The following is a 288,358-nucleotide window of genomic DNA, read 5'->3' on the forward strand; positions in this document are numbered from 1 at the left end:
CCCTGGTTGCATTCTTCTCCTTCCTTCTGCTCCATTGTATTTTTTGGGGTCTTGTTGGTCTCACCTTCGGGGGGTCCCGTCCCGTCCATCCGGTCCTCAGCGGGAGTTGAGCGGACCGGACAGACAGACACACACACACACACACACACACACACACACACACAGACTGCCAAGCACACAAACAAGTGATCGATCAAGAATAGAAAAACATGGCCAATAAAAATCAACAAGATGGAACTTTGGCAGCTTTTGAAAGTCTATGTTGAAGTAAAATGATGGTAAATAATTTGAATTTGTCCAAAGGTTGCGTCGGTCCACAGGGAGCCCTGAAGGGCGAACAAAATGTTATAAATTCTTCCATTTATAATATGTGGGTTTTCGCTATGGTCACTGTGGACGGTGGAGTTTTTGCATTTGCCAACTTGTCCTGAAAACGACTTATTTCGAAAGCCGGCTGCACCGTGGCATTTAGGTATTGGAATTCTATTTGGCTTACAGACTTTTTCCTCCCAAAATGTGGATTAAGCTTGTAAACCGCAGACGGAAATATCATGGCTTGGTTTTGATGAAATCCCACATTTAAAGGGTAAAACACCTGAAGGAACGTCAGCCTAAACACAGGTGAGAGAAAGGAGACCAAATTGCATTATAAAATGACGATTAAGAGCAGGAAACTGAAAAAAATGTCACTTTCATTCTCAGGGAAAGCTACCAGAGATCTAAACCACACAATTAATGCTTTCATAAAAGCAGAGACGTCTGTCACTTCCAGCTTTAGAGATAAACTGTACAAACTACTTCTGACGATAATAGAGCATTGAAGACGGTTTAATGGGCCAAAGACAAAATTGCATTAATAAAGCTCATGCTTGTGTTTTCCCGACTGGATCTGACACCTCGGCCTTTAGTCAGTACCCAGCGATCAATACTTGGACCATGAAACCAACATCTTCAGAAAATGTCAAGTGTGAATCAGGTGTGTCCTAAACCTCGGTACGGGCCTACGTATAGGGCCGGGTCTACAGAGACGTGTGTGTGTGTGTGAACTAAGGGGCGTCCTTACCCCTCCCCCCCACCGCTCACAGCCCCCGTCTCCTGTAATTATCGCGCCGCCTGCGCGCACAGAAAGTGGATCGTTTTCCTCCCTCCGGGGGCCGTTGCCGCCGGGTTTTGTTTGGCCGACGTTGCTGTTGTTCAGATGACTTAAGAAAAGAAAATCCCGCCTGCACTTCTAATCATTCGGCAGATAAGGGCGGGTTGTTCTCTGAAGAAAGAAAAAAATAATGAGGGGACGCGCAGAAAAAGTTAATGAGGTTTTTTCCTGTAGTACACCTCTAGAGGCAGAGGTCGGCTTAGCAGAAATGTCATTAGGCGGGAATTAAACTGGGACGTTGTTTTGCTGTTGTATTTATTTATATTCTTTAATTGGGTAACCAAAATGTTTAGCCAAAACAAGCGGAGCATTGTGTCTTTTAGCAGGCAACTACAGACACACACACACACACATCAACACACAACTACATACGTAGACACACGTCCACCCAGAACACCTGATGTAACGTGGGGGAGATTCGTAGCAAACTTTTATATTACAGCAGACAAAAAAACTCTATCCCAAAAGCAGCAATACATTTGCGAGGACCCTGCAGCAAGCTGGGGACTGAGTCCTAATAGTATTTTAAAGCAGCTGCACTTGGCAATCCATCATGGAGATAGCAATCTCAGTCCCCCCCCCCCCCACTGCGATAGACTTACCGTCATCACCAACAGGCGCCAGCCAACACATTTATGCACCCAGCAATTTCAGGACCGCCCGGGAATACAGCATGACTCAACAAAATGGTATGATATGTTTTCAATCTCGATTTAATTACAGGCAGCATTAAACTTTATCAGCAGGTTGTATCTGTCTGCTACGCGAATGGGAGGAGAATCTGTGGCCAGGTGGAGTCGGGATGGACTCTGCCCAAAGATAACGCCATTCAACGGGAAGGCGTCCCACTTCTGACACGCAACGCGGCTCCCTGAAACTTAAAGTGGGATGAAATCCTTCTGAGGAAATGTTGATATTAAATCCACCCGCTGAAGAACCAAAATGAAAGATGCACACACCGTAAAACAGAGACATGAATTCACTGTTTTGTAAAGGTTGAGTTCCTATTTAAATTTGTCATCCAATCTGTGAATTGCAACCTGAATGTGTGGAAATCAGCATCACGTTTCTTTTTATAGTTCAGTGTGTCATTATGATCTTGTCATGCCCGCGAAGCCTTAACAAAGTTAATTGAATTGATTTGAACAGAAGGGTGTGAGTCACAGAGAACATTAGTCTGACAGTAGATGTGTCAAACTGAAAAAAGCATTGTGTATTTTTTGTCTCTTCTTCCCTTATTGTGGGGCGCAGCAGTATTTTCTCTCCTGTGATTCACTGGCACGTTGAGGGCCTCTTGTATTCTTTACTGATGGAAGCGTGTTCATTTTTCCATTGGCCTGACTGCATGGCGTCTTACCTGTGACATCGCGATGTCATCGGGTGCACCTGTCTCACAGGTGCACACTAAAAATAGTGCGCTCGCCCTCTTTCGTCGGACCCACTCCAAGAGACGCCGTTTTGTCTTGCATTATGCATATATGCAAATATGGAATTTGGAAATGGATTACTTGAAAGGGCACCTGTGGTTCCCAGCTCAAAGATATACGCAACTGGGGAAATGAAGCGAACGGAGCCTTGGTTTAGCCGACGCTCAGCTGTACGGAGCCCTGCAGAAACACTGATGACTGATAAGCGAGGATGGAATCACAGACGGTGTGTGCAGGTATATGCAGGGTAGTTTAAATTTTTTCTCTGTGCATACGTACGAGATCATTAGCTTAATTCCATCTGAAATATGTAATGTAGAAGGATATATAATATATAATGTAGTACAGCACAGTATGGAGTCAAACCTCACTTCTTTAATTCACTTTCATTTCAACAAATTGAGGAATTGTATCAGTGTGGAGAACGTGTGTCAAATGTAACGAGACGACCACTTACAGCTAAGAAATGTTATTACTTGAAATGTGACAATTAGACAATAGTTTTCTTAAACCCTGTTAAAAGTGTAATAAATACATAAAGGTGGATAAAATGTATTTCAATAAGAGACTTATGATATTACAGCTAAATTCTTCTTCACCACTAACATCTTTACCAACTAGTTGGAATGACTTCAATTCTGTTTCAGTATAATTCTCATTCTTTTGCTATAGAGAGAAGCCAGTAAAACGTTCTTCTTGAATAATAAGAAAAGAAGAAGCTAATTTACCTAACAGTATGTCTGGGAGAAAATATCGCAAATCCGTCTGTATGTATGTATATATATATACTGTATATATATATGTTATTTAATACATCATTATGAAGTAACCATATATTACCCCTGTGTGAAATAAAAACAAATGAAAATGATGGAGTATTAAAGGGTGAAATGAACATGCCAATTTTCAGTGAAATTAAAAAAGATGTAAATAAATAAACCCAACCATGTAAGCAATTGTCATTAATTCAGGTTTACTGAGTACTTATCACGTCAGACAACGTAATGGTGTATTAAGATATCTTGATTTATGATTCCATTGAAAGACAATAAATTGTCATATTGAATTATCACGCAGCGCGACATTTTCACTCCCTCCGCTCTGCACGGTTTAATACGCTCTCCTACTTTATTACTCAGACAGTTGTCAGACCTCAGGAGCTGCTGGGCCACATCGATGAGGCTCTGCTCGTCCTGATTCTAATCATCGCTCAGCAGATCCAGCTGAAGGAGGTCGAGTACGTCTCTCAAGGCCACACCAGCAAAAGACGAAAAGCTGGTTTCTCCCAGCTTTAACTGCAGCTGTTGCATTTTACATTCTTCTCTGAGAAAAAGCTGATTCATCTTCAAAATGTGACGCAAACTTAAATATTCATCTACGTATATTTCATACCTGTGCAGAAAACATTCATGCTGACAGGAAATCTCTGTTAACAATTCCACTGTTCTATTTTTCTGGGTAATTACCAACATGTTCAAACACCTGCCACTTTTTGCTTCCATTAATGAAGCCATTCCGCTGCAGCTTCTCCATGTTTGTAGATTCCCGGGAGACGGTCGAGGTCCGTCCTCCTGCTGCGAAGTAGATCCCACTTTTTCTGACAAACACTCATCGAATACAGAGCAAACTGAGGCCCACGTTCTCTTCTCCTTTCACGTGGGCACAGAGAGCCTCACACAGCGCCCTGCGCCGCGTCCCCCCAACAAAGGAGACAGCCGCGAGTCGTCCTGCTCGCTGCAGGTGAAATTGGGGGCTCATTCCCGGGCTCCGGGGGTGGGGGCCGTGATCTAAAAGAGCCTGAACGGCAGCTACATGTGTGAAGCTCAAGAACAGGGAAGCAAGCAGCCAAAGATGCATCCTTGGTCACACACTCGTGTGCCGATATGTGAACTTCACGCACCGACACCGTGAAGAAGACAAAAAAAAAACAACGTTTCTATTGTCCCAGAAAATAAAACAGTGCAATTATCCTCCGCGTCTCCCTCCCATCTGCTGCTTCTTTAATGCACCGGATGCACAGGCTACACACACTGTGACTGTGGCTGGCAGTGCGTCGAGCCGATGAGCCTCGGCCTCATCAGCTATAGATGCTGATTTCCCGAGCGTCGCTTGCACGCGTGGTGCACAGTGCGCCCGCTGAACGCCATGTTTGTTTGCGTGTCTCAGGGCGACCGCCAACGACTTAAGCTACAAGGATCTTTTTGTTGCTTTTGAAAACAAGGTGTTGATTCTCACTCATGCAAACGCAGTAACTGCTGTGTGTAAAGAGTCTGACTTTACGAGGGACGTTTAGCGCTTACGCAGCAATTAGAGAGATTCATCAGGCGGTCCTTTCAGTTTGCACATTAAATCTTTTTTTTATACCAAGATTTGCACGAGCGGACAGCTGAAAAATAAACTCATCTGTGCTCAGAGACTGTGATGGAGCTCTACTGGATTTCATATTTATAATGGGTATGTATTTACGAAAATGATTAGGTGATTAAATCTATAAAATGAAAAAATCACCGTTTCCAACCTGTGAAATATAAATATTTTCCTCTCAGTCTTATTATATTGCACACATTACCACTTCATCTTTTAGCACTGTTTATTTACTAATGTTCCTATTTACAGATATTTCAAAGGAAGGAACAATTATTTGCTTTCACAAATAAATGTGGAAGCAAATAATCACAGATTGTAAGAATAATCATTTGTATTTGTCCGCCTTTTGAAACAGAGGGAACTGGTTGACGGATTGCATGCAGGTCTCGTACACGTGCACACGCGTGTTTGTGTACACCCCGTCTCCGACCAGCAGTGCCCATTAGCCGGAGGCTGAGCGCATTCAGACGTGCGGGTCAAGGTTCTGATTTAATCTGGAGGATCTGTCTCTGTCGAGGTCCCCACTGAACGCCGAGCGGCCGCCTGAAACCAGTTGCACAGTCCGTGGAGCCAGTGGGCAGGTCGACATTAGCACGAGGGTAATTGCTGTCGCCTCGGCAGGCCACAGAAAGACATCTAATATGGCCGGCGAGGGCAGCTAACCATTACCTGCTGCAGAATGAGAGACTTTTTCTGATGGCCACTGAAGTCCAATTGAGTTTGAAAATGGTGCATCATGCACCCCAGTCGCCCAATTTGGCCCCTTACGCCGAAAGGTACGGCAACTACTTTATTGATTTGTCCTTGAGATTTTTCGTACATTGATGATTTTTCCATAGACTTCAAACTGACAAAAGGGACGACGGCGACTGCTGGATTTATGGATGTGGTGCTTTGTGGAGGCAGCAGAGGCCTCATAATTTGGGGGGGGGTCTTTGGCGTCTTAATGTAACCATAGGCTCCCTCCGCCTTATTCACTAGAATAATGTGCACCAGAAGCAAAATTTGATCATAAATGCGCTTTGTGTTTGTTTGCAGCCAGTTTCATCAATTCATTCTGACGGATTAAACATGCTTTGATCACTCTGAAGGAAAAAACTAACTTTTTAAAGTATATTTTTTTAAATGGCGTCAGAGCTCATGCTTGCATAGCAAGTTTTATGTGAAGAAAAATCTTTCCCACGGGGAATGTGTAAGGATTATGTCTCTGTGATGAACAGATCCGTCACAGGAAGAGTAAATCAAGTCATGTATTGGAATGATGAAACAGTTGCTTCATCCAGTTGTCTGTTTTTCCTTTGTTTTATTATGTTGAGCAATGAAAAAAAGCACTGGATTATGCACATGTTTGTTTTCACCAGGTAGTAAAGTTCATTTTTTCCCTTTTGCCTACATGACTGTTTATTGCTTCTCTTGCAGGTTTAATTGCAGCAATTTGCTTTTGAACCCAGTGTTTTCTTCCCTGCTTGAATCAGGCCTGCACCCCATCTGCCTCGCAGCCTCCAGATCAGCTCTGCAGCTGGACTTCAGGCGCTGGTTGGTGTGTCAGATGTACGCTCCCAATTAAAAAACTTTACTTGGCTCAGAATCCCTCGTACGTTTCAGCAATCTAAATATGCAGAGGTCAAAAGGTTTACTCGCACTGGGCATTGGATCCTGCCTGCAGTCAGGGTTTAGGAGTGCCTCACTTGTGTGTGCAGTTTGCCTCTTTCTATGCAGACATCATGCTGTGAACCCAACTGTAAGGTCCCCAGCTCCTTAAGAATGGGCCCCTCAAGCCGCCTCTGTGAACCACAACATGGAGCCACCAGCGTCTTACCAGAGGCGTAAAACCCGGTTCCTCTCATCAGTGCATCGCTGCCCTCCGACAGTGACGATTCAACTTCTGTCTCACAAACAAGAGGCGGGGGTGCGGAGTGCTGTGCTGCCAACGCCGCAGGAGAACCCGCGGGGCCGAAGGCCGCTTCCAGGAGTCCGGCGGGGCGTCCTGCCGCGCGCTGGAGCTCCAGGCGTCCGTCGTGGTTGGATAAAGGGTTCAACCCCCTCGTGGCAAATGTTTCTGGTTTGAAACCAGGAACCGTTTAGATGAAGATTTTGCATGATTGTTTTAGTCATTTGTGTTAACTCCATCACGCAACATCAGCAGAGGTCGTTTCCCGTCATGTCAGCGAGGCAGATTGCCGCAGTGCGCTCATGAGCGAGCCCATCGGTCCGTCGGTTCGGCAGCCAGCTGGACCAGGCGGCAAGCAGGCGGCAACCCAGCGCTGGAGGGGAATCGGAGGCGAGAGAGATTATCAAAGAGAGCAGAAGGCTGCGTTTCTAAAGGCTTAGAAGAGGAACACCAAACAGACCTAAGGAAGGGGATGGGGGGAGTGAGAGTCGGGGTCATTCGGGTGGCAGGGTGAGTGGGAGGGAGACAGAGATGAAGATAAAGAGATGTGGTTGTGAAATGATTGAGAATGAAACCACCTCTGTTGACAAGCACATGGGAATTGCGTGTCTGTGTGATTAGGTGTGTGTGTGTGTGTGTGTGTGTCTGTGTGAGAAGGAGCGAGTGGGAGGGGGAGACTGTGTCGTTGTGTATCTGCACAACAAGGCGCTCGCATGGGAAATTTCTCCCGGGGGCTGTTGTTTGTTTCCTGTCTGTCAAACAGCATACAGGAAACATTGAAAACATATTTAGACGAGCCCCGAGTCGGTGATGGTGAACTTCGTCGGTCACGCGATCTTCAGGGGAAATTGTGGAGTTCTGAGCCAAAGATTTTATGCTAAGTAGTTTATTATTAATAAGACTTTGTGTCCGGTTCTTTTATTTATTCCATTTCTGCTTTCCCCTTGGTTATAGAGGCACACAAAGAACAACACACATTCACAACACAACACAGCACAGACTTGATTGGCAGGAAACAAACTGTCCATCAACTCGCCGACTCATGGTCCAGGATGTCAATGAGAGGACGAGACGAATGCTCTCTGTGCTACACTCTCCATTTGGGTGGTGCTTGTGCTCTTTACGTTTACACGGTGCAATGGCTTAAAAAATGGGATTTGAGACTTTTCCCTCCAAAGAATACGGCTTAACCTCGGGATCAAAGCTTTGTCAGAGCGTTTCACCTGCTGTGCCTCGCTCTCCTCTCTCCAGTGACGGAAGTGAAATAAATAAATATCGCAATAGGTAAAGTTGAGCGGGCCGTCCGCCCCCTGCAGGAAAATATCTGCCACACATTTCGACCCTTTTACCTGGTTACAGTAATACAATGTTTTCTAATTAGGGATATTTCCAACTCACCTTGGGAAATTTTGAGAACAAAATAAAGTCTGTTAAAAGAACACAAGATGCACCTTGAACTAATTGTGTGATGAAGCGAGGAAGAGGAAGAACGTGAAATAACAGCTCGCACAAAACACATCGTCTCTCACTGGAAATGTTGCTGTTCTGTGTGTTGCCTCCTGCCCAAATCTAAAAGTAGAAGGACATGAGTCAAATGGTTAGAGGAGAAAGATGTCTTCTATTCATCGAATGAGTTGCCCTGTAGCTTAGTCATCCTTCAAATGTCACACACACACACACACACACATACAAACACACACACACACACACAGAGGAAACGAGCCTTGTTCATTATCATTGCATTTAAATATAATTAACACTGCAAAAACAAACAAATTACCATAACCACCATCAAAGCATCTCAGAGACTTTCTGATCTCTACGAACATGCAGAAGAGAGGATGTCAGTTGTCACGTTATCAGATGTTTTTGCGTTCACTTCTTAACGCAAGCTTAATTGTTCAGCCCTAAAAACCACTACGCAATACTACAAAACAGCTCTGTGTTTATTCATCGATTCAATGTAGATGGAACTAACACATGCTGAAAATGCCAAATGCCCCGTGTTTGTTTCAGTCTCCATGCAGTCGGGGAGCTGGGGTTGCTATAGCTACGCCTTGGATGTCCACAGTGCTCATAGCAAGACTCTTTTGTGGTTTTAATCGTGCTTTGTAACGCCTTGGAGTAGATTTTATTGAGTGTGTTTGTGAGCGTTTCTCACGGGGCATTTCGAGGGGGGGGGGGGGGGGGGGGGGGCGTGAGTCTTTCACATTCAACATAACGGCCGTCATGCTCATTCATAAAACGTTGGGTCCAGTATTGCCTCTGTGTGGGAAATATGTCGTGGGGGGTTGTAAACTGATGACTAGCACGTTAATGGGAAAACTTGAGTCCCAGAGAAGCCTTAATAAAGTCCAGCAACCCAACAGCATCAGCAGAAGGGAGGTCTGGTGTGGCCATGTAATGGCCTATAAGGTCGGTCTTAAAGGATTACAATGCAAATTAGAATTATAATGTGTACATCTGCAGGTTTTATACCAAGATGTAGGAAACAAAATCAACAGGATTATTTTGCTAAATCTAATGATTTAGCTATGCTGTTAAATTCGGGCCACATTGTTTCACTTGACCTTAAACGGCCAAAAGGACAGCCTGCTAAAAGAGAGCGTGAGTGACGGGTTCTTGTTCACGTGTTCACCGCTCACGGGTCCACAGGTATTTCAAGCTCAGATCAATTTCCACGGTGTCAGCAGTCACCTCCCACCTCTGGGATCGCTCTCTCTCCGAGCAGGCCGTCTCCACGCCTTGTTAGCCGGAACGCTGAATGTTCTGCAGACCCTGCAACACTGTCAGCCTCCTCCCAGCCCTCTCAAATACCCACAAATCACCTCCAGCACCTCTCCCGCCACGTTGCTCCTGAATTCCTGAATCGTGCCCACAAGAAATAAGCGGCGTGTTGATGCGGTGCCCTGGTGGAACCGAGTGGGGGCACTGTTGCGTCTCCAAGTCCGGATACCCATGCAGGACAGAACGGTGACGAGGTACAGGAGTGTCACAAATACATCCCACGTTCTTCGTGGTTGCTGGCAGAACCCGGGCCGTTTAGGGAGACTTTGGTCAAAGGTTTGGGCACAGTGTTCTGTTCACATGCTTGCCAGAGACCTTTCGGAGGTGCAAGTCAGCATGCCGCCTCGCACCAGAAGCACAGACAAAAGGGGAGAGAGGGAGGCGGTGGAGGAGATGCAGGCTGCTGCGGAGTGTCTCCTAAAGCAAATGAATGGCAAGTGTTAGCAGACAAATATCAAATCAGTTGTTCGCCAAGGGGGTGAACCTCTCTCTCCCTCCGCTAACATCCCCCACAGACCATTCATGGCATGGCGGGGCATTATTTTTGTAGATCCTTTCAACAACAGGGCAATTCAAAGTGCTTTATGTGAGACATAAAGGCGAGACAGAAGAAATGGCAAAAAGCAAAAATAGAAGATTAAAATAATTAGAGGTTAAACAGTACACGCGCTGCAGCTTGTAGAAACTACTGCTGCAGCTACAGTGCAGAGACACCAAACTGGTTTTCAAAGCATCTGCTGTGGCAGCAGTGAAAAACAATGTTTTACACTCGGTGGGCCATCGACGTGGGCGGACTTTGAAGGTGGATCGGCTATTCTCCCGATGAGACCCCCATAGCTACGCTCAGGGGCTTACCCCTTCCCCCGAAGCAGCTGGTGGACAGCGAGGCGAGGGAACTGGGCCCCGAGGAGTTGTACCATGTATTTAAGAACAGTGCAAACGCTGCACTGAAAAGTCGGGACGTGGGGCTTTGGTCTGCGGACTCCCCCGTGGTACTCCCCCTTCCTGTGAGTAGTCACGTCCTGCCGACAGGTACGTGGTCCGTTCTCATGAGGCAACGCGGCGCTTCCTGTCAGGGAACATCGTCGTTGACTGTGCAAAGTTCTCAGAAGTCATTACGCTCGTGGTGGAAATATTCCTCGTTCAGCTTGACCTGACGCTACACTTCACTTCAGTTCTTAAAGCGTATGATGTGCAACTCCAACCGTGACACAAGAGGCACTCAACTGCTATTTTCTACAATTTAAATATATATTCAAAGTCAGAATATTTCTTGACAGTCCTGCCAGATATCGGCATCAGTGAAAAACTCATATAGGTCGACCAAAGTTTGCTTTAGTCAAAATATTTTGTAATCATTATAAAAAAGGCATTTTTCCCCCTCTAACAGCTCCACAGAGACTTAATAAAAGGTTTATTCCAACCCAATCTCCATTGTTTTGGAGTTGACATTTAGTGTCTGCCCTTTTATAATTGCTTACTTACTTGGAAGTAGTGGATGAATAATTGGCAGCGAAAATTAATGTAACATATCTTCACTATTGGGCCTTTCACATAATTATCTCAACATTTTAGCCCACATGCAAAATTGATTTCATACCTGCAATAACCAAGTTATATTGGAAGTTGGTATTTTAGATGCAATCCCTGGTTTTTCAAAATAAATCATGCTGCAATTACGATACGCTTATTTCACTTTTGGCATTTTCCCATTATTTAGGACAAGAAAACTACGTCTCCATTCGCCCAGATCGCCTGACCGCTGCTCCCCTGGGTGCTCCCATGATACCTGTGTTCCAGAGAACAGAGGAAGAAGACAAGCGTGACACCAATGCCAAAGTCACTTGACGTGCTCATATAGAATCAAGCGGCATAAGACGCATGCAGATGACACTGCGGCAAACTGCCAACTGTGTTTAGTGCTAAATTTGTGTTGCAAATACCAAGCTGGACCCTCTGCTCCACTTCCTGCGGTGTGCTGACAGATAACGAGCGCCATCAATCAGATAATCCCATGGTAGTGATTTCCTTTTGGTCTGATCAAACCCAAACGTCTCTGAGGGAGGTGAGTGGCGAGGCGATGACAGATGTGAGTGACAGTGTGAAAGAGGGAGAGAGACCCAGGGAGTGAAGGAGAGAACTCACTCACAGAGGTTACCATCGTTTCCGGGGGTTATTGAGTGGAGCCTGGAGCATAGCATGTGGGATCAGAATCACCGTTCACCTAATTAAGGTCAGAGGTCAGCTACAAACAAAAGGTGGTCTAATCTACTGTCACGGTGTTGTTGATGCTGGGAAATTGACTCCCAAACGTGTGAATCCTGAAAACATAAATTGTGACCTTCATCAAGGACCTTCCCACAGAGATAACGTCTCCTTCCACAATAAGGGTAGGCCTTTAGAATAAAAGCACCATGTCCCTGTCAATAGACTATTATCGTAAACCAAGATGTGCAATGTACCGTACAAACACAATCAGTATTTAATGGAAGTTGACTGGATAAACACACTCACTCACTTGTGAAGAGTCGTAGAGATTGATGGACTACATCGGCGTTCTCATGTCATCATGACTGTAAAACGAGCTCATACTTTTATTAGTCCAATAACTTAACCGAAGGCCAATTGAACTGAATGTTGTGCCATCACTTGTGTTAATTGTGTGAGGATGGAGGAGGACACGCAGAACCCCTTGTGAGGATCAATCGTACGTGTGCAGTCACGTGTTTGGGAGTCGAGCGATACCAAATAGCCCATTGTTCAAAATCTGTCCAAAGAAACTCAAATAGTAACTATTTTGAGAAAAAATGCTAAACCTTTGCAGGTTTCAGCTCCTCAAAAAGGCTTCCCAGGTGGTATCTGATGGATCGATTCGAGTTACTTGGACACAATGGCATTTTAAGACATTATCTTGGGCCAATTGGCACTAGTATCAATCATTGCATGTCTGTATTTATGAAATATGTCTGCCAAAAGCAGCATCGCATAAGGATTACATCCAAAAGTGTTCTGAAATATATTTTCCTTTACTTTTAAAAGAAAGCGAGAGTCTGCAGAGTCGATCTGGTGCTGAAGTTGGAGTTGAAGCTACGACGGCAGCATCAAAATCACGCTGGCAGCCCGGGCTGGAGTCAGGAGCTCAGACTCTGCAGCTGCGTCCTAAATCTCCCCGGCAACCGCAGATGGCACAGTCACGACGGTCCTCGAGCTGTGGACAAATAAAGGTTTATACAGTAAGTAGGAAACACACAACACGGGACTCAGTGTGACGTAGGTGATGCTCGTGGCGCTCTCTTTACACGGAGGTCCTTTAGCTCGATAGTTCAATAACATGAGACTTAAATGACCCTTTTCCAGTGAGAATAGCACACACATTAACCGTGGTGGACTGTGTTCATTCAGTTTAACTGCAGGCTGCTTTAAGAGCGCTTGAGACCTTCAACATGGCTTCTGGCTGGGATCCAACTGGAATACTCTGATGAAGAGGATGCTCATTAATTCATTAATTGGCAAAGAGCGGTCTGGTGACACGTAGCGTGATTTTATTTACCTTTAAGAATTTGTGATGACTCACTTAGGATCACTTTCATCTTTAGAAGATAAATGAGGAATGGCTTTCTCATTACATTAAATAGCAAAACGTCTCTTTCCACAGTTCATTGGAATGTCTACTTAGCTCTGACATAACTAGAGTTTAGTCACACTATTCAATAACGTTATTGAGTTCTTCCAACCTCCAATTTCAGGACCAAAGGCAGGCGGGAAGGAGGCGGTTCTATGATGCGATGATTCACGTTAAGCGCGTGGCCAGCTGAACAATACTCTTGTTACGGGAGATGCCCACTTCATCTCAGACTGATGCTCATCTGGAATAGTTGTGGTTGTAGCGTCTGATGGACAGAGCGTGCACTATTTACTCGTGGGTGGCTGAGAACATATCTGCTTCTCTTTATGATTCACAATGACGGGGCCAACGCGGACTCTTTAGCCTTCAGACCTAAAACACGTGTCATCCAGTAAGCGTTCAGCCTGGTGGTCCAGAGTCCACACTAAGACGCTGTGCATCCTCCCACATGAATGCATGCTAAAGGAATGTTTACACTTAGAACACACAGTACCAAATTGTTCTTATGAAGCAAGTGAACTGGCACATTAATTCATCTCATGCTATGAAAGGGTTACTTGTATTTAAACGGCCTCACGCCCTGCAGCATGGAAAGAAATCAACCTCTTGACCATTTGATTTAAGACAATCGTGTCCCTGCATGCCGGTGATAAGAGAAGGTAAACACAAAGTGGCATAAAGCGGTTTATGGTAGCCAGTAATTGAAGTTTGATGCCTAAACTGGACACAAGTATGTACTGAATAAATAAGGAGTCTGTACTGTAATCCCTCAAAGCTTAAAAAACACATCAAATTAATATTTTACAATTATTTCCCACAAATCGTAACAATGGGCTGACATACACAGATGTACAAATGTATTGTGTCTGTGTTAACATGCATTTATGTGCAACCTCTGCTGGCACCAAGCTCAGGAAATTGCTTTGAAAAAAGTGAGTAGCTGTAAAATTGTCAATTGTCATACTATATTTACAGTATTAGCAGTAGTTATAAGCTACTACATGCATTAATAATAATACAAACGTATCTACACAGACAAAGTGGTGGTAAAACAAGCTGCGTTACTTCCGAACATTAAATGATGAAGAAGGGCATGTTGTCGTGGCTTTTGACTGCGGCGCATTACAGACAGAAAGCCTTTGGCATTTTAATCAAACCGTCCGCAGCTATTATTTTCACTGTCAACAAGGTCTCCTGGAAGCCAAATAGACTTTTTGACACCTCTTAAAAACACTGCAGAGGTACAGCCGTCGTCTTTGCAGAAGAGAACAGTTCCGATTTCAAATGAGGCTGCAATTACCGTAACCTTTAATCCTGCGTTCACTGTACGCCTCATTGCATACTGACACGTATGGAGTAACACACGGTGCACCCACTGGCTCACATGGCCTTCACGCAGGAGACCTGGTGCAAAGGCAGTGGAACATGTGCCAGGAAATCAGTAGCGATTCCAACCGCTCATAGCAGGCTACCTGTCAGCAGACAAATTGAAAGCCATCACTTCATGCAGTAATTTCCTCATTCTCCTCCTACAGCCGGGCTGCATGCATAATGCAAAGGCCTGTCACCGCGGCTGCAATAGGAAACACACTGGACCTCAGCATGCTGGTGGTGTCCCACCCGCCAATGCAAAGTAGGTTTCGAGTCTCACGGCTGAAGACACCGCGTAAACGTCGCTGACTACGAGCCCCGGGGGAAGCCGGTCAGCAGCCTGCGTGGTGCTCCAGCAGTGGAGGTCAACGTGCTCCAGCAGTGGAGGTCAACGTGCTCCAGCAGTGGAGGTCAACGTGCAGCTGCAACGCGCTCCGTCAGCCAGTGGAAGGAGCGACAACAGGCTGGGCGGGATAATCCCCATTGTGCTAATCCGACAGAGAGACTGGCCTCCGGGACGCCACCGAATGGGCTCGCTGGAGAAAGGTTGGCCTTGCCGCTCAGCAGGAACCAAAAAACGTAACCAAAATGGCTTGTAGTTAACCTCACCGAAAGCATCCGTGATGCAAATTCAAAGGGACACTTTTAGGCCGGAAATGAGGTGAGTCATTTGAATTTTGTCTATTTGCTTCCCTTAAGCCATCAACGTGACACACTCGCTCCAGGAGACATTAAGCCACACAAAAACAACTCCAGGAAGAGCATTAATGAATTTATTAGCAAAAACCTGAAGGAGGCAACTGGAAATATTTCATGTTTGTAAATTTATATTTAACAAACTTGTACAAGCTGAATAATTTGTTTCTTATTATACGTTTCAAAACCAAAACAACCATTTCTCCTTTTGTGATGATCGTATTTATATATTCAATAGGCTAGAGTATTTGACATTAATTAAAAGGCAGCACTGCCACAAATGAATCATGACCTAAAAATAAGAACAGACTGAGGTTTTGTTTTTGGCATCAAACATCCAACTTGGCTTCCGACACCCAAGCAGTAATCCTTCATTATCGCTTTGGTGCTTAACAGCACACAATTAACAAGGGGAGACTTTATTTTACAACAATTCAGGGCGTCTCCTCGGGGGGGTCCCTGGGTGTTCATAGCCTCACACATGCTGCCCTTCTGGCAGAGGGAGCGGCAAGATTTTCATGAGAAGGGTGTGTGTGTCCACACTCTGCTCAACAGTATTACACCACTGCAGCCTCCTACACAGACACGTATACCGTACAGATGCATCTGTTTGTTTCAGTAAGCGACTCCATTTCTTTCCCCCTGTGGCAGATTTGCACTTTGCAACCAACTCCGGTTTGACTTTGAGTCCAGCCTTTTAGTCCCTTTATCTCCTCCGCAGTGATGTGTGGGCCTCTTATCGAGTGTAATCACTGGCAGGGATATTGGAGAGATGCTTCCAGTCCGGTGAACGTGCCCTCAGGTTGGAAAAGAGAGAGGAAACAGTGGCCCTCAAAGTATGCTGACATTTTCATTTATTTGACAGCTAAACTTTACATTCGGAATCAATGTAGTTATTCTATCCGCGACTGCTGCCAAAGTGCATGCTGGGATTTTGCCGTTTCATCTGAAGTACAGTGCCTTGACATTTGCGTGCACCGCTGTGCGTGTGTGTAATCTGAAACTAGGGTCCAACTATGTTGTGCTGGATGTAAAATGTATTTTGGAGCAAGTTCGGCCATAAAGAAACACACACAAAAAAAATGTTTCACAGGATGCTGGCGCGTTTCCCACGGGGTGATTATTGTTTGGAGGGTTTGGAAGATTTTTGACTTGTTGACTGAGAGAAGCTTTCCCCAAAGGACCGAATGTTGAGAAAACACTCTGCTGCCTGGCAGCCAATCATCTGACCACAGCGGCATTCCACCGAAAATCAATGGCAACAACAAAAATATTTGGCATCAGATTTATTTTCTGTCAGGGGAGGAATCCTATTCATATTATCACAAAGAGCATTTAGTCTACCCCTTTCCCCACAGGTGACTACACAGAGGAGGAAGTTTGCAGCAGGAAATAAACAGAAAATCTGGCCGAGAGCTGGTTTGAGTTTAAAATTCTACCTTCGTTTTTCTCAATTATTCGACATACAGTAAAGTGACACAAATGCAACACGGCACGCAGTGCATCGTTATTCAAGCCTTATGTAAATTCTGCACATAAGCACTGAATAAAAAGACATAACTTGTGTTTAGAGTGAGACACTGGCCGCTAAAGGGCTTCGGCGCGTCGCCGTGGACGACGTAAGTGCAATAATGCGAGAGCCCGTCTCAAAGCAACTCATTTTCACTGGGAGATTGGGTATCCAACATGCAGGCGATGATTGGATTGCTGACATGCTCTCCACTTAGGTAAAAGCAGTGTAATTATAGACTTGACCTTTAAGGGCATTTTCGGCACTGAATCCTCTTAACGGGATTCAAAAGTGAGAATAAAGCTGTGATTGGTGGAGCTTTGTACTTTTCGTGGGCTGCACTCCTATTCCGTGGGGTTAACTCATCTTGTGCTGCTATACAAGAGCCCTCGAAGAGGTCTCCTGTTTGAAAATCTACCCACGTTCTCCTGAGGGTTGGTAAAGGGCCGGCAAACACGTGGGATAAGACCGATGTTTTTGTGTCTTTGCTTTTCCACGTACAAGGAAACAAGTATTTTGATTATCCTCAAAGGGTTTGGCATCTTTCAGAGTGTTGAACAAGCGACATCCGCCTCAGTTCTCAATTGCATGCAAGTTAATGAGAATAATAGCACATGACAGGTGGAAATGTGTGTGTCATTCTCCAGGTTGAGAACATTGATTGTCGTTAAACGCTGATCGCTTTATGATGCCCTCACATTCGGGATCTGGGGGTGAAAAAGTTCATGTGGTTTATCTGACCTGTTGTTGAAAAAAACGTAACTTTCTCAACTCATCGATCAGCAAATAGGGAGGCGATGTACTTTTTCCAGAATAGCTTTAATTTATGAGTAGATGGTTTTTAAAGGCAGCGTCAGAGGACAAAGAGTCACACGGTCAGTGAGCTGACTCAGGGATGTCAAAACAATGTGTGCACATACAGCAAAATACGTATTACTATTGGTAGGAAAGAGCCGACTGTTGAATTATTCAAAAGCAGGTAAATGGACAAAAACATAAGGATTTGTTCTCTTGTTGAATGGAATGTTTAATGAATGTATGCTTAGGGGCAGTTGTGAAAATTTTCTATAGATCATAATATTTGATTTAAAAGGCGCTGCAGCGTTTTCTTTTGCCACTTAGCCCGTCACACGCTGCGTGTGCGAGGGAGACGCTCGATTCAAGACCCTTTGACCTCATGCCCTTGAGGAATAAGGCCAGTACCAGTGTTTCCTCTACCATTATAACATTATAAAAAACGTTCAATTCAAAACAAAAAAAAGAAAGCATCATTTTTTATTTTTGCACGCACGGCAGTTCCACACTGACATTAATATTATGTCAGGCATAAGTCACCCCCCCGCCCGCTCTGAAGTTGTAAACCAATATTTGATATCTCAGCGCCAGACACACCCGATGGATTCATCCTTTCATCATGTGACTGTTTTAAACAGAATCGATGCAGGGACGTTGGTCATGAGAGAAAATGCATGCAGAGAGTACGCTGCACTCAGGGTTCATGTGAGTGTAGTGTCTTGTTCTTTGACAGCCTGCTTTCTGCGGGTGGGGGGGGGGGGGGGGGGGTCACTGTCCTCCCGGTACACCTTACTCCCTGCGTGACTGACTCTGAGCTGCGGATGTGCACAGAAAGCTGTTTGGATAACTGTCAGCTCTCCCTCTCTCTCATTGCCATCAGAAATGAAGGCTCATTTTTCTCAATCCCTGTGACTCCCCTCAAGACATCTCCCTCCAAAATGCAGACGGATGGCTTCCCCGCCGCCCTCCCACATGCTCATAATAGATGGCCTATCTCTGAGTGACACACAATCCAGCGTTTCTACTCTATTTCTATACAGATCGCTTCTGTACATTGTGGTTCTTGTGGAATGAAGCCCAACAGCATCAACACCACGTGTTTGTGGTTCATATGAAAAGGGGAGTTTAACCCCTGAAAGGGTTCAGATTGTGTGATGTTCTACGCCACGCCTGCTCATACACAGACGTCGTAGCTGCACCCGCTGGTCCTGGGAACGAACTTAAAGTCGCCTCCAACATGGAGCAACACACAGCGCCGCGCACAAATATTACCGCAGCTTCCTCTCCTCCTCCCGTCGCTGCCATCCATCATCCTCAGCCGGAGGACTCCTAAGCGTCTCTCCCTTTGGGTGAGAGATTGATGGTGACCTCAGCTCAGTTTATCGAGCGTCCACCTACTCGTCTTGCCCAGCGAGCACTAACCATGCAGCCCCCCCCCCCCCCCCACCCCCCGTCCTCTAGCTGCTGGGAGGCGGACACGTTTTTGTTTCTTGGACAGGTTGGACCACGTTGGAATGAAGACATGTCGGCGCCTTGTTGTGGCTGCGCTGACGGGCCAGCAGGGGTCGCTCTGTTGACTCTGGGCATTTGCTCAAAGGGCAACAGCTGTTCCTTACTTCAAGTTTGAAGTCTTGAGGAAAAAAAAAAAATGTCCCAATTGTATTTTCTCCCAGCTGAAGGAAAACACAATCAATTGTAACCTCAATCACACAACTCGGCCCCGCTGACAAGGAATGATTGATTTTTAAATAGACGCTTTATTGATCTTTATCCGTAGCCGTAAATGAAGGCCTCCCCGACATCGCCTCCGACAGCCTGCGCCTGTTCTATTAGGGAGATGAGAGAGGACGCGGGGAAAGATGAAGGCCATCTGTCTCCATGGTGCCATGTCCTTTTTATATGCGGCGCCTGACGTAAACAACGCAATCTTTCAAGATGTGACAAACCTCGGACTGTCAAAACAAGCGCACCCCCCCCCCCCCCCCTCCACCTCCACCACCCCCCCCACCAGGCAAAAAACTCTGCAAACAGACGAGCGCTCAGTCGGATTTTTTTTGGTGCGCAGAGCTTCAAAAGGTCGGCGGACCACAGCGGCACGACGTGTGTTTGTGCAACTCGAGGAGCATGCTCAGTTAATAACACCCTCCATCTGAGAGGGGGCACTGAGGACGTGCCCTTATCATCCCACTCGGGGGGCATGGGGGCAACTCCCCCTTCAGGCACACGCGTACATGCTGCTAGCATCCAGCGCTATCTGCTGCATCAAGACGAGGCAGCAGCGTACGCCTTGTTGCCCAAGAGGGGGCTTAATATCTTACAACAGAATACATAGAACACAAAGCCCCAGATAGGTTTGTATGTTTATTAGATGCACTTTATTAACTGGCATCTTAATGCAGGTATGAGTAAAGCGATATGAGTCACATTGCTTCTGCTTTTTATCCGGCACAAGAAAAAGGAAAACAAACATCTTCTTACAAATTCCATTCTGGGCCGGACTTACCCATCGTTTTATTTTAATAACAGATGAGTACCTTGGAATGCATGCAAAGGGGATGCTATGCACTCTAATCTAATAAGTTTACCTCCCCAGACAGCCTGGCATTTTGTAAAAAATGCAATTTTCCCTTCTTCTCTTCTCCTACTTGGGATTTAAAGACAATAACTGCACAGAGGAGAAGATCTGATGATAACTCAATAGACAATAAACTATAGCTTTATTTTACATTTATTCACCTCTCCAGATGGACTTCCTGAAAAACGCAGAGATGTATCTTGAGGCTTTTAGTTGTCGTTTTAGAGAAAGTAAACCATTTTATGATACATCTACGCGTCCCCGTTTTAACGCTTTAATGCTTAATGTACTGAATCCGAGCAGAGCGGCGGCCTGTTGTTGTAAACTAAAGCTCCTATTTACTGTTAAAGGAATCACCAAGAGGCCCTGGGAAAAATGAATGAATGTGTCCCAATAAACACTTTAACCACGATTGTTACTCCTGAGGGAGGTTGAATGTTTTACTCACACGCAGAGTGTCTGATGCTTCATGTGTATTTATATTTACTTGTATGTGGACGGACTGGGGAACGCTCCGTCACAGCTGGGATGTGAGGATCGGATCAGCTGGATCGGACAGAGAGACTCTCTCTCTTACAGCTTACAAACTAAGCGTTCACACCAAGACGAACAATCTGTGTGTCTCCTAAAACATCGCAAGCAACACTTTGTACACTAGATCACTGCCACTAAGAGGGTATCAGTCGTATCATTTCAAACGTAATTGTTTGCAAAATGAAGCGATTTCCTCTCGCACGGAGGGAAGAGTTTGTTCTTCACAACACCCTGGGATTGAATAACTTGGATTGGATGGCCTAATTCTGAGCATGAAACCCTCTCCGTCTCAACAACATGCGATACAATCACACAGCCCCGAGCTGGTTTTAATGAGTCGCTGAACAGAAATAACTCGTTTTGCTTTGCATGGCGCGCGCGTGTGCGTGTCTGAGAAGTAACGGATCTCCACGCGGTTCGTTTGTCTGTCTCAGCGTCATCTCAAACCGTTAAACCTTAAACCAACAGAAGCTCACTTGAACTCCGGTGAACTATGAAGGAAATCACCTCGTCTGCCGTTCGCCGCCAACGAGGAGCAATAGGAGATCTGTTGCTTTTGATCAAGTTCCCAATCAGCCCCCACTGAAGCTCCCCCCCCCACCCCACCCCCCGCCGTCGACACTCGCTTCCGCCCGGCAATTTAGGCCGCTGACGGGTCAGTGGACCGAATGGGAGAAAGACATCAAAGGCCAAAACTTCTGTTGCAGCTTCGGCTGGCAAACCGTCCCGTATTGAGCAGCCGGTATGTTTTCATCCGCTTCACTCAGCGTCTCAGTGAAGGACGGCCAAATGTTCTCACAGCAACAAAGCCCATTTAGATGCACGTTCACGAGAGAAAAAAAAAAAGACCAAAAATACACCTCATCAGCGTTGGTTTCTAAGCCGCCCGTTTGACGTGTGGTTTTTGGTGCAAAAATGATTTGACTGTGAGCAGAAATGGTTGTTTGCATGATTTTGAAGTGAATAATAAGCAACTGGAACTGTGGTAAACTACTACACATGCTTATCTTTGGAAAGATATCTTTTTCAATATTTGTCTTACTTGTTTGATTTAAAGAAATCAATTCCATCTAACATTCGACAGATTATGACAAAAAAGAAAAAAAGAATCGTTTTTTTGTTGATGAGTATCACCGAAAGTTATGTGATGAAAGTCAACATTTATATCGAGATCTGTAATCGACTCACGTATCATCGACTTTTTAAAGTCACGTAAGATTTAAATGTAACTTGTATCCATATGTTTTAATACAATGTGATGAAAACCTCAACAATAGCCAGTAATATAACTGTTATTGATCTATTCAGTGTTATATTTTGGCCTTTTCGTCCTCCGTCTAAAAGCCAATGTGTTATTGTGCTTTGCGCATTGAGCCGGATCGATGGTGTGATGTTTAAGCACGATGGGTCCCTGACCTCGTTACAATCAATACCCGTTACGGTTGTTTCATATTTATTGTTCAAAGCACAGATGTGGTGCAGACGTTTAGTCGCCACTGTTGATCGGCTCCTCGTCCGTTGGCCAAATGTTCAGTGTGGCTGCAGCTTTTTCCGACTGTAAACCCTTAATTTGAGCAAGGCAGTAAACCCCACTTCTTCCTAATTAGTCGGGGATTCAGATTGTATGTGAAAACGCTCGTGTGAAAAAGAGCATCCATTACAAGCTGTGATCCTCCAACACATTTCCTGTTAAAGTGATTATCTCACATCATCATTTGTGTTTTTCAAATGAAATATTTCATATATAGCCATATTCCGAGAACCACCTTTGTGTCTCCAGCTGTGTAAGAAGGCAGCGTTTACATATAAATCGCTCTTAAAATGAAACGAAAGACATTTGCGTGTCTCCCCTATGAAATGGCTTAAGGGTGAATAAGTTACTCCAAAGCAGAGTGAGTGGAATGATCGATGTGTCAATATTGACTTCACCCTTTCATTTGCAGTGAGTTATTAAACCAGGTCCTGCAAACAATGCGTCGTCAAATACCAGCAATTACACCCAACCTGGGGCACATGTGGAAGTAAACCCGCCATTTCTGAGGGAGAAAGAAGTGATTATCATCCATCCAGCAGCTTGGGAAGCCAGAAAAATGTGACACAAAGAAAACAGAAGGTTGTGCACGCAGTGTCTCTCCAAAAGGGACGTAATTGTCCTGCCGTTGATTGGAGTGTCTGGTGGACAGAATGTGAATATATCTTTAGTGATATTTTGAGCAAGGAAGAGTGGCTTTCAAAGGGTAGTGCGGTTACTAGGCAACAAGCAGCAGAACCAATTGAGGACCAAAGTGAAGAAAGTTTCTCTCTCTCTCTCTCTCTCTCTTCCAATCAGACTGTCTGTCTATCTCTCTCTGCCTCGCAGCCCAAATCCCCCGTGAATAGTCTCAATGCAGCGACCCCACGCGGGACTTCGCCCGTCTCCTATGCTCACGGGCGCCACTCGTGTGCGATTGAAACTGAAAGGAAAAGCTCCGATAGCACAAAAGTTACAAAAGTGGGGGTGAAAAACAATGGCGGTTCTGATAGTTCCCCCCCCCCCACCCCTCTAAAAATACACAGGGGAAGAAAAAAGGTGGGTTTAACAGCAACCTCCTCCCCCCCCCTCCCCCCCCTGAAACAACACAAGTCTGTGTGAGCTTTATCGGAAACAGACTTCCAGCACGTGGCGCTTTTATCTTTGGGTTCCTGTTGAAACGCTTTCGTCAGCGCATCAATTAGCCACGCGCCGCGCGCACGCTGATTGGACGCAGCGCGGCGATAACGGTCTCCAGTCACCCGGATCGGGACGTCGTTTCCCCGCGTTCTCACCCGTCATGGGATCGCATGCAAGAAATCAAATACAAACTGATATCAACTGTGGAACAAAAGCTGCTTTTACCCGAAACCTTCCGAAAACAACCAGCGATGTCTGTGCGCGTCAGTGCGCGTGCACGATGGAGCAGGAGGAAGGTGGACGCCCATTGTTTTTTTAGAAAATGGAACGAAACACCCACTTTGGCGACATGTCAGAGAATATGTGCTTGGATGTGTCATGTCTGCACAGCGGCAGGTTGCGACTGACTGGCGGGGATCAACAATCTCTCCGGGAGGAACAATGGCAAAGCTCGCATCCAGCGGCCTTCTCCTCGGCGCGGGGACCCGTGCCCTCATCACGCAACGTCCTACGGTTTCTGTTATCTCTTCTGAAAACGCTTTTGTTGGGGGCTCCGTTTGACACTTTAGGGAGGATATGGAAATTACATTTTCATCAAAGAGGATAAAGAATAGACCTTAATCCAATTTAAAGCCTTATCAAAGTGAGGGGTCTATGTAAATAGGGAAGGGAAGCAATTGGCTGAGGCTCCCACGCACACAAATACAGAAAAGAGAGAAACAAGTGTTCTGTGAGAAATGCTCTGTTCAAACGGCAGCAGGTGGTTTTTAAAATGGATGCGCGACTGCGGTTCGAGGTTTCACAGCGCGTTTGACGTCACTGGTCACATGTTGCTGCTGTCGACAGCGAGGAGTAGTTTTGGAATTTAGCTTCGCCTGTGTTTGTTTAAGGAGGCAAACCTTCGGGTTCTGTGGGGACACGGGATCTTAAATAGAGGAGCACCCCGGGGAGCCAGTTGGATCGCCTCGCCTTTCAAGTCCTGTAAGCTTCACGAAGAGGCATCGTGTGTATTAGGTGAAAATAAAATGAAATATGTATGTATGTATGACTTAAAGATGACACAGAGAGCTTTATTACATTATTAAATCACAAGTTGACTTTTATCAGCTCTTCCAGGGTCCTTTTAGTAAAAATAACCTTCTCACACACCCGTAGGTACCAGCAGTCTTCTCCCCGATTTAATTTGACTTGACTTCATTTTAAGAACATTGTGCCCAAAGGTATCGTCTGTTTCATGTGAATAACAAACAGCAGAGTATCTGCCCACTCAGGTAGCACTTAACCCAGAACCCAAACTCAGCTTCAAGCCTTCAAGCCAATGGAGCCGTATCGTTCACCGATTCCATACCACACACTGGACGTGCACCCCAATCAGGGCCAACGGAACGTTATTTGAGCATCTAAAAGGCGCCTCGGCCTCCTCCTGTCTTCCTTTGTGCCTCAACAGAGGAGCCGACTCGACACTCACAGGACCGACATCCCTCTCCGGGCAGCTGATGCACGCTGATGTGGGCGTCGCCTTCGGGGGCCGGCTGCATGTGTGCATGTGCATGTAAGGGACCCGAACAGCGCGCGCACCTTTCCTCACACATAAAATGGATCATTGCTGTTTCTAGGAGGTCCACGATGTGCACAGTCACAGTGGAGGCACCCTACTGATGCTTTGGTTAGTTGGACGTGGTAATATTATAATATAATATTATAATATAATCATTTTAAACAATACAGTGTTTTCTATTTGAATATAAAGTGCAGGGAACAATGGTATGGGCCTCATCCCGGGTGGCATTTCACAGGTTGGTTACACAACAAGCAGCAGCAGGTGTGACCAGAGCTTCATCTGCATGCAGGGAGCGAACGGAGAGAAGGCCGAGATGGCTTCAGCCAGCCAGATAGCGTTTGTTTGACAGGTGGAGCGTCCACTTTGGATCAACCAGCTGCCCGATGCGCTGATAAACGTTTGTCTGGGGACGCGTCTCAAATACACATCAACACGCTGCAAACTGGCCACCTGCAACTCCACATTTAAATAGGGATGAAAATTCATTCATTTATAAAATTCTAATTGAAAAACGTAATTCCGGTGAGACATTTCATTCACATGTAAATTCATTTTTCATTGTTGGCTTTTAAATTCATTCATGCGTTTGCAATTTTGAGTCTTAACCGCAAGGTGAATATGATCATAGCTTAACTAAAAATCCCCATTTTGCTTATAATTGAGAACACGTACGTATGTACATTCATACATACATAAATCAAAATGCTAGGAAAGGCTCCTCTCTGCAGTGACATTGAGGTTTTTGGTTTGAAATGATCGGCCTTTGCTCAGAGGGTGACGCATTGGATGCATGTGTGTGATTGAAGGGTCAGGCATGCGCTGCTGCCCGTAGCTTCACATGCTTCAGGCTAAAGCCAGCGTGAGTTGGCTTTTCCTCATCAATGATTTCATTGCAGAAAGGAAACTGGGGCAGAGAAAAGTCTCTTTTCCATACTGGCAAGACTCCTGCATTACATTTTTTTAGGCATCTGCTCACTGCACTGGCTCAACATGCACCCAAGCAGGGACACGATGTGTGAACAGAATCAGAACCAGAATCCCACAGGGCCCCCCCCCCCCCGCTTAGAAGGAATTGATGATCAATACCGGACAAAAATAAAACCGCTTCATGAGAGAGAAGATAAGAGACAACGTGTGGGGATGAATCAGCAGCAGCTCGTGGTAGTCGCACCTGCTGCAGCGCGATGTGATGAATATCTGGCTGTCACTGCTGCCCCCCCCCCCCCCCCACCCCACCCCCCCACAGGGAGAGCATCTTGAGTGTTGCACCGTGGGTCCGTCACCATATGCCCTCGCCCACCTCGCCTTCTCTCTTTTCCCCAGATCAAATGAGCACTGGGATTCATTTGTGATTCCCGAGCAGATGACTTTCAGTTGAAAGTCTTCAGTTTTTAAAAATAATATTATTTGTGTGATGTCTTGGTCATCATGCAGTTTGGGGTCAACAAACGAGATGTGAAGGAAAAACCAGCAGGATGCCAGTTTATAATACCCTGTTTACTTATGAATTCAGATCATTGAGCGAACGCTCGACCTGAAACCTCTACTGACCGTCAGCTTTCACCATTTCCATTAAATCTCTCTTGGGTTTCTCCCAAAAGGCCTCCGGCAAGGCAATACAGTTGCTTTCAAATTTATCTCAACCGGCGACGTCTACCAAGGAGCAGAAGAAAAATATATTGACATGCGCCTAGTTCACCTCACTGATTAAAACAGGAAGTTTGGAGTCCTTGGAAAGTATTGAAAGTTAATTTTGCATGCAGGACTTCTCAGTATAGAAGAATCCTCTGGATGCTGTAAACTCCAGCCATCTGGGACTTTATGCACACTGAAGTAAATGCTAGGATTGTACGCAACTGCATCTGCACATGCAAATACCCTCGTTAAAGAGCGATTTAGCTTTTTAATACCTCTGCGTTAATATTGTTGGTGTGCCACTGATTGAAAAGGAGCGCGCTCAAAACCGCTGCCAAACATATCGGTGTAATCGATGCAGCGAATCCTTGGGGTGCCAGAAACTTGTGAGCGAGACTCAGACCATCTGCTTCCTCAACAGTAAATGTCAAATGAATGAATAAATATGCTAAATGGCACGGCGACACTGTTTGTCAACATGACAACACCCACACAACCAGTGCGGGACTCATGAGCCCGTCTCTGTGATTCAGGACAATGTTTCCTAACCGGTGGAGGGTATAAGAAAATACTTTATTTTCCTTTTCCCATCTGTTTGTAGTTCATTTAACGGCACAAAATCCAAAATGTCGCGACACGTTTTATTAAATCTTTAGCAATGCATTGTATTTCATAACGCTGTGTTCTGTCTTTTTTAAGTACAGCACAAGTAGCATGTTACTTTTATCTTTCAACACTTGTTGAAACATGTCTGGTTTGGTCAGCCAAATGTTCTTATATAATATAAATAATAAGTCATAATTCTTTATTTACTGGGATTCACTGTTAAAGACCCATGTTTTTCACTTCTTATGTCTCATATTTATCTAATATTTATCTTTTCCATCGCGGGGAGGAAACAGTCCTTCATCATTGTTTCTTCACCTCTGCAGCCTCTTAAATGAAAAGCTGGGGGGGGGGCGGAGTAATCAAGAGGACTTGGATTGAATTGTCCGTCATCCATTTAACTTTCTGGACAGAACCGCTGATTATGAAATGAAATGGAACAACGAGGCACCGGTGGGTGAGAACCGTGACCGACATGTCTGTCGTCTTTCAACACATTCCTCAACCTCTCAACATTGCCTCGGAGGAATTACTTTGAAATGGCCTCGGGATCCTGACAGAGTAGTGTTCTGATCCTCAGGCCGTCATTACAGATGTCCTTATGGTTTGCACAGAACTGCAGAAGTGTCAAACAGCCACCCAGAGCAGGATTAGCCGTGTTGACCAAAGAAAACAGTGGTTTTAACTCAGGATCAAATGTGTTTCAGTTTGAAGGGGGATGTATCGCCCTGGTAACCAACCTGCTGTGGATGAGATTCAGCTCTAAGGATTCCACCAAATGTGTAAACAGCCTGTGATTGGTTCAGTGTATCCGGCTTTTGTTGTCCATGGTTGTTGTTCACTTTGCAGAGAAGATGCTTCGAGCAGGAACCATGAAGGCTTTCACTCTGATCCTGAAAAACTGATGCTTGTCATCGACATGAGCTTAAAACAGTGATTTTTGCATTATGCTAGACACTAAAGCTGTCTTCCAAATCGCATACAGTGAGATAATTCCTCATAACATGGCTCGTTGAACTTGAACCCTTCTGTGTGAACAGAAGAGAACATCCTGGGCATTCTGCACTTGACATATTGTGTATTGGGACTTACTAAATATTGTAGTAGAGTATGTGTTTTAATAGACAGGACAGTACACAAACTGGTTGATAAGAAAAGGCTGCATGAACAAAGGTGCTTGAGGAGACTAGTCTTCATCAATGTACAGATGACTGACACCGAGTCTGACTGAGCTGAAGTCTTTTTGTCATAGAGGCACGTGCACAGAGCTTTTATCCATTTTTCAGTTTGCTTTGTGCTCAACCGTTGAGTGCTCACTCTGAATGTCATCTCACAGTTCGGTTCATCTACACTTACTGAAGGATGTCAGCTGGCCCTCATTTAAAATCATCTGGCAATTCTCCTGAAGCACGGGAGAGGAGGGTAGATCCGTGCTGTGCTCGATTAAAGGAGCACTTCCTATTGAACGCTCTCAGAGAGTATTGCTGATGACACATCAGCGGGGTCAATAGGAGAAGAGTGTCCTCCCCGGGCCAATCCACTCACTTAATCAAAAGCTGGGTCGAAGCATCCCTGCACGCTGCGGACCCTGGTGTTGCAAGGACGGCTCACCTTGGACTCTCACTTTTGAGGAGTGAACATACTCGTAAATGTATTTGAGCATCTCAAAAGGGCGATTATCTCTGATGGATGTGGTACATCTTCATTTCTGTGTGCGACAGTCATGATACCAGACGTATTAGACGTCTCTAAATCTAAAAACACATTATGAATGATCTTTATCAAAATACCATACATGACTGGGATAGCATTGTATTTTCCATCTTTTTCTAAAAAATAGAAAAATCATTTTTACGAAAGGCTTCTCTCCTTACCAGAGGACGTACAACGTGTGAAATGAAACAAAAAAAAGCAGCCAAAGTGAGACATGACGAAGAGCTCGGAGGGTTTGCCCGTGTTGGCAAGCAAGCATGTCGGTGTGCAGCAGGTGAGTCAGCTGAAGGTTATGCACAATAGCCATTTGACATCTGTGTGCCTTTACAAAAGAAACATTTCAGTACGTTGTATTTTCAATAAAGCAAAGCATCAAAGTCATAGATCATGGTAAAATACTATCACATTATGTACAACTGAGACATCTGTTAAGTGATCTCAGTGTTTACATAAGATTGACAAAAGCAAAAAGTGTTGAAAAATTAAACGGGTTTAGAATAATCTGTGTCCTTTATTCTGTATTTCATGAATTTGTACTATTCCTACGGCTCAGTCGATTCTACCAGGTGGGTCTTTGTGTTATGAATACCTGCTAAAAGATTTATCAGAATCTGCAATGCCTGACTGCTCAACAGGGATCAATAGTTTTAGACCGGCTGATGGTGGATGAGTCTGCCTGTTTTGGAACATTTGATATTCAAAGCTGGGCGCCGCTTAAAGACACAAAAAGCACGAATATGGTTCAAGAAGCCGTCAGGCGGCTGTTTGATGATTATGAAAACAATATTCATAGGAGAAAATGTGCTCACGAGGTGCCTACGATTGTCTCCCTGATTAACAAAGAATAAATGAAAACCACAAACATGTGAGTAAAATATCAGTGGAAGAGGCAAACAGACAGACGCAAAGCAACAAGAAGCGAGGCGGTAAGGCAATGGCCGCAGGAAGTTGTGGGCGAGCTAATTATTTCTGTGGCTGATGATTTCCATCATGGCCGCCTGAGGCCCACCGACGACGGAATTCACAACGACGTGGCATGGCTGGCACGGCACGCGGCTGGTCTCCCTGAGAGCGAGCGCGTGCCAGGTCTCTCCACTGCAGGGGAAGGACCTCTCCAATGAAAGCCTATCCCTCAATTACATTGGCAGGGAAGCCGGGACACGGACAAGCGTGTAAATTTCCACCTCTCACACCACGAAAAGGCTGAATTTCTTCACTGAGGAACAATCTGGTGGGATGTTTAATTCATAGCAGGTTTGTTGTTGTCGAGTTTGAATGACTCCGATGGGTGTAATGCATGAATAAAATGAAGAGTAATATGAAAAAACTGTTGGCTAATGGAAATAATTAGATTCATTATATTTTGTTATTAGTTTTAACCACTTTGACAAGTAGTAACCCTTGTTTTTAGTTGTTTATATGGAACTGTCAGTATTACCTGAGACACTTGTATGACCAGTGACCACCAACTACAGGTTTATCAAAGTAACTTTGATAAGTAAGTATCAAGTTGAAAGACTTTTGCAGTGTAACTTAACTCCCCAGTTTAAATTGCTAAAGCTGCCCCCTTATCAGAAGTGACAAAGCAGCAATTAAAACTAGGGATGTCAATAGATAACAAAAAACGAATTAATTTGACATTTTAAATGAATTAATGATGATTAATGAATGTTGTTGTTATTTTTAATGAATATTTGTCTTCTAAAGAACAAATATTAAAAGTTATGAGTAATCACTTTAGAAAATGTGTATGTTGTTTAATTCTTAATGTTATCTAAACTACACACATTCATCTTGGAGGTGTTGAAGGTGTTGAACTAGCGACTTTTCCTGTTGTCCTCGTGCACTTTGCCCTCAACTCTCCATCATTTAACGGCTGTGTCTCGAGTGCCAACAATGTCCCACATTTAGCAGGACGTTTTCAAACCACGGCTTCTTAGGGACACTGCGGTGTCCTCTGCAGACTGTGTCCCGCGCAGGGTAACGTTAGAGGTTGAGAACCTAGCAGCTAGCTTAGCCCAGCAGCTAGCTTAGCCTAGCAGCTAGCTTAGCACAGCGGTGCTTTAAGTGGTCCGTTTGCCACCCCGCCTTCTGTTTGACACGTGGAGGAATTCCTCTGCACAGTTCTGCGCTGTATGTCGCGTCTCTGTTTTACTTCCGATGCAAAAAGCTCTTTCCATCATGATGTCACTGACTGCAGGTAGCGGCCACTTCGTTTCCGCAGTCAACTTCTGGTTTACTTTCGGTGACGGAAGTAAACAAACTACGTTGAAATATATCGCGGCATTAATCTCGGCCACATTAATCGCACGGATCAACGCGTTTATGTTGACAGCCCTAATTAAAACACATGGGGGCCGAAGAAGTAAATGAGGAACAATGATGTACGTCCTTTATGACAAAAGTGAAACATCCCGTCATTTAGGGTTAATCACAGCTGTGCATTTCCATCCCCTACATCCACGCCTACAAATGTAATAATGACCACATTCGTGCATCACGCGGGAAACAAACCTTTATGTTGTTTTCCAAGCACACAATGTTTTTGTGATTCTACGGAGGACTTTGGTGTGTCACAACTGCATCAAAGGAATGTCAGAGTGCCAGGTGTGTGCTAGTAAAGAGTCTTTTAAACAGAAATCCATACAGTATCTCAGCAACTACACAGAATGATTGAATACATCAAATGCAACTATTGTGCATTAGCCATTTATGTTCAAAGCCAACGTTTCAATGGCTCTGCAAAAAGTAATGAGACAATCATATCAAAGTAAAACAGAGCCACAGGTTGTTAACGGATTTATCAGGCTGGTTCTTCCCATTTTGAAAGCAGAGGCTCCACCTCCAGACAAGCAAGACTTGGTCCAGATATCAGAAGGGTTTTTTATTTGTAAAAAGGAAGGTCCCTGGTACACATATCATTAAACAAAATCATAAAAACTAATTTGTTAACCTTAACCGGAACTTAATAAACGTAAGGTAACGCGTCACGTTGCCCTCAGCTACACGGATGTTCCATCATTCCTCTCACAGCAGTCAATGTTCTCTACCTTTTGTAGCGCTTCTAATTGTCCTGCCCTCGGTCGCACCATGCGTACAGGTGACACCCATTGGGTTTGGTCCGCATTGGAGTCTCCCACTTTTCTCTAATGTGGATTTTTACAACAATTAGGAAGGTAATCTCTCATAGCAGCCAGATATCTGTGGTAAACAGTGGTTTTACTCCCTGTGGTTGAGCAAGCCAGGGTTTTAACGACTCACAAATACAATAATAAAAGCTCTTGTAATAAACTAGACTTTGCTTTCACCTTTAGGGGTAAAAGATCCATAATAATAAAACATTTCTAATGAAGGGTTTCTGTCCATCTCATTGAGACGCGATCCACTGACTCGTTTCATCTCTGAGTCCAACGTGCTGCATTTTGTATTCCAGTCTAGCCTCCCCCCTCTGGTTTTATTCTTCAGGGACTTAATACAGTTGGCTGATGAGTGTCTGGGCTGGAGATGGGAAGGACATCGGAGTGTAGATACTTAATGAGGTAGAAAGCAACCTTATCACGACTCTGAGACTTACTCGTGTTGGCAGTTGCCATTGATTTCTCTTCCAAATGATCTCCATGTCGTCTCATTGGTCGGCGGTAAAATCACTGCCAGCCAGCCAGATGTGTTTGTTTGCTCGAGCGCCGTCTGATAACTTCCTGCTTAGTGCACCTGCTCAGCCATGTAAAGCCTAAATTATGGGCCCCGTTTAGGGTGGAATGGACGAGCAAGTCGGACCTTGGTTGCACGGGTCCCTTGTGAATGACAGGAAGCAGCTTTGACTTTTTCAGTTTGCTTTCAGTGCATGATGGTAAACTCTGACGCTTTGATCCCCTGAAAACGTCCCAGCGTTGGGTTGACCTTAGGTTTCAAAAACACCAGATGACCAGGACGGATTCCGTAGTCCTCTCACCAGTTCAAGCTGTGTGGTCTGTTTGTGACTTGTTGTTATTTTGTTCTGTGTTTTAATCATACTGCCTCTCCGTGTGGGTGTGCGGGGTCTATCTATTCGCTCTCCATTAGTGTTTTTTCGTGGCTAATTTATATCTCTTTAGTATTTAAACCGGGGCGGATTCAGAAAACTACCCACAGCTGCCTCGTCTCAGTGTTGAAAGCTTTACATTCCCCCATTGCAACAGGGGGTCAGACGTTATTGCAATTACGACGATACCTTTCTATTAAGTCAACATCACAGTAGTCAGTTAAAGTGGTTCTGATTTCTTAGTCTCCCTTATATAGCAGTGCACTCTACCGTTTATTAGGAATGAAAGTGAAAACAAAATCAGCATTCTGTTCCTACACAGATTCATAGCAAATAAACGTATGAGTTGGAAGTCTTTTCCCTCGGCAGCGTTCGACTCTATCTGGGCCACATGCTGGGTGTCTTTTTGAGGTCTTAATGGCCCAATTATCGCCACTCTGAAACAGATCAATGGAGAGCTGCCAGCCGGCGCTCCATTCACAATGGGGGATGGGAAAGGTGTGACAAGATGCACGAAGACCCTTTGAAAAAGGTGACAGGTGCAGCCATTTGCCAGAAGTCTGTCTTTCTCCGAGAGGTATGGCTGTAACAGGAAGCTGTCGGCCAAATGGCAGCGCTCCCCCTTTGTACATGAAACACAATGGCTGCACGTAGAGCAAATCTACAATGCCGCTGTTACCTGGCAGTATGCAACCGTGTGTCGGTGGAGACGAGAGCTAACGATATGAAAACCCTGGAGTCTGTGGGGAAAAAATATTATTACTTTGAAAAGAGTTCTTTAATTCTGTCAAGGTCAGCCAGCCTGATATCAGCCTAATATCACAGCAGAAATGCTATATTGCAGAAACCAAGCTTTTAAAATACTTTGTTCCCGAGATGTTTACAGTAAGCTGCACAACAATGCACGTTGTGTCAGTGGGTATTAAACGCCCAATTTGTCCCGGGAACGGATTTCCTCCTCAGAACCTCGCCATCACGAAGCCTCCCCCACTGCCAGCGACGGCGTTCCAGACACAATGAACAGACATTATTCGGCTCTGCTGGTGATCACTGACTGTCACTCCATCTTTGTCTGGGCCGACAGTGAGTAAGACAACTCTGCAATTTCATTTAGGTATCATAGTTTACCAGAATGCACACATGCGTCATGTGACTGTCTCGCCTTCATTGGGAGGAGCTGCCGCTAACCTCTTCTTTTTTTTCAGGAATCTTTGATGACTTTGATTCGCGTAATTAACAGTTCTGACTTGGTTTATCGGATGGGACGTTTGTTTTTTCTCGTTAAAAGCGGCTGTCTCCGTCTTTTCCAATGTGTCTGATGTGTTCTGTTTGATCTGCGCTTCTTATTCTATTCTAACAAGGTATGAATTTGCATGCCGGCATTCATCGCCGAAACATTTTTGAAGTTGTTTTTAACTAAAGCCACTATGTTCTTCTTTTTTAACCCTTCTGACCGAGAGAGCAGGTTCTCTTAAACATCTGGCATCTTTTCCAAAAGGTTTTCTCAGATAGGCTCCCGATAGCTGGGCCGGCCAGACCATTTTTTTTTCCAATGGAAGGGATCTACGGGCACGTTGGAGAACGACAGGGTCCAGCTGGTCTAACGCATGCACCCAGAGTGCGGCCCCCAGTAGACTTTTTAGAAATAGCAGCTTATTTTATAGAAATGCAATTTATGTCTGTAATTGTCATAATAGCAAAGTCGGGCCTAGAGTTTGACACCTGTGTCGTAGATGCTGTTGGTGCTATTTGCAATGTAACTGTACATACTGAGAGTTGAACTGTAAACATTAGTTCAATATGACTCTTTGTTGAAGAGATACGTTTCAGATGCTTTTTATTTTCTGCTTTTGTTAATTTATCAACCTATTCTTGTGGAATAGTGGAATATTTTTGTGGATTATTATTTAACCTTTGCATTATTTATTGAACCATGTCAATAATAAAAAAACACAGATTAGCTGAACTGTTTACATTACATGTCATTTAGCTGACGCTTTTATCCAAAGCAATTTACATTGCATTATAACCCGTGCATTACATTTTGCCTGGGGAGCCATTAGGGGTCAGGTGTCTTGCTCAGGGACACTTTGAAATGGCACATGGCGCAGCCGGGATTTGACCCGCCAACCTTGCAGCTCCCAGCGCATCACACTACTCCATGCGCCACCATCACCTCCAATTTTATCCAATTTCCCTGAACCCTGAACCTTTCCCACACACAAACAGCCTGTGCCATCCAAGTAAATTTAAACATGTCCAATATTATTATGCTGATGCAAAGGATCCATGTGCATGGGCTCTTTTTGAGCTCCTTGTTAGCAACGCAGCGCAGCTAGCCCGCGGCGTCCGGCGTGCTGTTGACTGAGCTCTGAGAAATCAATGTTCACACTGAATTTCATACCTGAGTGCAGAGGAGCTCCTCAGAACTGAGGATTGCTGTGTGATCACACAGTGGGGACCTCTGCCACTGTTTCTGTCCACATTTTCCTCCCAACCATTAGCATGTGAGAGGTCGTCTTAACTCGGGGCTCAAATGAACAGTATTAGCGCCACATGTTCTTTAAGATCATGGATCTTCTATTACGATATCTAATGTCATGTTTAATTATGAGAGCCTCCTGATGGATAATTCATCCCCATTTAAACTGAGCTCTTTACATTTTTTCTGCTAATTTCATAACCTTCTGACTAATGAGGGATTTTATCACAGTTTCACCCAACATGACTTCAATCCATGTCAGACCGACGAGTCTTTTCCCCTTTTCCTCATTTCAATTATAGGTGGATGGTAAACAAGGTCGGGAACCTGCAACAGATAAAAATGAGTTAAAATTGTTCCCCTCCATTTCAAACTCTTTCAGCTATGTCAGACTTTATTCCACAGATTCTTCTGCTTTGTAAAAACCTGGCAGCTACATCACCTCGAATGCAAATCGACTGCTGAGTTGTAGAAGGTCTGTTGTGCTAATGGAGGCTAATGTAGCATGTAGCATGTCATGTAGTATCAGTCTCACGCAGTGTTGAGGAGCGACAGAGTTTACTTAGATTGTATTCGTTTTCTTGCAGTAAGAGTAAAATGATCCTTCGTACCACACTGACGGCTCCATATGTTGAGAGCCTTGGTCTTCACGCGTCTTCAGAGCAACATTCGAGCAAACAACTTGTTCGGCCGTCTAAATCGAGCCGGGTTGTAAAGTTTAGAATTCCAGCAAACACAGAATACGCACATTTTTTGATGCAAATGAGATTTTGATTAAAACGTGAGTCGGTTTTGGCTTCGTGTGGATCTCAAGCTCCCAAAAGACTTCAGCTTGTATCTGGAGAATGCGACCTACTGATTCTCCCTAAATGGGCGGATGGTTCGACTCAAAACTTAATAAAATACATTAGTCATAATTATGCTCGGAACGTGAAGCATCGACTAACACCCACATGACCAGTTGCGATGCCTTGCGGGCGCTAAAGGGGTGAAGAGTGAGAAAAGAAAAGCTTAGAAGGAATAAAGGCATTTCTAAATGTTGCCTGTCCTCAACGGTAATTTGGCCTTCGTGGCAGAAGAAAACCACGGGGCGAAAATAATTTAGCTGGCTGTCTTCAGCCAGAGGAGATGAGATATAACGAGCAAATAGCAACAATAAAAGTGGAATAATACCAGGATTAGCAGTGGTCTCACAGGTTTCTGTCCAGCTTGGTTTATTATTTACCAGTTGTGTGCTCCGAGGCCTGCAGCGGAAGATAATAATATTGTGTTCGGCAGCAAAAGCAATAAAAGGGTAAGCAGAAAACTTCAGGCACCCCCCGCCCCCCCCCCCCCCCCTCCATCAGTCTGCTCTCCCTGGTGGAATATGTGCAGGAAGGAGAAGAGGATCATAGGTAGTCATTAGTGAGCTGGAGGTGATGCTTTTTATTGTTTATTGCTAATTCATCTCGTTTCTGTGCAGGATGTATCCTGATGTGATCCTGAGGAACAACTTAATGGTAGAAAATGTTATTTCTGCATATCTGACTTTAAGCCAAAGCAATTTTGCGACACGCACGCAAGTTTATTCCAGAATATTAAGGGTTTTGGACGGATGGAAACTTTGGGAAATCTCTCGACAAAAGACGCTTCAAAGCTGGAAAAAACCCTGAAAAAAGCTTTTGTGCTCTCTTCAGAAATGCACAATAGGCCTGTGGGGCTTGTGTATGTTTGCGTCGTCATCTCGTGTTTCAGACTTTACAGAATTCTTTGGGCTCGTCAATCAACCGTCTGCTTTGTTCTCTCGAGTAATGTACTCTCGAGACAGCGATCCGAAAGTTAAAAAAAATGTTTTAGAGCGCAACAATCGCTTCAGAAGCAGGTCAAATGCAGATCTTTGGAGAGGCGCGTTGCATTGATTTCTCCTGCCCCGAGGTTCTCGTTGAGCTCCATGGTGCTGCAGACTCCGAGCCGGTGAGAGTGGTGATTAGTCTCTCACTGCCCACAGAGTCGCTCTCCTTTCGGTAAAAGCCCCTGGCGTTGGATCCTGGGGCTTTACGAGGAGGTCACCGGCCGGCCCTCAGGGGTCACACCGGGCCCTCGCCGCTCTGTAACTAGCTCAAGCAGCTCCATGGTCGCTTCCTCAGGAACACAGGAAAGTCTTTATATGTTATGTTATGTACAAAGGCCTTGTTATAATATTATTATAATTGGACCAAACGCTGACTTTCCCTGCGAGACGTCATGTAATAGTAATAAGTATCAGAGCAAAAAGATTTTAAATAAATCCGCTGTTCCCAAGCAGCGTCTCATTAGTGATTTCACAGCTTGAACAGTAAACAAACGGAACAAGAAATAGACACTGAGGTAATATTTTTATATTTTTGTGCCTCTGACTGTGTCATCCAGCGTTATAATGTTACATGCTGATGTGTTTATTTGTTATAATTTGAGAAAATTCACAGAAAATAGCTGCTAATTGGTCGGTAGTTGCATTGAAAGTTTTTTTGTAAAAGAAATATTTTTTTTGTAGACTATAAAGTTTTAATGATGCAGTAAACTAATGATTCATTATTATTTAATTTCTTCATTAGTGATTCATTTTTCTGGCACTAATGAAGTTATTACTGTGGTTACCAATTTCTAAACACCAAATGTCCTGTGGTGTGAGATGTAAAATGTATTATACATCTGTACATATAGTGTAAAGAACTGACATGTTCTCTAAGTGAGGTTACACCTTTACTGAAGTTAGAAGGTCAGTGAAGGGCTCACATTGTGTACGTCATTCATATTTGAAATATTTAAAAAAATATTTGAAAAATGTTAGGATTCAAACTGTTTTTGGGGAAAAAGACAAATATTTGAGGGTGAAAATTTGGGGGAAAAAGAAGTCCGAAGGCCTTAAAAATGTCAAATATTCGGTTGAAAAGTCATAAGTCAAAACGAGAAATATAATATATATATATATATATATATAATATAAGTCAAATATAATGGGGGAAAAAAATACAATGCGATCCTCCCTCAAAGGACGAGCTTGGCTCCTTCCCATGAGCCCGGTACAGATGTGTAAGTAAAGCACCGCACTGTGAAAATGTAAAAATGTACTTGTGTGCTTGTTGTTGGAACACAAGGTCGCACAGAAAGCTGTTTTTTCTCCTGAGGTCAATTTAAAGAACACAAATTTTTCTTTGTGGCACCTCGACAACAAAGACAGAGACCAACACGCGTGTTACAGGGACGGCAATATTTCACCTTTATTAAACGCTGATGAACCAGCAGGGTGGGATCAGGTCAACTGGGATCAGGGCGGTTACACATTTAACAAATGTATTAATGAATTTCGGCCACACAGGACATTAGTGGGACCAGAGTCACGCAGGAACAATTTGAAACTGCTCACCAGAAGGTCTGAGATGACCTTACACCTTTTCTCTTAAAGGTTTATAAGATTTTAAAGATTTTAAATATCACAGCTATTCACGTATCAAGTAGAGACAAGCTGACAAGACCCATTGAATGATGTGATTGTGATAATGAGGGGCTTGAACATTTATGAATTATTTATGTTTTTAGTGATTTACAATTTCATTTGAAAAAGTGTTTTTTAATGTAGATCTCTATATTGGGAGCCACCAGACTTTATTGAACTGTAAATAAAGCATTTAAAGGAGAAGAATAGTGTAATTGTGATTACATATCGGCGAGCCGATATATTAACAATATAATAAGAAGCCATCAGTTGACCCGGACCTCCCTCTCAGCTCACTGTGGGGCTCCCGAGGCCTTCCCGGGCCAGCTGGGACATTCAATCCCTTCCAGCTGGAAGCCTTTGACTCGAGGTCCAAACGGTCTCAGCTGGGTCCCTTCGACGGGAGGCGAGTTCCCTCCTGAGCCTCTGTGGAGGAACCTTGGCTTCGGGGTCGGACCATGGAAACAAGACCCAAAGGTACTGCATGTAGGATGATGCCATTACCATAATAATTTACACCGGGCCACATTTACTGCAGGATTAGTACTGCTGATCCTTTAAGTACATTTAACTGATAACACTTTCACTTTGAGGGAAGAATCTGAAAAACTTCTTAAAATGGAAATCCCCAAGAGACAAATATTTGGTCACTTCAAGTTGAAAATGATTGCGATCGGCCGAGTGGAAAAATCTGCATGAGTCAGTGGGTTGGAAGCAAAGAGAAGATGCAGGGAAAGGCGTTGTGTGTGGTTCTCCACTAGGACACACGAGGAGCCTCTCTGCTTGTCAGCGTCGGAGATCTTCAGGGACCTTGTGAAGGGCGACGCATGCAGAAAAAAAGTCATACAGTTCCTTGTGTGAGGAAGTTGAATCAGCATTTTGTCACATTACATTAATGCAGATGTTTAATCTCCTCCCACACATTCTCCGAGGACAACACCCCCCACACACATGGACCTTCTCCTCCACCCATTAAAGAACTTCAATTACACAGTCGTCTTAGTGACCTCACAATCAATAAAAGCTCCTGTCTTTATTTGTCTTCCGATCCATACGGGTCACTCTTCCACCCCGGAATAAACCGCGCTCTAACAAACGAGTTTTATCATCTGGTTGACAAAAAAAAAAGCCCATAAAGGCAGAGGAACAGATTAATTTAATCTCCTCCCTGATAATTTGGTCTATATATCAAAGCGCTCCATGTAACAGACACATAGACGAACAGAAGGTTATGGTCACCTCAGCATTTCATTGTTATTGCCTCGGTCACACAGCGATACACCAAGCTTAGTGCTGAGGCAATATCCTCCCTGTCACCTTTGGAGAGGGACCTCGCATCGGCCCGGCTGGCTCGTTTGCACCGTGACGCCACGCAGAGAAAACACGCCGCTCGCAATGTCACAGGTTTGTAATAACGGATTCGTTTTGGTTGCGCCGAGTCGGGCCGACGGATAGCACCACGGCGTGGAAACAGGCGCCACGGGGAGCGCCCGCTGCGCCCTCATTAAAAGCACCCGAGGCCCCTCCTTTCTCTGGGGATCATGAGCCCATATTAGGAGATTTTTAGACGTATCATTGAAGTCATTACAAAGTCCGAAGGTCAAACCAACAGCAAGACGACGATGCCTCTGTTGTTCCCTTTACTGTAACGTCCCAACCGTCCTCACCTCAGAGGCTGTATCGGTCATTGGAGCTCGCCTTAAACTGGAACCCATGAGCCATGTGAGCCGTTTCCCCAGAAAAAGGCCCTTTTGCGTTACATGTCATTTAGGTGACGAGACTTACATTCCATTATAACCCATGCGTTACATTTTGCCCGGGGAGCAATCGGGGGTCAGGTGTCTTGCTCGGGGACACTTCGACATGGCACATGGAGCAGCCGGGATTAGAACCGCCATCCTTGCGTCTACAAGCATCACACTACTCCATCGCGCCACCATCACCACCACAATAATTTACAATAATTAGCTAAAGGTCAGAGCTTCTCATCCCACCAGGTTTCCTTACACGGTTCCATTTTAAAAGCTGAATTAATCAGTCCAACCAACCTGAAGCTTTTCTGCTCAGCAAAGTGAGGGAACACATGAGCATCGAGCTGGTAAAAAAAACAACAAAGCTGATTGTCAGGATATTTTAAAAAAAGGCAAAAAAAAGAACTAAACCTTCAGAACAAACATCAGGCTTCGTGGGGCGAATACGTGACTCACGCAGTTACCTGCGGTTTAATGAGTCATTAAACTACGCGCCCACAGCGGCTCCAAGTTGACGGCCCGATTGGGAGGGAAGGCGAGAGGTTGCAAATGGTTGGATGAAACGGGTTTAATGAGGATCCAATGTGAGAGAATCACTTTCAACGCTTTCTGTTTTCTGTGTTCTCACTTGCAGCAAAATTGACAGGATTCACTGCTTGTATTTTTGACACCTGACGAAGTGTAGAAACCTGGTCCGAGGCCTGTTTCTGATGAGCACTGAACCAAGCAGCTTATTAAGGAAATTTGATGATCTTAAAATGTTCTTGCAGTGTAGAGAAATTTTAAAACCATGACTGATGTTTTTCCTCTCGTACATAAAGTATGTCATCAATAAACACTTGAGCAATATTGAAAAAAAATGAACTGAATAAGTAGCTAAATCTTCCATTTTTAACAGCATTAACCCTAATTCCTACAAAGCTGTCAGGCAAATATTAAAAGACTTAAATTCATCATCATGAAGAATCAAAGCTGAATCTGCAATCTTTTATAAAATTGCTTCCTGCAGATTTTGAGATGTTTATTTTCTTGTAATTAACATCTGTAAATGTATATTTGTTCAAAGTGTGCATTCCTTGGGACGCTGGCCGTTTAGTATTCGTTCGTCTGAGGCTCCCACGAGGTTCTCCTGCTCATGAATAACTCATGCGTTACCCCGGGGTTTTTGTCTAATCTCACACATTTAAGGAAACATCGAGATGCAGAATGTGGATCCAGTCTCATTCAAATGAGCACCATCGTTCATTTGAACCGTTGTGTCTTTTTAATAATAAGCGTACATTTACACAGGATCCTGTGCTTTGGACACTGGGCGGCGGCTGTGTTGACCCTCCCTCCCTCCTCCTGAGGCCCCTTCTCAGGTCGGGCAGCGATACCCGCGGATCAGAAGCTCCTCTGAGGCGCCGCAGCTGTCCTGGCAGGACGCCGGGACGTTGGGCTCCAATCCCACGACACAAGAGGCCTTTCTCTTTGCCGTTGGATCCTTCGGGACGCGACACAGGGCGGCTTATTGTCCACGGGGGAACTGAAAGGAGAGCATGAAAGGAATCACAGGCTGATGGGAAAAGAAGTCGACCCGTTGGTGTCACACGCGATGGTCCTGCATTGGACAGATGGACAGAGGGACAGATGGACAGATGGACAGAGGGACAGATGGACAGATGGACAGATGGACAGATGGACAGAGGGACAGAGGCTGTGAGCATCTATATGAGATCGATTGTTATTAAGTTGCAAATCCTCTTTATTCAATCTACGGTTGGGTGAGATGACACAAAGTCCTGGAAACCTCCCTCAGAGGTCCCGGCCCGTGTTGATAAGTGACATCATCACGCTGTTACTCAGAGGGTTTTTTTTAGAGGGAGAGGTGATGACTCTAGAGACTCCTGCGTGTGTGGTCCCATCTAAAGGTACAGCAGGTACACACTTCAGGTTGTTGTACCCATTATCCCCCATTTCTTTAGTTGTTATATTAATTTATTTCTTCACCAGTGACCTCTAATCTGATTTTAACCCATCAGAACCCTCACATGGTTTCCACTTCATCCTGACAGAAAAAAATGTATAGTTAGACAAAGTAGTTACAGAGTTATTTCACTTTTTATCATGATATGAAAAAAAAAAAACTTTTTTCAATCCAGTGGCGAAAAGACTAAAAAACAACGACACTACTGTTGGAATCGCTCTGCGCGAGAATTGACTTCATCAATCAGAAGTTTGTTGGCTCACACCCCGAAAAGGGGATGAGCAGCAGAATGCGACACTATTCCGACCAATCAGCTACGCGGGTGTGGTGGGGGTGGGGGGGGTCGGCCATGAAGGTACAAAGTGAGAGCGATGTGTTGAGTTCAAATAATAACATATCTGTCTGCAGATGTCAACTTGACTGCAATGCACCGTGAAGGAGGATTTATACTTTGCACCAGAAATAAATTAATCCTACAAATACACCAGAGAGAAAAAAGGGGATTTTTATACAAGAGCTTACTGTTCAGATAAAGTAAATCAAAAATGTGTCTCACTGGATTCGGTAGAAAGGAAAATGCGACGTGACGTGTACATGGTCACTTATGTACTTACGTATAATCCTCACGGCCGCTGCAACGTCTTCACGTCGCTGACAAACGAGTCAATCTGCAAATCCTGCTTCTGATACACAGCTTCCCCTCTGCAGTAATTCCTTGTTAAGGCCTTAAAACAGAGCCACATTCACAGAGTTAAATAATTATCCTCGTGAGGTAACGATACACATTATTTATGTCCCAGTTTCAATGTGTTCACAACCATCTGCCCCGATGAAACCATAAATGAGTTGAGCTTCGCAAGTCGTGTTGAATATTCCATGAATACAACGCTGTCTAAATATTTAACGTAGATATAAATTAGCACTTATACTTATGTATTATTCTTTGGGCTTTGCACAAAAACTGCTGTTCAATGAATTATTCCCCAAATGGAGAATCTCTGTTTGTTTTTGTCTTGCTGCTACTTCTCATCTTGATTATCTTGATAATCAGTCACCTGATCGTGACGTTGGGTTGAATTGTGAGGTGTCCCAGTAAAACATGACGTGAGGAAATAGAAAAGCACGGCGAGGATCTTTATCAGTAAAACAAGCAGAAATCAACCCAGTGGAAGGAACATTAACGTCTTCCACACTCGTCAGCCGCAGCTCAGAAGCTGTTTGTAATGTTTTTCATTTGATTTGAAGAGCTAATTCGGGCGGCTCGTTTCCACAAACCCGACAAACAAATGGACTAAAAATAATGGTGTGAACGAGCAGCTGTTCTGTGGGGACCAGTACAAGCTGGGAATGTAGATTCTGTCTCCAGCATCGATCGCCTCAGACAAGCATCAAAACAATAAAAACGAATTCAGATGAGTGAGATATTCATTTACGGTTTTCTGCGATACGAGCTCCGTGTTCAAATGTGTGTGCGGGGGGAGGGGGGGGGGAAATGTGTTCTTGCAGCAGGAGATGAATGGGAGCAGGCAGCCGCCTGACACCAAGCGGGTGCAGGGAGAAGATGCGCAGGGACACATCTACTCGGTTAAATGTCAGTGCGCTGGCCTCCCAGGCTGCAGGCTGCGTGCCCCCCCCCCCCCCCGGGTCTGCGTGGGCCTCCTCCCGCCGGGTTAAGTGAAACGGAGACACACAGATTGCAGGTGGGCGACTGGTGGCACCGACTCTGTCACAAGGCCTCATGGAGGAGGATGAGAGACACAGGGGGGACGACACCAGGACGTCCCGAGGGGCCGGGGGTCAAGACGCCTGAGACAAGAGGCGGACATGGTGATTTTCAAAGTAAAGGGTTAGAAACAGTGGCAGGTAAATAACAAAAGGTACATTTCCTGGATGAGCCCCGGTGAGTCATAATCAAGGGCTTTATATCATTATTTATATCTGTGATGATGTAATAGAACGCAGACATGATTTAACGTTCCTTCACACGGGGATCATTGTTTTCAGCTTTGACATTTAATCTTCCCTTCAAAACTCTTTATTTTGAGACATTTGTAAGGGAATAATCCGAAGAGTGTAGTAGTAGTGGAACGCGCTTCCAACAAGAAGAGAGAAAAGAACAGCACAATAAATACAATATAGTTTGAACATAATTAGAAAAATGTGACTTCGGCACCCGATGATCACGTAGTACTTTCACACTAAATGGGCTCAATCAGTATGAACATTATGCAGATAGCTCAGTGATCTCTTCGTCTGTGTCTAATGTCCAATGAGCCAATCTCTGAAAAGCTTTTGAAAAACTTCATCGAGTGGATGAAATGCCGACTCGTTTGTGGACGAGTCGAAGGATCCCCTTTGCCCCTGTTTACACCTTGATGGGATCTCTGTATCTCCTGTTCCTCATGCTTGTATACACCTGACAACGTTTGCAGAACCTGGAAAATCGAACATTGTGGCCTGAGTGTTTAATGTCAAATGAGTTATTTTGGCTGAAACTTATTAGCGACAAACAATCCCACACATTTCAAGGAGGAGCTCCTGAAGTCCCTCTAGAATCTGCAAAAGAAAGAAGATGAAAGCGGCAGACGAAATTGTGCTTTTCCTCCTCGGCGTGGACTTGATTCTCGGGTGGTGGGGGGGGGTGCTGAGTGCCTGTGAGTGTCTTATCTCTCTGCAGCACAGGTGGGGTCGGCTCCTTTTCACTGCGGTCGATTCAAAATGTCAGCAGAAATCCTGGTTTATTTTCCACAGTTGGAACCTTGCGTCTCCTTCAGTTGTCAGCGGGTCGGATTCACACACGACACAGGTACCAGGTTCCTGCTCTGCATCGGCCTCATGTTTCACAACAGCAGAAAGGAGGAACAAGTGATTCTCTAATATTCACACTCGCATGTTGCTTTAGTCCATGGAACTGTGCACAAAACACACATCAAAGTGAAAAATAAAAATCTTTGCCTGCTGTATTGTGTTTTTGGCGGCAGTATCAGTACGGTGTGTGTCAGGGGCAACTAGAGAGGAAAAGACAGCTGATGCTGCTGCTGTGTGTGTGTGTGTGTGTGTGTGTGCACATTAAACAGCCTCCGGTTATCCTCCCTGCTGCACAGTTTGCTGTGGACTGAACAGAAAAAACTGTGTGCTGATTTTTAAGTAAAAAACAAGTTTGGAACGTCAGAATCCCAAATCACTCCCGATTTCTTTTCAATAGATTTTGGCTGAAAGGGCCGCGATCAAAGATGTTGTGGAATCAGTTTCTTTGTCAGAATCATTTCCTCTTGTTCAAATTCCAACTTCAAAACAGACAAATAATTGGCTAAAGACTAAAGACTAATTTTCTGTCTGGTAGCAAAAGTGATATCCTCGTTCTCCCTGAGCTTTCTTCCCTCCCAGATTGCTTGTTTCACATTTGAAACCAAGCCCTGAACCAGAGGGACTCGGGCGGGTCTGATTCTCACAGGTAGAAACACACAAGTGGAACAGGGGCCTCGCGCGAGGGGCCCATCTGCAACGCTCTCATCGGCTTCTGACGCGCTGAATGAATCCGCAGGGAGCCTCTCCTCCTGCATCACAGCGAGGACCTTCATCTCTTGGTGACTAACGAACCTTCACGACACCAGAAATCCACCCAGTGGAAGGAGCATCAAAAAGGGCCGCGATCAAAGATGTTGTGGAATCAGTTTCTTTGTCAGAATCATTTCCTCTTGTTCAAATTCCAACTTCAAAACAGACAAATAATTGGCTAAAGACTAAAGACTAATTTTCTGTCTGGTAGCAAAAGTGATATCCTCGTTCTCCCTGAGCTTTCTTCCCTCCCAGATTGCTTGTTTCACATTTGAAACCAAGCCCTGAACCAGAGGGACTCGGGCGGGTCTGATTCTCACAGGTAGAAACACACAAGTGGAACAGGGGCCTCGCGCGAGGGGCCCATCTGCAACGCTCTCATCGGCTTCTGACGCGCTGAATGAATCCGCAGGGAGCCTCTCCTCCTGCATCACAGCGAGGACCTTCATCTCTTGGTGACTAACGAACCTTCACGACACCAGAAATCCACCCAGTGGAAGGAGCATCAACGTCTTCCACACTCAGACCAATCAGAGCCAACAGTGAGGAAGCTTTTCCCACATTTTGATGTTTGCAGTGTTTTTCATCTGATTTGAAGAACTAATTTGTGTGGCTCGTTTCCACAAACCCAAAAAACAAATGGACTAAAAATAATTGTGAATCTATGTATTTATGTAGTGAATGAGCAGCTGTTGTGGCATCAGCTGCTAAAGAGTAAAACAAAAACAGCTTGTTGAAAGTATTTGAATTTCTGAACACTGGCACAAATAAATTCAGATGAGTGAGATATTTATTTGTGGTTTTTGTGAACTCAAACGTATTAGTGACAACAACATTCATGGAGGAGCTCCTGAAGTCCCTCTGGAATCTGCAAAAGAAAGATGAGAGAAGCAGGTGAAATTGTGCTCTTCTCGCCTGATGTAGACTTGATTCTCGGTAGGGAGTCACTCGGAGGACCTGCTCTCCTCCTCCCCGAGTGAACCCCACTGTCACACTCCGGCTGGGGCATGCTGCAGTGAGGACTCAGGCGCAGAGGTTTTGATCCAAAGTGCTCTTTATTGTAGACTAACTCAAGACGTGCTCCAACGACGAGGGACATTTGACAATGACGCGACAGGGGACAACAGGCACACAGGGCTTAAATACACAAGGGAGGTGCAGGTGATTGGACACAGGTGGAGACAATCACGCAATCACAAGACAAGGCAGGAAGTGAAGTTAACCCAGGACCACAAGAGACATGAAACTTCAAACTAAAACAGGAAGCGAAGCCAAACCGTGACAGAACCCCCCCCTTAAGGACCGGATTCCAGACGGTCCTAAAGGAGGGTGGAACCTAGAAAAACAGACAAGGGAGGGAGGGCGGGGAACCCAACAACCCCCAGCCGCCCAGGGGACTCCAAGGGTCAGCGGCACGGGGTCGGGTCCCTCCGGCCGGGATGACCGCCGGACCTCAGGGTCTCGGGGGGCCGACCGCTACGGCGGCCGGGCCTCAGGGTCTCGGGGGGTCTGCCGGGTCGGCGACCGGGCCTAGGGGTCTCGGGGGCCCTGCCGGGTCGGCGACCGGGCCTCAGGGCCTCGGGGGGCCGGCCGCTACGGCGACCGGGCTTCAGGGTCTCGGGGGGCCGGCCGCTACGGCGACCGGGCTTCAGGGTCTCGGGGGGCCGGCCGCTACGGCGACCGGGCTTCAGGGTCTCGGGGGGCCGGCCGCTACGGCGACCGGGCTTCAGGGTCTCGGGGGGCGCCGGGCGGTGCGGCTCCGGCGTCGTCGTGGCGGGGGGCGCCGGGCGGTGCGGCTCCGGCGTCGTCGTGGCGGGGGGCGCCGGGCGGTGCGGCTCCGGCGTCGTCGTGGCGGGGGGCGCCGGGCGCCGGGCGGTGCGGCTCCGGCGTCGTCGTGGCGGGGGGCGCCGGGCGGTGCGGCTCCGGCGTCGTCGTGGCGGGGGGAGCCGGGCGGTGCGGCTCCGGCGTCGTCGTGGCGGGGGGCGCCGAGCTGTGCGGCTCCGGCGTCGTCGTGGCGGGGGGCGCCGAGCTGTGCGGCTGCGGCGTCGTCGTAGCGAGGGGCGCCGAGCTGTGCGGCTCCGGCGTCGTCGTGGCGGGGGGCGCCGAGCTGTGCGGCTGCGGCGTCGTCGTGGCAAGGATCACCGGGCTGAGCCCTGACCCCAATCCCCCTCCAAGGACCGGATTCCAGACGGTCCCTAGAGGGTGGGAAGGGGGGGTCATGGTCAGGCGCCGCGGGGCCGGGACCGGGGGCGTGGTTCTTGGGGCAGGAACGGGCGCTGACGGGGTTCTCGGGGCAGGAACGGGCGCTGACGGGCATCTCGGCGCAGGAACGGGCGCGGACGGGCGTCTCGGCGCGGGAACGGGCGCTGACGGGCGTCTCGGCGCGGGAACGGGCGCTGACGGGCGTCTCGGCGCGGGAACGGGCGCTGACGGGCGTCTCGGCGCAGGAACGGGCGCTGACGGGCGTCTCGGCGCAGGAACGGGCGCTGACGGGCGTCTCGGCGCAGGAACGGGCGGAGACGAGACTCTGGGGCCCGGGACAGGAGCCGGGACCGGGGGGTTCGTGGTCTCCTCCTCTCCCGGGCTCCCTTTCCTCGGATTGAGGAGGTCTCGAAGCTCGAGGCACATCTTCCTGTAGGCTCTGGGCCCGAGAACAACGTCCGTCTTGCGCTGCCAGAATGGACTTCCCACATCCAAATAGTCGGGGCCCTGACCGCTCCAAAACTCTGCTGAGTCCTCCTTAGGTCGCGTCATTCTGTCACACTCCGGCTGGGGCATGCTGCAGTGAGGACTCAGGCGCAGAGTTTCTTCCATCTAAAGTGCTCTTTATTTTCAAACCAATAACGTGCTCCAACAACGAGGGACATATAGACAATGACGCGACAGGGGACAACAGGCACACAGGGCTTAAATACACAAGGGAGGTGCAGGTGATTGGACACAGGTGGAAACAATCAGGCAATCACAAGACAAGGCAGGAAGTGAAGTTAACCCAGGACCACAAGAGACATGAAACTTCAAACTAAAACAGGAAGTGAAGCCAAACCGTGACAGAACCCCCCCCTTAAGGACCGGATTCCAGACGGTCCTAAAGGAGGGTGGAACCTAGAAAAACAGACAAGGGAGGGAGGGCGGGGAACCCAACAACCCCCGGCCGCCCAGGGGACCCCAAGGGTTGGCGGCACGGGGTCGGGTCCCTCCGGCCGGGATGCCCCGGCGCCCAGACTTCAGGGTCTCGGGGGGCCGGCCACTACGGCGACCGGGCTTTAGGGTCTCGGGGGGCCGGCCGCTACGGCGACCGGGCTTCAGGGTCTCGGGGGGCCGGCCGCTACGGCGACCGGGCTTCAGGGTCTTGGGGGGCGCCGGGCGGTGCGGCTCCGGCGTCGTCGTGGCGGGGGGCGCCGGGCGGTGCGGCTCTGGCGTCGTCGTGGCGGGGGGCGCCGAGCTGTGCGGCTCCGGCGTCGTCGTGGCGGGGGGCGCCGAGCTGTGCGGCTGCGGCGTCGTCGTGGCGAGGATCACCGGGCTGAGCCCTGACCCCAATCCCCCTCCAAGGACCGGATTCCAGACGGTCCCCAGAGGGTGGGAAGGGGGGGTCATGGTCAGGCGCCGCGGGGCCGGGACCGGGGGCGTGGTTCCCGGGGCAGGAACGGGCGCTGACGGGGTTCTCGGGGCAGGAACGGGCGCTGACGGGGTTCTCGGGGCAGGAACGGGCGCTGACGGGCGTCTCGGCGCAGGAACGGGCGCTGACGGGCGTCTCGGCGCAGGAACGGGCGCTGACGGGCGTCTCGGCGCAGGAACGGGCGCTGACGGGCGTCTCGGCGCAGGAACGGGCGCTGACGGGCGTCTCGGCGCAGGAACGGGCGCTGACGGGCGCCTCGGCGCAGGAACGGGCGCTGACGGGCGTCTCGGGGCCGGCACGGGCGCTGACGGGCGTCTGGGGGCCGGGACGGGCGGAGACGAGACTCTGGGGGCCGGGACAGGCGGAGGCGAGGCTCTGGGTTCCGGAACGGGTGGAGGCGAGGCTCTGGGGGCCGGGACAGGAGCCGGGACTGGGGGGTTCGAGGTCTCCTCCCCCCCCGGGCTCCCTTTCCTCGGGTTGAGGAGGTCTCGAATCTCGAGGCACATCTCTCGGAAGCCTCTGGGCCCGAGAACAAGGTCTGTCTCGCGCCGCCAAAAAGGACTTCCCTCGTCCAAATAGTCGGGGCCCCGAACGCTCCAAAACTCTGCTGAGTCCTCCTGAGGTCGCGTCATTCTGTCACACTCCGGCTGGGGCATGCTGCAGTGAGGACTCAGGCGCAGAGGTTTTGATCCAAAGTGCTCTTTATTGTAGACTAACTCAAGACGTGCTCCAACGACGAGGGACATTTGACAATGACGCGACAGGGGACAACAGGCACACAGGGCTTAAATACACAAGGGAGGTGCAGGTGATTGGACACAGGTGGAGACAATCACGCAATCACAAGACAAGGCAGGAAGTGAAGTTAACCCAGGACCACAAGAGACATGAAACTTCAAACTAAAACAGGAAGCGAAGCCAAACCGTGACACCCACGCTGCAGCCGGCGCTTCATATCAGCCTTTGTTCCTTCAAACTTGGAGACAAAGTGAAGCTCTTGTTCCTTTCGTTGTAAAGTAATCTCTTTAACAAATGCAATGTCTAGTAATGACTTTAATTCTTAATGGGGAGGTTGAAATAAGGAATCCTCAACCTGTCCTCACAGTGAAAGGTTTCTAATGGCCTCATGCGTCTGAGCCATTCCATTTGTATGAGTGATAATACTAATATAGAGAAAGAAGAACATTAGTGAGTTGGCTGGTTGATCTTGAATGATGCTGATGAAATCACAAGAACAAAATGCACTTTAGATTTGAGACGTGGCATCCGTTAACAAACGAGAAAAGTGCTGCAGGGACTAGAAACCAGAGTCCAACGGATCGTGAGTTCCTTCCTCTTCCCACAATGAGTGGGAAGAGGAAGGTTCGTGCAGAGGCAAAGAGACGATGAACCGTGTGAGAAGGATGCCAGAAGGTTCCTTTTCAGCTGCCGGTACCTGGAGGTCCGAGAGCAGGTGCACGTTGGACAGGACATCGTTTGAAGCGGAGAACGACGAAGAAGAGGTTCAAGGAGAGGAGGATATGTGCAGAAGAACAAAAGGCAGGGAGGGAGGGAGATGGGAGGATCGAGTTCATGCTGAGATGTGTTTCATTTTGAAGTTTAACCCTTTAAGTCAGAAGACAAAAACAACAGAGATTGTGCAGCAGCATCGGACCAGCGCCACATGCTGGTGTGGAAGAGATGACGTTAGATGGCAGTCATCATTCATTCCAGATGAATTAACAGTAACAAGAGCTCTGACTTGATGTGCCACCTCCACCATGCTCCTCCTTCCCCCTGATTTCAATTCATTGGCTGTGCTGTTTGGAGGACTTACTGATATCACCTCATGTGATATAATGAAACGGGGCCGTGGAGTTTTAATTACCTCGGTTCCACACAGAGTGAATCCATGTTCTAATTAAACCACTAGGCAGGTATTCTCCCTTCAGCCGCTGCAGCTATCTGTACTGAACCCTCCTTTGAAAGATTAACGCTTATGTGACATTTGAAGTATTTATGAGGACGAATATGAGAGACGTTTCACGAGGGCCGAAACCTCAAAAGAGTTCAAATGCCACCTGGATTGAAGACGCAAAAGGCGACTGCCTCCTAAATGTGATCTCTGCTGCAGCCATGACTTTTAATTCAAGTTGTTTAATAAATTATAGAAGAGCGTACCTCTGGTAATAAAATGATGTATAAAAAATTCACACTCCAGGATGACGGTGCCACTTACACAGAATAAACCGAGTGAATAATGATTTCTTTTCAGCCACAGGAAATATCGCTTTCCTTTCTGGATGAGAGGGATGTAAAACTTTGCGTCTCTTTGCTTCAATTCATGGGTCCATTTGTCATTAAACAATTACATAGGCAAAGAACTGCATTTCCCTCCTCTCGATTCTTCTTCTGTTTCCCAGAAAGGGCAAAAACATAATTACAGAATGCAGCAACACGCTAACAAAGAAACATCGACCCGCTGGCTGCGTGAAGGAGCTTCTGCTGCTGATGAAGGTTCCCCTCCATCGTCCTGGAGACGTTTCCGTCTAATAACTCAAAGCCAAAAGGAGCTGCGCTGACTTGCAGAAGGACAATGATGCGCTGTGGAGGCGCCGCGTCGCCGTCTACTGTCTCGTGGCGTCAGGATGTGTGAGGAAGACGGAAGGAAAGCTAAACCCAAGGAGCCGGCATCCGGCCGGCCTTCGGTCCTCACGGTGATATTTTATATTTGATATCTGCTCAGGTGTTCAATTCAGAACTAAAGGGATCTCACCGAGTGAATGTGTCTTTCTTTTGCAGATGTAACAGAGACTACAGAGATGAACATAAGGCTTCCTCATCAGGCCCAGATGATTCATTCCCAGCCAGTCTGATTCTGTCTGCTGGTGTGTGTGTGTGTGTGTGTCTTTAGGAGAGTGCACTTTTGTTTTGCATCCTTCCAGCGTCTCAAGGGATTCTTTAGAAAATTCTCTTCTAAACAAATGCTTCTTCTCCTACTACAGATGTTGAAGAAATGCGGCGTGTTTGCTAGCAGTTGGTTTGACAGATGTTCCGTTGCTTTAGCAGTGGGACAACATCTCAGCCTCCAAACAAAATAGGATTAACTAACAATCATCAGGTCAATATTTTAATTTTTCCAATAGTTTGTTTCATCAACAAAATGCTGTACAAATAGTCACATTCTCGTCACCTCAGTTTGCCTTTGGTGCCAATAAGCAAATGTTTCCTGAAACTTTTACCTTGACGGGGAACACAAAAAAGCATAAAAACATGTTGAACCCAAAAAACAACACCAGTGGCTGCAGACTCTTCGGCCCAAAGCTAAATGCCACAATTAGAAAAGTTTTGAGGGTTTGAGCTTTTATTAACGGAATGGCCTCTTCGATCACCATGATTGATTGACTATAGGATCTATTTCATAGAATAATAGTGATATTTTAGAATCTCAATGCATTTTTTTATGTGCAGCTTGAGACAATAATTGTTCCATTTCAGTCAAAACTGCATTAATAACTTCAGGGACACGCATTTGTTTGTCTAAAAACAAAGAGGTCAGTTCAGGGAATAACTGATGAGAGGAGGACAAACAGCTTGTTGTATGCAATTAAAATGCATTAAATACAGTCAATTAGTACAAAGAGGACTACTCAACAAAAACACACATTTGTTACCCCATACTCAGAGTGATGTCACAGAGTGATGTCACACATTTCAGCTGTCTGGTATCTTTTAAAGCAAATCTGGGTTGCCACAGCAACGTGTTGGCATTGTAATAACGACTATTTGTCACGTGTGTTCATACAAACAATTAATACATATTCCTATAATGAGGGATGCCATTTTTTGAATAATTATCTTAAAACGTTGTTGATAATTATATATTATTATAATTGATCATCTTTTTTAGAAAAAATACAAAATGTTGCCACCAAAGACCTGTCTTTGCACTTTGCTTGTACGAGAAATACAAAGTGTTTTCATACAAACCATCTGCTGAAACGCATTCTGTGACCCACAAAGGTAACCTCGTTCTGCTTATTTTACTATTTGTGGAAAGTAGGATTGTGTGCCCTTATTTCTCCATCCTCTGTGGCTCTGGAGCACAGCGGCTCTTCTGGGAGATAAGCAAAAAATAACAATAATTTGTGAGGTTGATGACATCTTTATGTTTCTGCACAATGCAATTACTGTTAATCACCATCGTTTCTGTAAGTGTTTCTTAATGTATGCATTACCACCAGATCTTTGGACCATAGGCCATTAATCATTTGTTGATGCAGAGTAGTTTTTTTTATTAATGATAAGAAATTAATTTCCATTTGCTGGGTGCACGTCTCATATTGAGGAACAATGCAAGAAAACAGGGGATGAAGGTCTGATTTGGTGATTTGATTGAGATAACTTGTCAAGATGGGCCTTGAGACCAAATTTCCCACGTGGTATATTCAGGAACGTAGCAGAGATTTTAATTATTGTCATATGTTTGATATTTGGAAATAAGCGTCTGGTCTTAATGTTATATTACAGTATTTTCAAAAGTTCAGAAACAATTCAATCATCTAATCTAAGACAAAAGCTCTCACCTCAGACAGGGGGTGGGAGGGGGGATGTTCTTAATATTTAAATTGTTCCAACCAAAGACCAGTCGAAGGCCGGGACTAATCCGAAACTAAGTCTATGCAACTGTCTCCAAGTCATTAAAAAGAGGATGAAGGCCCAGTAAGCTTTAGCGATTGTATCCCCTTATTTTGACCGGATTTGGCCTTTTTCAATTAATAACAATTTATCTATTTAGCTTTAAATAATAGTTGAAGTTATCTCATAAAAGCAAGTCCTGACCACACTCAAGAAGATACAGAGACCCAACAATCTTCTACGAGGAAGTAAAGACGCACCCTAACGCTAAAGTAAAAATGTGTCATGGGACACATTAAAAACACATTACTTTGATCTATGAATCATTTTTGAGTAGAACTTCTTTACCCAATAGTCAAAAGAAGATTAAAAAAGAGAAGATTTCTTCATGATTTCCACCAGTTAGTCGGACTCATTGGTACAAATACATCTTCATTTATTTCACATACATTTTTTTTTAAACTTTTACTTTGAAGTTTTCACAATCTAAATGACTCAACAACAAAATGAGGAACTACCACAACAAAGTCCAAATTCCATACTTTGGAAAGTTATGCAAATGTCACTGTAGTAAAATTGACAGATGTACTTTGCCAACCAGCAAATTTACAGTTAAGGTAATTAAAATGGACAAAAATCAAAAAATGTGGTTCATGTAGGTACTTCAACCGATACGGGGTCACCGCTTTGTTCATTCAAGTGAACAGTGTTTGAGGACTTTTGTAAAACGCTCAACATTGTCCATGAATAAAATCTTTTTTCTTCTTTTTTTTTTCATTGATAAATAATATATATTTATTAATATCTAGGAGTCAGTTGGGGAAACTGGAACATGTGATCACCCATAGAAGCCCTTCATGAATCCATGAAAACTTCAAAAGTCTGAAGGTTATATCAATTTTGGCTAATGCATCCCATGAATATTGCTATGAATAGTTCTTTTGGATGGATACACATGTACACAATGAAGCATTAAGTACACATATGCAAAGTATTGAACATAGGAAATGTTGATCTGTTTCGTTGACTTGTTCAGTGAATAAGCATGGCGCAAGACTAAACAAAGTAGGTTAATAGCGTAATTACAAATATTACTGTACATTGTTCAGCCAAGTCTGTAGATCCAACGTAAAACTGAAGCGTCCATTTTTTGGGCATATAAACTTCAAAAAGCTGATATATGACACCCCTTCAGGTCCCCATGGCGGCAAAAGTATTCACTCCTTATCCATGTTGGAGAAGTCTCCCGCTGGCAGTCAGAGGTCGTCAGAGGTCGTCCTACTGCCACTTTCTTCATTTGAAACACGGTATATTCAAGCATTATGTAAAGATCCAGTGATTTTACATACTGATAATCTTATTTTGATGCCCAAAATGTTTTCACTACCGTTCTCCCTGAAGCAGTGGGAAGTTCAGTAGTCTGATTTTCAAAAAAATACATTGTACTTTGGGCGTTTCCACAATCCAGAACCTTGGATTTATAAAAGAAGTCACATCATTTTCATGTTAAAACGACGAGGACCGGCTTGTCCCTCCGCAGAGTCAACATTAGTGCCGTTGGACTTTGACCGAGGCACGTATTCAACGTCTATGTTGTTTTTATGTTTTCCTTTCCCTCTGCTCCAAACGAAGAGAAGCAGGAAACAAAACAACACCACTCCGAGAAACGTGAAACACCCCATGGCGGTTGAAACTAAAATGGTCTTTAGGTCCAAGCCGAGGGTCACACCGGCCGTGCCGTTGGCGGTGGCGTTGCTGGGGTCGGTGTAGTACTGGGTCCTGTTGGCGTACAGTGATCCCAGGCTTTTCACCGCCAACGAAGTCATCAGGGTGTCGTTCCCGGCACTGTTTGAGGCGAGGCACAGGTAGACGCCGCCGTCCTGCACCTCCGCCGACTTGATCTCCAGCGTTCCGTTGTTGTGGACAGTGACTCTTCCGTGGCTCCTGCTTGTCAGGACCCGTCGCCGTGGCGACAGCCAGGACACCAGGGGCCTCGGGGTTCCTTCGGCACTGCAGCTCAACATCGCCTGCTGGCCCTCGTCCACAGTAATCACTTGTGTTTTGTTCTCACGGATCTTTGGCTTGGTGCACGTGACGTAGTAAGACAAGAGAGTCTCCTTGAACTCTTTAAAAGGCCGTCCACGGATACCTTCAGGTGTGCTGCACTCCGGCTGTGATTCTCCAAAGAAGATGGAGTGCCTTTTCTGTAGGATCCACATGAGACGACAGTCACACACCAAGGGGTTGTTGTCAATCAGAAGAACCTCAAGAGCCTCGGGGGACTGAAAGACTCGCTTCTCCAGCGTATCCAGTCGGTTGTGAGAGACGTTGAGGACTTTAAGCCCCCTCAGGCCCTGGAAGGCATACGGCTCAATGGTTGTTAGCTGAGTTCCGACCAGATGGAGCTCATTAAGCCGCACCAGTTCCACCAGCATCCTGCCTTCAATGTGCCCGATGCGGTTGAAGGACAGGTTGAGGTTCGTCAGGTAGGGTAGATGCTTCAAGGCTTGGTAAGGGAAGGAGGACAGGTTGGTGTTGGTTATGAACAGAGCGGACAGGTTCAGGCCGTGCAGTGCGTTGGCCGGCACATTGTCCAGTGAAGTCCAGTTGTCGATTTCTAAATTCCGCAGGCGGAACAGTTTTTTGAACGAGTGAGGAAGCAAAGAGCCGATGCCGAGGTAACGTAAATGGAGGCTGACCAGGTTATGCAGGTGGGAAAGGGCCTCGGTGGGTACAACTGTGAGGTTACACCTTTCTAAGGTTAGCATCTCCAGGCTCAAAAGCCCACTGAATGCACGGTGAGAAATGTAAACCAGATCATTGTCCCCCACTTCCAAATACTTTAGATTGTGCAAGTCCTGGAACATGTAATCCAGCAGGATGACGATCTTGTTGTCACTTATATCCAGTCGGGTAAGATTTGTTAAGCCTGTGAAGACGCCCAGAGGGATCAGCTTGATGCGGTTGCTCTTGAGACTGAGCGAGTGCATCGTAAACAGTCCGTTGAAAGCTCCGGGCTCAACATAACTAATAATATTTCCACTGAGGTCGAGTTCCTCGAGCCCAGGAAAGACAAAAAAGTCGTCCGGGTTGATCATGGTCAGCTTGTTCTTACTAAGGTCCAGGACCCTGGTCTCGGTCGGGATGCCGTCCGGGATGCTGGGCATGCGCTTGCGGTGACAGACGACCGCCTTGGTCTGCGCTGAACACTCGCAGCGCGAGGGACAGGCCTGGGTGGAGCCCACCAAGACGGCCACCAGGGCCAGTCCCAGGAACGGTTGCCAGCATGAGACGACCGTGTGCAGCATGACTTTGCTCAGACAGTCGACCATTCTGTCACGGTTCTGCACAAGGGGAGAGAAATGAGAGGGAGAGAAGGGGACAGGTTAGACCTAATATACAAATAACACGACAGCACTGGTAAAGAGCAGAGCAGCCCTGGGTGCATTAGAGTATTGTGAGGTAGAATTAGATCGACCTTGGTGCACACAAATATCACATTGTTTCCATGCTCTTCTCATTTTTAATCAGTTCAAATAGAGGCTGAACTGCCCCATTCTATATTTTGCTCTTTGGAAATAAAGAGCACCTTTTTCTTGCTTCCTCCAGATCAATGTTTTTGCTCTGTTTTCATTTCCCCCCGTGAGATTCTGATCAAAGCCCAGCAGTGCTGGTTAAAATGCTTCCCTGGTGAGTTTGGTATATGATGTATGTGTCTTTAGTTTAGTTTTTTTTGTGTGTTTATTTCAAAACTAAGAATGGAAAAAACACCTCTGTCACTCTGTGCAAACATGTTTCATCTCTACTAGAAGTGGCTGTTTCTCTCTCTCGTATAACCAGTTTCTGTTGGACATTATTAAAAGACATACTGCACCCTCTCTCCAGAAGAATCTATTTCATACATGCAAACGTGGAAGAATGAAAGCAATCCACGATGAAATGAATAAATACTTTTTATTCAGGGTTCAGGATCAAAATGGTTGGAGGTCATCAACAATTACTACAAAGACAGTAAACTAAAGGTCTGTTTTGATCCAAAACATGTATTCACAAAATATATTCAAACAAATGGAGGTTGTGCAAAATCAATTATCGTGGATATGGTTGCAAACCCATTCTAAGTCTAATGGGATGGAGTCCGCCTGCCTGACATTTCACATTGGAATTCAAATAATTAAAGGAAAAACCCATTTACACAATTGCCACCGTGTTTCTTTCACACATGTGACTCACCTACAGTATCTTCAGTCAGTAATGACAGAAAACTGAAAATGACGTATGCAGATGAAAATGAAATAAAAGCTCCATCTGATCTGGAGTAATGTATTTGCCGTATACTCATGTGCGCCACACAAGCACCTGCTCATACATTACCGAGAAAAACAAAAAGATGGCATTCAGAGAACGGATGCACTGCTTGCCACAAACAGACGAGGAGATTGCACACCATCTCTGCCTCATTTGGTGTTTCATGGCCTGTGCTAAATGTAAATCACAAGAGGAAAAATCTAAATGTCTCTCTGGGCCTTTAACACGCACACAGATGGTGGTACAAATATAATGTTATGGCAGAAACATCTAAAAGGAAACATTGACCTGATCTCAAACGTTTCTCTATACGATGACGTCATCCGCTGTGTTTGTCCAACATTTGAATGTGTTGGTGGCATTTTGGGCTTTTACTTCTATGCATTGCTTTCCCCTTCATTCTGTGTCTCTGCTTGTCCCTCGCTGCACGCTGCATGGAGCGATGTCCCTGTGGTTCGGCCTGGTCTCTGATGCAGTCTACTGGTGGAGCGATGTCCCTGTGGTTCGGCCTGGTCTCTGATGCAGTCTACTGGTGGAGCGATGTCCCTGTGGTTCGGCCTGGTCTCTGATGCAGTCTACTGGTGGAGCGATGTCCCTGTGGTTCGGCCTGGTCTCTGATGCAGTCTACTGGTGGAGCAGAGACGATCCTCACACCTCCCTCCCACGTAAAGCTCAATGTTCATGTTAACATCCCAATTGACTCGGCCTGTCTTCCCAGATAACTGCTTCTGTTATTGTTATCTTTCATTTTGTGAACCAATGTGGGAAAATGACCTTTTGGGGAGTTTCAACGATTGCAGCAAAGAGCAATTTAAGGAGTTGGATCAATATTTTTTAAGCCTCGACTCAATTGCATTTTAAGCATCAAGGTATAAATAACAGTTATCTGTTTATTCTCCATCACAGGTCCTCATTGTATTCAGTTCATGTGTTGATCTAAAATGACTAATATTCAGTATATTCCGGTATTAGGGTTGTTATTAACAAAACCCAATCCAAGCCTTCAGTGCACGCGTGAGTGATTCAATCAATAGACTTATTTTGTTTAACGCAGCGATCAAATGTTTCTGGAGACACATAACGTGATTGTGACACACACACACACGCCCATTTCTATACAAGAGCTTTTCTCGTGTCACCTTCTGCAGATTCCTCCCACATAATGGCCACCTTGGACACACACTCACACAAACTGTGCACATAAATGGCAGCAGCATATGATTGAATGGTTTACTAAGAGGGTGTCTAATCAGCGTAATGATTGGGCGTCTCTGTGAGAGTGTGTAATCAGAGTACGAGTGAGTCTGTGATCTGACCTCTTCACCTGCTGAATGAGAGAATCTCTTTGCAGGAGCAGCATCAGTGGCCCGGCTGAAGTGTCCCGTGCACGGGAAGATAATGCACGGAGAGAGGCAGCTGCCCCGAGGCCGCTTCTGCAAATAGAATTCTAACTTGACGATTCGTGTGTGTGTGTGTGTGTGTTAGTGCACTCCAGGTAGTGCGACCTGGGGAACCAATGTTTACTTTTCTTATAACGTCCCCGATCATTTCCACAGAGACACAAACTTGTAATGAATGTATTTTCAACAAACCTGGTTCAGATTTTTTGTGCTGCCCTTCGAAATGAAAAAGACAAAATACAAGTGTTCAAAATCAATTTTCTTTAACAAAAACCCTTTTGATTTCACCGCGGCTTCTTGGCCTTGAAGGAAAGAAATCCTTTTAGCAGTGTACCTTGCATTGCTGTAAGTGTCTCTGATTAATGTGGATAACCGGCATAATGAAGACAATGTGAGATCAAGGGAAGCGTCTGGTAGCAGAAAAACATGCGTGATGTTTCCACAAGGAGACGTCTTAGTGTACATATTCCAGTCACTAAAACATCTCTTATTTTCTTCCTTTTCAGCCTTTTCTGTTGCTCTATTTGTTGAGTGATAAGGTCTCAGCCACATGGGCACACACCTCGAGCTGCTGCCTGGACAGCAGACTGAAACCAGCCGGGACGCTTTGCATTCATTATTGTATGTTAATGTTGACCAGTAACACGGTCTTTCTGCAGTAATACATCAGTAACATGCTCGGGATGTGTATTAAACATAAATATAACTTACCATAGAAAGCCGTAAAAGGGCACATTATAGATGGAACATAAACACTTGAAATGAATATATTTTCGGATACAGATAGAAAATGATGATTGCTGGGTCATTTGTATGCTGACATCGCCCTGGAGTATTTGAGCATGTGCACAGAGCCACTTTTAATACGCAGCGAGTACTGTTTTCCCATCACAAACTCATTTCCAGATTAATGGCTAAAACACGCGGAGCTCCTCCACCAACAGACGCCGCTTCCTGCTTTCCAAAGCAGCCTCGGGCCCACGGGTGGGAGGGCCACACGGGGTGATGTCCGTCTCTAGTGCTTTTTGACAAGGATTCCCGTGACAGAACAAAGGCTGACGTTACTTCCTGGCTCCTTAAAATCAAATGAATTACATGTATGTTCTCCTCGTTTAGCTGTGACCTCCAAACTCGTCAGCTGAGCTGTGCTGCATGAGAATTTATCGCAGTCGGGGGGGGGTCGGGGACACACACACACACGCTGTATTCAGGAGATGCGACCCCTCCCTGGGCAGCAAACCGCCTGCAGGGTCACCGTGTCTCACCCTGCTCACCTTTGATCTCCTAGAGTTTGTACGTTCGCTAATTTATTTTTTCACGCCTCACATTGTTCAGACAAACACTTTGTCATTCATAGAAATGTGCTCCTGTTTTAGTTGCGTTCGTCTGGATGTGTGAAACGTAGAGGTTTGTCAGATGAACAGCAGGACCAACACGTAGGTCACAGAGCTCAGCTGCGTCTCCCCTTTAAGCTGCAGACTGAAACATGGACATTCTAATGGGAACAAATTAAACGCAGCAATCACGGGTCAGTCCACTCCTCGACGTCTTTTCCCCTGCTGGGCACAGTGGACACCCACTAGGAATGTTTGATTTCAAATTATTTACCAACTAAACACCCTCCAGTGTGGAGCGGCAGTAATTATGCTAAATGATAAATCTAATTACTCAACGGAAGAACCTGACTTTACAGGAGGGCTGCTTGTTAATCTGAAACGTGATCTTGGACACATACAAATTCAAATGAAGGCACAGTTAAAGTGCACATGAATTATTGGTGGAACCTCTAAATGTATTTGAGTGTTCACGTTGGCTCCATACAAGCAATGACGCTGCCTGTCATTCTGCGCTCTGTGTGCGTCCTGCAGCACAAACCACTGCTTCTAAACACGCTTCCACGTGAGGTCTGAACACCCGGAACGCTCACAAGGCACTTTTTATTTTGCCTGAGTAGTTTAAGGATTTAGATAACAACTTGGCTTCTGTGCAATCAACCAATAAAAAGCCACTTAGGAAATTGGCCCGCGTCTATCCGCCCTGGAAAGGTTTTCACACTGTGTGTGATGGGCCCATGCGCTGATCATTGCACATAATGCCTTCCCTCTTCACACAGCAATAGGGTGGCATGCTATCAACAGCCCTTAAAAAGCACAATCAAAGTGTCACATTTTGATATTTGGTCCTTGGAGGAAGAGACACTTTTAAAAGCAAAGCGGGCAGAGGGGTGTGTGTGTGTGTGAAGAATACATGTATAATGAAAGCAGCATTATGTGTAATCATGCAGAGGGAGCTACGTACATTAGAATCTGACATGGCTGCCCTCCCGCCGATGCCTCCAATCGCTCCGTGATCGACTTCAACCCGGAGCGAAAGAAAATACAGCAGGAGGCACTAAAAAGGGAGGGTTGAGAAAAAGAACACTGCATTCCTGCAGCGCATTCGAGACAAGTCTCCACCGCACAGATGTGTGCACAGATGTGCGTGCACGGTGAGTGTCAGCTCCATGCAGCACTTAATATCTGACGGGCGATTGGTGTTGTCGGGGTCAGGTGCTGACTGTGGTTTGCTAACAGCACAGCGCATGCTGCAGCAGGGTTGGAGCTCTTTGTTTCCTAGATAACTAATAAATAAGATTAATCCTCGTAAGGGTCACTATGAGAGAAAGTTATTAAATCATCATTTTATTTGAATGAGGTTGGTGTCTTGTGATGATGCTCCCCTGAAGGAGAGGTGTTATTAACTTGCAGGTTGGTTCACAGTGAGAGTGAACCGTGTTTAATCAACACACTTTCTCAAAAGAACATCGCGAGGAACAGAAAGGATGCCAATGAGAGGGAAGAGACGTCATCCATTATGGAAAGGATCTTTGTAAAGGGCAGTGAATGACCTGGTGCTTCTCTAATGAACCAATCTGATAGACCTGGATACCATTACACAATCCCATCGTTTCTTTTTTCTAAAGACAAATGATTTACAGGAACGGACGTCAAATGGAAGAAGCAGCAGAAGAAAAATCTCTCAAAAAGGAACTGCTGCCGGTCATTGTTCTGTTTTTAAAGACCTTTTCAAAAATCAGAATCAGTGCAGCAAATCTTATCACACACACACACACACACACGGCGAGACGGTTGTGGTCATGTGACGCGGGTTGTGCGACCCACAGCTGGGGTCAACAGCCTCGGGGCAATAACAGGCTTCTGTGAACAAATTGCCCTTCTGCCGGGCTCGCGGAGCGGAGTCAAAGCTCCACTAATCAGCTAATGAGACACACACTCGCTCAGCTGGCCTTTTGTGCGTCGGGTAACCCTTCGTTTAGGGACGGAGTCAAAACAGCTGCATCAAACTGACGGCTGGCCGTTCATCCGGAAGAAAAGGGGCCTCTCGGAGACCAGAGGGCCGGTCGCATGTTTAATAGCTATTACTAGTTCTGAACTTCAGTGACAAGGGGTAACACAACTGGGTAATTATATGTATGGGGATGAAGTAGGACTGACGCTACGAGAGGAATTAATGACTTCAGGGGAATAGAGCGTTGTCGTTTCATTACACTTACAAAGTGACAAGTGAAAAAGGAAAGAAATCAAGCAATTTGTCACTTCGTTAGAGAAGAATGTGTTGCATATTAACAGATTTAATGTGGTGTATTTCTCCCAGTTAAAATGACACCTTTTACTTCCATTCATTCTGACTCAGGATGTAGACTGTGATTCTATTGGTCCTCCCAGCTCCTCCCCTTCTTCTCTTTACCTCTTTGTAATGACTGAGACTTAAACTTTTAACTAATAACGATTTTGTTTGATGTAAATATGAAACGCTGGTTCTGGAGTTGCAAAAACCCTGGGATTCTCATTTTTATTACTTAATAAAATATTCTTAAACACATGGATCTCATATTGCATTTCTGCATCGCGCCTTTAATTAATGAAATCACTACTTGTCTGGGCTTCATGAATCCGACACTGAATAAACTCTAACAATAATGGATTGAAATCATACACATTCACGTGTATAATAACTTGGATCCTTCCACATAGCCATCACCTGTAATGCAGCATGAAGGTGATGTTTTAAATAGCTAAACATGTTAAGATTCCACCTCAGTACAGACAGTCATAAATCATGGTTCCCCATCTACACCCTAACCAACACTTAAATATATAACACGTAATCTGGAGAACTAAATATAAAATGTAGCTCACCTCACTCGATCTGCAAGAATCAATAACCACACATCTGAGCACTGCTTTATATTATCGGTGAGTTACATTATAAACCCACCAGCCACTGGGAGTTAACCACGGCAGCAGATATGATGTGACAACGCACAACTAGCACACAAAGTGATCCAGGTTTCACATTTTTCATTTGACATTTCACGCATTGCTTCAGTGATAAGTCGCTGATGCCTGAAGGGATTTTCTTTTCTCTTTTTCCACCTGCTGCCTCCACAGAGAGATTAGCCCACGACGGCGCCGCCGAAGCCGCTAGGAATGCCATGTATTGCTCATGGGTACAAGTAGCAGTGTGTGTACACGGCTGCCAACAAAGAGGCTTCGACCTGAGCGCTGCAGGTGTGAAGGAACGGCTTCTTGCATCACAGCAGGCTGCAGCCAGTATCCGGCAGACAAAGGAGAACATTCAGGCTCCTTTAGTCTCCTTTCCGTAATCCGCTCTTAATTTTAAGGACTTCATCCTAAACTTGCACCACCTGTTATGGGTCCACGGCCTGTTTATTCAGCCCCCACGACTAAAGAGCATTTTGAAAAGGTGGAGCAGAACCTCCAGTAGATTTCTTCCCTCTCTGCATTTAGATAACTCATCTGCGGCAGCGGTTAACACGTTGTGTGGGCTCATGAGAGGAGGGCCTACATCAGGTCTGAGTGCTACTGTGACTCAACCACAAGGACAGTTAAAGGTGACTTGCAGACCCCTTTAACCCTCCTCCCACACATGAGCCCCCAAAAAGTGCTGCATTGTAAAAAAAACAAAACCCCCCCGAAATAAGGCAGCGATATGCACAATAAGCCACTAGGAGACGTGTGCTGCTGACTGCGTACACGCCCGCAGCGGAAACTTCAGAAAACAACAACCAGAATTGCTGCAGCATAATGAAATGAGCACGCTTCATATTGCCAAAAGTGCATGAGCTCAGACTGTGGACTGTGCTGAGGGGATGGTTTTCAGTAATATAGAAACACACTGCATGCACTACAGCCTCATACTTACTCATACAAATTTATTTGATATTAATTTGGAGCTTAATATTGTCACATTTTGTCAGATTTAGGAACTCATCACAGATGTTGGCATTTGTTCATGAAGCCTCATTTGTTCACTCTACACTCGTCTTCGGCGACAAAGGCTTTATGCCCAAAATAACACACAAATGATTCATGTCACAGTCAGAAAGGGACACATGCAGCTCCAACACACGCATCTCCGTGACGTCACAACAGTGTTACAGCACACTCTGGTAAATATCTGAAAGGCATCTCCCCCTCTCTCCCTCTGAATCAAAATGGATTCACAACTTCTTGTTTTCAATCTCGTCTTGTGTGCAATTCTTTCCTACGTTTGTGGTGCTTGTTGCTCTTTGTCTCCCTCTCTGTGTCCCCCTTTGTCTCCCTCCTCTTTAGTTTTCTGGCTCCTCAGCCAATCAAGAGATCTGGCCTATGACCTCACAGCTCAATGCCATTAAACTCCTTTCAATTCTTCCGCTGGTGGTGCTTTGGAAAAGACAACGTATTCCTTAATTTCAGCCCTTGGTTCCTCCGTGTATGAACTTCTCTCTCTTTTAGTTTTAATCATCTTTAGGCGTAACATATTGAGGCTTTAATAAAGACATGTATGCGAGTGTGAGTCAAGGGAAACGTAGGTCGGCCTTGGAAGACGGACACAGAGATGCACACACGCATGCACGCATGCATACATAATGCGCGGGTGGTGACTATACTATGAGGTATGATAGGTGCTGTTGGTCCATAATGCTTTGCAGCAGACTTCATTGTGGTTCATTTGAGTGATCTGTTTTCATAGCTCCCGTGGGATCAGAGTCCATTCAAAGATTACAACGTTTTATTGGACACTGACCAGGTCACAGGATTCAGTTGTTGTAGTGCAGCAAAAAAATAAAAAAATAAAAGATACAGCAGGTGGTAAAAAAAAAGAAAAAAGAAACAGACCGTCCTGCTGATACTTGCCTGGAATGCCTGAGTCAATATTACATCTACGTTACTTCATGCCGTGCACGTTCATTCCCAACACTGTGGGATGTGTTTCCTAAAGCTCACATCATGTTTTGAACATCAGTGAAATTGTTTGCCACCACATTTACCCCCCTGATCCATCCCTGCTCTCCCCAGAGCAGCAATAAAGACGCCTAAATACGAGGCATCTGCCTCAGCTACAAACAGTGGAACACACTGCTGGCAGTTTAGTTCGGTATGTGGAAGTATATCCAGGCTTCTACAATCAATTAGAACAGGTACGATGATCATAATCTGTATCCTGCGATTTCGGCTGCTGCACGTCACGTGATTAATATGAAGGTATATGTTTTTAATGGCACCATTAAGAGGGAACCAGGCTGCGGCTGCAGTGGCCAACGTCTTCTAACATCCTTTCTAGGAACCTTTTCTATCTCTTTGCTATCTCTGAGGTTTGATAGATTACTAATCCTGTTCTGAGTGCTTTCAATCGCCCTCCGTAGCCTTCCTGCCCTGTTCCACGCCGCTTGGCAATGTCTCCTCTCAGAGCGGCTTGCGATTGCTCCTCTGTAGAAAAGGTATTTTGCCTTCCTGCGGTCGTCTTCCCCTGGATGGAGACGTGCGATGGAGTCTCTATTTGTTGTTTAGTCATGTTGCAGATTCCCATAAAGTGTTTAGTGGCTCCCCGGGTGTGCGTCTGCACCTCCTATTTTCCAAAACAAACACACCGCTCCTTGCTCTGACTGGATTGCAGCGGTAGGTGGTTCTCTGTCGCTTCCCTCTCTACGAGAAGTCTCATCGTCCCCCGCAACTCCACAACCGACGCGTTCCTCGTGCAGGAGGCAGCGTGGGGCGTCGAGCGTGAACGCCATGCCGCCACGTGCTCAGCACTCCAATCCCAACCGTCTGGTGTCTGCTGGTAACCGGTTACAGAGTGAAGGACTAAAACCAGAATATTGGTGTGAATCGCTGTACCGTTTCCTTCTGCTGGTGAAACAGATCGAAGGCGCGTTGGGATCAAAGTTAGTTGTAATGAAAACCCCATTAGCTTGATTTGTTCGATGATGACCTGATTAAGACAATTCTTATTGTGCATCTTCTCACCACAATCTTCATGGCTGTGGTGGCGGCAGATGGTGAAACCCAGTTATAGTTCACTGGAAAATATAGAAACTCATTAAAAATGATGAGATGCTACCATGTTTGATTTTCTATTTACTTACAAATTACGACTGACAAACACACACACACACATTTCAGCTGTAATGTAAGTATCATGTGTCGCCTCCAAGCCACACCTGACAGTGTCTCTCTATATATGTGGATAATCACTTATGCTAAATCCACATTTCATACTTTGAGTAATTGACAAAGCGAGTCTTGTGTGGTCTCGTTGCAACTTTTAAACACCTCGTTTGGAATAAAGCAGGAAAGGCGAGTCGTGGGAGTAAAGTGGAAACACTTTGGGAGCTGCTTTTCAAAGGCAATATCCATAGGCTGTGTTCCTTCACACGTGCGTGGGCAGGAGAGCGTGTGCATGGCTGTTGGGCGCTCAGGTATAATGTCACCGCTTTAACAGTGTTGACTCGAGAAAATCCTCCGAAACCACGTGGCTTGGATTTAATCAAAATATACGTGTTTGATTAAATTGCTTCTCCGTTACCGATCGCCTCAAGTAAAAAACACCAGAATAAGATTAAGAGACGCAGTTCAAGCAACTTTTGAAATATTCAAATTGCAGAAGTTGGTGAGAGTGCAATATCGTGAAAAAATCTGCTATATTATATTACTTTTGTTTCACAGTATTGCAGCTGAGGTTTGATACAAAGGGCCTTTCTCTGGTGGTAAACTGGAACACATTTGCTGCTCCGTTGGCTCCCTTGGGTGTCGGGTGAAAGCCCCTCGGTGCTAATCACCCCCCCCCCCCACACTCCACACCTTCTTCTGTGGTTAGAGCCACTGCTTTCTCTGCCGCTGGGCTTAAGTAAAAGATCACATCCAGAGCCGTTTCATGTTAACGGACAAGCAGGTTTTTACTTGCGTTTGCAAGAAGCTGCGATCGACCTTAAATTGTGAGGATGCAGGCAGGAGCTCTTCAGATAACCGAGATGCTGTACAAATGTTCAGAGATTCTCACTGTTAATGTCACAGAGCGAGCACTAAACCATTAAAATACGTTCTACTTTTTTCCACTTGATTCTGTTTTGGTGGCTCCTTGAAGTTGCTTGCTTGGGGGGGGGGGGGGGGGGGGCTTACAATGGGCCCAGGTGATCAGTACGAATAGGGCTTCCTGGGGGGCTGACATTTGAACTGTGGCTTTACCGCGTGTTCTACCTACGGCTCTGCTTCATATTCTCAACCAGGTCAACCAAAGACACCGTCCCCTGGGGGAAAAATCTGGGCTTTGGTGAAAATCCAGAGACATAATTTGAATATGGTGAGAGGTTATCATGCCAACTAGAAGAACAACATTCAGAACGTTTACAGCTTGTTAACAACAGTTGTCTCTAATTTATGGATGTTTGCTCGGTAAAACACAACGAGACCAAACTGCTGTGAAGGGAGATCGTAGCGCAGCGTAGCAGAAAATGTTTGCAAATCCGGCAGCATCTGATAAGATGTCACCAGCAGTATTTACAAGAGCTCATTTAATCAATGCGATCAAATGTCAGGATCATGTTGATGAAATACAAAAGGTAACAGTTGACCACTTAACCAAGGTTACGTGTTAAAGGTAAGCTCTAACAAATACAGCCCAACGTATCAGCAATATATATCACTTTTATTAAAATAGGTTTTGGTTGGTTGCAACAAGTCAAAGCTGATGTTTAGCTTCAAGCAGACGAGATTTGGAAACGCAGGTGAATAATTAGTGGTGTTTTCTTCTGACTCCTCACTTCTTCACATTAAAAGTTTGTTTCCACCTGGAGACCCGGGGCGGGTTTCATCAAGGTCTGTTTGCTGAAGATAAGCCCCGAACGAAGCGCGGCTGCAGACAGGCGGCTGCAGAGGAATCACTAACGTGGCCGTTCCTCCGTCTCAGCATCCCCGGCACTTACAGCGTCTACTCCACATAATGACTTCCTCCACTGCTTCCAGGTAAGTGATTGGGAAGTGTTTAATCTCTTCAGAGGGCTGAAAGGTAACGCTCAAAGGCGAGAATGGCTAATAATGTTTTATTATGAAAACTGATTAAATTAATCTTTGGATTAATCAGTTGCTCTGTGGGCAAAAATCGCATTATACTTCTCTGATTGCAGCGCGCACTGCTGTCCATGAAGCTTGTTAGTCCATATCGATCCCAGAATGATATGAAAAGAAATCTTTAGCTGACGTGAATTAGCGGAGCTAAGAACACGTTGAGGTTCACGTGTAGTACGACCAGAGGACGAGAAGCACTCGGACATGACCGAGCCTTCATGGGTCCAACCCTCCTGTTCTCATCGAATGCAAGACGGATGAAGCATCATCTCGAAGGAGATGCAGGTATCTTCCTAACACACCGTCACTTCCTCTCTGCAGAGACAAGCAGACATTTTGTGGTTCTGTCCTTTGATCTCAACACCGTCACAGATGTTTCTGTGATGACACGAAAAAAAATCTCTTCACTTAATCACGCAGACAAATGATAGTGGGACTACAGGGTTTCATTTGAGGAAATCGGAGCCTTTGGGCTCAATTTTAAGGACACGTTGTGATTTTTAACGGGGGGGGGGGGTTCTGCACACGGATTGCAAAAAACCCAGGTGGTTCTCGAGGGAACAGAAAACGGAGCTTCTAATGGGAGGGACATCCCAGCAACATGAAAGTGTGGGTTTGTGAGTCATTTGATGGATCTCATGTATGACGAAGCCCAAGGGCCCCATTAAAGGATCCAGGACACCCGACGGGCCTCGTGAAGAAGCTTCCACCCTCTCTTCTTTCAGCAGATACAGCCCACGGTGTTCTGCTCTAACCTGGGTCTCCTCACACAGACGTCTGTGTTCCCTCGTTAGTGGCATGACTCAAGTTGCCGACTGTGGGGGGGGGGGGGGGTCACAGAGTCAGAGGTGAGGGGAGGGACAGCCAAAGAGGGAACGGCTCCTGGCTGAGGGTGACTTGCTTTGATGCGTCCCATTTTATTCAGAGTTATGCTAATGGCTCATTCCAGATGCAAACAACTGTTACCAGCATCCCCTGTTGGTGCAGACGAGGACGTTTGCTCTTCTTTTCACCCAATGAAGCTGCTTCCGAGGGGATGAAGTTTAACATCCATCTTGTCGATATTGTGTCAAAGTATCACCAGAAGGGCAAATACGTGTTTAAACCAAGTCAATAGCTGTGTGAACGTTATCTCAAGCTTTCCAGGTTATCAGGTCACCAGAGGCAGCCGGGTGTTTAGGTTCCTCTGTACATGACTGGTGGTTTTGGAGGTGTGGTACTTTGAAAGAGACGTAGTCCCAGTTGATGGAAGATGTGCGCTGGGCTTTTATTGCTTTTAGAAACTCCTGAAATGAACTGCAGGCTAAAAACGAAGGAGTCCAGATGTCTAATACGTTACCCCCCCCACCCCCCCACTGGCCTCCTTCCCTTTTGTGTTTCCACAGCGATTCCTTGACAATTCACTTTTTCTTTTGCTCAGTCACTCAAACAAAAGTCTTGACTTGACTCATCATATTCTCAAGGTGCAGCCGAAAGCAATTACAGCGTCTCCGGGTGGGGGAGCAGCAGCCAAGGCCCTTTCCTAACTCTGGCCCTAATAACGCTCTCGCCTTACAAACACGATGAATCATGCTCCTCCTTTTTCCTTAAGCCTCAGCACTTTAGTGAAAGCTCTCAGACAGGCATTGTGTGCTCTTTACACGGACAACTCACTGCGGGAGAAAGATAATGGCTGAGATCTCCACGCCGTTTTAGCGCGAGGAAGATTAAGCCTGAAGCGAGGCCCCCGCTTCAAGTGCTGTGCCGGAGACGCTTTGTCTCTTTCCGAGCTCGGCTGCTTTTATTTTTTTTGGGCCACGAGGTTTTTACGCGGCTCCAATCTGCCTTTCATCTTTCTCCTTTCATCCCATTGTGCACACGAGAATACAGCGATTGCACGTCACCAGGTATGACTTCGTATCATAATTGGGGAGTCGTGGGGGAAAATATGCCTTCACCCCTCACTGTACTGAACCCCCCCCCCCCGGTGCAGTATCTAATGACACGTTAACAGGCCGGGTGGCACACACAAAAGGTTATGTGTTCGATAGATGCAGAACTGTGAGGCAACTCAGAGATACACAGGCGCCTGTGATTTCCCACTAAGGGCATCTGGCAGCTTTCGGTAACGTTTGGTGTTGATTTTGGGGGATGACGTGGATTTACTCGCATCTGTGCAAGAGTCAGAAATAATTATTTACCAGCATGGCAGACGAAAAGCTATTTTAGGCAGCATGGGAGGATGGATCCAAAGACCCACTGTAACTACAAAAGGCTATGGTAGCTATGATATACATTTTACACATCACACAAAACAGAAAAGAGGAAAGCACACAACCCCAAGCATCGAAAATAAACGCATCAGTGAATTCACTTTGGATAGAGATCCGAAGTGGCGAAGGTTCCTTACCGAGACTCAGAGAACAGCCTTCTGTTATTTGGAGGCGATCCAAGCCAGAGGAGCAGGTCCGTACAAAGCAGCGTCCACATCTTCATCCCGTGGGTTCATCTCCACCTCAAGAGCATCTCAGCTAACCAGCAAGCTTTACTTTAAGTCTGTTCGCTTTGCGAACCAGCTGCAATACGACCGCGACGCAGGCAATAAAAGGTTGAATAGGTCTGTTTGTCCGCTAATGTAATGGGAGGCTGCTAGCTGGTTAGCTAGCCTGGTTAATTAACCTCCGGAGGATTAGAGAGAGCAGAGGCTGCGATCTGGAAAGGCCTACTGGGCTCAATCAAGAACACAAACTCAACACTGTATACGGCATAAAAGTGTTGTAGTAAACACATTCTCTTCCTTCTGCCCAACCCCCGGGGAGCTCTTAATCAACGCACACGCAGTAGCGCCTGCAGACACAATGAAGGGCAGGAGAACGGAGAGAAAACACAAAAAAATGTGCTCGCAGACCTTTTGGCCTTTTATCAAAACCCCTCTGTGACATTTCAGCTCTCTGTGGAGGCTGTTCTGGCAAATGAGGGGAGGAAATCACAATTTATTGTGGGGAATTGTGCATTGCCTTTAATTATGTGCATCACCTTGTATGGTTTTGTTTTTCTCCCCGAGAATTGAGTTAGCCGAGTACAATTAGAGACATTTCATTGATCTATGTTACAGCGTTCAACACAGAATGTGATCATTAGCAATCTGTTGTGATGTAACGGCTCTGCGATCCGGCCTAATGTTACAGGCATCATGAGCGCTGTGTGTCCAGACCGCGTTTTCTGGTGACTCGATGACTGTCATCACCAGGAAATGCTATTTTTGTGTCAAATTACAAATCTAAGGTTCATTTTGTTATTTTCTCACCGTCGAGCAATTCAATTTATATCATTTTTTTGGTTGCTGCAGGTGAACTTAAAAGGAACAGGCAGTTAGAAGAAGACAGAAGAAAGAATCCAATCATATCAGCGGGGCGGGACATGTGTCGCACGCGGAGGGCGTGTTGTCAATCACCACGAGGCCCCAAAGCGATCCTGGACGGATACTAAACAATTAAAGGCCCTTTTTCCGATGTGAGGTTCCCGATAAACAAGAGGCACGAGGAGCAGGGGGGGGGGGGGGGGGAGATGATGGAGGTCTACATGCTACAAAGCTACAAAAACACATGGACTTCCATTGGTTGGATGAGACAAATCATCTGATACCCTCAAGTGGAAACACACTTGAACCACTGAGCTAAATTTACAAAGAGGTTAGAGATCCTCTTCAGTGGCGTGTTGTGGATTTTATATTTCATAAATCGGGTTTCGACTCTTCTATTTCAAGAGCACCAATGGCTTCAGGACTCTACGAGTGCTGCTGCTTTATTAAGCTTCACAAACAGGACTGAAAGCATCTGTCCATCAGACCCCAACGATTCTCTGGTTTTTCATTAACAGACCTCCATCATGCAGCTTACTGTCCGAAATGTTGTCATCATGTTTAATATTAGACATTATGGTTCAATTATCACATTCATTCTTGAGTTACTTTTGTCTTATCCTTGTGTCAGAAGATACTAATATCTGTCTTGCGTTGAGGTAAAAAAACAACTCTCAACCCTGCAGTAGAAATGTAACTCATGATTATGTGAAAGAGTTTGGTGTCATTCCGTTTGACTGGTGAAATATTCCAATACAAGCAACAAATCTGAGGGGAAATCATTAATATCATTATAATAAATGAATACAAATCACGAGAAACCTGAAGAAAACCATGAATGGTAAAAATGTTGATACTCTACACAAATAGCAGGATATAAGTGTACATTTGACAGCCAGAGGACCCTGAGGTTTGGTGGCTGAAGCCAGTTAACTTTTTCCACTCTCAATCCACTTTGTTTTCCATTGTTTTGCACGATTATGGGCAAGTTGAAAAGCCGAATACTGAAGAATGAAGAGATGTTATTTTCGACGGATAATTGGAGCGAGGTCACGCCGGCAAATAACCTTTGAACAGCAAGTGGATCCACAATCCTAATACACAGTGGAGATGGATGAACAGAGGAAAGGAAATCCAAATTCAAAATGTGTTTAATATCGTTGCTTATATTCTGTACACAAATCTCTAAGAATATGAGTGTTTACTTCAGAGACTTTTCTTCCAGGTGGGAAACGCTCAAAAGGGCGGACCATCGCGGAATAATGAAAGACACGGCGGTGAAGCTCTGGAGAGCAGAGCGAGGCGAGCGAGGCCCTCTGCGGGCCCTACGGACGCCGTCCATCGCGACCACGACGACGTCACACACGGCTTCCAGAAGGCAGACTCCCTGTGAAAGGTGGCGCCTCTGAGACGGAACGACAAACACTTTGCACATCTGCAAAGCCCTTTGCGTCGTCTCGGAGAACTTACTGTCCAATTAGACGGGAGCCGACATCCGCGCCGCTCGCACTGGAGGAAAGCAGCTCCTTCCTGTCATCAGGTCTTTCCTCACTCAGCCCTCGGTCTTTAGTCTCCTCTTGCCTTCAGTCACTGATGCAACGGTGCTTTGCTGGAAATGTGTCATTTGAATGGAAATAGTCCAAAATGAGACACTGCACTGAACAACTCACTTTTTTTTTATTGTCTACCCAGACTTAAACTTTTAAACACTTTCCAGCTCTCTAAACTTTGAGCTGTGCATAAGAACCCTCCCCCGACAGCCCTGAAATCATAACATATTGTGATGTATACTCGGATGAGATGAGCCTCAATGTGTCTGACTTTGGGGACCGGCTGCATGTGAATCCCTCGGCTGTGGCACATTCGCTTCTAGAAACGAGATTAGGTCGGGTTCTGAAAGATGTACTCGCCTAACTCCTCTCAGTATGTCCCTGCGACATAATGGGAGCTCCACACCCAGCAGCTAACAAAGAAAGACTTTGTCACCGTGAGCATTGATCTGGAGGACGCTACGCCTGCAGACTTCTCAACTAATTGCCAAAAAGAGAGACATTCATGGATGGGCCCATTCTTCCAAAGCACCGTGCAGACGGTTGGATTAATGTCGCCCACTGAAAGTAGTTAAAGGTCTGGGTGTAAATTCCCCAAATCAGTGTGCGTCACAGCCACCTGGAGGATGCAAGTGGGCTGAGACTCGACACGGCGTGCACGCACAATGGCGTGGGGATCGCGATGCGTGAGGCAACGCACGTGTCCAGCTGCAACGCACCTCCACGTTTATTATACTCACTGCAAAGGGTGCGAGCTGAGCTTGACAGAGGTGTTTATACTGTAACAATAATAAGTAGTCAAATAACTTCAGCTGAGTTCTCTGTAGCCGTAATGCAGGGTTTCTGAAATGATTTCTTATTTTTCGTTAGTTGGAGTGACGCTCCAAAAGAAAACAAACTTTTCATTATTTTCATGATGCAGAGAGGATACAACTATGATATCATCAATATATTGATGCTATTTAATTCAAAGGAATGTGTAAGTGACTAATATTTACACATAATAAAAGCTTGATCACATACACAACATGACGTGTCTATTTAAATCCATGTAAGAGGGTTCAATACTTTCTGGTCAGCTTAGGAGATGATTGTGGAGGCAGAAGAAAACAAGACATTTTTTACAAACTAAGATAAAAACCCCATCATGTTCATGTGCTGTTAGCACCGTGTGGCATTTATGTGATTAGTAGACGTTGAAATGATCCTTTCTGCCCCGCCCTGCCTCACAGAACTCTCCCGTTCAATTTAACGCCATGTTGCCCCCGTCCTCCTGACTATTTCCCCGTGCCGTTCCGAGGCAGTGCATCAGTTCTGCTTCCTCATTGGACAGGACACTCCACAGTCTAGCTGTACACGGATGACCATTACCCCCCCCACCCCCCCCCCCACCCCATGCCCCCAACTCTGCCGCATCACTTAACAGGGATTTAATTAAGTCCAAGCAGCCTTACTGATGGCTGCTGAGGAAAGGCCCATCGGGGGGTTTGTGATCAAGAAGTGGACAGGAATACAAACGAGGTCTTGGAGCCGAAGGAGAAGCGAATCGCCAGCTGGTCCCCGAATCGTTTGTGATTGTGCGTTAAGACGTTTCCCTCCACACCCCTTTATTTCACGCTCCTAGGCGGGAAGCTGCTAAGTCTGTTCCGCGTGGTCGCACGCCGCGGGGCGGTCCGACGCTCCGATGGAAGGCGTGAGAGAGAGACGCGTCTCCGTTCCAAGACGCCCATCTGCTGTTCCTGGAGACCGAGCGATCCACGAGGACTCGGGCGCTGTGAGCAGCACGTGACGCTGTGCGCTAACCCAGCAAAATGCCACACGCACAAACACGCACAAACACGGCCGGGCTATTAATCCTTGCTGGAACGTCGGTCAGAGTAAGAAAGCAGATCGAGCCGGTCCATTTTGTTTGGAATCAAATCTGACACTAACAGGCAGATGATGGATAGGCAAAAGGAGAGAGAAGACGAAAAATGATTCCATGGTTAATATTCAGTTGGTTTCCTTTCAGCTATTTGCAGCTTGGTGGTGAGGAAGCCATTATGAGGTTTGCATTTAAATAACTGGTCAAACAGACGGTTCCTCTTTTAGGATGAAACATTGAAACTTCACCTTACACCTCTTGGCTCATTCATTGTTTTACAGGAATAATCTGTGCAGACGGACCGCCTGTTCAAGCCGCATCTTTCTTTGGTTGCCAGTGGATTCAAGTGAAATGGAGTCATAATTATGCCCCTGTGGGACCCACTAATTTACTATTCCCTCAGACTTAAGCAAAGTGTGCAGGTAGCAATTACCTGACTTGATTAATACATTTCATTATTTTCCATTTCAGCACATTGTGTTTAATCTCACTGCGGCGGCACGATTTCACTGAGCTGATAGCTGAAGGAACACAAGGAAACCTCTTTGTGGGATTGTGAGACGGTGTCTCCCTCGGCCCGAAGCCTCTCTGAGCACATTAATCCACTGGGATGGAGCCCCTTAGAATCATTTATTCACAGTCGGGGGTGAAGCGCCAAGGAGTCAAAGGTCACTGCTTGGCCATTCCTATCACCATAACCCTGAGGCTTTTCCATCAATGTACACTCCTCCATCCGGGTAAGACATCACAAAGGTCGAGGAACACATTCCCGGGATTGGTGCTTTCTGCAATTTTCTGGTCACTGGTATCTCGAGCAATGCTGTCGCAGTCGGATGAGCATTTGCCATCTGGTGCATTTTCATCCCAAGTTGCTCAGAGTGATAAGAGAGGACATGCTGCCATTGGTCACTTTAACTGTTGTCATATATAAGAAAACCTTCATATGCAGCAATCATCTCAACAAAAATTGTCAAGGGAAAACATAAAAGACAGGCCCACATTTAAAGAAGGACACATAAAAAAAAGAGAAGGATTAGTGGATTTAAAAATGGGCTCAGAGAGCATGTGCGTGACTTATTAAAGTAAACATCAATAGCCTTCAGCCAGAGCAGAAGCTCCACCGGCCTGCAACCATATTTCATCCACAGCTCACTGTGCTACGAAAAGCTGCCTCCTCACAAACAGGGAGACAAAAACAGTACGACGTTCAAACAGAGCAGTTCACATGATTTCACGTAATTACCGCACACGGATGTCTGTTCAACACGGAAGCAAATAACAGATTACAGAAAACTGAAATGTTCCATTTTTCTTGGAGCAAACACATTTATTCATACGATGTTCCCAGTACGGTTCATAAAGTTAGTGATGTTCAAATAATTCATGGATGCTACTAATGCTATTTTAACTGACGGTAAGTCATGCTGTTACACGGTTGTGCCAACCACTGCCAACTGATGAAGTCTCATCTCTGTTCAACCCCTGTTGGGTACCGATGGAGAGGCTGAAGGGGGGGGGAGCGAGGGGGGGGGGCGATTGCCGTGATGCTTTGAGGACGCATTAGGGCTTCCTGCCATTTTGTGGTTTCACATGCACAGAACTTTCACCAGAAGTTGAGATGCACTCCTCAAAGCGACATCAGTGGTGCTGCATTTTCTCCTCTCTCTCCCCCTGCTGTGCATCATCACATTAGCAGTTCTCTCTCCATCCATCTCCTGTGCTTTCATTGTAACATCTCATCTTCGTGCATTCAGAAATGTGCCTTTCAGGGTTGCACGTGTGGCCGTAAAGCAATGGAGAAAAAACTCAGTGGTACTCGAACGCTCGCTTGGTCCACAGCATTCTGGGGGAAAGCACTTCAAAGGGTATTTTCTTCCTTCAAGCGATTCTAACTGAAGTTGTGCTTCAGAATCAGTGAATCAACCTCCGAGGGTCGGGTAGGATCACGATGCGTAATTCACATGCAATAAGATGGATTTGAAGTGGAACTGAATTCAGGACATCCAAGTCGTTGTTTTCTTTTCAATGGGATTCAATGACATCACAGCACAGTTAATGAGTCAATTGGCTAAATTGATAGTACTGTTGGAGAGGAGCCAGTACATCAGGGCTTAAGAAACGTCAACTAGAGAAAACTAGTTTTACCATCTGAGAGCACAGTGGAAACGTCAACACACCAGGCACCAAATAAAATCTAAGTGTGCCAGTTGTCCTTGTAAAAGAAACTTTTAGAGTACTTAGTGTTGTTGTTGTGGTCCTTAAGTGATAAGCTCTGCAACGTCAACGTCTGACCCCGAGACAGATGGAAAGATCTCTCTGGAAGGGTAATGCACTTGAGTTGTGTTCATAGAACACTGCAGCTCCCCCCCCCCCCCCCCCCCCCTGGGAAAGCAGGTTTTCCCTGATGTTTTTTGCAGGTGTAAATACTCCCACATCTCTGTCAGTGCATCCCAACTCAGCCAACGTCCTCACTGCCCATCGGAGTGCAGCAGAAGCCTAGAGGACTATTGGGAAACACTAGGAAAGCCCCCGTGCTCTGTCCCCGTGTCACTGGTTTTTACCCCTTTTTATGTAACCACCCAAACTCCACATTCCTGCTCCAATGCAACGACGAAGCGAACGGCGAAAAACAGGCATCGTCTCCAACACACCCGTCACCAGGGAGAAACTGAGAGGTGGGGGCGCGGGTAAGCAAAGACGAATGCACTCCACACCCCACCATTCGGGGGAAGTGTCCTCGCGTGTGAAGCCGCTCTTGAAGGGTACGCCTGTCTGAGTTCTGAGGCCCGAACGCCGAAGGAACAGGCAGCGGGCGCACAATCACAGAGGAGCTGAGTGCGTCCATTAAGGCTGTCAGTTAGCAAGGGCCTTGATTAATTGCACACTGCACGGTGGCAAATTAAGGCAGGTCTCCACCCTCCCACTCCGCCTCCCCAAATAATTAGGTAAGAATAGATTGCAAGAGAGAGCAGAGTGAATGGTGGAAAATCCACCCCTGTTAGTCGGTTTTACTTGTAACAAGAGCAGGAGCGATGATGGAGTGTGTGTGTGTGTGTGTGTGTGTGTGTTGAGAAACATATTTAGCGGTTCATCTCAGGTGACTGTTCGCCCCGTGCACACCTGCAGCCACCAGCTCTTCATGATGCTGCTTTTTGAACCCCAGGTGCCACGACACGTTCCGAGCATCACCATCACTGCCATCTGACGGGAGTCTGAGCTCAATGGAGACCTTCCTGTTGTTGCCCCACGGCATCTCAGACCCACCCGCCCGTCTCGTGTCAGTCCGATGGAGGTGATGCACCTCAGGGGTAATCAATGCAGCCGTCCGTCGCTGTAACTCCCATCCAAATCATCATTGAAGGCTTCAAGTCTCTGAAGGACACACAGTGCGTACATGTGTCTTTGCGTGACATTCTGCTTCTTGACTGACTGTAAAGGGGCACCTCTCGATGAAGTTAACTGTTCACAATCACACGTCCTCATTCTGCCCCGCGGGCCCGTTTTGTTTATCTGTGCCGAACAGCTCGCCGTGGAGCTCTGAAAATACACGACACCATGTAAAAACAAGTTCTACAGTTGTATACAACATCCAGCACGCATTGATAACAGTGTGTGAGGAACGGTGCAGTAAACAGCAACGCGGCTGAAGGTCAAAACCCTGAGCACCGGTCAGGGTTTGACCGCCCCCCCCCCACACACACACACACACTGCTCAACAGAGAAAAAGCCCAGGGGCAGATTAGTCCTTTTACGTGTTGATCCTTCGGGGAAGGACACAAGGCCTTCTCTTAATCTTCTTACAGGCGGACTGCGTGGAGTCGCTCTCTCTCTCTCTCTCTCTCTCTCTCCCTCTCTCTATCTCTACTTTAACAACTACAATGACGCAAAATGAACAATAAACCGCTGTGCACGAAAAGAATATCGTCCCAGAGGAGAGAGGGGGCCACGGCAGTCTGAAGCCGTCCCGCATTCTTCCAGAGGAGCAGCGGTAGTCGTCATGATCAAGTCCCCCCTCGTCTTCTACCTTCTCACGTGTCCTCAGTGGTTCATGATCTCAATCGGCGGAGAACGAGCTCCCGTGATCTGCCTCTGAAAACGCGTATGGCTGTACGGGGGTGTCAAAGGTCGCGGTGATCCCGCTTCAGCAGACGGGCTGGGATCCCAGAGGGAGAGGGCTGTTTTGCAGCATCGACGGATCGCAGTAAACAACAGATGTAAAAGGGGCGGAGTTTGGAAGGGCCATCGCTTCACGGTCCTCTTTGGTGAAACATCTGAACACTCGTGGTCATCCCGGCAGGGTCGAGTCCGACGCAGTCTGGGGACAGCGATAATAATAACAACCATCAAAAAGGCCTCCGGGTCTCGTGTCCTTTTCAAATGAATTCTTCTGCTTGGAAACAGAAGCAGCCAGTCAGCCTCCGTGACACACAGGTCTCAACACGTTGGAGGGATGCTGATCGGCTTTCGCTCAAACAACATTTTTTCCTGGGGATGTTTATTTGTATTTTCACTAAAGCATGATTACAGAGGAGTACTTAATTGAATCAGCAAGAAAACCAATGCAAAAAAAATGAAATGCTATTTGGGTTTTGGGTTGTTGTTGCTGTTCCAATGAGCTGTTTTGCTTGTTCCTCCTTGGATCCACAAACATGTAAAAAGGAGGTCTGGCAAAAAGCAACGAGAGAGAAGAAAAACTGTTTGCAACGTAGCTGGGGAGAATCATTTTGACCTTCAAACACCTACGACCTGACTTCATCTGAAATATAATGCACAGTGATTATTGAATTTGGACCGTCTGAGTCACCCTCCCATGTCGGTTTCTCATGGAACAACAAGCTATTTGTTTCACAGCCAGAGTGTAAACATCATTGTCAACAGATCCCGGCAGGTGGCTTTCAAACACTGATCAACTGGGTCCTGAGATCTGGATTCCCTAAGAAGTGGACGTGGTTTTTCGCTATCCAATTTGAGCCCGACCTCAGCACACAGTTGGAATGATCAATGGCAGCAGGAGGATCTCATATTGTGCGATAGATGCCGTGTTGGAAGGAGAGTGGACTGAAATAAACGTAGCGCGAGAAAGAATAATACTGAATGTACGCCACAAGGGAGCAGTGTGCAGACCACACGCCGTTCGATGCAAGGGTGAGCAGCCTCTTCCCCGGGAGGGCCAAGTGTGCGCGTGCACGAGTGTGTTGCGCACGTGCACGAGTGTGTTGCGCGCAGTTTACTAAGCGCGAACCAACGGAGATGCAGCTTGAATACTTGTTGCTGTGTGAGAGTCCCTGGAGTAATCCTCCATAAGAACACAGCACAGGGGCTGGGGGTGCGGGGGAGGGGGGGGCGGGGGGTGCCCGTTTCATTCTGGAGTATATTAAATCCCGACACTCACAAACCAGTATTCCTCAGCGTGGAAATGCAATTTTTGGAGGGGATGTGGATTCAACTAGCGAAGAACAAGGCGAAAAAAGGGAAGTCTTCACAGGCCGGGGTGGAGATTGGAGTGAAGAGGAAGAAGAAGGTCCAGCGGGGGAACTCCCCTGCGTCCCACAAGATACGTCTCTCCTTCTCATCACGGCGGGGCAATTTTGTCCCGGTTTATAGCTCCTCCATCTTCTACCCAGCTCCTCCTTATTTCAGCATTTCAATTTCCTCCCTTGTGCGAGCGCCCGAGTGGTAACCTACTTCAGACTCTCTCTCTCAGACGGGGAGGAGGAGGAGGAGGAGCAGAGAGGAAGAACCGCTGGGCTCTCTCCGCTCAGTCCTGCGTCCGGTTTCCCCCCGAGGCTTGGAAATGCAGATTCAAAGAGCAGATTTGCCCGGAGATGATGTTGTGGTTAAGATCCCTGCCGCATGAACTAGATCCACCCATGTCTCAGAGTTCCTCTCCCTCCCCCATGCGTCTCCTCTATTTTAAGCCACTCGCAGCTTCATCTGAAACTACAGACGTGTGATTGTTAGGCGAGCAGGTGGACAGCTCCATATCGAACAACGTCTTGTGTAATGGCCACCATTTGACACAGTACTGCAATTCATCAAATAATCATCAATTCCTTCACGCTGTGTTTTTTAAATGCTTGTTGATATTTGCAATCTACCATCGCTGTCTCTGCACAGACGATACACACATAAAAAGGCTACGAGCAACACTGGACTTTTCCTTTCAATGTGTTTTTGTAAGTGTTGGTGTGCACATTAATCAATTTTTGCCCAATGGTCTTTGGAAATGTTACATATTCACAACCGCATCTACTTATTCGATCTCATGTTTCATAGTTTGTCCATTTTCTTCTGCAATGCATTATATTCTCTTTGCCCTCGTCTTCTACACCTGCACGATACCTTCTTTTTCCCTTCAACACCCATGAAAATCTCTTTCTACCAGTTGCCCAGGCAATGAAACATTCATCTACTAAGAGTCTACCCCCCCACCCCACCCCTCTCCCCCGCCCCTCCTACGATATCACCTGCAAAATCTTTCTTCAGGGGTTTCTTCACAAGCCGTTGTACTGACTTATGTGTTGCTTAAATGACCACAAGTAAATTAGGATGAAAATACACACACAATGTGATGGTGATCTGTGATACTAGTGAGAACCCCTGGCTGTTTGTGTACAGTTAAAAGTACTATAAGTGCTTTAAGAGGAACACCTTCAGCACGTTGCAGTGTTGGCTGGACTCCCTCTGGGTGCAGCCCCCGAGCCTCCATCACCCCGAGAGTGTGATGCATGAGACAGGAGGAAGTAAGACGAAGGCCACTTCTCCGCATTCACAAACCCATTTGGGACCGTGGATGCCCTCATACCTGCATCCACAGCCTCCGCGTGACGTGAAGGTACTCTCCCCCTGTCCTGAAAGTGGGACGGTGCCATTCCCCAGAGAAGGTGAGCTCGCAGAAAGTGCCCCATTCTTCTCCGGAGCTTTTACGTCTCTCAAACTTTTCCCTGATGCTTAAAAGATTTTGTGGGGGGGGGGGGGGGGGGGGGGGGGTTGGGCAGTGCGGGTCAGCCGCCCAGATCAGGCCTCCTTCGGGGAAACATTGCTTCAGATAAACCCAAAAAGTTTCAGGTGTAGTGGAAAAGTTACTAAGCTGTCCCGCATATAAATGCATTGAATCTACAATACGTAAAGTAATTCAATCAATCAGATGATTTTTCTTTATTGTCGATTTCTAAGGACTAAATAATTGCAACCCATCCATAATTGAGAGACAAATAATGAGGTAAAAGGAGGAAAGGGAAACATAGGAGAGAACAACAGCTACAGCATCCATCCATGAAAATGTTTGGCTCAACCAGAACTCACACGAAAAAACACGAGACCATCTCCAACATCCAGCTTTTCCTCCAGAGCACAGAGGAACTCCATGGCGCCTCCCAGATCAGCATGGAGTGGAATCCTAACGACCTCTGGTCAGACTGCAGTCTGCCTTCCGCTGAAAGCTCACTACAAGTTACAAGTGAGTCATTCCTCTCCTCAATCTCCGAGCTCCCCGCCAGCCTCGTCCTCCAGGATCCAGTTTCTCTCCACACCATCAAACACGTTCTCACAACAGTACAGCAAGGGAGTGCACATCCCGTTTGAATGCTCTATGCAAGCGGAGGAGAATATCCCCCGTGTATCATTATTCTGTAGGTTCAAGCACACCCAGATACCAGCAACATTAAAACAACCTACTTTCACCGCATCCAATACAGTCAATTTTTCAGTAATTTCCACTTATGCAGATAAAAAAAAATACAGTCCAACCAAGTTTTAAGGGTCCATTGAGTGAATACTGACTGTGGCTAGCAAAAAACAGTTGCTATGGCAACAGAGGACCAGGTTGTTCTTTTTATTCTGCCAAACAGCAGTGAGCCTGAGAAGAAGCAAGGAGGATGAAGGTCTTTCATGACGGTTTTACTGAAAAACCTTTGAGTCGGAGTCCGTGATCACAAACACGCTGTGTGTCATCGTCCTATAAGTGCAGGAAAATAAGACTTTTGTTTTACATGCATTGGCTGAATTATTATTTGTGTTGAAATGAGAAGATTTTCAAAGGGAGAAATACCTTTGTTCCAATGGAGGCGTTTCTGTGAGGTTTCTGATGTTTATGTACACAGAGCAGCATAAATAATCACAAAACCAAGACAACTAAATTCAATGTTGTTGATGGATTTTTGATTAACCGTAACCATTGCACGATAAATTATACTTTAGGTTAAAGCTCTTACATAAATAATACCACGTCATAAAGGCCTCCTCTGTGTGACAGCGAGGGATCAGTCAAGCTTTCCTCAGAACGCGGCGTCCAGCGTGTGGATTTACCCTCAACCATTAAACGCCTCGATCCCATTTGGAGAGCTCCCAGGCAAGATTCCATGGACTGGGCCGGGCGCGGGGAGGGGGGGGGAAGTGAGTGACATCCACCCATACATCATCAGGGGGCCGTCTGTCAATGGGGTGTGAGTCGGAGTGAGTCGGGGGTGGGGGGGCGCGTGCACAGGGGCTGGCCGGATCGCTGGGGTCTCCTGAGGAGCGGGGAGCGTCCCCGAGATCCATTCCCCCCCCACCCCACCCCCCCGTGAGCCGTGAATGATATTTATTATTGGCGGTGTTGAATTTTCTTAGCTGCGTTTCCTGGGACCAGAACCTTCAAAAGGTCAGAAAGATAAGCCCCAGTAATTATTTTCACGGGTTCACGGGTGATAAGCACCTTGTACGTGACTCAAGAAGCTAATTCCATCAAACCAATTATAGACAATAATATAATTAATCAGCGTGCTCTTTTGTTTATGTATAATGTGGAAGTTAATTGTTAATCGTGTGCAGGCCCTGCATTTTAATAACAGTACTGGGGTCATTTAAACAAAACCAACATCAGAAGTAACAGAAATAGTTTAGTGAAAAATGGGGAGTACCTTGTTGCTGGCGCTCACAGCTTTAATCAACCTGATTCACCTCCTGGTTCCATCAGTCCATCTAGTAGCACTGATCACTGTTAACACGCTTCTATTTCAATACCACGGGGGGGGGGGGGGAGTGAAAAATAGCAACTAATCTTTCTCAATAACAACTTTGCCTAAAATAAAAAGGTATGAGAGTACATGTTATGTTGTTAAGTGGTTCGGGTGATGAGAGAATGGAAGCAGTCTGCGGGTGTTTCCAGCTATGCAAAACTTCCTGGACGGAGGCCTCCCACAGAAAGCCTCGTGGGCCGCGAGAGTGAACACAGCAGAGCGCTAATGACCGGAGAACGCGGTAAAAGGCGTGTTAATGAAATACTAATAAGCTTCCAATTGGAGTCCTTTGGCTTCGCCATCCTTTAAAGTGATCTCAAGGACAGCTCCTCGCTCGTCTGTGCCGCTGCTAATTACAATCGCTCACACGACAGAAAGGAGTCTAGAAAGCATTATTTCCAGGGAACGAGTCCTTTGTGCGCTGTCCTTTGATAGAGGACGACCGGGCTGCTTTCCCTGCAAGCTCCTCCAGAGAGAAGGAGTTCACTGTCAGCATTCTGACTCCTGGACCTCACCATGCAGCAGTGGGGGAGCAGCGTGGATTCTCTGCAGAGAGGACGCTTACGCTGCCTAATCAACGCATTCAGCTGCTTGGGACGGTTGTGGCATTTAATTGGAAAGTGAAGCCCGAACAACAACACTGTTGGGCTTTGGTGTTCTTGGGTCTTGGGAGGCGACTGCACATCTCCGGTTCGGATCTTCCAAGAAATGTAATGGGATTTCCACCGTGGGCATCCCTGCAGGACCGGAACCGCCATTTCACAAGACTGTGCACAGCACCGAACCCCCCGGACTGATAACAGGAGTCAAAAGGAAACTCTGCGAGAGTCGGCGAGCAGCAAGTGGAAGGGAAAGCAGACGCGGGTGGGAGATATTCTCCAAGGCGTCTGAAGATGCAGCAATTTCTCTGGGGCAATCATTTGATGCTCTCGTTCAGTGATGGCTGAGTGTCACTGCGTTTTGCCTCCCCATCACTCAAGTGGATCCGGCACTCCAAGAAATTGATTGTTGGAGGATAGGACCGGAACAGTGCACACACACACACACACACACACACACACACACAAGAGCGCGCGCATCAAGCCAGCAGTGAAACAATCGAAGGCATTCGGGGCCACTCGGGAGGGAAAATGCATCGATGGTGTTGACTAAAAATACAGGAAGTCCATGTGATCACCACTGAAGTGAGGATTGAGAAGAAACAAATGAGGGAGTAGATCCGAATGAATGCTAAAAAAACAAACCCATGGATCGGGAAGAAAAACACAATGCTTCCCATCTAGATGACATTCGGAGACATTAGAAGACACACCGAATCAAACAGACGTTGTTTTCATTTCCTCTCATCAGCAAAAACAAACTACGTGTCTTTTATTTTGCATCTAATTTAGTAGGCATCGATTGTCAGAACAATACAAACATTCGTTCAGTCTGTGCTGCAGATTCATCTGAAATGATCATATAAGAAAACGTGTGATTTTTCTGGTGAGACAAATAAATTGCCCTCTGAGGCCGTGTTTGAAGGTATAACTGATTCAGAGGAAAGTCTCTCCATTCCAACTCGTCCACATCTGGCTGAGAGTAGGACTCTCAGGAAGTCACTCTGACCGTGTTGGTGGTGCTTCCACAGCAGCACTGGATAATAACGCACACGATAATGGGATGCCGGCCAGTCTCACATTGCACACGGCCTGAAATGTGATTATCATACGCCATATTTCCTGCCGCAATGCCAGCACAGCTGTGTTGTTATTAGTCCGGCAGAGCAGTGATCATTGTGCAGAATGACTTCCTCATCCGCCTGTATCTCACAAAGTGTCTGAGGAGGGACATTTCATCATGGACACAAGCCGGCTCGATGCGGGACACTTTTGTGTCACTTATTCATGCATTTGACTCGAGCACAAAGATGTCACCCAGCCAGCAGAGGACTGACGCTGGTCCCTGCTTAATCAGAAGAACTGAACAGACAGAAAACAACACCACAGTAGTATTATTATAGAATTCCGAATCCATCCTATTGTCTTTGTATTTTTAAAGGCCAAGAGTGACAAAACAACAAAACAGACTTTGTTTCATAAATTTTAAAGCTGTGATATTTTCCTCCTGCCCCTCAATGCTGAACCACATTATTGTTTGGGTTTTAAGGAAAAGCGAAGTAGTGAGAAAGTACTGTGGATTGTTGACGCTCCCTCGGGGGGGGGTTCTGATGGTTCTCTTGTGCTCATCCAGAAGGAAAACTGATTGGCTTTGGCCTCGCTGCACATCTGGATTGGGTGAAGGGTCTCTGAAGTCTGACATTCCCAGGTTTACACACCATGCTTTTTATAAAAAGGACCCTGGAATCAAATCCCTTTGACGTGTAGTTTTGTTTTTGCAAACAGTAGTGAAACAGAAAAAGAACAAACGTTATCCACCAGTTTGTAGGATAAGCTGCTGCACACCGTATCTGTGCTACATCTGAGGTGCATCCTTATGTATCCGAGAGCTCTTTGCATGAAAACTCCTACTGCATCTTAAATGTAACCCCCCCAAACACACACAGCACACAACTCTTTTCTCAAGAGTTGTGAAGGAAAAGAGTTTGCATTCTGCACAGGGTGGCGATTCAGGGCCCGTCAGGCAGGAGCGCTCTTCATCTGAGGAGCCTTTGAGGAGGAGCTCGGGAGGAAGAGACGGCTGATCTCCACTCCCAATGCGTCCGCGGTTCAGCGGAAGCACCGGCCAGCGGACCTGGCACCAACTCAACCCATCCTTGATTGGCGGAGGGGAGCGAAAAAAAAAGAAGTCCCCTTTGTCCTCAAAGGAAGACAGAGGGGACAACGGCTGTCTCCATTTAAACAGAGTCGGGCCGGTGAGGACATCCGTTGGATTCTCAACTTAGAGATCAAATGAGAAATAAAGATCTTGCATAAAGCCTTATTACTAGCAGGGCTACTTGTGATTGCACCACTCAGAACCCTCTGGAAGGAAACTGCAGGAAGTGGATTCAACAGAAGTCAAGATTCTTTAACCTTCATTTTGCAAATTAGTTTTTTCACAGAACACATGTTTGTCATCTGGGTTTTTTTTCTGGTCCATATAGTAGTGTGTAGAAAAGAAAGCTGTCTGTCACAGTGCATGCCGAGTCAGCGGAGGTTTACACGTTAAACTAGTGCTGTCACTTAAACGCATTATTAACAACGTTAACGCAAACCCGTTTTTCAATTTTTTATTGCGAGATTAGCGTTTTATAGAATAACGGGGACGGATGACTGTTGTTAACAGGCCTGTCTGTTTGAGTAGCTGAAAGCAAAGAAGTAGTAAGTAAGAAGTAATAAGAGGCCTAACTGCTTTGTTCACAGCAAACCTGAAAAAAGGAAATATTAAGCCATGGTTTAACTGCACTACAGGCTGAGTCCTTGTTAACCTGAAATGTGCACTTTATCATTTTTATTTTGTACCGCCCTGTTTGGCAATGTTGTTTTTCAGTAAAATAAAACATTTGAAAAATGCAAGCCAATCCACTTTTCCATGTTGATAAGAGCATTAAAATGAAAGAAAAATTATGGGAAAAAAAGGAACAAGAAACATTTTAAGTTTGCTTTGAAGTTACTTGAGGAAGATGCTTTCAGTATTTTAGATGAGTGTTCTGCCTAAAAAAGATTCCAGTATAATAAAAAGATAATGATAATAACATTAAATATTTAATTTCTTTCCCTATTTTACATTTACTGTAATCAACTTATTTATTTTACCTTTACTAGAGTATTTTATTATAACACCACAGAAATAAACCACTGATCTAGGTTTCAGAGGTGGGACGAAAACATTAAAAATAATAGACCATAAAATAGAAGCAGATCCTCTAAATACAGACAGTGAATCAGGTCAAATGCTCTCATGCTCCGCTATTAAATTTGAATGATGATTCTCCAGTGAGTGACAATATTATGAGAGGAATAATTCCATCCGTATGAATAATTAAAAATAAAGTTTGCAAACTTTTTTCCCTCTCTCTCCATCTTCTTTCTCTAATCTCACAACATCTGAATTTTAAATCAGAGCGGCTGTCAAACGGCTCACATGCATAACGCGCTGTTCATCATTTGTCTGAAATATTAAATTCTGCTGGATGTCGTCACATATATTACCACCGAAAGTGTGACGCATCAAGCGCCGAGGTGAAATGTGGGCGTGAAGACGAATGGCACAGAGCGAGGGTTAGTAATGTCACAGGGAAACATTGTCCTTTTCCGTGAGATGGAGCGAGAGTGCGTATGACATGTTTCCCACTCAGGACTTAATACAATCAGAAACAACCTTCTTTGGCTCCGCCGTTCGTCATCTATGGAGCAGCTGCAATCTTCCTCCACGTTTCCCACCGACGTCTCGGGCTTCAGGCTTTGACATGTTCACTAATATTATTTGATTGTTCCCCCTTTAAAGTGTGAACCATCCCAGGCCTTTCACATCTCATTTGATGCCACGTCGTCACATTGAAACTGACTGGAATATAAATGACATGAGCTTTAAATGACTTACAAATGGTGATGTCATTCAAAAGGCCAGTGGTGAGATTGAAACAGCAAATCCCATTTTCATGAAACCAGAGGAGCCCTTTCAGGCCTTTGTTTTTTGTAACCTGGTTACTATAAATCATGTATATGGGGACGTGAATACGCTCCCGTATACATCGTATGCCAGATGTGATAAGAACCTCATAAACTGGTTATTCATGTACGTGGAGCAGATCCAGACTGCACAGTTTCAGTTTAAGGACCCCAGCTTTTGGCTTTTGTTTGGACTGGTCACAGAAAATAACTAAGAGGAATAAGTAAGAGTTTTGGAACCAGGTGCAGCTCTCTGTAAAACTACATATTACACACGATGGTGAACAGGACTTGAACTCTTCGTTTTTCACACTCAACGCTCTGCACAACATTTCTATCAATCTATCAGTCAGGCATATCAGTCCTTGCCAAACTACTTGCCGTACCTGACACCACAGATCGACGCCCAGAAGGATCCAGTTTTACATTTTATAAATGTCATCGGATGATGTAACTTATCTCCAGAAATCAGGGAAGATGTGCAACTTTTTATTGCACTAGATTCACCTGGAGCTTACGGAAACAGGGTTCTATTGTATTATTGTTCCCGAACAATGCTTCCTGGGTACAGGACGTTCTGTTCGTGAGGAACTCGTCCCACGACGGAGCCTTTGAACACATCCGAGTAGAGACTCAACATCCTGGGCCACCAATTGGGGAAATACAAATGTTTATAGTGAAATAATCATTTTCTGCACAAAGCAGATGCCGTTACTTCAAGTAAATGACAATAAATTATGCTCTCTAGTCAAAGAACACTGAATGGGAGGAGAAGAGCCAGACAGAGGATTTCTAGTGGTGAGCAGCTTGGTGAGAAGCTAATTCAGGTCAGATGGGCGCTGCATGATAATTGCCCTGTGCATTCGGGGAGGGGTGGTCGAAGCCGTTTCCCCATCAGTGATGCAGAGGGTCACTTCTCTCAATAGCTGTGGAGAAGCAGCCTCTTGCAGGAAGTGGTGATAAAACAAGCACCAGTAGCCCGGCACTTACGTGGTGGAGGCCTTGGATCTGAAGAGAAGATGAAAGAGGAGAATTCTACATCTAAAGGTCATTGTCATCAACATCTGTCATCTCTTATTGGTTCTGTGCTGCAGTCAAAGCCAGAGAACAAGGAAAGTCTCCCTTTAAAAAACGAATGCTAAACGCTGATCTCAAGCCAAACCTGGGAGCACTTTCACTTCTGTGCTGGAGGGAGGGGGGACTCACTCCCACAGACACCAGAGTATGACCACACCGTCATTCTCCTCTGCAGAGCGCAGCACGCCGCCTTTCTTCCTCCACTCACCCAGCCAGAAGCGCCGTGCCGCCCCAAGACGTCTGGTGTCCTCTCTCTCAACATGACTTTGTGAGATAAAATGTCCGCGTGCTCGACACAAAGATTAAAAGATGTCTGAAAATATTTACTGCTTTCGACCCTTGCAGGAACAGAATGTTAATTCAGTCGGAGCATATAACCGGTAAACAAATGTTGGATTCTCAAATATGTACTCAAGCACTGGATTTATGCAGAAAGCATTGCCAGTGCTGCATAATGCATAGAGCTCGCCTAGTTTAAGAAATGCAAATCACCCGAGGAAGATGGAAACCTTCCACGGGCCTCCTGTGAAAGTCGTCGCGGAGCCTGAGATGCGATGCAGCCAAAGCAGAAGACAGAGAGGGGTGTACAGGTAGGGGGGAGACGGGCGAGGACAAACTAGGATGGGGGACATGAAAGAGTAAAATGGGTATAAACTTTGCCTTGTAGAATATGACACCAGCTGTTACAGACTCTCTCTCCCGCTGTTATTTCACGGATGAAAGAGCCTGTGTATTGCCATGTGTACATTTTCAAATGAGCTCAAAGAAGCCATTTTGCAGCATAATATCCCATTCATGCAGGCCGCCGTTCTGATTTCTTTTAGAAGCATGTCTTTTTTTGTCAAAAAATGCTGAGTCATACAAAATAAAACATAAGCCTCTCCGAGCGCTGGTTTGCTTCTAAAAAGCGTCTAAACTTCTGAATGCCGGTTGGAGAACTGCATCTCGGTATTACAAAGCCATTGTTCCTCAGGTAATCGTAGGCTGTCGAGTATTATCCGAGTTACAGAAAAAATGCATTCGGAGCGAATGTAATTGCTTCTGATTCAGATGGAACAAAAGAATCTGCTCTTCCAAGATGCAGATCCATTTGGTTGGATCACAATGAGTTTACAAGCTTCATATGATGGTTAAATTGTGAAGTGCAATAAGTGGTGTGACAGAAACCACGTCAATCAGTTCCACACTGATTACCTGATGTTTGAAACAATGAAAAATTATAGGACATTTATGCGTAAATATAACATATATAAATTAATAAATATAACAGTTCTATATGGTAAGTCGACAGCTGCTTGATCATTTAGCAAGAATTCCCGAGACGCTTCCCTTTTGGATTGGCCACTGGCTGGACGTTTTGGGAAGGATGAGAGTGTGCGACCGACGTCTCTCTGAATCAACAATGGGTGACGGTTCGTTCCGTTAAACTTCAGCCCCCCTCCTTTCCTCTCCCCTCCTCTATTACCCACCTGGAGGAAAAGGTTCAAACAACTGAATCAATAGCAATTTAGGAACACGCTCTTGTCACTTCGTCTTCCTCCTTTTAGAAGACGACGAGGAACGCCGCGCACAAGCGGCTCTTTGGAAGCGTTTGATGTGACGTTCATTTGATCCCGCTCACACAAGGGAGCTGTTGAAACATGCCGGGAAGTAAGGGTCAAAGGTTAGATATCAAATCCAATCAACGGGGCCAGTCTGCCCCCGTAGCGCTGTGGTTGCCCTTGAGCAAGGCGCTGGACCCCAGGCGGTGTGAAGGGACACCTGCACACTGCTCACAATGCTCGGGCTTTAGTTTGCTCTTTAGCTGGCTGCCGTGGTTTGGGCTCATAGCAACAAAAGGAAAAGCATTTGTGAAGAACTATTTCCCAAGATGGGGATTGTTGCCACAGGTGCACAAGTGACATATTTGACAGTTTATATCTTTGGAACAATGTAAGTAAATTCACTTAATTCCTCCCTGACACGATCGGGTTCCATTACACCTGTAACAGAAATCTGTTTTTAAGGGATTTCACCAAAAGCAAAGAGTGAGATGACACACGTCATTTCTTTTTCAAAAGTGTACAGTGGAGGCTACAATTAAAACCCACTCCATTGTTATTAATGGTTGACCTAAAAAAGAGTTATAAATGGCATGCAGAAGAAAAAAGGAGAATATAAATCTCAAAGGAAATTAAAAAATACAAAAACAGGTGAATTATCATGGAACCATTAAACTTGTATTTGATTTATCCAGCTGTTGTTGCAAAACAGTTTGAAAATGTATAATCCAAAAAGGGTTGAAAAAAGCATTTGATTACACAAACACAACAGCTTTCAGGTTTCTATCGCTGTGCTCCTTGAAATTATCAATGTTTTTTTTCCACCTGATTTGTTCTCGTTTTTGTTTCCTCCAGCTTTTTCTACTCTGACGTTTGTTTCCACAACTTCATTCATCTGACCAACGTTGTATAAGCATAAGAAAAATAAATTCTACATTTGATATGAAATGCCATGTACGGCCGGTCAGTGGATGCCGACATCTAAACTTCCCCGTTATCGTCAAAGTGTCCTGTGAGGATTAGCAGAGGATGTCCAATCATTCATCTGCTGTCTCTCCACCAGCACCAGCGCCCCCAGTCCAGGGGGAACCCGGCCCCCGAGTCCTGGACCATCATTATGCGCCGCGTTTCACAGAGACGGTGTTATCCAAGAGCAGAAAACACGTCTGCCAAATGTATCACTGATAATGATCATCTGCTTATTGGATTAACAGATAGATATATCAAATAAATCAATTCTCACTGCAGAATGAATACAAACAAAACAAACTTATCATATGGTTGTGTGACATGTTGATGAATAAAAAGAAAAGCAAATGTGTGTCATAGTTGTTTGATAGACACTGATGGTGGTTCAATAAGATGTGTATCTATCGATATATATTTATATTGATAGATTCATATACATACATCTATATTTTGGCCATGTTACTGTAAGACCATTACCACTACAATTTATAATTATAATAATTATTATTATTAATCAATAATAATTAATAAAGTAGAAATACCTGGATTTCATCAATTTCAATGTATACCAAGTGGAGGTATTAAATGTTTTAGTTTATTATTAAGAATTAAGCTAAACATTCTAGTTATTTGATTTAGATAACCAAAAGAATTCTAATCTGCTGTCACAGAACTAGAGGTTATGCAGACAAGAAATGGTTTATAACAGTGGACTCAGGGTCAACTTGACTTTCATGTCAAGAGCTGATTTAATCTCGCTACCTTTTGTGAAAGGAACATTTTTTGTTGCCACAGTGTGAGCTGTCTAAAAAGCCTTTAGCGCCGGTCGAATGATCGAAGCTGTCACTTTGGGGTTTTTACCATGTCAGAGGATCAGCTTTACTACACTATGAGGTCATCGTCTGCGGAGACGAGACTCTTTCAGCAAGTCTCTTTTAAGGTCAAACAAAAGCCCAACACAACATGCTGAGTCCAGCAAAAGATCGCCACAACCGGCTGTTTGAAGTGACATTTACATAACACCCTGGAATAGGATAGGAAGTAATCATGTAATAGTTATATAGTATTAATAAAATAAAATATGCACTAGCTCATGCATTTTTCAGGCAAGTTCCTTTCTTGAAATCAAATGACTCAACAAGAACGAAGAACAGCTCTCACGGATCGTGCGTCTTCTTCTATTAGCCCGAGTAACTTAAATCAATTTCAGCTCAATATATCTAAAACAGAGTAAAAAAAGTAATTACAAACGTTGAAGACGGGGCTCTGTTGGCCTATTTTTGAACTACAAATACGGGCACCCATTCTAAAATGCATTAAAAGAAGAGGAAGCTGGAGAAAAAAAAGGCAATCAAATATTGAAGACTCTCTTGGGCTCTGGCACGCAACATCCCCGTTAACCCGAGCCGACTCGCCGGCTGTCGCCAAATGCAGCTCCACCGCACTGAAATATTAACCGCCTGCAATCTGTGACACACACGGGGACTGAGAGGCATCGGCGGGGCCACGCCATCGATCCACATGCTACACATATGACGCAAATACGGCATAAAACAGAAAGTGCATGGCATACAGTGGATGCAGTCATTACTCATTAGGCCTTCAAGTGTGTGTTTACTACCCTTTCCAAGCCTTGAGTTTGACCTTTCGGTCAGCAAGGCCTGCCAGGTACAGCTAGCAGCTAACAATAGCATACGGTTAGCGGCTAACACTAGCAAACGGTTAGCAGATAACACTAGCAAACAGTTAGCTGCCAACACTAGCATACAGTTAGCGGCCAACACTAGCAAACGGTTAGCAGCTAACACTAGCAAAAAGTTAGCGGCTAACACTAGCACTAGCTTGGTTAGGTAGTTGCTTCCGTAATTTATGTCAGCAGGGATGTGAAGCTTTAATGTGCTTTAAAATATATGGTAAATAAAACTTCAAGGTTTTGTTGAATACAAACAGAATGGATTATAAAAAATATCATTATAATATAATAATTGAAGTACTCGCTTGGTGTCTCTGTATCTTTGAGGATTTCACACCTGTGACCTTTTTCCTTGGAAGTAATGTCTGCAACGGATTTCATGTGGACCTCATTTTTCTGAGGAGGATTTACACGGGAGCCTCTCAATTATGATTAACCAAATAAAAACTTAAAAAAGAAAAAAACCCTTTATGCTGAAGTTTCCCAGACACTACATTTCGTTCTGCACTAAAGTGAAGTAAATAAAGATTGGTTACACTGCAGCTTTCCCCTTTATCCAAAACCACCGAGCTTTAGCTTCATGATTACTTGGAAAGAGGCTTCATGGTCTCTGTGGAGCCCCCTCAATGTCTTCTAAACTTTCCTATACCATAATATATGTCAAATATATATAAATTAATCTCATGCCAAATAATCCTTGACATATTATACTCAGAATGTTTATTTTGATTGTTTCATAAGATACAAAAAAGGTTCTGCAGAAAATGTCAGGGTATTTAGATTGGAATAAGCTTGGAATTGAAGCAATATGCGTTGGGAGGAGTACTTCAGCCCTGCAGTTAATACTGTAGTAATTCCGGGTTAATGCAGCAGTGGCCCCGCCGTCTCCCCAACGCTGTTCATGCTTCACTGGCGGCCGAAGCTCAGGGCTAAACACATGATGGAGATGTTGTTGTTGTTGTCATTTGATCATTGAATTGCCTAAATGAAAAAGTCATTTTAGTCAGCTGCAGCTATGCATGAATTAAAAACATCTCAAACAAAAGCAGGATCATCTGTAAATTGGGCTTTCAGCTCAGTTAACAGTGACGCTATCACTCCCATCTCGGGGAAGGGGATTATTGCAGAGCCTGCAGGTGATTTAATGGAGAGGAAAATGTCAAGATGCAGAAGCCTTACTCTGAAACGGTTTCTTTTCTTTTCTGAACTCGCCGGGCTGACGAGATGAAACCAGACTGGACTCGGAACAACAAGGGCTCCTGTCGGGGGGGGGGGGGGGGTGTACCGCTCTCTGACTCATCGTCTGCAGCTTTTAACAAGCCGCCTGCAAAGGGACGCGTCTTTGTTTCCCCCCGCGTCCCTCCTCTGCACATGCACCACCCACGCTCACTCACACGTGCACAGCAAGAACGCAGATCCGTGTGCAGCATTCAGCAGCACGGGAGCTCAGTCCAAACAGACAAAAACAACAATAATGCTCGCCGAGATATTCTTTCAAAACTGGTTTCTCAGAGCAAAGAAATTGTTGCATTTATACTCCGTTTAGAAGAGAGCTTTATTATCTCGGTTAAAAAGCGTATTGTTTGCTGTGTTGTGGCCGGCTCCCCCCGGTCATCTGTTTGGGTTTTACACTTTCATTTGGCCGGACGGAAACATTATCACAGTTTGCATTCATAGCCGGCCCGCGCGGATGCCTCATAATCCCACAAACATTGCACCCAATCCTGCAGAAGTCACAACGATAAACAACAAGCGGTCGCAATGACACAGCACGAGGTCAAGTTGAGCTTCTTTCCTCATTTTCAATTCTCTTTTTTTCTCTGCCATAAATACGGTTGGAGACTCTGAGATGTGCTGCCAGAAGCATTCATTTGCAGAGGAAGGATTCCACTCGTTCCAAAAAGCCTCCTCCCAGATCTCATTATCTTGTCCTTTTTGTCACATTCGTGAGCATTGTTTAATCTCCGACCAGAGGTCAGGTTTCACTAACAGGTCACACAGAAGGGAATGAGCTCACTTTACATTTATGCAAATGGCTCCGAGTAATGAGCGGCTGGGTGAGTTTGCGGTGGTTCCCCCGTGCGGCTGACGGAGAGAGATTGTGGAGCAACCAGCGAACATTGATCGTTTCCCAATAAATCACTGTTCAATGACAGAGTTATGAGGGTAAGAATTTAATCAACTGCACTGCGCAACAAACGAAGAGCATCCGGGAGAAATTGATGTTTCCTTCAAAACAACGATACAGGTTCATTTATCCCAAGCTGTTTGGTATCTTCTTTAAAAAACAAATGTCATTTCATCATCGGCATGTTTAGACTTTGTAATACAGCATTAAAATTCTCATTACTGCAGACATTTTTAGCTTCAGTGAGAATCTGCCCCCCGCCGACACAACTGAAGGTTTAGTCAAATTCAGTCAAATGAATCCCAATCGTTTGCCTTGTATGTGGATCACTCCTGACTCATTTGCTAAATCATCAATATGCTGTAGAAGTACGTTAAATAAAATAAAATAAATAATTGACTTCTGTAACTCACAGGTAAGCCGCATTATCGGGATTCATCAGGTTGGACGTTAAACATGTGTGCTGGCCTCGGGTACCAGCCTGCTAATCTTCTTTTTGTTTAATTAATACTTTTCTCCCAGTGTAATTGCTTGTAAACCCCCTCTTGCATTCAATTAAATGCAATTCCAGCAAAAGCACTGTGCCATATCATCAACATTATCTTTTTTATATCTAAGCGGCATAAAAACACGCTTTACCGGCGACATGGTGTGTTCACATGTGAAATGAAGGCATTCTATGTTGCATCGTTGCTTCTCTTAATGAGTGTATCTGGTTTCAAGGTCTACTGGCGTGAACAAGATGCTGCAAAAAACGTTGCAACTATTAGAATGGTCTTGAGGGTCTACACCATATTTCAGTGCTACGACGTTTGGAGATGAAAAGCCATTGGAGGTGGCACATGTGGACCGATGTTTAAGCCAACAGGACCTCCAGGGGCCTAACCCATAAACCTAAGTGATGGAGAAATGTGCTAAGTAAGCCTCTTTAAATGTGAAACACAGAACAAAGTAAAAATAAAAGCTTTGCCGAGTTCACGTCGGTGTAGTTTTCCAGCTAACGGCGTGATTTCCTCTGGGCTTTTAAACCCAAAGAGCCGCTCAGGGGTATTAGAGGCTGATCTGCATTATAATGATTCTCACAGTAGTAATTGTGAAGAAAAAAAAACGGTTGCAGTATCAAACCAAGGTGTAGTAATTGGGACTGTCTCCCATCTGGTTCCCCGCCAACACACCTGACCTACATGCAGGAGCAGAGAGGTGGTGGGAAGGTGTAACCGTACCATGAGGTCCTGGCTTTGGACCAGTGCTGTGTGGGACTGCATGCTACAGATGACGGATTAGTGCATTAATGGGAAAGAATTGACGTGGAGTCATTTGGAAGTTCTTGTTTCAGTGCTCATCAGTGCTAAGCAAACTAGTTTGGACGTATTGGGACAGAGAAACACTAAGTTAAGAGAAGTGAGTCCCTGTATCAAGGGTTTTCTATTCGAAGAGCTTTTTCGAGTGGATTAGTTTCGATTAAGAAGCTCGCACTCTTCAGGAAGCAAACAAATGGAAACATTATTGAGAAGTCTTTACCAAATGCTTTGAGCATCAATAGTAGGTGATAAAGCTAAATATATATATAAAAACAAGGGTGAAACTGCTACTTGATGAACACATTCGAGCCACTGAGCAACCTTAAAACAACACGTCGGCGTGAAGTCTGACCTGAGCAGAGAACCAGAGAAGAGAAAAAGAGGAGCTCTGATCACAATGGCTCAAGGAACACTGCAGTTCCTCCCCAGAGGTGCACACAACTTTTAATCTAATTAAAAGGAGGCTGGGAAAGACAACTTGAAAGATAAGGCTGCCTGGCACCACTTTTCGTCCTTCTCACTGCAACAAAAGCCGGTTATTACGACCTGGGGGGGGCGGCGAGGGTGCAGACAGGAAGGTTCACAAAGTGACAGAATTAAAGAGAAGAGGGCTGCAGACCAACAACACAATCACAAGAGCAGGACTAATTCTGTGGTTTTAACCAAAACATAAACAAAGAAAATGCATAAAGAATCTGTCATAACTTCCTTAGAAATAACAGAAAGGGTGGTTTAAATATGCAAATATATAACTATTTTAATAGCAATGTGTCTCTTAGATTGCAGTATAGTAATATTTCTATAAAAGCAAAAGCTGAACGCTGTAGTTTTATCTGGGCTGGAGGGTGTTGTTTGGCCAAATCCCCCCCCCCCCCCCCTCCCCCCCTATATGTGATAATCACATCTGATAATCTGTTCCAAGGATTCACAAAGCACACGTAACTGATGTACATTGGGATTCTCAGTACGTAACTGGAGCTTTCCTTTTCTCCTTCTGGTTTAATCTGCGTGAACGTGAGCTGGGGTGCAGGCGATAAACCGCAAACTGTAAAGATATTCTGAGGTTCTCACTTTACAATCTTCAGTTCTCATCAGTTCTTCTTTTTATTTGAGCTATTTATGTCCGATAATCTTAAAAGTTTATGATGAACTGCTTTTAAATGCCGGATATAATTCTGATTTTCTTCGCCTATGGAACGGTTCACATATGATGCTGTTGAAAGCTTCATTATTACGGATGGAATTACTGACCACCAGGATGTAAATGTGTGGTTTTAATATAGGTGGTTGCTGAGGATCTGTTAATTAGCCGTAGTTCCCTCAAGCTGTAAATTTGCTGTCAAACTAAATAAATTGAAGGTCCCTTCAATATTCTGCATGGACCACAAAACACATTATTGCCACTAGAATATCTGTACATAATATATATCAAAATATCATTAGAATGTATTTATACAATATCATATTCAAATCAAGATGAATTGGTTGATTGTCTAAGCTCAGCGTTGGTTTTAATTCATTCAGACTTAAAGAAAGTTCTTAGCTGTGAAAGTAGTAGTTCATGTGTTGCTTACCAGGAGTCATGCACAGGAGATAATGAATCCTTTACAGTCTGTGCTAGTAATTATTCATCTTCATTATGCAGCTGCAGGGAGGTTTGCAGCCCCATCAGAGGAAGAAAGCCTTCTTTCTTTATGACACATCTCTTTTTCAGTACTAGTATGTTTGTCAAAACAATGCAGAAAACAGATAAGGATGAATATGAATGAAAACTACGGTGACTGGCTGCAAGGTCTTTATTGTAAAGTGCATGTAACATGCCACATGCTACATGTGACATGTTACATGCAGCTCATTCCTCCTTCCAGCTGTGGCTCGGATCAGGAACACACTGCTTATCGGTCCATAAGTTGTGAATCTTTAATCAATGCCCTCTCGGCTCTTTTCCTGAGTCCATGCGGTGATCAACTCCTAATGTCCGTCTCACCAGGACGTCACGGCGTGCACACGGAGCGCTCCTCAGAGAGGCGTCCCGGGTTACTGACTCCTTATGGTAACGATGCCAGCCGGTGATGATGTTCATTTGTTTTAATAGAACAACACTGTAAGTTCCAGGACTTCACATTGGAGCCTCCAGTGGCCGTCTTCCCAACCGCAGTCAATTACTGGGCTGTCTGCGAGTTACATGGTGACCTTATCAAAGCTGACATATGGCCAATTTCTTTGCGCCCCTCTGCATCCCAGCATGCCTTGCCTTCGCTCTTATTTACTGGCTAGTTATAAATGCCACATTTGGTCTTGTTTATTCCCAAATAGGTTTCACTTGTTGCATTTTTCTACTACTGGCCAAAGAGCGGCGTTACCCTTCATTGCCGTCGACCTGTTCATCCACCCATCCATGAAGGAACTGAACTGAATGTTTCCTGTGACAACGTAAAAAAACGACGGCTCCGGACTCCTGAACATAAGATCTGCACAAGCACGTGTACAGAGAAGGATGAGTGCATTTCACTGTGTGCTTTTTATGGTGGAGTAAACCAGAACCACCTGTTCCAACAAACGAGCTCCTGGTCCAGCTCCTCGGGGCGATGAAGAGCCGCTTGCTGCGACGCCGCTTCGGTCCAACTTGAGAGGTCGGCTCGACCTTCAGTCAGGCGTCGAAATAAAGCCCGCTCCCTCTCGCGGACGCTTCACTCCAGACCAATTTGACTTCTCGTGAGACACCTGCATGGTGTCTTCTAGTCTATGAGGAATAAGCCCATCTAAAAAAAGAGAAGACGGTAGGGAGGGTGGATCTAGAGAGCTCCTTCCTCCTGTTCAAATGCTAAATGAACTATAGCAACTTTAGCATCTGGGTACGCAAGTGCCTGCACTGATCGAAGAGTGTGTTCATCACTTCTACCTTTGCTGTAGTTCAGTCAATCTCTTATATATATATAAATAGATAAGCATTTCATCAGAGGGAGGGGAGCTCGGGGTCGGCCAGAGGACACACCTCATGAAGCAGCTGTTCAGTCACCTGCTCAAGGGCACTTGGTGGTGGATGTTTGTTTTTTTATAACCTTTCACATCCCTCAGGTTGCTGTTCATGAAGCTGTAATTTTGTGCTCAACAGTCTAAAACTACTAGTGCAGCTATCCAGTGCACGTTAAGGACATGGTTTAACACTTGAATTAGAAATAAAACATATTGAGAATGTTTATTGACTCTACATTGTTTAGTTACTAGGTTTTCTGCCAAAAATGGCGGAAATGAATAGTACACATTTCTTTTTCCTCTTTTCTTACTGTGCAAAAGAATACTGATCTTAGCTTGCAGCTTATAACAAATGTCAAGGCTGCCATTATGAAAGTAGTGAGCGAAGGAGGACATCTAGATTGAAGCTGAGCCAGATGAACAAGTAGCAGAGCAGAGTGAGGCGGATTGAGGCAACTATCAATCACGCAGACAACACACAGCTCACACAAGTTTAGCAGTGTCAAACCAGAGGAATTATTCCTTGCTGAAAATCATGCAAATGTACAAGTTAGTGTGCAGTCGTAATATGTGGAACAATTAAAAGTAGGTACTATTTTTTAGAATTTAAACCTAGCAGGACACACGCTAGGATGTCCAGTATCCAGAAGAACCAGTTGTTTCTGGCGGGTAGCTAGCGGCTCTGGGAGGCGAGGGGCCCTTAAGTGGCCTCTTTCTCTCTCTCTCTCTCTCTCTCTCTTGTTGTGTGTGTGATCCTGGCCAGGGGCCATTAGATATGAGACTGCGTGCTGATGGTCCAGTGGTCCTGTCCAGGGAACAGCCTCCCCCTCAATCACCTCATTCAAGGTGCAGTATTGCTCCTCTCCGCCTAATTCCCTGCATGACAAAGGCTTGTTTGTCCCGTTTATCTGCCTTCCCAGCCAGTCACAGCTGATTCACCAGCACACCGCTTCTCCTGCACAACGGTTACAGCAGGAATCTATTTAGCTGGTAAAACACGTCTGCTCTTCTGAATCTATCCCATTCAAAAGCAACATGTGCATGTTGGCTGAGGTGCTGCTGTGAATATGCAGATATTTGCAGCCACACACACTACAATACGACTACGATGTCACATGTGGCACTTGGGCCTGTAGGCTTTAAAGTTGAAATCTGTTTCATTTACATTTCTGTTAATGCCTGTTAAGTGTGTATGTTTAGCAGAATGAGCCCATGGCCCCTAGTTCCTTCAACTCAAGTCTTGTATCTGAATGTGCAGATTGTACTGTAAACACAATGAAGGCTAGGCCCACAGGCTTAAGGGCCCTGAGGTGGTGAAATGGGACTCAGTGGTGTGCATAGCCCAGATCCTTCACTGCTGTCGATCTTTAACATCCTGCAACCTCCGGCCCCTCCTTCAAATCCACACCTCCTCATCTAAGCCATGTTAGAGCGTGGGCCTTCAGTGGCCTGAGAGTACTACCCAGAAGGTTGGACCTGCATCGCAGCGACGGTTTAGGTGGAGGGAACATGAAAGCTGCTCTCGCCACCTCGTCCGACTTCTCAGCCCCGATCATCTGCTGCTGCGGCTGCAGTTTGGAGGTCTTAAGCGGATGTATGTCGGGGAAATGGCGAGCGCGTGCTGGTGTGTGCGCGCCGCCCTTGAAGCTTTCCTCATTTAGAATTCCCTAAATGCCTTTATGTGCTGTGTAACATGCATCCTGTCTGCGAGTGACCTAAGTACGTAGAGGTTATGTTTAAATTTAGAACATGAACAAAATATTCTTCTACTGTTGGTTTAGTGAATGCATGTTGGTGTGCTATAGATTGACATGTGGCATTTCTCAGGGAAACATGTGACGTCTCGTGCATGTAATGTGGCACGTTAGTGCACTTCTTCTGCTTCACACTTGATATTTTTTTTCTTCCTCACAAACACTGCACGGAATCAAAGTTTGCATAAAGCCCCCACATGCACACACACACACACACACACACACGGACCACGGAACCCATAAATAATAGAGCACACGTAAATTAAATATGGAGGTTGAGCCGGCGATAGCCGACCACGACGCCTCCTTCTCCCCCCTCCAAGAGTTAATTAGAAGCCTCGCACTTCCTGTAGGAAAAACAGAAAAACACAAACAAACACAGGGGGGGGGGGGGGCAGAGGGAGTGCAACCTTTGATTTCCCACAATGCACTCTGTTATTACAGACAACGCCTTTTACAGGAATACCTAATAAAGACCCCGGCTGTGGTCTCTTCAAAGGTTACTTTGTAGCGGCTGCCGACGAGCTGCCCGCCATGTGCTCCATGAATATCAGTTTACATTTATGAGGCAAATGTCCTGATAACCTTTGCCAGCTGTGTCCAAATACAAAAATAAAAATTAAAGTGAAAATCAGTGGATCAATCAATCCAGTCTCTGGACCGGTTGTGTACAACAGGAAGGCGTACGCGGAAAATACAGAAAGATATATATTAATCAACTCAATGTTTGAATTCCTAAATAAAAATGGTCTTGTATCTTCATATAAGCCACACAGCTCCGAATGGCCAAATGTCACACTGGAACTTCCCTCTATAAGCTCTGAGTGAGCGCAGCCCTGATAATCACAGTGTTTTCAGTAGTGGGCTCAAAGCCCCTCTCATCCATGAGCTCAGCCCAAGAAACGCACAACTCCTAAACAGAGAAGAAACGCAGATTACACGACAGCCAAAGGTCAACCTTCCTCCCTCCCCCTCTGTCACACGTAAAGGTCACATAACTGTAGTGCTACGCCTAAACAAGGCACTGAAGTAGTTTTTGGGGCTTCATTTGCATAACTCAAACGATTGCATCCTCCGACTCGATGTTGATTTGAGACGACGTAAGTCCTACTTTCAGTTTAAAGTTACACTTTGAAGGTTTCGTTAATCCACCGGCGACCTTCCCCACGCGAGACAACGCATCTCGCCGAGACACGTCTTAATTACGGCTTCGGTGATATTGGGACTGACAATTAAGATCCCTTCCCGCATGTGTTTTTGTGAGAGACCTGAATGAGCCCCATCTGGGGGTGGGGGGGGGAGAGGGGGGAGGGGGGGTGCCGCGGCATGTCAATACGGTCCCTCGTTACCGAGGAGACGACGGCGCTCCCACTCACGCTCGCTCACTCAGCCCACCTCGTCCCCTATTGATCATTCCTGACAGGAACAAAAAAAAAAAGGGAGAATATTCTCTAATCAAGGCTAAAAATTCTGATCACTCGTGGCGTTCCTTAATCAGTCCATAATGGCGCTTTGAGGACACTGTTAGAGGATAATGGAAGGTTCGCCACACTAAACAAGAAGAGATGACAGTTTTCTTCAAGGAGTCGGCGAATCATTTCTCCGAAAGGTGCGACAAAGAATACTGGTTTCACACGGCACTGGGAGAGCGTTCAAACACCTGATTACTCACTTATTTACCTCTTTAACTCTTGCTAGCAAGTTGTTAAAATGCTTTTAACACTTTAGACACAATATTCAGGTTATTGGGTCTTTACTCCCAAAATATAAAAAAAATTAAAAGGACAAAATACAAGGAAGAAATAATAGTTCAGTTCCACACAAGGAGCTGGACTACATCAGCAAGAATAATGACAGTGTCCTTAAAGCAAGAGGCTGACAGGAAGGGAGCAGCATTGGGAGAATAAAGCAACAAGCATATCCACATTAAATCCCAACTTTGTGGGACGGAAGGTGTGGAGCGTCCTCCTGCGCTGCCTATCTGCAGCGAGCAGGCGCCGCTCTGCACACTGGTCTCCCTTTGAAACAGCAGCCAGGCTTTCCATTAGGCCTCAACGTGCTGTCACAGCCGTCCTCTTCCACCCAGATTATTTCTGCCTTTCATATCTCAAAGTGAGCAGCTAGATCTAATAATACCAAATCCAATTGATGTTAGCACTCCGTCGGAGAGAGAAAAAAAAATAAAAACAACAAATAGAAAATAAATAAAATCCTGCCTTCTGTCTGCAAACACCTGGTTCCACGGGAGAAATACACATAATTCACGTCTCGACCATAATTAAAAGCTGTCACACTTTTTTTTTTTTTTTTTGCGTAACTTCAAAAAACAGTTCTTCAGAAGCAAATGTTTCATGGTGAATCCTTCGGAAAGAACCAAAAATGAGCTCCTTGAATTCACTTTTTAAACACTACGTCCGGCTAGCGGCCAGTTTTAAAAGTTCTGATAAAAATGACCAATCCTGAAATCTATAAGATCATTAGAACATATTTTTTTGTAGGTTTATGGGGTGAATGGAAATCATGTTGATTCGCTTAAAGCATTTCCTCAAGTTTTGTGACATTATATTATTATATAATACATTGTAGAAACTGATCAGCAAGCAAATGCATCGAAAATTTAAATAAGTTAGTGGAGAAAAGAAAGTGTCTGCTTGAGGTTAGTGACATTGGTTGCAAAGAAAACTCTACTACTGTTCAACCCCTTTGGAGTTTGTTAACTTCCTTTCTTTTTAATTAAGAAGAGATGTTGTAGTTTATGAGGCGTCTGCATTTGAGGGGACTTCGGTACGAACAGCAGCAGCTGGAGGATCAGCCAGTACATGCAGACCTATGTGGAGCTGTGAACACACACATCAAACTTTATCTCAATAAAGCCCCTCCGGGAGGAACGCGAGGTCTTGATTTAGATGCAAAACACAATCCCATGCTCGGCTGGCTCCTCCCACGAGAGGCCGGGAGATTAAGATTTAATGTGATACTGAAGGGAACAACACGATCCGTCTGCAGCCTCCCATCTCCTGCGTCTCTTCACACAGCATCCACTCTGTTTCCGTTCCATCTCCGCCCCCAACACGCACTCGCCTGCACACGCGTACCAGCCGAAAGTTTGGACACGGTTTCTGAGAAAGTGTGTCCAACTGGTACTGCACACACACACACACACACACACACACACACACACACTTGTGGCTGGTGGCAGATGAATTCGACCGGAGTTTGACTGGTAAATGAATTGTTGTCTTAAATGATGGATCTTTTCTGGCCTGCAGCGTGTGCACGGTTCTGTGCTGTTTAACAGCGCGGATGTCATCAAGACAGTTTATTTTAGATTATATGTGACATATAATACGCTTCCTGCATGTAACAGCATTGACAGCCACAGATGTAGTGCTCAATAGTCCTGCAGGTCTACAGGAAGAACACCTTTGAATCTCCTGTCCTAATGTTGTAAATGTATCTGTAATGGCTTCCTTCCTTCAACTAGTATCCTTCATCTCATTTGCAGAGGCATTAAGGGCGGAAATTAACGAGGGATCAGCTTTCACAAAGGCCGACGGGGTCGAGCGGCTTCATGGAGGGAGCCGGTCGTATCGTATTGACAAGCAGATCACATAACTATTGTTGCCTGATTTGGAATAGCTGCGAACCTCTCAAATATCACACATCTATTCAGATGTTATTGAAATAGTGAAAACCACGGGGTGAATGTTACAGAACCAATTCCAAACTCAATTAAACTATACTTAGACATTTCCCTGAGACTGACTTCCCATTATTGTCAGCGCGACCCACATGAAGAGAAATACACACTACGTGCTGCATTTCTTGCATGCAGGAGAGGTGCTTTCTTTACAAGCTGAGAGGAGTTCATGGATGCTTTGTACTTTTTAAAGATGCTGAATGCGAACCCTTTTTCCACATCCTGTTGTTTTTCTCCGCCTTGTTCTGGCCTCACTGATGAAGGGTCAAGTCATTATTGAGCAATGACTTGTGTGTCAGAGAGGTTGGAACAGGGGGACACCGACTCAACCCTGAACATCAGGAGCATCTAAAACCAATGGAGCAGGATCAGGATCAGCTTAACACATGGATATGTGCTAAAAAAAAAGGCTCCTTGATTGGAGGAATAATAAAGTGATGAGGTAGAATGTGTCCACTGTGCAAGTGAAAGAATTGGAGAGTGTGTTGCAGGTATAAGAAGAAAGGAAGTACACGGATGGATGGGAGCCTCACACTGAAGTTCAGCGCTGCAGGTATCGGTTCTGTGGCAGTTAATCATAATCACGTCACCTCGGCCAGAGAGCAGGGGTTTGCTGTTTTTGTGTTATTTGTCTATTTCGCTGTAAAATAAAGGCAGCAGGGCTGACTCAAAAGCAAGAAAATCATCTGAAATGAACACACGAGTGTGTGGAACAGAACAGCTAAGAGACTGCAAATGTCTGCTGCTTACCACTTTCAGAAGCAATCATCCCCCCGGCCATGGCCTATTCTCTTCTTCTGCTGCGCCTCTCCTTATTGTGGCTCTTCTGTCTAGAGGGAGAGAGACGAGGGAAGAATTAGAAATAAAAAAAAAAGATAATGACCAGTGAGCCCAATGGGAATCTGACCATGAAGATCACGATCAAACATCTCGACGGCACAATGGTGTGAAGCAGAAAACGCTGAGCGCAGACCAGCGGACGCTTAGCTCCAAATTCAAGCATCCAAATCGGACAAAATGAAAAACACATAGTTTTCAAGTCTTGTTTCAATGAATCCTTCCTTAATTGCTTCTTGTTGTCCCTTTTAACGCGTTTTATTTATTCTGGTCGCTTGTGACAAAAGCGATGCAGAGTAAGCGAAAGAGTTAATTAGAACATGTATTTCCAACTACATAAATCATATTCTACAATGTTTATACATTTATTCAATGTTTTACATTCATTCTAAGCCTACAATGGCAGTAATGTGCAGAGTCTGTGGTCTTATTATTTCTTGCAGAAAATCCAGATCTTTCCCCCGGTCCCTGGCAAAGAGTGAGACCTATGCGATGCACAATGGCCCCTGCCTGCTGCTCTCTCTACTATAATGAGTCCCCTTATCCAGTCTGCAGGAGCAAACACAGTGGATGGTGATTATGCAAAAGGCGTGCCAGGATTGGTAATGCAGCAATGAGAGAGCGAGAGAGAGAGAGAGAGAGGATGCCCTTATCTCCTCCAAGTCCAAAGGCGGAGAGATTAAAAGAAAAAGTTGGGACTCAGGACTCTCTTGTTGAAATAATTTTTGACACCTTGTGCTATTAGTACGCCATTAAGAGTTCAAGGACAATCCGTTGGATCCCCTCGTTGAGTCACGATGATGCTCAATTCATAAAAAAACACCCTTTGCCTTTGGTTTTGTAGAGGTGTCGGATGCATTAGACATCCCAGAATAAAAGATTCCTTTCGTTGACATCAGGATGTATTTGTAGGAGGACTCAAACGCAGGTTCCAATAACAAAACCACTTTATCAATAGACAAATCAAAAGGAAACCAGACCAGGAACGAGCAAACTCACCGACACAGGAAACACATTCAATGAACCAATAGGAAACACATTCAATGAACCAATAGGAAACACATTCAATGAACCAATAGGAAACACATTCAATGAACCAATAGGAAACACATTCAATGAACCAATAGGAAAAACATTCAATGAACCAATAGGAAAAACATTCAATGAACCAATAGGAAAAACATTCAATGAACCAATAGGAAAAACATTCAATGAACCAATAGGAAACACATTCAATGAACCAATAGGAAACACATTCAATGAACCAATAGGAAAAACATTCAATGAACCAATAGGAAACACATTCAATGAAACAATAGGAAACACAATCAATGAACCAATAGGAAACACAATCAATGAACCAATAGGAAACACATTCAATGAACCAATAGGAAACACAATCAATGAACCAATAGGAAACACATTCAATGAACCAATAGGAAAAACATTCAATGAACCAATAGGAAACACATTCAATGAACCAATAGGAGACGAGGTTTAAATCCACCAGGAAGGTGCAGGTGATTGGACACAGGTGGAAACAATCAGGGACACGGCAGGTGAAGCTGACCCAGGTACAACGAAAGGCAGGAAACTAAAAGGTAAAACGGGAAATAAACCCACACCGTGAGAGTATCTGAGAACATGAGACACAAGTGACACAAAAACAAGAGCTCCATCTTTGCCCAGATGTTTTGCCCGATGGTTGATATGGTGATATGAATCACTGGATGGGTTGCCATGGAGAACAGCTTTTTGTAGAGACCACCCTGGCCTTTACCTCTAGCCAACAGAAGGTCTGACTGAATCATCTCAACATTTGCCAGATACAAGCGTGGAGGAAGCGTCGATGCACCGTTGTGTGACGGTACGTCTGAGTGTATTCGTTGTGCTCGGCTCAAACTGAAAGACACTGTGTAGAATTTCATAACCTTGAGAGACAATCTCTCTCACTGTGGCCTCAGAAAGGCAGTCACCAAATCCCCCCGCCTGCCTCGAGCGTGGCCTTGAATAGTAAGGATTCATTAGCACGCCATTCGCCACCTGGAATCAAGATGCACAGCAATCAAGACAATAGCGTCCCTCCTTCATTATGTGACCATAAAGCGCCTTAATATGCACGAGCACCTGGATGCCGCTACAGACATCAGAGTTAATCACTTTTTTTTTTCTTCACTACAACAGTCAAATTCAAGATAATTGGTGCTTTTCTTGGTAGTATGTTGAGGGGCCAATTGGGGAATGGTAAAAGTTTTTTTTTTCTCTAGCATTCATTAAAGCTAAAATTAGCTCGAGAGGTGAGGATCTCAGAGGTTGGAAGTACCATCATCAATTTATTTTTTAACTCTATTTTATGTGGTTTTAATGGGGAAAACATCCCACTCCTACATGATGCAGTCACATCCATCCTGCCGTTACATACAATGTGATGTTTTTTATTTTAATGCTGAGCTAAGAATGCCTCCACAAGGCAAAATAACTCATCATTCCGATCCAAATGTCTTTCCTTCCAACTGACGATACGCAGCTGATAGAGCGGAAGCAATTACTTTGCACAGCTGGGTGTTTTATATGTTCCTCTCAATGGTGAACATTTGATTGCTTGTAAATACACGCCTGATTTATACTTCTTTACAGAGTAAAACTCAGTGGGCCCAATCACAAGAAGACAATTAATCATATTGTTATGCCAATTAAGAAGTTGGTCTGCTTCGGTGAAGGTAGAAAAAAAAATTAAAGGAATTGAAGAAGTGAGAGCGAGGCCCTCGGGTTGGTTAATGTGAGGCATTAAATTACATCCATCACTCCCACACGTCCACGTAGATTCATATGATCCAACTTCATGATGATTTGATGAAGTCCATCAGCCTCTTGTTACATAACCTCTTTTTTGTTTATTCAGTAGCAAACATTAAGTCAATGTCAAAACAAAACGGCTAGGATCACGCCATGTATTCAGCTTGCAATAAGACAATAAAAACATATTGTACTGAAGAGTACATACAGTTTCACATTGCAGCATAATGTGATTTTGCACCTTGGAATGGTTTCAATGGGACCAGTCTGGGAAATCAATACATGAAATAAGAAAATAGAGTTTCCATGAAACACAATCGCTTACGACCGAACTGATCTTTCACTCAAAATGTTGCACATTTATCGTGGTCCAATGGTGTGTTTGTGACTGTTATACCACGTTGAACATGGAGTTTGAGCTAGTTGGCTGTGGTTCCCCATCGAAGGAAATTGCATCCAACTTTCCTCCCAACGAGCACAGATATGGATTATGAGAGTCTCGCTGTGAGCTAACCGGGAGCTAAGTACCTTCGCTAACGTCAAATCCATGAGCTCTCCTCACAGTCAATGCGATCGGCAGATCTTTGCTAATCCATTTTCCGAAGCGCTGGTGTTGTTTTGGAAAATCCATAACCAATCACCAGTAGCCATCCGTGGTTGATGGAAGCGTCATTGCAGCACCTTCAGACATCTAACCTAACATCGACCCCTTTTCTCTCCATCAACAAGGACCAGTACAGACTATGAACGCATGAATATTGTTAGATTAACATAACTCTAATTTCAAGATAATTGCCAAATCGCGTTTCCTTTTTAGGGCATCTCTTATTGTGTAAAAAGGAGCGTCCCTTTGTGCGTGAAAGAGAGCGACACAAGGCTCGCCAGAGAAATGAATAATGAAAGCCGTAACACAATGAATGCGGCGAAAACTGGTAAAACAAATCAAAGGTTGCGTCTGTCCGGGTAATTGACTCCAGCACCTCACGGAGCGATCCGTGTGCAGGCATGAATGTGCTCATGCATCTTCTTGTCTTTCAATTTGTTACCATCACAGCATGCGTGCTCATCTGCACACGCATGCTGTGCATTGGAACACACACACACACACACACACACGCACGCACGCACGCACGCACGCACGCACGCACGCACGCACGCACGCACGCACGGATTGTGTTGCGCGTCGGTTTTGACAGTCGGCTCCTCGGGGGGGGCCCCTCGCATCAAGTGGATCCGTCCTGACTGGCCTTGGCTCCGAGGGCCGCGGCGTGAGTCCCGCGAGGAAGAGGAAGAGCGCAGAGCCTGCGCTTCTGGCGGAGGGAACGGCACCAGCACATGCTCCCTATCGGATCTCCTTAGACGGCTCAGTGGCCCGTACCCGGCTCTAATGAGATGCGGCAACACATACGGACACATGTAGCACGTCTACTCCAATTACGGTAGAAAGCGCCTGGCGTCTCCTCCCGTTCCCCTGGTGGCGTCACACCATTTACTACAAAGGAATGATTTAAGGAGCGTAAAAAAAAAAGAAAAAAGAAATCAACTCTGTCACGTCAAATTGCAGCTGAAGGAGAGAAAGAAGTGGCAAAATAGCAACATTTAAATTCCTGGCGCCTAAAATAACTGAACGAGGTGCACTTTGTGTTTGTCTGCATCTGTGTGTGGGACTTCCACTGTGACACTACGTTGAAATCCAGCGTCATGAACCTCACAGCGGCGTGAGGAAATGAAAGGAGTTATGAGTTTATTGCTTGGACATTAAATGCAAAAAATACACTGGAGCCCATTGTGCTCGAGGCTTGAAATTACTACAAAGATAACTACAGTTGTATAATATGCAGCTTAAGGACATCATTTGTTTAATATCGCTTCTTGAACATCGCTTTAAATGTGGGCCATTGTCCATGTAGATTTATTTATTAATAGTTCTTCCTGTGCCTTCCACTCACTGCTGACGTTGACAGACAGGTGTCGGTAGCTGGAGTTCAGGCATGATTCAATAGTGATTTGTGGAGGTGCACTATGGCAGCTCAATTACTGCTGATTAGTTGTGTGTTTAATTATTGTTGATTAAATTATAGATGTATAAAAATAATTAATACAGCAGTTAAACACATTTGCACTTAATGGCTCAATTTAGTTGTTGATAAAACAATTTGTGAACATTTTAATTGGATTTGGAAGATACAATTGTCTTCATTTTGTCTTTGTCATAGTTATATTACTTTGCTTGTAAAACTGTTTTAAGACGCTAAAGATTTGCTAAACCATTTTCTCGAGGCATCCACTCACTTGCCTTCAGAATGTCTGGCTCACGCTGCAGCTCATCCATTCACCATCACATGTCAATCAATGAGAAGCACGGCCCACATAGATGAAAAACACAGAAATGATAATTGAGCCGCTATTCTAGAGCTTCTTCTGAATCGCATCCCCAACATGCCATGGTGGGCTTCGTGCTCTGCTCCTTCTCCCTGAGCTTATTATGTTGCATAATGTGCTACATTTCTTGTGGCTTTCTGCGCTTTAGCCTACATTTGGTTGCATAACTCCTTTCTGATTAGTAGCGTCTTGGGGAAGGCTTGCATCGCGTAGTCCCTTAGATGCATTATTTATTAGTGAAAGTAACGTGGGTTCTAACTAGGTTGATTTTCATCCTCTCCTGAAAGCCGCTGCATAATGTCACACGATGAGACATTAATACATTTGGTTACACCTTCTATGACTCGTATGTCTATAATGCATTAAGAAATGTATGATCATAGTTATACACACTAGTAAAGGGCCGTAATGCCTTAAGACAAACATTATTATATTATTATTAAGCACATTAAATAATTTGATCAAGTCTTGTAAGGTCATGCTAAGGTTAGCTTTCATCATCAGATTTAAAAAGCTCTAATTTTTGAACTTCACAAATATGATATGATGAAGATTATATGGTTTTACAACATACAAGAATCCATACAAATATAATATGTATTATATTATAATGGGTTATGATTTTCTTTTTAGGAATCATGCTAAATATTTATCAGTCCGTATTATGCAGCACTATGGGTAGATAATACGGTATTTAGTATGTATATAATGCATCATAGACTTGAATCTAAACTGCAATGTGGAGGACCGTGTGTAATGCAAAAACACTTGTGTTCATTTAACATGTGGACTGGTGACTCCTTTAAGAACAGGCGACACTTTGAAAGGCAGAATTCCTCCTCACGAGCATTCCGCAGCAAAACAATAGGATCCAGAGTCATTTTATATCTACTTCAATCCAAGCTATGAATAGACTGACAGGTACACAGCAGCCAAGGCACCTCCGCCCCCCCTCGGGAAGCTCTCGACATTTGTTCCACCCTCGAGCTACTGTACACCATTTCCACAATCTCCTGCTTCTGAGCAGAGTGTCATCACGTGGGCTTCTCTTCTTTAGAGATTCAAATTAAGTACGTTTTTTTTTTTTCTTGTTCCTTTCGTCCTACTCACGGATGTCAATTTTGGTGATAAAAAGATGTAGGGCACGAGTTAGCGTGGAATAAATGCGGCCTTTTGTGAAGTACAGATGGTGATTCCACGGTAGCCAACTGACAGTTTGACAGGTGTGGCCAGAGTGCTGTCACTGCCTCCCCTTCACTTCCCACTGTGGTGACTATGAAATATGGACAGCAGCAAATTGAGATTCATCAGGCACGCCTGCCTTGCTCACTGAAATCTATATTCAATTTTGGAGCATCTGTCATGGCGGTGGCAGGCCGAGGCATGCTGGGATTGAGAATCACGTAAGTATTCTGAAATTGTACATCTCTGTCTTTCTCTCTGTGGATCTGCCAGTCTGCCTCTCTTTCTCTGAAGTTAGGTTTCACAAACACAATTCCATCCACAACGTTGCGACTCATTTCAAATGGCCACATCATTATTTAGTACAATCGTCGGATCGCTGTTGAACCAGCAGCCAGCTGCACTAAACGGACAATCTGCCCTGTAACCTTGGGCTTTGCTGCTGGCCAAAGGATGCCGAAGCCTGCGTTGGTCTGCATTCCTGCATCTAAAGATCATATACAAAAAAAAAAATCACAAATCTATCACGCGTGACTGATGGCCATAGAGAAGTGGAGAGCATGTAATGCTTCATTCTGTGGCAATGGTTCAACTTAATTGGTCCTTTTCCCCCTTCAAATCGGAGTTCATGATTAAACAAAGCCATTGCCTATCTGTCTACTGAAGAGAGAAGGAGAAAGGTCAAGATTTCATCTGCAGGGTGGGTCACGGCTCTCTGGAGAAAGGGTCAAACTGAGTTAAGACTTCTCATTACAGACCATTAAACCTATATTGAGAGCCTGAGTGGGGGGGTGCAGGTGGGGCTTAGTGTCCTGCTCAAGGACACCGCTGTGATCTCGAAGCTAAGAACCTGAGCTCTCGTCACCTGGCTCCCTTCATTCCACAAAACTCCTCATTTTGATGATTCAGTAAATAGAATCCCATTCGCTGATATGATCTACCTCCAAGCCCCGCCCCTAGTGCAGGTAATGACTTCCTGCTGAGATGCTGTGTGGTTGGAGGACTAAATGCAGATAAAAAGGGTTAATATTTATTTTTGATGAACTCCTCCGCTTGAGTAAACGGCACAATTTGTTTTCTTGAATAATTCTTTTTTCCTGTTAATCACACATCACAGGTTGAGCAGTTCCGCTCCACAGTGTTTAGCCCGACACATTCTTACCGAGGCCTTTGACAAGCGGCTTCATCCTTAGAAAAGCATCTTTCTGATCTGTTGTATGAAACATACATGATGGCATCCAAGCTATTTGAAACGATATAACATGCAGGTTTATATCTGCTGAGGCAATTCAGTAAGTGAGGCCCTCCATCTGTTATTGTTTAAATGTGAAATGGCCTCCATCTGTGAGACTTGTCATCAGTCACTAGACAGAGATAATGCATAATGGCACCAGTAAAGCCTTTTATTAGTCCATGGTGAACAATGAGCCGTGTCAGCCGATATGGGAAGTCTCTTTCTCATTCCCAAACACTGGAATCCAAGGAAGTGACGATCAATAGTGATGCTTCATTTGCTTTATGTATACAGCTGAACACACCAGGGCGGAAATATATTGTTTTTACTCCCCGTTGCATTAGCACATTCCCTCAAACAAAAGACACATCCTTTGCTCCCACAGTCCTGTTGTTTAGGAGCTATATATATATATATATATATATATATATATATACTGTATATGCTCAGTATATACAGTATATAGATAGAGGGAGAGAGAGAGTTCTTGACAAGCATGTTAAAAAATTTGAGCAATATCCAAGCCTGCAGGTTTTGACGCAGCTTTAATTGCTGTGTGTCAAAGACAAGCACGGCAAATGTTACACTGATGTTTGTTTTTCTGCCATCAGCCTATTTTAACAAATGACACAACTCCAAAGTGCAGTTCTTATCAGTGTCATGCCACATTTAATCTCAGAAAACACCTTGCACTCTCTGTCACTCATCTCTCCGTCAAAGCAGCCAACAGTACAAGGCAAATGTGTTCTTGACGAAAGTAGAGCAGGGAAGGAAATGCTGAGGAAAGTAATTCTTAAGAATCTATGCGGAAAAAATGTAATAAAACAGAATGTAAAATGAAAAAGAAAGGTAATTAAATCCGTCTGTGGGTTTCCAATGAGACCTCATTTACACACAGTCCCTGCAGAATTCAATCCTAAACGTACAGACATGACTTACAGTTAATGATTAAGACTACACATGTCTAGTTAGTGTGTGGAAGGCGCACAAGCCAAAAACCACAAACCTCTTGGTTTCCGTGGTGTGTGCGCATTCCATCTACAATGAATTGAGATTAATTCAGGTTTAGCGTGTGAAAGATAATCAAACCACCATTCATGAACTTTGAAGAGTCAATCTCTTGACTGTTACGCCTCTTACGGCATGAGATAGGTCAGAGAATATACCTGGAGCAATTATCCCTGGGGGAAGGGGGGATATTGTACCACTCCAGTGGTGCCTTTGCAATCCACTGGCCCGAGGACCTCATTCTGTATGCATGCTATGCGTCAAATACAGCTGGGGGTATTTTTTTCTCATGACTTATTTATTCCCTAAGTGACTTTGAGGGGATACAATATTTACAAGCCACTATGTTACATCAAGTGTTGATCTTTCAAATTACAGTGCTCCAGGCATTGCTAAAATTTGGCTAATTCCGCGTGAACATGTACGATAATCAAGGCCAAAGATATATATGGGTTTGTGTTCAAAGATGCAATGCTGTTGAAAAATAATTAAAATACGCTGTAAAAATACATTTTGGAGGGCAGTTATTGTAACGCAATAACAATAAAATTGACCCAAAGGTTAGTCTGTAGTACACCGTGCGCATGCATCAACGCTGGTTCTTCGTGTCAAGGTCGATCCTGTCACTGCCGGGATACTGGAGTGTCAAAATGTTCGCTTTCAGGAAAGATTTCTTTTTACCAGGTTGCTGTGTATCATGAACGTATTTAATGGTGAATTGGTATGGTGTGATTGGCTTGCTTCTGTGTAAGACAGAGAATTTTAGGTTTGAAGCCTTCTCTAGACCAGTGGTTTTCAACTAGTCTGGCTCCAGGACCCACCATCACCCCTTAATGACAAGCCGCGACCCAAATCGAGGAACATTCTCAACTTCTCAAATTTATTCAAAATCAATGTCTCTCCCACATCAGGATGGTTTGACCCAACCTGGCACACGCTGCTGAAAACATGGACATGGACGGAGTAGCCGCCAAAAAAAACAACACTCCGCTGCATTAAAAAAGTCCCTTCAAAATAAAATCACAGGAATTTTTTTGTGATTTTTAAAAAAAATTCTAATTCTTATTTTCCCATATTTTCTTATTTTCGCGACCTATTAAAAACGGGTCCGCGACCCACCAGTTGAGAATCACTGCTCTAAACTATTAACAAGTTAGCTAATGGCAGTTTCTCAGCAAGGTAATAACCCCAATGCAAGGTAATGCCGGAGGTAAAAGGTTAGCTTCTCCTACTAGCCTTAAAACGTGGATTAGCAAAGTGATGATGATTAAAGATATGTTGGTTACATTAGCTGCTTTAAACTAGCTAATGTTACCTACCGTGGTATTTGACAGGGTCACATGTATTGCTGCCACAGGTCTACAACCTGCTAGGCTCCAAATTTAATTTAACTTCTAGCTAGCTAACGTTATAGGTAACCTTAGCTAACCATAGTTACATAGAAGATGTATCTAGCTAGCTAGCTAACTAACGTTAATTCATCTTTTAAAGGCAACGGTTTGAAGCAATTTTTTCATTCAGTGTGTTGAGTGTTAGCTTTGGAGCCAGAATAGCAGATGTGTTTGAGGGAGCGACCGGTACAAGTGTTAGCTGTGTGAGATAAACACGAGGAAAGAGAAAGACAAGACAATATATATATATAGTGTTGAAAAATGTCCAAAAAAGCAAGTTTCTTAAGACACATTGGCTTCATCAGTTTTCAATACTGCTTGCTCATGTCATGTAGCAGTAACGTTGATTTGGTTATAGGGGTGTAAAGTTACGCCATCATTCAGACTATAACATTAGCCGAGCTGAACAGACAATAACAGAGAGACCCCTACTGACTCTCCAAGCAGCCAATGTATGTTTCATACTGTTTTTCAGGAGTTTACTAGATCTAATCAATAAATTCTCACATTTATTGAGTAGATTCTATAGGTTGTTTTTTATAGTGTATAACTTTTCAGAAGGTAAAACGAACCAGGAGATGCTGAGAAGTGACCTTTGGGAAGGGTAATTGGCTTTTTCTACGCTTCCAGTCGTTTTAGAGCAATTATCTTACCCATATAAAGAGAAGCTGTGTTAGAATTTATTCGACGCTACTGCCTTCAACTCCAGTAGCTCCTCTGCTATGCCATGCCATTAAATGAAAGATACACATTATGCTGCCATCTCTTTACTGCTCTTCTCTTGCTCAGATGACTGTTCCGGGATCAGTGCAGTCGCTGAGCGCAAAAGAGACCAAAAAGGTCACAAGTGGGGACTGAGAGAATGGTGGGAGCCATCGAAGCTACATTTCTCCAAGGGTACATTACTCGCTCTCCCTGCTCGCTGGCGTCATGTCCCTACATCCAGTTGGAAGTGGCTTTTTGGGGGGGGAATCAAAGGCAAAACCTTCTTAAACCTGTCAACTAACTTCAGTAACGAATCATCTTATTTCAACAAAAAAAATACTTTTGTTCCCTAAAAGGTCGCTCCCAGCGGGGGCTCGTGCAGATGCACTGAGCGCAAGTGCCACTGGAAAATTGGAAAAAGCTTTTTGGAAGGTATCACACAATGGCTTTGACGACCCAGAGCACAGTATTGCAGCAGTGCGCATGTTAGGAGTTGTCCTCAAAATGCTCTCTGGCACACTCATATCAAAGGAACAAAGAAAATAGACAAAGAAATAAAGTCACAATGATTGCAAACACAAATATATGCTTTTAATGAAATCTTATCACCATGTCTATTCATGTTAAAGATGGCATAGGGGCAGGAAGAACATGCTCCAAAGTAATTTCCCTCATCTGCCTCATTGGTATTATTTGGCAGCAAGTGGTGTCATAAGGTTAATGTTGATTTAATAAGCAATTTACTTCAACCTTCTGTCTCACAATACAAGTATGAGACCTAATAAAAGATTAAAATCTTTCTCCATTGCACTTAGTCGAGACGCGACGCTGAAGTACACAGAGGCATGTTAGTGGAAACGGGGAGATTATTTGTTCATTGCGCTGCCAGAAGTCAGGCAGCTGGTTAATTGACTCAGCATTCTCCTAAGCACTAAGTGCACTAATGATGTCAGCCTGGATCTTTTTAAAAGGTGCACGCGAACACTGACGAATCAAACTTTACCAGTGCAAAGAATGGTTCAGAAGTGCGTCTTTGTGGCAGCGGTCCAGCCCTCGTTTAACTCAGAGGAAGCACTGAACACAATGCAGTACAGAGACAAGAGAACAATACATGGAGCGATACGTGGAAGTCAAAGGTAAGGATTTAATGGAATGGGTAAAAATGGGTGGCTACAAAGCACACCGAATGCGATATGGATCTGACCTTAAATTGTCATATTTACATTGCAAAGACAGGAGTTACTGCCTCGCCGTATACGATCCTTTTCAAACTCATTTTATTGATTACAACATCAATCTGAATATCAATATATGGTGATGAGTGCAAAAATTGCCACTTTAAACCACTGCATTTAGTTGCACTAAAATCCATTCAAATCACATGTAGCAAATCTATGGAGTTGTGCAGTTGTACTCCACAGATCACAAATAACAACTCAAATCCTAAAGTATACTGATGCAGTACAGCCCAGTTCTAGACGCCGAGGTCAGGAGACCTGCGGTCAACATTAGAGAGTGGCACGTCGATTAGGTACTCAAGAAAACCACACGATTTACAAAGAGTCGAAAGGTCCCGACGCGCGGCTCTCCTTTCAATGGAGGAGCAAACACACAGCAGAATCACACAAGATCAGGTGACCTACCTCTCTCTTGACGAGTCTGACCTCGCTGCTAACAGATCCTCTCGTTAGCACATAGCGCAGTGCTGACGTACCACCGGGTCGGCCCCCCGTCCCGCTCCTTAAACCTGAGCTGTCCCTAAATATTATCCGTCACTGGAAATGGAACGTCTACACTTCGAACCCGGGTAGGAGCAGATGTGAACAAACCCAAGAACTCATCTAACTCGCCTGTATCTTTTACCTGTATCTGTATGACTTTTTTCCATACAGCACATTAAGAGAGAATCAATTTGCAAGTGAGCAGCAGCGGGTGGGGGGGAGGGGGGGTCATAGAGTGTGGCACAGTGGTAGGGACTGGGTAGAGTGTTGCACTCTGGGTATCAGGTGTCTACTGCACTTTTCTAGGGAGAGGATAATGTCAGCGTGTGGGGCCTGCGAGCAAATTAAATGGAGAGACAGAAAAATGCATTATTGATCAGGGTGATGCCAGTGTCTCGCTCACAGCACGGGATCAGGTTTAGGTTCTGGGTAATTAATCCACGGGCTTGAGTAAAAGCAGAGGAACATGTCTCTCTCCCTCTTCCTCTGTGTGGACGTTCAAATGTCTACGGCGTTCAACACAGAGGAAAATAGGTCGCTAGCGTGTAGGCCGCTGGTGCCAGGCGGCGCCACACGGACAACACAGACAAACAGGAGGAGAGACACAAAGAGCACCTGGCCGTTTTTTCTTTTCATGCCAAGCTGAGCAGAGCAGGTGTCTGTTTGAGTCTCACTTCATCATCTAATGCGATTGCGGAGTGCATCATGCTAATGCTATCGCCGCATGCAATGCATGCATATCAAAGGCATGATTATGGATGGAAGCGTTTTAGGTGACCTGAGCCCAGCCACCAAACCCCTCGACCCCCCCCCCACCCCAAGGGACAACATGACCCAATCCAAACAGACAGGGATCTGACACCATTAACTTTCATAAATAAAAAAAAAACTTCTATGATACAGATTCCATCCAAGAGCAAGAAAAAACAACTGTGGCCACACAAAGTACAAATGAATACAACAATGCACTGCTGGTGTTGACCACAGAGGGGGATAGTGAGCTCACACTGTGGCATGAGTGCACAGCACGCATGGTGAGACTTTTTTAAATGCCGTAAGACGCAACAGAGTGTGTCATTTATTTACTCCACACTATTCTTTGACTGGGTCTAGTGGATTTCTACTAATTATCTCGCAGGCTACCCTGACCTTTGAATGTGAGCGAAGGCGACTAACCGGCTGCCCTGAATCAGCACAGAGAACCGTAGTGTCTCTTGGTCAGATGTAAGGAAACAACTGTCAGCAACACGTGATGCCATAACAAGAGCCAATAAAAAATGGTTTGCTTCTCGCGGCATTTGACTACAATAGTGATAAATCCAGTATGACTGAAGAAGACATAAAAGTCATTAAAGAAAGAGGTTGCAGGTAAATAAACTTTTTAACACACTCAACGTCTCAACATCTGCCATGATATGGCCCACTAATGAAAATGGAAAAACAGAACTATTTCTTCTTTATTGACAAAAAGTAGACGGGAGGAGCATTCTGAATACCTGATGTCACAGTGATTTGGTCTTAAAATGACTTAGACCGTAGAAACGCCTGCATTTCCACTGATTTAAAGTGATGTCTCTCAGTTAAGGCTGTCAACGTCCACGGAGCCAGTGGTCTTTGCTTTTATTTGATAACTATACCACTCAATCAGGTTGGTAAAAATAGATCATTGGTTTCATGCCACGACGACTGTCATTTACGTGTTAAGTTCAGCATTAGAAAGAGCACACGCCATCCGGTGGGATCCACTAGACGGCAGGGTGGTACTTTGGAAAAACAGCTTGAGTTTCTCAAAGTATACGAGGTGCACCTGAATGCACCGTGAAGTCTGCAATTGATTTTAGGGAAAGTTTGTGGCTGAAATCCCCTCACGGGTGGCTGCACACAGTTTCCGTGGGTTTTTACTGGTTGCTGTAGCATAAATATCCTGCAGCCTACAGACTTGTGTTTTTCGTTTTTCTGTTGATGACGCGCTCCTTGTTCATATGACCCACGGGGGGGCAACGTCAACGTGGCGCCGCACCGGTGGCTTCAGGAGGGATGCAGGCTCCTTTTATGACGCCACGCTGTCGCCCTTTCACTGGGTTTTTATTTAGATGAGGGGGGTGAACAGAAAAAAGTACAGCAGATCCTCCTTTTGAATGCAAAGGTGAAAATCAATAACTCATATTTCCGTTTAGAATCGAATTTGCGACATGTGCGTGTCAAAAAAAACCTGCCATTGTTTCCTCATGGGTGCTGATGTGGAGGAAAGCATGGCGGAGCGTCATCTTCAGACTCTTTGGGGTTATATGAAGCAGTTGCCATTAGCTAGAAGGCTCTTCATCCACACATCACAATGCGTGGGTGCTGCCCCTGTGTCTCAGCACCCACGGCCCGCATCTCACGTCCTTCTCCTTCAAGGGTCCAGTGCCTCTGCAAAGGCAGACACTTGTGTATAACAACCGCAGTCTTGCAAAAAAACAACAACCCATGTTTCATGTAATCGCACCGTATTACATATTTCTCTCTGAAGTCTGAGCTGTCCTCCACACACACACCAAACAAATCCCGCTTAACCGCGCACCGGAAAAAATGTCACCCTGCGTTTTTCTCCAGCACAACTGATCCGGCCATCGTTCAGTGTGCGTCACCCAATTAAAGCCTTTTACTCATGATGAAATGAAGCCATTAGGCTGAGCACTTCTGCTCGGCCAGAGAAGCATCTGTGAGATTTGCTCACGGAGGATACCGTGTCCGCATCGCCTCTCCACCTCATTATCATGCAGCTATAAGCCATCGCTCGCACCAACTAGCGCTCGCGCTAACATGCAGCGAGCGGGCGTTGGTCCATGTGCTTCGGTGAATCATAATGCACTAACACTTCAGTAACTGGAGGACAACAGGAAACAAGTCCTCACTGTCGGCATGGAAGCCCTGCGTGAGAGATCAAAATAAGACAGAATGGGTAGAAGTGCAGTAAAAAGACCATTAAAAAAAGTCAAAATAAAGGCAGCTCTGAATCACCTTATTCTACATGACTATTACGTCTTAATTCCCACCACACTACACGACAGAGGTTGATTCCTAAATAATTCTTCTGGGTTCAGAACAATATTTACTTCAGGGGTTGATTTGGTTTCACCAGGCGGGGTGACAGAGAGACTGCGTCACATATGATGATTGATGACTGAAGCAGTGGTAGGGACTCAAATCGGTCTTCATCTCAAAATGTAAATGAGCATTGAGGGGAAACTCGTGATTAAGTAGGAGGCTTTCTACTGTAACATAATGACTGAAAAGAACTGGGGGGGGGGGGAAATATGAATGCACTTTACGTTACCAAGCCTTCAGATAACGTCACTTCAGTTTGGGCGGCGTTGCCCAAGTAGCCGGTACACATTAATAGGAAATGTTTTTGGTCAAGAATCGAATTTCTTTACCAAAAGTGAGGGTTACCTGATTTTGCCCACCTCCCATTTATTCTGACTTAAACCGTCTCTGACTCCTTTGCAGTTTTGTGCAGTTATTGAATGTCTTGGGATCTATTGTCAGACCAACATCTTCAATGTGAGATAACACTGTAATCTTTGTCTCAGCCTTGTATGGTAGATGCCATGAAGAAAGTCCCAGTGACTGCTAATATAATACCATGTTATTAACTTTTACAGAAGAAAAGAATCTGAAAACACAGCATCTAGTTATTACATTTCCTGAATATTTAAATAATGTCTATTTGAAAACTCCAATGAGACTGTTTACATTTGTTTACTCACTGCTTTGACCACAGCTTTGACTACCTTATCCGCAATTTGGAGGCTGTGCATGATTGCCCTATGAATATTCTATTGCAGAGGGTTGAATCATCAACTTAAGATTCCGCATTCACACATTTTGTTTTGCAACTGAAAATACATTTTTATTTTGGTCATTATTTGAAGCCTACATGTAAAGCACTGGTTAAGATGGCGAGGTATGTGGTAAGCGTGTGTCACTGTGCTCTGTTACAGCACTCTGCAGCACAATAATAATTGATGGTGTTCTGCCATTAGCATTCGTTTGCAAAACTAGCATCCCGTGGTGTTTTTTGTTCCTCTGCGAGGCTGCTGCAGGTCATTGAACATTTCTACCATACGTTACACAGTGGGAATACGGAATATGCAATTTAACCTCAATCTCTTTTTAGTGTAGGAATTGCTTTCACATTTTAAATGCATCTCATGCACCTTCGTAAACAAAATGTTTTCACAGGTATAAAAAAAGAACGACATCTGGCATCCGCTGTCCTTGTGTCTCTATGGTCTTCATTTATCCATTAGTAATTGCACACTGGGTGGCTGGGATTCTCTGCCCCCCCCCCCCCCCCCCTTCTTGGCTCTTTGTAGCTGGACCCCCTGGAGACGCGTCTAGGGGGGGTCGCGGCGACCAAAGCCTCTGACAATGTGGGTAAAAGACACGACGGGAGAAAAGGCTCAATTTTCATTGATCCTCACTTTAAAAAAATAAGGTGTGGGCTTTGATGATGTAAAAGGTTACACTCTTACAAAGACTTGCCCTTAGTTAAAATAAAATAACCCTTTGATTTCTCCAAGAGACACTCCTCCTGTCATTTAGGATGAATATGTGATTCATGTACAAACCATCCGTCCATGTAGCTCCTTTCTCTCCACGGGACCCGTGCGTCTTTTTGGACTAATTCACAAAAGCCGATTTTTTTCATCCTCGCAACAATAACCTGTCACATGCCTTGTGTGGTTCCCTTTTGCCGGCAGGTAGCCGGTTGGAGACGGACACTTCACAGGGCGACGTGCTCATCAATCCATCAGGCTTGTTTCAATGCAGAAGGCCAAAGAACCACTTTATTTTGTTCTCATTACAACCAAGAGCCACAGGCACAGAATAACGCTCCTTTAAAACCACGCGTGCAATTTGGATTCCATTTATGTGCAATCTATTCTTTTTGAGATTAACTTTTCTTTTTGCTTCCCCACTGTTTGAGGTTTATCCATCCAAGACAGAAGGATGAAGGGGTATCATAGTTATTGCAAAAACCTTTCTGAAGTCTGGCGGCGGTCATTTCCTCCACAGATACAAAACCAAACCGATTTTTCATCCCTATTAATGTCAAGGAGTTGGTGACGTGACCTTTCTGATGATGCCGACTCAGATCTCCAATAAGGAAACTCTGGTGTTCAACTTCAACTGTGTGTTTAAAGGGTCAGGGTAAACTACACCTACAATGGTCTCAATATATATTAATAGTAACCACTGAACATACAATGTCAAGTGTCCTATTGCCGTGGCAACCAAGAGAGACACCTTTATCTGACCTCTAACCTAATGCATAAAAGGGAAAAGCGAGAGACATATTGCATAATGTCATTTCCACATTCCTGACACATGCATACGTACTGCTTGGTATGAATAGAACGCATTGACTATTCATACCTGGAAAGTGGCGCATGACCTTGAAACATTGCAGCTACGGGAGCCCATTTTTGTATTCTCCCTTTCACCCACGGCTTCGACATCGCACACGAACAACGCTTCATGCATATATTTGTACGCAAGTACCCACAACTATGTATTACATGGGGAGCCGTGAGCCCGATGCATATTCATACGAGTGTCCGAAAGGAACCGATCGATGTTCTTTCCTCCCGTTTGCTACGCCGCCGAACATCGTGAATAGAAAAGCTATGATTGTTTTTTTTCGAAGGCATTTCAAAACGACTCAATTACAATGTCCCAAAAACAGTCATTTAAATAGCTGCACAAACGTGTGCGTCCCACCAGGAGCACACAACCCTTCGCTCATGTCTCACGTGTGAACCTGAGACGGTCCAATCAGGAGACGCTTCTGCTGAGCACCCCGCCTGCATACCTGCTGCCCCTGGGTGATTAATCAAATGTCTTTGACACATACAGGTTATTCAATTATCTCTCATGCCAGCCAGAATGGGGGGGGGGGGGGGGGGTTCTGAGATCCTTTGGGCGGGGGGGGCGGGGACAAGGGTGGGGAGTTCTCGCTTCAAGGATTCAAAAGCAACCACAAATGCGTTTAAATAGGGCAGCACAACAGCTGGCTGTTGGGAGAAGAGATTTGAATAAATATTTGATGATTGCGTAGTGTCTGGGATAACACACACTCACACACACACACACACACACACGTACTTTGGCAGTATTGCATGGATTTGCCATCACAATAGCTATTGTGTGAGGAAAACAAAGACGCTAAAGCATTAGCAGGTATCTGGGTAGAGGCGGTGTGTCGCTTGCAGACACCTCTGAATGGGGAGCGGGGCACCTGCACTCTGAGCATACGGCAGTGCATCTGGACGCCAACATCTGGATACAAATCAGTTGAAATCAGAAAACAAACGTTTTCACTTGAATGGACCCAAAGTGGTTCATTTAGTGGTCAGACTGTGTGCATTTACACATCCTTACATCCCAAACAGAGCGACCTTCTAATGTGGGACATTCAATGTGATCGCTGACATATATTATTTCATTTTAAGTCCATCGGAAGTTTAAACGAGCAAAAATGAATTTGACCTCACATTGACACGTTTTTTTTTTTTACGCCTCTTGTAGTACGACACGTTTCCACGAGGGGTATCCGTGAGTATCTGAGTATTGAGTTCCCTTCGTACGGCTCATCTCACCCTACGTTCCTCACCTTCCTGTCCCCATGTTTTAAAAACATTCCTCATTCGATTGTCCCCCGGCAGTGCGACGCGTATCGGGAAGCAGTCAAACGTGTGAACTAATGTTCAGGCAGCATCAACGAATTACCATCTTAAAGCAAATGACTGTTCACATTAAACCTGGAGCCTGTTAGTATTTAGATGAGTATGGATTATTTGTGTGTGTGTGTGTGTTTGTGTGTCCTGTCGGTCTGTGACGTCGGGGCCGAGGCGTCGGCAGGAATTCATGCTGATGATGGATGCAATCCACTGCAAGCGGCCTCCTTTGCCTTTTAATGGTTCGTAATCAGAGATGTCGAGCCGCGCGTTTATCATCTGCAGCGGTGAGGGAGCGCCTCACCTGCTGTACGTCTGTCTCGTTACTCATGCAAATACACGTAATGATTACAAATGAATAGTGACACAATGCCTCCCCGTCGAGTGGAGGTTTAAGAGGAAACTATCAGGGCTCATTTTTCCTCGGGCCTCGCTGTGAAGCAGGAGCACGCAGGGCGAAAGGGTTTGTGTCTGTACGCTTGTGGTTTCTCACTCATGGAAGCCAAATAAGTTGTTCTGGTGTCCTCACTGCTTGTTTTTCTCTAAGGTGAGGTCTGCTTCCAGACCTCCTGGTGGCACCACAGGAGGTCCTGGTTAAAGAGGAGAAAGAACATGTCTTAAACTGTCCTCCCTGAAACGACAGATGTGAGCTAATTTATACTCCTCCAGGACCAGAATGATACTCATGGCTTTCTGCGCGGTAAAATCGACCTGCAAAACAAAATGCTCTTTAATTTGAAGAAATATGTCAAACTAAAGGCTTAAAAATGAAAAACGCTCCAACATTTCTTTTTGCATCAGAGAATATTCAAATTAAACTAGTGTTTACCTGTTCATTTCCCCTTGACTTCAACGCGGTAAACAAAAGGAGACATAATCCCAAATGACCATCATGTTTTGCACTACTTTTCCTGAATTTGGATTTCAAATCAGACCATAGTTATATATACACAGAACTGAGGGGAAAAAAAATCAAAGGGTTCCCAATTTTCCAGGGCTACTTTATAATTCAGTTGGATGTGAATACATTTTCTCATCTTTCACCAAACCCCGCTGATTTAACACAGAATCACAGTCAGTACTAATGAGAAGTGGGGGACTGAAACTCCTTTCCCCACAATCTAAAGGGCACATTTTTCCAGCTATTTCTTCATGCTAATGGAGTGCCTTTAAATGTGAGGTGTACACAAAAAAAAGCCAATTTTGCCTCAAATTAGATGCCAACTTTCAGGAAACGTGAGCGTCTGAATTTAATGACGATCTGTTCAAATAATGCATGAATCCTTTATGAGCAAAGCAGAGGTTAGCACACGGATTGTTTATTAAGCTCTCCATGTTTGGACCGACTGTTCCACCTTTTCTTATATACTGTATGAATTAACTCATGAATCATTCACAAAGCATCTATGAAGCAGCAGAACCAACACATGAATAAATGATCATTACAGGCCTTTGGATATGGGGGGGGGGGGGGGGGGGGGGTGCTGGCTAAAGATGTTATTTTTTTGGTCTGTGCATCCTTAAAACTCTGAGGGGGACGAACACACACAGAGTCGGGCATGCTGTCACTCATGCATTTCGCCAAGAGTGAGTTGGACGCGTTGGACGTGCAGGAATGACTGCGACGCCATGGCAACGGAAGCAAATGTGACCATGGGATGTGTTCCAGTAGCCAGGAGCCCTTCAAGGACTCGGAGTAAACAGACACATTTTGCCCAATGGAGTGGAGCTAATAGTTGTTCCATGCTCAGGGTTTCGAACTTAATTCACTGCACTTCCACATTTTCCGCCGCTTTTTGGCAACTCAATGTCATCCAATAATCCTTAGTTTGGGTGAAACACAATTATGCAGAGGTATGCGAGGGAAAACGTCCAATCTAACTGATAATTGAAAATTCTAGACTAAAAGGAGCAGACGGTGCTTTATTTCACCAAATGAATGAAACGGAAAACTAACCCAGTAACTTTTTGGTTAAATGCTTCTGTCACAAAATAAGCTTTACAACAAAGATGTTAATGTTCCTGGCTGACATGCAGCCCACTGCAGATATCAGTTACACAACGAGATGCCAGGATCAGAAACACAAAGAGGCAACAAGCTCACGCTCACACACGTATTAAAGTATGGAATTACACAGTTGATGGTGAAAATCTTTTTGAGAGCAATGATTATAAATTACACAGACAGTAATATCCTTGTTACTATGTACAGGAATTATTAACGAAGCATTCCCCAAACTGTAGTTGTTGTCTTTTTATACTTTTTAATTATTTCTATAGGACACTATTTCACTACACTTTGGTGCACCAGCCTGTTTTAGGGTCATGGCCAAGAGTGATCATCTTAATATGAACAAATGATGTTAATAGAGTTGATGTTGACCTTCATACAGGTCAAAATGATGCACCGCTTGTACCCAGTTATTAGACACCTTGAGCGAATGACTAGATAGCGCGTTTCAATGCCGCTGGAGGACAGAATTGTCCATCCATCATATTTTAATGAGATTTTGCTAAAACCATGTAGCTTGTCTTTCATGTGTGAATTGTGTGATAAGTTGTTTTGACAAGTACCAGCACGCGGCGTGACATAAATGTCAAGGCAGCACCTCAGCGTGGACACGACGACCCGACTGTGAGAAGACTCGGTATCCTGCATATCAGTACATCGTCTCTCTTTAAAAAAAAAAAAAAACAATTTCAGCGAGATGCCGACTGCTGATGCGTCTACGGAGCGACCTCTGAAAGAGTCAGGCATCTTAATACAACATAGTACCGATTCATAAAACGTGATGAATTCCACTTCTGAAAGAGGTGAAGTGAACTTGGACGTCCTCCCACAGGTGGAGGTCTCTGCTGACTCCCCACTGCTGAAGGGCAGCAAGGTTAAGCAGGTTCAACGCAGCAAATAAATAATGAATTCAATGAGGGTAATTAAAAAAGCACATCAGACGAGCAGCCATCGACCTCACAGCCCTCACCAGCCGCTTGGCTTTTTTTCAACTGCAGCTTCAAGATCTCGCGTCTCTAATTTTGAGTCCCAAGTTTTACCATTTTCACATCGGTGCGACACACACTGTTATTTCGTAACTGTTCTTTTCGAGTTATCAATCTCACTTTTCATTCAAACGTTGCGGTTTGACACTTGAGGTCTGACCCCACGGGTCTCTGCCTATCGATTTGTATGAGCAACGTATTACAGAGAACAGAACCATAATCCCTAAATAACAAAGCCAAAGCATAATGATTAATGCAAATGACAAAATCCATGTCATCAAAGGCTGTGACAGCTCTGCTCGGCTAATTAACCCTGTGGCTTCTAAAAACATGTTTTAAAGTAGGTAAATGTGCTGCATGGACCTGAGATACGTACAGGAAGTACATGTCTCAGATACGTCCCTCATGGCAGCCGTCCCACCGGTGTTTTATCCGACACGTCGAAGGAGCGCAAAAGAGAAAAGTCCTGGTGTAGTGTCACTCGTGGCTTCAGGAGCTGCAGGCTCAGACTGTCGGGTTGAGGCAACAATTTGAGGAATGTCAAATCCGTGGTAACGAGAGAAACGCCGCACGTAATGTCAGGATACAAGATTCAAAGCCCTTCAGTGACGTTGTCGGCGTGATTTCTCCTCAGCAAAGAGCGCGACATTCAGGTCATTTCCCGTGGAGGTTATTGGTTCGACGCCCAACGGCGCCTCAGACAATCCAACATCAAGTGAATTAGAAACTTTGGTCCCAATTAAATTCAGACTGAGATACATATGTACTATGTGCTTTAGGTCCGTCCCGATTGGACTACAATGTGTCGTATATATATGTCCGTCTCAATCACTGCGTGACAGAGTGTAAACGCGCTTCGCATGATTTGCAGGGACCTACGTACGCGGGCCCTCGTCTGACGGCTGCTTTTCACCGTGGACCAGCGAGCCGTTCATCTCAGCAGGCAGTGGATTGTCACTACCAATCGCTCGAAAGTGATTAGAAGTCTCCTTCCTCGTTGCCTACACAAATAAAGATGCGCTCTGTAGAGGTGAGCTCTGTCTGGGGCTCCCTGACACGGGAACTGACACCTCAGGTGTCAGTCAAAAAAAAGGCCCAAGACAAACAAAAAGGATGTAAATAGAAACCGTGCCGATGCCAAATGGCTTCTGACAAGTCGAGGGCAGCTCTTCTTCTGAGCTAAGAGGATTGTGGCAGTTGTGTGAAAATCCACAACTAAGGTGTAAAGACATTTTCAAAATGTATATTTTATTTCTGCCTCGTTTAATTATTGAAATCCACCAAAATAAAGATGAGTGTTCTTTAAGAAACCTTTGCACAGAGAGCGAGACAAAGGACCCTCATGTAGCACCTTAGCTTAGCACCTTAGCTTAGCATCTTAACAGATTCGGCTCCTGGCTGCAGTGTGGTAAAGCGTCTATTTACGCCGGCCCGATGGAGGCTTCACAGCCTCACAGATCTCAGATCTCTCCCACTCGTCGCATTACATTTCCACACTTGTGCTTCGACTGCGCTTGGCAGCGGTGATCAAATCTCCTTTTTTTTTTTCCAGCGAGGAGAGGAACGAGGGGGCGATGCCACTTTAGCGAGGGACGGCCAGATGAAAGTGCGCAAACATGCTTTTGTTGCTGGAAGCACTTCGCTGGCAGGAGGAGAAAAGCGACTAATTTTGAGGGTGAATCATTGCAATCAGGATTCATTGGTAGGAGAAGAGACACCACACTGGCTCCAGCTCCCACATCATAACCACGGTTGTGTAACCTGAGCACAGTCATTTGAGATGATTGGAAGAAGCCGAGGCTTAAAGGGGAAGCACTCGGCTGTCTTCTGACCCTATCATCCACAGCAGAAATACCTCCTCCGAGGCCGAGAGCGGAACACATGCAGAATGTCTTTAAAGAACAAGGATCCTCTCCGATGCTCATTTCAGCCGGCCGTACAGGGCTCGGAGGCTCTTTGGTGAGTGATTGACTGGGTACAAAGAAAGCGCACACACGACTGTAACACTAAACGATGAGGTCTGGTGGACAATAGAGGGATCAAGTCATTTCCCACAGACTTAGATTGTTTAAAATGACATTTTTACGACACGGGAATGAGGAGGGAACCGTTGGGAGCGTTGTACCGGGAGACATGACTCAGCAAGATGCCGGCGATGATGAATGAGGATTTAGAGTCTGCCTTAGTGAGCATGAAGATGGAAAAAAAATACATTGTGTCATCAATACAAGGTCAGCGTGATGTTTTTCTTTATTCCTCTCTGTAATCACATTTGTGCAGAACACTTTTGAATTTGAAAGTAGTGACATGACGCATCATCTAACGTCTTATTTATGCAACGGAATGAATTTGTTTTTTTACAGTAGATCAAATGTGTAGCGCATATTTGCGACACGATATAATTTGTTTTGCACAAACATGAGAGAGAGGAAAGCTTTAAAGAAATGTAGCAGATTTGGCTTGTAAACCTCATCATTGAAGGAATGCTCATCAGCTGAATATATTTGAAATGAGCATATTGCCATGGCACTCACTTAACAAGCCCCTCACAGTAATTAACAGATGGAAGAGCAGCCTGTGGTGCGTTTTCAACGGGAACTTCTGATGTACATTTTAATTACGGACACTTTCCCTCCTATTAGCTGTGTTTCTGTGTGAATAGATTCGGATTAGAATATTTAGGTTTAAGCCTTTTCCTTAGACCAGATCAACTAGTTATTTTAAAGAGTTATGATGAAGTGTACGGAATTTGGTAAAAACATTTCAATCTGACTTTAACCTTCCGTTTTAGCTCAGACGTCATCGTGAAGTCGCGCAGCGGGAAAACTCTCACTTCCTTTGTCCATCCATTATAGCTTAGCTGTTGGTGTAAATTGAAGGTCAGCTGTTAGTTGAAGCAAGATGTCTAAAACTGACTCTATAATACGTTTGTATGGATGCGCAACAACTTACAAACATTTTGTTTATGGCTTTTCAAATGGTAAGTTGTGCATTTTCAGAGGTTTTTATCGTCTTGGCAGGTGAACTCCGGCTGTGCTGAGAACAGTCGGTATTCTGACCGTTCATATGAGAGCAGACATGCTGGATAATGGATATGATGGAGCCAAATGCAACTGGGATCAATAGTTCCTGAGACCTCGGAGAAGTTACCGCACACGGACTATAAAGCCTATACGGGCTGATTAAAGTGATAAAGTCCTAAGCAAAGCATACGATGTGCATAAATCTATCACAGAACCAGCTCTGCAAAGAACGCAATCAAGTATTGAGGATCTTTTTCTTTGGACAAAAAACCCTCTCAGAGTCTGTAACAGATTTCTGTCACTATGACGATAATACAGTTGGAAGTGAACATTCTATTCTATGGACGCCGGCGTCGTTTTAGCTCGGCTATCTCTTCTCTCACTAAGAAGTATTTTGTGTATCCAGTGGCTACTGGCAGAGACAAAGCAACACCTCACCGTGCTACCACCTGAAGGAAGAATCTATGCTCTTTTATTATTTATATTATTGACATGTGGGTTTGCTTATGAGCGAGATATTATTGAGGTTATAGTGTTACTCTGTAAAAATCTGCAGTTGCAGCTTCTGTTCAAATGAAAATACATTCTATCTTTTCTCTATGTCTTATTTCATAGACAATTGAAACTTTAATTATTTAGAAATGAAAAAGCCGAAAGAGGCACGGTAGTAATGTCGATTAATATGGATCCCCGTCCCTAGCTGCATGGGGTTGGCTCTTCTGACATGACTTTTAACTTTTGAAAGGTTACATCTAAATAACAAAAAGAAGACAGGAGCATCTGCTCGGGGAAAGGTAGAGTTTGTGTGTTCTTCACTTCTGTGGCTGAACATGTCTGAGCTGTGCCAGTCACAAGCTTGGCTCCTCATGCGTGTTTGTGTTTGGCCCGTTACCTTCCATCCTCCTCCCTTCCGAAGCTGACTGCGAAGGGGGGGGGGGGGTTGGCAGGAAAATGGCAGGGATCATTACATCACAAAACACCCGGCGGCCATTGTCCTCAGCGACATCAACACAACGTCCGCTACGAACAAGTGAACAGTTCCTGCCAGAGTGTGGAGACGAGCGAGGAGAGCGAGGAAGGGAGGGAGGGAGGGAGGGAGGGAGGGAGGAAGCAGGATGGAGACGCAGGGACGGAGGGAATGAGCGATCCCAAAGGGGAGGAAGGCAACCAAGGGGCCCCGCGAGTCCCCAGGGTCAAAAATCTACTCTCATGTGGAAATACTTGACATTTGTGTCTCCATGAGCCAGATGCTTGGAAAGATTGCATGCAGTCAGAGGTCGGGGCCGAATGGCGGGTGTCACACTGGTCATTGCCACCTCCGAGCTCTCTTCCATCACCACGCAGCGCTGGCATTTCTCGCTTCATGTCGTGGCAACGAGACGGAAAAAGAAAAAAAAAACGCCGTCTGCGGGACTCGGCGTCCTCAAACAACTCCTCTCGTAGGTTTGGTCTCCACCGAAGAGAACAGCAAACAACAGAGAACAAATACATCCTTGCTCTCGGTAAGCATCACGACAAACAGAGGGTTGAACAAACTGGGTACGACAACAAACAAGTTGGCCAAATAATGTCAAATAGGGAACAAAAGGAATAAAGGGCAGGGAACAAACAAGGGCGAATCAGACCAGACGGAACATGAGGCTACGTTTTCATTCTGCACAGCCACTAATGCAAATTCAAGACATTAAATGGCACAGAAATGGAGTAAGTAAATATATATAAATGGAGCAATTGATTGAGAACAGGGCGAGACGTAGAACAACTTGAAATGAAGGAAGAACTGAAGGAAATCTGTGAAATATCTGCCGTCAGGATGGATTAGTGTAAACATGCCGTGTTTTCCCCCGAGGAGAACTAATCACGGCAGTGTGTCCTGCTGCTGAAGTGGGGAAGTAGAAACAAAACATCTTACACACAATCCCAGTTTGTTAATGTATGCACATGCAAGACGACACATAAATAAATACGACAGCTGCGATTCAGATAGATGTAAAACCTTTTGGATGCAACATGTAAGATGCTGCAGACGAGGAGAAGAGCACAATGTAGTGGTTTTGTGTTCATACAACAAAGGGGTCAAAAGATCAACCTTTGGGAGGAAAAGGGAAGATGGCAAAGCAAAGTTTTTAGCTTTAGATTTGAGGCCTGAGCCGTTGGGAGGGAGCAGAGACTGCATCGCTCCGCATGGGGGGGAAACTGTGTGTTATAGATATATAAAGACCTGGCAGTGTTGCATAAGCGGGGCCACCGACCCACACAAGGCTGCTTCAAAGTCCGACATGCAAGGAAACAATCTGCACATAGAGCACCTCAACGCCTCGCCGCCCTCCTCGCTGTCTCACCTTGTTGCAGACGGGTTTCCACTGGAACTAGTTCTCGACGCATAAACCCACTTGAAACCCACTGACATGTTTCCAGGACATCTGGCTCACCTGTGTTCCACACACGTTACCCTGCAGAGGCCACATGTAGAGTAAGGCACTGCACTGACGACAAAGCACCTCGGACCCGCTTTCCCTCATGTTTGTATTTATAGCAAAGGCATATAGAAAATCAATGAAACAAATGGAGCCATCTCTCCCGTTCATACGCTCCCCATGTGGTCCCACCCGAGGAACAATTCGTCACGACCACCCGGCGTTGCAAATGCCTCTGTAGCATCTCTCAATAAACCCTCCATCGCCCCATGCTGCGCCGTGTTATTAACGGCCAGCTTCACGGTAATCCCTCAAAGGCATCCTTGATGGGGGTCCTCTGTGTTCCTTTACAGTCTGGCCTGTGGGATACGTCCCACATCGCTAACGCCTCCCTGTAAATCTCCTCCGTGTGGCCCAGATAAGAGTTGAAAAGAGTTATCGAGCCCCCAGTTTAAAATACAAGCCCCTCAAAAGAGCGACAATAAGCAGAGATTTCCTGTTTGTTTCTATGAAGAGGATCCACCTCCTCTTTACCATTTGCCTACAGCCAGGCGTCACTGCGTGAAAAGGCCTCAGCGGGAAGAACAGACTGAAGGATGCTGCACCGCATCAAGCACCAAACAGCATACGTGTGAAGGTTAAAGGGTGAAGTCCTGACTTTATTTACTAAATAGAACGTGGATTATTTCCACATAATTCAATTGAAATCCAAACGCTTTATTGGCATATATTTAATAAGGCCAATATCAGCAAAGCGTCAGGAAATAACAGTACACAGAACGATGGAATACTGCATTAAACTACCGTACTGCGAGTGCAGCTTCATGTTTGGCTGAATGTCAATTAGCACTTAAAAGGAAGGGTTGGTACTCGGCGCTGTGGTATGTGAGATTTGTTCGCAGCATCCAAAGAGTTATCCGCGCCAACAATGCAAAAGGAACGGCAGAATAAACGAGGCAATGGGTCACAAGTAGGGGCGTCTAATGAGCGCCCACGCCACACGCCATCGAAGAGAGGCGCGGCCTCTCGCACTCCACCGATAGGCCGGCCGTCTGTGCTCGGTGTGACAGCGTCGTGTTACATGCAACGTCTTCATGAGAAAAATAATCCATGGAAAAGACATTAAAGATTTAACAACTGAGACCTGCAGATTAACATCCGTGTGCACGCGGCGGGGCGCAGATGTTGTCACCTTATTTAATCTCAGTTTCCATAGTGATTTCAAATCTCCGTGACATTGGCAGAGATGAAGACAGTCGTCAGTCATCCCTTTAATCCTCAACATGCCATCTGATTGACAACCAGCACCAGCCTATTAGGTCATTTTGCCTGAATATGTCATTTAATGTACTTCCTGCACTGAGGGTGACATTCTAGTGAGTACCATTAGATACTGGGAAACCGGTACTGGTTGCATTTTCTAAATTTAGCCAAGTGAATTATGAGTTTTGAGAGTTGTGTATGGTTTTGAATTACAATTTTCTTGCTTGAGGTTCTAGACGGATGGAGTGGTAATGATCTAGGAAAAAGAAAGTAGCACAAAACACCAGTTGTGGAATTTAAAGTAATTGATTTCCAAATAATCCTGTGTGAAGAAAACGAGCAGCTGCGTCCGAGGCTTTTACGTCAATCTACAGCAGCAGCATCTTCAATTAAGAATCCATTATAGAACATATTTACATAATCATACCAGGAGAATTTAAATGTATGTTTAATCAAAGCAGGAACTGAAAGGCCTCCTTGGTGCTCCAGTTATTCATGAGAACCAGGTAAGAGAAACCTAAATGCACTTCCCAGTAAAAAGCATCTGAAAGTGCCGATAGATCCAACAGAGAAGAGAGGAAAAAAATACATTATTAATCCCAAAAAGTACCTTCTAGCAGGTGTGAAAACAGTCCTCTGTAGCAATGATAAAACAGAGAGAGAAGTGTCGCAGTCACAAACTCGTATCCGGCATTCTGGGCCTAAATAAACATGAATATACCGTATGTGGTGCATTAGACGAGCTTCTTACAGACACCAAAAGTCTCTGCTGGTTGAATTGAATGCTTCCTGAAGACCAGGTGAATGGAAACGGAAAAATATCTCAAAGTATGAGACAGTTACACAAACATATTCAGGCAAAGGGCTTCTCTGGAGGCTCCACAGTCTCGTCAACGTCCAAACGGGCGCAGATGAAGAACTACCTTTTGTCTGGTTATGATGATGAAGAGCAGTAAAAAACACACGGACAAAGGTAGAGGAAGGATGAATGAATCTGAAGAACAGACCAGCGGAACACGGTGTCACACTTCAAGACATCTTGCATTCTTCAAGGCATGGACGAGTTGTTGTGTTACATTTTTAAATTCTGGATGCTCAGTAACCTGGTGACATTTTACTTTTAATGGTGAAAATAGATCTGAAATCTAGCAGAAATGTCCCCATTATTCTAGAGAGGTCACCTTAAGGCTCATCAAAACAGCAGGCATCTATCATCTCATCCGTTCTCCTCCTTCAGAACTTATTCTTTGTTTACTAAAAGGGAATGTGGAGAAACGATTTAACAAGGGAAATTATCTGCATGATTAGGACATTTAATGACTGACTCCAACACGGCGTGTCTTGTTATTGGAAAATTCTGTCTGTTTTCGGCATAACGAGAAAAGCATCTAAAAAGGTACAAAGAGGAATTATTGATGGAAAACCTTTGAGAGGAAAAAGATTCAGTTATTACCTCCTATTGACGTCAAAGAAGTGATCAACTTCCATTAATCCACAACATCAAAAGACCAAGAAGAAAAACCCCTGTTTACTGAGAGAGAGAACACTGCGAAGAAGATGAGGGAGAAGAAAGAAGAAGATTTAAGCTTTTTGAAGCTTGAACCTTTTTTAGAGTTTTGACGACGTTTCGTAGGCTTTGAAACTCTGAAGCAACTCGCCGCTTGAACTTTTGTCCCCCGTCTCGCCAGTGAAAAGATTTTAATGTAATGCAAGAATTCTCAATTACAACCTTCCAAAAAAAAACAAAAAAAACAGCACGACTCAGTGAACCCACGATAAGGGTCTGTGTGAAGAAGGATAAAGTGTTGATTCACAGACAAGGGAAGAAAGAACGTGACAAGAATCTGAGAAAGAATTAAATAATTACAGTGACTCGGAATCCTGTTCCTCTCACACAAGTAAAATAATACAAGGAGCTGTCACACAAAGTCTAAAGCCGGCTTTGTTCGATTTAACGTCACAATCACGGTGCTCGTTAAAGCGCTCCTTCAATTTCATCAATGTTCAAACGAAGGAATGGAGGTATCACCGTGAAAGGGTGTAATTTAAAACACTGCTGTCACGCTGAGGCTACACAAAGATGTTTTATTCACCATGTTCACCACAGCTGCAGTAACACAATATGAACGCATTGGCTTACCCCTCTTTGTTTGAGTCTTTCTTTGTATCAACAGTTAGTTTGCAACAGTGAACGTCACAAAGTTACAGCCTGTTGCCGGGGCAACCGCCGACTCGAGCTAAGCATCGTTTTGGTGTTCACTTACATCAAACCTGCATCACACCTACTATAATAAAAAAGTATAGTTTTACTCATCATTACCTGATATTATGTTGTATGTGTGTTTCTGTGTAAATCACAGGGTTTGTGATCGGGAAGCCACTTCAAGTCCCTGAAACCGACCACCGGAGCTTCAGTTCATTCTGAATACAGCGTTTGTCCTGCAGCTCCTCAGACAGCATGAAACTGAGTTCACCAATCCAAAAAGGCCGCTAAACCAGTTTAGCAGCTTTAATCTGGGTTGTGGAATGGGCTTCGGGGTTAGTGGATTAACACCGTGTGACTGGGGTCAGATCCCCAGGGAGCTGTCCGGGGCCCTGACCAGCAGCGAGCAGCACACGGTCCTCGCCCTCTTCTGTTTGTCTGCCGCGTCCCACTCGCCGCGCCAGAGAAGCTCTGCTATGACAGAAGGCTTAACAAAATCATGAAATGCCCTCGTCGAGGATAATTGCATTCTACCAAATGCTGGGAGCTTTTGATGACTGCCTTGTGTCGGATATTTCCATCGCAAGGACGTTTCAACAAACCCATTTATGAGATACTGTTGAATGTCACAGTACAATTTGTATCATTACAATGGCAATAATAATGTATCATTAGAATGTCAAGTCATGTGCTTAGCTGGTGCTGAGCGTGAAAGCTGTGCGCTGTTAACAGAAGCCGCTCCTCAGCTGCACATGCATATTCATGAAGCCCGCCGCCATGAAGAGTCACATTCACTTAACGTCAGCTGGGAAATTATCAAGCTGTAAATATGCTTGGTACTCTGAGATCTTAAGAGTACCGAAGGTTGCCTAAACTCACTGACTCACTTTAGGAGTTGTGTATGTGTATGTAGCATTTGTGTGGGCGCATTGTGGTGCGGTGTGTGTGCTTTGTCTGCTTTTATTGAGCAGCTCCACTGCAGCGCCAGAGTGTGGAGCTCACTCCCCGAATCACTAACACCGCTGGAGACCCCAACCAGCGACTGTGTGATGACGACCGCCGCATTCCGGTCTGTTTCAAATGCTCCTCAGGGTCTCCGAACAAAGACGACGCCATTCATTCATTTGTTCTAAATTCAACAGGCTGACCCCCTACTCAGTCTCTGGGTGGGGAATAAACAATTCATCCCCGATGTTCTTCTATAACTGGCGCCATTTTATCAATAATCCCCACACATTATGGTTTTATCTTGCATTAAATGTGGGATTATCCATACAAACCAGAAATCATAATATCATATATACTGTATGCATGTACAATACTTACCAGCATTAGTCATGGTGTAGGCCTTTGCTTTGGTGTTTCAAGATGGCCTTCTGTGTGTCAAATTAATCTAAGAGTTCTATTTCCAGTCCCAGTGTTTATGCCAAAGGCGGTATTAAAAAAAAGAAAATCTCAAGAGAAAGAAGTATTTAAACAGATTTAAAAATACGGATGTAATAAGCTCCCCCTTGAGTCTAAGTATTCCATAAATAATACAGGTTTAACTGGTAAGAAGCACCATTTTCCATTGCTTTGTGCTCCCTGTGTGACAGATTGCTGTAATGATATTAGGGAGGTCTGCAGGGCCGACCTGGAGTTACTATTCTCCACAGCGACATGAGCAGAAGCCCTCTGCACACGGGCTGTAAACATTTTTACAGCCCGTGCTTGATTAAAATGTCACATCCACTGTAGCAATATACAGCAGAGTTCTGGGCGAGTTAAAAATGAATTAGGCTGGCAGATGTGGCCTTAATGGCTTAATTACGCCTTTACGTTTGTCCCAGTAAAGCGTGGCCACAGATGAATACTGTTTCAACTCTTGTATTCATGAGTAATGGCCAAAAACTACTTAAAATGTACATTTGGAGACAGCTGCTCTGGGAATGTTGAGACCGGCTCATGAAACATCTGCATCTAAAAAGTTAGAAAACGAGCGGCTGCAGGAGGAAGACGGTAAGTAAAAAAAAACATTAAATCCAGTAGGATCATCATGTACGGCGGTTAAGTCCTCTGTAGGACTTCCTCACAGCTGCAAACAGTAATGCCCCCCATTAAACCCCATCGCTTCAGAGAGAACTCGCTGAGCATTTAGTTTGGATTCATCTCTGTGACATATTAAACGTAAATATGTAGCTTTTATACACCTGTTTTCCTTATTTGCATGTTTGGAAAATGCAAACATTTGAATTTCCCAATTGTTTGTGTCAAGAAACAGATTAAATGTGACGAGCCTTCTGCAAAAAACACAACGACAGAAACACAAGGGCGAAGCATTGTTCAGCTTTCTAACGCTCGCCACGTTGAAGCAACAGAAAGATTCGATCCATGAGATTTCCATGCACCACTCGAGAATCCTCTACCTGCACCGAATGTTTATCCGTCTTCTCCACCACTACACCCTGCTCCCCTGGAGGTGTAATCCTGAGAATGAATGTGGAGAGACTAAATTAAGGGACCCAATTTGAAGCGGCACCACTTCCCCCCGATAAGCTGCACCAGTGATCAGCGAGAGCACTCCGGGTCTGCTACATTATGACAATGCAGAGGAATAAAGCGGATGAAAGAGAATAGCCCGGCGAGAGACCAAATCAGATGGTCAGAGCGGGAGGAAAAACAATCTCAAGTCTAATTGTGTTATGCCTCGTGGCAGCGAGGGACTTCAGAGAGACACGTTTTCTCCCCACAAGTCGTTCTCCGGCGCGATCGCGTTCATTTACAGCCGCGGCCCGGCTGCCTTTTCCCCGGGTGCTTTCATTGCAGAGAAAGGACATGAAGAGCAGACGTGGAGGAACCCGACCAGACCCGCTTGGTCACCACAGACATGCAGCATTGGCATTTGAGGTCAGGCCCTGGAGCGTGTTGGTGAGAGGTGTCTGACATCCTCCAAGTAAAAGTAAAAAAAGAAAAAGTCTCTCTGGTGACGTTCAGCGTCGAAGAGCCACGACTCAGTTAAATTAACTCAAAATGTAAATACTGTTGCATGACAAACATGTGTCATCAGTGACACAACATGTTGCTTTAGAACATCTCCATCTTCTACCATGGGAGTACATGTAATATAACAACAATAATAATCGGTATATTTGCTAAAATCATATTTGAGTTTTTCTTTTGTAATGTCATCATCCTCCTTTGGCTTCTCTGTGTCATGTCAAACCTCCACAGCTGCAGCAGATGTTTACAGTGGAAAAACTGAGCTATTTGAGACGGATGTCAGGGAAGACCAGCAGGCCCGTCCGTGTCCATAAGTTCCAGAAATACAATGTTTCCTGTTCCTTTTCTTTCGTTCTTTCTCTTTTCTGAGAATTAGGACGTGTTGGTGCAGAGTGTGAAGAGCGATCCGACCGGTACCATCTACTGCTCCACAGCGCACTAATAGCTCTCTAACATTTAACGTTTGTGTTGGGATAAAATCAAATTTCAGTGCAAGTTGAGAATAAGAAATCTGTAAATAAACGGGGCCGTGGCACTGGGACAGATGGCCCTGTGACCAGGGACATTTTCAAATAGACACGAGACGCTGTCCAGGCCTTCAAACCCTGGAAGGATGGACAACATGACAGTAGTGAGACTGGGGGCTGGACTGCGTGGCGCTTCGGGTTAAGTTAAACAGAGCAACCCACGCTATTCTTTTTTTATTCCCTTTCTACTTAATCCCAACAATCCATGTTGGCATATGATGATAAAACTGTTGATTTGACCAATAAAACAAGTCTTTTGTGTGTAGAAATGTAGCGGAGAGAACTCTCTCTGAGAGCTGAACGTGCGTTTTGTAGAGTCTACGCAAGTTTAACCACCTTCCAATTACATAAGTCACATATAGATACTGTTCCATACAGTTAAAGTGCATGAGTGTACGTCCTTTCAATCCAAACCTGACATGAAAAGGCATCCACTTTTACGAGACGATTTGAATTTGTGTTGTCATACCTGCAGGGCTTCCCGATGTCAGATGTCGAATTGACTGTTACAGAAGCAAGAAAGTCCTTTAGAAAACCCCCAGTGTGACTCTATTCACGGGTCGATCACTCCGGGGTCTGAAAGGGAACAAAAGAAACACAAATCAGAGCCGACATGGAGAGTGAGCTCACGACTCAGCCACCGCGGATGTCCAGTGATCCAGGATAAACATCCTCCAAGGGATGTCAGGCCAGGGGAAAATGTTAGCTTCACACACACACACACACACACACACTGTGATTGCAGGCAAGAAAAGGCCTGGGTGACATATGCACGGACTCGTCCTCCTTCCTTGGTCAGCTTGATCATATTTCTAACCAGCTCCCAGAACGCGGCTCATCGCGTCGCGACCCGAGTCCTCGAAGTTAAACCCACGCGAGGAAGGGACCTGCAGACTTTATCCAGCCGAGTGCATGCTGACAAACACCGGATGCTGTGGGAGGCGACGTTAGCCGGGTCCCATTAGAGGATCCCCGGTGCTTGTCGGGGTTCTCTGGGCTGACGGATCTGCTGCCTGAGCTGAAGACAGCGGCACCTTCAGTCGACCGTGAAGCAGCCCGAATTGAACCAGTGACTTATTGCAAGTGTCTCCACAGCCTGGATGCTGTAGTCTCCTGGCATGTCAAAACTACATACATACTATACTGTGTATGGAGAGAAAAAACCTTTTCTGCTGATATACATTCATATAGATATATTTTTACATTTCTTATCATTGGCATTATTAAAACTCAAGATTCACATCATTTTATAGATAAAAAAAACATGCATTGGGATGTGAAGACAACTGATCCAGCAGCTCTCCTCCACCCAGGAGCTGGATTCATAACAGATTGTGTGAAATGTAGGCTTTAAAAGCCTTAATGCCAGCAAGGATTTACACACTACATCAAAGTTCACCATCGGCGGCCTGCTCAGCGACTCGCCACTGATACGCCGTATCTGCTCGGGCTAAAAATGTAAAAAAAAAACTAAATTAAAGAGGTTCAGGTTTCCTTGAAGTCAAATTCTGCAAAGTGAGCAGAGTCTGCCCACTGAGAGACGCCCCCCCCCCCCCCCCCCCCACGTTCATCCCACCCACTGGCTGAGCAGCCTAATCCACTGTGGAGGATTTGAGCGCCGCGCTACGGAGCAATTGTGTCTTTGGGCGAAACGAGTGTGGCTTAATTGGAGCAAAGGCTTAATGAGCGCCCCTGGAGGATTATCATCTGTGGCTTAGAAATGGCCCAGGTAGCCACGACACGGTCAGAGGGATCAGCTAACAGCCTTCGAAATTGGAGTGACAGCGCTAAGCCGCAACTGTGCCGATACAATACTTTGCTTTTCATTTTCGCGGGGCGTCCTTGGAGAGAGGTGGACTAGAGGGAACATGCAAGAGAGGGGTTTAGCCTCAGTGGATTGTGCATTGTCTTCATCTATTAGATATTTGGTTAGATTTTAGCAGAAAATATTATTGAGTTTAATATATTTAACAGTAATTATCAATCACGGGTCTTTAAGATGTCAGAAATAGTGAACAATTCAGGTAATTCCATTAGATCAACAGTGCGACGCTTTAAAATAGCTAGCACAAATACACTTATTTATAAAGAAATCAATCAAAAATGTTTGGCCATTTCTTCTGTCAAACCGATGCATGTTGAGCTAATCAATGACTTGATTGGGCCCTGTTTTCATATCGGAGGAGCTGCAGACCTGGCACAGAGGTAAAGTAGACCCACCGCTCGCTCTCCAGGCAATTTATTTCCCTCAGAAGTCCGTCTCCACTTGACAGCCGCAGATCAGACATGACTGACCAAGATAAATGCTCAGGCTCTAAAGTCAGATCGATTCAATCCAGCAAGCGTCCTCGCCAGGAACAAAAGGCCACACTGTCAACACGCCTCAACTCACTTCAGCGCTCCGCCGCTGTCTCTCCGTCCTCGTTGCGTAAACACCCAAAGCTGTGAGTGGCCTGCTTCTCAAAGTTCAACAGGTGAACTCCAGTTAATTCTCCACTTCTCGTCTTCGTCGCGACTCAATTTGCTTGCGATCACTGTGTCGGTTGTGTAACGCTGTGTGGTACTGCTTCATCTCCCCCTTTAATTCATTATTCCATGTTTCAACTCAGTGGGCTTCAGGGTCTGACTGACTTCCCCCCCCCCCCCCACACACACCCACACACACACACACACAGCCACTTCAACAGGTTTGAGCAGCTGGTTAAAGCCTGTGCATCAAGTGCAGGATTCTGCGTCCATCTGAAGCTCTGTTGAAAGCTACCAACGTGCACCTCGTGGATCCATGAATCGTCAAACAATGGAAGATAATCACATTTCGGCAGTATTTGCATTTCTCATTAAAGTTCCTGCATCGCAATATTAGCATTTGGAGGGTTTTAAAGAGCAAAATTGTGTCACGTTGAAAATACAGAAGGCAATATGGATTTAATGTATGCAGAGAAGGAGACAACAACACGCTCTTGAATTGTGTGTTGCACAATCAAAACCAACACAACGGTATGTGGACAAATATTCTAATTAAAAAACACACCTTTTTACATTGTAGTTTACATTTTAATTAAAATAATTTGCACGACCAACCCGAGTAGCAGAAATAAGACAGAATGGTACATATTTGCAGACGGGGGCCCTCGCCTGCTGTTACATTCAGAGACGCTGCCGGCGTCCTCGTCGCCCAAAGTAGCTTCATGAAAAGTACCAACACCCCCCGGCCTCCTTTTCATCTGTCTCTCTTCAAAGAGAATGAAACAGAACGGACGAAAGGGAATTTTAGCTTGCTTACTTTTTTTTAATACACAAAGGAAAAAGTGAATAGAATAGAGTAGACAGTATGAAAATATGGACATTATACATTTAAAAGGTCACTGAAATGCCAACCAAATCACAGAAACTTTTGGCTCATCAGAGGTTCATCTTCTCACGCAGATCTGCAAGCAAACAGCTTGAATGAGGAAGTGAGGAGCCGAGAAGAAGGAAAATCCACCTGCCAGACTACATTAAAACCTCGGGACAAACGACGCGAATCAGCGTCCAGGAGCACGAAGAACAGGGAACAACGTACATCTGGCCACAGGGCTGGAAATATCGAAAACAGAACACCCCTCGGGGAAGATTAAAAAAGGCACCAAGAGAAGAATGCTCGCTGCTTGTAGAGAGTCTGCACCTTTGAACCAGCTTCCACGAGGCCACACAACACTGCTATTAAATGCAATCCAAATCAAGCAGGCACTTTTAGTGTGAATTGATGATTCACTGAATTGGGGCGGTGATACTTATCATTGCAATATGTTCAATACCTTCTTTGATTATCCCGTTTAACGTCAGAGACAGACGAGCCTCATGGAGGGGCCTGAAAGGATGAAGGTGTGCCGAGACATGTATTGAGAAACATTAAATAGCAGCCCTGAATTACACAAAACGGAGAAATACTGTGAAAATTGAGCAAAAACAAAGATTGCTTTAACTTAAGTACTGAGGACAGTAACAGAAAAACATTTTGTTCTTAAAAGGTGATGTGTAAATGTGTTCTATTATCACGGCGTAAGGAGACGACACGCCGCCCTGCAGACGATTCTAGTCCAAGTCGCCCTTCATTTCTCTCGCTGTCTCTTTGTATTTGAGGCTTGCAGACATGCAGAGCTTGTTGCGGTGCATTTAGATGAGGGGGGGAGGGGGGGCGATTTTAAAAGGGCTGCCCTAAAGCCCTCACACACTGCCACACAAGCGCACAAATTATGTGAAACTCTGGGAGCTCTGATGTGATAGCACATGCCACCAAATCCAAAGTTAATTGGACACTTCCTCCATAAAAAGGCCGGTGGTAAACAGCAGCGAGCGAGTAACAAGGCCGAGGCCTTCCGGAGCGAACAAGAACAAGCAGCTCGGATAACAAAGCCAGCAGCAGATGTGTGGCGCGCTGCAGTACCACAACAACTCCTCTTTCACTGCTTAATCCTCAGCGTTGGGCTAACCTGATTAGCCGTCCCATGCCCAACAGCTGGTATCTTAGCCCAATTTGTCCGGGCTCGGAGATGCTAAGCCGACGCGCGCCCGCCGCATTCTCCGAGCCAAGCGGACGTAGAAAATGATCAAAACGGATTTCATGGATGCAGATGGAGAGAAAGGATATTTTTCTGGAAATGTGGTTCCTGCAGTGAGCCGGATGTCTCAGTTTGCGCGAGGCGGTCCAGCTGTGAACGGGTGAGGAACGGCAGCCGGCTAATGAGTGAAAAGAGACGCAACTTTTGTCAAACTGGATGTGAAACGTGGCGGGCCGAGATGCAAGTCGAGTGACCACGTCCCACAAAAGAACTCTCAAAAGAACCAAAAAAAAAAACAACATTATTTGCAAATCTGCAAAAATAAATAACACCTGATTTGAAAGAAAGACCTAATTTGGAGGTTTACAAATACTTCAGAATTTGTACCTTTTGCTGCTAAAGGGTCCGTGAATACTAGCTTTGTCTGAGACGATTATATGAAAAGAGGTCCAGCTGTTGGAATTCATCACGGGAAACATGGGTGCAAATGAGTGTTTCATAATAACTTCTGGCTGAACCTCCTCTTTCTTTACCATACGTCATTTTGATGAGAATAGATCGCGCCGCTGTTTAAGATTTACTGACTCAGGAATGTCTGACAGCTCACTGAAGCAGGAGCTGGTAACGTCCTGCATGCGGTGTCAGTAATTAGAATCCTGTGTGGGGTAAACATTGATGAATGCTGCTAACATCTCACGATCACGTCACCACCGCTGCGAGCTTTGTATCAAATTAAAGCTTCTGAGGATGTGAGGACAGCAGGTTTCTGTCACTCTCCGCGCCGCGCGGCCTTCTGCACGCCGAGCCAGCGACGCAAGGAGGTGTACCTGCTGTCTGTCACTCACCCCCGCTAGAGCTCACTCTGGTCCTTGCACCTGCAGAGCTAACGCGCACAACACGCCCACGGACCTACGCAGGCACTGACGCACACACACACACACACACACAGAGAGAGAGAGAGAGAGAGACGAGATGACAGGAAGCAGACGGGAATCTAACACTGCAATCATTCGTACGAGGGATGGGGGCTATTTCTCCCCACAGCCCAAACGTTAGCGCTTCCCTGCTTTGCCCGATTAGCATTGAAACCTTGTCATCAGCGCGTATGAACAGTGTGGATCCAATACAGAGAACTTAAACATTACAAAGGATTGGACACGACGTTGGAGCGCTGCTGCCAGGAAGCGGCTGAGATTAAAATGCGTATAATCTAACTGGCCGGTGTAATAAAACGCATTGGGGACGTGTTTTAATCCAGCTGTTGACAATCTGGTCCACAAGGAGTCAACGTCCTGCAGCGGATCCTAACAAACACACATATTAAATGTAAATTCAATATCACTGTCCCAAAAATGAGATGGCTGACCGAAGAGAAAGGCAATGAAATCCCAGATTATTTCGCTTTTTTGTGCCTTCAGCCTTTTCTATCAACTCCCAGCTCGTCTTGTGAAAATGTAATTTCATGGGTGACGGTGACGCAAATGGGATGCTGGTTTCTCCACAATTATAATGATGTTATTTCTCAAATAAATCTGTCTCTAAGTGACACCCTGACTTGTCCCGTAGCACAGTTCCCTTCCAGCAGGAGGTTGGGTTTGCCAAGACGACAACAAACAAAATTCAGAATCACAATTTGCGTTGGAGTTATTCTTGATGTGAATGAACTATTAAACGTCTGCTTTGACTCGGCCCATCTGTGCGACCCGTGAGCGATTATACAGATACTGTATCTGCTATTATGATAATTCATCTGTTTCATGCGAATGCTTGCCATTTGTGCAGCACGGTGCCCCCAGGAGTCTATTATCATTCGATTTTATTCATGCTGCTGAATGTTTCTTTCATTCGACAAAGTCTGACGAAAGAACTATGAATTAAGTATGTGTGCCTAATTCTCAAGAACAGCTTGAGTCATGCAATGAAAAACGAGAGCATCACGCAACCAATGCGGTCCTCTATGTTCAGCCCAAAAACATCAAGCACACTTTAAAATTTAAAAGTGAACATTACGTTCAAGTTGAAAGCCAAATGCAAAAAGTCAAACTTGTCAAAGTGTTATTGCAGTGGTTTGCATGCAAACAGTATTTGGGAAATAATACCTAATAACACATTTTGTATTAAGGGTTTGTCTTAATATGCCACTCACAGCTTTGGTTGTTTAAATGCAAAGAATCCACGATTTTTTGAAGCATCCCCTGTTAGGCGACAGAAGCAGGGAAACCATGAGGCTGAAAGGCAGCAGTGCAGCGTGACCTTGCTGTCAAAGAGGAGCCGCCCATCCACACGCACGCATTCATCTTGTAGATACAAATCTCTTTGCTGTTAGCAGAAATGTCAGACGCTATCTGCGTCCTTTTTTAATTCCTCTCCGTCTTCTGTCTAGACGGGCGTTTTTTTGGGGGGGGGGACCGGACCCGGTCCAGCGTGCGTGCTCCCGTCGATGGCAGCGGACACAAAGTGGGTCCATCATCGATTGATGTCTGTTGAATACAAATCAAACTTTGCATTTGGCCATTTTGATTCGTCTCAAGTGGAGGTCGATTGACTCGACCACTCGCAGCGTGGAAGGCCTTTGTGTCTTTGGAGAAGAGTTGAGGAGTCGTGGGTCACTGGTTCTCTATTAGGATATATAAACATAGATAGATTTATATATAGATATACAGAAAGGCCGGCAGGCAGTGTGTCTATTCATGTCCTCCACAGTGTTTCTCAGTAATAAAGACACTGCTGCACCAACATGCACAAGTCTCCCCTCGTGGCATCGTGGAAAGTCAGACTGCTCCTACTGGCCTATAAAACTTTGATCTGATTGTTTGATTGGGTGTTTAAGCTCCTTTGTACGGCGTGGACAAGAATTGAAGCTGATGTGGGAAATGCAAACAGTCATCAACGACTATTTTCAGTCAGTGACAAGCTAGTGTTGACAGTTCAGAATTAAGATGTTGACGGTTAAGATGGGACTGAACTAAACACGATACACGCGAAAGAAGATCTGCTTCATTTGAGGCAGCTCAGATCAGCTGGTTGGGATGAAGGAAAAGCTCGTCCAATGAAATGCAAACAGGCTGGAACGTTATCCGATGGCTGAAGGATGAGCAATGATCTCGGCCTGACTTGATGTCGACGGGGAAACATTTTGATCGCAGAGAGAAACCAACGCGTTAATACACTCGCTCCAGTTACTGGTACCTGCTTAGTAATGAAAGTCAAAGTTGAAAACAATACAACATTGACTCTTGCACTAGCGCGACATCTTGGTGCGGTTTGGCCTTTTGCGACAATGTCCATTAAACCTGTAGACAAATCATTAGCCGAGGTGGCGTGAGGAGCCAGGATGGGATCCATAACCTCCGTCCCTTCAGACGTAATGAGCGGGCGGTGTTAATGGTGATGGAGGCCAAAGAGCCATCAGCTGGCTGTAATGGGCTGGAAATATGGCTTTGGGACAAAAGTAAATTATGACTCTCTCAAGGAGGTGTGAGTGAAAGCCAATAGGGCCTCGCTCCAGTTCTCCTAAGAAGGAGACCCATTGATTTGTCCTCTTTATGCGACATTTGATTTTAGTTTTAGACTATTGAGCTTGAGCTGAAACAACACTGAATAACCTCAAGTACATCCCAACAAACGTCATCAACACCAATGTGGATCATCAGTGAACTAACTAGTGCTGCAAATATTAGGTACAAGATTTCAGAAAATAGTAAATGAAAAAAAGAATTGTAAAAGTCCATGAATAAATTGACCTTAGGAATGTCCTTACAAAAAGAAATGAGATAACTTACAAAACTTTCTCTACATCCGTGTGACAGGATAAAAATAAGTCATTACAGGGAATGAATGCTCAAAAGGAAGGTCAAAAGACCTCATAAAATAATCATTTCCTAGATATCATCTGCACCAATAATTATGTTCATCTGTTCATGTGGAGATTAACAATAAAAAATGAACATCGTCGTCCTCGCCCTGATTTAACAAAGACACCGATGTTTGGTAGCTGCACTGAGAGAGAAGCTTAGCTTATTTATTGAAATCAACTTTATGGAACAGCTCAAATATCACTTATTACTATCACAAGTAGTCAGGGGAATGCATTGAAAAAGAGGAATGATGAATGGAAGTATCCACTGACCTAATGGCGATGCAGCCCTCACATGAGAGGACCATCCTGTGTTCGAGCCGGATCTGCACAGACGGCCCCTCACAGTCTACAGCATGCCATGCCGTCAGAGTAACATTTTCGCTATCCATTTAGCATCTTGGCGGGGTGTCTTGCTTTGCAATTATGGATTTTAAGTCATTATCCAGCTGAGCAGCATGATTATTCCTGACCGTTTGTCAGCTAAATGGCCTTCGTGGCTAATGTTACTGCTGCAGTGACATTTGATTGTTTGGAAAACTCTCACGACTGAACGAACCTTTCAATGTTTGTAAGAGCCATAAAAAAGGATTTTCTCAGAGCACCTTTGTATGACGAGAAGCTTAGTATTCATTGATTGATAAGCCGATCATACATTTCTGTTATTTGTTATCTGCTCTTTTTTTTGCCTCTGCAGAAACTCTCTGCAGCTCAACTGCAAGCTTCCCACTAAAGTTCCAGGTTGTCAAAGGTTGTTTTTGAGAACAGAACAGTACGTTCTATACCGAACCCGTTACCGATGCCAGTGACTGACTTGTCTATAGGCCTTAAATGCTGCTGATGGCTCCAGCGAGACACGGTTCAGACAGTTAGCAGCTCCTGAAGCACCAGTAAAATGAGCCACCAGTCATTTGAGGAGCACACATGCAACGGAGTTATAAATTGTAAAATAACTTACCTTACACTTGTGCGTGTGAAGTGGGTCACTTGCATCCTACATACGGTTGGATGGCTTTGCTCGAATACACCATGAAAAAGGATTATTTGTCTGTTTCGAAACCAAAGGAAGGAAATTCCAAAAAATGACTCAAGAACAGTAGAGGGGACCTCCGTCAGCTCACAAGGGTTTTCTATCCGAACCTTCAGAGATGTGCAGTCTATACTCATATAAACATGACCTGGGGTGAACATTTGAAAGGTTTTTTCACTTTGTAAAAGCAGCCAGGATATTCTGACCCCGGGTAATGATGGCGTGGCCAGCAGGCGTTCCAACAGGGACCCCAGGTAGGACGGCCTGTTCGTCTCCCCTCAAAGGAGCACGTTGCGTAACGCTCCCCTCGGAGTCAGCAGACGCTTTGAGGCGGAGGGAACTGACGCTGTCGCCAGGCGAGGTCCCCGCCGCGTTGGCGCAATTAGCTGCTGTCCACGTGGCAGGCTCATTAATGTGCATCTCAGTCCGCTGCTCCACGTAAAGGAGGTGAACATCAAATTCACACGGTGTCGAGAGGTTAGCTCATTAGCTCAACCATGAATGACAGCAGCCATGAATGCGGAGATCAGAGAGCTCAGGTTTAAAATGTTCAACCGTGGAAGGAAGGTTTCATGTAGGAGATTGACATGAAAATCAAAAGCTTTATTGTGGTTTAACGCCAGATGGATGACATAACACAGCTAAGTAAAAAGTCACCATTCCTTGGCTGGATAATTAAGAACAGCATATTAGAGAAATAAACTTTCACGCTGAGGGGATACGTCATCTATGGACTTTGGGACGGTGAAGTAAACTTTAAAATGGAAAGCACGAGGCGGTTGAGGCTATCTGCTCCTCACAGGCGGTGCGTTTGTCTTTGTGTTAAGGAGAAAAGGCGTTGTGGTTTCTGAAGGTAATTGCTGATGGTAATCACAGTCATATTTGAAGGAGGAAGAACCTCTGCCGTTCTTTTAAGAAAGCCGAGTCAGGGGTGCGCTGCCCCTTAACCGCAAATAGCTTCGCTGGCTAATTACTGCAGTCCAGCTGCCCACACTCTTCTGTACCCAAGCACTTATGTTCTAGTCTCATCTGGAATCACAGACAGCCCTCATCCAGGCGGGTAGGACCATTTTGCTTCCTGCCAGGTTGTCTGTGCCTTCCAGATGAATTCACTGCAGCAACGTATATGTGCCGCGGTTAGATTACCAGTCAATCAAATCAAAATACATCGCTATCATGCCTCAACACCATGCCCAATTCAAACGAGTTTCTTGGATTAATGGTCCACGTGGGTGTATTTAAAGTCATTTTGGATTACTTTAAACCGATACGTACATATCAGACACTCAAAATAAATATTTATTTGACAGGTTTTCAATTGAATGGAGCATGGTGCTTTTGTGGTGACGGTATTAAAATATTAAAAAGGGTTACACCACTGAAATGATCATCGTTTGGCAAAGAAAGGGAACAAATCTATAAAACGAAAATGTGTTCATGTTTATTGGCAATTTGTTTTATTTACCTTGTTTTAACCACGGTGAGGATATTTATTAGATTAGACTGAACATACATTTCTAAAGAAACCAAAAGATGACCTAACATTTGAGACCTTAAACTGCACTAAGAAAGAGATTGCGTAGAAGTTGTTGGATTAGTAACAAAAGACACATGGACCTTGAGCTGTGAGTAACCAGCACCAGCAGCAGCAGTAGAGGTGTAGAGATCAAGTGCTGCTGATACATGAAGGAGGATTTGTCTACACATCCGTCCCGGCTCAGACTCACTCGCCTGCATGTTGCAGAGCAAAGGCCTGATTTCTCTTTTCTTTCCTGTTTTTTATTAGACTTTATAAGTAAAAGTCTCCCTGGTGGGGGCCACGGCTCCCGTTCTGTCTTCTTTTCTACTCCGATATAGAACCTTCATCTGTTGATGAACTTTTCTGTTGTACAATAGACAATCCCTTTGGGTTTGGGATAGAAAAGTAAAAATAAAATCAGAATCCCGGATCTGTTTTTCTTTGTTTGTTTTTGTAAGTTAAGGGTTCATTGAAATGCGTTTCTTGCAAGTTGCTCCAGGAAATATGAGTTAGAGACAATGTTTTTTCACCTTTCTTTATTAGAGACCACTGTGATTCAACAGCATAAATCACAGCCGCTCCTTTAACAATCTCCCCACTGAAGCTCGTTCTGAGTGATCGACGGCGGGTCGACTGTTGAGCGACGCCAGTCAGCTGTGTCCCAAAACACCCCAGAAGCAATCTATAAAGGACCCACTCCCTCCCGGCACTCGGGAAGCTCACTTGAAGACATCAATACTGCGGGAAATGAGACACGTAACAATGGCCTCGGCGACCGAGGTGCTCCTACATCTTATTCAAGGTGTTGCTGCTCCATGCAGGAGCTCTTCTTCTCTCTCTAAATGTAGCTTTAATTGTGCTCAACTGATCAAAATGATCTATGCTTTTAATAGAAATTAATCCAGCTTCATGAACTACAGTGTTTTCAAAGGGTTCTTTCTCCCTCAAAGCAGAAGGTTTAAACCTCAGAGTTCTTTGCTGGTTAAGATTGAGGATTTGTATTCAATATACCCAAAATTCACATGAAGCCAAATGTGCCCTCCACTGTCAGTTGGCAACGTTGAGAAATAATTAACCATGCACTTTCAATTAACTCAAACATTCGGAATGATGTTGAAACACTTTTTCCTGCAAGAGTACATAACGAGAAGGATTAATCCCTACGTTGAATATTCAGACAGTTCCCCAGCTTCTCTGCTGGAACATTGCACTGTCAATCAAATGCTAACAATTCAGTCCCGTCTGTCAAACCTCCCTTATTGCCTTTCGCTACAAAAATGCAATATGTGGAAGGGAATACATATCGAATAGCATTACAATGATGGAGCGGGGAGTCGGAGATGGCTGAGCGGGTGATAAAAGTACCGCAGATAACTCGTGGCAAACGTTTACAATCTGTTCACTTCCACACACACCGAAGTCTGCCTCAATCTGATGAATCAATCTTATACTTTCTCAAATGAGCAACACAATGACAAAAGACGTTATTAATGTGCCTCGCCGGGGGATTTCAAAGAATGCATCATGTGTGTGACAGCTGCAGCTCAACACTGATTGACTCTGCTGTCACAACGCGCCTCTCCTCCATTATAACTCGAGCCCAGACGCCTCCGTCACTAGCTATCGACTAGCTATCGACATCAAAGCTAACGGGCAGTAGGCCCCCTGCTGTGCCGCGCCACGGGCACAGAGACACCGACTGTCCAACATCCAACAACAACATCCGATCCGAACAATCAGCTTGTTCTCAACAAAGCACAGTTCCATGCTTTCATTGCATTTGGCCAAACGGCATTATTATGTGGATGATTGCGCACAAAATGGTGGACGGAGGTTATCCTCCGCTGCTGCTGTAAGAAAGGCCTCGAAAATACTTGTTAAAGTTTATTTCTGATGTCAGCATCTTTTGACTGGCCACACTCGCTGTCTCACACTCCTCCTCATGCCACAGTCTTCCTTTTTAATACTAAGTCTAACCCCGATTCAGGTGTCCCGTTGATCAGCGTCCCGCCTAATGCGCGCTTTCATGCTCTGCCACCTCCTCACCCCGGGGCGCGCTGCTGCTGACTGACAGGTCGCGCTGAGACCGAAGTGATGTTGATGCGCCGAGAGAGGCGCTCCGTCGCGAGGCGCGCGCGTTTGCATGAGCGGGCACGGAGCAGGTGGCATGGAGCGGATTGGTCGCAGGTTATGGGCTCCAATGGAGGCTCCTGGGTTTTAGGCAGTGTGTTATAACATGTTCAGAGTAACATCAAACGCGTCTTATTCTTATTTCATCAGCACATTGCGCTCATAGCAACACCAAATGCTGACTTTGATCTTATGACAAAAACTGAACTATGACGGTTCCCATGAAGTCTTTTCTTGTAATGTAAAGTAAATCCACTTTGATAAGAGAAGAAAGACTTGTTTTCTGAGACAGGATTACCAGACAGGCCTGTCTATATCTGTATCTCTCCCTGCTGCCTTTTCCCAGGACTTCATTAAACTGATCGGGGAGAAAAAGGTGCGATCTCGGTCTTCATTGAGTTCACAAAGGCACGCTGCCAATCCAGAGGTAGAAAAACAAGTTACATCATGCCTCATGGAACAACGGGGACACCTCCGTGAGGCGCTGTGGGAAATGTGTTTCTCAGGCAGGGACAGACCTGCAGGGTCTGCCATCATTTGGGAAGTGACGGACACCAGCCAATAGGTAACTAATGTCGGTATCGATGGCCTCACCGCCTCCTGAATAAAGTACTTAGTAGTGGACCGTATTGGCTCTGCTTTAATCGTCCTGATGATGAAAAGCTAGAAGCGATCTGTCGATCCTTCCAAGGATACAAAAAAAGAACAAAATAAACATAATGAAAAAAACATTTTGTGTAAATCTCTGATGAAATTACAAATGTAGAATTTCGAGGGAACAAAAACAGCGAACCGGGGCAGTCGTGGAAAATTAGCAGAAGACTTGGAGAACCTCTATCCATGCTCTCTCCGTGTCCTTCTCTTCCCATGACAGCAATAAACAACAACAACAACCTTTTACTCTTACAAGGTTTGTAAGGCAAATGTATTCATTATTTTAGGTTTAATTGACAAGTAGCACAACGTCGCTGTGCCCTTGGATGAACTGAACTGCTGCTCTTGACCAAACACCCAATCCACATTCAATATATACATACATTTCATAATTATAAATGATGAAATATGTACAGTGAACCGAATGCATCGGGTTGGGAGTTGTTTGCATCTCATCAACGCCGATCAAGTCATCCTTTCACCGCGTTGTTCCAAACATGCTTCAATACAACCACGAGTCGAGTTCATGAAAGTTGTTTGACCTCAGAGTCTCCTCCTTGTTTCCCAAACACTCCTACGCAGGTGTTCAGCGTGACGAATCCATGGAACAAGATAAGCAATTAAGGAAAGTATCTCTCGACTCGAGGGTTTATGGCTCTCAGCTTTGAAGTCATGTTCACACGAGTTAGTGGCTTATCCAGGTAATTGACTTCAAAATGACAAAGGCGAAACAAATTCACTTCATCACACTATGCTACATTTGTCTCAGCTGGTCGGTTTGACCAATGATGGTAAAGTTTAAGCTATTCAACATATTGTTAATCATACAGCAGAAGGGTTCATCAGAAAAGAGTCACTCTATGTAGATGAAGCCGTAATGAACTGCACGTTACCGACCAATGGCAAGCAGGCATCTAGACGAGCTAAACGTCACACGTGAACACAAGTGTATCCACTTTGTCATTAAAGCTTTTTTGAACGTTATTACATAGCGTGTTACGCTGTAACAAGATTTCAGACATTACTTGTAAAAATGACCGAGAGATCAACACAGAAATCCAACTCAGATGTCATAGAAGTCATAAAGAAATCCTTTGATGAGCTACGGACAAATTAACAGTGGGGGAGGTCAAATTCCCTTTATTTTGCATTTGTTCTCCAACTTAGAGTTGACATCAAGGATAATGTCCCAGACAAAATCATTCAAATTAGTCTCCATTTATACATGATGACATATCTCTTGATGATGGAATAATGAATGACTTTCTCACATTTCAGAGTCACTCTTGAGACTCTTTGATGTATTGAAACATGAAGCATCTTTCAGGCCTGCGTTTTGACTTTCAACAGTTCAAGTTAGTAGCAACCGCCCAAACAATATGTCCTCCTGACATTCAAGACAAATCACCGCTTTTTTAGGCTCCATTCTGTGCCCTGCAATGATCATGTCTCACATGTCTCTCACAAGCTGGGGTGGATCATTTAAACTGTCATCACTAGTACAGGCTAACGCCAACGTCAGCTTCCCACCAGCTATCAGGGTTGTACCTCTTTCCAGCCCCTCTTTGATTATTTGCATTGGCAATTAAAAAGAAAATCTAAATATAGTGTGAAAATAAAACCCTGATAATAAACCAGAGATGCTGAAATAATTAGCACCATCACGCCTGCGACCTCGCTGGTGCAGCGGCTCACAGCTCCACGCCAACGGCCGCGATCAGGACAACAGGACGGCTTTAACGATCCTGCATCTGTGGCCCGGGGCGGCGCTCGGTGCGTTCAGCACCAGAACCGAGTGCTGGGGCCACATCTCTGGGATTTAAAAGTGTCGAGTGCGGTTTGATCTTTTTATAAAAGTCAGTTGACACATAGAAGTCAAAAGCGGTGTTATTGTTTAACTCAATGGCGGACTCAAAAAAGCCCCCCATGGATTCCGTGGAGTGTTCGTAGGTGAAGAGGAAATCTGGACCACGTCACAGTTCACACACAATCCAAACTGCCTCTCTTATTTACACAATAAATATGAATAATCAATAAAAGACAGGGTTTGATACATCCATTTCCAGACATGTTTCAGAACTATTCTGGACGTGTTTGGAGCGCTACGTCTTTGCAATGTCCACACGCAGTAATCAACATCTGCTCATGCATCAAGTTCTGCTTTCTCTGCCCGAGGGACACATTTATTCTTAGTGTGAGGAGTGAGACACGAGAGATAAACTTACCACACTGGAACCACTGCAAAGATCATGTCTGCTTCCTGCCGGGAGAGCGATTCAGTCTGAAACATGAACAGAGAAGACGACTTCAATACGGACGACATTGGATTTCACAGGAGACGATGTCAGCAAGCAGGAAGCTTGTGTCGAGCGCTCAATGTGGATCTATGTCACGTTGGATGAGAGCATTCGCTGAATGTTTAAATCCTAGACTTCATATTAGGGACAGACATAAAAAGATCTGCTAGCAAATTAGATTTTAGATAGGTTATTGCTTTATTAGGAGATAATATTGTGTAGGACTCCATAAATGCATTAAAAAAACATAAAATATGATGAAGTCCTATAGAAACAAACCACACATTTCCATGAAATATCTTTTTAAATTCCTTCACTATAGAAGTTGTTGTCGCAGCTTATTCTTTCTTCCTAAACTATAAGCCGACTTGTTTTATTTGAGAGCATCTGCTAAGCATGTTTTGTTATTTTGAGGATTAACACTTTTCCTCTAAAATATCCACAATGAACTCGGGTCCCAGTGTAGAATACATGTACGTGTTACAAAATGACACGCAGCACACGTTGTTTAGTGGCATCCGATCTAAAATGACGCCGTCACTCGGCTTTATGAAACAAGCGGGTGCTCAGGAAGTCGCCCACAAAAAGCACTTGTGATCTTCATGGGATTGTTCCACTGCAGCACTGGAATCAGCACTGGGCGGTTCACGCTGCGGTCAACCTGTAGCACTAAACATTTGAATTATTCCGGTGCAGCAGCACTCAAAACGTCCCTCAGCCATTGTCTGTGGTGACACAATCTGCGTTTCTCTTGCAAAGCCTTTTCTGAATCTAATGTTGGTTTGAGGAAAAACCTCAATCTGTCATCCACGGAATCGTTGCCGTTCTCACAGCAACGTTTTGAAATGACGGAGAAGCATGAGGCAGCAAAAAGGAGGACGACAGGTAAAGTCAAGCAGGGGTGATGTTTGAGCAGGTGTTGTGATGATGTCATCAGGCTTCCTATGGGCTGCAGGCTTCAGACTCTCTATCATAATGATTCAGGTGGAACGTAGGGATCCTTTGGCTCGGTGGAGCAGAAGGATGTGGGTGGAGGAGGGGGGCGAGACCCCACTGGGGGGGAATGTGGAGCATGCCAAGGTCAGCAGAACACTCATTAAACACTGAAACACCAGCAAGCTCGCTGCCTGCAGCCGCTTCATCGGTGCAGTTATATCAGCCGGGTTTCTGAATTCACTACTTCGGAGAACAAATACAGACACTAACTCTTTTTGTTCTTCACACGTGTGGTTTTGAAGCTAACCTTTGACTAAAAACAAATTACAATAAGTGTTAAGTGTAACAAGTGCTAAGAAGCGGAAGAGAGACTGATGTTTAGTAGCCTTGTTTAGCCCCTTATTAGCAAACACCTGGTGAGACTCAGGGAGGCTTGAACACTGTTGGGTGGGGTGTTAAGTATTTTTCATGGTTTTGTTGAGTCTCTATACAGTGTCTATCACGACATCTTGCTGCATGACGCACAGTGAAGTTCTTTTCATTTCCCTTTGCCGGATACAGTGTTTGTGGTTTGAGAGCCACATCTCACGCATGGTGCTATCATTCTCTATCCCTTTAGAACAAAGGCTGGGAGAAGATAGACACACATCTCCTTGTCCATTTCAGATCCTCTCTTTTATATTGCATAGTGGAAACAAGGAAAATTCCCTTTATGTACACTGAAGGAAAGTCATAAAATGTGACCTGAAATCTATATCGTCCAATAAGGACTTATCCTTCAGTCCTCTTATGAAATATCAATGAGCTGCAAAGACAATGTTCCTGTTTGGCTGCGTGTTGAACTAATCAGTCCTGAAACATTCATGCTTATTCATAATGAAAGAAGAGAATTGGAGAAAACATTTCAACATCACATGGCTATTTACCCTGTATAAACAGAGTGCCTTCTGTAATCCCTTCAAAGGCCTCCCTTAACCACAAAGTGCTTTTTCTGATCTGTTGTTGTAGTCATGGAAAGGTAGAGATAGTTCTGCAACAAAAACACTAATATATATATATTAGTGTTTTTGTTGCAGAACTATCTCTCTCGCTCTCTCTATGTATTCATACATATATATATATATATATACATACATATACACACTGTATACATATTCATGAATTTATATTGTTTTATTTGGCTGCCTTCGTCTTCATAATGAATGAAAAACCCCCTAAGGGAAGCAGGGAATGAATACTTGATGGGCCTGAAAGCTGTGTGGGTTTGGGAGGGGGGAGTGGGGGGGCAAACACCTCCAGCAGCTATGAAGGCAGCGGAAGTGGGCGAGCCTCGGCTGGAACTGGTGTCGTGTTCAGTCCTGCCCGACATTCGGTGTTGAGTCGACGCGGCGGACTTTCATCGCAACGCCGGAGCCTCGCGGGCGGAAACATCAAAGGGCCGGATGAGGAGATATCATATAGACTCATTTCAAAGAGAACTACTGACGGTTTCATTATGTACGCAGCTGAAATAATGAAATACTACAGAACACACTCGGGGTACTGTACAATCTATGGCCTAACCCCTGTATCACCCTTTGACGCATTTGCTGCTATGACGTCACTTCATTTATTTCCAAAGCTACAAAGAGGAGGCCCAAAACGTGACAGAGCAACAGTATGTAGAATTATACTGAGAATTACAATCAGCCTTTAAAAATCATCAGTTACCCATCAAGTAGCTTTGGATGCGTGTCTTAGTGTCGTGGCTTGTTTGTTTGTATGATTTAGAGATGGAGGTTCACATTATTACAGTAAACACTCATCATTTGCTTGGGATTGTTTTAGTCGTCTTGCACAGAAGGTTAAAGGGAAGCAGCTTTTCAACGAAATATCTGGAGCAATCTTGTAAACAGTGTCACTTGTTCCACTGGGACCTTTAGGGAGTCTTTAATTCCCAGGAATCAGTATGTGGGCCACAGCACAAAGGTTTTAGAGCACAAAGACAACACAGGATCCTGCAAAGGTTTTTAAATGCCACAGAGACGGATCGTGTCGGAGGGGATGGCACCCTGCTGCTGCAGCAGAGCGGGTTCATGCTGTAAAACACATCCCGGACAGCGGCAGCATTTAAAAGGGTCGCACCTTTGGCCCCTTCTGTCGTGTGCATAGCATGTGTATAGTGTGTGCATAGCGTGTGCATAGTGTGTGCATAGCATGTGTATAGTGTGTGCATAGCGTGTGTATGGCGTGTGCAAAGTGTGCAAAGTGTGTGCATAGCGTGTGTATAGCGTGTGCATAGTATGTGCATAGCGTGTGCACAGTGTGTGTATGGTGTGTGCATAGCGTGTGTATAGTGTGTGCATAGCGTGTGCATAGTGTGTGCATAGTGTGTGCATAGCGTGTGTATAGCGTGTGCATAGTGTGTGCATAGCGTGTGCACAGTGTGTGTATGGTGTGTGTATAGCGTGTGCATAGTGTGTGCACAGTGTGTGTATGGTGTGTGCATAGCGTGTGTATAGTGTGTGCATAGCGTGTGCATAGTGTGTGCATAGCGTGTGTATAGCATGTGGATAGCATGTGTAAGGGTACTACTTTCATTTTTGGGTCATGTGTGTCGCTGCAGATTGGTCAGCAAAATAAAAGTTAGAGGACTATTTAACGCAGTTTATCGATGGGAAACTACGAGTAATGGGAAGTGTGGGGATGGTTAGTGGAAACCTTCATAAGAAGCTCAGTGTTCAATGTACAGTGAAGATCAAACATTCATCCGTCATGGACTCACAATAGACGCACAACTATAATGACGATCCGCCGTCACACAGCTGCTGTCATTAGCTTCATTGCACTCTGTCCGTCATCAATAACCAGTACGTCTATTTCCTCTAAATAAATAAAATATGAAGTCAATCAGACGTGGTCTGAGAAGATCAAAAGGACACACACACACACACACACACACACACACACACACACACACACACACACACACACACACACCTTCCATTTGAGTAGGATAGTTGTTCAATAATACAGAGATTTCATTTTCCCAACAAGAAACAAATGAACCTGTGATTTATTTGACGCCTTAAATGTCACCGTAGCTGCTGCACCATGCTGGTAACAAACCATCTTATCTATTGAACATCATCTGACTTAAATACAAGTCAATAACCACCGTTGCGGGTTGCGAGTTGCCTACATCGTGATTTACTGCAGCAAAATGTATGACTAATTGGATCTAAATGACGTGTGGTTCAAATGAGATGTATGACACATGTTTGAAGAGGGTGAAGCTACTTCTACTATTAATAACTACTACCTGTGAACCTGTGAACCAGAGGGCATTGCAACCACATTTATATTCAAGAACAGCAACGTTGTATGATGAAGTAAATGCAAACACAGGTTAGAGACCACTGAAATTAAACAAAGGTCCTCAACGATCCTGGATCCCCAGCAAACAAAACCACACATCGTAGAGGGAAACGCTGGTTGGCTACTTGTAAGCAGGTAGCGATTATTTAGATCTTAGGATACTCGTGTTTAATATCCTATTTTAAATATATAATGAAATGTTCAATAAGTTTCTTGGATCACAATTTACAAGCGAACCTTTACTTCAGTCCTTTTATTCCTTATTCTCTGTGCGACCAACTGGAGCAGGAAGTTGAGAATCTTGTGATGTTCGCATTTAAAAACAATTTCCTACCGTCCGTGATTGAATGTGGTGCCGCGGATGCTCATTCAGATCGTACATTATCCAAGTTAATGTCTGAAGAGAAGCTGTGTTGAAATGGCAATAGTGAAATTGCAATATTAATACATAGTGGATCTGCAGGGCCATCAGAGCATGACGTCTAATCAGAATTATCATATGCTGTGACACACACCGTACATTATTATATTTCCCATTTGCTTTTGAGAAGATGTTTCATCTTAATGAGATTTGGTGTACTTTATCTCAAATTGTACTATAACGAGATGCTTCACATGCATCATCATCAAAATAACTCCAACAGTCCAACTTGGAAACAGTTAATTCACCAACAGCATTGCCATTATACTCATTTTAATTAACTCAAACTTAATCCACTTATGTACCAAACAAAATAATGAGTACGGTTTAGTCTCACAAAGGAAGGGATCCGACAGTTTAATGCAGTATTAAAAAAAAAAGAATGCAGCCAAAAAGCAGCAAAGAAAAAGAAGCCAGCTACCAAAATGTGTTGTTAACAAAGTGCATTTCTAATCATTTAAAAAGATTACTAGACCTGTAAATGAGATATCACACTTTGAATATGAATGCACTTTTTCGAAGCCTGTTTTGTGAGCTTTTACATCATTTCCAGCTGCGGTGTGCCAGAACTATGAAGTCAGCCTCCATCTTCTACCAATCCCACACAGAATATTACACATTTCCTCACTGAAGGGTTGTGTGTGCGGATTACAACAAATGTGCCTTTAATGTCTTAACGAGGAAATGCAGTAATTTTTCTTTTCTTCCATTCAATATCTTGATCAGAGGCAATCAGCTATTTACAAAAATGCACACAAGCAAATGACACAAAGCGAAGAAGTACTGCCCTGTGGATTTAGAAGTAAACACACAAACATGTTTACATCGAGCGTTACTCATCAACATGCACGGTGCATATTCAATAAATGACTTTTCATGCATTTCCTCCTTCATAAAACATTTACAGATTTCAAAGCCTGCATACTTTACGTGTATTTCTGCACGCAGTCTTCTTCTGCTGTGTTTTTTTGGGCTTCTGTAAGCTCATGTGAAGGGAGAGCCCCACCAGGTGTGGAGGCCACATCTGTGAAATCCAGCCAGACCTCAAGTTATTAATCTAATTACAGGACACGGATAAAACATTGGATGAAAAAAAATGAAGCCACAAGCCACAATGTTGACACATACACACACACACACACACGTGTGGCGTGTCACTTGTCTCACACACACGTCGGCCCCGCCTGCAGCTGCCGGTAGCACCTGACATAATGCGGAGTGAGCAGCGCTCTCGCTCAGCAAACACATTAAGGACGCGTTTGGTGTCATGTTGTGACATCTCCATGCAACGTAATTCACTGCCCCAGTTAAATGTTATTTCTTTATTTCTGTTTTATGCTTACATAATGTTACATCCTGCGCCACCTTCTGTTGCGCCATTTTACATTTTTTATTTTGTGCTGATATTTAAGGAACGCTATTGGCTGTCGCTCTAGTGCAAAACAACAAGACAACAAATCATAAAAGGCAAATCTTGAGGACCACCAGACGTCCACTGGAGGAATGAAGGGACCCAGGAATAAAGGGAGGAGGATGCCTGGAGGCCCACAGCCAATCCACACACAGTAAGTGTGTTCAACGCACTTTCAGGTCACGACACAGACTGTCGCACACTGCAGCCCGACAAAAGTAAGGATCGATGCCACACCAACACAGGTGTGTAACAGGAAATCCATGAGGCATAGCCGGCGAGCCAGTGAGGCTGAAGTATCCGCCAATAGCGACAGCATGGACCCCTGTGTATGACACTTCCAGGAAAATATCAATGTGTATCTGAACATCAGGAACCTTTTAATGATTGCCGCTGTAGTTTGGTGGAGTTGGAGGGTGTGAGCAAGTAGATGTGCAGACCCCCTCAGTGGTGCACATTGTGAGACTGCGTTCATTCGGTCGTGACTTCGGTCGTGGCCACATGCGATCAATGCTCAGCTCCTCCAGACCGTGTATTACCACACCTAATGGATTAACTATTTAAAAAAGGTTTTATCAAAGCTAATCTGGTGGATGCTGGAAAGGATTTGAGTAAGCTCATTTACAGGCAACCTTGCCGCTCTGTAATTGGAGGAAAACTGTATTCTGTTATGCATTGACATCTAAAATGTTCATAAGTACATTGTGTGGTGACACTAGCAGTAATTAGAAGGCTTACAGGCAGAGAATGCAGTTGATCATTGATGTGTATTTTACCAAGAACCCATTTGTTGAAAGGTTTGACGATAAAACAGTCCTAAACAGTGATACGTTTTGCATTCAGCCTCATGAATGGATACACATTAAAACATGTATTAGGGAACAGTGCCTCGAGATTACTTACTTTGCAAATTGCGACTTAAAAGTCACACTATAAAACACAATTCGTTATCCTCGCAGAAAATACTGCTTTGAAAAGTGTCCATAGTCACCCGTGTTTGGTGTTCCTACTTTAGCTCACTCATCCCCGGTGTGTTCACTGACCCAAACCACCACACACGTCCCCGTGTTGGCTGAGTGGAGGTAGCCGTGCCGTACATGCATGCTCCTAATGCTCCCCGTGTACGTATGACATGAATAAAACATGTCACGCAAAAGGTTCCATTCCACCATGCATGCCCCCCCCCCCAGGTTACGTGTCGTGGCTTCCCATCGTTGCACGTGACTGTTAATGAACATTGTGACCTTTGTCAAACCAAAGATTTGGTTCTTGATGTGCAGAGACAAGTACGTGTGTAGTGGCTAATGATCACCACGCGAACAATGCCAGTAAGTTCAATTATGAATACATTTAAAACACCCAATGCAAACACATCAAGACAAGCTGCCATAGGCCGGCGACTGGGAGGAATTCACTTAAATATGCAATTATACTGAAGCACGGTAAGTTGTTCTTTTATTGCTCTAATCATACTGATACATTAAGGCTTTTTTTCAATTTTGCATTACTTGCATTCTCATTTATAATTTAAATGTAAATAATATATACAATTCTAAACATTAGCATATTAGAATATGGTACTGAGTGCAAGTTAATGAAACACACTTTACCCTGGTGGGACCGTCTGCATTTAAATAGAAAATAATTCTAACAGAGTAGGAACAATACTGCACTGCAAGCTATGATGAAAACTTTATTCACGGTATTAATAAACATTATTAGACTTATTTCCTTTACAGTGCTGTCATAAAATGTAGAAAGGTGTATTATTTTGTGCTTCAAAAGCGTGTGCTTACTAAATATGAAGCCAGAATGCCGTGAGTACATTTGCTTAAACCCATTTTCAGGGTGAGAAATAGCATCTTGTTGAATTCCCCCATACTTCCATACGAGGAGCCTTATCTTTCCACTGCAGCGCTTTCCTTTTTGTCCCCCCGATGTCATGCTACTATTCATCCCCAATCTGCCTTTGTTCTGAACAACAAATCACCGCTGGGCTCTTTTTGTCTTTAGGACAACCAACTGTCTTTTTCTTATTCAGGCTCCGTGCCTCCATGCCACATTGTCCTCACTCGTTCATTGTGTTTGCCTCCGTCCTCCCCGTGTTATTTGTCTAATGCAAAACTGCAACAGAATATCCTGGAGCTGTACAACCCCCCCCCCACCCAGGTTGCCCGTAACTGCCCACAGATTATGGAGACACCTTGTCAGAGAGAGGGACCTTCGGTCACCTCCACACAGTAGCCGGCCCGTCCTCCTGGCCTAATTACCACCTTCACTGGAGGATGAAGGGATGACAATGTGTACTGCTCACATGGGGGTAAAGAGGCCAGTCGTGGAGAACCATCGTCTTTACCTGTAAGGGGCTTTGATGAGGCAGACAACCATGTACAAAACATCATTCAGAAACCCTTTGATCTGCTGATCTCTGTCCTGTCAGTGTCACATCAACTGAGTAACTTGGAATGAGCATAAACTATTTCCACTCTCCATTTTTAGTCATGCTATGTGTGTGTTTTTCTTTTTAAAATCAAACCAGCCAGGGTTGCATCGCGAAGATGCCTCGGCACTGAAGGTCCGACGAGTCCCAGCTGACAGAGACTGGAGGAGCAGTAATCCCTCATTCCCAATGAACCATCAGGTTTCTGGTTTCTGGTCCAACAGAATTGAGCGGCTGCGCTGTTGTGCAGCTCATTAGGTAGGCTGTGTAGTTGTTCTGCTCTCGACATGTATTAGCATGTTAGTGAGAACGAGTGCACACCAGGCACCTTTCTACCCCACGTCCCCACGTTCACTCGTTCATCTTTAAACCAGACCGCAGCATCGCAAAGAGGCCGATCAGCAGGCTGCGGACAGCAGAATTGTCTCAGACATTCACGCCATTTAAGCGTGAGTGTCGCACTGTATGAGCAGTAATTTGAGCAAAATAAAGATGATGACTAATCAGACACATCAGCCGTTCTGAGACATCTCAAATAGTGTCTCAAATATATATGTATATATAATATGTAATTCGGGAGTGTTCCAAAGCTGTGTTACTGTTTAGAGAAGTAGAAACATAGTAGGTGGTATGTTTGTGGGTTCTAGGCTATGAAACACATAGCAGAGGACCGAAGCAGCGCGCCCATGAATTGCACACGTGTGGTTTTCTTTCGTAACATTAATATTAGGTAAGCTTTACCCTCCGATATGGCAGACAGCCTTTAGAGATTAACATGGATACAAAAAAGTCCCTAATTTGGCACTTGGCAGTGCACTGCGGGACGTGATGGATAGACGCATAATTTGTCAAGGACATAAGTGTTCCAGCAGCTATATATAGTAGTGCGAGGAGAGAAAGTCAAACCGTCTTGACATGAACGTATCCTGTTTGAATTTAATTGGCTGAGGGTATATTCCAAATGTCCGGCTCATGCTGTACTCTTTATCTGACTCTACTGATAGTGTATCACAGCTTTTATTGAAAAAAATATGATGCCTTATCCACTATGAGCCTGAGTAGATATTGTCTAGAAATGAAGAGAGAGAAAAGGCATATATCAGAATATCATCCTTTTAAGATATTCTTCTGTGCTTTATTTGGCTTTTAAGAAGCCTCCTGATTTACCCAAATACAACTGTTTAGTTTTTTTTTTTGTGCAACACTGTGACTGAACAAGCGTGGGATTTAGGACGGAATATTGAAATGACAATATATTAATAGCTTACTGCATAACATTCCATAACAGCTTCCTACCGGGGGGGCTGCAGTCAAACCCTTTCGGGGGGCCCAGGGGCGTTGCATTTTATAAACATTCCCATTCAAGAGCCAATGAGTGAAAGAGACGTTCTGACAGCTGTGGTAGAGCAATACATCATGAGTGGAGGATAGTGAGGCGGTGCACAGATCTTTAACAGCTTACCTCACAACAGGCAAGATATGACACGCGCATTGGTGTTGTTCACGGTTGGCTAAAGGCAATTATTGAATGTGTTCTCATTCAGTTTTCTGAATATCTCATACGCCAAGTGCAGGCATCTTCAGAGCCGCTAATGTAATCCAGGGGTATATTTATATACCTCTAAGTAAATGGTTTGGATGCAACAGTGTGCTACACAATCACACTGAGATGCTTTCATGTGTCGGCGCTGAGTTTTACTGAGGGACTATTTCTAAATACTCCCATGTGTTCGACACAGGTTTGACGAAATAACAGCGGTTCATACTGGGCTCCCTGGGAAATTGTGAGTGCGTCCCGAGGCAATGGAACTGCCGGGAAATCCAATCACCAGACAAAGAGATTAAACACTATTCTAAGTTGTGAGCCTGATCGGCGCTGAAGGATTGGGTTCTGGGGTTAAAGATCTCAGGCTCAAGAACTAGGAGCAGATGAGGGACAAAGTGAGGGTACACATCCAAAACCCATGAATGATTAATAACAATACCCAGCCATCAATGTTGCCTGTGTGTTAGCCAATAACTGGTTGTTACTGAACAACAGACCACAGCTTGAAAGGGATATATTTACCTGGCGCATTAAACCAAACTCTCGCTGTGAACGTCTACTATTGTTATTGATGTTATTATGTCACGCTGCTAGCTTGGTTTGTTCATTATGGTTCCCTCCCTTTGGATATTTAACTGAATAAAGATTAAAACAAATACAATACTGATGTGTTCATGCGCAGAATGTGTGATCATGACAGGTGCTGCTTTCAGGTTTCACCTTTAGATGTTTAGTTCATATATTTCACACCAGTGACACCATCTCCAATACATTTCTAAAACATGTAAGTAAACTAGTTGCAAAGTTCCGCTAACTACTTACAATATTTCTCCCCCGCGTAATTGGCTCCAGAAGCACTCAGCAGCATCTTAATGTCAGGCCTTTTCAATAGAAAAGGAAATGGTCACATTAGCTGATTCCTTTCTGATAAATAACCACAGCTCAGATGACCGGCCAGAGTGGAAAAAACAGGCACTCTCTCCATCTATTGCATTTCAGATATTACCCCATCATCAACTGATGAAGTGATCACCTTCCTGTTGGTTTCTGAAATCAATAAAGGAAATACTTTGGCTCATCTATGCAGAGAATATTTGTCTCGTAGTCTTTTCCTGATTAAATGAAGTGAAATTGCAGAGTCAACTGGTATTTGTCTGCCCATCTCCTAATTACAACGATATTTCCTTTTTACATAATTCAGTTCAGTCACAGTTGAAGGGGGGTGGTGGGAGTTACATGAAACAAAGTCTTGTCTTCAGGGATATTATTGATCAAGTTTAGTAAAAGTCTGCTTCCATTTTAAATGTCATGTGAGCAGCCATGTGGAGAACATAGACGATGGGAGTCACATCCATGGAAAGAAAACGGCAAACTGTTGTGCATTTAAGGATCTATAGTTAGAGAGTAAGAGACATTTAAAGTAAGTTATATCAGGAAGTACGTACGTTAGGATCGTCTTGATATCTGATCCATCATTGTGTGACAAGTACAGAACATTATGTCCTCACATCCAGCAAAGCGTCATGAAAGTGATGTTTCCTTGGCATCGCTTCACAATGGAAACCACTTCAAATCCGGCTTTGTAAAAGTATTGCTCCGATTTGTTAAAGGTCCACTGTGCACAATGTGTGATTGACTTTGCAAAATTCAAACAAAAACAAACAAAACAAATCCTGCTCATCCCAACATGTGGAAGCCAAATGAATCAAACCATCTCCCTCCTTTTCTGTCTAAGATGCGCTAAACACAATTCCATAGTCCACTAAACTACAAATGCAGAATTTCAGATTTTGCCAAAACACACTAGCAATGTAACTTTAATTGAAATGAATTCACATTTTCACTCTAATTGTGTTACAGTTTTCCTTTTCATTTAAATCTATTTTTAGATACAAATAAAGTGTTTCATAAGGTCAAAGCCAAATGTCACCACCTCTGAGAGATCAAAGCTCCTGCTTTGAAGGGATGAGGGACAGTTCAACACAAACCACGAGGGAACTCTGGAATGAGCCCTGAAACCTCGTTGAGTGCCTTACTAAAGTACACCAGGACATCTTCGTGATGCTGGCTGTGTACGAGTCTCTTTTGCTGTGGCCTGCAACAACGAATCGATGAAATTGATTATTAAATGTGGTGGCAACAAATTTGATCATCATCGATTCATTGTGTCGCGCGATTATTACGTCACTCAATGGGTTGCAGAGATAGGCGCGGGGCAAAAATAAAAAATAAAAGAGCTGAGCCGACGTAGAGGAAAGAGCAGCCAGCAGCGCCGGAAGTTGTAGTGAGTCCTGTGACACAGGCAAAGATTCGTCCAAGGTGTGGGAGCATTTTACATTGAATGAACAAAAAAAGGGTGTTAAATAATCAAAGTCAACGTATCATGGCACGTTTTCCCGTTTTGAAGTGAGGAACGTCCAGCAGCTCTTCTGCTGCTGTTTACTCGTTATTCAGCTGCTCAAGCTAGCGTTAGCTCGCTAATAACAACAGTAAAGCAGTTAGACATTTTTGAATCTGTTGTTCCATTTCGGTTATTGTTGACAAATATTATTTGTATTATTCATAAATGCACATACGGTGGTCTAGTGCGCTTGCGCATCTCCTGTGGGATATACGGTAGTTGATGTTATGCCTGTAAAGGGAGACACACAGTGATCCATTAAACCAGCGCGGCTAAAAGAAGCCTCTAATGCATTTATTTACAAATGCCATTATAAATTCATCTCAGCAGCAATTCATCGAAAGAAATAATCAACCGATTAATCGATTATCAAAATAATCGGTTGCAGCCCTAAACGTGATGATCAAAGCTTCAAGGAAGAGCTCATGGACCTTTCAAAGGGAATGGGTGTGTTTAGACCCACATGCTATCAACTAACTGAGTGTATAATATCAGCATAGAGGTCATAGAGGTTGCCTGTAAGGATAAACCCAGATAGAAATGTCCTTTTCAAAAGGCACAAACACGATACCAGGGACCAACCTGGAACCACATTCCACTCCCCTGCCCTAATACAAGACTAATAACGCTCCAAAAAGCCCCATCACCAGTACAGAACCCTCAGAATACGTAGAATTTCCACAATGTCTTGAATGGCTGTGTCACAGACATCTTAAATGGAAGATGTTATCGCAGGAGGAAAGATAAGACACATGACTTAAAGCCATGCAGTCAAGCAGAATTAACTGCAGTATGTAGACCAGATGACAGCAGGAGAGAAGAGGAAAGAAAAAGTCCCCAAAAACATCTCAGGCTGCAGACGGGGTAGACATGGAACATTTTTAAAAATCCACTATCCACTTTTTAAACTAAAAGAGCAGTGTAAAAATGTTTTTTTTTGTACGGAATCATAAAACAATCCAGCTTTGGTAATAACAGTGGCCTAGAATATCGTATTAAATATGTTAGAACAAAGCAATGTGTTCCACATCCGAGGCCAAAAGCCACGTCCCCCAGGTGTACTTCTTGCTTGCAGGCGTATAATCTACTGAATCGTGCTCCTGCACAGAAGGTGACCTACTTAAATCTAATGGAAGTTCAGCCTCCTTCTCTCATCAAAGTGGTACACACAAGGTGAGCCGAGCTCAGTGTCAACACGAACGATGTTTAAAAAACACCACTATATATGTTCCCTTTACTTTAACAGTGAGATAAATGGCTTTTCATGCTTGATCCAGAACACAGGCAGAAACAAGCTGAGTCCATTAGTCCGATAATCAGCACGACTCCCATTTAAAAAAAACAACGGAGAGTTGGCTTGACTTGCTCGACCAGATGGTGAGGCAATTCATCACCTCTCAATTACATTCGATCCACAGTCTCCATCCACATTCTCCATACTTGCATTAATAAAAGACTGCTTATGCCTTATCCGCAGTGGGTGGTGACTGGGCATCACATGACACGGCGCCAATACAACATGGTGAAAGGTCGACTCCATTACTAAAAGGTGTGAAGACCTTTCTGCCAACACTTTCCTAATCACGTTCTCAATAATGTAATCCAGCCTCCTGCTTATCAATCAACAATCCGCATCACACTAGCAATAAGTGAACAGATCATTATGTCAGTGGTTGATAGTGACGTGTAAATTGAGCAGACAATAAACCACTGATTTAATGTGAACATCCGTTATAACAACATCAATATCTGTTTCCATCTTACTAATCAAAGCAGTGTGCAATTCCCAGCAAAGGAGCAATGACAAACAATAGGAATATACTTTAAAAACATTTATAATAGAATACTATATATATATATATATATATAGCTTGGATCACAGTTGGATTCTTTAATCAACGCTATATATATATCTATTATACTGTATATATATAGCGTTGATTAAAGAGTCCAACTGTGATCCAAGTTTATACAATCCTTGAACAAAGGTCTTTAAGGTTTTTAAAAATGTTGTCTGGGTAACAGGAGAAGATCTACCAAAAATAATGATTAATGAAAAATAACATTTTCTGTAACCCAGGTCTTGGCGTTCCCTCAGTGTGATCATTTAAAGATATCAGAGCACTTTTAAGGTAATTTGAAAACAAAGTGAGGTAGCACAGAACAGAGATGGTGTCAGAGTCACCCTGCCTCAGTGTTCTGATTAGCTGTAAATAATGTCTGATGAAACCAAGATGAGCTCACTGGGAAACTTCACATCAAAACACGTCTCTTCTTCCACATCCCGTCTTTACCAGCGGTCTGACCTCGAAGTGGGCAAGCAGGCACGACGCTACCCATGATGCAGCAGGCCTTCTGTCCGCCGCTCGCTGCACGGAGGGGGCACACCTTTGATCTAATTAAAGCATGTGCCTTGCCCTTCACACAAACACTCATTATCCGCCGCACAGCCGGAGCGGTGGTACGGCGCCAATCGGATGTAACGTCAGCGAGACGCTCTTTGTAGAAAAAAATAATAAAATAAATTATTGTATGTCTTGGCTCTGAGCCCAGCCATCTGGGGTAAGCGGGAACCATCACGGGGTATTAGAAGAGATAAATCCACGCGGTAACTTGTTGCCACAATGATGAACTGCAACCCGTCTCTATTTCCATGGCGTTAAATATCCTCGGCATCCTTTGGAAGCTTCTGACTCCATTCCTGAAAGTGGAACATCACCGAGGAAACGTGACCTGCTCCATCAGAGGCTTTGAAATGACGGAGAGCTTTGTAATTTGTCCTTTTTCTACGTGGTACTGTGTAAACACTGCAGCGGCTCGTCTCCTCCCGTGAATACTGCTTCTGTCCCCACGAGGAATAGGACGCTGCATCACATCCCTCTTCTCCCCTTTCTCCTCCTCTCCCCCTCCGTATAGCAGTTCACTGTTAACATCCATCTGCCGTTTTCATGTCTCATCAAAGATTTTTCCCTCCCTCACCAACTTTAAATATGCACTTCTTGTTCTTTCAACAATAGCTTACAAACACTTGGAAATAATTGAGTCTCAGAGGGCTGACAAAAAAGGGAACAGCGATGGTGCGCAGTGGAAGTGATCAAATACGGCCTTGAGCCGACCATCTTTGTAGATGGTCTTTGTATTGTCATTGATCTGGGGGAGGATACACCCAAGGAATACATTATTTATGCACTTTTTTTCTTTCCTCCCGACAGTTGAATGCAGCGAGTCAAAGGCGGTGATGGAAGGAGATGGGTGTTGCAGCGGGACGGAGGGAACCAGGGGACGAGAGACAGGCTCCACAAAACAGCGTGGTACGAGGCTTTCATCTGCTAACAGAACAGTAATTGTCGAGATAATGTACTCTTCAGCTTCATTGGGTACAAGTTGCCTCGTCATCATCACTATGGGCACAGACAGCAAACACTATTACCCGGCAGAAAGCTGTTGAAGTCTTTTTTTTTTTTACATCCTGCAGGGCAAATAAATAATTGTGCAATCATCAACTGCAATCTGCCTCTAATTATAAGAAAAGAGCTGAGCTTAAGTAACACACCGTGTTAAACTGGCTTCCGGACGCAGTCATGTACAATAACGCCGTTATTTCCAGCTGAGGGCTTTTGGACTAACGCGTTTTAGTACGTTTTCAAAAATCTGAATGACGCATGTTTCACGTGTTGGGTTTGTGTAAGTGCTTGTGGTATACCTCAAGGGTACACATGGAAGGAAGTTGGCAAACAACTGGATTTTCCACCTTATGAAGTCACAGACGGACAGGCTCAAACAAGGACCATGGACGGCTAAGATCCAAAAAGTGCGGGTCACATGCACTCAAAATCATTATTGATTAAATCGTCCCTCAAAGGCAAAACTCAATGCTAAACAGCCACTTTCCGATTTTTTGGAAGTGCAGTATTGTTCCTGCTATGCACCCATTTCTGCATATTATCTGCATCACACATAACATAAAACAATCGCTGAATTCACAAATATTGGTAAAATCCTGTTTACTTTCAACGATGTACATCGTGCAACAATGCCTTTTACTTAGCTCAAATAGCTAATCAAAGCGTGTTCAAACTGAGGGAAGGAAACCCTGTGTCTCTGTGTATCTGTATGGATGAGCTCCAGGCTGTGACCAGCAGACCAAGAGTTGGACAGCCTGACATCCCCCGAGGGGCCCCAGTTTCCCTCCTATTCATTCAAGCAAAGCCCCCCAGTGCTTGGGGATTTTACGCTAATACATGCTCATTGATTTATAATTCACAGTGACCACGTCGGCATCCAAGCCTAGGAATTACACATGTCGACAACATCGGTGTCTCTTGTATACTTTGAAGTAAAGGTCAACGTTTCATTTTGGAGGTTTAATTCCCGGCTCATCAAAGTGGAGTGGGCAATGCGGCCTCTGCAATATCTAATGTGGCAGGCGAGCTGACTTCGCACTACGACTATTTCTGGGGACGTGTGCAATCTCTGACATGCATTGCACACATTGTAGGGGTGGCAGGAGAGAGCCAGTTGCTGTGGTGCTGTCATCCACAGTATTATTCACCAAGGCATGTGATGTAATTTATATTACAGGCCTGCATCTCTTCGGACGTGTGTTGTTTAGACCCGTTTGTGATCAAGCTGGCACGTGCCATTTGCTGGAGATCTTTATACACTTTGGACCACATATCTATGAGGAAGGGGTCACTTACTCTGGGTATATTAAGACTTCCATCACGGACTGCCTTCAGATAATAACAATCCTCTGATGATGTTTCAGTGTTGTCGTATACTCTCTAAAGACGAGTATTTTAACTTTGTGCAACTTTCAGTATAACCACATAATGGAAAAGTGTGTTAATTAAAATAGCAATATGAATGAAATGTTCCATCTTGCTAATGCGATGCAATTTTAAACCAGGCATTACTTCTGAAAAAAGGGTTCATAGGGACATGTGTTAAGTTAAGTGAAGTTTTATACTCTTAATTCCTCTCTTTTCCATCTAGCAGCTATAAACCAGCAAACCCATAATCTTGCGCACACACGCGCACACACACACACACACACACACACACACACACAATAACCCTTACTGGCTCCAGACAAGCCACTGAATCCTCGGACAGCTTCCCTGTGTAACCAAGAAGCGGACACGAGTAAGACCGCAGCGGGCAGAAGATTACCTGCTGCTGTCAGAACCTCCATCGCCTCCCTGAAAGACTCCAAAATGTCGAGAGCTTCCTCTCAAAGTCGAACCTCCGGTAGCACGCTGAGAGGACAAAGGAGAGGAAAGAAGAGCACCGAGGCGATAAAGAGAGAGGGAGAGTTCTTATCTATTCAGTATGCTCCTCAGCCCAGGAGCAGCGGCATGAACAACTAATGAGTCTCTCACCCGACTGACAGCTATCCCAGATTATACGAATATGAGAAAGAGGCACGCGATGAATTAAAAGGGCAACACTGATTCAAAGCCTTCCTCCCCATTTATTGGCAGTTCAACAGCCTGAAATAGAGCAGGAGGTGACTAATGTATCAAAGTCCAGGAGCGTTGCGGTTGTGCGATGGGGTTTGATGCGGCGACTGGAAAGCAGCCAACTGTCACTTTCTCAATAGAACGGGCCGCTAATAAGAGGCGCTTCTTTGGGATCCATCACAACGCCGCCGAGACGAGCCACACACAAAACAACGCCCCCTTAAACTCAGATAACAAACATACAAGCTGTACTTTGGTCCACATCAGCTGCAGGCCCGGAGGAGGCCAGGATCCGTGACCTGCACTAACAAGTACAGACCCAGTGGCATGTTGAGAGCCTTTGACGGTCTGGTACGAGCGGGGTTATGGGAGTTCGCTCAATGTAAGAGAATCCATAGTGTCCTTAGAGACACAGGAGGTATCGGATGTACTGACTACGAGTTTTACCATGAAAACACTACACTGTGTCTACCTGTGAAGCGCCATCGATGATGCTGTAACGCTGCATGTACGTAGCCAATCATGTGGACACCAGAGACGCAGCGTTGCTGCCATCATCTAAAGAACACAACCACTCTCAACTATTCTACACAGCCACGCTTCATCGCTGAAAACCGAGGGTGTAGGGAAGGACAGAGGTGGCAAAGTCGCTGTGAGGACACCCTAAAGTAGCTGATGGAGGCAAAATACAAAATGGATGGCTCCAACATTGGCTCTACTGAAAGAGCACTAATATCAATCTTCCCATGCTATTAGGGTAGAGGCAGGGTATTCTACTGTGTGAATATTTAATGACCCTTAATTGGCTTAGAAGAAAGTAAAAAAAGCAGGACCGGTCAGTAATGGCGCATAAGTGGCATGGCTGTGTTTGCCTTGATGAACACTGTCTGATTTACATAGTGTGAGAAAGAAAAAAAGGGCACATTGGACATCCAAGACGTCCAATTACACACGGAATCAAACATTATGGCCAAGGATGTCATCGGACACGTCATAAGCACATAAGCACTGTACTCCTCTGTTTACACAACAGACTAACAATGAGCGTATTTACATATCGGCTGTTGGCAAAAAGCCAGTGAGTCAACATCAAGAACTGGTGTAACAGCATCACCCATCGCCACAGAGGAATAGACTTTAAGCTGTATTATTTGTACCTTCTTAATTGTCTTGTTGAACCCTGCATTTGTGGTGCTGAAATACCGTATATAATATTCTTTCATATCTCTATTTCTTCATGAGGCATCTTGTGACCTCAAGAAGCTTCCCCGATTCTCTCTGGGTAAATAATTTAATCAGCCTGAGTGACAGGGAAGCAAACTCTGTCCTTTTTATCCCTTTCGTGAGGTCTTCATTATTAAAGACGTGAATCGATGTAATAACAGCAACAACCACAACAACGTTCCCTAATGCGTCTCATCACAATCAAGAAAGACCCTTGCCACTTGAAAGGTTGTTGTTCTATCCGCTGAGCTAAATATGTTCGCGGTTTAGGGGAAGACAAGGTCGTAACATGAGGGTCTCTTCATTTGAGCTGTTCTGCCTCAAATGACACGAAGTGCGACACCCTCTGCCCTCTGTTCTTTGCCTGCTACGTGCACCCCGACCCTTGCTAATGCCACTTGTCGAGACGCCGAGAAAGGGCCTCCTCCAAAAAAGAGGTGGGACGCGCCCTCGGCAGCTCGCCCAGGAAGGTCAACCTGCAGAGACAGCAAGGTCACTGTCAAAGGAAGCCGTAGATCCACAGAGCCTCTTCCTGTTACCGTGTCCCAAAAGGTCTCCGCCGACACAGACAGTCACTCAGCACACCGAGTCAGACCAATCCTTTGTGTTTCATTTCCTGATGTGATTATTGGAAAATGTATTCCATCATTGATGTATTTGGTCAATATCACTTTCATGCAATTATGGAGTTTATCCTGAGGTTGTCACCAAAACATCTCAGGAAAGGGACCATTTTTTTGTGAGCTTATATACGAGCTTCATCGAATGTTGTCCTTTTTCTTTTCCATAAAGGGAGCACTACTGAAATGGGGATTATTTTCCCCCTTCTTGCAGCGTCAGATGACCATGATGAGTAGGCACACTGCGTAAACGAGCCAGCTGTTGGGGCATATTGTGTTTCGCCTCATCAGGGATTCAAAGGGGCTGGCGTCCGTTCACGGCTCGGTCTCGGTTGACCAGACCTCTATTTAAAATAAGGTCTTCTGTTTGCCTCGACCAGCCGGCTGTGAACATGCTGCAGATGCATTGCTCATGATAGCTCGTCCGACGTGCTTAGTGTACAGACACTTTTCAGCCAACAAATGATATGAAACAATAATAATAGATGTCAATAAAAAAAAAAATTAACAAATTAATCACACATTTTGAAATTCATCAATCTCGATTTATGGCGATGAATGTTATTGATTAATGAATGTTTTCTTTTTTTTCTGAAAACTAAATCTCACAAGTAGAAGAAAATGTTTATTTTAGACATTGTTGATTAATTGTTAATGTTATTTTAAACACAAAATTACATACATTTGATTATATGGGAGGCAGAAATCCACTGGGCGAACCAGCAACTTTTCCGGCTAGCTTAGCCTAGCAGCTAGCTTAGCCTAGCAGATAGCTTGGCCTAGCAGCTAGCTTAGCCTAGCGGTGCTTTAAGTGGTCCGTTTGCCACTCACCTCCCTTCTGATTGACACGTGGAGGAATTCATCTGCACAGTTCTCTGCTGTATGTCGTGCATCTGTTTGTTTTAGGCTTTCCATCTTGTTTTCTTGAATGTAACTGACTGCAGATAGCGGCCATTTCGTTTCCGCGGGCAACTTCCGGTTTCACTTCCGGTAGTGAACCGTTAAAATATTTTGTTAATTGTCATTAATGTCGAGCACATTAATTGTATAGATTAATGCTTTAACGCATTGACAGCCCTAATATTAGTAATAATTCATGATAATAATAATAATACAACTTCTTTAATTGACTCATGTCAGTCTCTGTCATTGACAAAGTTACAATCTGATATTTACAAAGAACACATTCCCAACTGTATCTAAAGGTCAAAGAGGAGAGAAAGAAAACATGAATTTGACACCTCTTGTTTCAGTCTGTGATCATTGATTTTCTTCCATGTCCTAGATGGACAGGCTAAATATACGCAGAGTTGCTTGTGGGCAGAGGCCTTGTTTTCAACAGAGCTCTCTATACATCTGCTCTCTCACTCATGGCTTAACCTGTATTCTTAAATCATTTTGAGCACACGTCTTTATGGTGATTCAAACTTCTTCTCTAAATTGGCATATTCTTGAGCACTTTACAAACTGAAGTTGAACAATGTAGGTGTGTTAATTCAAATTTAATCCAGAGCTAATCGTAAAAAAGCGTAGTGTGTTTTATTTTGCATTGGGATAAGTCACAACCCTAGCAGAAGGTCATTATTTAATGAAGTTAAAACAAAGGAAACAAATGGCTTTTTACTTTGGGAAGAATGTTGGGGATGTGGAGTCATTTTGACTTGTCGTAGTAGCAAAGCAGACGTGTATTTAATAACTCTATTGATCGCTGCAATCCACTTCGGAGAGACCCTGGTTTGGTCCATGCTGGCTCCCTGGGACACTAAACATGCTTCCAATTTTATCCTTTACTAATTCAAATACCTTTTGATGATATATATTTTCTTATAGGCCTACTGCTAGCCAGTAATGTTTGGTTATTGGTCAGCTATTTGCCCTTGTTTTGCCCAAATGGCAAGTAACTAAAACAGCTCAAGAAGCTCTGACACCTGAGGCGTAACATTGTGGATATCTCAATTTAGTTAACATCCCTTGTTACAGCAATGCTGTGAATATAGCACAACAGATTCATTAACAACACTTTATTTAATTCCACAAGCTCTGATTTTGTAACAACGTTCCACTCCTCTTTTAAGGCTAAACCAAATTTACAAAGGCTATATTAGTGATATTCACCAAACGTGTATATTAATGAACTATTATTTGACTATGAATGTCTCATACTAATACTTATGATACAAAAACCTGTATATTATGATATGTGGTCTGATTTGCAAGTAATATTGCTGCTACCAAACCAGAAAGGCACAAACTACTACAGATGATTTATTACCATTGAAGAAGGCGTCTGTGTCAGACTGCCTACTGAAGTGCATGCATACTGATTCAAACTCTGAATCAAAAACCCCGCATTGTTGCCATCAACGTGCAGCCCTCTGATTTCAGCCAAGGAACAGTCAATGGCACTGAATAACCACAGGTTATAAAAGGGCTGCTTCTCTCGCTCTGCCAATCCTAAGATTGGGTGGATGCATTGTATCACAAAAAAATGGAGGGCCTCGTCTCTGACTCCTCGACCACATCAAAAATGGGGAAAAGAAAACAGTCCCCACACTGTAAATCCCCTTTAACACAGAAGAGGGGATTAATCGGACACAGAGACACTCACCTGAGCACACGCACAGGAGTGCACACACTGCCTGTTTGCTTACATGCAGACGCAGATTCGCATTAATGCACACATACGGTGCCAGAACAAAACCGTTTACCAAATCCAGCGGGCAGAAAGACGCAGACACAGCATCTCAAATTCACAGTTAAAGGTAGTACAAGGAACAGCGAGGTCGGTCTCAGTGCTTTCCTTTATGCTTCTCCATTTCAGAGGCAATGCGTCAGTCCTACCATGGTTAACACTCAATAAAACATCAAAAGGGATGAAGCACAGAGCTCTGGACAAATACACACCCACGCAGATACCAGAGAAGAAGAAAAAAATAAACCCTCCTGCCTCTCGCATGCTCTCTTACACACGTATGTGCACAATATGCATATACATACTATATAGCTCATTAGATGAAATGAATCGGAGCAGATCATTTGTTTGCATCTCTTTCAAGAGGGCAGCGATTTGACACAGTTCGCCTCTTGAATGTTAAATCTGATATCAATAGAGAAGGAAAGTGCACAGTAGCTTCTTTCACTTGGGCTACACCTGCAGGGGAACCTTTTGTGACACCAAAAGCCAGTCAACGATGACGGGGGGGGGGGGGAATTAATCTCTTACATGGACTTTGGGACCTTTCTCTATGTTGTAGCTGAATCCACTGGGGCGACAGTGTTTGCAGTTAGTGGCCCAGGTGTGCAGTCAATCCATTTCTTTATCTTCCATATGCTGTGTCAAATATGACCGACTACGATTACGTCAACATCTGCGTACACAATGCCCTCCTGACTGGACCACCTGGGCCTCTCAGTACTTTAATCCTCAGGGTGCACAAGGACAGTGGTCAGACCTTCTTGCAGGAGAAAGAACACTCCGCCCCCTTTTCAGCCGCTGCTCATGTTTCATCTTTGATGACTTCATGATTCTCGATGATTTCTATGTCTTATCCTGTAATAAATACTTCATCAAAAGCAAGCTTGAGATACTTGGATAGATTTCTTACGATGACATTATTTACTAATTTCCACCTCAAATGCTAGAGACACAGCACCTGTCATCAACTTCCCATCAGGCTCCACTTCCCCCCAGTGGATGTTTTGCAAGAGGAGAGACGCGTCTTTTCCGAGGCTTTTAATGGTGACTGTTTTACATGTTACATGAGGCGTTGGCATCATCATTTATAGCTTTGACAGCCTTTTCATTACTCAATTATTTTTAATATTTCAGGGGGCCGACAGGACGCTCATGCGACCATGAACATTTCAAGTGTTGCCTTTTAAAAAGACGTAGCCTTGCAATTGTTTGGTATTGATTAAGAAGACTTCCAGTTTCCTCTTTCCAAAAAGGAGCACTAGGTATACATTCAATGGTGCTTTTTATTCTGTTCAAAAAAACACCCTAGTTTCCATCAACAATGGTCGTATCATCATTTTCCCATTTGGCGAGAAGAAAAGAGCAAGAACAACTGAGCGCCAAAGGGATATGGAAAGAGATTCTTTCCTCTGACAAACTTGCTTATACATGGAAAGGTGAAGGTAGGGTGGCTGAGCAGACTAAAGCGGTCTAAAGGAGCCTTTAGAATGATTACAATGTGGCCACCGTACACTAGTGATTCCCTGAGCTCACAGATACTTGCTGTTGCGAAGGCGAAGACAAACAGCCAATGCAATTATGCCCCTTCCTTGAGCAGCCTCCCTCGGTGATAACCACTGCGAAGCAAAGAAGCGCAGAGATGGATTGCTTTGCGGACAGGCGTCTCCCCCCCCCATCAGCAACACAGCTGCATAAATATGAAAATACAGAGGTACGTTCTTCTCCAAGCAATAAGGCATTTATCGTAACTTTGCACTTTCTGTATAACTGGCTGAATGCGGGGGGGACTCTCGCACCTCTTCCGCCTCCCTTTGCCTCCCTCTCTCCCACCTCACTGCATCTTTTTCACCTCTCTAATCTACCGTTTTCTAAAAACTTCTATTAATATACAAGAGCCCGTAGATACGTCCTTACCTTGAAATATTATCCAGAACCCTATAGTCCACAAGAGGAGGGGTCCGGAGCTCGTTGATGCCAAAATGGTAAGAGGATCCTCCAAGTCTCTCAGAACCTCAGCCCGATTCACAGCCTTTTCTGACGAGAACTTACTCTTTTGAACAGCATGACCTTCATTGATTTTTCCACATAATCCGTTCTCCTTTACTTCCCTGGTTCAGGGGATTTTCTTCCAGGTAGCCTCCCCCACCCCCCGATATTCCACCTTGGCACAGTGAAATAATGAAATGCTGGAAAATGCCTGTGCAAGAGACCAATGCACTGTAGGATCTCTTCTGGTGCGCACTAGCAGCGAATCCAGCCGGTATTCACAGCTCTCCTTCTGCCTTCAGGAATGAAATTCAGCATCCGCTGTTCATCCCCAAAACGAGGGGAGGGCTTCCCCCCCCCCTGGACGGAAACTTTCAGACAGCTCTGCCGAAGCAGTGAAAGCAGGTAGTGGATGCCAGTGAGCTCTGATTATGTGTTATTCTCCTCGATATCCTCCCTCTTTTTCTCCCTTTTCCTCCTCCAGTTTGTTCTCTCCTCTCCAGAAGAGGATCTCACGGAACGGATGCTGAGAAAGCAGCGGAATGAAGCGAGCCGCTTCTTCTCCCACTCCGTCTCTCTCTCTCTCTCTCTCTCTCTCTGCCTCCCTCGCATTCACCCTCCCCAGTACATGCACCCTCCCATCTTCTCACTGCACCTACCCACCCTTTCGTTTTCTCTCTCCTCCTCTTCTTCCCTCTCACACACACACACACACACACACACACACGCACATCTCTTGCTATGGCTTTCAACAATTGCTGCTGTGCCATTGGCAGCCATGTCAGACAGAAAGGTTCACCGCCCCTCAGAGAAACAAATAACGCTATGATAAATATGTCAAATTAAAAAGAAATGAAGGAAAGGAGCAGCAGCGTGGAGAACAGCACGGAGCCAAGAGGCGATCCAACCTCCTTTCTGCGTCCTAAATGTCCCTCGAGTTTACACCGCTCTTCATCTTTTGCTCTAACTTCTGTGTTGAATGGAGTCGGTTTAGTAGTTGATGCTATCCAACTGTCTAGAGAGAGGGAGGAGGAACAGTAAAGTAGAAACAAGGCAGCAGAAGAAGGCATTAGAGACAAGGACAGCGCATGTGCAGTAGCAGCCGTATAATTATATAATTAGCCACCTAAACAAACTGCCAGAAATTCTGTTATCATGGTGTGTACATACACAGTGATTACTCGCCCTGAGCTAGAGCACATTAACAAACAATTACAGTATCTCACTTTCCCACATGTATTTGAGGGGGTAACTTTCATGCTTTACTCATATTGTCGAGTCCCACGATCTGCATGGTATTTTCTTCCACCTACTGTGAAATAACTGGTCTTGCTGCTCCTGGACTTCATGGTTCAAGTGAGGTTGTTGGTTTTCCTGTACACTCGTATGTGCAATCCCTCACGCCTTCAGCTGAAACAAGACACAGACAGTACACCAATTACATGCCGTTTCCGTTTTTTAATCCAGATAAGAGACTGACCTTGATGTTATCAAGGCGGGCTCGCACCTCATCAACACCTTGTCAGCCAAAGCTCGGGGTGAAACGTTGAGGTGCCTTTGGCAGGGTCACTTGCTAACTGATCATCCATCATCCTGACAAAACTAAAACACTTCATAGCAGTCGATTTCAATTGGATTCAAGTCACTCTACAAATTATTTCATCCTGTAACCACAGCAAACTTTCAGGTTCATTTTCACATCCTACAAATGTATTTCTATACTGAGGTCTCAATGAAGTTATTTGACATTTCACAATTTAAACGTGACACGATAAGTGCAAACTTTGCCAAAGTAGACAACTAATGCAAATGCATTTGAAAACAAAGGGTTATGTTTTGAATTTTTTCCAGTTAGAGCTATCCAACAGCTCCCTTCGGGTGCACGAGTCACATTAACCAATAACCTTCCACCCTGAATTACCCTTAAAATATCTGGCTAAAAAGTAGAATGAAAAAAGGAAAGAAGAGTGGCACAATGGCTTTGCATACTACAGAAGCACAAAGTATGGATGCATACTACAGTAGTATGCAGAGTATGTATATTACAGTAGTATGCATACTTCATGCTTCTGTAGTAGTACTACAGAAGCATGAAGTATGCATACTACAGTGGTATGCAAACAACAAGAGCATGTAGTATGCATACTACAGTAGTATGCACTTATGCGTATGCTCTTCTGCATTCATCAAGAGATTTTACTGTGAAAGGCACATGTTTGACTAAAATACCCGTCTTATTCTCATTCTCACCCTGTCTTCCTCTCCGGTACAACTTGCAGATAAGCCTGAGTAAGCCCTCTGGCTGAGGCACCAGCACGCCCCCCTGAATCTCATTATCGAGGTAACGCGGTCTCCAACCAACCTCCCACAGTCCAGGCACATCTTCCAAAACAGCCGGCAACTGCGACTCATTTGCTGTTGCATTGCAAACCGCAACTTGACTTTTAAATGTGTTAAATTGGCTGCTGAATGTCGTGTAACTTATGCATTCGCTGGGTTCTCCTCTCTGACTCAAATGGCCGCGGTCAAGCGAGCCTCCACCTCTAAAAACACAGTCCAGACACCCTGCGATAAGTCGCGCTCATTTAACAGGTCTGCATGTCATCGATTAATAAGAACATGTTTTGACCGTGAAAGTAACATTACTTTTCAGCTTCTTCTCACTTATTTAAGACGCCTGGGTATTTGGGAATTTGTTCGCTCTCTTACAATAACTGGACTACTTGGCAAAGTGTTACCATACAACTTGAAAGTCACAAAACCTGCGGCAAACGCACTCAAGTTTACAATCAGGCCACCCACAATATATATATATATATATATATACTTTTTGACACTTTTGATACTTCTGATTCAAATAAATATATTGATTAATATAAAACCCTTTCTAATGAGGTGCTCCAGTGAGGTGATTTCTGTACGATTCAGTTACACTTTAGAATGCACCTGTTGCAATAGCATCATAGTTTTACTCATATGTGCACGTTACCCCGCTGATGTATGGTCAGTTAATCCTGTCCACACAGTTGAATGAATGCAATCACACTCACTTCAGAGAAAGTTCATGAAACCTTGAAACCAAACGTCGTGTTGGAGGTCAATCAAGCAATATTTGCTCTACTCTGTCCCACCTTTATTTTGAAATTCTCATCCTTACTTTAGCTAATAGCTCAGTTTGGGGCCATTTTAAAAATTGCGCTGGCGTCAGTGCTCTACTTTAAAACACTGAATGTGCCTTTCCCAACGGATCTGCCGCCTTCAGTGGAGCACAGTTCCGAAAACATCCAGCCATTACCGGCCTTCAAGGCAGCCCAAAAGTGAGCCAGCCTCCCATTTGCTGATCCTGAGAGGCCTCATTTAGTCGATCTCAGCCCCCCGGGAATCTTTCAGCTGTTTGTAGTCTAACGTGTTGGATAAAAGAGACTGGAGCATGTCTTTGAGATCCGTTGATCTGGGTGTAGGTGGTATTTTATCCCATCCCCTCCCAGCCCCCCCCCCCCCATCACACCTTCAACCTTACATCTCGGTTCACAACATTAGCAAAATGGCATTTTGTTAAGATTTAGTTTGCCCTGTCAATATCCTGTGTCAACGGCAGTATTTATATATTAAAAGGCTTGTGTGTCCTCACTGCTTTTCCTATTTGTTCATATTTTAGCCTTTGAGTCGGCCTTTGAATTATCAGAGCCTGGGATTCCCACAAACTGTTTTCTGACACTTTTAGCCTGGAGCTAAACAAAATCTCCCCCTCATCGATCAACAATAGAATTGAGAGCCTGACATGTTAAGGGAGGACTAATTAGGGGGAACGTAACTCATTAAGCCTCATTAGAGTAAAGATCAGAAAGACACCCAGCACGTTCCTGCTATGCAGAAGTTTTATCTGGCCCATAATATGACGTTAAATGTCCAGCGTAATTGATTCTCAGGGGGATGTCTCCATTTAGACTTTAGCATTCCTCCTGGTTAACATTCATCTGCATTATCCACTATGAAGAATTGCACGGGTTTAAACAAAAATACATTGGTGTATTTTGACGGAAAGCCATTAACATTTTTGAAAAAAAGATGCATATGCATAAACAAGTTTCCAAAGACCACCAAATAAATGTTGCATTATAAATGAACCATGTTTCAAAAAGGGTGTGAGGAATGGTACAAAGAAGTGTTACACAGTTTAATGGTTTTATTTCATAAGAAGCGCGTCACAGGATCAGGGAATTAAGTGTCATTTCCAACTAGAAGGTTCAAAGAAAGGTATTAAATGAAGCTGAATAAGAGAAAGTCGGTTTAGGTTCTCTACTTTACTCAACAAGTTACATGACATGTTGCTGTTATTGGGATTTTTGGTCAATTTGGCCTTTTCATCATAATAGTTGCCTCTTTCACCTGATGATTTCTCCTGGATGTTTTCCTTGTATTTTTGAAAAGATCAGATTCAATGACATAATATAACACGGGAGGATAAATAGAAGACATTTTTCCGTGGACGGTGATACAATTCAAGTAGCCTCTCCAACAGAGGGGCCTTAAGTTATGTAATCATGTTCATCCCTCTGGAGCTCTGGAGCGTTCGGCTGCAGAGTCCAAGCTCGACACACCTGTGATGCACTCGTAGGTGGAGCCAATGTGAATCATAATTAGAGCGCTTCATTGCTCCCGCGGGGTCTGGAGACTCTGCGGCGGTTTAACCTCTATCACCCAGAGACAAATTAGACATCCATGAGATCCGGTTTAATGTAGCCTCAATTGACTCATTATGGCTGTTGTTACCGATTGGTTTTGTTTATTTTGGGTTGATGAAATGCTTTCAGAGATGGTGTGGTGGTGCAAATACAGCCTGTTGCATTAGGTAGGATTGGAAAAACAAGTGGAGTGATGTCATTCATGTTTCCTGTTGCCAGCTCCGATGAGTATCTCTGGCTTTGGAAGCTTGTCACACATCAAAATATCTCCAACAACAGCGAGCGATGACACCGCCCATGTCTTAACATCATTTTTTACTCTAATCAGCTAATTGTTGTGTTGTATCCTTCAGGGAGCAAAGAAGCAGTCAAACAGAATTTCCCTATGGTTTGTTTCTTTCGATATGAAGGCAATGAGTCCGGTATCATAACCAACGTTTGGAATAAATGTAAGTGCATCATTACATTCATCTGTTCCACTGTATGTATTCATAGACTTGGGGAGGTTTTTTCTCCAGTGTATATTCATAACCTGAAGGTCTTTGAAGCAATGAATGCTTGATTCTCTCAACAAACCTGATTCTGTATAATTATGGTTTGTTACGGTGTGTCTCTGCAGCCACGCTCTGTTTGTTCTCTTCTCGGTGGGCTCACCTTGCAGATGCTTTGCTTTAAAATGTTTGCTGAATACAAAAAAAATGAGATCAAGTGAAAAACTTACTTACTTTTACTTAGAAAAGGCAAAACAGATAGCAGCTGTTTGAACTGTCACAGCTGATTCGCACCAGCTGACTGCGATAGCTGCAAAGAAACTCGGGGTGATGAATGAGCCTGTGTGTGTGTGTGTGTGTGTGTGTGTGTGTGTGTGTGTGTGTGTGTGTGTGTGTGTGTGTGTGTGTGTGTGTGTTGAGGAAAACATATTTATGAAAAGAAGAGGGGAAACAATTGACATTGTGAGTCTATATACAGACTTGTTATTTTATGTCTTGTTTTCATACTCGGTTTATGCAAACAATGCTTTATTTAGGTAGTCTATTTTTCTACAAACAAAACAAATTAAAAGTGCCACAAGCTGTGGGAAAACAAATAAGGAATTGTCCAAACAAATGAATAATTCAAGGGTCAAAATTTGAGGATTTGTATAGAAAGAACATTTTAATAAATGCGTTTTGAGCTTTGAAACAAGAAGGTACACATGTGACATGTTTGAGCCACGCGCAGCCACCACGACGCTGCTGATGCTGCAGCATGGGCCCACTGGGCTGACTCTCCTTTCTGGGTTGATGCCACATGCAAGATGCTTTCTCTCTTTAGTGTGATTTAGTCAAATTCATTTTTTTCCTTTTAAAGAAAAACGCACCTGCTGTGACTTTAAACAAGCACAAATAAATAACATCCCGCTCGCTGCGTAGAAACAAGTTAGTTTTATTAAGCTGTCACCTTAACGTGATGCATGTTGCTGCGATTAATTAAATCAGCATCTTCCGCTGCAGAACAACTGTTAGCCGGAATCACTCATTTTGATGCACTGGAGCTTGAATGCGCTCGGGGCCCATCAGTTACACCCCGGAACTGAATATTCAAAGAGCGTCGTATTCAAAAGTCATATTGCCCCGGCCCTCAGTCAACGTCCCCCCGCTGTGACCTCAGCACTAACCACCTGGCGCTGATTGGACCCCAGCCAACGCTCCGGCTTACTGCATGATAACCTGTAATTATCCCTCGAACCGTGCAGGCCGTGGTCCTGCTCTCCTGCGCCGGAGCCTCGGCCTTTGAGCGCCGTCACCGGTCGCTGGATGAGTGCGAGCTGGAGCTCCGGGTGCTTTGATGTCGTAAGGAAGTGTATTTCTTTAATCGAGACTTATCCAAGGAGATAATAGCTTCCCAGATAATAAATGCGGGTGGACATTATGGATTAAACATTTCAAATGACGAGTGAATGGACAAGAAAGCCCCCGAAGAGCGGCGCGTCCTTCACGACTCGCCGCTGCCCGCTCACACGCACACATTAATGCCGCAATAATCCGCTTTGACTCTTTGCCATTTCATACACACAGTGTATTAGGAATATGGATGAATTCACCACCTCAAATCCCTTTATGGGTAAAATGAAGACTAGCCCACTTTCATTCTGGATTGGGGTTATTAGCTAATACAGTACATGAATTCCTGTGGAAAATGTTTACTGAGATGAGGTGCTCTGTTGTGTTCTAGCGGTTCTAATCCTTCACTTACCTACTGGAGCAGATGTTGCAGTCAAACTGGTTGTTTGCAGTGATAACCCACCCACTTGAAGCTTTTTGGAGAGCTGGGATTGGACAAAGCACACCGGCCCTCTCAAAAGAGTATGAAAACAAATACCTGTATAACTTTTTAACATAATAGTCCTACTAACAGTAGCTGGCACTACTTTAAAAGGTTTGAATCAATGTACACGCACAGACAGCAGATCACATTTTTCTTCACTGTTGCCCCAAAAAGAGAACAAAACTTATGTATATTAATAAAGTATGATTTATAATACGGGGGCTCTATAGTGCACCGTCCCCTATAATCAAAAGGTGTTATATGGTACATTTTAACAAGACATGAGAGGCACCAGGCAGAGTTTTATGGTGATGGGAAGGACAAAGACTCCCTCACCGCCATAACTGTATATTTGATTTATGGAAAAATAAAAAAAGTCACACAGATATTATTTTCCACGAATAAAGGAAATACAATATACAAAAATGTGTCTATGCATTTGCATTTTGTAGGGAGATAGCGAGTAAAATACTAAAAAGTAAAAAAGTAATTTGAAATCGATACTAAATGACTGACAATCTGGGTTTTCCAGATTTCATGCTGTTCGTTTCTTTTCATTTATTCGTACTGCGTGCTAGTTTAATCCGTCGTTTATTTACTCTAATCGCACCCTTCCCACAATCCTCTCTGTGGTGCTACAAGGCGTTGGAGATACGACCAGTTCCCCCCCCCCCCGCCCCACCCCCCGCTAAACCTACTCCCGTGGTTTTTACCTTTGGTTAAATCATTCCCATTTTAAAAAACAGAAAACCAATCGTGAGACAAGTGACGAGAGTACTTGAAGAAATGAAGTCATTAAGGCAGCAAATCCTTAGTGCTACTTGAGAAGCTTCTTCATACACTTTCAATGACAATGCTCCAGAGTCTAAACACTGCTGTCCCCTTTTCTTTGATTATGCTGCCCAACCAGGTGGTCATTAGAACAAATATAGAACAAATAAGTTATATTTTTCCCAACTCTTCTTCTCTTCAATGTTAAAAATGCGTACTTTCCCCCCATTTTCCCCCCAAGTTGCAACATATCCAATTAGAGAGCAACAAACCACTTTATAAACACTAAATATCTTATGAGCTCTTCTGAATTAGCTGCGTCCTACCTCAGTCTAACCCTTCCTCATGAAACCGCTCTGCTCATCCCGATTGGCTAAGGCATTCTCATGGAAACGCCTCAATTGTATAGGCTCTAACCAATGAGCTGTCAATCACGCTAATCTGCCAAAATTCGTGAAAACTCGCCTGAGCTGCCTGTACTAAAACATCTCTAAACATGCGTCCTTCACTTTATCAAAATCCTCTTTTGCAGAGAGAATGTTGAAAGTTTGGAGCCATAATGTTATTATTCTAATGGGATAATCATCCTGAAAGTGCTTTTTATTGAAGGCTAAGGTGGAACTTTTTTGTGCCGTGTGCCATCTTCATTTTGCCTTAACATGCATGTTCACAGATGTTTAGACATCTGGATAAAACCTGAACAGGGCTGTGGACCACGCAGACATCAGGCCTTCACGTCCATGAGCATCTACCACGACTGACGGCCCTCGGTTAGCGCGCAACACAACACGAGCAGAGCCATCACGCATGCTGTTGGTTTGTATGAAATTCCTGAAATAAGTCATGACATATATATACGACATACCGCAATTATGAAAGCTCAAGTGGTGTCTCCATTACTCATTTTTCTAATTTCGTCCGAGCAGCCATTTTGCCACTGGCGGTCGCGCCTTTGTTTGCACAAACAGGATCAAGCGGCGCCGCAATCCCTCGTTTGCTAAACAAGTGAATAATTCAGATTACCAATTAGGGCCTCAAAAGAATGAATCACCCTCCTCAGACCATTCGAGCAATTGATGGAGATCCTCATGCTCGGTCAGCTCTACGGGACGATCAATCGCCAGCATTCATAGAGGCTCATTTATCAGAGTGAGATTACGCAATTACATATTGGGTCTGTGCGGTAATGTCTCTGTGGATGGAAGACAGCGTGAAGCCCGTGTGTTTCTGCTTCCACTGCGCTGGAGCCACGCTTTGGGCCACGCCCGCAGTTATTTGTTATGGCTTAATAACCGTATGGCTGCCAAGTCGCAAAAAGCGGTCAATAAGAAAAGTGGCTGTGAAAGCACTTATATTAAATGTGTCAGTGTTTGTTGAATACTGTGGGCCTCAACCCCCCCCCTCCCTCCACCCCCCTTGTGAAGTAAAGAAAAATTGCATTTGAATGAGGATCTCCGTCAGCGCTTTTGATCCGTCTTAATGGAAGGCGGCAGTGATTAGTTAAAGAGCACCTTTGTTCGACAAAGTGAGAGGGAAGACCTGTGATGGGGGAGAGCAGCTCAGACAACGCCAGTCTAGGCTTGAATTGTGATAAATGATGAATTATAAGAGGAACGGCACGCACGCTGTATTCTGCTCTCATTTTTCAATAGCTTAAATATTTGCTGAAGCAGTGGGAAAAAACCTTTTCAGTCCGGAGGACTGGAGGAAGAAACTGACTTGCTAGTTGGGGGGTTATAATAAACAGAATACCGTCTATATGAGGCAGCATCTACTATCCGAAGACATATATATTAGAGCTGTCAACATAAACGGGTTGATCTATGCTATTAATGCGGCCGAGAGTAATGCAACAAAATATTTTAATGTAGTTAATGTACGTTTGTTTACTTCCGGTTTACTTCCTGGAAGTTGACCACGAAAACAAAACAGTGGCTGGCACGACATTCAGCAGAGGACTGTGCAGAGGAATTACTTCACGTGTCAAACAGAAGGGGGGTGAGTGGCGAACGGACCACTTAAAGCGCCGCTATGCTAAGCTAGCTGCTAGGCTAATGTAGCTGCTGGGCTAAGCTAGCTGGAAGAGTTGCTGGTTCAACATGTTCCACCCGGTGGAATTTTGCCTCCAAGATGATCAAATGTGTGTAGTTTTATGTATGTGTTATATATAATATATATATGCGTGTAATATATATATATATATAAGACACCATACAATTGTGGTAAAATAACTCTAACTCTAGCTCTGAGGTCCATTGATATTTTCTGCAGAGCTTCATGGAATTTATTCCGGTGTCTTCATTTCAGTGAATGGAAAGAGCTCAGGTGTCATTACACGTGTCACATGATGAGATAATAACACGTCAGGTGGGAATGACCTGCAGGAACACCAGTCATCAGACCAGACTGACCTCGTGCACGTCTTATATATCTTATTGAATCATAGTATTATATGATTTTCAATGAATATAATAAAACGGCATATACAAAAAAGAGATACAGTCCGTTTCTTAACTCATTTTTTGTGCACCTAAATATCTTTTTTTTAAAGGTTTAAAAGGTCTTTAACACACATTGTACACGTAATCTTACATGATAAACAAATACATATATAGTCCAATAAACATTGAATGGTATTCCGATTTCTACATAAATACTTTCCATGCGGCTTAATTCAACTCAAACATCAATGTTTATCACTTTTTTTCTTGATCAGAGCAATACTTGTCTGATTGTACTATACACACATTCATAAATGTATGCTCCTGCACTTTTGAATGAGGATCTAGAGGACATAAATAAAATGTTGGATTCTGTAGGTTCCAAATGAATATTTACAAATAGCTTTAGAAATGAAGGTGATTAACTGGCTCCAAACCTCTAGTTACCCCCGCTAACATTGTATGGGAGGACCTCGAGACTCAGAAATATCACTATAATCATAATTAGGATATCAGGAACGTTGTCATTATGATAATTATATTCCTTTAATTTAGCGGTAACGCAAAGTCTGCATCATCCAGTTGCACTGAGTGAGTGGAAACTATAACGGGGGGCTTCTCTCCAAGCTTTAACTTCCATAATTACAGTTCATGTGCAACGGTTCGAACAGATTCATCATAGATGTATGATCCATGATAGATGTGTTTCCTTGAGATGATGCTGTGATTTCCTCATAACTCATGAATGAAGAAGGCTGAACTAGTCCACGCCGCTTGGGTCTGTTAGCTGAAGAAAACTCAGAAACAGTTATAAAAGTGCTAAAAGCGACTACGTTAACCTTTAAATTGGGATTATTTATTACACTGTAGATAAATAGAGATTCATTTCCGTGCTTAATCTTGCATATTCTGCCTTTCGACTGATTAGATTACATGACATGACAAGTGTTCACAAACGGCAGCTTAACTTCATCCAATATTTGCTAATGTTTCACAAAACATGCTGAATCAAACAAGCATTAGTGAACAGCAAGTGAAGTTAATGTCATAAATACTTACTTTGCTGTAAGGGATTTCAAACCTCTTTGCTTCTCCTCATCATCAAAGATGGAATGAAGAGTCAGTTCCCTCGACTTCAGTGACTCAGTTTCATTTAACTTCATCACGGGGTCGTCATCAATTAAAAACTCATTCCAAACTCAAAAGATGCCACAACGAGCACGTTCCGATAGAGGGAGGAGCCTCTCCCTTTAATTGTTTGTCCCGCCGCGTTAATGCAGGGGGTCAAAATAGTGTTTCACATAATAGAATTAGAACTTGGAGTTGAATGTCACAGTCGTGATCCATTTATTTAATAATGTTTGCCCCCCTCCCCCCCCAATCCGTGTTGACAGGGCACTTAGCTGCATAGTTAGCGGGACTATGTAGCTCAGCGCCCTGTTATCCTTGAATATGTAATTCATTTAACCTCTGAGAGCTCTAATGATTGGATGAGCGAGGCCTCTTTGTGTTGTATTTCTCCCACCGTTTGGTAATCTTCGGTGGCAGGTGCACAATGGATCATCTGCTGCAAATATAGGGCTTAAAGGCATAAAATGCATTTTAACATTCAATAATGATCCATCTTTACAATATTTATCGTATTAATAGTGCGTTTTAGGCTATTTCTTCTCGCATACTATGTCATAATCTCCTAATCAACCAATTTACCAAGTGTTTTTTATTACACAGCACTACAGCAAAGTGTGTTTCCTTTTACCCACATTGCAAGATCCGCAGGCTCAAAGGTACTTCAAACAGTGGCTGGATACACCCTCGTAGTTATCACATTTTCCATTTCTATGCACTTCATGCTCTGTTTGATGTTATTCATGAGCTGTAACTGAAAGTAATACAACTGCATGAGGCCAGAAAGCGCTTTTGAATACGAAGTGCGGGCTGGTGTGCTGCATATGCATACCGCCCTTGATATTGGATTGGAATTAAACGGCGCCTATCAGGCACTACGGCTGCCCTCTGTTTGTGCCTCACCAAGAGGGGAGGAGAGGCGGCTTCCTCACTTATCTCCGGAAACGTCACTTAAAATCTGCTTCAAAATTATGGATTTCGAAAAAGGGACGCTCTCACTACTAAAGAGACTTGGATTTAGAAAGAAATTCATCAACTTTGAATGAAGACCTTTCCGGGTTCACGTGGATCTGTCCTCCCCAGCAGTATTTGCATCAGATGTTATTGTACTGCCATGCAGAGGCACTTAATGAACATGTTGATGTTTTATAGTAATGTAAAAACCACAAACAACGTTGTGTTATCAATTAAAGCAAACAATGGCAATTTAGGGTAAATATGCTGTCATTGGGTGATGAGCAATTATGAACCGTTATGATACTAGACATTAAAATAATTATAAAACACTATAATGTGGTATAATTGTTATATAGCATTCTAAATAATCTATAAGTGCGTATAAATATGCTTATACAAGGTTATACAAAGCCGAATAAAAATATGTATAAGTATGGTAATGAATTAGAGGCACTTCATCATGTATATATGTATATAGTAAATAACTAATTCATGTGTGAGACTCATCACATTTCACAGTGAGTCCGCAGGAAATCACATTCAATTCACAAAACTGCTCCGTGACACACTTCCCGGATCAGGAGCAGATCTGACCTCGCTGTTTACTGCCGTGTGCACTTCTTGATCCCACGCTTCATTTTTCTGCTTCCCCATTTGTCGAATCACTGCAAAAGTGAACAAACTGGGTCCTGATATTGATTTTTGCTGCTGAGTTTGAGGGTCTGTGTGCGAGTCTGTGCACATATACATATATCTATCTATCTATCTATCTATATATAGCTAGATATATATATATATATGTGCATGTGTAATATTACTGAGCGGTGTCTTGGTTTTACTTACAGCCCTAGAATAAAGATTCAGGGTATTCCAGTTCATGTTTCATACGCTGTTTTGAACCCACAGTCAACTGCAGCTTGTATAATACATTCCTGCTGAGCCTGTGGGCGGAATAGATTATCCACTGCGGCTACGTGAGGTGGCTTCGTCTCCTTTCTTAAAGACATTGTCTCATTATTGTCACAACCAAAACTATTCCGAACTCGGCAGGCTGGAATGCCTTCTACATCACGCGCTCATTACCAAGTGGGTTGGAATCCCACTCAGCGGTCTGTCTCTTTGCACTCACTCGCACGCCGTCTGTTGACCGTTGTTGCTGTTGAGAACTTCACAACAACCGGGAGTTTTTGGCACGTCATTGACTTAGCAGGCTGTGATTGGAAATCGGGACTGGAGCTGTCCCGGCCGGGACAAATCAAAATTGCCCATAATTCGGGATGTCCCGGGTAATACGGGGCGGTTGGCAACCCTATGAACATAGCACATGGAGGAGGAGAGGTGACTAGCCACAGCGATAGCGGTGCTTGCGGCTCGCAGGCAGCAGAGGAGAAGGTGCAGCAGGTGTCTGTGTGACAGTGAAGTCAAGGAGGGACAGAGTGAGCAGGAGAGTGTCATTGAAACGGTAAGCAAACAGGTAGCTATGAACAGGGCGGTGCTATGAGGACAGTGTGTGTGGACCTGGCTGGGCCACAACCAAGATGATGACGATTTAACAGTTACCTCAATTAATGAATATTATAATAAGGCAACAAACATTATCGTTGTCGGTTGTTGCTATTATAAAGTCTGAGTGTCAGGTTGTCATTTGTCAAATTGTCACTTAAAAGTTACTGCAATGGCCACTCAGTCAGCTAAAGTAAAATAACACAGCATAAGCTATTTTGCACTGCTTTTGTAGCTACCAGAGTTGAGAGTTCACTTATTCAATTGCATCTTGGGATATTTTAATGTAACCATTTAAAACTCGTCGACGGCCCTTCTTCTCTAGAAAAAAACTTAAATGATGCCATTTGATTATTTTAATTATTACTCGCCCACAACGAGTTACACGTTAGAAGATGTAACGTATGTCATTTGGGGGTTGAAAGCTGTATATTCAACTAACTAGATATTTTCTAATGTTTCTTCTGAATTTCCAATGTCAATATGCAATATTACGGCAAGTGAATACTCTAAATGTTATATATATATTATCAGGATGTTTTGTGTGAGTAATTTGTTTGTATAGGTTTTTTATGGGAAGTATCTCGACAATTAGAGGTAAATGTTGTTTGGTGTCATATTAAAGAGGGGTTTGTGCTCTTTAAAGGGAGAGTTCACCCAAAAATGAAAATTGTGTCATCATTTACTCACCCCCAAGTTGTTTCAAACCTGTATGAATTTCTTTATTCTGCTAAACAGAAAAGATATTTTGAAGAATGTCGGTAATCAGACAGACTGAGTACACTGGTCCACGGCACGTACAGTAGTTCTCAGCTTTTTATGGGTTTTTGGGATATGCATATCTACAGGGACCGCAAGGATAGTGTACTGTTTGGTGGTTGTGTCCGACCGATTGTGGTGGGCCGGTCTGAGCAAAGATGCCAGGGCCCTTTTTTTGTCCCAGTCCAGCCCTGGTTGAGAACGACCGTCGCCGGCACGCTTGCCGCTGTCCACATCGGCTGCCGCTCGTCGGGTGACTGTCGCGTTGCTCGGTAACCACGGAAACCGTTTGTCAACCTTTCTGCAGGGATGAGACAGGGCGGCAGGACTCCTTGAATTCATCCAGAGCTTTGCAGGGTGCACATGAAGTGTCTTCGCTCATCTAAGTCCTGATGCGCCACGACCCTCCAAACCGATGGTTGTTTAATACAGAGGCCAGTCGGGCACAGCGGGAATGTCTCCCTTTGTGTTTTTGCATTTTCCGAAATCAGCTTTGTGCCGGCATCAAAGTGCAATATGCCTTAACACTGTGTTCATGTAACCACGACGTACAAAGCTGATTATCTCTGGCTAGAGAGTCATTTGGCCTCGACACTGTGGACCTTAGAGCCGCCATATTGTCCTTTATGACATTGTTGGCTGAGCATGTACCAGGCTTGGGGGTTTTATGCTGGCTTGTGCTATAATGAAAGTTGAATCCCCACTACAAATGTCCTTAATTATGATTTTGTTTCCCGCTGTTTGATAGGATGAGCCTCCAATAACTGTGAAACAGGGATAAGTCAGCTGGGACTTTCTCCAGTGCCTTCGCTCCCATTTCAAATCAGAGACGGTCCTCACATCAAAGGTACTGAGAGACTGTCTCTGTGGTCAAAACAAACAACAAACAAACACAAAGAAGCAGCCAATGGCTGGCGCTCGGGCTCCAATGAGAGGGGCTTATTTCTGAAGTTAGGGGAATGAACTCGAGCGCAGTAGTGAAGTGGGAGTGGGACCAGGATTAAGCACCTTCGATACTGAGCAGTTTGGATTCCGATACCAAGTTCGATTTTGTTCTTTTGATGTCAAATAAAAAATAAATAAAGACATCTCTCTTCTTGAGTGTAGTTTTCAGAAGGCACATTCAGATGCAGCTGGAAGTTGATATTTTTACCACCTGATCAAATCCCTGCAGACACCACACATTAAATGGCCTTTTGGGACAGTTCAAGTTGCAATTAAAACCTTTAAATAAGCAAAGGTCACATGGGCAAAGTATAATTGGCTTTAATGTGTATTAAGAATAAATTATCAACAGAAATGATCATCGGAGGACGGCCATGCACCAATTAATAAGAAAACATTAGCAATGACCAGCAAAAAGTGTCATCATTTGGATTCATCGGTTCTACATCAGCGTTGTGGGGGTTTCTTCACACGGTCACAACCTCATTACACCGCTCTTATTAGCTCAGTTTTAGCCCATTTGTGTCTTCGGCTTTGTTTGCTCCCTCTGCATTGCGTCATTTTTGGCTGATTATTTTCCATTAAGTCCTTTGAGGAAGGCTTTTGTGATGAAGTTCTAAACAAAGTGGGACGTAACAATACAACAAGTTTAGGGAGTTCAAACCAAATGTCATAATACACTGTCTAGCTGTTGCAGTGATGATCAAGTGTCACTAATTGTAACTTGTGCATTAATATTATCTTAAAAAACAGGGATTTGTGAGAGAACCAGATGGAGGGGTCCAAAATGTGTGTTTTCTGAATATTTGCACAATGACAAACTGCCTCAGCAGCGGAAGATGGTTAAAAACATAACGGTTGAAGCCAAAGACGACAAATGGATGGTCAGGTCAAGTCGTTATTTATCATTCAAAAAAATCTAGCATTCCTTGAGTAGCTCCAGTGTAGCTCCATCAGCTCAGAGATGTACATCACGTTTAAGCATGACGGGCTCCATATCCACAGAACCAGGTTGAAAAAATATAGAATTATTGCATGAGAGTCAAACCCTGATGGGAGCTAACCAAAGCTACATTATTGCTAGTTTGCATTACATCGAAATAGAAACGTGTTTTTCTGTATACTGGTGTAATGCAGTGATGTCACATGATGTGGTCGTGTTGCTGAGAGATGGACAAAGTGCAGGCCCTCTGATACACGCTGGGGTTTGTATTCTGAGTGGGCATGTGGTTGGTGCAAGGCCATGAAAGCTCTTTGGTTAAGTTAAGGGAGAAATTGTGGTTTTTCTGTCAAACACATTTCCTAAGCCATCTCACATTTCTTCTCTGTATTAAACCAATACAGGCTTTTAAGTGAGGGCTGTACTGTAAGAAAATCCTATATCACATGACACATAACATAGGCCAAACAGCCTGTATTAAAAGCCTTATGCTTCAAGAAATATCAAATGAAAAGGTTTTTCCTATAAGCATAGTTTTCATATATGCTATGCAATATACTGTGTGTGTATATATATATGTATATGTATATATAGTGAACCGCTATAGGTAGTTTATGTGCATATTCAATCTGTCATTACATGTTTTGATCTGCAGACAGTGGGAAGGAGAGGTGCAGGCTTTGCATCTCACCTCTCTCTACATAACCCATTTTAATGAGGCCTCATTGGACTCACGGTCTGGAAGAGGTCATTCTGATGTTGCGTGAGGTGCAAGGAGAGATCACAGATTCCATGCAAAATCACAGGCCAAGGTCGGCGTGCACTGCAGATGCTGAGCACAACACCCGATGAAAGGCAGACCTGCACAGGAAGACCTTGGCTATAATTCGTAATGGATTGGGGCGCTCAGATGAAACGGAGCCAAAAGGAAAGATGTTTTCTCTCCAGAGTTCTTCATTGACTTTGGGAGTAACGTAGTTTTCTTTAGTAAATATCTCCGTACTGTTTTGGCCCTCAAAAGAACTGCTGGCACACTTTTCCCTGCTCATTGCATGTCGACCTCAGGGAAGTGGCGAAGACTGTGGCCGTAGTCGATGGGTCCTGTGAAGGGGCCGGAAGCCCCGCCCTGTGCTTGTTTATTCGCTTTTTCAAATGCCTCGCACGTCCAAACTGCCCCGAAGTATGAACCGCACTCCCTCGGATCCGTGCGATTCACCTGCCAAGTTGAACGGTTGTTGAGATGTGCAAAGAATGTTTGGACAGAGAGAAATAAATGGTGTTTTCCGCCCAGACACACCACAACCTCCAATTATCCAGGGTGCAGATCTTTAACGACAACAACATTTGGAATTTCCATATTCAACATCCAGCTTACAGTGAACTCAAATTGGCCGGCCTCCCAAACGTAATGATTAAATCAGACATAACAGCTGTTTTCACAGCATAGAAGACTAAAATAATGGTGCATAATGGTGATTACGATGCATGTAAATCTTATCTAATGGCAGGGCAGATTTATGACAAGTTCATCACATAAACTCATACTCTGATTTGAGTTGATTTGACTATTTATTTTATACGCTTGCTAAATACAAAGACACATTTTTGCATTTTGAGCTCTCTCTTTTCGTTAACAAGCTTTATATATTTGTCTAAAATCAGGCTTTATAGGTACAGATTAATAGCATTCCTGTCTGTCTACAGGCTACGCCATTTCTACTGCCAAATGAACACTAACCTATATCAACTGTGACAGTCCCTGATCTCTGTGACCCCCCCTCAGTCAAAAGCTCACTTTAGTGTGAAGACCTTCACTTTCTGTCCATGTTAAGAAGACACAGCGTTGTCTCTCACAGTCTCTCCAGATCAGTGGATCATAATGAAGGTTCCTCTTGAGAACCCCCCCCAACACACCCACGCTGCAGGCTGTGTGCACTCTCATCGCTTTAGAAGACAGTAGCTTTCGACTAAAGACAGTAGGACGCTTCCCAAACCACAAGCCATTTAAGTCATAAGTCAAGAGCCAGATGGCGGATCACATGGTCGGGAGACGAGTGCTTTCCATACAGTCCCTTCAGAATGTATCATTCAAGCCCTGTCGTGGGTTCTCAGAGACGTGAAGCATCACTGTCACTTGTCAAACTAAATGACATCAAGATCGCACATCCAGACACACACACACACGTGCAAACACAGCCACACAGTCCCTTCTTGCCAAAAAATGCAAACAACTCAAACATCAACGCAAATTTGTTGTCGCCATCGGACGGACATTTGGCCCTAAATAATACCTTTTGCGCCCATGCAAGCGGTTTGTTTGAGAGCGACAGTTTTTACTCTGTCCCCAAACACTTGAGATGTGTTCTCTGATGTCCTTTTTAAAGGAGCACATGACCTTTGTGTCGGCCATCTTCATTTGTTGGCTGTTTTCAGTATCTGCCCGCTGAAAGGTCACCTTCCCTTTGACAGAATGGAAAAAGCACCATGTGTAGTTGACTAATGGCGGTCTAACGTTTAACTCTGGAGGTTTCTCAGCCTACTTTCATTTTGCTATCTGTGTATACAGTATATATATGCACGCAGGTGAATAGTGGGATGCCCGTGAAATTCACAAACCTGACATTTACTGCTTTTCTTTACCTTTTTGGAGTTTTGTGTTAAAGGCTAACAAGGTAGAAACTATGCATTCAACACAACGCACATAAGGGACGAGGGTGATCCCTTTTGAGTATAGTAAACCATTAAGGGAAAACATGCTTAAAAGTTGTCTCTTATGAGCAGATATAGGTTTGATCTACAGTCATGACTTTCTATTTCCTGTCTATAACGGTAAGGTAACATACGACCTCGTGGTAGCTTTCATCCAGGAGGACACCCACACACGTGCAAGTATGTCTTTTGAATGAGAACATTCCGGTTTTAGACAATGCATATCTTTTCTTTTTTTTCAAAAGCATGTCTGTTCTATTTTTAATGCCATGATTTTCTATTGGCCTGTACATCCTGTGGAGGAACACGGTCTGACATTTGAAGATGTTTGGACTATTTCTCTCCGTGCACGTTTGAGACGGAGTGACCTGTTCTGACAGGGATAAACGTAGCGGCGCTGCACCCTGACAGCTGGCATGCCGAGTTTGGCTGCAAACCACCCTCATTAATTCAGATCAGGTCTATGGTCATCAAGAAAAAAGAAAAAAAAAACGAGCACACAGCCTCCCCCGCAGCGCTCTCTGACAGTTATGTTATCATCCAAAATATGATGAATCTAATAATGGCTATGTGTGAAAAGAAGAAGATTAGATGTGAAGAGGCAATTAAGTTACCTCCTACTAGATATAGAAGCTCCTGGCTGTGTGGACTTCATGCTGCTCATCACAATATAGGCTTTATATATCAGTTATTTATTATACGGCAAAAGTTTGAAAAATCAGATCCATCATTTACAATAATTATTTGTACATGCTATACATGCATTTCCTACATTGTTTGAAAAAACTAAAAGTGTGTGGTTCACCGGATCAGAAAAAAACAAACAAGCGTGAACAATAACCCAGTCTTTTGCAGACAGAATCAATGATTTAAATTCTAAAGATATCAAACAGACGGCTTGCTATTCTGAATGTCTCCTCCTTCCTGACACACAAATTGCAGCTTCAGAGTAAACCAGCAAAGAGTAACAGAGAAATGAAAACTCATTCCTGAGAAGATGCTGCAAAATGGAAAAATTGTGTCAAAGTAACAATCGAAAGATATATGCATCACTGTCGCTTCACCCACAGGGATGGAGGGAGGGACAGACAGACGGAGAGAGGGACAGAGAGACGGAAAGACATCAAAGCTTTGTACTGCATGTACTGAAATGCTGCAGGAAATGAAAGACATCAGAACGTGAATTATTTTTCGGATGACAGCAGTATAATAAGTTTCCCATCCCCGTCTTCTGTTCTCCTTTCGCGCCTTTGATGCACGGCTGAATCGCCTCTACGAGCGTTCCACAAACGGATCACAACGCGCTGAAGGACCTTGCTTTGGTGGATCACTGAGTCCGTCTGCTGCCACTCGCCCCTCAAGGTTTAGGAAGAAGTTGATGTGGCCTCGTCCACCACTGAGTCTGTGTATGTGTGTGCAGAACACTTCACACAGGAGCTTCATTCCATTCCTCTTTTAGCAGCTTGGTTGCATCCATCATCACTGCAGGACTTTGTGTTAGCTGTGACATATACTGTATATATTTAAATCCCCTTGTCAGAGTGGTGCTAGTAGCCATTGCTCCTCTGTGAAGCAAAATGCAGCTTCTGGTGAATTAAATGTAATTCATAAATGAAACGCTGCTGGCTTTGCTCCTACTATATTTCCTTTTAAGCATCGGCTTGGATGAAGGACTGGCAAAGTGCTTTTTTATAGACTTATCTAGAATAATTGTTGGCTCAAATGTAAATTCTCCACAATCTTTTAAGTTGCATAATACATGCAGAGCATGCGTGAGTCGTAGCCACCACACAGACACTCTAAACGCTTTCGTAGACAAAAAGAAAGAGAAATCTCTGGCTGCGCTACCTAGTGTCCTATTCAGCACCATCCACACATAGGAGCACGGCCCCCAGCAAAAGCCTCCATCCCCGCGAAGCCTCAGTGAGCTGAATCGCATCCAGACAGGCGAGGCACAGCTTTGCCGCGGTGCACAATGGATGAAATGCTCAGTGGGAGATGCGAATTGGATGTTCCTCGACTACCAGAAATCATCAATTATGGGAAGCACACAAAAAGCCTTCTGCTACGCTCCCCAAAAATGTTTTGGTAACATGATTTGGCTTAACTTGTGTTGACTGTATGTTCTTTGACTGGAAAACGACAAAAAGGGTGAACTTGTTGTGACGAATGTGCAAACGTTGGTGGTTTATGGTGGGACTTGCTGAATAGGACTTTTTAGAAGGAAAAAGCAGATGTTCCCATCAATTCACGGATGTTTGGCTTATTTCAGCGTCTTCAAATAAAAATAGTGATTAATAATAATAAATTATACTCGGCCAGTATAGAGTACACTACAATTACGACTTATCAAACCAGCGTAAAACTAGAATAGTGCCAGCTAGGCTTGGGGATCGAGTATCGAGGATCGATTGGAATGGGGACTAGCTGAGAAAGAAACCGCTGAACACCAACGAAGAAGCGTCCAGCGGAAGTGTTGGCATAACAGAGCGATGGAACATGGACAGCGTGCGTCGGCGGTCCAAAGTGTGGTTACACTTCTCGAAACAAACCGAAAACTCTGCAAAATGCAACATTTGCAGCAAAATTGTTTCATGCATAAGAGGGTGCACGTCAAATATGATTAAGCACCTCCGAGGTCATGGAGTGGAAGTAAATGTGTGCCCCGTCTGTGACGCGCTGCCTCTTCCTCTGGCTCCAAGGGCCCATCAGTGGGAGCAAGGCAGCGTTTAAGTACCTGCAGTATCATACACTCATGTGTAAATGTGTTTATGTGAGGTTTCAAAAATAAAGCTCTATTGAGGAAAGTGTACCCCTGTTAAAATATATTCATAATTTATAATGTTTATACAATATTCAAGTTCATAGTTTGATATTTATATTGTAGTTGAAAACAGCCCTGTTAGAAATTCATAGTAAAGTTAATAAAAAGTAAAAAGTTCATAGAATTAACATTGATGGAGAAGGTCAGACTATTTTCTTCTGAAAGACCCTCATTTAAAATATCTTAAACTTAAACTTTTTTGACCCTAACCCTCTTAAAAGAATCAGAATCGAGACAAGGAATCAGAATCGGAACCGTTCAAATTCAAACGATACCCAACCCTAGTGCCAGCGCAGCACTGTGTTTGTATTTCATGTTTTTCATGTTGCTTCATCAGCATTCTAACGTTTTATCAGTTGTGGACGGACAACTGCCTGCTCTGGAAGGGTTCACTTGTAGTGGTGGACCACCTGAGAGGCACCACTGTTTGGGCATTATTAAGCGACTCGGCGGTACTGTGGCGGTAGCCTCAGTGCTTGAAATGGGGGCAGCTATTTTCAGCAACAAAGCTATGAATAAACTGGCTATGTGTTACCTGCCGAGCACCAACAACACACAACAACGACACACAGGCGAGCGTAACAGCTAGCTGGGGAGGAGAGGAGAACGTACAACAGACACAAAAGGAATCCCATTTTTTTAAGAAGAGCAAGAGAGAGAATTGGACACAAACTGAAGCTGTGTCTGATGGATTAAAAATCTTTTCAACAAACAGTCCTCTGCCTGATGGACCATCTGCGTTCAAGCTGGTTTGGTCGTTTGATGCCTTTTAGAACGGTTAGTAACACGCATGTTCGCCCATGCATGTGTAGAGGCACGTCATCGGGAACGGGACGTGTGCAGCCAATCTTATTTGGACCTTTAAAATAAACACCAGGGGTTTGTTACGAGCGGAATAGAAAAGAGTCCTTTGAACCAGAGAGATCGGCAAACGATGGCACCAGGATGTCTGAAGCTGCAGGTCTCACATGTCCCTCTGATTGGTTCGGCTCCAGGACCAACATCTTTAATCTCGTGGGATATTGTGTTACCGATTCGCTAATCAATACAAGAGCTATTTAAGACGTCACGTGACTTTTGCTTGCAAGGCCTTACCAGGAATGTTGCTTTACAATGCGACAAAGAGATGATGAACCCCCCTCCACCTGTGCAAAGAAACAATAACCCTGTAAATGATAGTGAACCGTAACACAATAAAGCCCAACACATTGTAAATATAACAAGCTCATGTGACAGCTGACACCGCTGGCTCTAAAATGCATATTCAGCAATATGGGAATCGGGCCCAAATGAGCACATTAGCTGAATCACATCCAACAACCTTCAGGGAAAGGCAATAAATATTTAGATTTAAAAAAAAAAAATCTTGTTATTGGACGAGTAAAACCCTGTAATCTAATCTGCATAGTCCCTTGGGAGAGCGGGTGTATATGTGTGTGTTTTATAAAACTCTCCTTAAATAACCACTCTTCATGAAAACACACACTCCACATGCCCCGCAGCAGGAACCTGCTGTGCAATGATGCATTCAAGTCATCCGGTAACGTAGGACCCCCGATGCATGGAGTAGTGATATCTGACCACCTGCCAGAGATGTCTAACGCCATGGTGCTCATCCACACGCACATCTGCAGGCATGCAGCAGCAAGAGGGCCGGCTGCTAATTCATTCAAATTGTTTTAATATATGTGCAGCAACACTTTCCTCACTGGGTTCCTCTGGCGAAACACCCAGATGTTAAGAAGAACGTTTGAGGTGTTCTCCAGATGTGCAAAAGAAACTAAACAGACGGCGAGAGATCCGTTGGTTTTTAATAAGATAATATTAAGTCATGTTTAAAAAACGATAAAACCCAAAAAAGGCAACTCTTTCAAAACTTTGGAACAATGAAAGATGTTATCGTTAAATGTCTCTAAATCTCTCAGGGCTTTTGTTTTATTAATTGCTGACGTATTAAACACTTACATCATTGTCGTATTTCGCCATCTGTCTTCTGCCTGGGACCCTGACGCTGAAACCTGTACTTAACTTTGTTGAAGTTCTCGCTGCTCTGAGCGCTTGATGATGAGTTTGGAGTCACATGACTAGGAGTGAGTATTTATTCAACCTAATCCTCTACACAATTTGAGTACACTGATATGAGATATGCCAATATGGTAAATTATGCTAGTATTAAACCATTGTAATGTATTTTATTAATTTAAGGTAACTACATAAGGGGAGAAAGAGGTTTAAGTTAATGAAAATTATAGGAAAACAAATATAATTTTCACAGACTCCAAAGCAGAAACAACTAGGATAGCGATTTGTGTTGAACAAAACACATTCAAGTTCATGTAAATGAGTTGATTAAGAATGTAGTAATTAGTAGGGGGAGCTGTTTCAGATACAAACTGATGGAAAATCATTGAAAATGAAAACTTCGCATGAGCCAAGTTCTAAATACGCTTCCATCAACAAAAGAAATTCAAATAAGCTTCTCTCCCAAACTCCAACATGTTGTATAACTGTGTCATTATCCTGTTTAAGGTGAATTCCATCCCTCACTTTTAGAAATCAGACAATGGAATACACAATACACAGACATTTCTACACAGATAAGACAAGGGACGGTCCTCACTCAAATGTGTAACATATTATAGCCATTCATCCTCACACCTTCAACATTACATTTTTACTGTTTCCTGTTTGAAACATTATGTCTCATTAAGGAGTAAAATTACATTTGTAATGCAAAGACACAAGTGGAGCTGGATAAAATGTCTTTTATTTAGCAGCCTCTTTGTTACGGGGTTGTTGCATCTCACAGCTTGGTACCGTTCATTTGCATAGCAGAGATAGAAAATGAAACCCCCCTAACACTCCTGTTATCAGCATTCCTCGGTCACTCAATCAGTCCTCATGGTATCGCGCTGCAGGTCTCGTAATGACAGTAATCAATTTTACAACAACACCTCCATCGAAGTTCATCTTGAATAGTTTTAAGAAGGAATTACGATCTGCTAAAACAAAAAGGATGAACCTCTGATTATAAATACTGTGGCAGGCAAAAAAGAAAACAATAAACGTTCCTGCTGCGCCTGCATTAAATCCCTTGTTCCTTTAGCGCCATTTTTGCCACGGAAAAGGAAATCGTGTTTTAGGAAATAAATGACAAATGACAAATTTTCATAACGATAACCATGCTTCATCAATTTGCTGCATTGCATTTAAACCATGAACCAACATTTCTATAGCTTTTAAAAGTGTATTAAAATGAGCTTAAACCTGCAAGCTGTCCTCTATTGTAGAGCGGGACCACAGTGCAGCTCAGGTTTCCTTGTTCAAGGACACTTCAGTGGCAATTGATTAACAGAGAACATTACTCATTCCCTCTCATAGGTTCCTCAGGTCTCTGGATTTGAACCAGTGACCTGCCAATCAAAGTCCGTTCATTTCACATTCTGCCTTGATGAAGGCAGAATTATGGGCTTTTAACCTTTTTATTTCAACCCCCGATGGCACAGATTTACTTCCATACAGAATGATTCTCTTAAAGTGATAATCCAAAACTCCGTGGGGCCCAAGAGTCTCCGCTGGTCCCGTGTTTCCATCCTTCTCGGGCTAGTGGACCAGCTGCACGCGAGCTGCGGCCTCTCTACGGCCAGTGGACGTGCACGTGGTCACATGACAGGGCTGACGGGGGCGCGCGAGGGGAGCGCGGGAACAGGTGGAAACAAGGCTTTTGTTCTACGGGCAGGGTCATATTTCCAAAATGTATTAATTATCAGCAACGATAACTTGTGGACTTCCAAGTGTGAGGAGTAGCAGTGAACTTCCAACACGAGGTTTGACGTGCTGTGACTTCCTTCGTTCAGCGGGTGGTTTGAATGGTAGCACCGTGGACGGGCTTTAGCCTGCTAGCTAACCCGGCTAACCGTCGACCCGAGAGAGGACCACCGGGCAGCGCGTAGGGGCTGCTCTGGATCACACTGGATAACCACCTGCTCCAAGGATGTAGCTGCTGGACGGGTCGTTTCACAGGTAAGTTGCCACCCGGTGTTCTTGACCGTTAAGTTTTGAGCGTCGATCCAGGCCCGCAGCGTTTGTTATTTTAATGGTTAATTTGCCAGCTTGGTGGAGTTATCCCTGGGGTGTGCACGTGCCTGTGCGTGGCACAGTCACGATGAAAAGTGTGTAAAAGAAAAGTTATTTGGTCTAATGTTGCAAAGTGTCTCACAATCCCCTCATTATCATTATGTTTTTATTTCAATAGATTGTCTATAGATTAACGTGATTGTACTGTATTGTATTTCATTTTATAACGTTTCTGGGTGTGTTTTATTATTTAAAATGCTTAAAACGTGGGACAATTCATCGAAAAGGTACATTAGTCTGGCAGTCTGTTGAGGCATTGACGGTACGGGATAAAATAATACAGTAAGGAACTCTTATACCGGTTGAAACCGAATACCGTACAGCCACACCAACCGTTATCAAAGAACGTGTTTGCTCTTCATCACCTGCTGGTCGTTCATTTCAAAAGCATTCTGTGCACTACAATATTTTCAAAATGACTTCTCCAAAACACATCGGCCATGCAATGCTTTATTATAGCAAAGGATGAATGGTGTGATGCATACCACATTTGTCACTTCCAGGAATTGTGCAACCTTTAAACACATACTTCTTACTTAGGGAAATATACATGTGAAGAACTGTATCTAGGAACTAGTTACTGGATCTCAAGAGGCTTGTATATCCTTTCTATGACACTTTTTTTTATAGAAGTAAGGACATCAAATGTTTTCACTACACTACAAGGAAAAGTAGTTCTATACTGTAGTTACAACAAAATACATTTGCTAAAGACAAAATGTCAAAAACCAGGAAGTCTCTGCCTGGTAAAATACAAGAATTTCTATTTTCGGGTTTAAAATGAGTATGGAGTGGGTATTCTATGTTTAATTCATTCCTTCTCTCAAAGTCTCTTTGGATTTTCTTGATATGAATCCCACTAGAATGCTTTAATTTGCAGCACTTCAAATGGTCCGTCCGTTTCTACTGTAGACACGAGGATAAAACTGCAGGTAGTGTGAGACTCCATCAACCGGCTGGTGGTAGCGATTCTGACACCTGGCTTTTTGTCGCAGTATTTCTGATGTGTCGGGAGACTCCCAAATAACCCATATGCATTGAGGGCAACGCTTTGATGGCGGCGGGCGCTCTGTACTCGCACTTCATAGAGACCTCGTCACCCTTTGTTTCATTTCCTTGATTTCATCCTGCCGGTGATTAGCAGCCAGAAGTTGCTGCATTAATTTCATGCATTTAAGAGGAGAGATTGCCGTACTTAACAGCTGCTTGTTCGAGACGATGTGTACAAACAATTAAACAAGATCATTCATTTAATATTTATTGCATATGCAGGCTGTACTTGACAAAAGACAAATGCGTGTCTCTTTGGAAGACCACTTACAGCCATTATGGAGATCACTGGAAACAGTTGTAAAAGATTCAACTGGTGACTTGGTGGCCTTGTCTTCCAGACAGAGAACGGAGTGTACCAAACTGATCAGAAGACAAAGAAATCAATACATGGGTCCAAATGGGACGGCGTGCTATCGTGAATCTTCTCCATTATTCAAACATTTCTCAAAAACATTTTTATTCAGACTTTAGCAGCTCTTTAAAATCATGGTCCATCAGCATGAAACCCAAAAGCTGGAAATGGTTTTCGGTCTGGCAGGAAATACATAATTAATGATGCTCATCTGATGACTATTAGCCAAATGTGGCCCAGAGCGGAGGGGCAAAATGATGATTTTAATGAAAATCATCAAATTGAACCATTCAGTGGACAATTATCTGTAAATTTAGTTTAGAGTATTTGAGTTTCAGCAGATATTGGTTAGCTTAAAACTCAATAGAGTGTTGAAACCAAAAACCTTTTGTCTTTTGAACTCTATGAATGTTTGAATTTGAGCAGTGTTGAAGAGTCTAAGCGTTCATTATTCATTTTCCAAGTGTCTATTGAGAGTTTTTCCACTGCATGCAAGTGGCCTGCCACTCTAAAATGCTCTCAGCTATTGTTTGACACTGATTCTGTTGTTGCCGGCTTGCTCCTGTCTCAACTTTCATTTTGAACACTGAACATGTCGGCTCACGGCGTACAAAGTAGTTCACTAGTTTACTTGTTATAAAAATGACCACTCTTTCAGTCACATGTTGGACAAGCTGTCACTTCATTTGCACGACATAACTCTAATGCAAGAACGTTTTGTTTGGTTTCTATTTAGCGGTGCTATCCAAGCGCCTTTGTGGATTCACCAAGACATAATTGAATTCTACACTGTGACACATTCATCTTGACTTTGACACCCTGGATGCATTTTGGTGAACTTTTTTTATACTTTTCTCTGAAATAATTATAAATTCTGACCATGTTTATCTTTTTGTTGATGCGTGTGTGAACTCTAATCAATTTATTTATGGGACGTTTGCTCCTTGTGACACACCGGGAGAAATTTCATTCATCAGACTGGAAAATGGAGACGGAGGCTGAGAGCAGAGAGAATCTGTCTCTCAACTGTCTCCGAAGGACTAAAAGCCAGAGCAAGTCAGGTGAAGACACAGGATGTGATCCGGGGGGGTGTCTCTTGGGGAGTGGATAGGCAGCACGTCAATATGATGCAGCAAGCAGAGTGCAAATTAGTCTGGGGGGGCTTTAGCGGCACAAGTCAAGTGCTGAGTTCTTTGTTTTTCAGTTTCTCACACAGCCTGTAGGAAAACGCGGTGACTATTGAATATTTGCAGCTTGTGCCAAGCCCCCCCCACCCCTGTCCTACTTGCTTGTCCCAAATCTGCTGATGCAGTCCTCTCCTTTTTTTTCTTCTCCAGCTATGTGCATTTATTATTCAAATTCTTCCTCTTGAATTTTCCCTCCTCTGTGTTTTGCATCAGGATTAGTAATGCAGCACTTGGGAAAATGGGATTCCAGGTGGACAGTATTCCAATGCAACGCTCGTTACAGTGGTCTTAGATCGGATCAGTCAGCACAGCTCAGAGCTCTCAGTTCTGTGTTGATCTCCGTGTGTCTGAGGCTGTGAGAGCTTCTCCCAGAGGGAAACCAGCCAGCTGCATCTGTGCTGCGTCACAGGGGGTAGTTACCCACCTTTTCTCTTTTCCCACTCAACTGTGGGTTAAAATGACCCCAGAACACTTGAGGCTAAATGTGCTGGACCTGCATGAGACCCCTTATGCTCACTGTGTATTGCAGCACAGCACAATAAATAAGAATAGCAAAAAGGTCGTACATTGTTGTTAATGTTGCAGGCTCGTATGATGAGTCTTACATGGGTCCTTGACTGTTTCATCCTTCGCTTCACCTCATCAAGCCCTCAGTGATACTAGACTGAACATCCTAACAAAAAGCCAACTGGGCTTTCTGAAGGGCCTCTTGGAAGTTCATTAAAATTCTTATCTGAAGATGCTTTAAGTGATGTGATTAGGTATCTAGAGGTCCCCAGAGTTTGTGTGAAGCGTCCCACTGGTTGATATCTCATCCTCTTCATAATTAATTTCTCTACCTCAAAACACAGGATCAGACGCTGTTCAGATCTCTTATTAGAGAACAATTACACCGAGCATTGAACTAACATGATAAATAGTTAATATTTCCAGGCTTATCCTTCTATTTGCATTGTAATCCAAGCAATATGATATCTTTTCCTGTATAACTCATATTGTATCAGATATCTGGCCTGAGAGGAACTACTTTTCAATTCTATTCAATTTTGTCATCTTCAGGATGTGTTTAATGTTGCAAAAACACTATTGCAGGTTAGAATTCATTGCCTTAACGTTATCACAGAGTTCATTTAAATTGTCCACAAATCGTGCAAGAGTAGCTTTATCAACCTTTGTGATTTCCTGCACACAATCCCACCACAAGAACGTTTTCCACTTGCAGTGAATTATTTCCGACTGGCAGTGAGCTATTTCAGCATTTCCTACTTGACCCCGCAAAGCGAAGCACAGCCCTCCCCAGTGCTCCCCCACTTCTGGGTGGACTTAACTGCACAGTTATTACTCTTGTTCTCTCAAAGCCAATTTCTTCCCCACTTTCCTCCGGCTGTCCATACCACCGGAAAAGCGATCCGACGATATGCACCTGCTGCCGTGATCAACAGCAGGAATGCCACAAGGGAACCGTAAACAGCTACGTGGTTTCCTGTTCTCTGGCAAGTCAATTAAGCAGCAAATGACCCCTGGAATTCATTGTGATGAGCCAAGCACCACAGAATGGCCTTTAATATGTCATAATGATGACAGTAATTGGACTGGATGGTTGATTTCCTCTGTTCAATGATATAGTTCAGTCACTCAAACAATAAAAATAAAAGCGCTGCTGCTAGTTATGAAGTTCATTATTTTTAATTCAAACAGTTCGGGGGCTTATGGCTAGGCATAGAATCAGCCTTTAAATCTGCACTTCTCCATTTGTTAAAGAATCCAGAAGTTGTTTGTATCTGTTGATCCAGTTGAAGGCGAGGCAGCTCTGTGTTGGGATAGCACCAGGTTCAGGTGTTTGCATCGCACTTTCAAGGCATTAAGAAAAGAAACTCAACTTTTCGTGAGTCGACCTTTAGAGAGGTCAGAAAGTATAGAGGTTGTATGCTGTTAAGATTCTACAGCCTCCTGAAGCAAACGTGTGAGATATTTAAACAAGATAGACTTGACACAGAAATCCAAACAGCATGAGGGAAAGTCATAGTGAATGCATCTTTCAGGACCTGCTCATCAGACAGAGTCCCTCCTCACCAAAATGACAACATATCCATATCCTTAAACTCAGAAATTCTGTTTCTATTTTCTTACTGTTTATTTATGATGATTTCTACAGCTTCTATTACAGGTTTAATTTTAGAACTGACATGATCAAGTACTGACTTGGACACAGTGCTGAAAACTATTTTCCATAAAAATCAGTATGTACACACGCACACAAACAAGAAGCTTTACATCATGCTCTGCAGCAGCACACGTTGCATTAGAGGACATTAGATCTGTCAAAGGCACCTGTGTTACGCGCTGCAAACTCCTGCCTTCATTTTTTTGAATTTCACTCTCTTTTTCACTCATTTATTTTCATAAAAACTGCCAATATACATAAATTGTATGTGCTATATTTAAAGTATATACACATATGCATTTACATACTGAACATGATCAGTTTAGTTTTTATTTCCTTACATTTTTGTTGGGTTATAATAGTTTTCAATGTTGATCATTTTTTATATTTACATATAAGTTAATTTAATATACACTCCTTTATTCACCACGTGTGCATAATAGTCCCCATTATTCCCTAATTTTATTTGTCCAGCTTTTTGTATACCATTAGAGATGCGTATAATAAAACAGAATAATAAAAGTGATTATGTAGATGCAGCCAAAAGTCAACTGATTGTAGAATACAACGAGAGCCGCTGGTGGTGTCGAGTGTTCCTTGCTGCGTGGGTGCTTGTTCTCTCCCTGCATCACAGGCCCTCATCATCGCTCGTGACATAACGCAGGTATCTCACGTGTACATTCAGTGTGCGTGTTTACAGTGCATTCAGTGGATGGTAAAACTGGCTCACTGTGTTTATGCTGATGCCATTCAATTTTAAAACCTAAAATGAGATGATCTTATTTTACACACTATTTGGGCCTTGTATTAAGAGTATAGACCTGATTGAATGAGGAAGTGGTAATCAAGCATGCAGAGTAGTTTTTTCTTGATGATCACATTCGTCAAAGGATCCACGCTTGGTTTCAGGAGATAATTATGTTGGGAATGTGACTAAGGTCATTCCACCAGGTTTATTGGAAGTGAGAAAATCTTCTTCTGAAATGTGGCGTGCTCATTTTTATAAATTCATGAGCTCATAATGGCCGAATGATATTATCTTCACCACACGACTATTTTCACCCCCGTCAAGATCGATTGATTGATCAATCATTGAAATTGAATTTCCACTTTGTTCGTTTGAAGATTGCTTATAGCTAATATATATTCATATTTCATAATTTTATATTAAATCACCTGAAAGTTGAAGCTGAACAGTCGCTAGCTGGCTAGCTAGCTTTGGGTAGCATTTGAAGGATAAACACCTGTTATGAACACGTATTAATGTCTTCATCGTTATTTCAAACAAGAGTTATGTCTTTCTGCGACGGACTATATAAACATTATGTTCAGTTGCAATATTTCTGAAAATTACCCCACAGCCGAGGCTCGAGATTATTACGGGTTTACAAAAGTCACGCCACGTCTTTATAATTCCCTGGTTGCTCACTACTTGCAGAGATTTTTCATTACAAGAGAAAAATATGAGAAAACATCAAGAAATTGCACATCAAAGCCACCTGAAAATCAGGCATCTCATTGTTACGTTTAAGGAATATGGACACGCTCTTTTGATGTACCTTTCATAACCACTCGCTATCAGCCCTCTGTGTGCGTTCCACAAAAAGGTGCAAAATAGATGTAATTTAATTCAAAAGTCAAAGCAAATAGTCTGTCCCAGTAAATCACTTTGGCAGCAGATAGGAACTCCTAATAAGCTCAGTGCCACTGATAAAAGTGGCCTTGTGTGCTTCCGATGCCTCTGATTTGGAAGATCAAACTTGAACCGTGCATACAGAGCGTCAGCAGGAAGGAAACTGCAGCATTACATCGTAAAGATGGACAGCATATATAAATCGGCTGCATGTGAAATCCTGAAATTCACCCGATGATTTGATAAGCATAGTGGTTTCATCAATAAGTGTGGCAGGCTCTCACTGGGAAGAAGTGGCATGTGCAGGTGTGCAATCCGAGGCAATCCACCACTGTCGGATGTTTGGAATGATTTTTGTAAAGATTCGTCGCCTCAACATGTTGCTGTTCAGCCTAAAAAAAACTGGGTAGAATAATTTCTCTAATTTCCCCTCTTTTATTGTTGTTTTACAGCAGTTGGACCACTGCACATTGGGAGTCCAGTGGCGTTAAACGTTTGTTCCACAGAGTCTATTGAGGGCAAGTAATTGTGAGCCGCATGGCCTGTTCTTCAAGTCATTGTTATCGATCAGTAACTCTATGAACCCCTGGGGACACACAGCGGCCCTTTTGGATTGCAAGGCAGCGGGCATGTTGCCTCGTACTGGTTATTTAGTCTTTCTTACACACGTTGTTGTTGTTGTATGAAGTGGTGAAAGTCAGATAGAAGCCTTGTTATCAAAGGAGGTGTCCAGAGCCTTCGTGGGCCCTTTGCTGTCATTGATTATTCATTCGAATGATTGGATGTCCCTTTGGAAATGTTTGCTCTGATTGAAAAGGCCACTTAGACTGCAGGAGAATAAAGGTGAGGAGTGACTGGCAGCAGCAACTTGAGACTGTGACACTGTGACGGCAGTACTCTGCCATGCGTGTCACAGGGAAGTCACTAATTGATTTTGGTGGTACCTTCATTTGCTGCGAGTTCGAGTCAACAGAGGAGCCTTTTCAAATCAGTTATCAGAATCATGTAAAAGGACATTAAAACCACAGCAGCAACAATATTGACACCAAATTATGACAAAGTGATCAAAGTCAGCTGCTTGGCCTCCTCGACTTCCTCGGTTCTACAATAACTGTATTTAATACAAATGAACTGCTAACTGGGTTACCTCACATCGCTGAAGTTACAGAGGGATCTCTAATGATTTCACTGGTGAGTATCTTATTTATTTGATTTAAAAGGTGAACTCACTAAACGAAAAAGGCACAGCAGGAAGCTGACTTTTATGAGGCTCATCATTTGCGTGGATTATAGTTTTACAGTTAATCTTTTTGCTGTTGTCACACTCAATATTTCTCATTTATTCCTGTGAGACAAAGTAGAACAGTGCAACACTCGGGCCGAGATGGAGATCCTCTTTGTACCACTTACACTAAATAAGGGATGTGTTATTTTTGAATAACTCACTGAGGCAGTCAAACATGTTGCCTTATGATAATGATGATGACTGCCAATGATGCAGGTGACCTCCTGACCTTTCACTCAGGCTCACGCTCCGGTAAAATGAACCTCCCGACAGACATTTGGGTCCAGAACACTGCAAAAATAATGACATGATTATTTATTAAATTCACTTTGTGTCCCCAGAAGATGGATGTCTATTTGTCAAACCGTAAGCTGCCATGATTGGAACGTTTTCGAATCAAGCACAAAATACAAATATCAAAACAGAATGGCTGATTGTGGAAATGAAAGATTTTGTTCATCAACAGAAAATCCCCCCCCCCTTTTTTTTTTGGACGGTTGATTAAATCTTTTAATCTACTCTAATCACAACCTCTCAACTGCTCACATTTGACTCTTTTCTCTGGTTTTCTAGTGCTGAAAATTAAAAAGTGTGCAGATTTGGACTGTTAGTTGCAAAATAAATGATAAGAGTTGAACATCATTCAACTGCTTTCAAAGCAGAACCACTTTTGACTTTTGATGTGATGAAAACTTTCTCACCGTCGACCAACAAACCTTGTTTCATTCTTTGATTTTCTGGAAGCCTTTTGTTTAAAGATAGCTTTCCCTTTCACCAGCTGTTGAGTGCATCCTGCACAGCTGGCTGGCCTTGAGTTCTTTAAATAGGAAGCTGTCATAGAATCAAATGCTTACAGGGTGGACATTTGCAAGGTTTAGGGAAGTAATGCTGCTGCAAATGTGGCCAACTGAAGCTTGAAAATGAACAATAATTAGCAGCCGATGTAATAATTTGAGTCCAATGGAAACATTTGCTGATCAGATAAATAAAAAGAACCAAAAAATGCTGCTGCCAAGAAAAGATAATTCAATTGGTGGCAAATGTTTGACATTGAAAGTTCCTACGTATGCAAACTACATAGATGAGAAACAAAGGCAATGACGCCATAAAAAAACAAAAGCAAGGACGCTCTGCAGAAATGTTAGATAACTACAAAAATCAGATAACCCATTTTTGCAGGTCACTGTTGGTGACACCTGTCACATGTGGACATTTACACCTTTGTTTATATACAAGCATACATATTGACCAAAGTTTGAATTAGTGTTTGTCATTAGTATCATTAGGCTGTTGTAAATATGGATGAATACACAGCATCCAGCTCCAATCAGACATCCGTCACATGTGCTGCAGAGCCACTCAGTTACATCACATGAAAAAGAGAGTTGATTAAAGGCCGCGCTGAGATTACACTGCCTACATCAATCCCTGTCAGCCTTTAATTATCTAGTGAAATGACCCCTTTTCATGAAAAGGAATGGTGATTTTAAGTCGTGCATGATTAACATGTGTTGATGGGCCTTCTTTTGTGCTGCCCGCCCGCTCGCCTCGCTCTCTGTAGATATGCAAACATTCGGTTCATGTTGAACAAGACACAAGAACAGAGCTGTGAGACACGCCGTCGCCTGGTAGCTAGGCAACCCCCGAGAGGTGCTCTGGAAGACCTTGAGATGTCTCCCGTAATATCGCAGGCCAGTATTCACAGAGTGGAGAGGGGGGGGGTTGCTCATGGAAGTGTCACAGCCAGTTGATGGGATGAATTAGAATTTTGGGGTTCGTCCCGGAAACATCACTTTACAAGAAGAAAAATGGTCCACCCGACGCTTACAAAAAGAAATGTAATTTTTTTCAAACTAAATAAACACAGACATTTGTTCAAAATGTTACTGTGTGAAATGTTAGGCGCTGTGTACAGCCTGTACAGCACGGACACCTGAAACCCTCCTCCGCCAAACACACGGCGCTCAGCGGCAGCCACATAAGCAAAGGGATTCACCCGCGGCAGCAGGAGCCATTCGCTTTTTGGGGTCAGAGATCCTCGCCTGAGAGAGTTTGGACAGAGACGGAGACGCAGGAAATGAGGGAGGGGTGTTGGAGGGGAGGGAGGGAGAAAAGAGTAAATGGGGGGGCGGTGACACAGGAAATGGAGAGATGAGGGGGGGCGGAGTGGCGTGGGCATTTCTCCAACATGATTAGTGCTTCTTTTGTTGTGTGTCCCTCTAAGGGAAAACAAGTGGCTTACGGTACATTTCTTCTCTACACGCTAACTGGCTTTTGCTCCTATTTTTTTATTTTTCCATTTTCATGTGAGCTGACTGGATTTCCATGTGAAGCACAGAAATGACATTATGCGACTCACCGCACTCATGAATACTTCAATACAGTCAAACAATGTAAGAACACATGGAATCTGCTTGTTATTGTTTCCATTATGCAAAGTGTACTTCACAGTGTCATTAATGAAGCTCAAAGCACATTGTTCTTGAAGTCAGGTGTTTGGAATTAAAGTTCCAAACATATGATGAAAAATAATTCCACTGTAGAGCCGCACGAGAAGGCCCTTTAGCTGTAGAAAAGGGTGTTTTTAATTCCGACATTGTTGTGTTCATACGAGATTTAAGTCCAAACGATTTCACGCTTTATTGAACCATCAGATGATAACTTACAGGCCAGACGTTTTAGCAAAATGTTTCATTTTTATTTGAGGGGGTGGTTTTTTGAGGCAGACTTATCCGTAGGGACGGAAGACAAAGTGTGGCTCACTATCTTTTGGAACAGAGAATAAATCCTAACAATAGTTCAGTGCTAGCAGTTAGCATGCTAGCACTGAACCATCAGATGGTTGGCAAGGTGAAGGATATTCCTGCTCAGCATCAAGATGCTGACGTGAGCGTTTAGCCTCTGTACTCTCCTCGTTGATGGTTGACGGAGAACAAAAGATAAAGGCCCTGGATTTGGAAATACTTGCTGGTAGGATTCAATGTAATTTATTTTGAGCTTTTTTTTACTACTTTATTGAAGACTAAATTTCCCTCTGCGTTTTCCGAACAAATGATTATTAAGATTCAACTTAATTGACTTTGCACAGAACAGCTACTGAGTTGCACCCTTCTAGGGGTCATGTGTTTTGCTCAGGGACACAACGACACGGGACATGGGACATGGGGCAGACGGGATTCGACCTAACAACCCTGCGGTTCCCGATGGACCCTTTGCACCACGGCCACCCGTTAGCCTCACTACAGAGCTTGTTGTGGACAACAATATCCTCGTACTATACTACGAGGGATTAGCTATAGATGGACTGCAGGGAGAACAAACAATGCAACACGGCTGCTGGGTTTATATCGTACACGTTTTGAATAACGCCCAAAGTTACTTCTTTAAGGGTCAAAAGGTTAAGAAACTGGCTCAGCGTGTAAATGAACATACAAACTTTTAGTTCAGTCCTGGCAACTCTGCAAGTATTTCTGCAATACAGAGAAAAAAGAGGACAATGAAATTAAGTTTTAATGCAGTGTAAAATATTCACGATGTGTGGCTACACTGATTTGTTCATAAAAATTAGCAACCTCGGTTTGGTTGTTTGTATCAAAGCTTCGGGGATCCTCAGACGGCTCCACTGCAAAATACATAACAACTTATTTTATCACTAATTACAACATTTCTTAAAAATCCAGAAGAGCCACGATGATGCAACAAACTTGCAAGAGAGCCTAATTAGAAGCCAACAGCCGCCGTCTCCTCGAATCACCCTACGACTATGTTTAAATATGTCGGCAGAGATATTGAGGTGGCTGACTCCCAGCCAGGTGCTGAAGAAACTCCCAGGTATGAATAAAGTCATTTCATATAAAGTGTTAACCTCTGACCTCAGGTCTGAGACCTGCATGAATGAGGCCTGCACTACACTGCTGCATGGACAGCACGTCACTACCTCTATCAATTCAATATACAAACTTGGACCATTTTAACTGTGTGGTGTCGGGAAACCCGTTACTAAAATGTAAGGCCAAACAATGAGACTAATCTGTCACGGTGGTACTCTCATCTTTTCACTGCTAAATGAGAACGTTTTTTGGGAGGAACGCTGTGATGTCCACGTTTCCTGCTTGCTGCCATCTTGGCTGACGTCTGGCACCAAATGATAGAAAATAATAATCCCCTCAGTGTGAAGCTGTCTACGCGGAACCAGCAAAACACCAGTCATCACGGTAAAGTGAGAGGAATACATACAAATACATATGTTGTTGTTGTTCTTACTTCCAACTGGACTCATCAGAGGAGAGTGCAGAGACAACGAGTAGCGTAGGTCACCCACAGGTGAGCAGGAACACGCTGGGAATGAAGACATGAAACAAGCCTTTAATACGTGGAAGATTCTGGAAGTACGAGGTCATGAAACATTTGTCGACCTTTACCTTCATGAAGTCTCTTTTTGCTTTGAGTGCAAGCTGACAGCGCCTCACAGAACCGTAAAAGCTTCCCACAAACAAAATCAAGGTTTTACATAAACGTCTACGTTATTTCTATCATTTTGTGATAATGTACGTGCACCAGTGCGGTTTGATGTTTGCATGTAGGTTACCTTTCTCCTTTTATTAATATTGCGTCATTTCTGTTCTCTCTCTTTACTTTACAACGACTCAAAGATGTTCACCAGTAGGAATGCTTTTATATTTTACAGGTCTGCATTTGTACTAAATCCATCACATTATACCTGAAAGATCGCCGTAACGACTTCGTGCTGCGTGTGCATTTCAATAACACCTCGGCAAACATGCCGGCAAAGCTGACATTTTTTAATAATGCAGAGTGCCTTTCTGCTGGAGCCGTTGTCATTCACCAGTAAATCACCCTCGCAGTCACTCAGTGAAGCGGACAGAGCAGCACAGCCGCAGACGAGGGTCAGTGGAAGATGTACCAACAAGTTAGTGGTTTTCCCGGAGAGAAAAGCCATTTTCTGCTTTCATCCTGTCACGCAACGGCAATGATTCTACTGCACGTGGTGTATTTGGACGTGTCGTTACGCTGTATGTTAAACTACTTTTCTACTTTGGGAACACAAGTGCATTGTTTTTAATTAGAAGCCGCCTTAAACATTGTTCAATGAAACTGGAGGGAATTATTCTTAAGTGCACCAAATGCAGAACACTCTATTTAAAGGAAGCAATGAACACACACAGTTAACAGCTTAAAAGGAATTACATCTAAATCTATATCTCCATGTGTGGGTGTGAGCAACAGTGACAACTGGAGAATCTACTGTCACATCTATCTGTACTGTTTAACGTCGTTGCAGTGCATGTTGGGATTCTTGACATTCAGTGTGCAAATTGCAGTTTTTCAACTTCACCTCCTGTGTGCTCACTTATTTTTTGACAAAACCGCATTTGATTGATGATTGCCATGCTATTAGCATTTCCTAATGATATGATTGTTGTTTACCATCTGGGGGAGATTAATGCACTACATGAAGCAGCTCTTTTTGTTCAATTCCATGAACCCACAACAGAATAGCTGATGCAAAATAACTCGTTTATTTACCTGAACTACCAAAGATTATCTTACAGGCAGTTCAGTCACTGGTGTATTCGAAAACATGTACTGAAGGCCAGTGGGTGAGGAAGAGCATCACTGCCCCGGCATCACGTGCCACATGAGCTGATGCGACCAGCTGCAAGTGCCTCCGGCTAATTGGACCAATCAACACCTGTCACAGCAGTCAATCAAGAACCCACATGATCAATAATTACTCCGTATAAACAAACTCAGGGGAGAAGAACGACTAATCAACACAACAACTCAACCGTCGACACAATGATTAACTAACACAAAAAGACAGAAAAAAAGGATCTCCTCAAGGTTGAGGAACTGTGGCGATGTTCTAATTGCATTGACACATCGGCATGTATTGAAGACAGATATTTATTTGGTTAATTAGGTGGAACGGCCACGGGGATGAGGAACTATTTTCATACAGCATCAGTCATTTACTCAAAGGATGAAGGCCTCCTAGGTGCACTGATGACCAACAATGATCATGAAGGATCAAATCATAGAGCGGAGTCCTTTTTCATATCCGATGTGTGGCAGGGGAAGGAATGAAGTGACAGACTGCAGGGAGACATGGCGTACATGTAATCCGTAGATATCGACCTTTAAGTATTCTCCTTAATGGCCACTTAGTCTCACTAAGCAGTTAGTGGTCATTCCGGGGGCGTCGGTTTGTGTTTCCTCTCAATCTAGCTGGGTTTCTGTCTTAGGCCGATTTGCATTGGGGATTTTTAGTCTTAATTTTCCTCGATGGACACATAATATGGCAGATCTAAATAAGTCTAAAGAGAGTAAACAGGTTAAAATGATCGTTTGTTTGATGTTGTTTGACATTAAAGCCTTGTCAACGCTCTGAACATTGAGATTATACCCAAAGCCACCCCTCGCAGGACGGAGCATTGTGGAGCGTTTGTTTTGCATGTTGAAGCCGATGAGATAAAGAGAATCCCGGCAGTGAGCCTACAGTGTGAGAACTGGCAGTCCAGAACATTCAGAGCCCGGAAACATGTGCCGATGGTGCCGAGAGTGGATGATGATGATGATGATGATGATGATGATGGTGAGCACGATGATTGTGTCCGTGCCAGAGGCTGTGTGCGCGCCGGGTTTCAGTGTGATGAATATGCCCGTCCCAGATGGCTGGCTCTCCACGAGACGAAGCGACTGAACCCTCCAGACCAGCGTGAGGCTTCGCCGGCGAGCCTCCGTCTGCCCGCCAAGGTCACCGGCCGCTGAGAGAGACGCCGCTTAATGCGTCCGTGTCACCGCTTTCACACAGGAAACACACTACGGATTCCAATGAGTGCCTCAAATGAATTTCTTGTTTTAAACTTAATCTCAGCCGCCTCTTTTTGGCTTGAGTTTCTGACAGAATGGAGTTCTTTTGGGATACAGATACAGTTTTTAGACGCGAGTTTGGATGATTTAAATTTCCCAAAGCTCTTACTACTTACTGACTATACTTTCTGACTTTCTGTGGCACAAGCCCACCTGTCCTAGTCATTTTCTTTAATAAAAATAAAAAAGATAAACAACCTCATAAAGCTGCTAGAATGTATCCTATAGACCGAACATTAATCAAATGCATTAGCTTACTTTTTGGGGGGGTCATACATCTTTTTTTGAGTAACTGAATGGTGTTCAAAATCACAAACTAAACTTAAATAAACTCAAGAAGCAACACTGTCTCAATGCTGTGTGTTTAATTGTTTTTGAATAAAAATGAAGCTCAAAGGCCCTCAGGAAAGCGCTAGGTGAAGCAACACTGACAATACTAATGCGAGAAGGCGCAATTCATCACTTATTAATGATCTCTCAGTGGCACTTTTAGTGGACATGCATTGGTGGCGCACAATGACACCAAGCGATCACATTAGGCCGTTGAACAGCTTCCAGCTACAGCGCTCCCACTTAATACTGCTTCTCCGCCATCATTCATTCAGACAGCAAAACATTAGAAAAGTTACCCTGCAGAAGAAGACCGAACTTTCAAAATGAAATGAGAGAAACGGATAAATAGCATATGACTCCTTTATGCGGTATTATTGTTTTTACACTTATCTGACACACCATTTGTTTCGTATTAATCATTATTTGACCAGACAGAATCTTCTAGGCTTTTCTGCTGGCTGTGATATATTGGATGTCTGATTGTAAATAGTTTTTCTTGGAACAAACATAGAAGATGATAACAACTCCATCAAATGAAAATCTCCCCTCAGCCTTGTACTCTCCTTTAACGTTCTGTGCTGTGAGTAAAAACAACAAATGTTTAAATCAAAGTCAAGATTATGTTGCCATTTTGTCGGTAGCTGTAAAGTTGGTCAGTTTCGTAAGGCGCGGAAAACACGAGACCAAACCATGCAGGACTAAATCTTTTGCAAGGTTCCTTTTAAAAGAACAAGAGCAATGTTGTTGGGAAATAGCTCCATTGACTTAAAAGCATCTGTTAAGCCTTTGAGCAAGGCAGTTACCTCATTGCATGTCAGTGAGACATTGCATGAGGGCTCGATGTCTCAGAGCTCCACTGGAGTAGTGTGATAACGTGACAAATTCTATTTGTCGATATTAGAAGGCTGATCCCAAAACACTGAAACCTCCAATCAAAGTGAAGCCTGAACAGACATTAAAACCATTGTATTCAGTCAAGGTCCGTTTAATATTAGCAGTAATAAATTAGCCATGTCTATCACAATTTTAAGTCATACGTGGCTTTTTATCATCTGGTATCACAACAACATTTTATTTACCAACAAGCAGCTGAAGGAAGGCTTTTAATCAGCTCAAAGCGATGGCGCCACATTACTCTTATTCTGGCGTCCTTACATCGGTTGCCTGTCAGTTTCATGATTGATTTAAACATTTGATTGATAATTCTAGTCCTTGTCAAGGCCTCGCTCCCGGCTGTATTTTGGACCTTTTTAACCAGCCCGAGATCCATTGTGCAGCCTTCATAGCATTATATTCTATTCTATTCTTATCTTATGTTGTCTGTTGTCTATTGTCATACTGTCTGCTTTCATGCACCAACCGCCAAGTCAAATTCCTTGTATGTCTGACATATGATGGCAATAAATGTTCCCTGATTTGAGCCCTTGGCAGCACTATGCTGGCCGTGTTACTGTGGATGAACCGGTGGACAAGCAGCACGCTCCAAAAGGGAAATTAGACCTTAGCGATCATTACAAACACTTTAAGGAAGGTGGGTTTAAGGCTTCGTGGGTTGTAGGTTAAACATGGTGGCGTTTAGTATAGAACGTTAATGTCGATACAATAACAACGCGACTATGCATTAAATAAATGCAATCGTTGGTTGAGAAAGGTGTGGAGATGAAGCAGGGAATAAAAGGGATGTTACATTATTACCTATTGAGCTTGTTGTTACTGGCACACAGCTGTCTACATCTGTCCTCATGTTAAACTTTAGCATGCGTCTCTAGAAGCAGACTAGACTGCTTTGACAGATGGATCCTTATTTAACTTGCACATGCAGGGTTTTAATTGTCTAATCTGAGTATTTCACAGAAAGACAAATGTAATCCTCCCGTATAATGCCGTATTGTGGCGGCTGCGACATATAGTATTTATAGATCAGTAGTCTGGGATAAAATGGACAATGGCTTGAAGTTAATCCCCTGAAGGGATTTTATGAGTGTCGCATTTGTCACTTTGAAAACTGTGCATGAAGCTGCAGTTTTCATGTTGTATTATATTTTGTGCGCAGGAAAACTACTTGACAAAAGTATTTCAGCAAGTTGTTTGTATCGAGCAATTATCTCTGAATTTATAAATATACTGTTGTATATTATATCATTTGCAGCATGTGCTATAAATATCAAGTAGTCTGATTAAATAAAAGATCGTACCCACCCGGGATGACAGGAAATACACGACGCAAAACATCACTGTTATTAACTTCACGATTGTTTTTCCCTGTATACACTTGACGGTAATGGAATCATTAGCAACATGCGCCCCTGTGACCTCTCAGCAATAACACCCATGAGGTCAAGAAAGAAATCAAGAACCTTTTGAAAGAATCATTAGCATTTACCCTTTCTAACATCTATTCCCTTCACTCCAGGCAGAGAGAAAAAGCTGTGGACTCTTTCAAACCCGACTGACATTTTTGACCGAGGGAGACCTTTGATTTCTAATTGTGATATAGATCACAACCGCGGTGCAGTGCACCCACGGGTGTGTTTTGTGTAGTGTTGTAGCTCTTAAAGTGTTGGATGATTTTCTTTCTGCCGTAATGCCCATACGAGGGCTTTGGGGGATTTGGATGATAGAAATCAGTGACATTTGGAGTCACTATAATGACTAAAAGGCGAGTGAAGATGAAATATGCAACAGGAGGAGATAGAGGGAGTGCTGTCACACATGGATGCAGCAGCCAAGGCTGACCACTCCTTGTTAGCTTTCATCAAGCGGTGCAGCTGCTTTACTGCAGGGGAGGGCAACAGTAGCTCCAAAGGTCTTTGATCTCCAACACATATGTCTGCAAAGTGTTGTTAGGGAAGTTCCAAGTCATTCTTTGCTTCTAAAAAGCAGACATCAAGGCCGTGTCCCTTGTTCACGCATCCAGTAATTCCTACATAATGAACACCAATCAGTCGCATCACTCAGAAGCAGGCAGACGCAGCGTTGCATAACTGCAATTTACATTTCCATAAGAGCGAAGGCTTTGCATTGCTCAGCAAGCCTGGCGCACCAAATCAATCAAATCAAAGTGCTTTCCATTACTAACATCACGACAATCAATAGAGTGGAGGGTCGTCAGCGGGTGCCAGTGTGTGAGGGGAGAGACCACAGGTGCTCGTTCCTGGGTTCGAAGAGTCGGATGCTGTGACCACGCGTCCTGAACGGAGCGCTGTAGCCGACTGTGTGTTCTGTATGATAGTCACGCACAGGCATCACAAATGGCGACCAGTCTCGATTATACCCGTTGTGTGCTGTGGCCAAGTATTCCGCGGCTTTGCAATTACAGCTGTGAACAGAGAGGACTCAGTGTAGGACGGGGAATCCCACGTGCTTCGAGACGTGTTGTTTGTAGCGATAACCTCCCAAATCCTCCGCTGTGCTTTGTTCTTGATGCGTGTTCGGCGTGAATTAGTTCATCCATCATAAAACAGCGGCCTCATAGTTTATAATTGGAAACTATCAACACTGTCAAATTGATGCATGCATGTTAACCGTAAACTCATCTTCATATCCCCCGTCCTGCACATCCCCAGAATGATGCAACGCAGTTAGAAGGAGGCCTACGGATTGATAGGAAAAGGCTTTAATTGGGTTACCAGCCTGGCACAATGAAGAGAGATCTGCTTGCTTCGGCACTGGAGGAGACTAAGAGATTAGATGCGGGAAAGACGACGCTGAATGTCAGGCGCGGCCCTCGACGGTGCCTCGGATCGCGCTCGCTTCCTGGAAAACTCTCGGCCGCACAATAACAGCAACCGCAGCGCGTCGGCGTCCGTAAGGAGAGGCAGGGGCAGGAGGATGCTTTTATGTCTCTGCACCGAAGAAGCTAACAAGTTACTGTCTGCACGTCTATTTAAGCGATGATTACAGTCATTTGGCTCTCGGCCCCGGCGCTGGTTAGCAGGCTGGGGGATGGTTGTCATTACCATCAATCATCCAGAATTGGATTTCCAGGTCGTACCCACGCATTACACTCAGTTATTATGGTTTTCTGCGTTGTCATCTGGTAACTTTCTAATCAACTTTTTGCCACCAATCAACATACAATTACCTAGCAAATACTATTAGCGTGCAGTACTGTGAAATAAACGCGTGGGCCTGCAACTTGAGAATCAACAGGGAGTTTCATTCTTCTTCTTTTTGGAAGCCACAGTCTGTGCTTGAAGCAATTAGCGTGGTAGAGTCACGTGTGCAGGCATGCACTCACTCCTGGGAGTTGGGGAATTTCTCAAGCAATACACTAGTCACACTCCATTGACTTTGCGCAGGTGGTTGTGCATACAAATGTCAGCAGTGGCTGGCACGTGCACATTATTGTACACTTGAGAGGACAAACCATGGCAAAGCGACTGGTGTTTTAAGTTTCTCCTCGTTGGCTTTGGCAATGTTTTCGTAATACAAACACAATGAAGGTTTTGACAATGAGACGTTTGTCTTTCACACCCTGTCAATGTGCAGCCAACAATCACCCTGTAATTTTCATTGCACTGAGATAAAACAAACTGCTGTCAAGCAAAGCATACAAGATGCGTCTGCTGCAAACAGCGTTACGAAAACCCGCAGATGAACACATGATACTTTTAAATATAGTGTCACATACGTCAGATAGATACACACTGTACATACGTACCACAGTCTTAAATAAATGGCCATTTATAAAATCACGTTTGACAATGCCTCCTGTTGTGACATTGTCGAGAACAAATACAAATAGAGGTATACTTCAATTATGTTCCTTGGGTGGTGTTTGTCATTGAGCCGTATTGAGCTGCAGACTTTATTTTCTTACGTGAATGACAGGAGATCGTTTTTTGTCTTTAATTTTTGCACATGGTAAACATAAAAACATACTTATGATAATAATAATTTTTTTCCCAGAAGAGCAGTTTATTTTAGTGTATATAAAATAAACAGAAGTGCTTTAATAAAACAAATGGGCAGACGTTTGGCGTCCAACACTGGAACCCATTGGTGTTTGGTGGATCACAGGCGCTGAAGATGCTGCTGCTGCATTTGGCCTGACTCTCGTAATCTGGGATCTCTACGCAGATGAGTGTTCCAGTGGGATGAACTAATTGCAGGATTTTCACAACCGGCCATTTCCCCAGTAAACATTTTAACGTTTTAACGTAGAAAAAGAACAGGTGCAGCCACTAACATTAAACATGGTGGCTGTGCTAATTCCTGAGCCGCGGCGGCTCAGTGGGACGCACACAGCCGTCACTAATGTTATTTGCACCAGCTGTGCCTTTCGTGCTTGATAACGCTGCATGCAGGGGTTCAGCGAGTGTAGGTCATGCCTTAAACTGATATTCTTTGTTAATCAAAGGACAACAAACCTATTGGACTGTGGACCTCTGTTTCTGATCCCTTAAAATAAAAACATGTTCTAAGCATTGCACCCTGAGGACATGTGTGACCCAATTTCAGCCAAGCCTATGATATTTAGCCTTTCCTTTTGCACTTGAATAAATCATTTTTCTTTAACACCATAGTTTAGAAACCCAAATCCACTGAAATGGAGTTGATTAGGCTCTACAAGCATGGAAATATTCAAACCTTTTTAATGGACAGTTGAACTGGTGGGTTCAGCACATCTGGATCACTGCCAGAGTAAATCGTTGTGAAGTGAAATATTTACAAGAAGATTAAAAAACCGTTACATCACTGTTGGTGTAAAGGCCTTGAGATCTGACACGTTGTTCTTGGCCCCTCGAAAAAAAAAACCATCCCAGTCCAACGCGGCTTAAGGTGATCCGGCAGAGAGGGAATCATCGACAAGCATCAGACTCAGCTGAGAGCGTTGCATCGGTGGAGAAAGAAGAATTCAGAGTTTTTCAACAGGATAGAAAAAACGAGTTTGAAGCAGCCGGTTATCTCTCTTGTTGTTTTTCATTTGTTTCCATTCATCAGGAGGGAAAAGAGGTTTACTGATTCAGACTGTCAGTGTAGGTTGAGTGCATTTATTATTGTTACCTCTGCTTGCACGGCAGAGGAGGAAGCATTTACATTAACACGTATAAACGCCGAGGTTGATGCATTGGAATGGATTGTGCACTTTCAAGGCAATCTATCATGTTCCTTCTTCTGCTTGTCAAATCTGCTGAACTTGCTGTTTGCTCTTCAAAGCCTTTTCAAACCGAGCTGAAGCTTTTTCAGGTCGCAAAATGCATCGGGCGTTTTCACTTCATTCTTGATGCCAAAACACATGTTCAATGAGGTTTTTTTGGGCAGGACTTTGGAAAGAGATTTAAATGTTGTAAATGTTAAGTTTGAAGATTTACAACAAAATAATGTCATATTTGTATCAAAGAGCATCAGAAGGTGAACGAAATAACTGTCGGCACAATTTATTGCATTAAAGGTTTGTTGTTAAAAAACAGAATCAACTAATAGTTTTTGTACTAACACAAATAATCACCATTACTCGTCTTCCTTCTCTTTAAATCACTATGAATGTACTTTAAAACCGTCCCGCATGGCAGCTTTTACGTTTATTTGTGTTTGGGCAGCATGAAAACCACCTTGGATCATCCCCATGTCTCGTTGAGTATGGACACCTGGCGTGATGGAAGGAACCCAGCAGCAGCAGCAGTTTAGGCTCATTTCTAAACTTGGTACAGTCTCTTTTCAAAAGAAACTTCGGCTTGCTTACTTTTGAGGTTTATTTATGTAACAAAACTTTGTTTTGGGAAAAGAGGGAAGTTGGTTTTAGAAGAAGGACGTTTGTGAAGTACACTATTTATTCAACAAAACGTAAGATGTGGTTCCACATAAGTCACCTGCAGCAGCCTTTGCCTTTGGATCACACACAACGCATGTCAATCCTTCAGGGAGGGAGAGAGTGGGAGTCAACGAGAGTTCGAGCCCTTTATGTGTGGACGCTTCGGATGTGTCCTCCCGTCCAAGTCTCTGCGCCCCCCGGCCTTCCTTTGAAAGAAGGATGCGACCTTCAGGCTGCTGACTGAACCACACACACACACACACACACGCACACACACACACACACACACGGTTGTGTCATTTGAAACAGTAATAAGACAATGGATGATATTTGATTTGAAATCGGCACGTTCAGTCTTGTAAAAAGCTTTTACAGAAGATTTGTGTCAAGTGTATTTTCTTTTTTACACAAAGGACGACATGGTGGCCGGTGCTCTGCTCTCAATGAGGGGCTCAGATATCAAAAGGAACGCTGCACCCGAAATCCACCCCTTGGATCCCAAACACTCTCCGTCTGAAGGATTTAAAAGGTTGCTGATGCTCCTTCACAGGAAACAGCCACTCAGCTTGAAGTCACAGTAACAATTCGTCCCTGATTGAACCCAGAGTCATAACCCAACTCTCTCCTCGGCTGTGGATCTAAATGCTCACTTTGTTCTTTACAAAGTTCACACAGCTGCTTCTTGGGGCTTCGGAAATGAGGCAATAGCATTGAATAAGTTGTTTATTTGGAGGAGGAAGAGGTTTCAAATGTCACATTTGAAACCTCTTCCCTGAGTCAAATGCGCGGTGTCACCTACACCGGCTTTAAGAAAGTATGCAATGTTTCAACTGCATGCCATTTTTAGTTGTTGTGTGTTTATCATATCAGCGCTGCTCAAGTTGTTTTATGTATTCTGAATTCAGCGAGTGGAATCATTTCGAATGTGAAACGGGGGAGACTTCCCGGACAGAAGCATCTAATCTAGAGGGTTGACAGGCAGAGCAATCAACCCTCCAAATCGCTCAGGATGACGGACGGCTCATTTTCTTCTTCACGTCTTAATGATTAATCGTCCTGCAGTGTTTATTTATATTTTGTAACAGCCATGCTGCCTTCATGCTGACTTTGACAGTCTGACTAACAGTGGCAGTTATTCAACTTCCCCTTTATGCCCCCGCTTCGCCACCAACATCGAGAATAGACGCTGCGGCGATTCCAACAAGCACATCGGCCGCCAGACCTACCGAGAGGAGATACGCTTTGCTGCCACTCCAGAGTCACTGCCGGCTGCGTTCCACTGGCACAGCAGCAGCATGAAGCCAATTATACACAGCCTGTGGGGGGGACGCTTGGTGTGACCCCGGCCCCATTTTGAACAAGGTGTTTGTTTCGATTAAACTCTTCTCCTCCTTTTGCTTAAGTGTATTCTTGACTGGCGGTCACAAAGGAGCTTTGTAAACCAACAGTGGACTCCTTGGTTGGAGGCCAGGAGATTATTGTGAAGGTGGAACACGTTCTTCATCAAGAGTAATGAATCCAACAAATACAAACGTACCAATAACAATCACGTTGTGAGAAAAATACTGCTGTGAACAATATAATAATATATTTATAGACCGTGGGAGTGTATTCAATTTGCTGATAATATTCACCGGCATGGCAACACAAGTCATATTACGTTAATGGTCTGTAGGAAAGTACTAATATTTTTAATGAAAAAGAAGTTGAAGGACGAGCCTTGAATTGTTACATTGTTACTGTACATTACCGCTCACTAATGTACACCCTGTGACTCCCTCTCAACCAATCAGAACGCTGGATTTCATCAACCCGTATTATAATGTGTTTGTGTCACTGCCAAAACATTACACCCGCAAGTTCTTACCTTGTTCTCATCAGTTTTCAAGCACGGCCTTGAGTTTCATATCTCCTGCTTTTTAAAGTCCTTATTAGTGAAGCACTTTGCGATGGCAGTTTTGAAAGGTGCTTATTAAAAATAGATGACATCATAATTGTTAAGTGGAAACTTAGTGCTCTTACGGAAGTGTTTTTGATACTGTATTCAAACCTGATGCCCAGAGTGAAGGTTATAAAGCAAAAAGGCTAGTGTGAAAAGTGTGAACGGGACTTGATGAATCTGCAGCTTCGTCTGAAACGTGCAACCTCATCAACGCACCTGAAAGAGACAGTAAACACACGCAAATATAACAGAACAAAATGCAGCCATAACCATAAAGCATCATGCGGCCTCGTATCTCAGAACCGATTCCACCTGTACAAACGCTCATCACACAGTCGTGTTACAGAGTTCCAGACCAGGTTTCACCTCCGTTCCAAACCTCCGGGGCCTTCTTCTCATTGCCTCCTGAGATCATTTCCTCTTTCCCTGTGAACAGTTACAAAAGAAGGGTCATCGCTTCCTGTGATGCTGTGCGCCTTGTGGAGATGATGTAGTGATGGAATCAGACAGGAGTCAGGTATTATTAGGTCAATTTAGGTTGGGAGAATTGCTAGTTAGAAGAATAATTTACATACGTTTCTAATAATTGTCTCGTTCAAGAGGTAATGAACAAAATGATCGTTTCTAAAAAAAAAAGTGAACTCTGGGGGGGGGGGGATGATGTCATTATATTCAGTTAACGAACCCTCAACTGTTGTATTATGGCAATTATCACTCATTTCACAGCTAAGACTCAACATGATTACCTGCCTTTTGATGAAAGTCTTCAAGACAAAGAACAATCCCAACCAGCAGCTCCCAGCACATAATTGTTGTCCCTGACAGAATGCACATGTGTGGGAGTGTGATTTACCAGCTTGGCTAGAGAGAGGTTTGCAGCTCCATATAGTACAGGATGGTTACCAAATGATTTGCATCTAAGAGCTTTCGTACACATCTTTTTGGCCTCATCTTTTATCGTTGAAGGTTTTTTTTTTTTTTCTCCCCCTACCTCCCTCAGGAGTTAAACAAGTCAACTTGCTTGACGTGAAGGTCATGTCAAGATCTGTTGCCTCTGCTCCTTTGCTTTTAGGTTATCAGACATTTATCCACATCTTCAGAGACGCATAACTACAGCCTTTGGACCCACATAGAAAAGTCTATAAGAATTAAAATAATGGATCAGCAAAGAAACAAAATGATGAATTATAAAACGTAGATGCCTCTGTTGCAGGATACTCTCAGGCCTATTGGTTCATTTACAACACACAGCCACAAAGTCCTCAAAAACTCAATACTTCTGACTAGCTGGAAACGTCATGTGAGAGTCAACTCTTCATGAGGTCTTTGAATGTAATTGCGTGGCAAATACTGTATATTGATAGAGGAGGATAATGAAATGAAGAATGCTCTCTGCGGTTTAAATCGTTCCTCCTCCCTACGACCCTGCTCATCCTAAGTGGTTCCTTTGCAGTCTTTCGGAACGGACGTTCTTTGATTGGAACTGCACAGCTGAATAATTGTAGGCCTCTGGCCGCCTTCCCACCTGCTGTAGGGGTGCTGAGAGATGCACAGAGAGAGCCAGGTGAGACGGGGGAGCCATCTGGACGAGCTGCTTGCTTTCTTAACGCAAGGACTCTCCTGGACATTAATGACGGCATCGTCTGGAGCTCTAATGAGCCCCGGGGTTCGGCTTCTTTGGCACCGTTGCTCTTCTAGGGGTGAACAGTTGGACATGTGGACCCGAAAAGGCTTTGAGATAAAATGTCAAAGACAGAGGGAGAAAATAAACGTTGTGTGAATGCCTTCCAGAGTTAAACGCATGGTCAACACTCATTATCCACATGGCGATGCGTTAATCCGGGGACAGAGTCACACTGAGTCTCTGTTGGTGGTGATGTACTTTAGAACAGGTGGACTCTCTATCCACAGCAGCTAAAAGATAAAAGCCTGTTGAGAGTTCTCCGCTATGTGTGAGTAACATACAAATGTAATGTTTATTGTGCCCTTTCATAGGGGGTTTTTCTTATGTCCTGATTGTTGGTATGACGTTAAAGATTTCTTAAATATAAAAAGACAAATGAAGTCTCTACAGTGGTATTACAAGCTTCTCGCAATGCTCCCACAATAAGGGAGAAGTGCTAATCTCAGACCACGCTGTTGCTATGCAACTGCAGAAAATCCAATTGAAACCAAGCAACTTTGTACAAGTTTTATCTTTGTCTTTTTTTTTCCACACACAGAATTGTGAAAATGATTTCCAAAAAAGGAAATACATCAGTAATGACCGCAGCTGCCTGCAAGACATCTGCGTTGGTCTCTCTTTGGAGGATTTTCTGCGTTCTTTGTTGTGAAAACCTGAAGGAGCCACAGAGGACGCTGACAGTTATTCCTCTTGGCTACAGTCAGAGCTGCTACCCATCATCAGTGAGAGGAGTCCTTTAACCTTTTTGAATGTTACATGACAAAAAATGAAGTTACAGACAACCCCCCAGCTCCCAAATCTTATGCAAGTAAACATATTTCCTTTTTGGGGATATTGGGTAAAAATGTTTCTCCTGACTAAATAATGCATGGAAAACGTTGATTCTCCGTAGTGAGTCTGCCAGCTTTGGTTTAGTTGTGTGTCGTTCAAAGAAGTTTTAGGTTAAGTGGTCATTCTGGGATCTAATCCCATTCCCTTCTGGAAAGCAAGAAAACCTGTTAGTTCCACTACTGTGTTGACTGTGAGCAGAAAGGTACACCGTGGATTAGAATGGGGACAACAGGGTGAAAAACAATCACTCTTACTTCATCCCTCATTCACATTCAAAATGAACGCGTTAATCTACGCGATTAATGTTCCACCCGGAGGACATGATCAAACATCGTCTAAAATACACGGTTTCTAAATTGATTACTCATTACCCCGTTGTAAGATTTAGTCGAAAAAACAAACTTCTAATTGCGAATAATGGTGAATAATACATTTCAAAAGGTGCAATGAGTTAGTTAATTTTTAAAAATCTATTGACAGCCCTAGTTAATATATTTTCTGTCAATTCTAGCAGTTGTGAACGAGCCCTGAGGTTCCCTCGGGCCTTCGGTGCGAATTGCTGATGAACAATGTGTGCTGCACAAATGAGCAATTACACCAGCTGGAATGAGGAACCCTTTTCTTCAATCAAAACCTGCACTGAGGAACTGCGTGGGAGTAATTCTCTGTGAAAGTGACCTACTCACCACTACAGGAAGAAAGGTAAATAGAGCATGACATTCTGTCAACACACACACACACAGATAGAGGGAGAGATTTGTGACTGGTCAACTTTTAATTATTGTCACATTCTTTGTTCCTTAATCCTCACTTCACTTATTACTTGTTCATTCCTGGGCAGCAGAGGCCTAAATTATTATACTCTGCCTCTTTGCTACACGCAGCTCCATGCATTTCTCCATGCATTTCTTTTTTTTTTTGATGACGCATGCGCGGTGCAACACTGGAGGCTGGTGTTGCCAGATTGGGTGTTTTTTCCGCTACTTATTAAGGCGCGTTTACGGTGTGTTTTCAATAGAATTCTGGCAACCTATTTGACCAACGTTAACCTGAAATAACGTACCGTTCACAGACACCAGAATGAACGAGTTCACAGTAACGTTCATCGGGCATTAATACAGTACGTTCAGTTCACGTTCGCCAAAAATATGAACGAGTTCATGAACTATCGTTCAATGAACGCGTTCAGGCACAACACTCTATTCCCTCATATTAGCACACCCTGGCTGTTGCACCCAGTGAACTTCTATCAACCCATCAATTAAATGTAGTTTTTCACCACGATCAGGAATCATTTCTATCAGAGCAAGGTGAAAGGTCTCATTATGCCATTACTTTCCCAAAGGCCTCCATATGTGCAGCACTTTCAATCTTACAGGCTTAATAAGGGAAATTGAGGACCACACTCTGGCAACTGACGTGTAATGTACAGACCCGAAGCCTTTGGTGCTGAAACCATAATTAATTGGAAATAATTATTGCTTTCATAGACTAAATTACCTTAGAAAATGGTTTTATAACCGTTTAAATGACGTGGTGAGAGCTTGGTTTGACTCCCCTCAATACTTTTCTAGATGATTGTTTTGCAGATGCGATACAACTTTGCTTGAAACCCAGTAATTTGTTCATAATGCCTGGAAATCAGTAACATAACAACTAGCTGGAAAATCAAAACTTCTCTGTCTCATCCTTCCTTTGTAATGTTATGTTATGTAATGTTAAATCTGTTAGATAGAATGTCGGTATATTGAGCCCAACATGCATATCTATTTAAGAAAATGGGTCAAACACAAGCAACAGAAAACAATATACAACCAGAACTATGTAATAAATAGATTGCAGCTTTAAAAATACAAAAAAGCAATAACCAAACAAAAATGAACCTGAGCTAGAACAACATTTTTATAAAGGGATGCATAACAAGTCCCAAGAGGCCGTGCACATACACACTATGGGAACCTTCATTGTGAAGTCAGCACATGCATGTAATTGCATATGCTGCTGCTGTGTTCCACTGCCCTGCTTACAAGCCAATTAGTGGCACACAGACATTGGCCCGCCAAGTGTTGGTGAACAAAAAGTGAAATAGAAATGAGAGGTCTGTACTCCCTTGTGAGGCCAGAAAAAAAAATCAATTCAGCTGCCTTCAAATGCCTTTAATAGCCAACATCTCTGACCGGGTCCACTGTGCCCCCCCCCCAAGGTCATTTCAGAAATTGCCAATCAAAACACAAAGATGCAAACTGTACACCTCACTGGCCCGGACACTCCAACTCCTCTGTGTACAGCACTAGAGAAGTATGAAATCAGAGATAACAAGACCGAATACATGATATGTAAGTATTTTAATTTAGAATAATGTCACTGTTTGCCACAAACTAATGTAATTCCCTCTTTTACATTGCTTACATGGCAGAAAGAGATGAGGTGCACGAGAAGGCTCTTATTTCTCCCTGTACACAAAGTAAATACTGTTCCCAGAAGCAGGAGCCTGTTAAATGATACGGCAGCTATGTGGACGTTGAACAAAGGAAACTAATTGTTGAGAAGCGGAGATACCACAAGAAACAACTTGCGGAAGATTGTATGCAGTTATCAAAAACCTGCAGCAACGTCAACAGACGGCTTGGTAGTGTCTGCACTTAAAATACATTCAATGCCATAAGAGACTAGAACGTAGAAGAGCCGGAGTTCCACTTCTCAATAGGTGTCCCTGGAGAAGCTCTGCTTACGTACGCACACATTGTCCTGGTTGGAAAGGATGGGAGAAGCAACCCATTGAGGACTTGCATCCCCAATGTGCTGCAGAGTATTAAAAGGGAGGAAGGAGTCGATGGCATGAACAGAGGAGGCATGCTGTAGTGTCATTATGGCAGTGTGCTTGTTCTGTTCAGCGAGATAAATGCAGCATATTTGTTGTCACCTCTCATCACTTGGTTTGGAAAGATTCATCACACGCTGTTTGCCGATTTAGTTTGTCTGCAAACATGTAATAACATTAACATTAATAACATTAAACGTTTGCACCACTTCAGTAACGGGGGGAAACTAGGTGAGGAGTTACTGTGTATATACACACACACACACACACACACACACACACACACTTAAAACTTTGACTTGCACTGATAAGGGATCAGATTAATACTATCACAACTCTTTATGCCTTCTGCATGATCATTTGCGATGAAGTCATCCTAGTCAATGTTAATGAGTGGCCTAATTGCAGCGTTATTTTCCACAAGGGATCGATCCTGTAACAGCTCCTTCCACAGACCACTTAGCGACACATGTACATGTGTCGTAGTAGCATGAAGGTGTCCGGGAGACACTAATGCGTTTACACATGTTGCACATCTGGCAGGTGTGTCTCTGAACTGAACAGCTTAAACCTTTCAGACATTACCGGTTGCACAGTTTTCTCAACGTTATCACTCTCCTCAAACTGTACTAGTTCTATACATTATGATGTAATGATCATCATAGTTTATCTGATTAGCGGCTAATCAATCACAAAGTTTACCACAGGCGTCTCATTAGGCATCAATTAAACTGCAACTGGAATAAAAGTGCACAGTGTGCAATGTATTAGATACTTTATTTGTAATCCGGTGCAGGCACACTGCATGGCGTGCTTAGGAAGGGTCGTGTTGCAGAAACCCAATGTCCTGCCTGATCGATGGAGCGTCCACTTACACATTAAGAAACGCAACTTTGACAACGGAGGAACTCTACTCAGGATCTGCTCTCATGACCTACAGAGCACTAAGAGGCTTCAGCAGCTGCCTGGGAGAACTCAAGATGGAGGTCACCTGAAGAAATATAAATAAATATTATATACACAATCCACTTGTCTCAGACCATCAATGTAAATGGCATATAAAAGGGTTAACTGGTCAATAACCAGTGATTCAGTTACGCTCTTCTGTTTTTGCAATGTTCATCCAAATAATCCAAGGCATAACCTGGCTTTTAGATTCGGGGGGGCATGCTAACTTATTGAGCAGGTCACCATAGCAACTATGCTTTGTGACGTATCTCTATGGAAATGCTGCACCAATCTCCAAAATCTTTCCCAAATTTTGTACATTACGTCGAAGTGACCACGTTACTTCAGCCACGCGTCAAGCTGGCGTCGATAATGCCGACGCATACAGGCTTTAGTTTAAGCACATGGACTAGGATTGAGTTAATTAATATGTACACTACTAGTCAAAAGCTTGGACACATTTTCTCATTTAATTAAAGCGTGTCCAAACTTTTAAATATAATTTAAAGTTGTGGGGAAAAGTCTTTTTTATTTGCTGCAACACTGGCACAGATGGTGCGGCCTCTGCAGCCCTGTTGGTCGTCTCGTGATGTGCAGGAGGAACATTTACACACGGGTTGCCTGGCATTTTTCAGCTCCTTGTTTCCCCCGAGGGATCGTTGTACAATGTGTGCATCCTTTTGTTCTCATTATTGGGCATCATCGCTATCGGATCCTAACCCCCCCACAAGACACCTAGAATATTTTAGCCAATACACAGCTTTATAATGATTAGGAAAAGAATTAAATAAAGTAAGCACAGTCAGAAGTGGTGATGACAAAGTATTTCACAGCTAACAAATGGAACTTACAGCCACACTTTTATTGCAGTGTTTAAAAGAGTGACAAAGACGAGACAAATGCTTCACTCACATCAGTCTTTGTAGGTTTCAAACATAACCGATAACTCAAATACCTTCCTAATGTGAACCTAAGACCCCAGTTCTGGTAAGACCTATTATAAAAACCTTCTTCCAGTCTCAGGGGGACTGGAGTCCATCCCATCATCAAATGGGTGACCAGACCCTGGATCAATCGGCAGTCGCTTACACAACACAGTTACACTCACGTTCCCCCCCCCCCCCGAAGGCAATTTAGCTTCCAACTCAGCCGACTTTCATGTCTGCAGTCTGCAGCAGCAGGAGGAAACGGACCGGGTGGAAATACTAAAATACTACTACTGCTATGAGAAATCCTCCTATTTTCGTATTTTATATTACTCTTAGAGTCTAATTTAATATTAAAGCACTTTCTAAATGAACTGATAAATGTGCCTTAACAGAAAATTGAGGATATAAAACATTTAGATGCATCCAGGGTGCATTTGATTTGTTGACTGGGGGTGAAGGTTAATTGAAACAAATCGGGGAAGATTCAGCCGATTGTGCGCCCCGGAATACTTTTCAAAGCCGCTTGTGAAAATAACTTTGCCAGAGGCCAAGGTGCGTGAGAACATAGCGTCTACTGCCGTAGACCCATCCTTTTCATTAGATTCCTCCACAATATTTTTAGTGACAGTGAAAAACTGGTGTTAAGGGTATTTGAACTGTTAAAAGAAATCTGGCTGTTCAAAGAGCCCGGAAAGTGGTTGAAGGGGGAACGCAAACTGTATAGCCCAAATATGTGGAGCATTATCTGGAGATACGTTCTAGAAGATACAGGAAAGGTTGGGACAACTCCTGATTGACACTGAATTTTTCTCTCGACCGCTTTGAAGTGCTGGATATTATGTTTCCACTGCTTTGGCGTCTTCTCGTTTGAGGACAAGTTCACAGAGAACACTGTCAATCTCCTCGACTTCAGCAGCGAGGAATGTTTAGCTGACGCAGGCGACTAACCAGCACCGCCATTAGGGCTGCGGAGGAGGCCAAACGCTCTCGCGGGGGCGGGGGCGACATTTCCCCCCTGCTGGAGCTCCTGCTAGTTGATCATTAGCAGGCCCGGTTTGATTGATAAGGCACATTTCTGATGGCAGGTGGACGACTCATCTCCACACGGCTGTCCCCGGCGATTAATCTCATTTTAAGATGCATCTGCAGGACTCGGCTCCTCCCGGATGGGCCGGGGTGGTTTGAGGTGTACGTGTATAATAACGCAGCACAGTCTGAGCTAGTTGAGTCAGGCTAAAGTGGAATGTCACTGTTTTGCATTGTTTTTAATCAACTGCCAAGGTGGATTGTGGGTCCGGATGAATGTATATAAAGTGGCACAAAGCAAGTGTCGGATTAATGACTCAACCCACCACTGTGACACAGAAGTGTACCGTGTTGACACGCAGGTGCAAACAACACAGGGAATGATTCATTGCAGTTCCTGAACCTCGAGGCCGACAGTCGCAGCCACGCAGCCGACACACCGGCAGTGGATTGATTAAAGCTGATAATCAGCCATCTTGAAACCCAGCATTTATTCATCACTTGCAGGTTGACGCTTACGGTTGAGGGGGCGATGTGGAGGGGGGTGAGGAGGCGATGTGGAGGGGGGTGAGGAGGCTTGCAGTTAGTTCACTGCATGGATTTGAAGAAGGTTTTGCTGAGATAAGGGCATGTGTGGTCAGAAAAACAATTAACCTTGATAAGTAAAGGTACAAATAAGGTAAAAACAACGGAGCCAAAGGTTAATGGTTTGGTAGAAATAGTAGTTTCTGCCCTCAGCAGATTATTGTAATTATAGGTGGAATGTTTTTTGTTATGGTCCCTTAACCGTAGCACTGTAAAGAGAGGATAGAGGATCAGTGTGCTCATTTCACACTGTTTTGATGATTGGAAAGTCTTATTCACTGGGGCTCAGTCAGAGGGCTCAAGCGGCTGCAGAGGTCATTGGTAACCATGGATTCCTTCCTTCCATAGTTAACGCCTTCGGCTTGAAAGCAAAACACAGCCTCAGAACTCATTGTCTGCATCAGATGTTTAATTGAAACGAAGAAATGGGGGATCTTACTTGGATTCTCGCTCAAAAGACTTTTCCCAATAATGTAAAAGTTTCTGTGGAGGGTTGAAATAATGTCTTTCTCTAAGCCGGCTGATGGGAAATTTCATACTGGGCAAACATGATCATTTATAATTGAAGCGTGTAATTATCACATGAAATTGTTAGTTTCTGATGGAAAATATACATAAATATGAGAATATCAGCATGATAATAATATTTTCCTTAAGGCATTGGGAAGAATAGTTACCATACCAAGTATTTTGCATTAATATGTGATTAACACATACGTATACTGTGTGTGTGTGTGTGTGTGTGTGTGTGTGTGTGTGTGTGTGTGTGTGTGTGTGTGTGTGTGTGTGTGTGTGTGTGTGTGTGTGTGTGGCTACAGGAGACCCCGAAACCATGATTTATGAAAAATACAATCCAGGATTTGGGGGTTGTCGAAGGTATTTAGATATTGGCATCTTCCCCATGCATTAGTATTTTTCTGTATATTCATCATCTTGAATCATGCGTAAATTTGGCATTTTTGATGATTCATGCATGAGGAGGATTCATCACTAATTCACTATTATAAAGATACCAGAAGGCAAAGATCTTTTAAATGAGCAGAAAATTATACTATCTCAGGTCTATTATGTGATTTTTCCAGCTTTTATGGATGTCCAATACCTGCATATACTGACACAGAGGATATTAATGCTGCTGGATCAACATCTGACACGATGGAGCTGTTGAGGGTTCAAGGAATTCATTTTAAATAGATGACCATGCATTTATAAATTGATGGAGTGGATTTCTGCATTAAATTCATGACAATGTTTAATTAGAATTCAAAACTACAATATGCAACTTTCGCCTTCAGGCAGAAACCTCCCTCTCCCCTTTTTAATTCCCAAAACCCTCAGTGGTGCAAGTTCATGCCCTGACATTTCCTGATGATCACAAAAGTAGAGCGTACTCTAAATCATCATTTAGTATTAATTGAATAAACCGCTTTCATTCATACCCACAAGATAAAAAAAAAATGAGAAAAAGATTTCCAAATGATTTTATGAAGCAAACTTAAACCAATCCTTCAACACGAAGGGATCACTGGGCATGCAACATGCTGCAGAGCTCTTCCATCATGCCTCTGACGCATCATAGTAATCAATACATGGCGAGTAGGGAATGTGCCCCTAAAAATCACCAAAACACGTAAGTCACGTATCAAGGATCTGATCTATCATTTTGGAATCAATCTCTTTCATTGCCTTTAACGGTCAATGAAGAGGCTTCTTCTTGGTGACATACTACTCTTAACTAGGGCTGTCAATAGATTAAAAAAATGAATTTAATAAAAATAATTCATTTAAAGTGGTCCGTTTACCACTCCCCCCCCTTCTGTTCGACACGTGGGGGAATTCCTCTGCACACAGTTCTGCACAAGTCGCCCCTGTTTGTTTTACTTCCAATGCAAAAAGCTCTCTCCGTCTTGAGCACCATCTTGCTTTCTCTGATGTGACTGACTGCAGGTAGCGGTCGTTTCGTTTTACTAAACCGGAAGTAAATAAAGGTACGTTAACTGGGTTAAAATATATAACGAATATGACTTTCCGTCTGGGCTTGTTTAGGGGCCATGCTGGTTCCAAGGGGGGCTTTGTTGAATTTGCTGCAATTTGGAGACTCAGCACTTTAAACGTACCCTTTGAGTGTCTGTCCCCTGCGCTTTGAGTAGCAGCAGGGTGACGTTTCGGGGGCCCTGTGGATCGCGGCTAATTGACTTCAGCTCTGCTGCTGGATGCTGGAGAGAGTAATGTTAGAACCACACTCCTCTTCACTCCCCTTGACCGCATCCGGGACCAGGAGCCTATTTGTGGACGGCCACGTGAAGCAAACATCCGCCTTCACGGCGCTCTAAGCTGTGCGTTGTTCTGACTCGGTGGGTATTATATTTGTTCGGATGGACTGGATGCTTATCAAATTGTAAAATAGGATTTGTGGATCAATAAACAAAGGCATTCTGAATGTTCCCAGTGAGACGGCACCCGATTTTAGCCTAAAACCACTTTTATTTTCCTGAATCTTTTTTTTTTTTATCGTGAGATTTCCTCTCTAAATCGTGAAACTTTTCTCCTCTTGTTCATCCTCTGCCCGTAATCGGAGTGGCTGGTCGCTCTCTTGCACAGAAACGCACACTGTACACGACTAATGTGTTGTTACTTTGCGAAGGAGATATTTTTCTCTCAACTTCTCTCTAGGTTCCCTCTTTCAAATTCCTCTTGTGTGTTTTCAATCCTTTCATGGTCGGTTGAGCTTTTCATGCATTGTCAGGCTTGTTTAAATTTTTAACAGGAGGGGGAAGAAACAAAGAGACTGAGACAAGGAGGTAAGTCCCTCCTCTGAAATGGAAGGTATATTTCCCATGAAGTGCTGTGCAGTGACGTGGAAGCGTCTTTCTCTTTTGTGCCTTCTGATGTCGTCGGCCCTTTTATAGCAAGTGGTGAGTCCTATGCATGCTTCAGATGTCACTGTGGGGGTTAGTCCACCAGGAATAACTATGCTAGGTTTAATAAACTTTAAATCCACTTCAGGTTGGTATCTTCTGTAGTAGTTTGAGGAGTCTTTTACTACTTAATTTGTATTCTTTCCAATAGTCGTCATGGGGGACCAACTGAGAAGTAATCAGAAGATATTTAAGGAGGGTATGTTTTAAGGTATAAAACTTAGGGTTTTTTTTGCAGTTAGGCCCGGCGCGTTTCAAGTCAAGCCTAACTAAACCCTCGAACTGTTGCACTGTCCTCCACCGTATCCACAAATCTTACACTAGACAAACCTGTGCTGCAAATGAACACTAATAAACTATAGTCCTGGTCCATTTGTTCCATTTGTTGGAGATGTCTGCAGGTGCAAAAAAGCATGAATTGGCCATCCATGACCAGCAATCATGTTCTGTCTATTAGACCGCTGGGAAATAACACGGAGTAAATAAATAATTGAGAGGAGCTATGACATTCTTGGAATTACCGCAGCTCACGTGTCACAATCCAATTACTCTATGTTCGCGGCAGATCTGATCGCTGCTCAGTTCCAATTCATTTCCAAAGGTTAATACTTACCACACATTTATTAACCTGCACCTGCATCGTTGTGATTCTTGCACAAAACCAAAATGGAGAGAGAAAAACAGGAATGTTCTGACACATTAAAATGTCAACACTTTGATGCATGAAATGATTTACGCTCCACAGTTAATGAATGCAACATTGGAATTTGACTGATCAAGTATTGATTCACGTCTTTTATACGGTGATGAAACATGTGATATCCAAAGCTTACATTGCACCTTGTGTTGTGTAAGACACACTCTTCCCTCCAAATGTCTTGAAATCAGTTGCTTACTAATGTGAAATTAACTTGTATCACGATTTGTGAGCATACCACATAAATATCCTTTTGCTGTGAAGGGTTTTCCAGAGACCCTTTGGGATTTGTCTCACTTGAGAAATTAGCATTTCTTTCATTCTTTCTGTTTCATGTACATGCAAATAAAGGAAACTAAATTCTAAATATTATAATAGAATCAATGAATGAAGATGTGAAAATGAAAAAGGAGTGTTGGGTTGTTTCTGAGAAAGTCAAGTCACACACTGTATGTCCATGTGGTCATACTGCGATGATAATTGCAGAGGTTAGGCCTCAGTAAAATGTAAAATGACTGTAACTGAGAGAAACTAGCTTCCTGGCACACTGGCTACGGGGGAACTGCACACTTACTTTGCCTCCAGAATTCACTTGAACCCACTAAGCTTTCATGGCTGTCGATGTCAAGCAGCCAGTTCCATCGCTGTTCACCTTGAGGGTTCCCTTGGAGATTGGCTTCTCTGGAGCTAACCGATATGGACTGGAGCCCAATTTCCTTTTGGCTAATTATCTTGGCTACAATACCAGTGGCAGTCCTTATCTGCCACCAAGCCTTCTGCTCTCTGCCTTTTGTAGGTTCGCAGTAAGATAGCTTCTCCAAAAAGCTCACACTGACAAATAATACCCATATTTCACCAAGGCACAATGAGTGGTGAAATGATTTTATAAGATCTATGCTTAGTTCACTCTTTACTGACTGATTGTAAAGTATTAGCAGAATGTGTAATGACAATATGAAACTCACTGGATTCGATATAGCTCACAACATCCCTACACAATTATCACAGTGGCAAAAGGGTAGAGAAGCTCTGTTTGCTTTTATGTCAATAGCTTGATGAAGAAATCAAGACCGCTGTTTGACCGGTAGATATGAAGCTACAGCCAGATGCTAGTTAGCTTAGCCTAGCATGACAACTGGAAACAGACAAGTATGTCGGAGAATAATCACCGTGTAATTTAAACTTCAGTCTTTGTAGCATTTGAACAGGTAATGTGATAAACATAAAATAGAAGATGTATTGTGTTTTAATTAGGATAACAGTTGTTGGATTGTGTTACTTTAAACAGAGCCAAGGAAATGTTGTCCATGTTTCCTTCATATTTAAGACAGACATATTTTCATTTAACTTTGCATGACTCAAGTAATTCTTATACTTCAATCTATTCCTTGAAGTAAGATGTTTCTTCGTCAGAGGACAGCCGCTCCATTGTTAATCCAATTCCATTGAAGCTAGTTTTATTCAGTACGTCCTCTGATCAGTTATTTTACGCATGAGGGTCTCAGTTGTCCTGTTTTGTCCCATAGCTCATCATCTGTCTTTCCCATGCCTGCTCGCCATCAATCTCATCCACTAAAATGCATCCACTCAGCAAAAATACTAATTGTGCAGGATTTTGTCCACAAACCAAACTCTAACTCATGTAATCCTCAGAAAGCATGCAGCCTTCAAACTTCATCATTGCCCCAGAACACAGATATTAATGGAAATTTCCCACTCTGTTATTACTTGGTTCATCAATAACATGGGTTTTGAGAAAAGTTTACATTTTCTATGACTTAAAAAATATACATACTGGTATTTTTGTTATTTGAATATTACAAACCTACATGTTTTATACATAAAAACATTCAAAGGTTACTTTTGGAATTTGTTAACAGATGATATATTTGGTGTTTGACTGCATTGAACGACCAAGACTTGTTTTGGTTCTGAGGGCCCGATGTTACTCTAAAGACCACCTAGTAGCGATGTATTACCAGTAGCGAAGAATTACAGCAATGAAGGCTCTGCTGTGACCACAAGGCTTTATTTGTAGTTTTAGCACCTGGCTTGAGAGAAGCCTCGCTCGATCCAATGAAACTAAAGAAAAAGTATTCTTGCAATAAGAGTCAGTTAGTGTGCTGCATGTTTGATGATAGAAGAACAATGGGGAAAAATACATTTGAAGGAAAATTACCTGACACACACACACGCTCTAATGTCTCCTTAATGTGTTTCTGTGGAACATTTGGCTGCAGGGAATCGCAGTGTGACACATGTACACGATAACAGCAGGATAAAAGAAGCATAAGACCATACAAATGTTTCCAGAATCATTAAACTTTAATACGCACACATAACTAATGCAGTTAAACCATCTGCAGGTTTCCCCCCCGTCCCAGACCACCAGACTCACAGATTACACATATAAACTAGATTAACTTCCACAGACATGACCGACGGCTGTAATGTAATAATGCAGCGTGCTGTGGTGGCGGTGGGGAGAATGATTGTGAGCACAGTTACGTGCTCGCAACACACCTCGCAAAAGACACGGAATCACCGCCGAAGCAAGCAATGTCAGGGCAACCTCATTCGCCGTCATTGAAACCCATCTCGATTAAGTGGGGGCTGGACAGGTGCCTGGGAATTAACCGGTTGGTTCTTCCCTTCCCCTCTCAGTGTGGCGAGGTTTCTATTTAACCAGTGGAAACCTGAGCAGTGAGGAGCTCCAACTACAGTGTCGACAAGACCTCCTCCTTGCAGCGTCGAAGGCTTCATTCTACTCTTTAGATCAGAGGCACATTTTGTTTATTTGGAGCTGAACTAAGGACAAAGTGCACTTATGTTCACATAAATAACACTGAGTCAGCGTTGGAAATACAAATATGTTCTGATTGTTTTGGTTAAAAAAATGTGCAATCACATTTGATTGCACATAAAGAAAGCCCAAATAAGTATAATTAATATTTTTAAGAATGGACAAATGTTATATCACAAGTTTAATAAGAGTGTAAAGTGTAATGGATGTTCATAACAGTTTGGGTAATATTGTTTTACACTTCAAAATTATTTGAAAGAATAAAAAATAAAATGAACAACCCAGTTGTCTGCTTGTTGTAGTTGCCGTGCTCAATATATTTTAGAGATATCAGTGTCCCACCCTAACCCAACAGTAGTTATAAATACTCATCAGATGCATAACTGAACAAATATATAAATATATCACTAACATGGCAGACTGAAATGTGGTTTTATATATACAGTTGGCTTTAAAGCAGTGATTTAAAATATCACACTGATTTGGCTGCAGACCGAGATGCTGAGTCCCAGACATAATGTGGACATAATGACTCAGAATAGACTCGTTTAAACCGTTCACTCTGCCATTAGTCCATATAGAGGTAATGGCGTGGGGAGATGGCAGGAGCCTCCACACATGCAGCAGCCTCACAGTGAAGCTCCCGACTGTCAAATTAAAAGCAGCGTCTGGCGTTAGAGTCTGCGTTGAGGAGGCACATGGCCGTCCACACCCTGCCAAGGCTCACGCAGTGGTTGGCAGGCGCTGGAACTGAGCTTCATACTGGGAACAGGCCGACAAACATCTTCATCATTTATTTGCACCCCACGCTGGAAAGGAAACAAATGGCCAATGTTAATGCGGCAGAATATCAACACAAGGAATAGCGGTGAGGTGCCTGTAGTGATGCCGCAGTTGGAAGCCACAGAATTAAGGTGGCCACCGTGGGGAAAATGTTCCATTTCACGAGTTTTGTCACAGCAACTGGCTGACAGGGATTCCTTATCAGAGATCAGATTAAAGGAGGTTAGCTCCACCCTGCTGGTGCTCGTGAATCTCAATCACAACCTGGCTGTTAATGCGTTTTCTCACTGCATTTACCATGAACAACAGCAGTCCTGACGTACCAGATAAAACATATTCACTAATTAAACAAACATAATGAATCTCTCTTGCATGAATTGTGAGAATTTTTATTCAGAATCTATTAACTTGAAGTAAACTCAAATCATGGTTGAAATTAGGGAGATTGTTCAATCAATAATCAGCATGATCTCTGTAATGCACACATTTTTCTCTGTGTCTCATTGTGTGGTTTATATTTAGACCACACACTAAGCCTCTCATCACAGCTGGCAGTACGTCTGTGGGTCCTATTCATTTACTCAAACCCCTGTTTGACCTTTTTTGCTCGAGGAATATCTACATCACGCTCTACCTGTCTGGTAATGGTTTTCAAAAGAGCCACTACTGGCGAAAGAGCAGAAATGACGTTCTACCCCTAATGCTTTCGTTGGAGAATAAGTGAGGAAAGGTCAGGGAGGTTGTACTGGAGCTGTAAGGGTAATATCATCAGAAAGCAAAGCGTCTAATGCGCTCTAGGTTTCAGCCAAAAGGCACGGAGAGGACGTTCCCCTCGCTGGTCCCGAGGATCTTTATTCTCCACTTTAAACAAAAGCACCTTTTATGTCTGATGCAACTTTGCTCTTTTTTTTGCTGGCCAGATCAAGAAAGTCATTTAAACACCAGATCAATTCATATTCTCCACACGGGCGCTGTTGGACATTGGATTTTAGGAAATGTTGAGACTAGATGGCTCTAAGAAAACAAAGGGTGATTTGTTGCCTCTTTCATATTTCCGACTTAGGTTTCCTTCATTTAATCACTGAATTGCATTGTTTCACTTTTGGTTATTGCAGAATCACTTGTTTGGAAGAAGCACAGCATGTAATTAAACGCTGGTCCTCTTTCTATTCTCTTAGCTGTCGACTCATGTTTATTAAAGAACATTCATGGTGCTTTTAATCATGGTAAAAAAGCTGATCAGACAAGAGGTCACTAAACCGAGATTAAAGCACTGTTGTGTTTACTTGCACTAATTATGTAATATATCCAGCGACAAAGATACGTTTAGCTTAATGCCTTACAAAGCCCTTGTATACATGATTATATATATATATATAATATTATATAACGTTTAGGCCAAAAGAGAAGGTCTACCTTTCACCTTATTATAAAATAAAAGAGCCTCAAGTCGAGTCCATTGTGTTTGTACACCACATTTCAAACACATTATATTGCTCCCGAGTTGAAAAAACCCCCCACAAAGGGTTGATGTTTTTCTAAACATCCTTCGTAGTCATTTTCTTCTTATTTTGAAGGAGAGTGGTAAACCTCGAGTGGCATGGAGCTGAGGAGCCGTCACTGCAACCCGGTTCATACTCTGGAGAAGGTTTGCCGTCCAGTGGGTCAGAAGGTGAGGGCGGGTGACCCAGTGGTCAGCGGCATCCTACTGGGCCTGCGTGTCAACGTGGGCCGGGGTCCGGCGTTGACGTATTACTTCCTCCTGTGGTCTGGCACCCTGCTGACTGCGCACTGCTCTCCCGGCGACTCCAATCTGTGGCCTGCGTTCTTTTTCATCACCAGGTTTTATGGAAGGTGCTTGCTTCATGTAACTTTTCTTCCAAATTAAATTTCGCACAATAACACATTTTCTATTTCTATTTTCTATTCCCTCCTCTCTTCAAATGTGTATTTCCAAAAGATGTGAATGGGATTGTTGAGCACCTTGTCTTGTCCCTCTATTCCTCAGTGCATTCATCATAGCTTCACTTTCCTTCTTTTATACAATATTTTTTAATTATGAAAATGCATTAATGAGTTTTGTTCCTTTTTTCCTAACTGCATTGTAAAAAAAAAAGAAAAAGTAAATGATACTGGAGGCAGAGCTTGTGTTGCTTTACACAAATTAAATCATTCTGGCCTGAATCCACAAAACCAAACAATAACAAGTGAATGAATCCTTGTTGAGTATTAACAGACCTCCTGTAATTTCTGCAACCCCCTTTGCCACAATCAATTATTTCTACTTCATGCTAATTGTTTTTTATGTGGATAAGGGCCTGTTGTTTTCACATGCCTATTTCAAGACTAGCAATGGTGCTTTCCTCAACATAATTAAGTGGGTTTGCTGCATAAGCAAATCAAGTGTTTTTTCCTTCAACTGTGCGCTTGGCAACCCGCTGCGATAAAAAGTGACGCTAATGGCTTAAACAAAACTTCAGTATGGGAAGGGACGATAAATGTGGATGAGCTGCACCTGTTTTAATCTGGGTTTCCCCTCATCGGACATTTCTCTGCTACCTGTCAGGTAGTGTGAAAGTGGAAAAAATAAAAACTACATCTTTGAATTGTAGAACAACAGCCTGGTTGAAGTGACTTGTGTCAGCAGTGTGTTACCTCGAGGGCTGCAACAACGAATCGATGAAATTGATTAAAAAAAAACGTGTTGGCAAGAAATTTCATTATCGATTTGTTATGTCGCGCGATTATTACGTCACTCAATGGGTTGCGAGATGCGCGCAGAGAAAATAAAAAATGTGGTGTGCGTCTGTGTGTAGTATAGAGAACAAGTTCTGACGTTAAAACTAATCCTGTTAAATTTTCTGATTTGTATTTTTCTTTATTTTTGTTCAAGGAGCAACCTGTACAGTATTTTTGCAGTTCTGTTTTAGAATAAAGGGTTAGAAATTAAAGGTTTTTAATGCTGTTTTTTTTTTATCCTATTCATCGATTAATCGAAAAAATCGTTAGTTGCAGTCATAGTTGCCTCCAAACTGCACAGCAGACCCAGCACTGAAGTCCACATGTAGGTCACAGTACGGTACTTCCCCAACACGAGCAGACGCGATATGCTCTCCAATGGTCTCTCGCACTCCCACGGCACCGTGACCCTCACCTCCCAGAATGCCTTGGGAGGAAGAACAGTGTTGCATGTTAAGGGTCAAGAGTTCAACTGCATGGCAAAAGGCTCAGAATATCAACTAAAAAGGCACCAGCTTCTAAAGTTAACAGGAACTTGTTGGTGGTTGTGTCACAAAGCAGATTCCTTTTTTGGAGGCAAACCTTCATAACTCAGTGTATTGTGGTTTTGGACAGTTACATTTCTAACTGTGTTATATCATATAATATCAATAGAAAGTAAAATAGTTTAATTGTTGATGCATTAAATTGAAAACCTCCTCCTTTGGACACAAACTGCATTGAGGAGGCCTAAATAGATATTTTATCTGATTGATGACAATGTCCCAGGAAACTCATTTGGGTGTTAAAACAACGCATCATTTCATCATCACTAAACAAATCTGCTGCTTCAGTGACCTCTTGTGCCATTTGAGCAGATCTGGGGTTTCTCTCTACATCACATCGCAAATTAGAGTCTCAGCTCAACTCAAACTTCAGGCTCAGAAAAAAAACGACAAGCTCCACTTGAGGGTTGATGCCTGGAGTCAGGTTGCTGCTTCTGAAATACGCACCAAGCAGCGAGTCTCAAACCACCTGCTCTCGCCGTGAAATAGACTGATAAAGTCAAGGTTATGATCTGGAATCCATTCCACTCTCATTTCACTCATGAAGGGAGATGTAGATGGAATCATTTTCTAAGTCTGGTGACATAGTGGAAAAGGAGGACAACATTAGCAAGATGTGTTATTCATTTATTGTACTCAAAATATGAGTCAGAACACCGAGCCTCTCGTCTGTCTGAAGGAGGAAACGGTCACAAGCATCCCACACATTCTTGGCCATTACCTTACTGGAGATGCTTTGGAATGAAATTAAACGCGTCCGTTAGTAAGCAAGGATTGCTAATTAGCATTAGCATTAGTTTCAGTCATTTCCCCGCGATAGACCGCGTGATGCACAACGTGGCGTCATTTTTTTTAATCAATGCCATGTGATCGACTGGACGATCACGATGGACCGTTTGGGCACCTCTGCTCCAGATGAATAGACCCCGAAGGAGCCTAATGTGAGCTGCATGCTTTTAGTCCGGATGAGCAGTTGTTGAACCCACACTGTGCACATGGGTCAGTAAGTGAGGGGATTATGATTATGAGATGTCACAAGGTCAGAAAAATGAACTCGACTCCAAACCCTTAAGCAAGTTTCGACTGTTTTAACAGGCGAAAGTCTTAAATGTGATTGGCTTATTTTTACTTTAATCGGACGTTTGACCTTCACGGTGCAAAACGATATGCGCAGATTTGGACACCTGAAGGCTGTTTACCTGCTGAAGGGAGAAACCGTCTGTGCTCATCAAACATCTGAGAGGAAGACGGGAGAGCCAGAGCGTTCTTCTCTGGTGAGTTTAGAAGTCAATTGTTCAGCACTTTCCACAAGTCAAAAGCGCAGAGACAAAGTGTTTCCAGTAGTTCGACTTGTGGAGTAAAAGCATGTAAATATTTAACAATATTCAATAAGGAAGAAGCAATCAATGCGGTTCTGAGATTTCTTTTTTTCTGTGTAATGAACATTCCAGCATTAATTGTGTCTCTCAAACGCGTACTTTTTTGTGTCAAATTATATATATATATATATATATATTAGTTTATTTAAATAAACTAACCCCCCCCCCCCCCCCCACCAAAAGAGCTCAGAGAGAGGCAGACTCTTCATACACCAGATGCACCCTCGAGTGAGAAGGGATACAATCAACGAGATGCCCCCCCCCCTCCTCTCCCCCACACCCCAACCCATCAACATCTGGCTGATGCTACAGGTGGTTTCAGAGGAAAGTCAAAATATTCCCCCCCCCCCCCCCAAGCTGTGCCAGTCCTCAGCTGTCATATCAACGATAATGACAGAATTACATTCATGTCCAATGGCTTATTGAGGGTTGATTTTAGCAGAACGGATTCCAAAAGGAGGCGGGAATAGATGTTCTGTCAGGAGACACAAGTCAGCGAATGACAATCCATTGTAGCTGGATTATATTATTTGAGATAATATTGGAGAAGTGATATACAGTCCAGCATGAATGAAGCCAAGCACAGAAGTACAAAGACTTAACAATGGATTTAAACTGGTGATGTTTTTACTGCAGGAGCCAAACTTCTTCAAACAGCAAACATTTTGAAAACATACTCAATGTAAATGAATTCATTCTGGGGTTTTGCAGCATTGCCCATTATCACCGTTCCCTTGTGAAAACAGCAGTTTTAAAAGTGGACTCAGAGGACGACACGAGCTTATGTACACGGAAACGAACCCAATGACAACAGCCTTCTGTGTGATGCTTTAAAACGACGCAGTTCGTCCTCTGTGACGTGTTTACAAAAGGCTGGTACAACCAAACAGGCCCACACACGGGCTTAGATTGGATAGTGTCGCTAAATGCAAAGTCTGAGGGAGGGAGATGAAAGAGAGGAGGGGGGGGGTGAAGAAGGAGAGATAGCAGGAGATGACTGTGGGAGGAGAGTGAGAGATACGACATTGTGAAAGATATCTCTCTATTAGCATAAAATGACAATGGTGGCGGGTTGCCTCTGCTTGAGGGATGGTGTGAGATCAGCTTAATCTCAAAGTGCCAGCGAATCTGATGACTTCCCCCCCCCCCCCCCCCCACCCCCAAAGTTTAATCATGCCACCCGGGCAACAGAGGGCCCGATGAGAAGCAAACGACCCACTGGGGTGGATCCGCTCCAGCAAACCGCTGTCTTTACGAGCGCCACAGGACGTCACAGCTTTAAAGCTTTAATGCGCCGGGTGGCCGAGGACTGTGCAGACTGCGTCCTTCTTGCCGTCATCGTGCTTCCCCCCGTGCGCCTGCAGGTAAGTTACACTAATGTATTAGCTCATGCAAAGCGACTAAAGGGCAAACGTCTTGTTGTTGCATGAAAATGACTCATTTTTAAATGCCAATACGCACGTGTCAGATATGAATGAAAAGCACAGATGTGAGACATACTCAACAATTAAAAAGTGTGTATTTTCTCATTTTGTACAGAATCTTTGAATATATATATATATGTTTATAAAAAATATATTTTTTCTATATAGTTTCCACACATTTGTTATACATTAAAATAACTAAGCAAATGTGGGATTTAAAAAATCATTGGGTGAAGTGATTTTAGCAAACTGCCATGATTCTGTTTTCTAAGCTAGAGGAAATAAGTCTGATTGCACAAAGGATCTAAAGTAAAGCTGTGTGGAAAAAAGTGTCCGTGCCGATGGGGGAAGAAAGGAAGATCAGACTGACAGAATGTCGTAAAAACAATTAGTACTTTTCCACATTGTTCAGACGAGCGTGAACCCACTCAGGAGAAAACACAATATCAACACAAAGTAAAGAGGAAGCAAAGAGAAACGAACATTTACATTTCAGACGGATAGAAACACCACGAGCGAAGCTAATTTTATCTTTCTCAGTGCTTTTCGATTCTATTGAACAAAAAGTTACATCAGATTTATCGACGGCATCAATCCCTCCTTCCTGCCCCGGGCGTTCTTAGTTTGTATTCAAGGTCCAGTACGACATGTTTGATCTTTACAATACAAGCCAGTAAAAGCTAAGCCTGACGATTTTAATTCACTCTAAAATTCATCCACAGTCCCTGTGAACAATACCTCCGTAAGCCCCAACACTTTGTGCTCTTCAAAAGGCCTCAAAACTGAGGCTTCTTTATGGTTAAAACAAAGAAGCCCCGTGCTTTCTTTCAGCTTCTTTGGAGAGCAATACCGTCAGAAAAACCTCTAAAGAGTTACAGAAACCAAAGTAATATTCACCTGGAAAAGTTTTCACCGTTTAGTTGTTGAAGCGAGCGACGGTTGGTCTTGAGCCCGGACGCCGCTCGTAAGGAGCCAATGTGCCCCCCCCCCACTGCACAGATTAGTGTTGAACACAATAGAAAAAGGTGGCGAAGGAGGAGTAAAAGCTGCTCTCCAGTATCAGAACAGACAGTTGCATTAGCTTTCTAATAAAAAGAGACACAGCAATACGCTCCCCCCCCCCCCCCCCCCCCACAGCGCTTTGCTCCCCTCTGTCCTCTCTGCTTAAATCAGATACCAGTGGAGAGCAGGAGAGGCGTGTCATAGGTTCACACGGTATTAATTACACCCCCCCGTCCCCCGTCCCCCTCCCTCCATCCCCTGACCTCGCTCGTGCCCGTAATCTACTCCGCACAACCGCGCTCTCTGATTGGAGGCTCTGCTGCTACAGCGTAGCCCTTCAGCATCGTCTGCACTCTGGCGCCATGCGATCCTTTTGTCCCACGGGCCCCCCCGATGATTTATGAGGCTTCCAGCTGGCGTTCGTGGTAACATTCCGGATGCGTCAGACGAGGCGAGGAGAAACTCCCCCTCGCCTCTCACCTGGACGGACTGCGTGGTGGGGATGCGTCTGCAGTCCAGTCTGCACAGTGGATCCGGATGGATGCTGCTGATGTAGTTTTACAGTAGGCCTCGTATTCACTCAGGATACGACATCCGTCAAAGATACCAACCCCCGGCTATTTCTTTTTGCTTTGAGGAAGTTCATGTAATATTCATCTTCTGCTGGCGACGATCCCTTAGTCGGCACAACAGTTGCCACTCGTCATGATGAATTTTTGAGGCAACGTCCGTCGAGACACACCGTGTGAAGGGCAGATGAGGGGCTTTGGAAACGTTAAAAAATAGGTGTCATGAGCAGGGAAAGGACAAAAAACGTGACTTAAAAAAAAAAAATTAAAGCAATAGAAATAAAAGAAAGCTGCAGCAAACTAGTTGTGTTCTTCCTGTGACCTGCATGGACGGCACGTCACTCCCACAGCTCCACCGCCCCACCCCACAGGGAACTTATGGCGTGAGGTCAACCGGGGGCGAATCCCTGATCTCAATCATGGGCACCAACACCTATGAGTACAACCAATATCACAGAATGTCTTTGGATCACAGTGTCTCTCGTGTCCCGTGGTTACCGTCACTTCCTCCCTGGTGATTGTCTCTAATTGTTCCTTCTTGTCTCCAATCACCTCCTACAGGTTTTTAAACCACGTGTGTACCAAAGTGACCTGATATTCTGACTTTGCTTGACCGGGGAATGTGGACACGTGATTTTTGCAGCTTTTCTCAGCATCAAAGCTCATTTTATGTTTCTATTTTACAATCCGTCCGAGGAGACTTGTTTATTTACCTGCCGACTTTATATCTGAATGAGGTTTTATTCACTGGTGGTTTTGGGTCAGGCTCTAAAGTCATATTGAAGCTCTATGAATGCTAATGTTGTTCTGTCTGATGGAAGGTCCAATCCCTTGATCAGGACTGAAATATGTCAAACAATGTACCACAATACTGGGAGGAAAAGGGCAATGACTTTTGTGATCCACTCATTTTTCTTTTTTATCGGAACACCACAAAACTGAATCTAAAAAGGTGTATAGTTACTAAAGTTGAACGTTTGATGGACAACGCAATTTTGAAGTAAGTAGATAATGATGCCTGTGGGGCGCATTAATGAATCATTAGAGGATTAGTTGATACCTGTAAATAAAAGGAATCATGGTCTTTGTAAGTTATCCCCAATTAACTCCAAATCAGCCGCTGAGCACCACCATCGAGTTAGAAATTCCATTCCCAATTAATCAGTTTTTCTTGGTGTGTAGTGAAGGGAAACATCACACAGATTGGTTACTGGCTCCTACAGACCTTTTTGTGCCACTCAGTGAAAAGGTATATTCCAGTGAGTGATAATAATTAGTTTGTTGTGCCAAAGAGTCAATGTGCTGCTTCATAGGCTGGCACCCCAATTAATGTGAAATGACCGTCCATGTGACACAAAATACGTTGCTTGAAATGTGTCCTTGTCCTTTGTCATATCACAAAAAAAAGCAAACGGCCTAATTTAACGCCACCCGAGTCTCCGCGATGAAGGTCAAAGGTTCACTTGTTAAACGCAAGACGAGTTTGTCCACTTCCCCTCAGGCACGATAACCAGTAACCGCGGTAACGACCGGTGCCGAGTGATCGCGAAAAGATGGACGAGCCTTCAGAAGGCAGCAAGCGCGTCCATCCTGCGGGGGGGGGAGGGGGGGGGGAGCCACCTGACACCTCACGGCCTCTAGCTGCACGCCAGCCGCGTGAAACGTAGATTCCTGCAGATCGCAAATGGCTGCTCTGCGTTGTCTCCCGCGCGCAATCCCGAAAAATGGGGAGACACACAACAGATGAGGCGCGGCCACGCGTGCGTCCGCAGCGGAGGGCCCTCCCTCGTCGTTCGGGGAGAGGAGAACGTGGAGGAGTTGACTATTCGCTGCCAATTATGCAGATGAGCTGCCGTGTATTATTTCAGTGTTTTGACTGCTCTCCCTGATTTGCGGTGGGCCTGACGGTGAGTCTGCTTTTGCGCAAGATGCCGTGTTATTACACATCAGCAATTAAAACTTTAATTAGGCTGAAATGAGGAACTGTCTCCGTTGCTTAATTTCTCATTCACTCATGTAAGAGTGAGGCTGTGAAGTCTCATTAAGCTCAATCCACCTGGACGACAAACACCGGTCGCCTGCAGGAGCTCAACTGCCTGCAGATTCTTTGATTTATTCATGCTTTTCAATGAGAAACGACAGCGTCGAGCCGCAGAGGAAGCTCCTCTACACGCAAAAACGTTCACTATTTATAATCATGTGCAACAGTTCTAACTTCATCAAGGTATATATAATATGCATAAAACAATAATAATACACATATCTCTTTGTCTGCCTCGGTGCTTTTAAAATAGTTGTGTAGCCCTCCATAAATGTGTCAAACCCTTGGTGGGGATTTGGATCCTCCAGGAAAGCCCCACCATGCTGTTAATTGCGTGGCCACCTTGAGATAAGGGGAGTTAAATATTCAGCCAGGCAGCTAAAACCCTCACCGGTTTAAACGTGCCTGCTTTTAATAATGCAGCAACCTAAAAATCGTTGTGAGTTTTTGTGCGTTTTTAACTCGTTTCCTCGGTGGGATTCGCTGACTGAACACAAAGAACAGTGGATTCTCTCATTTTTAGGGCTGGTTCTCGCGGATCGGGTTCAAGTACTGTGCCTACTGTTGCATCGCTTCAAAGATTTTAGGAGGCTTTCAAGTCCGTCCGTCCCCCACCCCCCCCCCCCCCCCCCCACCCTCGACTGTGCCGGCTACTCGGGCCACACGGACGCCCTGGGAATCCGAAATGAGGGGGGGGGGCCTTTGTGTGGATGTCTGTCAGTCAGCACAACGGCACACAAGTCCATCGATACTCGTGGTCTCACACTCAATCCTGGGCTGCCATTTTTTAAATACAATATTACCTTGGATCAATATTTGCAAAGGGCAGTTTTCTTTTTTAATGTTGCTCTTTCTTCTTAACGCATCATTGCCTCTTGTGACATTTTGTAAATACAATTTGAAAGCTTGAGCAGTGATGTTTTATTTGCTTTGCTCAATTAGTGGATATTTGTTCTTTGTTTGCTAATACTTAAGACTTATATCACTCTTAAAGTCAGTGATAAGGGCTTAAGCGCCTTAATACACCTGAACCGTAGCCTTGAATGTTCTCCTGTAAACTCTCCGCAAATATCTCCATCCCTCTCCATCCCTTCACGGTACTGGACCATGAAATGTCCCTGCACCTGCCTCTCTCTCTTCTGCCCTCAGTGCCTCATTACGCTGTCTTGGATCAGTGTCTCCTTCCTCCAGGAGAGTCATCGCATCCCTTTCTCTCTCTCTCTCTCTCTCTCTGTCTCCCTGTAAACTCTCCTCTTTCTTCTCCCAACCGTGTGAACGCGGCCCCTCTTATGTGTTGGTAGTCCAGTGGTCCCCCCCCCCCCCCCCTCCCCCCTCACGCACACACAGGTAAAACAATAAAATGAATAATAAGAATAAGATGATCACCAAGGGAGGGCAGTGTATCATTAGGAATACTAATGAAAAGAAAAAGAAATCAAGCATCACAATCATGTGAACATAATCAGATAAAAAAGGAGTATGGTCCTGCTGTTAAATGTGGGGAAATGTGTTGTTTTTCAGTAAAAAAAATAAAATGATTTGGAAAAGTAATATTTCTTTCGAATGTAAAAAAGAACTGATATTTTGTAAAAGAAAATGTGCAATCCTGGACATTTCCTGTATTGGTCTTTTCCATGCACATTATTTATATACATGTCTCCATCCATCCGCTCCTGAGCTTTCCTCCATTATTTTCTTTTTTGAAGGACATTTGCCTTTTTCTCAAATCCCAAACAGGTTACTAACGATGAAAGAGCTTCCTGCATCACACACTGGAAAACTTCTCATTCGTAATATTGGAATCAGACTTCAGCTGATTTGACTTCCCCACCCCCCTCTCACCAGGCGAAACAAGTAGCAGTGGTAGAAAATAAGCAGTCGGTGCTGTGAGGCCACGGGGAGACCACCACCCGTGAGAGATGACCCCCCATGGCCCCTCACACCGATGACCCCCCCTCTCCTACACAGGCCAAGGCGGGTTATTACTGGCGTCTGTTCTTCCCTGCACTTGCCTCAGGGAGAGTAACAACGAACCTCGGACGGAGCAGTTGGAGGTTAATTGTCTTGCTTGGGGGGGGGGGGGGGGGGGGGGGGGGGGGGGGGAATGGGTTCAGAGGTGCGCACCAACGAGGTTAGATATGGTAACTTAATATCAATTAGTGCGTCTCATGGTGCAACACAAACATCACGGCGGTGGGTTTACACACCTGTGCAGGTTGAACCAAAGGTTTTACAACACAAGCCCAGTAACCTTTTATCTTTTACGTTTCTATCCTTCGACAAGAGCACAGCCGTCGTTGTTGTCCTCCCACTTTGATCTGAGAGCCTGGTGTGGTGTATTATTAATGGAGAGAGAGCAGCTCCACCTCTCCCAAATGGATCGTGCTTATTGTGAATGACCCGTGGTTTATTTTAGCCTACAGGGCATTACCATGTGATGCGATGTCAGACATTATCCCACTTTGCCACGAGCGCGAGCCATAAAAATATATAAACCACCACACGAGAACAGCTATTAAAGTAAAAGCGTGCTGTTTTCCTACTGACCTGAATCTTAAAGGTCTACTGTTGACTTCTCTTGGCGTAATGTATGAGGCAAATGCACTTTTAACGCAACGTTCATGACGTTGGTGTCAAAAAATGAAGAGATGAATTTACCCGTAATGCCAAAAAGATGAAGTTGCGTGTACATTTGCGCATGAAGCCGGTCTCCTGGGTTCTCTCTCTGCATTTACAAGTTCACTATTTTCAGACAGAAGACCATAAAATAAACGTTGCTGCTTCAACAACCGCGTTAACAACAACGTACTAACGAGGCTGGCCAGGTACCACTGGCACGTCAATCAACCACATCGTCCCCGGCAACCCAATCTGACCTCGGGCCCCTCGTCCACAGAGACAGGGCGGCTCAATGTGTGGATAAAACAGGCTGCAGGCTGAAGGTAAGCCGCACGGGGAGGGAGGAGCTGTGCAGTGTTCATACATGTAGCGTGTTCGTAAAGCTTTGTGAAGCTGCCACTGGCTTTTTAATAATAAGACTGATTCATTCAGTCTCTCACCAAGAAGTTGCAGTGCTTAGAAGGCGCTCCCTGTGAATGTGTTGTGCTTCAGGATACCATCGTATTATTTAAATAATGTTCATGATACCAGAATATTAGAAGACCACCATGCAGGGTCACTGCAGTTTGATTTTATCTGATGATAAAATTGGGAATGGGATTATTATCCACCCAGATTAGGTGTATTGTTTAGATGAGAGAATTAGGTAAATAATCTACCCAGCTCAATATTTCATACAATAAAACCATGCAGATGTGAAAGGTCAAATGAGTTAAACCACGCTTATTATGGACTGGATCCAGCTGTTATTTTATGAATGCAGTCCCCGACTCTGCTGGTATGATCCAGTTAATAAAGAATTATCCATTCAGAACTGTGGTGGCCCGGAGCTCTCTTTTGATTGGGAAGTGGTCCTTGGTACAGTCATTGATACGTAGATGCACTTAAATGCGTCTCCTATTAAGCCAACGCTGTTTCCACTCTAATGGATTAGAATGTTCTGATTGAAATATTTAATAGTTCAGATCCATTCTATCGCCATTTCTAAAGAATTGCAGAATAATAATGGGGTAATTGTGATATTGAATCATGGAATGGCCTTGAGAGGCTTGTAAAAAAACAAAAATGACTGTAAAACCTCAGAGCCAAACTTTTATGCTTCATAAGAAAAAGAAAAGAAGTTAAGAATCACTTAATCAGACTTTGCTTCTCTTAATTCAAATTTAGTCCCCTAAAACTTTTTGCTATATATTTTCATTTGAACTTTTGGACATTTTCCTTAGTTACAGTGTTACAGCTGTTCATTTGCTGTTAGAGTTACAGTATTTTAAAGTATACAATCATAAACTTTTTCCTTAACTCCAACCCCAGAATTGATACTTTTAATATTCATCATCGTTATAAAATGTGTGATGGACGTTGAACTCAGACATTAACACACACAAGTAGGATGTCTTTCCACGGATGACAGCAGCTACATTTGAATTCTCTCCTATTTTCTACAACATTGCACATTTCCCCCGAGGCGGATGCTGAGCAATGAGCTAATGAGCAGTCGTCTTTGTTTAATGTCTTCATCTTGGTCTTTTACTACAGCAAATGACACTTAAAGGGCACTTAGTGTACGTACGTATATATCACAAATCAATACTTCCTAGGAGATGTTTTCATATTAATATGCAGTGTAGCTGCTGTGCTAATTGCACATTTACAGGACGCCTACCTGTTGTTTTAAAGCACGAGAATGTACCACAGCTTCCTGCCTCAAAGGCTCCAGAACCAACCGACGGGATTTCCCTTCATAACGGCAATCATCTCAAGCGAGGTGTATAAGACACGACAGCACAGTGTTAATCAACTAGTATTGATTGAATGAAGCAATTAAGAAGCCTGCGTTGCAGCATCGACTTCCAGTTGCAGTGATGCATTGAAAGGAATAAACTGAGCCTTTTAAGAGCAGCGACAGTTTACACAATGGTGTTTGTCACTGGGACCAATGCGTCCGCTGGGAGTTGGACAAGAAGCATGAATAAACCGCCCACAGACCAGGCAGGTGCTTGTCATTTGCTATCTCATCAAGTGCTAAATTCCTCAGCAATATTCTAATGTGACTGCCGCAGAGCGGCCCCCCCAGCCCCCGAAAAGCAAACCACCCCAAACACATTTGAATATCGGGTCAGCTGCTGTTTTCGGTGAGACTTTTTTGAGTATATTCAAAATATGTCTGTGGATGTGGACAGTATTTGCTCCCCTACCCTGAGGTTCTATGGGAAGGGGGGGGGGGGGTGCGAACGTTCCCCTCAATGAACTGCCCGAGGTGGGGGCTGCAGAATATAAACTCACATAATAGTTTTTATATTACAGTATGGACTCAGAATCAAGGGTTTTGTTCACAGGTTGATTGAATGACATAAATACAGCGTGACCGAATACGGTCTAGTGACGACTCCTCCACGACTCGAAGAGTGACACGCACTGTCCCGTGTGGTCAACTCTGACCTCTGCGTGAACTGCACTTTGCGTCAGTGGGAATGTGCAGTGGGTCACTGGGTCGTCCAGAGTTCAGCTCCTGATGAGAAACACTTCATTTTATGAGACCTGTCCTCAACGAGAAACAAAATGTTTCTACGCCTCCACTTTCAAATGCGTTTAAGTGAGTCTTACAAAAACATGATCAAGTAAAACACTGACGTTTGTAGATGTAGAAAAAAGGATTGAATCATTGAAGCCCAACTTTAATACGCCGATGAGGTCATTGAGGATCCATGAAGTGTCACATGCCCCAGAATTATGTAACAATAAGTCATGGTTTCTTATTAAAAGCAGCTGTTTGCATGTGTCTCGGGTTCGTTGGTTTGGGGTTTTTATCTCACAATGATGAGGATTCTTTTGTGATGTAGTAGGCCCAGTTTGCATCCAGCGGAGCCTCACGGCCCTTCAATGTACCTACCTCTCTTCACCAGTTATGAGTCTTCGTGTCGTACCAGTTGTTTGATACGAGCATGAACAACGTGTAATTTATGTTTTAGAAATCAACCTTCGGTTATCTCCTTTTATCTCTAAATACTCTGTATTAGCTCACTGAGAGATTGTTAAAGTTTAAGCAGGTGATGTCTCATTTCCTCCATTTCTATAGCAATGACTTTCCATTCAAACTTTGGATTAAAAGAGGGAAGAGAGATGAGGATCTGTGTTGGAGCCATAGTGCTGCGTTTAGAGACCAGTTTGTCTCCGGCTTTGACCTCGTGAACTTCCACTCTTGTCGAACTGGCTTTCGTAGGGTTTTATCGACAGAGCTGCACCCGGAGCTTAATCTTTTGAACGATTTTTTTCTGAAAATGTCATAGATTTTAAGTGAGAGGCAGCTGAAAAAAAACAAAAATCAATAATGAATTATCGCAAAAGCTAATAATAAAACCCAATTGTAAGATACGGTGTGTTTGTGATACTTTAATGTAAATACTGTACACGAAGGATGAAAGACAGCAGAGGTATACCAACAAACAGAATACATGATGATGCATAAATATAGCATCTGTAACCTACTTATTCCTTCCATACGTCCTGCAGTGGAAACATTTACTGCACGTGAGCTCAAATGAAGGATCCAAGTCGTCAGATGACCTCAGATTTATGAAAGAGAGCCACGGTGCTGCTGCAGGAATCCTCAGTGTAATTATCTGATCATTCCCTTAAGGACTCCGAGGTATAATTAAAGCTTACAGTTTGTCAGAAAATCGATAAAACCAATTTAAGTCTAAACACTATGTGATGGTAATATGACAACTGAGACTCCCTCTTCATTAAAAAGTTGGGTTTAGTGACAGCCGCTGACATCACGAAAACAAATGTGAACATTATGATAATTCTCCTGCTGCTATTGACTCCAAGGAAGCCCAAAACAGACAATTTGTTAAGCCCCGCCCACCCTGCAACCCCACAGAGGCTTTTAGACATCAAACTGTCACTCACTCACCAAATCATAAGGGTGTCCTAGTCAGCATGAATCATGTAATACCAACCGGTGATTCAATTAGTTTTTATTTTTCCATTTGGCAAGAAATGGAAATATGAAGCGCCTCAACTCGTGGTATATTTATTCTAACCCAGTAACAGTGTTTTTGTGGTTATGAGGTGCTACATGTGTATGTCGCAGTATTCCCTAAAGACTCCGTATTCCTCCCAAATGAAGGAGGACTGTGATGAAAATAGCTCTAACGTCTCGCAGGCATTTCTCTGACAAAGCACCGGACTCGGCTGCTGGGCAGAGTTTTTAATAAGAGAGTAATGTGTCAACATCGTTTAGCCGTCACCGCGGCACTGCAAAGGTCCCCGGATGACCCGGAAGACTTTCGCCTCACATCACGTGAGAAGCACTGGTCACACGATGCCGGATGACGACAAAGATGAATTGCAGCGAAAGAGTGAAGCGTTGTCCCTAAATATCATTTAACAAAAACAATTGTCCCACAGGAGTGAGTTTGAGGCCCGGGGGGGGGGAATACATTTTGACATTATGCAAAAACAATAAAAGCTCATAACATCCATCATTCAACAAATTAAGGTTAATGTGAGGAGGTCCATCCAGAGGTCACCTATGCCTTAATTGTGTTTTGACTGCACCAAATATTTTGGAAATTCATTCATAAGCTCAACATTACAATTCTAAATCAACCTGTTTATTTCCACGCAGCTTGTGTTTGCTGTTCATTGTGTTAATTGTGTTTTTGTTCTCAGCATTCGATCAAGATCAGTAAACTATTTGTTTAGTGCATTTCAGTGGTGGCTGCGTGTGTTAAATTCTAAAAGTCAACCATTGTTGAAGGAAAATAATAGATGTAGTCTTTTGTTTTTTCTTGAATGTTTTGATCTAACAAAGCATTAACTGACGTTAGTTGGGGTTTAACCTTTGAAAATAAGCATTTTCCCTGCTGTGATGGAAATGTTGCATTTTCCGCACGTCGGCTCACTCGTATGCAGCAGGAATGTGTTTCATTTCTATTACCGCTACACCATCAAATAATACTCATTTTATCCCATCTGATGGTGTGATAAGATATGACTTCATTTGTGAACCTCACTGTCTTGAAATTGTATTTTATTTTTTGATAATGACATTCATTAAATGATGAAATGGCATGAATGTCATAGTTCCAATACATCTGCACCTATTGCAGGGCTCCCTGTATTATATTTAACAGTTGGACATGTGTCCTCTCATTGTCCACTTCCTTGGCTCTTCCTTCCTTCCTTCCTTCCTTGGGACCGAAGGGGCCGAAGGGACTGAAGGGACCGAAGGGACGTGCGAGGTGGGACGAGCCGCACACTCGAGTGGAACCCTGGACCTCGGTCTTCCTGGAGCGCACTCTGAGAGTCGGCGGGACGCAGGAATTAGGCCTCCGACTGCAAACGACTAAACAGGGAAGTCTAATTAAATACAGGATTTGTAAAAGTATCTGTGCTGAGGATTACAAAGGCTCAGCCTGACTAAACCCGGAGAGCGATACTCCTCCAAACGGCGGTTTCACAAACCAACCGGACATGGCGGACTTCTCTCTAAGGGCCAATGTTGCGTTTCCTTCAGCACTCACTTAAAGAAGCCTGGATACTTGTCTGAAGAGTCTCCTGCACAGCACACACACACACACACACACACAAACATCCTCAACACACCACCGCACACCCTAAACTCAGCTGTCTGTGCGTTCCAGCGACCCACAATGCAAAGATCCGTCTACTAAAACCCTGATTCGGCCACGTCCTTCCTTCCTTCCTTCCTTCCTTCCTTCCTTCCTTCCTTACCTCCTACACCTTCGTACTTCCACAAGCAACTTCATTCCACCAACAGGTACTTTCTATTATTAATGCCACTGTTTTTTATAGAGTTGTATCTATTTTATTGGTTCTATTAAAACTCTATTTAGAATATTTTCAGTTCATTTGAAAAAATAAATTCCACATTTGGGGATTTCAGTATGACGGATCACATCTTATATTTCATCTAGTAGTCGTTTGTAGGCCTTATCCAGTACATGTTGGGGATGTTTTTCACACTCTGACCCTAATGAGGTGCTCCGCAAACCAAAGATGCCTTCTTCCACACACACACACACACACACACACACACACACACACACACACACACACACACACACACACACACACACACACACACACACACACACACACACACACACACACACACACACACACACACACACACACACACACACACACACACACACTCTCTCTCTTCCCTTATTACGTAACAACATAGCTGTGACCACCCTCATTTAGAAGAGCCATCATATTTAAGGCCACCACTGATGGGGGATGATTGCAGCCCCCCCCCCCCCCCCCCCCCCGCCCCCCCTGCAGTCTTTAATGACCGATAAGAGCATCTGATCACAGAAAGGTGCTCTCAGTGTCATCGCCTCTCTCTCTCTCTCTCTCTCACACTGACAGAACACAGTACGTGTGAATGAACCACAGAGGGAAGATGACGGGCATGACGTGAGGTTTGTTGTAACATGAGGGACTTCCCGATGGACTTTGAACATGTTTAACAAGCAAGAGAGGCCTTGAAAGAAGGCCCATCAGTGTCACTTTATGGGATCCAATCTCAACTGCACATCTTATTCTGAAGGGCTGCTCCTTGCTTGAGTTTATTATATTGCTTGTGCCGCTTCAAAAAATGAAAAACTATTTTTTATGAGGCAGAATTAAAATATTGTAATATGGGATTCATTTCATGTCTATCTAATGCTGATTAAAACCAAGGACATTGTTTGGTATTTTCTGGAATTTATAGTAAACGTATTTATAAAATGAATAAGATTAGCCAACCATTAGTTTGTTGTATGTATGCAGATACATTTTGGGGAAATACCTTTCAGAGCATCACGTTTGATCAATAGGAGTGCACACTCATTTCAAAGAGGTCATTCATTTATGTCGTGTGGCGATGAACGGCTGGCTCTTGACATAGAATATATTTGATTATATTTTATGATATTATTCCTGCACTACGTTGTCTGTTGTCCATTGCTGTACTGTCTGCTGTCACGCACCAACTGCCAAGTCAAATTCCACGCATGTCTGACATATTATGGCAATAAACGATTCCCGATTCCTGATTTCTGACACGGCAGGTTTAGGAAGAAAAGGATCGTAGCCACAATAAACCCCCTCCAAGCTCCTGTGGGGGTTTAAAACTTAAAAATAGGGTCCCCTTATCACCCCTCCTCACCCCCATCTCATCCTTTCATGTGCTGCTGCCTCTCTCAGGAAGGTATTTGTGAAAGGATGATTGTGTAGGTTATGGAAACATGGGAGCCGGTCTCAGCCTCTTAGGTGTAATACAGTGTCTGTACATGACGATAGCATTCAGAGGAGACACCTCAGCACCACTGGCTGCTGCTGCTGCTGTGGCTTCCATATATACCCAGACTATTAGAAAGCATGCAGTGCAACATCTGGGTTGTAAAACTTAAAAAGTGTTATTTTAGTACTAGTAGTAATAGTCATAATGCTTCATAAGATAAATGTTAAAGTAGTTACTTGCGACACTTGCAAAGTTGCTTCTAATTAAAAATTACTTGGCTGTTTTATAAAATAAAGGGACTGACATTAAAAATATATTCTGTAGTATCAGAGAACAAGATAGATGTTACATGTAATGTAATGTAATACTTTAATAGTTTTATGTTCGTGATCACAGCACTGAGTTCAGGGGACTTTACTATGAACCTCTGATCGGACCGTAGACCGTTTAATCTGACTGTACTACTCAAATTGAAGGTGGATCACCTGATTTTATTTTAGAATTCAAAAAAACTGAAAAGTGCTTTGATGACGTTGTTTTGAAGGCCCCTAATGAGTCATGTGTTCCTGAAAGATTGTTGTAATGAGACAAGAGCAATAACCTCTGATTAGAGATGCTTCGGAAGGCCTCACACTATAAAAAAAAAAGTTGAAAATACAGTGAAATACTGGCAGCTGTGGTTGCCAGAACCGTAAAAATGACAGCGTCAACGTATTACACATTACGGGATGTTTCTTGAACTGTAAATTTCATAATTCAGAACCGAAAACAACTGCCAAAATACACATACCTTGATGTCTTATACGTGGACGCTGTCATTTTTGTCAACAAATTATTTTTACAGAGCATGATGGTCCGTATTTTTAAAACTAACAAAGAAGTAATTTATGTAAAAATCACAATATTGAATGATTTCCATATTGCGTTGCATTTCTGTTCTTTCTAGTTTTTTCTAGTACAATTAACAATGATAAAATGTATTTATCACAATAACTTTCTGTGCTGACATATATATTTACAGTGTTTAACTGTCAAATAAAATTAATTTAACCGATTTCTGTTACTGTCGGGATTTCACAATTTTTCACCGTAAATCTTACTGACTTTTTTTACAGTGCAAAAATGGGAACACAATAAGCAAATGAACTCGAACGAACGGAGGAAGTGAGCAACTAACAGATAACCAGATTGAAGCAGGTGATTATTCTCCTGGTTTTGGCGCCATGGCCACAGCGGCTTCTTTACTCGGCTGACTCAATCGTGTTTAAATTCCATCATGCACTGAAAAGACGGCTCAGAATCACCGCCACAGGGTTTGAGATGGACTGGCTGCTTTCAGTCACATTTAAAAAGGCTTTCCATGGGGGGATCAAAATCCCTGCAGCCTCCGACTGCTGTGCCACTTAGTGCACCTCGCCAGTTATCGTCTACAGCAGTAATTGAGGATTATCACCTGGTGGTTTAGCGGTACTACCCCCACCCCCACAGGACACTTGCTGTGACCCTTGCATGGGCTGTACACAAACAGAAACTCCCTTTACACAGGATGTTTGTGTGCCTGTGTGTGAATTATAGAGAGGGCTTACAGCTGGAGAGCAAAGAGGCAACTCTGCACTCGAACCAACATGAAAAGAAACACACCTCAGTGTTAAGTTGACCAGGTTGACACCAACAACCTGAAGCACTTGTCCGTCTTCCAGGAGCATCTCTCAATATCCCTCGACCTTTTTTTTCATTAAAGGTCTCCTGCTGTGGTCTTAAACCTACAGACCTGTGGTCCCGGGTGCAAACATCTCTGTATGTATGTGTGTGTGGACAGAAGATGTAGAAAAACAAGTGAGATTAGGAATCGTTGCCTTGACCACAGGGATCCATAAGAATAGCTGGGAAATTCCAGAAATACCATAAAATACTGGATACACTATATCAGACTGGAACATTCACTCCTTCTTACCATTTTTTTGCAAATGTCTCTTAAGATCCGCTTCAAGATTGAACTCATCCATTAAACATTTCCTGTGGCTCATAGGGCTGTGGAACCTGCCGGCTGCTACCAGCCCCCGTTGCTGGCTACCCTCCTGCCGACACCAGCGCTGACTTTTGGGGAACGCAGTATTACCAGGTCCCAAGGTGCCGGGACACCATTAGTCCCGGCCCCCGATCCCTGGGTCCTATTGGACCCGCAGTACTGAAGAAAAATGAGCACAGACACATTTTCAGAACTTTGGAAACAGTCCGCTCCAAGAGTTTCTGTTCTTGATGCATCCCTACAAAAGCATTCTACCTCTATTATTAAAAATGACAAGGAATACAATGAACATTGGTTGCTTAACTTTTATCACACCCAAGATCATCAAGGGGCAACAGAGGTTGGATTCTGCTCATATTGCAACAGACTCTTAAAAGCCAGATAAAGACGTTGTCCGGGTTTTCCTTCGGGATGCATTTTATCTGCAGCGCGCATGCAAGAGAGAAGGTCCCGGGTTCAAGCGCAGATAAGCAGGGGGATGTGATCTCATTAAATCCCATTTTCAGAATCCCGTTTTAGCAAGATGAAATGACATTTGTGACCACGTAGAACTCCCATGTGTCATTATGTTGGTGAGCGTGACAGTTTGAAAAACACAAACGGAGAAGGAGCAAAGGGCGAACTTCTTTACATATTCCTGCAGCCGTGTGAAAATACAAACGTGTGTTTTGATATCTCGTAGTTTTCCAGAGATGTTCGGCAGCTGTCACACAGTTTTATAAAGACCAGTGCAAGCTTATGTTTACTGAGACAGTTAAAGCTCGTGATAGAAAAACACAGACGTGGCCGATAGGAACAGGACTCAGAACCTGACAACCCGGTAAAAACCAAAATAACCCGACCTTGCTGCTGGAAAGTGGTCGACAACGTCTTAAATCAAGGAACCGACGGCACCGACGTGACAAAGCCCCATAAAGCCCTTTTACAGAAATATTTCCTGGAAGAGAATTGTTTTGTCCCTGAAGGCATCGTTTGCTGGCACTAAGAGGACGGTTATGTAATGTGGTACCTCAAAACAAAAGGCTCTGAAAAAATAAAATAATGCTTTGTATTAATCAACATAACAACATTTTTAATGATAATATCTGAAAGCAAAACGTCACTTAGATATTCAGCGGGATCTTCAAGGTGCCAATTAGCAAAAAAAAGGACTCTTGCAGAATGATTTTGTGATAAAAGGCTCTGTTCTTTTACCAGCTGCTCTCGGCGGTGACGGATTAAAGCAAAACAAAACCAGTGGTTGAAGACGACGTGCAGCACAAACTATTTAGTCACTGATCTCATCGGAATATTATCCAACAAAGGCCCGTGTCGTCCGCTGTGAATCATCGAGCTGAACAAATATACTTGTGCATGATTTTGTTTGTGAAAGGGCCAAGGAAGGAGCAATATTCATTCAGTGGTTTATTCAGTCTGTCATATTTTGACTACAAAAAACCCTAACCCTAAAACAAAGGAGTACATACAAATGATGTCAGTGATTTATCCAAACATGTCAGGAAAGTGGCTGGTGCAGTGTACTGAATAGAAAAGGTCGTGGCCTTAGAAGGTTTGCACATTTATATTTGTCCAACCATTAAAGATAACAGAGAAACCAATAATATATAATACAATATATGAAAAGCAAGGAAACAAGCATAAAAAATCAGTCACAAACGGACGCCCAAAAGCCATAAAGTCATCAGATACTGATGAGAATCATTACACAGCGGGAAGCATCAATGCCACTTACAGGGAACTTCATGTAGCAGGCGAGTAAAAAGCCGAATGCAGACAGGAAACACAACGTGCAGCTGCTCACCGGATCTTTGAACAAAACAATAAGGAAACTGATGCCACCCTCTTTCTATTTAAAGAACAGCAAAACTAAAATAAACCAAAACAATGTTGTGTAAAACCCTCTTTGTTCCCTCGTCTGATGGAGGTCAAAAGGTCGCCTTCCCCTTTGGTTTTCCTTTTGGGCTTTCTGTCTCTCGCATCTCAACCCTCAACATCTGGGCCTTAAAATGGTCAGGGACATCAAGTATGCAAGAGTGTCCCCACGATGACTCTGCAGCTACTACCGGACCGTATGAATGAATTAACATGCAGGCCCTCCACACTCACTGGATGGATGTAGGGGTGTGAATGGATTTATTCACTTGAGGTACACATCCTCACACAGCACCACCTTACTGAGTCCCTTTCCCCGGACGCAACCGATATTTAGGGATTCACTTCAACAGGATCTCATTATGCTGACTTAAAGTAATGACTCTATCATCCTATTTCTACACTGTGTGTCATCATGAGTTTGTCTGTATTATACTATTATTTCAGTTTGGATTGCAGCAGTTGATGAACTTCATGAGAGACACAAAGCAGACAAATTAGTATTTAGTAAATGATCTTCGTGGTACGAGAGAATCATTGTTAGGGATTTAAGCAGAAGAGCACACCTAGTGGTAGAAAATATAATGCATGTAGTAATGTTTAGTGTCACAATGTAACATTAAGACCTGGGGACGGATGCCAATTACCGTCTTTTATGGATTTCTCTCAATTTTCTCCCTAAAGAGTTTTTTTAGGGAGTTTTTCTCAGGTCAGGTAGTGAATACAACAGCCCTTCTGCCCCCTGGACCATATAGAACTGAGTTAACGTAACGGCTCACACTGACCTTGCTCCGTCTAAACCAAACGCAGTGAAAATAATTAAAATGACAAGCTTCGATTGGCCCCCACTGCTCCTCCGAGTCGATGATTCGAGCAGCAGCAGACATGAGGAAGAAGGGTCAGAAAGCTCCTATACGTATTACCACGAATGAACGGAACGTGTGTGTCCCCCGTGAGCCTTCATCCCACAGCAGGAAACAACACGGTCAAAGGGATTTACAAAAAGGGCGAGAAAACATTCCTCTAAAAAGTTAAGTTCATCATTGGAAACGTTGCACTTGTTTTAACCTGAACGTATTAATAAAATGTTCCCTGACAAAATATTGTATTTACCTTGTCTGATCGTCATTTACTTTGCTGATATTTGGCATTTACCAAAACCCCAAAGTTTGACTTTGTAGGTTAAAATTACAAATGGTAATCCAATAATGATGTCCTCAAAGTCAAATGGAAAGCTGTGTGTCAGGAGCAGCTAAGAGGGGTGAGATGTTGCTTTGCCCCAGCGAGTCCAAGGTAGAAGCTTTGGAGTAATCCTGTTTAAATGTGTCTTTTCTGCTCTGGATTCCGCCCATTGAAATGCAGCCGGCGGCATCGATTGGACGCGACGTGCTGCATATTTCGTACCATGTCACTTGTAACTGCTTTCTTTTTTTTAGGCTCCTGACTGGACAAGACACTTCTCTGCAGGACGACGTCGAGCACCGGACGTTCGAAGGAACATTCCACGCGTTGGAAACGGATTCGTTGGTGGACGTAATCTGGGCGAGACGAAAGCAGGCAGTTATTTCCTTGCTACTGGGTTTCTCTTTCTTGGGTCTGAGGAGAGAGAATAATCAACAGCAAGGTTGATTTGCGTTACAATGTCACCACGAATCCTTCACCAACCTCCTACCGGGATGGTAGGAGAAACGCCTCCGAAAGAGGACGTACGGCTCCAGAACGCTCGGTTTGAGTAACAACATCTCTGCAACAACGGAAAATGTCTTCCCTCCCATGCGACTTTAAAATTGTTATTGTAACCCTTCAGACGGCAGACAGACGACGGAGTGATTTCTTCAGTGTTATGCATTACGGGCATTTATCTGACACGCTGGGAGGAAACACATGACTTTAAAGCAGAAACGCATCACTCACCGCGTGTTGTTCCCCTTTGAGGCAGCTCTTCGGCTGAGATGGTGCATTAAGTGTGAAGTGTTGTGCTGTTTAGAGGAATCACCTGCTAAAGAAGTTTTAAAAAACGCTGCAGCTGGGGAAATGTCAATCAGCTGATGGTTGGCTGTGCTATTTATTGTTATGCATTAAATTACAGACAAAATGTGCACTTAGTCATCTAATATAATATAATTTAACAGGGAGGACAACATGGCCGGAGACATGGAGTACATTCAATGTTAGTCTGACTCATTTAATCGTGCAGATGTCTCAGGGCCACAAAGTTTTCTCAGGGTGAGTGAGAAGAATATTTTAAAAAACTGCAGAGCTTGTAGTTGATTTGTTCTGTGCTTTGAATGCTGCTTTTGTACGGTAGTATAATAGGTAAAAGAAAGCTGTTCATTCAGTTATTTCCAATTTAAAGGGCAAACAGATTGTTTTCAAAGTGCTGAAATGGTCTGTCCTCTGCAAGGAAAGACAAGTCAAAATGCACCAATAGTATAATTCATTTCCCTTTGATTCATATCACGTCAATGAGTTGACGATGTCCATCCAGTTCAAACAGAGACAGAATATTTTTTGTTTGATTCACATTTTTTGAATTTATGGAAATTATTTCAATGACTATTTTTTCAAAACATTTGGACTTTTGAACTTTTGGTGTCCTTGAGCTAAAGGAAATGTTGTATCACGTTGCACCACTTAATAAATCTGACCAGATTATGAACATGCATATTTTGGTTTTATCGCATGCAGAGTTCTGGTGGTGATGAAGACTGAGATGTGAGAAGCTGACAGAAGATGCAAGCAAGAGAAAATATATTCATGTAGCCATTAGCCCTTTGTCAAAGCACACTATTCAAATGTTCCTCACACACAAACACTGAAATACATACAAATAAATACCAAAGAAAACATCACGTCAAAAGAAGATACATAGGTCAGCATTTTGAGCAGCACCCCCAGCTCTCTGCAGACACCACTTCCATGCTGTTGCTTTTTTTCACTCGATGGTTGAATGCTTTTAGACATCTTAAGCAGAAGGCCTCACGACTCCTTTTGTTACTTTATTCACAGAGTTTTTGCAAGTGCTATTGATTCACAACTCTGCTTTAAAATGGAGCGCTAACCACTACAATGAGAGGGATACAAAAAATGTATGTCTTTGTTTGTCAGAGGTGTAATTACCTTATACAGCATCAATACATGTCTTTCTAAGAAAAACTTACTGAACTTATGAGCTCAGATAGTCGTAGCAAATATCTTCATAGTACAAATCCCGTCTTTGTGTTCTATCCCTCAACCCCAAAACACTGCTAAGGGAATCCTGATGAGTTCAAATCTAACCTAAACAACCAGTACATACCAGCAGTCGTGGCCTTACCTGAGTGAAGGAGGGAGTTTCTCTCACCTGCAGACGTGCCATGAGGAGAGAGTGCAGCGCTTTGTATATTCTGCCTTTAAGAGAAGCTCCGAGTGGAACATTCACCATCAATGACACACCTTCACGCAGGTCTTTCACTAACAGAGATTAACTTTTGCCCCCCCCCCCCCCCCCACCCCACCCCCCGTGTTCGTGTCAAGAGGTTTGTCATTCAGCGGACTGCCATTTCTAGTCAAAAAGCTGTCATCATTCCACGCAATGCGTCGTCTCTCGTGTAGCGTAGTGTTCAATTGTTCCTAATGGAGAGTGTGCTCTCTACCACATTAATGCACCAACACATTCTCCTCAGTTGTGAAGCATCTCAGGCATCAGAGTCCCACTGGGTTTACATGTGTACTTTTTTTTTGTCATCTATGAAGTCTTGATTTCTCCCGAGACAGCTAAGAAATGCTGTGAACGTTACTTGTTGTGCGGCGACATAATCCAGGTCGGTCATGGCGGTGTAGCGCGACGTGAGGACGGCCTGCTGTAATCACCCAGCCCGAGCTGCTCGTCTCCCACGGCGACCGTCCTGCCGGCTAAATGTCCCGGTTATATTGTCCTTCATTGGGTTCCCTGTTGATTGAAAATATGTGCTTGCCCACGTTGGTGAAAGGGAATGTTGTTAACCGGCAGGTACAATAAAGGTGCAGGAAGGACATTTGATCTAGTAAAGATTGGATTTACCGGTACACCCAGATGAATGATGATGATGAATGATTACTTTTATGACATTCTACTCCAGCTGATGTTTCTCTGAATTCTAATCTCTGTTATTCCCATCATTATAAAATACCCATTATATTATACTGTTTTACACATGACACACACGTCAGGGCAACTTGTTTTGGAATTCTGCCCCATAATAAAACTGTTTTTGCAAGAACTAAAGCCACTAGAAACCCGCTGAGCCAGAGGAGGTGTGCATTGACGTCACTTTGACTGCAGAAGCCCTCTTCCCCAGTGACGGATTAACGTGCTATGGCAACTTCCAACGGGGACAGGTGTGATACTGGGAGGAAACCAAAAATAACTTGAGGTAGTCCCTTCTGTTTGAACTGATCTCCTGGTGTTGAGATTTGCCCAAATTTCAGCAAAGTTCTCAAAAGTTCAATCTGAAATGAGGTCAAGCAATTTACAAGAAGTCGCAACTTCAAATGCAACTCAAATGGCAACTACGCATTTCTGTTTTAACAACCGGAATCCATTGTCTCCCTGAACTGCAGAGGTCCATTTGCTGCACTTTTCTTTAGCCTCAGGCAGTCTGTAAAAACTTAAACCCTGCTTCCTTCTGAATCCATTTGTTCAGTCAATTGAACAAAACCACTCAACATTTAAGCACTGTTTTGTTTTTTTGTAAAATGAACTGGCGACTGCTGAAGTTTATTGTTTCATGGAGAAACCTTGACGACATCTGAAGCCTTCTTGCCTCTAACAGCAAGCCGTTATAAGAAATGCATGCTACACGTTTTCTTGCTTAGTTGGTTAGTTTAAACTTTATTTATTCAGGAGATATATATATATATATATTGCTTGAATCTCTCCTCAATGATTGCTTCTTGTTTATTTTAACTGTATTTGGTAAAAAGGGAATAGAATATTTATATTAAAAACGGGTTTAGATGCTCACATTCAAGCATGAACCCAACAAACAGCCGTGTGCTCACACAACGACGCTGCCCCGCGCCAACAAACCTCTGCCGCTCGCATTCAGATGTCAGAGCGTCTCACCGGGGCCTCTTTGCAACTGACATCTGTCAGCCTCTAATTAGCCAGTGGCTACTTCTGGCTATTTTCGCTTCTGTTAACTGCTTGAGGCGCTCTCTGCCGCCTTGTTTCTGTTCTTTCATCCGGGGCGTCCCAGCCTCCCCTAATGAATAAACAGCAGGTGGGATGCAAAGCAGACACCAGGGCGCCTTACGAGTGACACATTCGTAAATGTCAGAAAAAGGGTTGCATATACGTTTAAAAATACTTTTTATGTGCACCAAACAGGGACCCGATGTGACACGTTTACGCGTTAGACACCAACGTGAAATGTGGAGACTTAATGCTCCACGAGCATTACATGCAACCTGATGCTTTTGGCAGCCTTGATCAGATCCGACGCTTTCACCGCTCCGTACAGTGACAAAAGACCCAAGAACACAGAGATGTGGTTGTCAAGGCAACGCGGTTACATAAAGCAAAAGGCCTGTGCGCGCGCACACACACACACACACACACACACACACACGTACGCAGGCACTCACTCACTCACTTTTTAGTCCGTGACAGCTTCGCCTGATTTGGGAATATTCAATCTGCGAGGCACGAGAGCTCGGCAGCATGTCACAGCCACTGAGGCGCTTAACAGCCACTTCTGCTTTTTGTCTCTGAAAGTCAAACGCCTACTCGGGAATACGGACGTTGTGAAGTTAATGGTTCGCTCTCGTTAACTGGTATCCAGCCGCCATCGGCGTTAATTGCTGATAGTGTGTACGAACCGGCGTTGATGGGGCACCTTTGAGGTCGGGTTTGCAATCGGCCCGTTCCACCCGAGGGGGGCCCTAAAGGACTCCAACAGGAATATTGTGGACTCATCACAGACAAAATGTATGAATGCTTCACACCCTTCTAAGCGTTAGAGTCTCGGCTTTCATCATTTTTGATTCGTTTGAAAAAAAGTACCACGAGAGTTATAAAAAATCCGATGCAAGTCAGTCCAGAGCTTGTGAAGTTGAACAATGCTTCAAAGCTAAATGCTAACGCGGGAAAACCACATGGCAGATACCGTGATGGCGCTGAATCCAGTGAAGGCTTTAACATTTCTCTCAGACAAACTATGCCGAATTCAGAGTGCGAAAACCACCAAGCCATAGAAGCGAATGATTCATGGATGTCTCCTACTATTGCCGTTGTAAACAAAATTATTAAATGAATCCGCTGTTTCTGCAGAGCAATACGACCAGCCGCCATGTTGCATGACTCACTACTCACGTCTTCTTCTTCATATTTAGGGTTTATTGGCAGTTTGATGCACTGTTGCGAGGTGTGAATGAGGATGTGTGTAACTTGCCTTAACCAAAATAAATAAATGAATACAAATAAATTAAGTTAAGAAAATAAGAAAAATATATTAAGGGAAAATGTAGACATATTTATATAATACGGGTAGATTAAATCTAGCATTCTGATTGGTCGATAATGTGATAATGTTCAGTACCTGTTCATGTTGACCCAAACGTTCCATATCACTGCGCACTCAAAGTAACACGGTAGATTTTGCGCGACAGTTAGCTGACATTTTAGCAGCAAAAACAGCATAATGATGCAATGATACCAATTAGCCAACCAAATCAAGACTGTGGACCTTTTGTTTCTGGGCCGTGAGGCCTTCATTAAAAAGCCTCCTCTCGAGTAGTAATCCTGACTCAATGTGAAACCTGAGTACTGCCACACACTATCATGTGCTTTTAGCCTGCTATCTCCATGTTTAATAGGATTTAAAGAGCTCTTATTGATTTTTCTTTCAGGCGAATCCCAAAAGTTTTTTTTCATGTGGTATATTGATTTATTTCTTCATCAGAAACATGATTTTTACACATCAGAAAACTCGAATAAACTTGATTCCCTCAAAGAAAATGTCCAGACAGAAATTACACTGTTACAGTTATTACACTTTTTTTTTTGCCATTTTCGGAGCAGTGAGCGAAAAAGATGAGGAAGGAGAGGAAGAACAAGAGCGGCACTGACTCAGAGTGTGGAGGACAGACGACTGCGACTGATATATTCTATTAGAAAAATATTATTAGAGGAGCTTTGAAGGGGTGACGACTGTCTAGTTTGTGTTGTCCTCTGTCCTCCGTAAATGGAATCCGCTGCATCTCGAGTCCAAGTGGAAGAAATCCCTTCAACGCGTTCCGGAGATATCGAGTCCACAAAAAGGGACCAGATGGACCTTCTGAGGACACAGTGCTCCTTTCCGCGGCTTTAGGCGTCGCAGGGGCATGAAATGCAATTTAATCCGAGCGGCAATGCGTCTCCCAAAATATATTTGATGGTACAAATTTGCATAGAAGACACAAACTTTGGGTTTTGAGGCAACACGTCAGCCTCCTTCTGTCTTCGGTAATTAGAGAGCACAGTCATTATTTGCATGGCCGTAAGAAGTTCCTTTGAGAGAATAAACAACATGATGCAGATGAGGAGTCGACTGAGCGTGAGGAAGTCGTACTTCAATGTTTAGAAATAGATTCTATGTACAAAAGCATTGTTCTTTTACTCAGTGATGTGGGCAACCTCACTGACTTGCATGAAACACCACCGATGCACAGTTTGATCAGCACTCGACTACTCGCTTCATGCCTTTTCAAGTTTGTGCCACTTCATTGTGCACAGTGTGGGAAATCGACTTTGACTTCAGCAAACCGCTTTAAAAACAACACAAGACCTGATGGAGATGGACGAAGAAAATAGCATCATCAAACGGCTGGTTTTAAAAGACTAGAGAGATGTTGTGCATCGTCTAAACAACTATTGGGGAGGGAAAAAAAGGTGATCTCAGGTTAGATACAGACACACAATGTCTGATATACAACACAAGAGAATGCATTAGTTTTGTCTATGAAATATCAGAAAACAACCAACCCAAAAACAAACAAATATATTTACCTAGAGAGGATAGCAAAGCGTTAAAGAACCAAATATTGTTCGTTTTAGCTCTTCTAGGGGATCCCACCCCGGCTTCTTCTCTCATGGGTTTCGCACTCAACACTTTTAGCGTCGCGTCCGCGAGGTCATAAGAAATTGTGTTACGAGGACGTCCACACGTCATGTTACATCACAAGGACGCCTCAGTTTGTGTCCCAGTTACATGCAAGTCTCATCCATCAGAAAGCTTCTACACAGTTCAACAGCCAAGACAAACATCTTCATTTACTTCTTGTAAATTGAGGGTGAATCAATCCTTGTCAATATTAGGGACTTCTTACGGTGAAGGAGATTTGTCATAAATGAAATCTTACCTTTGTTGATGTCCACGTTCAATCGCATCCACCTCCGTCCTCCACCTTCCACTTGCACCAGCGGTCCTGGGAGGCTTGGTCGAGGGACTCCCATCAGCACTTGAAATAGCATATTTATTGATTGCTTAGTGAAGGGACGGTGTGAAGGTGTCACAATCAGGTGGGTGCAGGTTGAAGGCAGGCAGGACTCAGACGCAGGCTTCTCCGGGTTTCCAAAAAGTGATCTTTATTTACCAAACAATATCCCAGGAACGTGCACCAACGACGAGAAACATGGACAATGACGCGACCAAGAACAATTGGCACACAGGGCTTAAATACACAAGGGAGGTGCAGGTGATTGGACACAGGTGGAAACACTCAGGCAATCACAAGACAAGGCAGGAAGTGAAGTTAACCCAGGACCACAAGGAACATGAAACTTCAAACTAAAACAGGAAGGGAGACCAAACCGTGACAGAAGGTCCTTGAGGGATGGTTTGATGTTGCTGAAGGCAATCAGTCTTTCTTCTCAGCTCGTTCAGGTCAGCTGAAAGGTCAAAATGCTGAACCTTCAGCCACAAATATGCAAATTAATGCAATGAAAGAAGAAGAAAATTGACATTCATTCGTTCATTTCGCATTTCGCAAATCAATATCTATCTTATATATCTTATATGAGAGAATGGCGATGACGTGCTGACCCGTCCGACCCGCAGTGAGCCATCTAGCGGGCCCGCTTTCAAAGCAACAGAAAACACAGAAAAAACTCCTTGGCTTGAAGAGTTTCCTTTTTCTACTGCGACCGGGTAGAAGAGATGGCTGAGCTGTTACATCATTTTACATCATTGTCTGGTGGGACCAGATAATGATGTAAAACAAGGGACATGTTCCTGTGACCATAGCAACCTTTGAAAACTTAATTCACTTAACTTTTCTTCAGTTCTGGACAAACAGATGTTATAGACTGACACACCTCCAGAGTCAATTCCCTTTAATCCCCAAAAGGGTTTGAAACATCCCAAAGCAACAGAAATGAGTCTTTATGAACCTCAGAATTATTTAACACTGTTTGAATTGCTCAGAATTGAATCAACAATAGGGGTGATAATCACCGTTTGTGCATCTCTAAGTCGTATATATTCAATCTTAATGGCAGAAACACAAAAGCGTAACACCTTGCGCCTCGAGGAGCTCCGTTTTTAGTATTTCTTTGTATCTTTGGATATGCAACCACATGCTGCACATGTTGAGTCACTTGTGTAAGAAATGTGCTTCAAACTGATCAACCTGACCTGACGAGTGTCTTCTTGGCTCGAGGTTGATGGAAAACCTCTTTAAGAGCAAAAGTAATATAGCACCTTTGGCTGTTGACATAACGGTAAAGTCTCTCCTTGAATACATAATAAGTCCAAGGGTCTGACCTGCTGAAGGTGTTGGATCTTCTCATTTCGTTGCTGACACAGTGCTGGGGCCTCGTCATGAGGAGAGCAGGCGCTACACACAAGGCAGCGACTAATTGGCGACCCGAAAGGTCGAAAGGTCAGCCCACAACCCAAACCCCGGGCGGGCCTCGGGGACGAGCTCGCACCACAACACGTCACGGCCTCGGGGACGAGCCTCCATCGCGCTGAGCTGCTGAAGGCAGAAACACTCCCTGCATGCTCCGCTTCCTCTTTCCCCGTCTCCGTCTCGTCCGGTGTGTCAGACACACTGCGCTCCAGTGCACTCGTCTCCGTCCCTGTCTCCGAGCGCGCTTTGGACTGCGGAGAATGAAGCAGACGGTGGATCCCCTCTGTGGAGAAACCGCTTCTGAAACCGCAGACAAGCTTTTAAGGCATCCTGTTTATTGGCATCGTGTTGTTTGTCTACTATGTCACTGAATTATTTAATTAGATGCCTGATTTTTGTACTAAATGTAGATCACAACGTCTCCAGATTGTTAAAGGACTTTTACACATGAATTACCATGATTGAAACAGGTAATTCTCTTCATCTATTAAACTATTCCATTTTAGAGCCGACTCGTGTGTGCCATCTAGAAGCCGGGGGCTTTAATCCTCACGATCTCTTCCACGGAGTCAGTTCAGCGGGTCCCCGGTGAGACGAGGGCTCTGGCTGGTAATGGACGCAGGATCTAACACAATCAGGCCGCGGTCATGATTCCCTCAGGGAACTGCTTTATCCACTTGTTTTCTTCTGTTCGGACTCCCTGATATACGGCTTTAGCTGTGCCCCGGGGGGGGAGAGGGGGAGTGAGTGGGGGGGGGGGGGAGTCACGGCGAGGGGCCTCTTGATATTCCACTCGTTAGGAGCCCAGAGGAGGGTTGGAGAGAGGGATGGAATTGTTATTGCACAGTGTCGGACACGGGTGTTAAAGCACTCATCTCTGTGAGGTCAGAGGCAGGTATTTGTGGTGGTGGGGGGGGGGGGGGGGGCGGTTCCCTTCATTCATCCCTTCATCTGTGCGACCTAAAGCATCTGAAATTCTGTGAGAGAGAAGGTGAGTCACCCGGAGAGAGAGAGAGTGAGATGCTTGTGTGTCCAGACCGGACTTCTCCTACATCACACGTGTCCTTGAGTTCCCTTTTAAAGAAGGAAGCCATTATGTCTGAGAAAGAGGTGAACATGACACATCGCAGATGGAGGTTCGCCGTGAGCCGAGCTGGGCGGTGAAACTTTTCATACCACGACATTGAAATGTCATTCCACTCGGGGAGGGGGGGGGGGGGAGCGACCATGAGCTCAACACCAACCAAATAGCGCCGGTATTAAATGGGTTTTCCGCCAGATTCCCGCCACAAAAGGCTCGGCGGAGATAAGAAACCGGACCGAGAGGCAGCGAAGCCGCCTGTGTCTTTTCAGCTCGACATCTTGAGCTGATCTGATGGGATTACACCTGAGGAAAGGGGAAAAATCCCTGCACACCTAGACCTGCATCTTTTGAGATGCCTTCCTGCTGACGGGGGGGGTTTGTGAGGCGGAGCAAGGAAAAAGGGGGGGGGGGGGGGGGGTGATGGACTGATGCGACGTGGAGAGACAAAGTGGAGTTGGGAAACGACAATAAAATACAATTCGATTTGCAGCCTGGAATGGATTCTCAGTGGCCTTTTTCTGACAAAGGAGAGGGGAGACGGGGGGGGGAGCGAAGGGCGAGGAAGACAGAGGTGGGCGGGGGGTGAACAGTAGGGCCGCACAGTTCATTTAGCACTGGGGCTGTGAGGCGGCCTGACAGCTGCTGGTGGAGGGCATTACGCTGCTCACTTTAGTCCAATTTTGCTCTCTTTTCCCCCCGTATTGGTCTCTCTGGCTCTAATAGCCGTCTCTGTCAGACCTGCGCTGTCCATCACAGCTACGGAGCAGCTACACATCTCAGGGGCCGAGCTGAACTCGTACAAATGACAAAAACAACACTTCAGTTCATTAACAGCCACAAAATAGCTGCAGGGGAAAGGGAGATTTTAGAGGTCATGAAGTCCGTTTAACTCCGTTTCCTGAAAGAAAGGAGCTCTCAAAGTTTAAAACGTTTCTATCTGTCATTTAGCAAAACATGGCACCTGCTCTCGGAGAATGATGGTCGGGGTAAAAAAATGAATATGTTTAAATGAATTTCATATACACTCAAGGAAAAAAAGACACCTGCTCTTGCCGAGTGATTGGCAGGTCAGAAGAAGGCTGTGGGTGGCATGGTAATAGCTGGAGTTTGTATCATACGCTACGTATTACAGGGCATCAATTAACGTTATTTAAATTGGCTTTATTGGCTCTATATCCAACCAAATACCACACTAAACATTTTGAATTTATGCAAGTTAGTCGCTCCTGTATTTTATGAAATAAAACTGCCTGCATCAAACCAGATGAGAGTTACTTCTGTCAAGGAGCCTCTCAGGGAGGAGCAGAGAGAAGGAGCAATGACCTCTGTCTCCCTCTGTCTCCATCAACTTTACACTGTTCTCTGTTCAAAGAGCATCCATGGTGTCCAACAGCAAAATTCAAAGCATTGGTTTAAAAAAATACAACACCCGTTCAATATGTAATATGAGTCCTTGCAGAGGTCTGTTGACCTGAAACATTGTGCAAGCAGTACAAGTACAATCTGTTTGGAGCCTTTTCTTTTTCCATTCTTTCAACTAGAACTACACAGTAACACTTGCATCCAATCACTAAGAAACTACGTGTAGATTTCTGTTTAGTTTGGTCAGACGTTGCCGCCATCGGTGACACGAAGCTTGCATTGATTGTTAAACACGAGAAGACGTAGAGGTTGAGAAATATACGATTTGATTTGAATGTAACGTATTCAGACATTGAGAGCCCGTCCCGCATGTCCGTTTGTCTCTGATTGGGTGGTGACAGTATAAAAGTTCTGTTCTGACAGACAGCCGCGTTGCTCTACTTTAGTGTGAATGAGGTCTTGTCTGGCAGAAGAAGAAGAAGCTATTACGGCTCCTTTATGGATCATGAGGCAGGAGAGTGACCCTTATCTCAAGGTGAACGTCAGCAGCTGCCCTTGTTGCAGTCCATCACCACACTGTTCCCAATTTACATTACAGGGGACGGCCCTGGGAGCGCCTCATTGCAAACACCATCCGTCTTTAGTCACTTCATCCAGTCAGGACCCGGACTCATCCCATTTCCCTAAAACACGTCTCAAAATGTGAAGTGAGGCTTTTATCTCGCCACACTATCAAGTCCACACTAACCTGTTGAGATCCGATTACAACGCACACAATCACTGCAGAGCATTTGGAGGCAGAGCTTATCTCAGACTTGTACCCAGTGAATGCGAAGATTTATTCACAGCCAATTGTTCAAAGAGAGACCTCACATTAATCTGCTTATGCAGACGCTTATCAGCTTTAATTGGGCTCGTAGAACCTGGAAGACCTCTGCAATCTGCGATGCCATGTCCGTGTCCTTGTTCCGACCATGACGCACATGGTTGATGCAGAGGCTTCATGCGTGTACAAAGGGAAGAAACTTGATGTAACAGCACAAGGCTTACATAAAAACTTGTTTTCATGGTTGGTTGCTAGTGGCAACCACTACTGGCTAGGGTGGTCTCATGCAGTTACTGTGTAAAGTTGCAAGATGTTGGACCTGTGTACATATTACAGTGAAAAGCATAAGGGGCGATGCAAGTGTCAGCGGCCGAGGTGAAGAAAAAATAAGTTATGTTGCCAACAACGCCACCTAGGTAAAGGCTAAGAGCCCTAGGAACTCAACTAAAACAAAAGTCCAGGTTCTTTATATTTGGGGGAGAGCAGTGACATAATGACCCAAAAGGAGACAAGGGCGGAAATACTAATAAAAAGGTATTTATTTTAATATAAATGCTTAAAATGTATCCTAAACCCTAAAATAGTCCATCCAAGGCCACCACAGCAGAGTCCCGCACGTAGATCTCCCACCAGCCACAACACTGGGTTGACAGCCGCCCTCTGCTGCTCGTGCTGCTCGTGCTGCTCGTGCTGCTCGTGCTGCTCGTGCTGCTCGTGCTGCTCGTGCTGCTCCTGCTGCTCGTGCTGCTCCTGCTACCACCACAGCTCCAGCTCCAGCTCCAGCTCCAGCTCCAGCTCCAGCTCCAGCCACGTGTCCTCTCTCTGTTCTTTCTGCACCCCCCAGTCTCTGTCCACCTGTCTTAAAAAGGGAACAGCCCCGCCCTTGGCAGTTCTCCATTGGTCCCTTTGCCAATTAGCGGCTGATTGTTGGTGTGTCACTGGGGCAGATTGTCAATTAAGGACACCATGCCAATTAAAACTGCAAACACAAATTGCCACACAAATCATGCAAGCAAACAAAAAAACCATGCAGTAATATCAATAAAATGAACCAATAAACATGCAATTGTCCACCCCGTGACATACCCCCCCACTTAAATGTAGGCAGTCCCTGCCACTGGACAAGCCTAGTCTCGATATCGGCCTGGTGGTAGTCCACGGGTAGTTCGTGTCGACCGGCGGAGCACATTCTCCACTACTCCTGCTGGTTGTTGTTGAGGCAAACAGTCTGCCACTGCTTCTGGGGGCACCACATAAAATCCAAAACATACACGGTCTACTTCCGCCCCTGTCTCGATTCTAGTTTCTGGTTCAGGGGTGACATGGACGGGGGTTATACAAAGTTTCAAAGCATTCCTGTGCTGGGTTCTTTCCTCCCCCCCACGCTCTGGCCTAACTTTATACACCACTCCAGAATCACCCACAAGGCTAACTACAACATAGGGCTCTGGATTCCACCATGACCGTAGCTTCCCTTGCCCCTGTCTGTTCCTATCTCTTACCCACACTCGTTCACCTGGGAGGAAGGATAACGCCTGGGCCTTACGGTCGAAGCTTCTCTTATCACGTTCAGCAGCATGACCCATCCTACCTCTTGCGAGCTTGTAGGCTGAAGTTAGCTTATGATGATGGTCTTCCACCCACCCACTAAGTGTCAACTCGGGTTGGTGGGGCGCTACTCCCAGCTCGACGTCTACTGGGAGTCTTAGATGGCGGCCAAACATAAGGTAGGCTGGGGAAAAACCTGTAGAACTGTGGACAGTATTGTTGTAGGCTTGTAACAACTCAGGAACATGCTCTGCCCACCTATTCTGCCTTTCACCCTCCAAGGTGCGCAATAAGTTTAGCAGAGTCTGGTTCATCCTTTCTACCCTACCGTTTCCGGCTGGATGATAGGGGGTTGTTCGACTCTTCGCTACTCCATACATAGCGCAAAGCTGCTGCATCAAAGTGGATTCGAAGTTTGGGCCCATATCGGAATGGAAACGACCTGGGCAGCCGAATGTCTGAATGACATGAGTCCATATTGCCTTGACTGTAGTCTTCGCTGTCTGGTCTCGAGTTGGTACAGCCCATGCGTAACGGGTAAACATGTCAGTCATCACAAGGATATTTTGGTACACATCTGTAGGCCTACCAAGAGAAAGAAAATCAAGGGCAACTACCTCAAGAGGGTATGACACAACAATTGGGTTCAGGGGTGCCTTAGCCTCTACTTTGTCTTTCTTCAAGCTACACATGACACACCCCGAATGAAACCCCTGCACCTCTTCTTCCATACAAGGCCAGTAGAAACAACGTCGAATATTGGCCAAGGTCCTCTCAACCCCTGGATGTCCAGCTGCCACATGGTACTTCTGCCAGACTTCTTGGCACCTAGCTGTTGGACACACAATTTGGGATCGTAGCTCGTGAGTGTTAGGGTCTATTACCTCCCGGTAGAGGACCTGTTCTCGGATAACCAATTTCTTCCATTGTTGGAGGATCCTTCTGGTCTTATCGGTCATAGCCCTTTTCTCTGGTCCTTGTGGAGGAAGTCCCTGGCCCACATACCTCTTGACGATGGCAATGTCAGGGTCATCCTGTTGCCAGTTTCCCCACTCTCCAGATGGCAGTGCCACTCCGTCCTCTTGGTCGAGCCTAGCAGTGGTGAGGTCGACCCTAGCCGATGTTCTGCCTGTGGACATGGACACTTGGGGGAACCTGGACAGGGCATCAGCGTTAGCATTCTCCTTTCCAGAGCGGTACTTCACAGTATAATCAAAAGAGGCAAGTTGTGCAACCCACCGCTGCTCCACAGCGCCCAGACGAGCAGTCTGTAAGTGAGCCACTGGATTGTTGTCTGTGAATACTACAAACTTGGCTCCGGTGAGGTAGTCTTTGAACTTTTCCACAACAGCCCACTTTAGGGCCAAAAGTTCTAACTTGAAAGAGCTATAGTTTGAATCATTCTGTTCTGCCGGGTGCAAGCTACGGCTAGCATAAGCGATTACCCGCTCTTGGCCCCCTTGCACTTGGGCAAGGACTGCGCCCAGTCCTTTGTTACTGGCATCAGTATACACTACAAAAGGCAGCGTGAAGTCTGCATAAGCTAGGATTGGAGCTTGGGTTAAGGCAGCCTTCAGTTGTTCAAAAGCAGAT

General features: G+C 44.0%; 1 protein-coding gene across 2 annotated transcripts; it reads right to left on the reverse strand.

The window, feature by feature from the left end:
• Nucleotides 1-54,783: 54,783 nt before the first annotated feature.
• lingo2 (leucine rich repeat and Ig domain containing 2) lies at nt 54,784-183,477 on the reverse strand. Of its 2 annotated transcripts, XM_037461182.2 has the most exons (5): nt 182,808-183,477; nt 158,309-158,364; nt 142,823-142,929; nt 107,714-107,793; nt 54,784-57,708 (listed from the first exon to the last, which is right to left on the reverse strand). In XM_037461182.2, exon 5 carries the CDS (start codon nt 57,694-57,696, stop codon nt 55,855-55,857), a length of 1,842 nt encoding a protein of 613 aa, XP_037317079.2. In that variant the 5' UTR covers nt 57,697-57,708; nt 107,714-107,793; nt 142,823-142,929; nt 158,309-158,364; nt 182,808-183,477; the 3' UTR covers nt 54,784-55,854. The 2 variants fall into 2 exon arrangements, with proteins under 2 accessions (XP_037317079.2, XP_037317080.2); XM_037461183.2 differs by lacking the exon at nt 158,309-158,364.
• Between the last annotated feature and the right edge of the window lie 104,881 nt (nt 183,478-288,358).

The sequence above is a fragment of the Pungitius pungitius genome, chromosome 2 (genome assembly GCF_949316345.1).
Source record: "Pungitius pungitius chromosome 2, fPunPun2.1, whole genome shotgun sequence".
NCBI classification, from domain to species: Eukaryota; Metazoa; Chordata; class Actinopteri; order Perciformes; family Gasterosteidae; genus Pungitius; species Pungitius pungitius.

Bases quoted from the DNA above. Each gene is read 5' to 3' on its own strand.
- lingo2 (XM_037461183.2), bottom strand. From the start codon at position 57,696: ATGGTCGACTGTCTGAGCAAAGTCATGCTGCACACGGTCGTCTCATGC.